We start from the raw sequence: 288,358 nt of genomic DNA on the forward strand, positions 1-288,358 counted from the left end.
ACCTTGTGTGCATGTTTCGGTGTGTGTATGTGTGTTCACATACCTACAGTACATGGTTTGGGGGGGGGGGTTGTGTGTGTGTGTGCACGTGTGTGTGTGTGCGTGCGTGCTCGTCTGTGTCCGTGTGTATGCGTGCACTTAATCATTAATGATAGAATATGTGTTTACACCCACTAAAGCCTTCCCGTGCCCTTAAAGATCTGAAGGTAATAACACCATTCATCACCCATGTGTCTATGTGTTTGTAAGAAAGCGACAAAGAGGGTGAGCACATTGGCGAGTCAGCATACACTTCCCATTCTGTATCTTTTTTTCAAAGAATAAAAATAAATTTCACTATGCAACGCATGATGAAATACCTAATTCTGTTGAGAGCCCTAAAAATGAAGAATTGTATGTATTTTAATAAAGTAATAAAATTCGCAGATGTAGATTACTAAAGGTTGGCCAGGCTGTGCGAGGCTTAGCTTAGCAGGACTTGTAGTGAAATAATGATAAATAAAAGAAGAGGAAAAGATAAGGATAATGGCGCTACACCAAGATTATTTTTAGATGCTTTAAACTGCAAATCAATTCAAACATTGTAAGTTTTGACTTGTGATAATTTGACATAGCTTATAAAATAAGTTGAAATTGTTTAACTTAATTTGTTAAGTGAAAGTAACTTAAAAATACTTTGCAGTGTAGAAGCAAAATAAATAAAGGTTTTCATAAAAATAAGCCCTCGTCTAGCGATCTCAATGGTCTAAATAGTCATTAAACATCTAAAATGATCTTAATTCGTATGCCTTCTGAGAGGAGTCTTAATCCTTAACCTATACAAAGATGTTTGTCTGTCATTTTTGCATCGGTTTTAAAACATGCAAGATTTTGAAAAAAAAAGTGCAGGGCTTGCTTGATGTTAAAAGAGTTATTAAGAGAGAAAGTTCGGGACCTGATTGATGTTAAAAGAGTTGCTAAGAGTTATAACTAAGACATAAAAAACATCTTTCTCACGCTGACTGACAGATGTGAACCGTGCGCGCTAGCGTGCGACCCTGATATATACACAAATACACATAATTACAGTTTTAAAAATATCTGTTTTGACATGAATTCATGCAGATATAATCTGTTATGTCTTAAGTGAATGTTTGGTTAACTGTTGGCAAAAAAATATCTGATGTGAAACATTAAACTAGATCATTGCATTACTACATCTTAAAGCTGTCTTTCTCAATGTCAATCAAACAATAAATTAAATGAACATATATTTTTCTAATAGATATTGTTTTTGACTTTGTGTTTGCCAATAATTTTTTTTGTGATTTTAAGATATGGATGCAGTGATTTATTTTATTTATTTGACTTTGCTGACTCTATCAACTTAAAGTTTTGAAGGTTTTAATAGAGAATATAAATAATATAAAACATAAATAACTTTTTGAAAATGTACTTATTCCAACTCATTTTGCCAGCACTGGTCACATATTGTGCATTGCGATAGAAAACACTAACATGCATTCTTCTCAGTTTTAAGGTGAAAGCCATTTTAAAGCTCACGTAACACACTTTGTTTCTGCATTTGTGATGTAAATCTGGAGTACCTATAGAGTAGTATTACATCCTTTATATCTCCGAAAAGTCTTTAGTTTAATCAGATTTATAAAAGAAAGATTAGCTTTACCGAATCTTTCCGATAACGTACGAAAAAATGAAGAAGGAGGAGTTACTACGGCGGGAGGAGCGAGTACGAGTCATGCAACACTATACAACACTGTTTTAACTTATGATTCACTACATGTTCGTCTCATTTATATAATATGTACACGCCTATTTCCAACATAAGACAGAAGTCTTAACTACCGCATGCAACTCGTGACCAGGTTGGGAAAATCCAGCGCATTAAACACACACGCAAAACTCCACTGCTAACCCGAATAATAAACTATATCCATTGTTTTTATAAGGCAGGCTTTCTTCTCCTTACATCCAAAAGCACACTTCATCTTTCGTGCCATTGTTGAGTTTTGAAATTAAACAAAGCTGTGTCGCGTGATAAGATGTTTGCAAGTTCTAGCATCTCCCGCTGAATGACGGGTGGGCGGGGTTTTCGGGGGAAGTGCCCATATAAAGAAGTGATACGTATAGAAAACCCCTGAAACGTCAGTTGGACCTGTAATCGAAAAAAACTTGAAATGTAATGTTATTGACAAAATTATTAGCGTTAATGCAGCCTAGCCACCACCTATAGGGCGAGAGCGTAAAGCATACTTCCTGCTCGGCAGTCTCTGAATTAATACTAGTAATGTTGAAAAAAATGATATTCGAATCGTAAAATTTAAAATCGAATGCCAACCCACCGAATGAATATTCGCATAATCAATATTCTGGCCCAGCCCTAACAGTTTCCAATCAAAGCGGCGCATTTTAAAAGTAAACAGCTGCTGCCGATTTTTGTCTGCACTGAGTGTCTACACTTTGCATTTTTCTCAAGATAGGGGCAGGCTAAATACCACACCAACCAGCTGGCACATCATACAACGACTGATAAACAAAACAAGAGTATCACTGCAATCAAAGTGCTCAGCTGAAGAATTGCTGGCAAGCACCCACAGTCGGTGTGCGTCTGGCATTTTAAGCCGTGTTTAAACACTTTGGTGGACACGGGGCCTTAGATTAATAAAGGCTTTAAAAGCATTGTTTAACATTAGCTCATTTTAGATAATGCATTTAACAAATATAACCTTATTGTAAAATGCATAAAATTTGAGTATATATGTGTCAATGGTGCTTTTGACGTCAAAAGATTTATTGAGTGCCAAAAGCCACATAACTTGCCTTTGACTTGTCCATTTGGAAGCATTGTTCACACATTTTTTGTATTGCATGATCCAAAGTATAAAAAAAAATTATCCACCATGATGCTGTGGTGTGATGCCGTTATTACTTTCTGTTTCTGCATCTGCAATATCTGGATCTGTGAGAGGATTTTAACACCATATTTAATGAAGTTGAAGTACTGTAGCTACAGTCAGTCGCTGCATGACAAATTGCTATTTTTAAACATTCGGATGCTGAAATGTGACTTTCATGGGGGTTTCACATTAGCACTTTTGGTGCGCAGCGCACCCGGGTCGGATTGATGCCAGAGTTCGGCAATCTGGGCGCGGGAGTGACTTTATGTTCATTTTTTGCTTGCCTACGCCAACGCTGGTGGACAGCCTGCTTTCTTTTACAATTTAAGTACTTTTGCCACAAACAGATGGAAGGGGTTTCTATTTTTTGATAACAAAACCAGTGGCGGCCAGTGATTCTCTTCCGAGGGACGCAAATTCAAAATATGTGTTCGGAGTGTCATGTGTGTGGCTCTTCGTGTCAAAATATGTGCTGGATGCACCATGTGAACCTATGTGCACCACGTGTTATTTCAAAATGCATGCATGCTGCACATGCAACAAAAGGGTTTATGATAAAAGAGACGCTCACGTTCACAAATTGCAAGACACTAATTTAACCCTAAACTCTTATTAGGCATGAGATAAAGTGAGTATCTGACAAACGCAAGCGTCTCTTTTATCATAAACCACTTTGAAGCATCTGCAGCCGACACATATTTTGGCATGATGCACATAGGTTCACATGACGCCCCGAACACATATTTTGACAAGACGAAAAAGGATGTCGCCGGCCGGCACTAAACAAAACACAAAGAGGTCCAAATAAAACACAAAGAGGCTGCAAACAACTCCATCCGTTTTGGAGATTTCTCGCTACCTGGCAACATCAGTACAGGCGGCAGCTTAATGATGCAAGTGTAACACGGTTCAGAACCAAATAATATGATGTGGACAGAGATCCGCAGGGAAATCGGAGGAGGGAGCAATCGAACTCTGGTTCAGACCAGGCAAATAAACAAAAATAAAATTCGGAAGTTAGTTTGGGAAGAACGATAAAATCAAGGAACGAACAAAAAAGACAGAGAATATGATAATTGCTTTGTTTGAACTTGTGCTGTGAATATCCAATTTGCCACTTAAAGAATAACAACTTTGAGGATTGTTATGTTAAGGTTTTAGTGTGATAGTACCACTTTACTGATTTTAATTCACAGCACGACTGACATAGTTTTATTCCCGAATCGTCTTAAAGGGGTAAGCTGCATATGCAGCACGCCTTTACATTTTAACATGTTCCAGCTGCACCACGCAGTGCGAACATCAGGCTTCACACTGGTCTTTCATACAGTGCAACTGATCTGGGCACTTGTTCTCTGCACTAAGCAGGGAGAAATAATGTGTTGTCTTTGTTGTAGACATCCGCTGCTGTGCTGATGTGTTGTTTTAGCACCTCCAGTGAAATCGCTTTTGACACTTTGTTTAAAAGTGAGCACGAATACATTAGAGAATCTCTTGCAAAATGTAGAATTATTGTATGATTTAATGGGAGTCTTTTATTGCATGAATATAATCTTTTATAGCTGTCTTAGTTGTTAGGTTTATACAACAGGTTTAGATGTTAAAATTTCATAAAAAGTAGCCCTGTAAAAATGGATTAGGTTTTAAAAGTTTTATGCTTTTTCATAAGAAGTCAATTATGATGTGATGATGCGCTTAAATAATTTTATTCAAAATGAAATAGATATGTTGCAATTTTATGTCTCAACACTCAAGGGCTCTGTTTACACCTGGTGTTAAGATGCATTTTGGTCGAAGCGATCCATGAGAAGTGGACGAGAGAGACACATTACTGTTCCACGTGGTGTTTAAATTTGTCTCTTTTGCACCTTTGGACGATTCTGTCCTGAGGGGATGGTCTATGGGCGAATTGTTTAAACGCAAGCTGGAGAAATGATGGGTATAAGTTGATGCACAAAAATATTATGTCAGCGTATCGCTGTTTCACACATGTATATGTAAGGGCTTTCTCAGATATTTCAGAGCAATTGATGAAATAAGCTGGCACAACTTTCACACGCTCGCAAAAAACATTAACAATTAAAGAGGTGGAGAGCTGCTTTAGTTTGATCAATGATCAAAGCCTAAATATTGAATACACATTAGTGGCATTTTTATTCACTATAGCAATACTTAAAATGAAATTGTGAGATCAAAATTGCAATTTACAATCTGTAACTCAACAAAACCCAAAAATCTTACATTCCATCCATCCAAACAGTTGTTGCATATGGAGGACCACAAGAGTCATGCAAAATGTAATAAAGAACTTCAATATTTAATAACTACCTAGACAATAAAAATAGCAATTAATAGATTTGTATAAAAATTCATGAATTAATCTATAAATAAATAGACAAAGTTACAAAAAAATCATTATTTTTTTAGGCAATAAAAAGTGAGAAAAAATGTAGAAATAAAATATTAATCCATTAATAAATAGTTCAAATTAATATAACAATTTACAAAAACAACATAAAACACTCAATAAGTTCATTATTTTAAATTGCATTTACAAATTCTTAATTTAATAATGGAATTTCAAAATTTATTTCAAAAAGCGATTTTAAAAGAGAAATAAATAACTGGATTTATAAATCGAACTACAAATACAGGTTTAAATTAGGCATTTAAAATGGCATTTCCATTAAACATTTCTGTTTTCATTTTCCCGATGGTTCTCATATTCTTTTCGCTATTCGATTTGCTTTTCGTTTTAGCCTCTCTATTTAGCTTTTCCGTGACTCTTTGGGTCCTCATTCGAGATCTATAAATCTGCGCATGACGTACAATCAGAGCCAATCAGCGAGCTTGTTACATCCACCTGGCCATGGCTAATTTGCATTTCTCATTTGACCATTTGCAAGGACCCAAAGAGTCACGGAAAAGCTGAATAGAGAGGCTAAAACAAAAGCAAATCGAATTGTAGTATTTGTAGTTTTTTGAAATTTTTTTGAAATTTGAAATTCTATTATTTAATTAAGAATATATAAATGCAATTTAAAATGATAAACTTATTGAGTGTTATGTTGTTTCTGTAAATTGTTGTGAACTTTTTATTAATGGATTAATATTTCATTTCTACGTTATTTTTATAATCTCACTTTTTATTGCCTAATAAAATGTTACATAATGATTTTTTTGTAACTTTGTCTATTTATTTATAGATTAATTAATGAATTTTTAAACAAATCTATTAATTGCTATTTTTATTGTCCAGGTAGTCATTAAATATTGAAGTTCTTTATTACATTTTGCATGACTCTTGTTGTCCTCCATAGTTGCATTCGTTCATGCTTATCTGATAATACAGTTATTCAAACATGGCTTCGTTGTTAAATGTGGCTGTAGTACTTGACCTAATACTTATCATCACTATCATTGTCAGCATCCTTCCTAATGACCTTCCAATTAAATACAAATTGGTTGAAAAGTGGTTGAAAGGACACCATGTTAAAATGTATCTACGGGTGCATCCCAATTCAGAGGTGGACTTTGAAGGCGGCAGCCTCTAAAGGCGGCCACAAAGTGAACTGAAATGAGACAGTCTAGCCACCGGGTGGGGGGGGGTGTGGCTGGGGTTGTGTCACTTTAATGATATTAATTCACATCACTAAAACATCATTTAAAATAGTAAAACAGTGACAAGGACCTCTAATTTACAAAATATACACTTTTATTTAACTTCAGTTTTAAAGGGATAGTTCGGCCAAAAACGATATTAAACCCATGATTTACTCACCCCCAAGCTGTCCGAGTTGCATATGTCCATCGTTTTTCAGACAAACACATTTTCGGATATTTTAGAAAATATTTTAGATCTTTCTGTTCATTAAATGTAATGTCACGGGGTCCAGCAATAGTCCACGATCTTCAAGTCCAAAAAAGTGCGTCCATCCTTCACAAATTAAATCCAAACGGCTCCAGGATGATAAACAAAGGTCTTCTGTGGGTAATCCGTGCGGTGTTGTTGTAGAAATATCCATATTTAAAATGTTATTAACGTTATAAACTACCTTCCGGTAGCGCCGCCATCTTGGAGTGATCCGCATTCAGGATGAGAGCTTACGCAGCGTACAGAGTTTCTCTGCTGCTGCTCTGTGCCCCCGCCCTCCGAATTTGTCATACGTCACTAAGAAAAGTGCGTACACTACGCTAATACTCTCTCCTGAGTCTAAGATGGCGGCGCTACCGGAAGGTAGTTTATAACGTTAATAACATTTTAAATATGGATATTTCTACAATAACACCGCACGGATTACCCACAGAAGACCTTTGTTTATCATCCTGGAGCTGTTTGGATTTAATTTGTGAAGGATGGACGCACTTTTTTGGACTTGAAGGTCGTGGACTATTGCTGGACCCCGTGACATTACATTTAATGAACAGAAAGATCTAAAATATTTTCTAAAATATCCGAAAATGTGTTTGTCTGAAAAACGATGGACATATGCAACTCGGACAGCTTGGGGGTGAGTAAATCATGGGTTTAATATCGTTTTTGGCCGAACTATCCCTTTAAATGTTTAATTCAAAATACCCAGACGTCACGGGCACGCATTGCATCTTGGGATAGCCAAGGCTGTGCATCCCAATTCAGGAGCTGAAGGCAAATGACGTCACCGGGCCGTGACGAGGCTGTCCCAATTCGAAAGCTCCTTCACATTAAAGCCTCCAAATGTGTCTCTTTGCCCCTAAAACCGTAGCCTTTTTTTTTATGTCAAGGAAGGATCCTCGGAAGCCAGAATTTCGAGGATGCTACATCATCGACGTCCGTGGAAGGGCTGTTCCAATGTCGAGGATCCTTAGAATTTCAGCCAAGGACTGAGTCCTTCGTTCGAGAAATATCCCGTATACAGGAAAGGATGCATATGTGTATCCTTCACGCTCTTTCGCAAGCTGAAATCACCCACAATCCTATGTGTGCATCACCGAAAGCACACCTTTCATTGACGCAATGACGCAAGGACATGCACTTGCTAGCCTGTTCCATTTACGTGTTCTTCGAATGCTTAAGAGGATCCTTGCCTAGCCTCTGAAGAAAGTGATTTGTAAGGACTAGTCCTGCCAAGGGAGTATCCTTGACATTTAGAAACATCCCATGTATCCTACACAACCTTGGCTTTCCCAAGATTCAATGCGTGCCCATGACATCTTACTCATTTCATTTGCCTTCAAACATGGCCTTGGAAGGCTGCAGTCCCTGAATTGGGATGCACCCTCTGTCTGCGCTAACATTTTTGTAACGTGCTGCTGATGTAATCAGACGAGGACAACGATAATGACTAGAAACCATACAACTTTACTGAAACGGATACGAGCAATATACATACATACATACATAAATACATACATAACACCAACAAGATCCGACAAAAGACTAAACTAGGGCAGGGGTGTATATAACACAGGTGAAGATAATAATGATAACAATTATTACAGACAACAGGTGCAAACAATGAAACATGAAGGCAAACAAACACAACTAACGCCTTGTCCACACGGACACTTGTATGTTCATTTGAAAACCCCTGCCAGGGTGAGGATTTTTAGAAACGCCGTTTGCGGTGTTGTCGTGTAGACAGTAAAACCGTGTTTTTTGTTCTGATTAAGGCTTCTAATTGGCAAATGTGGCTTTATGATTAGGGTTATATCACCACCTGCTGGTGTGGCATGCTCTTGACAACGCGTGATAGCGTGTTTTTGCGTTTTCATGTAGGCAGAGATTTCTTTGAAACGAGCATGTGTAGATGGTACTTTTTTTAAATGCAGGAGGAAAAACTCTGGTTATAAAAATACCCCTGTGCGTGTGGACTAGGACTATGGCTATACCGTGACAATTTTATAATGTGGTTCGATTTGGAAAATACATTTGGCATAATGGGAAAGACATATTACGTATTGTTAAAACAAACATTATATTGGGTAAAATTAGTTAATGCACAATGAGCTAGCATTAATGAACAACTTCAACATTCACAGATTGTTAGTTCATGTTATCTAATGCAGTAACTATAATGAATAAGACCTTATTGTAAAGTGTTACCACACTTAATTGTAGGTTTAGTCTACAAATCTCCCTGCAGTGTTTGCAAAGGACCTGCTCTTTGCTTGTGTCATAAAGTAGATTTTTTTTCCACAAATTGTGGAAGTAACAAGGCATTTCTTTCTTACTTACTCAAACTAACATAAGCGGCAGGCACACACAAATTCCAGGATGTTTTATACTTAACTTTAAAAATGAAAATTCTCTTGTAAGTTACTTACCCTCCTAAAACCAGAAGATGGTCTCAGGACAGAAATTCAAGGCTGTTTTATAGTTCACTTGAAAAATGAAAATTCTCTTGTAAGTACTACCCTCACTTCATCCTAGAAGATGGTTTCAGGACAGAACTTAACTCTTTCACCGCCATTGATGAGATATCTCGTCAATTAAGAGAAAACGCTTCCCCGCCAATGACGAGATTTTCCGTCTTTCCGCAATACCGCTATTATCCACCAGGTGGATAACTTTTTAAACCCGGAAGTATTGCCCTATGGCAAGCGGCTGCAAGTCCGTGTCTGCACTCTAAAAAATTGTGCCGTTAAATAACAGTAATCAACTGGCAGCTTGGTTGCCAGCAAGATAATGTTAATTTACGGTTCTGCCTCTGTTAAAATACAGTTCTACTTCAGTTAATTTACAGCTCTCCTATTTTAACAGTATGTTAATGTTATAATGCCCTGAAAGCAACTCATTTCATTTAGGAAACCAATTGCCTGATCCATTCAAGTTTATAAATATATATATTTACATGGTGGTGTTAGTATTGTGAACTTAATTAATTTGAGTCCACTGAAAACAAATATTACTTCTAAAATTGAACTGCAAACATTTAAACTTTCACACAAATCTCATGTAGTTCACCATGAGCAAACTACACAGTTACTGCTTTAAAATAAAACAACAGGCAGCATAACATCAATGATCTACTGCCCATCCTTGACCTAAACAACCACACTACTCTTCAGCACAATGGTAACCCAAAAACTGAGCCAAATCCTAACAAAACAGAACATTAAACACTAAGAGATCTCTCACATTATCATCTTGTGTAAATCCCCTGAACAGTTTTTAAGTTCACATGATTTAAAAAACAAAATACAAGGACTTTTCTCTAATGTCTGTGTGAAATTAACATATTTCTGTATGCAAATTTGACTGTTAAGTTTTCTGTTTTTTAACAGCACATTCTGTTAAATAACAGTAATCAACTGGCAGCTTGGTTGCCAGCAAGATAATGTTTTTTTACGGTCTCCTTCGGACTGTTAAAAAACATTAGCATTCTGTGTTTTTATATCTTACATATTTAACCCTTTAAACCCCATCGCAAAATCCTTGGTGTCAAAAGAACACTGCTTAATGTGTCCACACTACAAAGAGTAAAAGAAACAGAGCCAATGTTGAAGTTAATGAGATAATGAAGTGATGATTGAGTTAATGATGAACAGCTGCTGTTAACAAACACAATCACTGAATAAAAGATGAACAAGAACCGAATTAAAGAGAAAACAAGCAGAACTCAACTTACAGACTTAGAAGAGACTCAGACTTACTCAGATTTTCTAAGATCTCACAAGAAGATCATCAAACAACTCCACAAACAGCATTACCATCTTCACTTATTACAAACCAGTTAGATTTTATTTTATATGTACATTAGCTCTTACTGAGAAATAAATCATACGGTGTGGTTTCCTAAACAGGTATAATCTTAAACCAGGAATAGTTTAATTAGGAAATTTAACAAGTTTTAACAAACATGCCTAACTAAAAACATTACTTGTGCATTTTCAGGCGAAACAAAGGGCACTGATGTATTTTAAAATATGTCAGTGCAAGTTGTTTTGAGTTTGGACTGCTCTAGTCTAATAGTCTAATCCCTAAATAATAGTTACCATTCTCGTGATCAGTGTTTACTTTAGTAGGACTCTTGATCCTTGGGTTTGCCCTTTGGTGTTATATTTATTCATGCTTATCAATGTGATTTGAAAGACATTGAATATGGCAAAAAAGTATAAATAAAGTATTATCACTAACTAATGACTGTTATGGTGTTAGTCTCATGAGTCAAAAGTAATGTACTGATTTATACAGAAGCTCATAACTGATTAGATGGGTGGCAACCCCTTATAGTAGTCTTATAATGAGACAGAGTGTTGAGGTAGCCAGAGGAATCTTAAAAACATTGGGATTAAATGAAATTAAAAAACATGGGCAAACTACACACACAGACATCAAGAATCAGGCTATGAATCTCAACAATGGTGACTATCAAATGAAAAGCTTCATGCTGCAATGCATGCTGGGTATCAGCATAGTACAAAACTCATTAGGCCGATGAAGTGTTTTTCCATTTTCTTTTGTCACCCTAGTTGAGAATCGTAGGCTGAATCTTGATCTCTGTGAGTGTCAGCTGAGGACTGTTTTCAAGTTTGCAAAAATTCATTTGTAGGCAACTCTGTCAAGCTATCAGATTACTGTTATACTAATAATTCATGTAATGATTCTGATTCAAATATGTAAATACTTATTCATAAACATTCCTAAGAACTACTAATTTTTATGATTAAGCTTCATAAGGCTGGTAAGACAAACTACTGATCAATAATCAGACATCCAACCTCACAAGTGTCTATCACAGTTTTCTTTGCCATAACAAACATGCATCATAAAGACAACGTTATAACAACCAGACTGTAAACCAAGTCAAGAGCCCAACTAATGAAAACAGTGATCACCATAATGGTGACTTTAAAGAAAATGCTTGTAAAGTCTAGTAAACACCTGTTTGTTCTCAGTAAGAACTGTTGTAAATGTATAACAGAAATAAAGTCAAAGTGGTTTATAAGTGAAGATGGTAATGGTGTTTGTGTAAATGTTTAATTCTCCTCTGGTGATATATGGAGAGATTTAATGTGTTGTGTTATTTTCAGTTGATGTTCATCAAAGTCTTTGTGTGTGTAAGTGTTTCTGCTCATCTCTTCTCTTTTTTTATTTCTCTTTTCTTTAGTGATTCTGTTTATTAGCAGCAGGTGTCCATCATTAATGCTTCAGTACTTGAACTCATTGACTTGATTTCAGGTGGATCATTAGGACACTAATGTAGGGAATAGTGAATAAGGGTGTATGGTGTGATTTGGGACGCAGTCTTTAACGGTGGACTCTCAGGGCTGTAAATTCACATTATTCTGAAAACTGTTTTTTTACAGAATGCAGAATTTAACAGTATACTTCTGTTTTTGTTAAAAAACAGAATCATACTGTTAAATTTGGCTGTTTTTTAACAGCAATTTTTTACAGTGTGTTTTAAAGATCGCTCTGAATGGGATCTCTTAGAAAAGTCAGTCACAAAAATGGAATTATCTCTGCTTTTTGCTCAAAATGTGGTGTTTTTGCAGAAACCTACCCATATTCAAAAGCTGATTACAAAAGAACCACTGAAGGTAGGATGAAACGGTTTTTTTTTTGTTTGAAAGCAGAGGGTCTGTTCTTTCATTTGGTATATTGTATGTTTATATATTTAAAGGAGAACATTTTCTGAAAGGCATTAAACTTTGGTGAAAATCATGAAAAACCCTGGCGCTGGCTGGCAACTTTTTTTTAAAACGCTGGCGGTGAAAGAGTTAACTTCCAGTCTTTTTTGTTTAGTGGCTAAACTGAACTCTGGAACAAATACCTCATCAAAAACAACAAATGTTTTGGTTTCCTAAAGACGAGGGGAGACGGCGTTCAGGGATCACCACTATTTGAAGAGAGGTTTGGCAGTCGATCTTTGGTTAACATTTTTTATACCATAGGTCTGTTGAATGCTGTATTCTGATTGGCTGAGAAATGTTTCATGGGTATGCATTAATTTCTGATAACCGCACACCTAACTTGTCAAATGTCTTAAAAATAGGCACCAGAGCAATGTTTGTGGTAACTGTGGTATAAGAGGAATAATTGACTCCGGTCCTTTGAATTATTTGAAAATAATGCACACCCGCTGTGTAATGTCGTTCCGCATTGCACCTTGGGTGTGCATTATTTTCTTATAATTCAATGGCCCGTCGTCAATTATTTAAAATAAAATAAAAACCTTCTGTTTATAAATATATTTTCTCCAATTTTATTTAAATCCACTTTTGCTATTGTATATCTTTTCAAAAGCCTCAGTACTTGTGTCTGTACTCTTGTGCACTTCTAGTCTGGGTTACGCCATTGGTCTTTAAATCTGTAAACATTGTTTATGTGAAAACACTGTTAAAAATTCATGCTTTTCAGTTTTGTCTTGTTACAGTTGTTGTTGTTTTCTTTTTCCTCACATAACCATGATAAATTAAGGTAACAGTAATAAATTAAACTTCCAATAAAATTTTATACACAAATATTTATCAAATGTAAAGGGTATATTTAAACATATAATAAATAGTAAATAATAAACATGCACGAGCTGTTTCATTTATATATGATCTAAGAATTAATACTTAAGAGCAACAACCCTAAAAAGGTATTCATAAATATTATTTTCATAAACATAACACATATGTGACCTTGTCTGTGAAATGAAGGCTTAAGTTTCATAATGTAATTATGAGGAGGATCAAAGTTTGATTTCAATCATTGATTTCACTTTAATTTCAATTTATGACATTGGCTGTGTCTCAGTTAGCTCCATAACTGCCAATGTCATGAATGTACACAGGTCTGAGCACTAGTAAGCTTACTTTACATTTACTTATTTTCCTGTGATGTGAATCCTTAAGCACGTTGTGATAATTCACAGCTGTTATTCATCAACAACCGTCAAAACCAACATCTCTCTGACTTAATTTTAAGCACTTGTTAAAGTTTATTATGAAAAACACTTTCATTATTCTCTCACATATCTGTGCATAAATTTGGAGGAATATTACATTTAAATATTAAGTAGATTGTGATCCCTTCCTGTCTAGCAATGTGTGATTATATTAAAATTAATGCAAACAATTGTCTTTTTAAAAGTTTGGTTACATTTCATGAAGTTTTTTGAGTTCGTTATTTGGATTTTGGTTGGATAGCTTTAGAAAAGGGTCAATGGTTTTTGCAAATTTTTAGGGAACAAACATTCAAGTGCACAGGAAGGATTTTGTGATTGAGACTCCCTGATCAGTGGCCTGACTATTGAAAAAGAGAGCTGCACAGCTACGGCCATACTCAGTCAATATCAAAATATACATTTTTTTACAGAATGTTCTTTACATGTAGGATGATTTTATTTCTTTTCCCGCCCGCAATTTTTTTTTAAGTTACTAGCCAGCGCCAGCATTTTTATGATTTTCACAAAAGTTGAATGCCTTGCAGAAGATTTTCTTTTATAAAAATGTAGACATACTGTACAATATATAAAATGAAAGAACAGAACCTCTGCTTTTAAAAAAAACCTTTTCATCCTAACTTCATTTGTTCTGTTTTATCACCTCTCGAATATGGTTAGGTTTCTACAAAAAGTACAACATTTTAAGATAATTGCATTTTTGTAGAGGATTTTTGTTAAAGATTAAATTCAGAACGATGATCAAAACATACACAGAAGCTGTGTCCGAAACCGCTCCCTATCTACTACATAGTGCACTATATTGGGTGTCGGCCATTTTGTAGTGGTGTCCGAAACCTGAGTGAACAACTTCATTCCCTACATTCGTTCACTTCTTTTTACCCATTATGCATTCTGATTTTGAGGGTACATTCAATGTACACTCGCTCATATTTCCCATGATTCCCATGATATAATGGGAGACGAATGCATAAGTGGAATCAGCTTAAGGATACTGACAGTAAACACCACAAATTTTCGTTTTTACACAATTTTTTAAATTCTTATTGTCAGTTATTTTCTACTTTTTTTAAATAAACGAATTAAAAATAACTGCAATATCTTTTATTTAAAATATAATACATATTATTTTTGTACATATACAAATACACATTTTTATTAAACAATAAATAAACAAAGGAAATAAATATGACATATGTTTTGTTCTCTTTATTATTAACTATACAATAAACATGACAAATGTGACAAACAGTAAGAAAGTAAACTTTACCGTGAATGAGGGAGCAGTTTCGGACGCAGCTGGAGTTTACTGTTTTTGAATCAGTAAGAATGCCACCTAGTGGATAATAGCGGAAATATAGATTGCCATAAAAACTCATCAGGGAAGCGTCATGTTTTCTCTTAATTGACAAGATAACTTGTCAATGGCAGGGAAAGAGTTAAGTAGAAAACAGCAAATCTAAAAAAAAATTACTTTACAAATTAGGTTTACACTTGTAGGCTCATGTATGCTCAAAGTACTGAGGTAGGCTATCTTAGGCATTGCATAATAACCGTGATTTTAAAGGAATATTCCATTTTCTTAAAAGAAAAATCCAGATAATTTACTCACCACCATGTCATCCAAAATGTTGATGTCTTTCTTTGTTCAGTCGAGAAGAAATTATGTTTTTTGAGGAAATCATTGCAGGATTTTTCTCATTTTAATGGACTTTAATAGAGCCCAACATTTAATACTTAACTCAACACTTAACAGTTTTTTTTCAACGGAGTTTCAAAGGACTCTAAATGATCCCAAACAAGGATTAAGGGTCTTATCTAGCAAAACGATTGTCATTTTTGACAATAAAAATAACAAATATACACTTTTAAATCCGGTCGTGATGCGCCAACGTGACCCCACGCAATACGTCATGACATCAAGAGGTCACAAAGGACGAACGCGAAACTCCGCCCCAGTGTTTTCAAGTGTTGAGAACGAGGACCGTTTCTATGATGTTGTATGTCAACTGATACTAATTCATGTCTTTGTGTCAGTTTATTGTTTACAATGGTCCGCAAATGTGCGTTTCATATATGTAACACGTGACCTCCCTACGTCACTACGCATTTACGTTAGGTCGCGCTGGACCGGATTTAGACGAGAAGTTGTGCTTTAAAAGTTTATATTTGTTATTTTTATTGTCAAAAATGACAATCGTTTTGCTAGATAAGACCCTTATGCCTCGTTTGGGATCGTTTAGAGTCCTTTGAAACTCCGTTGAAAAAAAACTGTTAAGTGTTGAGTTAAGTATTAAATGTTGGGCTCTATTAAAGTCCATTAAAATGAGAAAAATCCTACAATATTTTCCTCAAAAAACATAATTTCTTCTCGACTGAACAAAGAAAGACATCAACATTTTGGATGACATGGTGGTGAGTAAATTATTTGGATTTTTCTTTTAAGAAAATGGAATATTCCTTTAAGCAATCACATTCTGTAATTTTATCCATGCTGTTAGTCTACTTGTTGGAGGTTTCTGTATACAGTATGTTTTGTTTATTGTTTTAATAGTCCTTTTGTAAAGGATGCCAGCCGGTACAAGCTGTGTGTCGTGTAAAGCTCATTCCCCAATCTCAAGAGGTGCACTAGAGTAGAGATTGGCGCTTGAGCCTGTGGCCTTCAGCCTTCTTGTTAACCCAATTCCCATGCCTGCTTGATCACCAGTTTGAATCCAGCAGCTTGAGTGGAAATATATTGCAGTTTTCCCCAGTCATCTCCCTCCGGACTCCATTTCCCATCATCCTCCACATTCCCCACCTGTTTCGTGTTTGTCATCATCCTCATCTGCCAGCCATTATCATGATCATCTCCACACTATTTAACTCTCGTGTTTGCCCCGGTTCTTTGTCTGTTATCATCTATGTTAATGCTAAGGTTATCTGTGTATACTTGCCAATCATCCTGTTCATGTGTTTATTAAGGTTCTATGTAAATTGTTACCTGTCGTCCTCATCTCTCTCGCTACGTGACACTTTCATTGTATGTTGTTAAAAAGTAGCAATCAACAAGTTATTTTTCATCGTAGGTGTTTCAGTCATTTTTATTTTGTTCTGTCTGTCTTTTTATATACTTGCTTTTTCAATTCACTGCATTTACATTAAACATGTTTTGTTGCTTTACTTTAAAAATGTAACTATGGAAACAGATTTTGCTCTCTGGAAGTGAAAGAGCTAAAACTGTGCTCCTCGCTAGTTGTTTACTCTTTATATGTAAGATTAGAGTAGAATCCCTATTGGTTTTAATTGCAAATTCCTATTTGACTCCGATGCTGCATTTGTTTCTGTTCCATTTATTAATAATGTGACATTTCCCCATAGACAAGGGGCATCCACTGGGTACCACCTAAGTAAAATGCAGACAGAATGTATGTCGGCCCCACGCTGTATGAATATCCCAATTTACAGATTAGACATTTAATAAATTGTAAAACAAAAGGTTGAGAGCCAGTGGTGAATGCCTACACGTATTCTCAGATTAATTGGCTTTAAAAAACAAACCTGTGAGAAAAACAAAAATGCAACTCTTGAGAAAATATAATGAAATTCAATGCAAACTTGCTTTACAATGCTGAAAACAAACATATTATCATAAAAACAAAGCACAAAGATTGAACTAATTGGTGCTCCCAGACAGTACATAGCCAATTCCCCTGACTCCCTTTACATGTTTAAAATTCATGTCCTCACTCCACACATCAGTTAGAAGATGCAAGATTGCACAGCAATGAGAGTTTGAGTCGTGCACCTGAGAGGGCTCCTTTGTGATGGCCACAATCTAAGAGGGGCAATAACGGAAATTACATTTGCTTTTATATTTTTGAACTCTTTGAAGACTTTTTGGCCCTAAGTGTGCCTATAAAATTGATCGTCCATGATAAAATATAGTGCATGGGCTATTTTTTATATCACTGCTTGTTTTATCAATCAAACTAAAACTTAATTATGAATTAATGTTTAAAAGTATAGGTTTGGCTATGCTTGTGATGGTCAATCTTTTTGGTAATATCAAAGACCCAAATAAAGTGGCTTAAAATGCACAGCTTTGTTTGATGAGTTGACGTGATTTACAATTTGCTGACACATATGTTTAAAAAAAAAAGGTTTGTAAGAAACATGTTCAAATTAATCTAACAAACCATCATTGTGACCAGTAATCAGGGTGTCTACCTGAACAGCACAAGTGGAAGCATGCAGTCGACTCATCCACGTTCTTCAACAGTTTTCAGCATCCCTCACTACTCTGTCTCCTCACACTCGCCTGGTTACTTTCCTAACCAGATTTATGGAGGGAGTGCTTTGGATTCGGAGCAAATACCGAGCTCTGAGCCTTCTCCCCTGGGCGTGAGTGCTCCGGGTTCGGGGCAAATACAAAGCTAGGAGCCCTCTCCTCAGACGGCATCCCAAATACGCATACCATTCATTCTACCTGATTTATTTATAAGTGTGAACTCGTGAATTTTATACACAGTGACTTGCATTGCATTTTTATCAGTATATGCGTGTTCCATGGGAATTGAACCCATAAATATGCTCTGCCTATTGTAATCTGATGCTGAAGCGAACAATGATGTCATAAAACCAGTGTTCGAGTTATGTTAAAGATTATGGGGGTGGGGGCAAGGCCACCTCACCTCTCGTCATTAAAGGGTCGCTGTGATTTCACAAAGTAGCAAGCTTATTTATATAGCACATTTAAAATAAAATGAAAACATTATAAAGAAAACAACATTTAATGTTGCATAAATAAGATGTGATCCTGGATCAACATTTTTGTTAGTCCTGGATCAACGTTTTAATCATTCAAAGAAACCCCAAATTACTCAAACAATAACCAAGATTTTTTTAAAGCCCCTAACCCCAAAAAATCCTAAATCTAAATCTAACAACCTGTCAATTCCTTCAGAAAACAGCGTGAGTCTCACTTGAGAGTTTACATTTATTTCAAACAGGAATCTTTTGGCTTCCTTTATTGCGCAATTGGGACAAATTATTAACGGTATCGTTTTGTGGCAGCAGTGCAGCACAATCATTTTTAATGTATGTAGTATTTTAATAAAAACCAGGGAACTCATTTATATTTTTGTGCTTTATAGACATTTCAGCAGTAAAAACATAAGCAGCTTTCGTGGTAAACACATAACTTCAGGTAAACTCCGCAAAGAATAAATAACAACAAAATTCGTTTAAAGTTATTTATATACGTAGATTACCTAGGAAACCAAAACATTTGTTATTTTTGATGAGGTATTTGTTTAAGAGTTCAGTTTCAACAACTAGTCAGAGCATTAAACAAACAGAAACCGGAAGTAAAGTTCGGACCAGACATCAGATGAAACGATTTATGGGAGGTCCCTCAATGCTAGGAGGTCCGGGATCACCTCAGCCCCCCTCAATTTTAACACTGCGTAAAACTGGTGGTAGCGAGAGACGTTTTGAATTCTTATCTTCTGAATTTTGTAAGTGTTTTGGAACACGCTATATCCTTATAACATATTCATACTAAAAGCCAAAAAAGCTTACTTTTTTATTCAAACTTAAGTGACTTCAATGAATGACATGTAGTACAAGGCCATTTCCGATAGGCAGGATTGAAAACTTATTTCTTTATAAACACAAAGTCGTGCCTGGTAGGAACATTTTCAGATAGACACAGAAAAATACGAAGTGATTGAATTTACAAACATTAAACAGTAAAAAATGTTTATGCAGATTTAGTAATGCATTTATAAAACGTATTTCATAAATATGAATAAGGTTACGAATGTTTGAATTGCCATTTTCATTTATGAATTGCATTTGTGAGTCTTTTATTTAGAATGGCTTCAGTTGTTAAGACACCGAAAAGGATCTATTGTCACTGTAAATTTTAGATACAGGCTTTATACAGAAGAGATAGGCTTCTTCATATGCATGCTCATAATCTCTTTCACATGCAGGGGACGCTACATTCGGTTAAATTGCTTTTTGAGCCTGTTCTGCAGACGATAAAGTTTCACCCGTGGCATGTTTGCTAACTAGACTCAAACTTTAAACGTGATGGAGGGTGCTCACGGGACTCGCGCCCCGAAATCCACTCACCCGCCCACTTCGACTGGGCGATTGATTTCAGAAGAAAAATCAAAACGCGCGCGGTGGAACAACAGAGGGCGCGAGACGCAGAGCATCCAGCACGCGCGTGTGGTGACGCCGGTGGAATGTTAACCAGCCCCGGTGCGGCAGCAGCAGGAGAGCCGCGCGCTACCGCTCCTCTCCTCCGGTCTCTCTCGTCATCTGCTGTGACCAAACCAATTCAGTTTGACCGTGGAAATCCTACCCGTTAGTTTCAACCACATCTCAGCCATAAAACGCGCATTTGAGAGACAGGATGGAAAGTATAGACGGAGAAAGGCTGCTCCTTTGTGTGACTGTGGAATCGTACAGTCAGTGCTGCATTGCGCTCGCGCATCCTCGTGGCTACGGGGCAGCCCGTGCTGGGACCTGTGTGTGTGTGTGTGTGTGTGTGTGTGTGTGTGTGCGCGCGCGCGTGTGTGCGCGTGTGTGTGTGTGTGGTGTGTGATACATGCTCATTGTTCAGAGGATGAGCAAAACCGACCGCAGCCAATACTGCCGCATTCAGACAATGAGAGCCCTTCTGTATGGTTCATAATAATAAAACCAATACAAATAGTAATAAAACCAATTCAAAATAATAAAATAATTTATATAAGAGAATTGATAGTCTATATATTCATAAAACAAAAGGTCTGTTATCTATATATAAACCGCATTATACAGCGTAAATGCTTTTACAAATGCTACAAAATGAGTTGACCTCAACCTTCTGGCTCACTTTTACATATTATTTACATAGGTGGACTCTTTTAACCAAAGTAAATTTCAGTGCGTTCAATCTGTAGTTTGTAGGCTGTCGGTCCTCTTATGTGTTTTAAAATCATGATCTTTGCGTTGCTAACGCAGTGATCTACCAGTTTCAGCCGTTTTATTGGGTTCAACCTAAAAAATGACAGCGACAACTGAAAAAGTCACTAACGACTTGTGGACAAACTTTTCAATAAACGGGTTGAATTTTTTGTAGCTGAATCAATGTTGCAATATTGTTGGTTTACATTTAGGAGCGGTATTATATATTTTTATCTAAACTTCTTTGACAATAATCTGTTTTCTCCTGACACGTATAGGTAGTGGTGCTGATGTATATTCGCTCCTTAAGTAGCATATTTTGTTTTGTGGTCGTTTGCAAACACACCCCCTGTATTTGCGCTTTTGCGGCGATTTAAAGAAAAGCGCGAGCTCCTTCGAGACACGCGCGGTCCGCACGCGCTCCCGGTCTCCCGTTTCATTTGAACGGTCGAGTTACGTAGTGAGGGAAATGTTGCAGTGAACGAAGAGAGGGAGAGGTTGAGAGAGTAAGACACACACGGAGAGAGAGAGAGGGAGAGAGAGACTGCAGCATCATTTGAGGGACGTTCACATGCAGTGCAGTAGAACGTGCAGGTGAGGGGAGGAGGAGGAGAATGCGGGACTTTTTCCTCAAACACTTCACACACAACGGACTCTGGAGGAATTACTAAAGGCTTTTGTCGGTACTTCGCCATCGTGCTCCGCATCTTGCTTTAAGTGGCTAATTTTGGGAAGCCGGACTGAGGAGATTTCTCTTCGTCAAGTTAACCGTAAAGGAATCTATAAGAGCTTGGCACGCGCGTGCGAGACTGCGGGGAAAGCTTTCCCCTCGCTGTGTTTTAAGGTAAGAGAACATAAAAAAAACAGGAAAAGACTTTAAAAGCAGTTTTGGCGTGTTCCCAGCCGCTAGCGCGAGCTTTGGGATGCGAATGGGAGAGCTGAATTCACAGACAGATCTCTTTTGTGTTGTACTGCATTGCAGTTTAAAACAGTGAAAGCGCGAGAGGAGCCAGCGCTCCGCAGCATCTCAATGAGCCGGACAAAGTCATTGAAACTGCTTAAATTTAACTTCCGTTCGCTCCTAAAAGGCATAAAGGAATATTCTTGGCCGTAAAAGTGGCGTAAAGACTTGCTGAGCTCGTCAAAAAGTGGATGTTTTTATCGTGTTGGAAACGTGACTGGGGAATTAAAGACTGTAGGAGAAATTTTTGATTAGGAATCATCTACAGAAATTATTCGGTGTCGAGTTCGGCTTGAGCCCGTCTGCTTTGGACTGGAGGACGAGAGAGAAAGAAAGAGAGAGAGTCATGGGGAAAAGGAGCGTTGGCGCAGTGCACTCCGCGCGCTGCTACCTCGTGCTCATCCTGCAGCTGCTGACTCAGCTACCGCGCGTCAATTCGGCGCTGCGCTACCGCGTGGCGGAAGAGGGGCCGGCCGATGTGCACATAGGAAACGTGGCTTCGGACCTGGGGCTGTCCACCTCTGGGATCGGGACAGGTGATGTGACTTTTGCTTTGGAATCTGGCTCTGAGTACTTCAAGATTGACAATGTGACTGGAGAGCTTACCACAGGCAGCAAGAGGATCGACAGGGAGAAGCTGCCCCAGTGTCAAATGATATTTGATGAAAATGAGTGCTTTTTGAACTTTGAAGTGTCTGTCATAGGTCCTCTGCAGAGCTGGGTGGATTTGTTTGAGGGACGTATTGTGGTCACAGATATCAACGACAACACACCCTCTTTCCCGTCCCCCGTACTCACCCTGTCTGTTGAGGAGAACCGCCCAATTGGTACTCTTTATCTCCTTCCCACGGCCACTGATCGTGATTTTGGTCGAAATGGTATTGATCGTTATGAGCTCATCCAGGATAGCAGAGATGGAGGGTCTGCTTTGCGCCGTCCCGCCAATGGACAGACAAATGGGAATGGAGGGGACCGAAGGAGAGGGCCGGACGCGGGGGCGGGGCCTGCCAGCAGGAGTAGCGTATTTGAACTGCAGGTAGCAGACACACCTGATGGACAGAAGCAGCCACAGCTGATCGTCAAAGGGCCTTTGGACCGCGAAGCACGTGATTCCTATGAACTTGTGCTGCGTGTCCGCGATGGTGGCAGTCCGTCCCGCTCATCACAAGCTTTGTTACGTGTGTCAATCACAGATGTCAATGACAACAGTCCTCGTTTTGAGAGAGCAGTTTATGAAGCAGAAATGGCAGAAAACGCCCCTCCTGGCACACCTGTCCTGCAGGTGCGTGCCACAGACCGTGATGTCGGCGTGAATGGTCAGGTTGAGTATGTGTTTGGGGCTGCAACCGAATCAGTGAGACGCCTCCTCAGGCTGGACGAAGCATCAGGTTGGCTAAGCGTTCTGCATCGGATCGACCGCGAAGAAGTTTCTCAGCTGCGCTTCACCATCACAGCCCGTGACCGGGGCCAGCCACCCCGCACTGACCGCACAACAGTCGTTCTCAATGTAAGGGATGAAAACGACAACGTACCCGTAGTGGAAATTCGAAAAATTGGACGGATCCTTGTACGTGATGGTGCTGCCATGGTTCCAGAAAATGTTTTGGTGGACACGCCAGTAGCATTAGTGCAGGTGTCAGACCGTGACCAGGGGGAAAATGGTGCGGTCACCTGCACTGTTGTGGGAGATGTTCCTTTTACTCTAAAACCAGCGGGTGAGACAGCTCTGGCACCTCTGCCACCCACTGATGACGCTTTTGAGCGAAACAAAAAGAAATATTTTCTGCACACTTCAGCACTTTTGGATTACGAAGCTACACGTGAATATAGTGTCACTATTGTGGCCGTGGACTCTGGTAGCCCAAGCCTCTCTAGCAATAGTTCTCTCCTAGTCCGTGTGGTGGACATAAATGACCATGCTCCAACTTTTGCCCAAAACTTGGTGGAGGTTCATTTTGCTGAGAATAATTCCCCAGGAGAGCGAGTAGTCACTGTAGTGGCAGCCGATGCAGACAGTGGAAAAAATGCAGAGATTGCATATTCATTGGATCCATCTGTTAATGGAGCTTTTTATATTGATGCTGATAATGGTGATATTCGTGCCACTGGACCACTAGACAGAGAGCAGAGGGAACGGTATGAATTTCGTGTAATAGCTCGAGACAAAGGCACCCCCTCTCTGCAGGGCTCTGCTACTGTAGTGGTTCAGGTCACTGATAGAAATGACAATGCTCCCAAATTTGTCCAGGAAATCTTTACGTTCTATGTCAAAGAAAACCTGCTCGCCAACAGTCCTGTTGGCATGGTGACCGTTACCGATGCAGATGACGGGCAAAATGCAGAGTTGAGTCTTTTTGTTGAGAATGATGAAGAGGAGGGTGGTGAGGAAGCCAAAGAGGGAAAGCAAGAAGTTTTCTCCATAGAAAATAACACTGGCACTATCTTCTCCTCTGCCTCCTTTGACCGTGAGCGGCGCAGTGCATACTCATTCCGAGTGCGTGCGGTTGATGGTGGAGAATCGCCACGGTCTGCCACTGCGACTGTCTCTCTGTTTGTCACTGATGAAAATGACAATGCACCATCCGTCACATCACCAGCTAATGAAACGTATACCTTCCTGCCACCCGCTAGCGGGGCTCGGACTGTAGTGCAGACAGTCACGGCCTCTGACGGCGACGCGGGGTCTAATGCTGATCTCCGCTATGCTCTGGTAGGCGGAAACCCCTTTCATCTGTTTGAGATTGGCCTCAATAGTGGGGTCATAACCCTGGCGGAGCCCCTGGAGAGAAGACACAAAGGTCTGCACCGCCTGGTGGTCCGGGTCAACGACAGTGGTTTGCCTTCCCTTTGTGCCACAGCGTTGGTTCATGTCTTCATCAATGAGACCCTAGCCAATGCTACATTAGTGGATGCACAGGTGAGACACCGAAGGGTCCAGTGCAATTAGAACAGACACAAACAACAGGACATTTGTGACCCTACCTGTGAAAAGCCAGCTAAGGTCTTTTTGTTTTGTACTGAATCATCATACATTATATAAAGTAAATATAACTTTGATATCTTTTATATTGACCGAGTAAGGTCTCATCTAAGATTGGAATTAAAGGGAAATCAATAAGTTAAATGCTCGTAATCTCATCATTAGACTATGAGACTTTAGCCTGGGTTTCACAGACAGTGGTTGAAATTGAATAGTTGTATTTGTTTATGAGAGGATGAAACAGAGAAGCAAACTATATACTTAACTACTGTATTGTGGCACTCCTTAGAAATCATTGCACAAAGTAGCACATTTAAAAAAAATATTGCTGTTTATAAATATTTATGCATCAAATTGTTGTTGACCCACATAAATATTAGAGAGGAGAAAACTCATGCAAATGCAAAGATGAAAGATACACGAACACGCACATATGCATACACAGTCACAGTTGAATAACCATGATTGAATATCCAAGCCTTGACATGATAATTGAGAAGTCTGGGCCTTGCAATATGAATGTGTGTGTGCGTGTGTGTGTGTGCGGTTCAGCAGACAGAGCAGGAAAATGAGGATGCAGTTATCAAAGGGCACACACACAATTTCTGGCCTTTTCTTTCAATCACTTGCTCTCTTTTTTTTCTCTCTCTATATATGTCTCTCTCTTTTTCAGGTGGCTCGCAGCCTTGCAATCCCACTCTCTCTGGATATTGCAGGTGACCCAGACAGCGAGAGAGCACTGGGTAAACAGCGTTTGAGCGTTGCAATTGGTGTCCTAGCCGGCGCTGCTGCCGTTATTCTGGTCATCCTCTTGGTGGTGACAGCCCGGCAGTGTGGGGCCCAGGGTAAGAACGGCTATGAGGCTGGAAAGAAAGAACCCGAAGAGGACTTTTTCAGCCCGCAGCCTCCCCCTTTACAAGCTCAGGGCTCCCATAACGAACGCGGGCGCAAACCACGCAGAGACAAGCGCAGTAACGGCAGCGCCAAATCTGAACGTTCCCTGTACAGTGGAATTATGACAGTGAATGGCTGCAGGCGTGGGGGAGGCGATGAAGAGGAGGAGGATGAAGAGACGAGCAATGCCAGTGAGAGAATTGCCGCCCGTTACTGTGCAGCAGCAGCCGGGGACCCCAGCAGCCCAAGACTGGGCACCAGACGTCACCAATCGAGCCCTGATCTGGCCCGCCACTACAAGTCCAGCTCGCCTTTGCCCGCAGTGCATCTGCAGCCCAACTCACCACCCGTGGAAGGAAAGAAGCACCAGGCCGTTCAAGAACTGCCCCCCACCAACACCTTTACTGGTAACGGCACAGCTAATGCAGACGCCATGTCCCTCAGCTCAGACCAGTGCTCCGATTACAGCTGCCAGACTGCCAAGTACAGTAAACAGGTAGGAAGATAAACATCTATCATTCACCTTCTTTAAAGGATTAGTCCATTTCTTAAAAACATAACAGATCATTTACTCACCACCATGTCATCCAAAATGTTGATGTCTTTCTTTATGTTTACGTTTTTTGAGGAAAACATTCCAGGATTTTTCTCATTTTAATGGACTTTAATGGACCCCAACACTTAACAGTTTTAATGCAGTTTAAAAATGCATTTTCAAAGGACTCTAAACAATCCCAAACGAGGCATTAATCTTATCTAGCGAAACGATTGTCATTTTTGGCAAGAAAAATAAAAAACTTGCACTTTTAAACCACAACTTCTCTTCTTCCTCCGGCTGTGTGACGAGCCAGCGTGACCTCATGTAATAGCGTAATGACGTTAAAAGGTCACATGTTACATATATGAAACGCACATTTGCGGACCATTTTAAACAATAAACTGACGCAAAGACTTTAATTAGTATCATTCCACATACAACAACGTCAGAACGGTCCTCTTTCTCCACACTTGTAAACACTGGGGCGTAGTTTCGCATACGTCATCCGTGACCTCTTGACCTGATGACGTATTACGTGAGGTCACGCTGGTGAGTCACACGACTGGAGGAAGACAAGAAGTTGTGGTTTAAAAGTGCATATTTTTATTGCCAAAAATGACAATCGTTTCGCTAGATAAGACCCTTATGCCTCATTTGAGATCGTTTAGAGTCCTTTGAAACTGCAATTTGAAACTGTTAAGTGTTGGGGTCCATTAAAGTCCATTAAAATCAGAAAAATCCTGGAATGTTTTCCTCAAAAAACTGTACAAAGCAAGACATCAACACTTTGGATGACATGGTGGCGAGTAAATTATCTAGATTTTTTTTAAAGAAAATTCACTAATCCTTTAACAAGTACCTGCAAGCCATGTAGAGTGTCTCAGTAATGTATTACTAGATATGACTGGTATTTGTATATATTTTGGTTCAGAAGACGTACATCCCTAAATGGTATTTGGACCATTTAAGTGCAAATCTTGAAAACTGGAAATGTCTTTACCTTATATAATACAATTTGGAAAGTGTTTTAAAATATATGAGAAAAGAAGCATACATTTTCAGGAAAGCGTTTTTTTCAAAACATCAAGATAGAACAAGAACAAAGATGGATATATTGACTTTTTCAATGACTTTGACATCTGTTGTAAATTAACTGCAAAAACGAATTTAGAAGTATAAAAGTGTTATTGATATAACACTGACACAGTGTAAGTGTGCTCAACTCTAAAGACTGAAGCAGTTTTACAGATATAATTACTTCAGAAATAATTATAGTTCTGTGGCTATTCTCACTAAGTATTGGGCTGGGTGGTTAGCACCCAAAAATGTTACAAGGCTTGTCAAGACAGACGCCTCAAGTCTGAACTAGACCCAGATTCCAAAACCAAACTGAATTCACTGGATACCTGGGGATATTACCAAATTAATAAAGGCACTGCTGATAGCCAATGGAATACGCCAGTAATTTAATGAACAAGTAATTAAGTTTTCCAAGAAATCATTTAAGGCACCTACTCAAAACTCTGGCCCATTTTTAGTCAATAACCTTGAAAAAGTCAGGGTAGTTATTCATTCTGATTCATGATCTACACTTAGCTAAATCCAAATCTTATCAAATTCAGAAGGAATCCCAAAACTGCTTAACATTTAGACAAGAAAGAAACTGACAGCTTTTGCAGTCACCCTGCACCGTTGTTGTGTTACAGCATGTATAGTGGATAAGGTTATCTAGTGCTAACTGCCTGCTCTCCTTTCCAAGAGTAGCTACTGAAAATAGACTGTCGAAGAGAGGAGAAATGCTAACCCATTTTCTCTTACGCCACATAGATCTCTTTTTCTTCTCCTCTTTCTCTCTGTCTCTCCATCAAACTTCCTTTCTTTTCCTCTCCCCTCACTTCTTTACACGCACTTACATTTTTCTGACACATGTTTGCTAGCGTTAAATATAGAGCGGGTATATGTCTGTTTTGAGAGTGCCCAGTGCTTGAGGTTGAGAGGGGAAATCTCACAGGCTAGCAGAATTGACTTCTCGACACAATCTGTCATCTTTACACTTTTATCCAGGTCATAGGTTTAATGCAGCATATCCAAAGTGCTTGCATTGCATTTCACGAACGTGCTAATAAAAAAAAGATTAGCTGTACACGCTTTGACAGTTGCTTTAGACTTAGCACCATACCGAAGGGTAGTCTCATACTGTAATGGAGAGACATGGTTAAATTGAACACTGGGAACGAATACAATTTTTTTGACAGGTATTTGGAGCTTAAACCAAATCTGCAGAGGTCTATACTGGAGATATGGAGTGCTAAATGACATGTCATTTTTGGCCTCTTTAGCATGACTGACAGTTGGATTGTTACTGTCTTTACCCGGCGTCTTAAAAAACAGCTGATGCAGTAGTTAGGGCGCCGTGTGTTTTGCAAAACCTAATCAATCCATCCGTGCTGGTGCGATTCTGTCCACAGTGGGTGGGTTCCAATCCAATGCCGAGTCAATCCTCTTAATCTGCTGACATTTTTCTCTGTCAGACGAAAATGCTTAATGGAGATTTTGGTTGTGTATTTGCGCATTTGCGTTTTTGCTCAGTGTGTGCGAGCGTGCTTTAATGCTTACTGGAGAGTTTGTTGGACTCTTTCTGACGGTTTAATCAATTATTGATCACACTGTAATTAACTCCTCTACCACGGAGCTTTGTGACATAGCCTAACTTAAGCTTGTGTGTTGCATGATGGGATGGTATAGCGTGATGGGAAGCCTATACCTCTGTGCCGTCTGAATTGGCAAATAGGGCTTGTGCGAGTGCGCGCACGCATAAACAGTGCATTCAGGATTCAAAAGTGATGAAAATGGAAATCCTTTTGACCTATATCTGTCTTCCTATCTCTCCACTACGAATGCACAACTCAGCATGTTTCTAAGTAAAACTCTGAACTCCCTCTTTGCTGCAGTGCACTTTTCTTTTAGCCCTGCCCACTCACGCCAACACCTTCCCGTCCGCATCTCTATCATTTGAATAGATGGAGGGCAATCAATACACTAGGCTTGTTAATGTGGGCCCTAATGTGTTGTGAGAGCGGTGCATTTACACACAGACGCACCTGCAGACACACCGTCAGGTGTACAAGGTTAGCGGTCAGACAGGTGGCCGGTAGGTGAGTCTGTGTAACTCAACACACACAGTCGGGATCAGGCAACAGGTCAGATGGATAGCCGATATACTTGACACTCACACTTGCATGCGCATGGGGCCACGCGTACGCTCATGAGAACCAATTCCAGAGATAGATATTATAAATTAATGGAGGAGACTAGATGGAACGATCCGGAGACGGGGGAGACACATAAAGGAACGGAGAAAGAGAGAGAGAGAAAGAAATGAGAGGAGATTACTAATGCCCGCCTCACTTTCGTAGGGCTGTATTGATTTTCATTGGGAAAGCATTATGGAAGCTTTTATATGGACGTGCAGTGCAATGGTTATAAAGGATAGAGAATGATTGTTGCGGATTCTCTCTCTCTCTGTGTGTGTGCGTGTTTGACCTAGCCATGTTAGTGGGGACAAAATTGCTGAGAAATGTCCCTATAAGTTGGCTAAATTTGAAAGAAAGACACTTCATCACGAGGACGTCCTTGAAAGGAAAAATGGCTTATTAGGAGACTAAGTGAAGTCCTTATTCAGTTTTAATGCCAAATGTCACAAGACTAGACACAGACTGTAGTCATTCGAATTAACAATGTTAATTTAAGACCACGACTGTATAAGGAAAGGAAAGATCTCATTTTAGATTCAGTTTTAATTCTCTGTTTCTGCATCATTGTGTTTTCTCCTTGCCTTTCTGATCACATTTTATTTTCAAGAACTCAATTACAACTCATTTATTTCAAATTTAGCTTGCAGTGAATAACATCGGTGTTGTGTATCTCCCCAACAGTGGTGCCGGGCATCTGGTGCTACATAAATAACAGGGGATGCTTTTCAGTAGCCAAGTGTAATATTCTGAAAAATGAGAAGTTAATAATTTATAGATGACACATTAGGTTAGTGATGATGACTTTGACCAGATGGGAGCTATTCTCAAGTGACGCCCATATCTATGCACTGCAGCCATTAGGTTTACTCATTATTTATCCAGATATTCCTTTAGTGAAATAGTAAGGTGATTAAGAATTAAGGAGATATGGGCAAATTGGGTTTAATAGCCACGTACATACAATCTCTAATATTATCTTTGTTGTATTACAAATGTTCTAAGATAAGCTCAGGCGGTTAGGGGGGGATTTTTTGATTTATTGAAAACGATGTTCACGCAGAGGCCTTGAACGGTTTTTAATAATAAAGCCCATGGATTATTACCTTCAATTTACCTCCCACATTCATGCTATTTTTCTTTTTGGACTACATTGTGTTTTGCAGAGTGAATACTGTTGGAAAACGACTGGGGCTCATTTGAGAATAACTCTGATTGTTTGACGGGCCAAAAAATTGCTTTTAATTTAAAATGTTTTTTTTTTTTTGTAAAGAAATGTTGGAAAAACTGAATTTTATTCATATCTCGTCCTTTAGTGTACGTTTAGTCTTTGTTCGCCGTGCTGCATAAATCTGAAATAAGTCAGAGATTCAAGGTTGACAGTTTTGTGAAGCAGAGACCTGCTCGACTGTCTGTTTCAAACCTCAAAATGACACAGGAATTCTGGGTATTTCTTAACCATATACACACAAGCAAGCAGCAACAGAACCAAGAGCTCACACGCGCATTAAGCCGAAATTCATAAGCAGTCACGAAGCTAAAAAATCCCCGTCCTCTCGCATCAGTTTCCTGTCCAGATCTAGGCCACGACTCTCAGAGATTTGTTCTTGTGCATCCGGACTGGGAAATCTTTGTACGGAGACGCTAATGGAAATGCTGGAAGCTGAGTGATTCTCACTTTGCCTTTATGTCAACCATTGCACAGCAGCCAAAATATCATCTGGCCAAATGCTTGATGGATATTATTAGAGATATTTCAGTGCTGGCTGCACCCAAAAGGATAGGCATCAGGTCCACCCAAAATCTCAGACACACACACAAACCGCGACAAATAATTAAATGCGCATAAACACCCACAGCAGTCAATAAAATAAACAGTCACACACAACAACACACCCCTTTTGTTGGCACTATGTATTGTGTATTCAGGGAGAAAGCTCAGACGTTTTCTATTCAGCTCTTACTGAATTGTATTCATATTTGAGCCAGCAGTAAATCCGATTCCCAGGTTCCCTCTTTCCCCTGTTTACTGGAGTATGGGGTGATCCGTTTATTGTGGTCCGGCTGTACTGCTGTGGTTCTACTGTTACAGTTCAGGGTTACCCCAGTGTCATGAACCAGCCCGAGTATTCATCTTTTATTCAAACACCCCAGGCTGCTTCTGTCACCGCCTGTCAGATGTAGTGAAAGAGAGAGTCGCATAGTTAAACCCCTGAGTACAGGAAGAAAGAAAAGACTGAAGTAAATAAATATATAACAAGTGATAAATAAATATTAAATACAGAGACAGTGAAGCTATTTTTAAATTCAGAGGTCATGGATATATATATAGAATTTTGTATCATTAGATGATGTTAGAAAACTGTTTTGTCATACATATACAGTATATAGAGTATATGCAGTATCACAATATACTGTATATGTATCTCATGCCTCATACTTTTTAGACTATTGGAGTAAATGCACCGCATGTTTTTGTTGTTTCCAGTTGACATATTATAGGTATAAAACCAACAGGTCCCTAGGGTATCACATACAATGACTGTATGTTGTTCATATACAATTAACTTTATGTCAGGGGTTGCTCTCCCAATAATATCGGAAGAGAGAGAAAAATAAATAAACAAATAAAATAAACAAAAACATCCACCAGGAGAATATATGCCCAAAAAAGGTTCAAGGTCTCTCAAGACACGTTTAAAACAGTTTACAGTAGCTTGATCCTGCATCATGAAAATTTGCAGATCATAGCTATGATCGCTATTTAGTACTGAGTAAACAAGATTTTTTTTTAATACAGTACTGCCTAATGGATAGTTGTGTATTTTAAGCTCATGTTTCATTATATTAAAGCATAACAAATAATAGACTATGACTTATCTTTTTATGGGGAGTTTGCCCAGCAAATATTGACATATCTGATTACATGCGATTTGTTTAAGTGTTTTTTGGTTTTGGTATTTTCATTCCATGCACGACCCATATAGACAGCTATAAGCTTTAATCTCAGAACCAACCAAAACGTTTTCAAAGAAATATGCAGAAAAATAAATTTAAAAATACAAATATAAAAACTAATTTGTTCTATTTAAGAAGAGAGTAGTTTATATTTTCATTGTCATTGAATGAATTAATTGTAAGTTCTCAAAATACCTGATATTCAATACCTGATTGCCATTAATAGGACGAAACTGTTTTACTGCCATTCCCTACCCTCTTAGAAAGGATCTTTTTGTGTTAAGCTTTTAACACATTGTGTGTCATTTGAACACGTTGTGTGTCATTTTGTGTTGATTTTGTGTTAAAATAAAATACAAGTTGTGTTAAAAGTAACACAAAATGTGTTGTTTCAATAATAAACACAGAGATGGGTGAATTCTGGGACAATGCATTTAGTGTCTTGTCCCAGAATCAACACTAATGTGTTGTTTTTAATACATTCATTCTAAGAGTGTAACACAACCAAGTGACTTTGCGCGACCCAAAAGGCAGATGGTCTAATGAATAAAAAATTTGTATGGTAATCTAAAATTATTATAAATGGTCAGTATTGAATTGAATTGAATTGAATGCCTTTATTGTCATTGCATTTTTTTTGCATACAACAAAATTAGGAGCGCTGCTACTTATGCGTGTACTTAACAGTCCTCTTTGGTTAAATGAAGAAAAAATTCTAATTCCAGAAGCAATTTGTGATCCTGAATAGTGGTTTTGTGAAGATTTGTAAAATCAATGTACAAAATCAATCAATAGAAAGAACTTTATTGATCGTAAAAATCAATATAGCCTTACAAAACAGAGGTGGTTAATAATAAGTCCCTCTGTTTTCTCTGTTCTCTCTCTCTCTCTCTCTCTCTCTCTCTCTCTCTCTCTCTCTCTCTCTCTCTCTCTCTCTCTCTCTCTCTCTCTCTCTCTCTCTCTCTCACTCTCTCTCTCACAAATTCTGTGCTATTTTCAACCTAGCATTGGGTCAAAAAGGGACAAACCCAACCAGTTATGGTAGGTTGTTTCAACCCAAAATCCTGTGTTGTTTTATCCTTTTTTAGGGGGTCAAATATAAACCAAATGGGACAGTTTTCCAGACAGGGTTTATATTAAGCTAGGACTAAACCTTAGTTATAATAGGACATTTTATACATTTTTATGCAAATATACCTTACAAGAAACATTACAGGGCGTGCATCTTGAGACAAAACAATGGCACTGATATATAACATGTCAATCCAAATTGACCTTATTAATTACCTTAAACATGCATTTAAGTCTGGGGCTAGTATAAACCCTGTCCGGTTAACCTCCTCTGTGTGGGTTAATATACCCAACATCTGGTTTTGGCCCTTTTTGGCCCAACACCGGTTTGAGAATTTACATTTTAGAAGCTGTCAATACATACATTTATTCTAAACATTACAGTTTCATTCTATACATTTATATATAAAAATTCATATATGTGACCCTGGACCACAAAACTTTAGTCTTAAGTTGCACGGGTATATTTGTAGCAAGAGTCAACAATACATAGCTCAATTCAATTTAATTCAATTTATCTTATTTTGTAGTATGGGTCAAAATGATCAATTTTCCTTTGATGCCCAAAATTATTAGTATATTCAGTATTTTTGTGATTGTTGCGGGCAAAAATCCTTGAACTTGCAGCAAGTTTTCTTAAAAAATGCAATGAAATACACAGGATATTTATGTAATTTTGTGCTTAAAATTGTGGGAACTTGCAAAAACTGTTTGCAGCTTTTTAATGATGTTCACGTATCATAGTCACTTCATAACGTTCCCATGGCAACGGGGGGCATGGCTGCACTTGTGTGAAATAAATGCAAAAAATTTTTTTTTACTTTTTGCTAAGATATATGTGATTTTTGCAGGGATAATGAAATCATACAAGCCCTGCCCACTCATAAATATGCAAAATTTAGATTTTTTGCACCCTCAGTTTCAGAATTTCAAATAGTTGTATATCTCGGCCAAATATCGTAACAAACCATAGATCAATGGAAAGCTTATTTAACTTTCAGATGATGTATGTGCTAGAAGTACACTTCATTTATAAGCATCTATATGAAAGCTAATGAGATCATTTTGGAATTCCATATGCACTATATATTAGCATGCATGCATGAAGAGAGAAAGAGCCCTTTTTAATTAGCATTTTAGTCTGTTTGGACTTGCATACTTGATCATAAGACTGTAATTAGGGATTATACTTTGGCTCAATTTGATGTTGCTGAAAGAAGTCAAAGGAAGAAAAAAAGATAAAAGCAGGGGAACGGGGGTCTCTATGCTCCTTTCAATGCAAAGTTAGGCACGTAAACCAAAACCATTTTTGGCTCTATAATGTATCTTCCTGGCTAGGATGTACGTGGCCACCCTGGGGGATTTATTCATGTATGCACAATTGGCAAATTATCTCAATTAAAAGAAATAGCCTTGTGATTTGATTGCTCACATTTAGTAAGGCACGCAGTCCGTGTGCGAACATCGTGATGACGGGGTTAATTCAGGAATTGCTGGGGGTGGTGGATTTGAATGACAGTGATATGCAACATTTTTGTGCCTGCTTTACTCACTGTAAGCTAAAAATTGTGGGCTCCCTGCATGTCTGTATATTGCTTCGGGTCACTTCAATACATCAGTATGACGTTGAATGGTTGTAAGCCCCCAGACTTACTCCTATTACATTTCCTCTCACCCCTGTAGCATTGGGATGGTCACTGTGCATGCTTTTATTCATTTCTTATTGTATAAATCTCATATATATCTTATATGGCTGTTTATTTGTGACACGCTATAAGAGCAAGACAGATAAAATCGTTTCACCTACTATTGCAAAACCGCTTTTTATGTTAAAAAAGAAGCACTTGGATACACCACTATAGCGTCCTCCACCCCCTTGGTTTTATCGCACTGGTGGGAAAGGACTGTGTGGGCAAGCCAGGGCCTGTAAGTCCGTTCCTGTGTGTGTATGTGTTTAAGGCCTCGCACCTGCCCGTACATGTCGACAGAAAGCCCACAGAGATAAGACGTGATGCTCTCCACACACTGCCCAAGTGTAACAGTGTTCACAACAACACTTACCACACTTCAAAGAATGCTAAAAATGTTCGAAAGAAACCGAAGCAACACACTTTCTAACCCCGAATTTGGGCACACACTTTCCTGCCTGTTTTTTTACACAAACATGCACCCACAAACATCCATCCGCACACTCGCACGTGGCACCAGGCCCCGAGGGAAACAACAGCCGCCCGGGCGAAAATAAAACTCTTCACTTGGTTAGAATTAAATCAAAGCGATGCAAATCAAATGGCCAATTAAAGCCACAAACACGTTTCCTGGGAGATGAAATGCTGACGCCTAATTGGGGGGATAAAAGGGGCAATACATCTAAGTAGACAGACCTGAGAAGGACTTTTTGGAACGCAGCAATGCGAAGAGAGTGAGATTCGCCGAACATAAGTTAGACTGTCAACTATGTGGGCCGTAAGAGCTCGGTTTCCTTTGTAATCTACAACGAGCGCTTTGCTAGGCGAACAGCAAAGCATGAGATGGAGAGGCTGTTTTTGAAGTTCAAGTTTCACGCATCAGTTCTTCAGGCATCTCACAACAGAGCAAAAGACATTTGCGCTTGAAAACAGCAAGAAAGAAATACGCCTGATATCTGTTCCTCCCGCACAAACATAAGCACATTGACTCTGCGGCTGGGGCTTCAGTCACACCACACGGTCAGATGGCTCCCGCTGAGATGCCGCAGTACGCTGTGTGCTTGGTGACAAGTGAAACAAAACGTATGGATTTAAAGTGATCAATGAACTGAAACAGTCAAATAACGGATGCAGTCAAAACCACAAATTTGCTTTGAAAAAAATAATAATACATAATTTGGGGGGTTAATGGACGGGATTTATCTATACATATATACATGTCGTTTCTATGACCTTATATTTATGTTTTGCAGACACTTTTATTTAAAATGACTTGCAAATATTCTGGGTTATTTTTAACCCGTTTTTGGGTCAAATATGGACATTTTCTGGGTTAATTCAACCCAGCCGCTGGGTTCGTGCTTTTTTGACACAATGCTGCGTTGAAAATAAAGTGTACTGTATGTTTTCTGGAAATTGAAACTATAACTTTATTTGAGTGTCATGTATGTAGCCCGTCATGTGTGTGGTTTGTCATTCCATAATATGTGTTTGGAGCACCATGTGAACCATGTGCATCATTCATCAAGTTATAATAAGTGCCTGCTGCACATGCGTCTGGATGGTTTATGATAAAAGTGACGCTTGCGTTGCCAGATACTCACTTAATCCCTTGTGTAATCAGAATTTAGTGTTTAGTTAGTGTCTTGCTAGTATTTTGTGAACGTGAGCGTCCCTTTTATCATAAACCGTTTTGACGCATGTGCAGCAGGCATTTATTTTAACAAGACGCGTGATGCACATGGTTCACATGACACTCCAAACACATATTTTGAATTTGCACCCCTCGGTAGAAAAGTCACCGGCCACCACTGCCAGTCCCTTCGATGCCGCCAGGGTCACTATAATGTGCGTTTTCACTACTGGACGCATAGTAACATTAATGAATGACATCCTCAGATCATAGAGCCTTTTACAGCTCACGTGATCAAATAGCCTGCGCGCGCATTTTGGCAACAAAAGTGGTGTTGTTTTCCAGTGGTTCTAACGTGTTAGCAACTCAGAAAGTTTATCAAAAAGGTTTCCTGGCATCAAAATGTCTGGTTGTTGCGTTTGGTTGCACTTATATAATATACTAATATATGTATAATATACTAATATATGTTGGCCATCTGCTAACGTTTTCTGTCCACTCCACTATAGTACACGAATCTGGTAGGTGTGTTGAAAAAGTTGATAAGTCAACTTTTAAAAATAACTTTCTCTGTCTGTGTTGCTTCACTGCTGATTCTTGCCATACTTCCGTTGCTAATATGCGCGCGCATACGTTGGCACGTCATCATTGTGTACAAACAGTAAAAGGGTTTATTGGTGACAGTTTTTAAATTAGTTTTTACAAACATTTTGTAGGGAAAGGGCTAACTATAAATGGAATCAGAACATTGAAAAGTTAACTTTGAATAACAATGCAAATTTTTTTCTGTTGTGGCTATTTAATAGTCAATTCATAGGCTATTTGATTATTTAAACCTTTACTTGGAATCCCTGCAATCTTAGCAACACAGTTCCATGCATAATGTCCCTGTACGTTGGCAGAGTACGTGGGAAAATCACCAGCTCTTATTGAAATGAATGGGATGGTGTTTCTTTGTTCCTGCATGTCAATAGTAGTGTAGTTGGGCATTATGCTTTAGGGATCAACATTCCCTTATACATAAAAAATACTTTGAGATAAATTACCTTTTTATCAAATTAATACAATTTAGAAGAATAAAATAGAGCAGTGATAAAGTATTGTGAATAAGGCACATTTATAACGGATCTAGTAAATGGTTCTTCCAATTGAATAAATGACTATATCCGTACTTGCGGTGGAATTTAAATTCTTATGATGTATTAAATGTCTGCATAAACTGAATGGTGGGTGGTTAGTGAATAATGCGTAGGTTTTTGAATTGAAATACTGTGCACGTAAGTGGAGCAAATGTTTAGTGAATTCGCACAAAGTTTATCTCTTTTTCTCTCTGTCTCTCTCTCACTCACACATACACAAACACACTAGTAGACAGTTTTATTAGTGCTGAGTTGTGGGCTTAGATTGCACTTCAGCTACGTATTGTTTATTGTTGCTAAACGGATTGATTTTTTCTCCCCTTGTTGGCCATTTCCAGAGGCAAGGCTGTAAACTTTCTCTTTTCATCCACTATCTGTCCTGTGATGCACACTAAAGCCTTTTGTAGCATCCGAATTTGTCTTTATAAAACCAGAATTTCAAGAAAAGTTTCACAAACTTGTACAACTTATTCTGCACAGACATATAAACTTATGCCGTTACTTAAACCAAAAGTTGACATGCACGAGAGCAAAGTTCTGGTGATCAAACAGAGATTTACACCACTGGAAGCCAACCACCAACTGATTAAAAGGCTAGCCTGTGCATAGCTTTGCATAGCCTGACGTGCACCTCGAAAAAATGTTAACAGCCGTCAGTTCTACGCGGACTGCAAGCGCTATGATTGGTTCACCAGAACCCCTCCCGTCAGGTTTTTCCGTTTGCGAAGGTGAAAACAAAGGACCTACGCACAACTATAACGAGCCCTTAAGGGCCAGATTTAATAAACGGGGCATATTGGCTTGAGAGCGCAATTCCAAAAAAGCGCAGATGGGGGTGGTAACATCAACGGGTTATTTACGAAAAAAGCACAAATTAAATAATACAAGTACAACAAGTGATTTCCATAATGACCAACGCAATCTACTAAGAGCATCGCAAATTATTTCAGGGTTGCAAATAAGCAAAGCTGATGTTGAATTCAGCACCACTGACATCACATTGAAAAATTCGGGCTGTGTAAGCCCAGCTAACGAAGTTATAGTACACTGAAAAGAACTGAAGGACAAAAAATTAAGGTTTACCAGAAGTTTTGAAATGTCTGGTATTGTGTGATGACTTCTAGTGACTCCTATTTTATTTATTTCAGCAAATAAAAAATAACATGGCTTGGCAAACAATATTTTTGAATAATATGTTCCTCTGGCATTCCAAATAAACTGTTACATGTAAAATCTGTGTTATCCGTGTCATTGTCACAGATCTCCGCATCTTTCCGTGCCCGTACCACGGACTTTCTTTTCTGTGTCAGTTTCAGATATTGGTTACTCAATTGTTTTTCCTATTTTCTTACAATTTTCATGTGGGTTTGGGGTACGAACGACTTTCTGTTACATAAAATTACATCCTAACCCAACTCTAACCCTAAGGTCAGGCGACAATTGTTTAAAAATCCAGAAAAAATATAATATAATAGAAAATATAAACCAATACTAACCCAAACATCCTAACCCAAACTCCAAATCTAATCCCAAACCCACGTGAAAATTTTTAAAAAATAGGAAAAACAATTGACTAACCAATATGTAAAACTGACACGGAAAAGAAAGTCTGTGGTACGGTCACGAAAAAATGCGGAGATCCGTGACAATGACACAGATAAATTAGCCAAATTGTCCGTGACTATACCACGGAACTTTGTAAGAACACGTTTTTTAAGAATTTAAGACATTCCTTTTTCTGCGTTAAATAATGGCACAAATACCAGTCACAACACATGCGCAAACATGAATAAATTTCATTGCGTTTAAATAATCTTCTCCCAAATTTTGCATCTGAAAGGAAAACTCCTAGAAATGCATATGCAATAAGGTTAGTCGCAAAAATAACTAGACCACACCTTTATTAGCGCTAATTATCCACTGCGCGTCTTTAGTAAATACCAACAGTTGTTATTTAACAACAAAAAGATGTTTGTGCTGGCTCAAGATGTTAGTAAATCTGGCCCTAAAATAATAAAAGTAAAATAATATACATTTCACCACTGTATTATTTTTTTGTGTCTCGGCATTATGTTTTTAGTTAGTAGATGTACAGGACTAAGCAGAAGTCTTTGCTTCACAAAATGCTGTCATATTTGGTTGGTGCAGTAAATTTCCATACATTCTTTGCTAATAACTTTAATAATCAAGTGAGATTTTTGTAAGAACAAAGAGTCCTACAACAGATGGTATGGCCCACACAGAGATCTAATCTCACCATTGGTGAGTCAATCTGAGATTACTGAAGAAACTAAAATAGCCCCAAATATTATAATTATGATATATGGAGTAAGTTGCACAGAAGGAATATAAGACATAATAGATTTCCAAACGGATGTTCAGGAGGAGCATTTCACCTAATCCTGCTAATAACGCCACTAAGGATATACACACAGCTGCTTTCCTCAATCCTGTGGCAGTTCTTCTGGCATCTCCCCATCGCCCTAACTCCACCTTTATTTTTATCATTAAACAGGGACTCGAGGCGACAAATCAAACCTGTGTACGGTCATGGATAATACGAGCATTTGAACTCGTGAAATGGATGTTTACAACATCCTAGTCTTTAAAAACCGAGCCCAGCGTCAGGTGATGGTTTATGATAGTCATTATCCTTGTGAATTGGTATGTATTAAAGTGCAGAGTGATTTAACACTTGCATTTATTGGTCTGAATATTTTATGGGCCAAAACGACAGTAAGAAGGAGACAACAAACAATGGCAGAAGGAACGGATGGTAATTACGTATCAGCAAAGGATCTATTCTCACGCTGGACGTCAAGAGATGAACTTAGATGATGAAGGTTTCCCCAGAGATGAGCGATTATGTCCCAAAGGGACTGAAAGAGCGTAGTGTGCTCCGTTTAATAACGCCCCTTTGTGTCACACGCATAAACACACTGAGGTTATTGTCACGGTAACCGCAGTGTGCCGTGAGACATTAAGTTCGAATTTATGTCTGACACAGCCTGTGCTGTCTGGCCACTTAGCGGAGGTGTGGGGGTGAATTTGTTGTTTTGTGTATAGGGTAAATAGGGTGACTTTGACATGGATTCTTGTGTGTCACCACAATGAAAAGTTTTAGACAGCAAACCGAGTCACAATTATGAACGCACATGTTCGGTCACAAAACCGTGTAGCAGCACTGATTAAAAATGCTGTCTTGTGTAGCGCGAGCATATCTGCGTGTGAAAATTACTCACCCGGCACGGGACATACTTATTCAGCTTATTATGCGCACGCACATATCGCAAGACATCCTTGTCCACTTCATTGTGTGCGTCTGTAACAGGGCCGCTTTGTTCAGTCTCTGGTCACTATAACATGGACAATAGTGTGTGTGTATGTGTGTGGGTGTCGCTTTTCGTCACAAGCGGGTATTCATTCAATACACATATGTGCACAAATGTAAGATTCTTACGTGCATGCAAACACACATATAATGACAGGACTGAGCCATCCTGTTTACTTCGTCAAGCACAATGGAGACTTTTATGAGACAGTCGGAGATGATGATGTGGAAAGCCAGAAATATCACCTCCTCGCATATGCGTGAATGCATTTGCTGCGTTTAGGACACACTCATTAACCGAGCATTGTTCCAAGTGAAACGAAGGAGGAAGAAAAGACACATCTGTCAGTCAGGCATCGAATCTTTATCTTTTGTTTAGTCAATGCCTAATCATGTATAGATTAGTTTGCCCTCAACTCAAGAGCTTAATCCTTCCCAAACCCAAAGTGCGGTTGGTTAAACAGCTTTGCATCAGAATAGGCTCTTCGGTTCCTCTAGGAATTGAGTGCTCACACATGTTTGACTTTGTCACAGCTGTGCCACATAGACTGAAGTCAGATGTCTGGCTTCATTAAAGAAATTATCATGAGGAAGCTGGTTCCCGCTGCCCCAACAACCTCCTCAAGTAGGCGGTTGGATGTAGAATGTTGGGAAACATAAGCCTGATCTTCACGCCACCACAACAAACATTAAAACAGCAAGAGTGTTAAACAGCCTTTAAAAGCCTTGAATATTATATAAGTGAAAATGGCTTGATTGGTTGTTGTGTAGGCATATGGTTTGTGTCTCACGAGACTTGATTCTTCGAAGCATTATAGTAGGTACATGTAGACTGTGTAGTGTGTGCTTGTACTCTGTTTACATATGTATGAGGATTAGTTTAAATCACAATGACTTTATTCACTAATGCAGAGATGTGTTAACACATGGACAACACAGAGCATTAAATGGTAGTGCAGCAAACATCACTTTAAATTAATGCATATATAAAAATTAGATCATGATCGTTACACTTGAATTCTGAACACTCAAACATTTAATATAGGCGCCTTTCCACTGTACACGACAAACAACGGCTAATAAACTGTAAGACAGTTATTCCCTATGGAGAGTCGCAAAGGGGCTGCTTGAGGTGCCGACCATCTGCGGATGTGTAAATTTCGGATCTGATTTAAGCTCTGGATCCGTTAAAAAAACTTGTGTGACTACACTGCATGCGACACGCCGGCCAGATGTGATGTATTTTATTCTATCCAATCAAAACACTGTGTGCAGGGTAAGAATGATTAGTCTTTGGTTAACTTTTTCAGTCTTGAATCCTTTAAAAATCATTGATTGCTGATAAGAAATTAATTATTAATATAATATTCATAGTAGGGCTATCAAAAGATTAATCACGATTAATCGCATACAAAATAAAAGTTTATGTTTGCATAATATATCTGTGTGTTTATTGTGTGTAATTATTATGTATATATAAATACACACATACATGTATAAATTTAAAGAAAATTTTATTTATGTATATATACTTGGAATATATATATATATATATATATATATATATATATATATATATATATATATATATATATATTAGGGCTGACAAAATAACGCGTTTATTTGGATTAATTAATCTGAGAAAAAATAACGCGTTAAAAAAAATAACGCAGATTAATCCATTCAGTATTGACCTGTAAACGTTCTTGCCACCATTCGACTGTAAAATGAAGGAGGGAGACGAGAACGCGCTGTGACTGGATCATTTGGGCTGTTTACACTTGGGTGGACGAGGGAGACACATTATGTTTACACCTGGTATTTAAATCCATCTCTTTTGTCCACTTTTGACCGCTTCTGTCTTGAATACTGTGAGGGGGTGGTCTGTCGAGACGATATATATATATATATATAATGTATTACAAAAAAAATTCACACACATATTATGCAAAAACAAACTTTTATTTTGTAAGCGATTAATCGTGATTAATCTTTTGACAGCTCTATTTCATACATTATAAATTTTAATCTTGTCTTCATATGTTCTCTCAAAAAAATGGTGGTCTTTGTTATATAGCTGTTTATTCTTTAATTAATTTGCATTCATTTACTTATTCCACTATGGTGAATATACGTAGATTGAAGGCTCTTGCGCTGGAATGAGCTTCTCTGTTGTTACAGATTAGCAATTAAAGTGAAATTTCATTACGACTGTCACTAGGTGTCCAAAAATATTTGGTGGTCTTTGTCCTATATGCGTAGCTGTTTATTGTTTTATTTATTTGCATTAATTTATTTAGTCCACTATGGTGAATAATTGTAGATTGAAGGCTCTTGCGCTGGAATGAGCTTCTCTGCATGTTTACGATTAAAGTAAAATTTCATTATGACTGCCACTTGGTAGCGAACTCCGACAGTCATGTCTGAATGTCGTGTACAGTGGAAAGGCTGCTTATGACTAGGATGGCCATGGCACTTTTTTCATTATAAAGCCTTTATTCTCTCATGGCTACATGGAAAAATTGAAAAGAATTTGAGTTTTGCATGTAGTCCTAAGAGAGAATAAAGTTTTTTTAAATAATGTAAAAAAACGCCATGGCCACCACACTGGATCTTCAAAGTTATCATAATGCTCCATAAACCATAGAATAGAGCCATCATAAGGAGATTTAAGGTAATTTTCCTTACTGTCCCCCTTAAAGTCCAGACCTCAACCCCATCGAGCAAATTTTGGGCCAGTTGGAACATTATACCCTTCAAAGGAAAGCCTTTGGCTTGAGTTGCAGAAGGTATATCGGAAATAATTGCTGCAAAAGGTGAAAATACCAAATATTAAAGTTAATGAGATACTCCAGCCAAATATCAAAATTACCGCACGGTTTACTCAACCTTAATCAATCCAAGATACAAATGTTCATCATCTTTCAGACGAGCATATTTAGAGTTATGTAGTAAATGTCCTTGCTCTTCAAGCTTTATAATGGTAGAAAACAGGCATGAGGGAACAAAAAGTGTCTTACAAAAGTTAAATCAATATTGTTTTATGTAAATGATCTTTTTGGTGCAACTCTACACAATCCAGTACTTTTTTGATTGTGAACAAATGTTTAATATATGTTTTTTGGCCTTATTTCAGCAACGTTTCATTCAATTTTTTTTACTAACCACGCATAAACATATTTCCTTAAAAATACAAATATGTACACATGTTACTCACATATTAGTTTAGCAAAGTTTGTGCTGACTACAGTGTTATGTGATAGTCATTAATATGTTTAAAGCAAATGAAAAAATACCAAATGTAAGAGCATGTCAGAACCTCTGCCAGTGTCCCAAAATGGTCGGACCCCAGGAAGTCAAACCCACAAAAAGTGCATTAATCCTTCACACAGGTAATTCACAAGGCTCCAAAGGGTTAATAAAGGTATTCTGATGGTTATCAATGTGATTTTGTAAGAAAAATATCCAGATTTCAAACTTTATAGACTGTAAAAACTAGCTTCCGGTAGTGGCGGCATCTTGGACTTGTACGATTCACGCGAAAGTTTTTGCGTAGTGAGAATTTGTTGCCAAGGGTATGATGCACTGTGACTCCAAGTTATTATCGGAAGCTAGTTATTATAGTTTATAAAGTTTAAAATATGGATTTTTTTATACAATATTGCATCAACTACCTGCAAAAGATCTATATTAACCCTTTGGAGAGCCGTGTGGATTACTTTTGTGAAGGATGGATGCACTTATTTAGGCTTCAAAGTCAGTTGTTGTTCCCTAATCCGTTTTTTCACATTATAAGCCTGAAAAATCAAGGAAATTTACTAAAAAACCTTCAAATGTGTTCGTCTGAAAGATGATGGACAAATATATCTCAGATTGCTTGAGGGTGAGTACATCATGGGGTAAATTGATATTTGGCTGGTGTATCGCTTTTAAGTGGATAAAAACAGTACAATTTACTTCATCTGATTTTTGTTATGATCAGGGCAACTATGATTATGAAAATAAATGACTTTATTGATGTTTTGTAAAGTATAAAGAAAAGAAAAAACAGTCAATGGCAAAGGCAGTGTGTGGCTTTCAAATGAACTGATGTCATTGCAGCAAAAAGTTTTGACAGTGCTTGATTTTGTCCACTAAGGGGCACTGGTGCATGACTCCATCTGCGACTTTGTTGCAGTCAGATAATGACCCCACTGCTACAGTTAATGTGCTCTTATCCACGTCTGTATATCTGGATGTGTTTGTATGTGTGTTTTTGCGCAGCCACTTCGCACCGCTGTTTGCTCTCTGCTCTTCTCACGACACACACTCATCCCCTCTGTCTCTCGTCCTCTCTCTCTCTCTCTCTCTCTCTCTCTCCGCAGTGCCTCTTTCACTGCATGGTGATTATTATTCCTCACACAGACTCAGTGCTGATACTCCGATACTGCTGAGCAGCTCTGTAAATCACCTGAAGCAGAGAGACAGTGAGAGAGAGAGAGAGAGAGAGAGGGATGAGAGATGTATAGAGAGAGAGACGAAGGTTGGATGAATGAACGAAAAAGGTGGAAACGACAAAGGGAAAGGGTTGGACCGAGAGTTATGGATAAAAGGAAGAAGCAAGGGGAAAGGATGGAAGCAAAGAGAGAGAGAAAGAGAGAGAGTAAAATACTGCAGTCATAGTGAGCTGTATTGGAGGATGGTAATCTGTGAGTATCAGTCACGCTATTGCAGTACACATACACATCTCTCTTTCTCTCCGCTCTGTGACCTTTATCCTCTCTCAGAAACGCCAGGCGTTCACTTATCCTTCTAATGTCATTGGGCAGGAGATGTACAGGAAATTGTAAATGATTTATGTTTTGGTTTGAGCGCGTACACAAACGTGTTCAGGTTTGTCCATCTATCGCCATCTCCGCAAACTCACGCTTGTCAGTTTGGCATCTGCTTATATTAATAACTGTCAGTGTTTGCTGCAGTAACACACAGGTGAAATTGGTTTCCACAGGAGGAGCGTAAGCGGGAATGCTAAATTAAAGTAAATAAGCAACAGTAAATCGTGGGTGTGTGTTTGCATACATTTTACATTCATAACTTCTTTTAGCACAGCGTGTGTAAAGACTTGCGTTTAGTCACGTGTTGCTGCGTTGCAACCAAGCACGGCTGTCCCACCGGAAATTTTTAAGGTTTAGATGTTGCTCCGGATGGATAGTTTATTTCTTTCTGTACATGCCTGATGTTTCTTCTTATGTGAAACACCAAAGCAGATTTTCTCAACAGAGTGAGATCAGATGGGGGCGGATACTGACAAACTCCAAAAATGACAAATAATCATGAAAGGACCATTAAAGTAGTTCCTATGACTCATGCATTACAGTCCCAGGCTTCTGAAGGCTTATGGTGACTGTGTGTGGGGCGCAAGTTCGTGAATATTCAGATGTGGTGCACCAAGATGCATCATGCTAGGTTTAATATCAGTAATGTCAGCTGCCGCTTGTTTTTGTGTGTCATGTAAATAAATGGTATGATTATGTGGTGATTCATTTAACTGCAATGTAGGACTCTCTTGATAGAAATGCAATATAATATACATAACTATATTATCAGTGGTGTATAAACACCTAACACATTGAACTGTATTGTTTTTTTTATCTTAGAATGAGACATTTTTCTATAAGCACCATCAGTCTCCTTACATGGAAGTCGCCTTTATTTATCGGGTATTTATCTTTGTTCTGTGATGTGACATGTAAACAAAAATGTTTTTTGTTTGGGTCTGTAATGCCTTAGAAGCTTCCTAAAAACCTCTCTCAGATAGCTCTATTAGGGTGGGGGATTTTAAACAAGTGGTTTTGCACCTATTTGGCTCCCCCTACTGGCTTAACTTGCAATCTCATTACTGATTGGCTGACTTTGCTGCCACTCATAAAATGTAGCCAATTATTTTAAAGTGGAGGGGCAGTGAGATGCCTGTGATGTCATAAGCATCAGTTTTTCAGATTGGGCCGTTTTCTGGCAGACATTTCTAAAAGAGGAATTTCTATGAGACTGAGATGTTTAGCATGTCTAGCACTTTTTTGAATGCGGGTAGACTACCATTATTCAACAAAGACAAGGTAAAAATGTTTTTTTATTCTCTGTCCCCTTTAAGTGACATCATATTTGTATCAAATCATTAGCGATTAACATTGGCTGCTAACGTATATTTTGCATTATGAAGTAGATGCTATCTGACTAAGCTCACGCTATTAAATGTGCACTTCTGTTGTACGATACCTCCGAATTGCCCTAGACGCGACGCTGTGCCCAGTGTGCGACCCCCTTAAGACAATGACATTGAGGTTGGTTGCAATTTGCAATTTCACCACTAAATGCCACTACACATTACACATTTAAAGGCACAATATGTAATTTTCGCTGTTAAAGGTCGAGGTCCTGACATCGTTTTAGCCAGGGCTGGAAATGTCAGAAATTCACTGGGGGCTCGGTGACTTTAAAATGACATTAAAATTTTCCTCCTAAGTATGTTTTCTTGGGTATTTAAGTCACAGCAACTTTTAGCAATTTAATAATAAATTTAGGGGTGGTGATGGCACAGTGTATAAGACACATGCCTTTGGTGTGAGGGACCGGGGTTCGAATCCAACACGCCATTGTGTCCGTGTGCAAGACACTTAACCCCTAGTTGCTCCAGAGGCGTGCGACCTCTGACATATATAGCAATTGTAAGTCGCTTTGGATAAAAGTGACAGCTAAATGAATGAATGAATAAATAAATTTGTTAAAGAAAAATTTTGTAGAATGTGAAAATTTGGATATTTAATGGAGTAATAAAAAAATGTATTACTCCGTTCTCCCTCGATATTCACTGCCCGGACGCAACAGCGACTCGACAATGGTGCTTTCGTAATCACTCTTCCTGATCAATTAAATCAAGACTGTTTAATTCAGACTTGCGTATCATAGCAGAAGAAGCACATGTTGAGATGTTGTGACACATAGGTGTAGGGCAGGGAACAATCCCAATAATCAATGGGACATCTACAACCCCCCAACATCTATACATTGATTGATGAATACATATGTGCATTTTAACACCCCCCATGTGCAAACCCCAAAGAAAAAGGCTCAGTTTGCCCTCTACTTAAAGGTGCAGTGTGTAATTTTTTAAAGAATCTCTTTACAGAAATGCAAAATAATAATATTATCAGGGGTGTATAAAGACCTTTTTATAATGAACCTTTATGTTTTTATTACCTTAGAATGAGACATTTTTATCTGCATACACTGAGGTTCCCCTTACATGGAAGTCGCCATTTTGTGCCGCCATGTTTCTACAGAAGCCCTTAATGGACAAATTTTTTTGACTAAGTCGTCTCCGTCGATGACATGTTTTTCCGGTGGCGTTTCAAAAGCGAAGGGTGAGCAGTGGACTGAGCCGTTGGTTGCAATTCGCAACCTCACCACTAGATGCTGCTAAAATGTACACACTGCACCTTTAAGAAACAGTTCACCCCAAAATAAAAACAGTTTATAATTTACCCACCATCATGCCATCCCGGATCTACAGTATATGTCTTTGTCTAAAGCTGAACACAATTTGAGTTTCAAATAACAATTTTGAAGGTCCAATAAGCACATATAAGAGAAAAAGTTTAACAATTTGAGCTTATTTAGCGATTGATACATCATGTATTAAACGGCACCTGTTATGCAACATAATGTTTGGACATAAATGTGTGTTTTGGCAACAACCCTACAACAAAAAAATACCCACTTTTTAACCCCAATTAAACCAAAGCAGTCCCATTAAACATGCTGTTTTGATTCTATTGTTAATGTGATGTCACACTGATAAAGCCCCGCCAACAGTCACTGACTGACTTCTGGGCACACCTGAATCTTACAGTATATGACATCTTTTAAATATGGACATAATAGGTGCCATTTAGTGCAAACATGGCGACATGTCAGCTCAGATCAATAACTTAGATCCTGGTTATTGAGTGTCTCTTGACCAGTTGTCATGTTTAATCACAAACCATTACGTTAATCCAGACCCAGATTATTATTTAATATAGCTCTAATTGTGTTAAAGAAAGGATGTCATATTCACCTAGTATAGCATAAGGCTGAGAAATGATACATCGAATTCAATTTTAATGCTGCATAAAATGACCCGACTGATTTTATAGAACAAGTGTCCATATAGTTAACAGGACAATTTGTGCATGCTGATCGCGAATAAAGCTGATTCCTGGGTTAATGGCCAAGGCTTGAGGGCCCCTTCTATGCTGCTGTCACTAATTAAATGTACTTAGTTGGAACACAGTATAGATCCATATCCAAATCAGCCGGCTTGAATTATTCATTGTATGCGGCATGCCCTTTCAATATGCAGACTCATGGAACGCAGAGGAAAGGCTAAGCGCTAATTAATCAGGCCTCATTAATTTCCTTTGAGCCGTCAGGTAAGAGTGTTTCTCTCCAATTATGTTGATGACTGCGGAAAGCCGACACATACACACGTGCGCGCGTACGCGGGTAAGGCCTAACCTAACAAACAAGACTCTAGATACACATCTACATAGGCTTTGTGGACACACGTACACCCACACAGATAGGCAGGCGGTGATGTACACCTGGTTTAACAGACAGCCACATCAGTAAACATACAGAGACACAGTTGGATGTCACGCTGGAAAGGGAAGGTAAATGGCCTGTGTCAGATTAAAGGGTTGGTTTTTAATGTTTGCCGTCAAAGTCCATTAATATTCTATCAGCTCTGTTTCTGCTACTGGTGCACCGACTGGACGATAGCCAGGGACGAAGCACACACACAAACATCCAAAAGCCCAACCTTTGTGACTTTATCCAGTGTCTCTTTTTCACACACACATTCGCACAGCCAAAGCTCTGTGTTCATAGCCAAACTCGCCCTCACAAACACAAACAACCACAAAGCCAAAAGCTTAACCTCTGAGATTGGCACGATTACGGTTTCTCTCTCAGACACACAAACTTTACAGCGGCTGTCATATTGTGACGGTACGGACTAGATGCAGCATTTGTGATAATATATAAAAAAAAAATGTATCAATGGATGGACAAGCAACACTGATCTTAGATAGATGCACCTTCAATTGTGTTTTATAAGGTGAGCATTTTATAGTTCAAAGGTTAGGAGATATAATGGCATTTTCAATTATGCTTCATTATTTGAGAAATGTACTTGGTACTGAAATAAGTATGAAAATAGTTTGAGTCTTAGCACAAATCTGACATTGTTTAAGAGATTTCATCCCCCAAATTATTTTGTCATTATTTTCTAGGCCTCATGTCATTTTGAATCCCCAATATCTTTCTTTGTTCTTCAGAATCCAAATGCAGGGTTTTTTTGTGAGGTCACATTGATAAAGCCCTGCCCACTTACAGTCCTGCATTACCCGTTTCCACGCTCAGCCAGTTGTTCTGTCCACTAGATACTATTGTCTCAGACTGTATTAATCAGATCTATTTTTAACTGAAAGCACTCACTGTCTGTTTGTAAGATAGTGAGGAGCTGTAGGTCATTTGCATTTAAAGGTACAGACATTAAAGCTAAACTTCACAGACACATTTTGGGCACATCTGAGACTTATATTACATATGATATAATATAAATAGTCCATAAGGTGCTCTTTAAATAATGTATTACAGTGACATCCACAACATAAAAGTAAAGGACTAAATGTCTTCAGAACACCAAAAATATATGAAACAAATCTAGTGGAGTTATTTATTGAACACTTTTGGGTCATTTTGAAGCTTAAAGGGTTTTCGGGTTACTATAAGAGTGGATGGTGATCAAAGTGGCCACTATTCATATGCACCCAGAGCAACAAGAAAACTTTTTTATTATCTGCTTTGGGTTCTGAAGAACAACAAAAGACATCGGGGGTTCAAACGACATGAGGGTGAGTAAATAATGATCAAGCTTGCATTTGGGGTGAACTATGCCTTTAAGATCTCTTCTGAAACTCAACCGAAGAGATTATTGTAGTTTTAGGAGAAAAGAAACAGGAAAACTTTGCAATTTGGTCTCCATTGGGCGAATGAGCAGTGGCGAATGATGTAGTAAGGTCACATTTGTGTTTTTTCTTTACTGAAAGAGACCATCAGCAACTGGATCAAGGCCTTTACTGAAAGCATTTCTCAATAGATAGTAAATGAAGAGTTCAGATGTAAAACCCTCTAAGTGTTTTCTTGTAAATTAGCTTTTTTATCAGGCATGTTTAGTTATGTTAATTCCAATGAAAAAGTTATTAGTCAGTAAATGAAATGCCTTATATTTACAAATGTCACTTTTGTCATTGTTATAAAAAAAATGACTGTCTCTAGCTGCAAAACCCTCTAAGTGCTTTAAGCTTTTGTAGCAAAACTTCCACTTTTAAAAATTGCAAAATCACTGAAGATGTAACTAGAAACATTGAAAATGATGAAAGTAAAAAGTGGAAAATTAACCACACATTAGTGGCGCTGTGGTCCATGTGACTGCCACATACTGTATGGGTTGTGTTTAGGTCTAAGTACTCAGAATAGCCCCAAGTTTGAATGTAATCCATGGTCGTAATCACGGTCGTGGGTCGTCTAATTCATTTCTCGTGCACTTGGAGGACAAGTGCACACACACAGTCGACGTGGCATTTAACGTAGGGATTCAGCCAACAATGCGGTATTTCTGAATGGTGCAAGGTCGGGATTAAGCACATTTGAAGCAAAGTATTTGATTAAAGGATTGGTGCATTTTCTTAAAAAAAATCCAGATAATTTACTCACCACCATGTCATCCAAAATGTTTATGTCTTTTTTTGTTCAGTCGAGAAGAAATTATGTTTTTTTTTTTGGAAAACATTCCAGGATTTTTCTCATTTTAATGGACCCCAATACTTAACAGTTTTAATGCAGCAAAAAATTTCAGTTTCAAATGAGTCTAAACGATCTCAAACGAGGCATAAGGGTCTTATCTAGCAATACGATTGTCATTTTTGGCAAGAAAAAATATCCACTTTTAAATCACAACTTCTCGTCTTCCAGTCATGTAATGCACCAGCGCGACCTCACATAATTTCGTAATGACGTAGAAAGGTCACGTGTTACATATATGAAACGCACATTTGCGGATCATTTTAAACAATAAACTGACACAAAGACATTAATTAGTATCATTCCACATACAACAACATTGGAACGGCCCTCTTTCTCCACACTTGTAAACACTGGGGCGTAGTTTCGCATACGTCATCCGTGACCTCTTGACGTGACGAAGCATTACGCGAGGTTGCGCTGGCGCGTCACACAGCCGGAGGAAGCCGAGAAGTTGTGGTTTAAAGGTGCATATTTTTTATTTTTCTTGCCAAAAATGACAATCGTTTCACTAGATAAGACCCTTATGCCTCGTTTGGGATTGTTTAGAGTCCTTTGAAACTGCATTAAAACTGTACAGTCTTGGGGTCCATTAAAGTCTATTAAAATGAGAAAAATCCTGGAATGTTTTCTTCAAAAAACACAATTTCTTCTCGACTGAACAAAGAAAGACATCAACATTTTGGATGACATGGTGCTGAGTAAATTATCTGGGTTTTTTTTAAGAAAATTGACTAATCCTTTAAAATATATAATACAGGCGGAGAGCATTCAGTCAACATCATTATCTAATTTTTCACTGAGGTGTCGTTTAGCGGCTTTTGCATCAAAGTTTTTTAAATATGGACAATGAAAATCACACTGAGTTTAATGAGTAGAGCTTGGCACAACAAATTGTCAGGAAAGTGACTGTGTATTTATTAAGTGAACTTTTTAACAAACCTTTTTTTTTTACTCAAACTCAAAAATATCTTGGTCTTTGACACATGCTTCAGATTTCATTATAACACATACTTTAATAGGCTTAATCACACTGTTTCTCAGTCAAAAAAGTGTTTTCTCAACTACACCTGATTCATTTTAAGCAGCTCATTGCGGCAGTGATTTAGCATAAATCCTCAAAAAAGGAAAGAGTAGGTGAAACTCAATTTGGCGGGCAATTTGGCGGAGTCCTTCAGGCGCTTGTGTGTTCTGCAAAATTGTGTGGATAAAATTATACTCTGAACTGTTCTGAAATGTGCTGTGCTTTTCAGGATCAACCTAAGTTCTGATGATGCTACAGTAACATAATGCATACAAGGTTAATTATTATTTCCAAATACTTCATTAATCTTCATCGTTCAAATCAAATGAACAACTCAGTATAAATGTGGTTTCGGGTTATTGCTCTGCAGTGAAAAGCATAAGACAGCATTGCTTGGCAATTCAACACGAAATCCCCCGTAATCTGATTGGTTCCACTGTGTCGATAAGACAATGCTGCAAACAGGCTTATATTCCCACCCATGTTATTGAGCCTGTAGACCCACCCTCATAAGTTTCAATGAGTCAAACGTTTACAGAAACAATCATTCATTTTTATATGGTTTAATATCAGGATACAGATTTCACATCAGACGAGTCGCGACCCAACACAGTACACTCAAAAAAATGCTGGGTTTGGCCAAAAAGGGACCAATACATTGGCTGGGTTAAATTAGCCCATGAAACGATTGTATTTGACCTAGCATAGGTTAAATTAAAAATTGAAAATAATTCAGTGTACACACACATTTTTAACTCTTTCCCCCCAAGAAAACACTTCCCTGATGAGTTTTTACGGTAATCTATAATTCCGCTATTATCCACGAGGTGGCGCTTTTACCCAACTTATAAAAACTGAAGTATTAACTAAATTAAAAATGAAAAAAAAAACGAAACTCTGTGTATGTTTTGATCATTGCTCTGAATCTAATCTCTAACAAAAGTCCTAAACAAAAATTCAATTATTTAAAAAAATATATATTTTTGAAGAAACCTACCCATATTTAAGAAGTTATAAAAAGAAAACAAATGAAGATAGGATGAAAGATTTTACCTGGTTTTTTATTTGATTGTTTGAAAGCAGAGGGTCAGTTCTTTTATTTGATATATTTTATGTTTATATATTTATAGAAGAAAATGTTCTGAAAGTAATTTTGTGAACCTTTTGTGAAAATCACAAAAAAATGCTGACAGGCAACAACAAAATACTGGGTTTTGGGTTTTAGGATTAAGAATGCTTTGTATGTGCCTTATTTTACTGTAGGTTTTACAAAGTGAATTTTGTCCAAAAAAAATTGGAAGCACAGACTTTGATGTCAACAAAATGTAAAGAAATCAGTTTTGGCTCTCATAAATGGTTGATTATCTTTGGATGTTCATATTTTACTGGAGAATCAATGTAGGCACTGGCTGTACGAGTAAGACCGGAGATCTCCACTATTAATTTAAAGGTCGGAATTCCGAGAAAAGCAAGGACTGGAGTTAGTAAACGATGGTGGGGAATTATGGGTCAATAAAGCAGCGTACTATTGAGACTCACTGCAGGGTCAAGGGCACCGTATTGATTGGCTCAACATAAAGCTGACTGTGTGTGCGTTTGTGCGTGTGTGTGTGCATGCATGCCTGTGTGTGTGTGCTTTTTTATGAGTCTTCAGAGACAGAGAGTACAATGCATGAAGGTAAAAAGAGAATATTAAAGATTTAAGGATCTCCCGGGAATTACTGTGATTTGGCTTGTGTAAATAGTGCAATCAAATGTTTGTGCACTAAAGCTCCAGATACAAGGCAGAATAATTTAACTCTTTCTCTGCCAGCATTTTTAAATAAAGTTGACAGCCAGTGCCAGCATTTTTTATGATTTTCCTTCCAGAAAATGTTCTTCTATAAATACATAAACATATAATATATTAAAAAAGAACAAACCCTCTGCTTTCAAACAAACAAACAAATAAAAAACTGAGAAAAACATTTCATCCCATCTTCATTTATAACCTCTCAAATATGGCTAGGTTTCTTTAAAAATACTAACTTTCTATCCATCTATACTAATAATCTATCTGTCTGTCTGTCTGTCTGTCTGTCTGTCTGTCTGTCTGTCTGTCTATCTATCTATCTATCTATCTATCTACCTACCTACCTACCTACCTACCTACCTACCTATCTATCTATCCACTGTATAATTTATCCATCCATCCATCTCCTACACAACGCCTATTTGTCTCTATCTATCTATCTATTTATCTATCTATCTATCTATCTATCTATCTATCTATCTATCTATCTATCTATCTATCTATCTATCTATCTATCTATCTATCTATCTATCTATCTATCTATCTATCTACCTACCTACCTACCTACCTACCTATCCACTGTATAATGTATCTATCCATCCATCTCCTAAATGACACCTATTTGTCTATATGTGTCTGTCTATCTATCTATCTATCTATCTATCTATCTATCTATCTATCTATCTATCTATCTATCTATCTATCTATCTATCTATCTATCTATCTATCTATCTACCTACCTATCCACTGTATAATGTATCTATCCATCCATCTCCTAAATGACACCTATTTGTCTATATGTGTCTGTCTCTCTATCTATCTATCTATCTATCTATCTATCTATCTATCTATCTATCTATCTATCTATCTATCCACTGTATAATGTATCTATCCATCCATCTCCTAAATGACACCTATTTGTCTATATGTGTCTGTCTCTCTATCTATCTATCTATCTATCTATCTATCTATCTATCTATCTATCTATCTATCTATCTATCTATCTATCTATCTATCTATCTATCTATCTATACATACATACATACATACATACATACATACATACATACACTGTATATATCTACTGTATTCAACCATCATCCATCCATCCATCTTCTACATGAAGCCTATTTGTCTGTCTGTCTGTTTTTTTGGGCCAAAATGCACTTTGTAAAACCTATAGTAAAATTAGGCACATACAAAGCATCATTAACCTTTTCCACACCAGCATTTTTTAATTGCCTGTTAGCATTTATTTTATTTTTTACAAAAGGTTCACAAAATGCCTTCCAGAACATTTTCTTCTATAAATATATAAACATACATTATATCAAATGAAAGAACTGACCCTCTGCTTTTAAACAATCAAATACAAATTTAATCCTATCTTCAATTGTTTTCTTTTTATAACCTTTAAAATATGGGTAGGTTCTCTTCAAAAATATTTTGCAAAAAGCTGAAATAATAGAATTTTTGTAGAGGACTTTTGTTAGAGATTAGATTAAGAACAACGATCAAAACATACACAGAGTTTTCTATGTTTTTTCATTAAGTTGATGCTGTCTGTCTGTCTGTCTGTCTATCTATTTACTCTTGTATTTATTTAGACCTGAAACCTGTCAGCTAAACATCTCAAGTTTCAGAACTATGCCCGACATCAGCTCACAGACGAAACAGATGATTTGTTCAGTTAATGTTCATTTGTCACATGCTAGATTTGACACCTGACTCCCATAATGTCTGATTCATCACCCTCTCTTCTCTCTGTTACATTTTCACTTCCCCCCCAGTGAAAAATGAAACCACCAGTTAATTACTCTGTTCATTTAGCCCCCTGCCCCTCTCTCTCTCTTTCTCCCTCTGTGTGTGTCTCTCTCTCACATCACATTGTCTTGATTAGGGAAGATATTGGAGCGTATGAATGTGCTTCTCACAAGGCAGTTCTTCAAACAGCTGTCGGTCATTGCTTCAGCAGATACTGAAGGGATGATATGGGACTTCTGTGGTTGGATAGTCTTTATAAGAATTCAGAGAGTCTAAACGGGACTTTGAATTAAACTTTAATGTGCTGATTTGTTGGCGTGAGATTAGGTAAGGGAATTAAATTTAACACGCACACACATTTTCTTCTGTTATTTGGATCCACATATCAAACAACAAACACAGTATCCAAATACCAGGCAAAATCAGTTTGCAGAATGACAGGCACTCACATAGACACAACATCTTCGTTTCCATACATCCTCACTATAATGGCTGAAATTGAACAGTTTTTAGCTTTCTTTTTTTTGCAATCCATCCAAATGCAGTCCTTTAATCACATTCATGTGGACATGACCTAAACTTCCAAATGCTAAAGTTATTAACTTACAATTATAGTCACACACACACAGAGACACATATAACGAAACAGACACTATATACACACAATGTAATAAACAGTAGGTTCAGTATGGTGCCAAAGGTTTTCGGTCAGGGTAAATGGATAAATGGGCTTAATGGATAAAAAATGTGATTATCATTACACCTATGGAAAGTCCCTGTAAATCACATATGCCAACGTATGTGTGTATGTGAATGTATGCGTGTATGCATTGGTCTCTTTTTATTAATTTACCCACGCGGTATCAATAAGAGATCCATGTCAAATTATTGTGGAATCAGTTCAATCCATGGGCTTATCCGGGTAATCCTTATTGATCTGTCTTTTAATCCTGTGTTCATCTGTGTTTCTTTGCAGCCCCTTAGACGGGTGACATTCTCAGTGGTGAATCAAGCTCCCGATCAAGGTTGTTATGACAGTGGGGTGGAGGACTCTGAGACCCCCAGCAGCAAGAGCTCATCAGGTCCCAGGCTGGGATCTTTACCTCTCCCTGAGGATGGATATGAGAGGACGACACCAGAAGGAAGCGTGGGCGAAGAGGAGCATGTGGAGAATGGTAAAAGTTCATTTGTTGAGACAGATAGATAGATCGGAGCATTGGGGAGTGGTGATGCAATTTAACTACATTTTTTAATAACGCGATTGATGCTTTGATGTTCTGAAAGAACTTGACAGAAAGACTCGCTGATTATTTTGAGTTATTGCCAGCATTTTTCCTTCTATTTTGCTTAAATACTGCTGTGTAGATACTGTAGTTGTAGAAGTTGCAATATGTAATGTGAATAACTATATCAGAATAGTAGTCTGACTGTACTGTAAGCTGCAGATTCAGAGTAGATTCCCTATACATATACATCAATAGACAGAGCTAGATAGACAGACAGACAGACAGACAGACAGACAAAATGATAGACAGACAGACAGACAGACAGTCAAAACAATAGATAGATAGATAGATAGATAGATAGATAGATAGACAGACAGACAGACAGACAGACAGACAGACAGACAGACATAAACATAGACAGACAGACAGTCAAAATGATAGACAGACAGACAGACAGACAGAGGCATAGGTATACATATAAAGAGAAAGATAAAACAACAGACACATCGACAGACAGACATATACATAGACAGACAGATAGTCAAAATGATAGATAGATAGATAGATAGATAGATAGATAGATAGATAGATAGATAGATAGATAGATAGATAGATAGATAGATAGATAGACAGACAGACAGACAGGCAGATATAAACATAGACAGACAGACAGTCAAAATGATAGATAGATAGATAGACAGACAGACAGACAGACAGACAGACAGGCAGATATAAACATAGACAGACAGACAGTCAAAATGATAGATAGATAGATAGATAGATAGATAGATAGATAGATAGATAGATAGATAGATAGATAGATAGATAGATAGACAGACAGACAGACAGACAGACAGACAGACAGACAGACAGACAGACAGACAGAAACGTAGATATACAGACCGAGAGAAAGATAAAACAACACACACATCGACAGACAGACATACACATAGACAAATAGAAAGATAGACAGATTAGTTCCTAGACATGATATACTGTATAACAGTCTCTTTTTTTAATCTTAGATCCCAGGCAACTCCCCGATGTGGCCCTGACAGGAAAGTGCACACGAGAGTGTAATGAGTTTGGTCATTCTGACACCTGCTGGATGCCCGTGCAGGCGTCACCACGGAGACGCATTGAACCGCCCCAGCTCTCTACCTTCACCTCACCCGGCGACAACAACAACAACACAGAGGACGACAGCGACCGCGGTGAAGACGGCGACGAAGGCACAGACAAAAGCAGCGGAGGAAGCGAGGAGGTCCGGGATTCGCTGGCCAACGGAGATCCGCTCGGAACCCTCGGCCGCCGGGACCGCAACAAGAACATGGGCGACCACAACCGTAACCTCCTGAACCGAAAAATGACCTCGGCCTCCTACGACACATTCAGCAGCGCCGGCTTCGGTCGTCGTCAGGACGAAGAAGACTCGCACTCCCCCGAGGTCATACCGCTTACGAGGGCGGGGGGCGACTATAAGACCGCCTCGTGCCTCGCTCTGTCTCGCAGGGAAGTGTACCTGTGAGCCGCAGCCGAGGTACAGATCACCCAAGCAACTTTCAATTCGTTGGAGCAAGAGGATCAATGAGACTAGCGCATACCTGTTCAGAACAGGTCTCTTCTCCTTGCCAAAAATTCATCTTACGTTCATTTCCCTGGATGCAAAATATAGAAATCAAAGTGGAGGAGGAAAGCGAATCATCTTGTATTCTTTCATAAGCTTCGATGGACTTTGATGGCGTCGCACGCGGCGAACGCTTGCATGTTCGGCCTCATAAAAAAGTAGGCACTGTGGGGATCGACAGATTATCAGCCTTTTAAATTCATAATTCGGTCACAGACCACCAGACTATAGACTGCGGTCTGCAAGGGGTGAGGATGCATAAGGGGACGCTAATTACTGACATTTATTATTATGTAGCATCAGGATAAAGGAAATATGGTGATGCCTAAATATTTGAATCTAACTGGTTTCCTGTTGCTGTGCCAGTACAGTAATTCAATTACAGTTACAATAACAAACACACAAGTTGTCATTCACGAGTAAGAGACTTAACGATGCATTTTTTCATTCGTAGTTTGTTTTTCTTTTTATACAAATATGGGAATTTAATGCAGCTGTCATCAGCGCTTCGAAACGTTCAACTGGAAGTCATTTTCATTTCGCTTCTGTAATGGATGATTATCACAATGACTGTTATATTACCATCTCATCGGACCTCAGTGTTAAAGTCTCGGTGTCAGTAAATATTCTGTACACAGCACAAACACACTTAAAAATCCTACACGAGATACACGTTTTCGTCTAGATCCATTTTAGCGCAGGTGTGTGTGTACAGGTGTGTATGTAGAAAAAGACTGCCAATGTTGGCATACCTGAGGTTTTTTGGGTTTTACTTTTTCGAGAGTAGCTGTAGCGTTTTTGCCTGCTTAATCTTCAACTAGTATATAAGACATCGAAGTGTATTTGAATAACTAATCATCTGTGTACAGTTCATACACAGGGGCATTAAAAAAATCTTTAGGATACATCTATACTATAATATAATCAAGGATATACCGTATCTCATCCCTTTTAAGTAGATCTCATATGTAAACCAAATTTCTTTAAAGACAACACTGCATGACGATAAGCTATTGCTTATTTTGTTAACTAAGGATCAATTTTTTGTTGTATTTTAAGAGGTGTGTGAGTGAATGAATGTGTGTGCGAATGGTAAAGCGAGGTCAGCGTGCAAACATGTCTCATGAATCGACGGAGGAGAGCAGCCTTAAATTGTCCCTCGAGAAGTTACACACCAAGCAAATATCTGTATTTTTAAGACAAAGTCTTTATTAAACTCATTTGACACAGTCTTTACCACGAAGCTTTGAAGGTTCGAATTTATGAATGGCTTTTTTAGCTCTTGTTATGCATTGTAAGTACAATCCGATTGAAGGCAACGAATTGACATGTATTTCAACAACTCTCAGGAAATTTGAGATTAAGCGTGCGTCTCTGGACCATTATCAACAAGCTTTAGTCTGCGCTCCGATCGATTCGTCCTCCTCACAAGGCCATAGTTTGAGAGCCTGTTTTCATAGCCCTCCCCTTTTAGCAGACGCACCGTACGTCTCTGTCTGAAGTGTGAGTGCTTTCTGGTTTCTCAAAATGAGAGTCACGGACTCATCCCTTTGCTTCACTGAAACAGCCTTGGATCTGGAGCGTGATTGGTGGACTCCAATCCATCTATGCCAAAATCCGTCCAGGTTTTCCAGTGGTCCTGGAACGACCGGTGCACACGACTGAAAAAAACTGAACAAAAAAAAAAAGACTAGCCCAGAACCTGCAGTTCAGTGCCTGGATATGAGGAAATTTTGGAACTGGCCTACGCTCCGTCGAACAGGGTTGGAGACTCGAGAGGAAATTCTCATGGAGGAGGTGAAGATTGCGTGTTTCCTTTGCCAGGTTTATAGGCTAAATATGCTGTTATACAGCAGTTTGTAAGTAGTGTACAGTAGGGCTTTACGTGATACATAACGGACTGTGTATATGAAATGGTGTGTCTTCTTTTTTTACTGCACGTTTACCTAACTCGCTTACTGCAAAATAGAGGGGTCGAGGGGTTCGAAATCCCATTGTGTCTAAAGCATTCACTTGAACTTTTTTATGAGCTAAACACTGAACTCATGTACTCGCCCGACATCAGCCATCTTACTGCTACCCTGTAGAGAAATGACCACTGAACTTTAACCTGAAAGGCATGTTGACGGTCTTTAATCCTGCACCTGAGGATTTTTTTATTTTATTTCTCTGTTTTTATGCTATGTGATAGAGGAGTTTTTGAAGCTCCCTCTCATGGAGTTTATTGCATTTGCTACTATAAATAGCAAATCAAAAAGGGTTTGGAATGGTTTGACAGATTTGGTATGTGACATGTAAATGTTTGATTTTGACATTAAAACACCTTAAAATAGTGTCTGGTTTGCAAACATGTTTTATTTCCTATTTTACAGAAGAGGTCATATTATAAGATGTAAAATAAGTCTTTGATGTCCCCAGAGTGCTTATGTGAAGTTTTAGCTTAAAATACCCCACAGTTCATTTATTATAGCATGTTAAAATTCCCGTTTTGTAGGTCCGAGCAAAAACTTCCCGGTTTTGGGGTGTGTCCCTTAAAATTCAAATGAGCTGATGAAATGCCAACTCTGATTGCAATGATGGTGGTTTGTTGCAATTGAAACTCAATTTTGCTGTCAATAATTTTTTTCTCTCTTTTTCTTTCTGTACTAAATGGCAGTGCCATGGTTGGATAAGATTAAGGGGCGGTATTGTTGTAATCTAAACAACCTAATTTTTTACATGCTTGCAAATAATTGTTTACCAAATTAAAGTTACTGGGTTGATCTTTTTCATGTTTTCTAGGTTGATAGAAGCACTGGGGACCGAATTATAGCACTTAAACAGGGATAAAGTCAGATTTTCACGCTATGACCCCTTTAATACATTATTGTACGGTAAGGGGGTGTGCACATCAAAGCACGGCTGAAAATGCCAGGCGGACACCGACTGACAACTTTTTTCAGCTAAGCGTTTTGACTGCTATGATACTTCTATTTTGTTTATCAGTCGTTGAACAATGCGCCGGTTGGTTGTTGTGATATTTGTCCCACCCCTTCTCCACTGTTATTGGACGGCTGAGTGAAAGTGATATTGATGAGCTGAGCTTTTCACCCAAAGTTGAATATTTTTCAACTCTTGGCACTTAAAAACCCCAGAGCCAAGATTTGAAAACAAATCGCCAGCTGCTGGCTTTTTTGAAATCTTTGGAAACAATTGAAAACATACGCCGGCCATCGTAGTAATCGCTTTGGTGTGCACACCCGCTTACTTTGGTTTGGGTAAATATATGTGAGCCTGCTTGTAAAAACCCAGCTAAAGTCATTTTTAGTAATTTACTTAAAATTATACTAAATAATGTAAAACATATTATGTGAAAATATAACCTTGATAATATTGACTGAGTAGATCAATATGAAATTAAATGTTGATGATTAAGATAATTCAATTATGAGACTTTAACCTGGATTTCACAGACAGTGGCACATACACTGTGAAAAGTTAAGTTGGATCTACTTTAATTGGTAACACTTAAAAATTTAAGTTTTATCCCCTTACATTTTTTTACTATAAGTAAAATTTTAAGGAGAAAACGTTTTTAATAATTACTTCACTCACTGTAAAACATTTGCTGTAGTTATGTAGCTGTTTGCCAGTAACTTACTGCAGATTTAAATTTATGTTATTTACTGAAAACAGTTTTTTCAAAGTTAAATAAACATGAAGTCTTTGTCTTTACAGAATAAAACTAAAATAACAGCCTTGTGCAAAGCATTCTGGGAACCAAAAAATGAAGGAAAAGAACAGAAAAAGGTTCATAAGGATTTCTGGTTCCCAGAATGCTTTGCATGCTGTTGTTTTATAGTTTTATTCTGTAAAGACAAAGACTTGTTAATGTTTAATGTTTATTTAACTTTAAACAAACTGTTGCCAGTACATAACATAGATTTAAATATACAGTAAGTTACTGGCAAACACCTGCCAGAAATACTGTAATTTCTACATAATTTTTTACAGCACTGTAAAATGCAGCAAGAATTTAAAACAACTTGGTTTTGCAAGTCAATCCAACCTACTATTTTAAGTAAAAAAATTAAACAACTTTAACTTTAATTTTTAAGTTAAAGTTACATACAAATATGTGTTGATTCGACAAAAATGCTGCATATTTTTACAATGAGTGTTCATTTGGTGACACCTAAAAAAATCTAAGCTTCAAGTGAAATTTTCTGTTAAAAACAATACATTTTTTTAAGAGTTTCCAATTGAAGTAATTTTTTAAGTTAATCCAACTTTCACTTTTTTACTGTATACCGTATGTTGTCTCTTGTGGCAGTTCTGCTCCCTGCTGGTAAGGAAGAAAAATTGCACTCATTCACACATTTTGTCCCTGGTCCCAGAGCTAAAACTACCAATAACAAATAGACTTAAAATCTGATTGCTAGAGAGTGTTTAGAGTCTGCAGCCTAAAGGATATTGATTCAGGAAATATATTATACTTAAATCACATTAGACTTGGCTTTGCAAGTGATCTGGTTAATACCTTATTTGATCTCAGATTAGTAACTTTTGCACATATATATCCTAGAGAGGAATGTTGCCTGTTCCGTCTAGACTGAATTAAAATGTTTGTGAGTCAGCGTTTGAGAGCAGAGAATACTGTGTGTTTTTGAAAAAAAAAAATTATTTAGCATACTTGGCGGTTTTTGAATCATTAAAATTTGTCTGGGTGGTTAATGTCACATTTTTTTCTGTGGTGTGACAACCTGAGAAAACATTTAAAATTGTTTTTAATGTAGCACAGCATTAGTAGTGTGAACCTCTCTGTGATATTCTCATTAACACATTATGAGATATCCAGGTGTGAGTTTGTGAATTGGGATTTTATACATTATGTAAATTTGGGGGTTAACGGTCATGAGCACAAATGTATCTTATACTTACTGTCTTCCAGTCTTTAAATGAGCTTAATTTCTTACCTGCTGAAGTTTATTATTGTACAGTCATTTCAGATAATTGTTTATAAGCAAATTACAAATGTTAGAAATTAGCTGAAACGCGCTAAAAAAAAATGTAAATTATGTAGTATAAGATTATTTGGGCGGGGCTAAAAAGGTGGCTTTATGATGCACTGAGCATGATCCCGCCCCTAAAAAACTGGTAAGCACCCATTCAGGTTAACACAGCTTTCCCGCAAGTGGGCGTGGTTTCAGCGCAGACATTGGACACGCCCCCAACGTTGGAAGGCAGACAATACTGCGCGTTTTTTCAAGATTTTGATCATTTATTTTATTTACTTGGAGGTTTTTTTTTTAATCATTCAAATTTTTCTGGGTGGTTAACACATTTAAATAGAATTTAAATGTAACACAGCATCACATAGTATTGTGATCCTTTCTGTGATATTCTCATTAATACCAGATGATGTTATGACTAAACCTAAAGAAAAGCTGTTATCTATTTTACATCATAGTTGTACCGACTGTAGAAAAGCTACTTACCATGTCCAAATGTCTTTAACTGTGACAGGATGGTAAAATAAAATGTATCTTCTCTTTAATAGTCGAGTTGAGTTTAACAGACTTCTTAAACTGTGGGATACAGCTTGTTCCTGTTTGAACCAGTTCAGTTTGAAGACTAATGAAGATACTAAATGATGTAATAGAATATCTAAGAATTTAAAGAACTTGCCAGAATCAAAATCAAGGGACTCCCCGGTGTTCATTTCAATGGGTTCTTTGAAGAACGCCTCAGTTAGGCTGTTCATTTTTAAGGATTTCTCCTTCCCAATGGAATACAGACATGATTCTTTGGATGTGGAAACAACTCGCTTTCATTTTCAAATTTTATTGCCGGAAGATGTAGGCCGTCAAAGTTTAACAGATACATTGATTATGGTAAACAGACCATCCATACTCCTTGAGCGAGAGAGAGAGCGAGCGAGAGAGAGAGAGAGTGATCAGCAAACCATTCCTTATTTAAAGTGAACACAGTGCTTAAAGGGATAGTTCACCCAAAAATTCTGTCATCATTTATTCACCCTCATGTTGTTACAAAACCAGTATTAATTTCTTTGCTCTACTGAACACAAAGAAAGATATTTTGAGCAATGTTTGTAACCGAACATTGTTTAACACCATTGTACGATAGTTTTTTTTTTACTACTTTGGAAATAGTGCTTCTTGTTTGATTACAAATATCTTCCTTTGTGTTTAGTAGAACAAAGAAATTAACAACATGTAACAATTTTCATTTTTGGGTGAACTATCTCTTTAAGAATGTCATGTCGTATTTTTCTAATTCAATAGTTGCTCATTGACCTTCATTTACACTCTTCAAAACTGGACAGCTGTCAGTTTATATAAAAATCAAGCTGGAATTCCCAGTTGCTCTTTGACAGACTGAAATTTTGCTGGTACATGTTCAGGGGCATAGCAAGCAACCCTTAAACACTTGTACCTTACAGAGAGATTTTCCGAACTATGCGCCTCTCTGTGAATACCGTGCCTAAAGTCATTTTTTTTGTGATTTACTATTTTCCACAAGGGTTGCATACTGTTTATTTTAGACAACATGCTGAAAAATTCCACTAAGCGATTCCAGTGAGCCGTTTTGATGTCATTAATCTGAATCCACCTAATCTGGAAATGATCCAATATTTTATCACTTTACTCAGCTGTCCAATTTCATAACATTTAGGATGTTATGCCCTCAAGCCCAACTCTGATTGAATCATCAGTATAGTTTTTTTTCTATTTCCTCAGTCATCCAGAGGTTAATGCTGCATTGCATAGAAATCTATCTTCAGGTTTTATTACAATACACAATTACAGTACAACACTGGTATTGTTATTTGCAAAGTAAGATTTTTAAGTTTTGGTTTAACCTATACATGTTCCTTGATGTATGGCACACTAAACCATTACATTTATGTTTACATTACATTACATTTACATAGAAGACAATATTATCCAAATGGACTTAAAGGGATAGTTCACCCAAAAATGATTTTCTCATCCTTATGTTGTTCTAAACCAGTGACGGCTGGTGACTTCTTTTTTTGAAGCGCACAATGCGAAGTTCGTCACAACATGTATGTAGCTTGTCATGTTTGTGGTTCGTCATTTCAAAATATGTGTTCTGCGCTTAAGAGATCGTGTGTGCATCATGTATCATGACAAAATAAGTGCCTGCTGCCTTGAACTTGAAAAGAGACGCTCGCGTTTGCCACATACTCGCATAATCTCATGCATAATCAGAGTTTACTATTAAGGGAATGTCTTGCGTGTATTTAGGGAACGTGAGCGTCTCTTTTATCATAAACGCTTTTGACGCGTCTGCAGTACGCACTTATTTTGACAAAACACGTGATGCACACAGGATCTCTCCACACACAGGACACATATTTTGGAAAAGGGAACCACACACGTGACAATCCGAACACTTATTTTGAATTAGCGCATCCTCGAAAGAGCAGTCACGAGCCCCCACTGTTGTAAACCTGTATGAAGATATTTTGAAAAATGATGAATTTTCATTTTTGGGTGAACTATCCCTTTAAAGTGAAGGTGACATAATTATCACTTCTTGTCAGCATGAGAATTGAATTGGCAACCTTCTGGTTACAAAACTGAGCTCCCTAACCATTTAATTTACAGCCTTAAGACTTACAAATAAGGGAGAATTAAAATGTTTTCGTAAGAGTCAACAATAATGTAAAGGTAGAAATAAAAATGAAGCTATAGGAGAGAAGAGAACAACATAAGAGAGGAGAGGGAGAATTTTCTTATAGCCGAATAAATTGTTATCAGTTTTAAACATTCGTTGGCAATTTTAAAGTTAAACAGTGAAACTTTAAGGGCTCTATCATACACCCGGCCGGCGCAATGCAGTGCAATGTGCAATGCAAGTGTCTTTTGCTAGTTTCAACCCGGCGCAATGACCATTTTCACGTTTAGCGCCACGTTGTTTAAATAGCAAATGCATTTGAGCCCATTTTTGCGGCCATGGGCGTTCTGATCTAAAAACGAGGTGTGTTCAGGCAGATTGTTGGCATGTTGCTATTTTGAGGCAATAAAATAGACTACGCCATTGACCAACTAAAACCGGGTCTAAAGTCTATGGCGCAATAGTGTTTTTGTTATTTAATGAGCGTGTTACAAATATGCGCCTACAAAGGGAACGACAACGCAGGTTTGCTTATCACACACATGGATGCGAAGCAGCAAAAAAAGGTTTTACATTTGAAAAAGTAAAGCATTCAAATGTAAAAGATTATTATTAAGTCTCTTGGATATAAATGAGGACCGATTATGAAACGTTAGAAGGTGTAAAGAGCTGCTTCACCTGCAGCCTGGTAAGTAAAAAAAATGCTTTGCTTTTAACAAATGCATCTATTTTTAAATGTTTTTTTAAATGCTATCCCACGGATTTATTGTATATAATGACTTTGTACCTGTGGATATGATGAGATGAGAAACATTTTTAAGTAATGCTTAAAAAAAAAAAAAACCATGGCGCTGTCCGAGTGCTGAAACGGCACTGCGCACGTTTGTAAATTCTTTATCTCCTGTTTGATACAAATAAAGTATTTTTAGAGTACAAACCTTTTCTTACATACTTGTAAATTATTTTTTGATAATATTGAATAGCCATACATTTACAGCAATTAAAGCCTGCTTTTTTTCTTCCATGACTAAAAGAAAAGGGGTTTTAAAGGTTTTAATAAAAAAAATACAAATTTCAATACAAGTGAAAAACAACACAATTATTTAACATTATTCTTAAACTGGTGGTCTTCTTCCTCCGCTTAGTTTTTCAGTTTACAAAGTCCATCATCTAAATAGAGATTAGACATAGCGCCAGCGCAACTGGCTTTTAAAGGGGATGAGAGCTGAGACTCTCATTGGTTTATTGCACGTTACGCCCAAAACACTCCCATTACTCATTAAAAGAATTGGAACAACCCTTTTCAACTGTGCGCTCGGCGCACAAACCATTTTTCCCGTCCTTAAATTAGCAAAAGTGGATTTGGACACGCCCATTTAAACCGTGGGCTGTGCGCTTTAGACAATGCCCTTAGATCGTTAAAATAGGGCCCTAAGGGTTAAAGATTTGTGAGGTGGATAAAGAAAAAAAGTTTTTTTTAGACCAGACACACATTTTTTAATTCCTACCTGTAAGTGACCACCAATGCGATGATCAATGAGTAAATACAATATGCTAGACCTGTAAACAGCTGAAATTACAACCTGAAAAACACACTACTCCAATTATCCTGACTAGACAGCTCAATTTTCTCATTAAAACTCCATTGTTGACAAAATAACCTAAAGCAACATCTGAGAGAGAGCTTCCTCTGAGACCACTTCTTCAAACAGAAAGACAAAGTGGTATATAGTTTCTACTCAACGATTAACAATGCACAAAATGGAAACATCTTACTAAATCCTGTTAAAGTTACATTAAACCATAAATGTACAAAGTGCACGTATCAAATACAAACATTAGGCTGATTGTCAAAACCTTTGCTTTGAACTTGCTTATACACTTTCAGAAGAAACGGTACAAAAGCCATCACTGTGTGCTAGCGTTTCAAAGAGGGTGCATAGATATTTTCGCCCATATTGTATATATTTTTGCTTTTTAAAAGGTACCAGTGACAGCTTTTGTAGTTTTATTTCTGAGAGTGTACTTTCTTACACGGGATGAGCAGAACCAGCCACATCAACATCAAAGATGAGTTAAAGTCAACAGCATGGCTATTACAACCTCACCGCAGACCAAATCTGATGGAGGTGAATATTATTTAACAATTACAATGTAACCCATTTAATCCTTTAATGATACGGTTAGAAACCTAGGTAAACATTTCAGTAAATGGCAGGATGTCTTTGAGGATCACTGACTAAACAGATTGTGGATCAATCCATCAGTCATGAATACCGACTGGCTTTTCTTGTCCTTCATGAAAAATTAAACATTTTGCTCCAATAAAACAAACACGCGTGCACAAACACACACACAACAACAACAACAACAACTACAACGACAGTTACTGCAGCTAAAACAGTTTCCACTTTTACTATAATAAAACAATAATTATTTTTGTAAGGTTTTTGACATTGACACTTCTTGGCATGGCTCTGATTGAACAAAGGACTAAACATTTTTAATAAAATTACATTTTTGTTTTTACTTTTCTCAAGGTCTGGACTGGAGTGTATAAACTCAGAATAAAAGCAAAGCTGTCACTGGGATGGTCCCCTTTAAAAGCTCCTATGTATAACATTTAGTTATATGTATGTTCATTTGAGGTACTAATATGCACACATTACGTATGTGTACTCTTTGAAAGGGTACTGCCCCAAGTTTATGCATATTAAGGTAATTTTTATACAATTTTCTATTTTTCTCTTATAAATGAACACTAATGGCCATAAATGAAGAGAGATCTGGGACGGTAGTAAATATTTCTTAGGTTTAAATTTCTTAAAAAGCATGAAAAAATTTCCTTTAAATTTGTTTGCTTTTGTCTTTAATTACGTTTTTTTTTTTTGTAAACATCAGCAGTAATACTGTAGATATGTGTTTTCTTAAAAGCTTCCTTCCCATTCTCGTTAAGCTGTTTCTCACTACTAATAGACATTTCATAATTAGAAGCCAACAGCAGGATAAAAGCGCAAAGAAATGCTCAAAAGGTTTCTTAAATGGGCCTTCATGAGCCATGATTAAAACCTTCAGTCATCGAGCAATACTGTTTAGAGAACAAGAGCGAGGTGCTCCATATAAGCAACTTGTGCTCCCTACACAAGTGTGCACATAATACACAACAAAAACAGCTTTCAATATGCTCAGTGACAGGGATGCTCTCTGTAACAAATGGCTTTCAAAGCCACAGTCACATCGTAGAATAAAGCAGCTTAAAATGTAAAGGTTCTGCAGACCTAAGGCACAAGATTTGAATAAAATCATTTATAATAATGTCACAACCCTTACTCAGAAGAGGCAACATGAAATCCACTTATTATATATAAGTTTATATATACAGTCTTGTTCAAAATAATAGCAGTACAATGTGACTAACCAGAATAATCAAGGTTTTTAGTATATTTTTTTATTGCTACGTGGCAAACAAGTTACCAGTAGGTTCAGTAGATTCTCAGAAAACAAATGAGACCCAGCATTCATGATATGCACGCTCTTAAGGCTGTGCAATTGGGCAAGTAGTTGAATTAGTTGAAAGGGGTGTGTTAAAAAAAATAGCAGGGTGGCATTCAATCACTGAGGTCATCAATTTTGTGGAGAAACAGGTGTGAATCAGGTGGCCCCTATTTAAGGATGAAGCCAACACTTGTTGAACATGCATTTGAAAGCTGAGGAAAATGGGTCGTTCAAGACATTGTTCAGAAGAACAGCGTACTTTGATTAAAAAGTTGATTGGAGAGGGGAAAATCTATAAAGAGGTGAAAAAAATGATAGGCTGTTCAGCTAAAATGATCTCCAATGCCTTAAAATGGAAAGCAAAACCAGAGAGACGTGGAAGAAAATGGAAGACAACCATCAAAATGGATAGAAGAATAACCAGAATGGCAAAGGCTCAGCCAATGATCACCTCCAGGATGATCAAAGACAGTCTGGAGTTACCTGTAAGTACTGTGACAGTTAGAAGACGTCTGTGTGAAGCTAATCTATTTTCAAGAATCCCCCGCAAAGTCTCTCTGTTAAAAAAAGGCATGTGCAGAAGAGGTTACAATTTGCCAAAGAACACATCAACTGGCCTAAAGAGAAATGGAGGAACATTTTGTGGACTGATGAGAGTAAAATTGTTCTTTTTGGGTCCAAGGGCCACAGGCAGTTTGTGAGACGACCCCCAAACTCTGAATTCAAGCCACCGTACACAGTGAAGACAGTGAAGCATGGAGCATGATATGGGCATGTTTTTTTCCTACTATGGTGTTGGGCCTATTTATCGCATACCAGGGATCATGGATCAGTTTGCATATGTTAAAATACTTGAAGAGGTCATGTTGCCCTATGCTGAAGAGGACATGCCCTTGAAATGGTTGTTTCAACAAGACAATGACCCAAAACACACTAGTAAACGGGCAAAGTCTTGGTTCCAAACCAACAAAATGAATGTTATGGAGTGTCCAGACCTTAATCCAATTGAGAACTTGTGGGGTGATATCAAAAATGCTGTTTCTGAAGCAAAACCAAGAAATGTGAATGAATTGTGGAATGTTGTTAAAGAATCATGGAGTGGAATAACAGCTGAGAGGTGCCACAAGTTGGTTGACTCCATGCCACACAGATGTCAAGCAGTTTTAAAAAACTGTGGTCATACAACTAAATATTAGTTTAGTGATTCACAGGATTGCTAAATCCCAGAAAAAAAAAATGTTTGTACAAAATAGTTTTGAGTTTGTACAGTCAAAGGTAGACACTGCTATTTTTTTGAACACACCCCTTTCAACTAATTGCCCAATTGCACAGCCTTAAGAGCGTGCATATCATGAATGCTGGGTCTTGTTTGTTTTCTGAGAATCTACTGAACCTACTGGTAACTTGTTTGCCACGTAGCAATAAAAAATATACTAAAAACCTTAATTATTCTGGTTAGTCGCATTGTACTGCTATTATTTTGAACAAGACTGTAGGTGCATCAACATTTAGCTATTATGCCACTTGTAGCTGGAATCAGCTTCCAGAAGAGAGATGTGCTGTAACAGTAAACACTTTTAAATCTACATTAAAAACACATCTGTTTACCTCTGCATTTACTGAATGAGCACTGTGCTGCTTCACACTGACTGCATTTTTAATTCCAGTTATATTTCTTAGTGTTTATTCTTTTAAACTGTTTTAATTCTCTTTCAATTGTTATTTTAAATGCTCATGTATCTTTGTTTTGTATTATGTCTCTTATTTTTACATATTTTTTCTATTAGATTGTTTTCTCATTTCTATGTAAAACACTTTGAATTACCATTGTGTGTGAAATGTGCTATACAAATAAACTTGCCTTGCCTTGCCTAGATGGGGCACATTGTGTTTTTCATGTAGGTTTTATATTGTAATTTGAGTCAGTATGTTTGTGGCATGTTGCTGATAATGGAGAAGTTTAAAATAAAATAAAAAAGTTGCTTTCAATCACAATATACCATCCTTCTTTAGAAGCTGTACAGCAACTTTAAGGTAAAACAAAATGTACCCTTGCTTTTAATTTGTCTGAAATTTAAATATTTAAGTATTCATATTTCTAGAGTGTTGTGCTCATTAAATCAAACACTTCAAACTGAATAATTCTGAATGAATATCTTAGAGGAGTTTGACTTTGACCTTGAATAAGTAGCATTCACAGTTTTTTAGAGAAAACATTTGTGCTCTAGTGTCAGGCCAAAACGATGCAGTTTACAGTATGTTAGCAAATTTTGCTTCATTTTTGGTACCTTTCAATAATATTGTGTTTTCAAGTTATTTACCTTTGCACAATTTTGATATCTTACTAAGATATGTTTATTTGTTAGTATATTGGTATAGTTCTCAGTATGGCATTAGTGGGGTTTGTGTGTAGCAATTTTACCAAGCTCATGCATTTAGAAATGCAACATATGGATGGGAGTTCATGCTGCAAGCATAAAGAGTTCCTAGAAGCAGCTGTGCTTATCCTAGTATTTAAAAATAGAAAACATTAGTTATGCAGTATACAGAGACTAAATTTCTTTTTGCACATTTTTGCAAGTGATTTCACTTTATGAAAAATTAAGAGCACCAGTGCATATAAAGAAAATGGCATAATCTTGTTGTGTCCCTAACAGAAAGTGCATCTGCATCTCTGGATAAAGGGACATCAGCATTTCTACATAGGCTATGTCAGCCATTCAATTTCTTTTGAATTCCAACAAAAGCAAACCCCAGGAGCAAAATAAACTCATCCAACAACAATTAACTCATTCAACAATAATGTAAAAGGCTGAGGACAAGGCATATGTGTATTTTAAACTTCCATCAAATATTTTTGAACCCAAATACATGAAAAAACATTGATATTTTGTTGTTAAATGAATGTGAAAGTGTTTTCTTTGCAGTTCTCATTTCCAAAAAATATTGCAATTAAAAAACAATATTTTATTTGGAATTTGGACGTAATATGTAAATAGTTTTATGAACACATTTTTTATATAAATGTGTTCAAACTGTAATAAAAGCATGCATGGCTAAATTGTGGTTATTATGGTTTTATACCAGTGGTCCTACATGTTTTGTCTGCAGTTTTTCACCTGCTAATATTAATGCAACAAAATCCTAGTGAGATGACTTGTAAACATTAAATCTTGATCGACCTTGCTTGAAATGTTTCTTAATTTATTGATTTCATACATTCGCGTATAAGTGTGGTAAGTATATGTTGACTTACAGAATATATTTTTATGTATATTAATGTCCCCTATGAATGTTTGTTGTTTGATATAAGTGCTTTCATATGCGGAACAGGAAGGTAGCTTACTGGGATTTGAGAAAGAGACCGGGCGGGCATTGACCCTCTTCTCTTCCACTACTGCGGAAGTCATAATAGGCGTGTTTGATTTCACAGGGCGTTGCGCAGACAGATTTATATATGACATCACGATACCGCGAGAGCCATTCGAGAGCTTCGCTTTCGAATCCCTCTCGCGGCACTGTGGTATCATACGCAGGTCAAACAGTCATCGCAATGTCAGATGAAGTCGAATGCTCCAAATGAAAGCAAGCAAAATCTTCACATCTAAAGACGACAGAGACAAGAAGGAAGGAAAATCTGATGTTATGGCATCTGAAGGGGAATATAGATGGAATATTTGGGCTTTTGTTGTGCTTCTGTTAGCTGTAAGCGCAGCTCACGTGACAAATGGTAAGTCCTTGTCAACATTTAAATAACATGTCAGTGCTATTCTTATACTGATTATTATCACACATAAAATATATTTTTTGTTCATTTTTTTACTCTATTTTGGCTTTTTGGGCGGCTAAGTAGCTAGCTGCACTGTTAGCCGGTTTTAGCCTATGCTAGCTGTTCTTGTTATTTACATTAATATATAGGCTATGCAGTATATTTGTTTTGATATTATGCCACGTCAAATAAAGTTGGTTCACATTTTCTGTATGATCTGTGTATTATCTTAATTGTCTGGGTTATTGATGTAGCTTGTTATGATGCTAATGTTTACATTCATAGCATCAACAAAATCATTTTACAAACATTATTAGAGGTTCAAATTTCCCTCCTGAGGAAGATCTGGGCAGTTTCTTGTGAGGCAGATTAGTAAAGCATGTGACTGCAGGGGACAGAGTCACTATTGTAATACTGCATGAGTAGGGAGCACCAAAGCATCTGACCCTTTAGTTTAATTTAGCAATTTTATAGTGTGGTTGAATTGAATTACAGAAAGCAATTGAAGTTATCAGAGTGGTAAGTATATATGGGATTTGTTTATTTTTTTAAAGAAAATCTCAAAGACTGTTTTGCAAAACCTTGTAAATGGCCTACCAAGACAGCAAATTGGCCTTGGTATGCACCTATGATGATGTTTCTGATCGTGTACAGTGGGTGTATTATATGCTGCCATATGTTTAAGCTTAATGTATATATGTGTGTACTGCAAGTGCCTTATAATGGAGATAGTGGCTTGTTTGCTTTCAGCATCTCGCCTTCATCGCAAGATATCCGTATTGAAAATGGATGAGGCAACGCTGTCGGTCATGAATGAAATCAAGGATGAGATGATTCTCTTTGTGCTTTCTGATCACTGTTACCAGGTATCAAATATTAATGTTATCTAACAGTATATTAATTCAAAGCCATGCAACTACTAATGTCTCTGATCTGCCCCAGTACAGCATTAATGCATAATGAAACTGTAATGCTTAATGTACCGGTAACTAAACAGTAGCGCTACTTAATTCTGTAATATTGTTCTGTTGACAACCAGCTCTCTGCATTTCTGTGCATGCATGTGTGTGTTACCCCAGTGTTTACCCCAGCCACTGGGACTAATACCTGGACGGCTGGATGATGGGCCCCCTACTACTGTGGGATTCACTGTTGGTACCCAGCACGCTCTGACATTGCAGCTTAACAGCACACCTGTCAACCAAGAGCTATGCAAGTATGTTATACATAAATTTATTTTGTTTGTTTGTTTATTTGATGCCATTCCAGCATCTATGGCTATATTCATGGTTAATCCATACACAAGTTAATCCATACACACGTTGAGGGAGGGGAAATTTGGTATCTCCAATTCACCTAACCTGCATGCGTGTTTTTGGCTTTGAGAGGAAACCAAAGTACGTGGAGTAAATCCAAGCTGACACACGGAGAACATGCACTGAGCCGCCACATACATTGATTTAAAGAACAGTAACAGTTGCAGGCCAGTGTTTATACCAATAACATCAGATGATGTACCATATTGTACCATCATATTGTACCATTAGACCATTAGGTGTTCATGTACTGTATTTGGGGGAGAGATGAATAACAATGTTATTTGGGGGCTTATCTGACAATTTGTCTGATTTGTTTGCAGGGTTCACTTTCACTTTGGGGAGCAGGGGAACTATTCTCTTTGGGTGAAGAACCTTAATGAATCATCGCAGGTTAGCTGTAATATAGTGACTGATACTGGGCCTGTCAACAGCTTCCTGCGTAAGTCGACTTTATATACATGTTTCATGTTTTCTTTGTTTGTACCATAGGTTGTTTGTTTTTTCGTCATCACCTGCTTTCAGATGGAGCGGCATTTACTTAACAGAGCAGTATTTCACAGAGAACTTAGAGGAGCTAGGCAAAATCATGTTCATAATTGTGAAAATCGCCCCCATTAATGTATGCAATTTTGCCAAGCTTTTCAGTGAAATACGGCTCTGTGTAGTAAATGCCGCTCCATCTGAAAGCAGGTGATGGTGATTTACTACTAATGAGATATGCATAGGGGTGTAACGATTAATCGTGCAAATGCGCGTTTTCTCAATGAATGTATTTGAATGAATTACGGTGAAATCCCGGCACATCCGAATGCCAGGGGGCGCTCTTGTGCAGAAACTCCCTTTGTGCCCCAGAAGAAGTAGTATTACAAACCCTATTCCAAGAAATGTCTACAGGAATATTTATACGCTGTTCTTCAAATTGTTTCAGGTATTTTCATGATAATAAAGACTATTTTGAATGATTTTTATTTTACAAGTTTTTTTTATTTTTATTCCATGTTATAAACGACTCAGACTCATAATGATTTAAGATTGATAAGGACTTCCTACTGATCACAGAGCCGTAGTACATGCACAAGCTGTGCATGAAACAAAGAATCGCAGCCTTGCGATTCCGAATCGATTTCAGACAGGCATTTTTAATAAGACACGCAATCGTTACATCCCTTGATATTCATGAGAATCGCAGGCGATTTTTTTTTTTTTGGCCTGCTTTACATGGGGGTGAGTAAATTATCCAGATTTTTTATAAGAAAGTGGATTATTCCTTTAATATTACCAATAACTAGCCGACCAATGTATATTTTTTCAATAACATTATCCAGTATGCAGTGTCTGGAGAGCAGGATGGATTAAAGTCAATAAAATGCCAGTATTTGTCGAATAAAATTTAATGATGCAAATGAGGCTTTAAATGTCTGAAATTACCTTCTCTTTTACACTCCATTTACCCAAACATCACAATTGTAGATTTAAACGAGAAGAATTAAAATTGATTATCCGTAGTTTAGTTATATACTCATCATGGCTACCTGCTTAACTTTTACATGCTTAATAAATGATGGCCACAGAAAGTGTAAAATAAAATCGGCTATATAATTTAAAAGCACTAAACTCTGCTCTGCTTTTATTTTTTTCAGCCATTTTGTTTGCTTTTCTGATATTTGCTGGATTGGCTGCATCATTTGCTATATGGAGAATAGTTAAAAGGTAAAGACGTCTTACAATATGAAGAGCTTAGATGCAAAACCCTCTAAGTGCGTCTGAATGGACTTAATGGATTTGAAGTGAAAGTATTTGATGAGCAGTCGGTATATATTATTATATCTGAGGTGGCGTTTAGCGGCTTTTGCATATAAGCTCCTGATATATATATATTTTTTTTATCATAGACAAGCCAGAACATTTTGAGCTCTTTTGTTGTTGAAAGCTTTTCAAATTTCTACAATTTTTATCCTTTTAAGTCTGGATGCTGTGAGGAATTTACTTCTTCGCTTGGGGAGCGCAATGGAGGCGGAGAGACTGATAAATTCGGTAAGTGAATATTTAACAAATTTTACACCTCATTCTGCTTTCTTCAGATATTGTGAATCTCTGCAGGATTTTGCAAATGTAGCTTTTTTGTTGTTGCTCAAAATTTGGTGTAATCTCTTTATTTTAATAGCTTTTTTATTCCAGTTACGAGTCTTTAAAATCACAGACATGGTAAGGAATATTAATGATCTTTTTTCTTGACTCTCATTAATTTGTTCTCGTTTTCTCTTTGTATCTAGGAACTCGGCAGTCCTAACAGATTATCTGACAACTCGACGGAGTCGATAATTCCAGCAACCGCAGGGCGGAGGCTTCGCTCTTTGGACACTTTCCGTGGGTACGATGCTCTTCGCTAATTATTTTAATTCCCAGTATATTTGAGTTGGGGGATGAAAAATGGAGATGAATATTATCTTGCACAGAAATGAAACGACTGTTATGCATACTGTGAAGCTGGTTGCCCACAGGTCATTTGCATTTTAGTTCTTATATGGAACAATTAAACTGACTGGCATTGAGAAAAGTACCATAATTGCCTGTTAAAACAAGGTTACGTTTGTTGGTAACCTTGCCTAAAAATTGGCATGTAATTACAGTGATTTCTAAAAGACTTATAGTGAGGGAAATACTAAAATAATGAGAATATTTTGTGTTGTATTGGCATTTGTCTGACTAATTTGATCTTATAGACATGCTGAATGAAAAGACTATATTTGGATTGTGGTGGTTTAATATCAGAAATTACATGGTGTCTTCACAGCCTGTCTTTGGTCATTATGGTGTTTGTCAACTATGGAGGTGGACGCTATTGGTTCTTCAGACATGAGAGTTGGAATGGTAAACTCAAATCCTTTACTGTTAGGGCTGGGTAATAATATTGAACCTCAGATTTAAATCAATCTTCAATTTAACAAAACAATATCGATTCAGATTGCTTAATGTGCATGCTTTACTTCAGACATGGCCCGTAAGGATAGCCGAACGATGCTCGGGACTGTCACCTAACCCTAAGTCACACAAAAGTTGATCATTTGCACATGTTTCATTTAAAGATTAAAGGGGACATTTCACAAGACTTTTTTAAGACGTAAATAAATCTTTGGTGTCTTCAGAGTAGTATTAGCTCAAAATACCATATATATAATTTATAATAGCATGTTAAAATTGCCACTTTGTAGGTGTGAGCAAAAATGTGCCGTTTTGGGTGTGTGATTTTAAATGCAAATGAGCTAATCTCTGCACTAAATGGCAGTGCTGTGGTTGGATAATGGGCGATATTATCCCCTTCTAACATCACAAGGGGATCCAAATTTCAATTTCCTATTTTTTTACATGCTTGAAGAGAATGGTTTACCAAAAATAAGTTACTGGGTTGATCTTTTTCACATTGGTTTATAGAAGTACTGGGGACCCAATTATAGCACTTAAACATGGAAAAAGTCAGATTTTCATGATATGTCCCCTTTAAAGAAAAGATGCAAAACAGATTTCAGTGTGGTATGAGAAGTTTTGCGCGTGCATATTCAAAGCATGCACCCGCAAGCCGCATCTTGAGGCTTCGCCGTGTGCAATACCTGGGTTCATGTTTTCTTTTCGGACATATTTATAAGAAATATAAAAAAATCCTGCAATTATCCTCCTAACCCTAGTCTGTTTTGTGAATGTGAACATTTCAGAAAAAAGACGCATGTGTAGCAGTACTATATTGAATCCATGCATTACATGTAGGTCTTAAAGAGTTCCATGTCTGCAAAACAAAAATTTTCAATTAAATATTGATAACTAATCAAATTTTAGCAAGAAGAAAAATAATTTAATTGAATTGCCAAATTGTTTGCAATACCCAGCCCTATTTACTGTGCATGTACCGTTTTTACATTGCATTGTTAAAAACCTTATCCATGTTTTCTGTATCTTAACTCAGAGCGTGCAACACCAAGGTCCTGGGTTTAAGTACCAGGGAATGCATGTATTGATAAAGAGCTAAACATCTTTTCAGATTCATTTCTTCTCTTAGGGGTTGTGCACACAAGGCTAAAAACGCCTGGATGACGGCGAATGCCAGCTTTTTTTTCAGCTGAGTGCCTGCTTTCTTCAGCCGAGCGCTTTTGTAGCTGTGATACTTCAGCTGTGAGCCGGTTGGTTGTTATGATACTTGTCCCTCCCGTCCCTTCTCCACTGTGATTGGACCCAAAGTTGAATCTCTTTCAACTCTCGACGTTCAGTGCCGAGTGCGGAAAAAACGCTGAGCGCCGGCTTTCAGCGCGGAAAAAAAACGTTAGCTGCTGGCTTATTTAAAAAACGCAGAGCTTCCATTGAAAACAATTGAGAACGTGCGCCGGCCGCGGGCGTAAAAAGCTTTGGTGTGCACGCACCCTTAGTCTGTCACATGTTTAACAACTCCTAGTATGTCTTTAAACTCATGAAATCTAATACAGTATAATTGCTAGCATAGCTGAATACAAGTTAATGTTTGAAAATTACTTTTCATGAAGTTGAGGTGAATTTCAAGAGAAGAGGAAGTTATATCAGATTGTCTTCTTCCTCCTGCAGGTCTCACCATAGCTGATCTTGTGTTTCCTTGGTAAGTCTGAAGTCAAACCACTTCTTATTATTTCATATAAATCTCCTCCCCTATCCTCCACTAAAACCGTAGTGGATAATATAGTAATAAAACATTTATTACACTTTATAGTTCATAACTGTCCTTCAATTAATTTGCACTAAAATAAGTGATGGTATATGAGCCAGTTTCCCTCAAATGGATGCTTATCACATGAAATGGCATATCAGATGTTTCACAATGCCAGCAAACACTTTGTTTTTCTGCCGTGCAGCTAAAGCAAGCCAGAAGACTGTGAGGTTAAAGGAATCACTTATATAAGTGAATTGAATGTTTTTTCTCACCCTGTACATCAGGTTTGTGTTCATTATGGGAACATCTATCGGCCTGTCCTTGAGCGGATCATTGCGCAGAGGCGTTGGGCGCACTCATCTGCTGAGGAAGATTTTCTGGAGGAGCCTACAACTCTTTCTCATTGGAGTGATTATCATCAATCCAAACTACTGCCAAGGACCTTGTAAGCAGTAAAAAATGTTGGCTCTTTTACTCTATAGATTGTTACTTCAGTCTTGTTCCTATGGTGCCAGTTGCATTCTGCACTGTTTGTTTTGTGAAATTATTTGTTTTATAAAGCTGTTATCTGTATTCTAAAAGATATAAACCAGCAATGTTTTTTTTTTAGTTATCATGCATGTTTTTACTGACGTTTCCTATTTTTACACTAAATGTCTAAATGATGATTGAATCGAATCAAAACTGGAGTTTTGTGGCATTTAGATGACATTAGATACAATTTTTTTGTTAAAGAGTTTAAGTACAGAGGGAATGAAATGCAGTACGGTTAGTTTAGCCCAAGCCTTGAGCCAAAGACCTTTTTTAGGAAAGTTTCTCCCTACACTGCCGCCGGGCAGTTATTTCAGTAATGCAAGACTAAAGTCCTATCTACTTAAATGGGTTAAGACAGATATCTCTAAAATCATATGCTATTTAATACCATATTTCTAAACAACAATTAAACCTGACGTCAACTGTACCATACATGTAGTTCCTTAAGCTCAAATTTCGAGATGGTCCTCACTGCAGGACACGACATCCAGGGGGCGGGGTTCGATCTTCAACGTTTGCTCTTATCAGTTTAAATCTACGTTTGATTATTAATATAGTCGAGAAAGATTCATAATTCAGAAAGTGTCACAGTTAGGTGTAAGGGACACATTCCCGACAGTGTGATATCACTGAAGGGATTTATTTGTACATTATCCCACTTATTACACAGCTATTCTTATACGAGTGAAAACGCAAATTTATTTGATATCTTTTATTAGCAAAAAGTAAACCATCTACGAGGGAAACCTGTTTCCTAATGGCTTCGTTAAAACAAGTTCAAAGTCCACACAAGATAAACATTCAATTTATTTATTTCTAAAAAAATATGTCATATATATGTTTATAATTATGCATATTTATACTGTATCCATTCATCGGTCTTAAACTGCATGTGTTAATATTGCTCAAAGTAGGCTTACCCGAAATGTTTTACTCCAAAACATTATAGCAACAAACTACTTTTATTGTAGTCATAAGTAAAGTTTGTTTTTATGTAAAAAATAACTTAATTTAGTTACGACTTAAAGATGCAATTTGTATTATCTGCGCCGCTAGATGGCGCCAGATCAAATCAATAACAATGACGCAGATTAATGACGCTCTGAAGCAGCGTGGACTGATGGGATTTGTTGTCTTTAACTCAAACGCGGATGCCCATCAATCAGATGGGAACGAGCAATCATGTTACACATGAGGTAAAGTAATCAAGTTTTATAAATGTTGTGTTTGATGACATAATTTTTTTCCATTATGTAAGGTTTCAGGTAATGTTCAAAAGGCAATTGTTAGTCATAGATGTTACAGTATTAGTCTAATACGATGGTTTGTTAACACAGCACATAATTAAGTGTTCTGATGAACAAACTTACCATAAAAAAGCGAGTGGCCCGACAGACGCGATTACTTCCGCATTTGTCCACGACACTGTTGTCATGTGGTTTTTACGTCAATAAAGGCCGTAACAACGGGTAACGTAGATATTAATGTCATTTACAGGTGACTGCACTGCCCCGTGTCACTGTTTAGGGCAGCAATTTTCTCATAATTTACAAGTAGTTGAAAACATTATAGATATTGTTAGTAATCACCTGGACAAAATATATAACAACGGATTAGTGGTTTTTGGATATTTTACTGCAAATATCTTACAAATTGTACCTTTAATGCGGAAATGGTAACGCAGCAACACGTGTATGACGTGTCTTGTGGTAAAACTGCCGACCAATCAAAATGCAGTTGGAAAAGATCTCTGGATCCAGCTCTGCCCCTGCATCTGAATCCAACCCAGCCCCCTGGATCTGGATCCAACCCCTCCCCCTGGATGTCGTGTTCTGCAGTGAGGCGCTACTGCAAATTTCAGTAAAAACTAATTTTTCCGAGGTTGTTTCAGCTACACCACATGCACACAGGTTGGCAAGCACTTCACAAGACTGTGTATCAAGCCCCTACTCTAGAGATTCGTCAGGCTTATTTGATTGATGATTGGTTCTTTTAATTTGATTGGTCGCCGGAACAGCCATATTGAGTGTTACATTGTCCTTTATTCGTAATAATAGCAGTGCTTAAAGTCCCTGTGAACAGGAAGTCGCAATCAACTTAACTACTGTATTGTGGCGTATTTCCGAGTGAAATGGAAAATAGTGGGTATTACACTGTGAATTGATTGGATATAGAAAAGTAGGCGTTTCATTCAGAAATGGGACCCGCAGCAGACTAATGGTGCATTCACACCAGCCGCGGTAGAGGCGGCAAAAACGAGCTATTCGCGCGTAGTTGGACACTTGAACATTTGAGTTTACTCGCTTCATTCGGAAGTGAAAGCCACGCGGGAAATTTTTGTCATTCAAGACATTCATGCAGAAATTCGTGTTATGGGAGGGGCTTCTGCAACTTGGCTGAGACTATGCTCGCTTCCTGTAATCACATCACTACTACAGCAAGGTCCTGATTGGTTAACGGCGCGCGGAAATCCGCTGAAGTTCCGATTTTTCAACTCGCGCGTTTCCAGCGGCAACACTCGATTCGCGCTGAACGCGCCATCCGCTCCGCAGGATGCCTAATCGCGCCTTTGCATTGACTTAACATGTAAATCACTCGCGCTTTCCGCCTCTACCGCATCAAAAGGGTGGAAGTTAATTTTCAGATTTTTATTTTTGGGGCACATCATTAAAAAAAAATAATGACCCACAAGGATAAACTGCTTATAATGACCAATGCAATATTCCATTTAAAAAAATTATATTTTGATTTTCATGGGGACTTTTATATATCAAGATGTTATATCCAACATTTTTGCTTTAGCTGCAATACACATTTAAATTTCAGTTCAAGAAAATAGGGGAAATATATTGATTACTAATGTTATTTGCAGGGGCATATATCATTTTTCATGGAAAAGGTACTCTTAAATGTAATGATCTGCTCCCCTTATACTATCTTCGTCTGATTAGCTATAGCTAGTAGTGAATCATGACAAACTGAAGACTTTTGCTATTTGAGGAAAGCACAATCCCTCTGAAACGTCCCACCACTATTTTTCATTTTATTAGACAGTACATCAACGCAGGAAGTAAATTGCGTTATAAAAACCATTTTTTCTGAGTTCTTTAATGTTTTCATTTCATAATACTGTCACACTCAACATATTGATTTAATATCACCTGTTACAAACTGCTCATAAAACCTGTCTGTTTTTATGCCTCCTATGTTTAAACATAAAAACTGTGTCAGGATGAAAATAAATAGTTTTAAATACCTTTAAAAACAGTGTGCAATAATATTGCTTTTGAAATGTCATGAGTGATTTATGCCTATGTGCTTGTATCTGTACAGTGTCTTGGGACTCGCTGCGCATTCCCGGTGTATTACAGCGCCTCGGCTTTACATATCTTGTCGTTGCTGCTTTGGATCTTGCAGTTGCCCAGAACCGTCTCACAAATGTGTCAAATGTAAGTTGTATGTTGTTTTCCACACATATGCACAAACACTGAAATGTTTACTGTCCTTTTTTATATTCCCAGGAATCATGCTGGTACTCTCTGCATGATATCTTTCTCTACTGGCCCGCATGGCTATGTGTGATTGCCTTTGAGATAGTGTGGTTGTGTTTGACATTCCTTCTTCCAGTGCCGGGCTGCCCAACGTTAGTAAAATCTTATCCATCTTTTTATAAATATTGTGATAACCTTTAGTAAGTTAACCTTTTTTACGTATTGTAAACGTATAAGGCTTTAAAGTCTTTGGTCAATCTGTCCTGTACAATGTAATTGGCTAACTATGTTGGATGGATAAATGCTGTGGGTTTTTTTATACTGTATAAATACATGCACAGGTTGTTTGTACAGTGAGATTTTATTTGGTCTCCTTTTCTGCAGTGGTTATTTGGGTCCAGGTGGTATTGGCAACTTTGGCCAGTATCCAAACTGTACCGGGGGAGCCGCAGGTTACATCGATCGCTGGTTACTCGGAGACAACCATATTTACCAAACACCTTCAGTACGGGTAAGAAAAGAGACTGTACAACAACTGAAAACCATTGAGTAACCAATCAGGAACCAGTATGTGAGGGTTGGTCACTGTACTTACTGTACTAGCCCTTATTGATGCATTTTATTGTGTGCGTATGTGTCATAGGTTGTTTATCAGTCTCCCGTGCCATTTGACCCAGAAGGAGTTTTGGGAAGCATCAACTCCATATTGATGGCTTTTTTGGGTCTTCAGGTCTGGTTAAAAGTTTTCTCTTCTCTTACTGTGTTTTACTGAACTAGCATCAGGGGTGCAGTCACATGCTTTATCTATTTTTGTTCAGCCTGAACTCAAATCTAATAAAATTGTCCAGTCCTATTGCATTTGCTTTATCTCTCTCTGTGTGTGTGTGTTTCAGGCAGGAAAAATTCTTCTGCATTACAGAGACCAGCACAGACAAATAATGACACGATTTTTGATGTGGGCATTCCTGCTGGTATGATACCATTTTGTTTGCGTTACGCCTTATAATAACGTTCTTAAGTGTTGCACCTGGTAATCTACAGTCTGCCCTCCATTAATATTGGCACCCTTGGTAAATATGAGCAAAGAAGGCTATGAAAAAATGCTTTAACTCTTTCCCCGCCAGCGTTTTTTAAAAAAGTTTAAAAAAAATTCTTGATTTTCACAAAAGTTCAATTCCTTCCAGAAAATGTTCTTCTTAAAATATATAAATAGACAAAATATCAAATAAAAGAACAGACCCTCTGTTTTCAAACAAACAAACAAAAATGTTTCATCCTACCTTCATTAGTTTTAGTCTTTTATCACCTCCCAAATATGGGTAGATTTCTTAAAAAAAGTAAAATTTTGAACAAAAAAAGTCTTTTAATAGAGATCAGATGCAATAAGTTGTGGAAGAGCGCCACCTGGTGGATAGTAGCGGTATTGTGGAAAGCCAGAAATACTCTTCATTGGCGAGAAGCGTTTTTTCTTGATTGATGAGTTAATTCATCAATGGCGGGAAAGAGTTATTGTTTGACATTTTGCTCAAAATATTAACAAAAAAAACAACTATTGCGAACAAATTATACTCTTTTTTTTTTTTTCTTAAATTTTTTTTTTATATTTAAATAAAGTTTAATGTGCATTTATGTGTGCAGGGGATCCTGTCGGCTGTGTTGACTAAATGCTCCACCAACAAAGGGTTTATTCCTGTCAATAAAAACCTATGGTAATATTGATGCATTAATACTGTACATTTAAAGGGATATTCCACTTTTTTTGAAAATATGCTAATTTTTCAGCTCCCTAGAGTTAAACCGTTTTGGAATCCATTCAGCTGATCTCCAGGTCTGGTGCTAGCACTTTTAGCATAGCTTAGCACAAACCATTGAATCTGATTAGACAATTAGCATTGCGCTAAAAAAATAACCAAAGGGTTTCAATATTTTTCCTATTTAAAACTGCCGTAAGAGTCAAGGACTTTGCGGCTGTAACATGGATGCAGCAGGCTTAGTGATATTACGCAGTGCCCGAAAATAGTCCCCTTTGTTACTTTCAATAGCAGGGGACTACTTTCGGGCACTGCGCAATATCACTACGCCTGCTGCAGCCATGTTACAGCAGCAAAGTTCTTGATTATTACGCCAGAATGAGAGTATAGCTCCTAGCATATCTGCCTAGAAAATCGCAACTTTTAATTTTTTGTCGGTCTTAGTACATGATGTAACTACAGAAGAGTCAAGTTTTAAATAGGAAAAATATTGAAACTCTTTGGTTATTTTTTAGCGCAATGCTAATGGTCTAATCAGATTCAATAAATTGTGCTAAGCTATGCTAAAAGTGCTAGCGCCAGACGCGGAGATCAGCTGAATGGATTCCAAAACTGCAAAAAATCAAATGTTTAACTCTAGGGAGCTGGAAATTAACATTTTTTCAAAAAAGTGGAATGTCACAAATATGAAGCAGAAAGTTTTACACCAAGTGTGCTTTTCTTTAGATATGTGTGTGACAGGTTTACTAATAAGTCTTGGGTTCTGTTCTTTGTGACTGTCGTTACATTTCAGGTCTTTGTCCTATGTGACCACTCTTAGCTGTTTTGCCTTTGTGCTTCTCATGGTCTTTTACTACATGGTGGATGTCAAGAAGTGGTGGTCTGGAATGCCCTTCTTTTACCCTGGTAAGCGCCCGAGGCTTCACAAGCAGAATGAATGTTCCCAGACCTGTTTGAACTTTTAAAACTATTATTTTGTTGAATGTTTGCATTCAATATTAGATTTTTACAGCTAATTGATTGCATGGTGGTGTTAAAGGAATAGTCTACCCTTTTGCCATATTAAACTATGTTATTACCTCAACCTAGACGAATTAATACATACCTATCTTTTTTCATTGCGTGCACTGTACAGCGTGTTGTGAATGTGTTAGCATTTAGCCTAGCCCCATTCATTCCTATGGTACCAAAAAAAGTTTTATTTTGTGGCACCATACTTACTGGTATAACTCCTCATGTAACAGTCTTTAAATAGGGAAAACACGGAAGTGTTTGGTGGCTTCCCTGTTTGGTACCATAGGAATGAATGGGGCTAGGCTAAATGCTAACACATTCACAACACGCTGTACAGTGCACGCATTGAAAAAAGATGGGTATGTATTAATTTGTCTAGGTTGAGGTAATAACATAGTTTAATATGGCAAACGGGTAGACTATTCTACATTGTACCTATAGGGGTATCTGTAGCCAAAAATCATTGGCTTGATTCCTAAGGAACACATGTGTGCAATAACTGTAATGCAGGTAAATTACTATGTCAATATTTTACTTGTCAGGTATGAATTCAATCTTGGTGTACGTGGGTCATGAGGTGTTTGAAGAGTACTTCCCCTTTCGCTGGAAAATGGCCAACAGCCAATCACACGCTGAGCACCTGACGCAGAACCTCCTGGCCACCTCTATATGGGTACTCATTGCCTACCTGCTCTACAGAAAGAAGATCTTCTGGAAGATTTAAAAGCGTATTTCCGTCCTGCAGAAAGGACCTGCACTTTGTTTTCTTTGGTCATTTAGATAGTTCTATAGTTAGAGAATCAGCTAATTTCTGCACATCTGTGCCTCATTCGCAAGACAAAATCCCACACAGGATCCAGAAATAGAACTTGATAAATATAGGAGAACGGCAGAAGGAAAGAACAAAAGGGGTGAAATCACGTGGCATTACCAGGACGTCTCTGTGGACTTGGTCAGGCTCTCGAAATGAAGGCCAAAGGCAGATTCTTCTCATTTCTAATTCAAACTGCAAGTTTACAATGTTATACACAGAAAGCAGTGCAGATAGTTTCTAAATTGAGAGCTTTAGATAAGGCTGGAATTTAATTAGGTTTGATTAAAGTACTGATTTATGCCATTGTGTAACTAAAGAAAATGTGGAAAAAGAAACCTGCCAAAACAAAAGGTCTTCGAAACCTACAAAAATGATCAAAATATTAGTATACAGTGTTATTATTATTTTATTATTTTTTTAATGTAATGAATATTCTAAACTGTTTTAAGTTTTTTTAACTGATGTGTACTTGCTTTCTTTTTGCATTTTGTTACTGTTATTTCATTGTAGCCTGTGATGAAAGTACTGTATCTCAGTTAAAAGGTTGTGTGTTTCTGAAAGAGGAAGAAAGTCCTACGTTCTTAAAAACTCAGGAGATTTGCACAGCTCCAGGTGCCAAAAATAGTACACTTCTCAAATGCGTTGTTTCTCTAAAAAAAATCCATTCTTATTATAGATTACTAATAACTCTACTACATAAATCTAATCACAGTAAAACATTATCACTAATATACACTAGTCAACATTTAAAGTGAATCAAAACCTTTCATAAAAGTTTAATTAAAACCAGTACCCAATACCTGTTCTTATCTTAGGGCAACTTTAATGAGCTTTTATGATTCACTTCAAATGTTGACACTATTTCCCTTAACTGTTGCTGCTTGTAAAATGTTTGAGAAGGGTAAATATTAATGTAAACTATATATTGCACGTTTACATAATCATTGCAACTAATCCTTTTATGATATATAATGGATATTTTAGAGATGTATGTATTATTTTATAATTTCCTTATATATAGCTGTTAATTTTATATTTTTAATTATAAGTTTTGGGGAGAATAAAACATTTTTACCATAACGTACATTTACATTACATTTATGCATTTGGCTGATGATTTTATTTCTGTGTGTCTCTGTGTTTTCCCAAAGATTCGAACCCATGACAGTGTGGTGCAAATCCAATGCTGTACCAACTGGAACACAAGATTTTACGACATTATCATATTTTTGCTATCAGGACATAAAGGCTAAAAAAAATCACAAATGTGTAATGCATTGCTTGAATTCATGTTGCCCATTACAAAATTTGATAGTCAGCCCTTATCCTAAGTCTAATGAGTAGGCCCTGGATAGCGGGCTACTCTACAGTTTTAGTGGGAATGAAACCGAGATATTTAGGTGTCTGGGGTACAATTGAGTTGATATTAATGAGCATCATTCTAATAAATGTGGATATGGACGGTGGATGATTGTGCCTTTGGGTGATTTGTCAGGGGTTCAGTTGGGCTGAAACACATGATAACTGAAGTAATTGGCCATGTGATGGTTTATAAAAACATGAACATAACCTTGTGTGGGTTAATCTATAGCACCACTTGGGATAAAAACAATGGCTTAATATTTTTTTTTGTTTATACTGGCTGAGAAGTAGAACATCACAAATCATAGTAGCCTATGCTGAAATAAGCATCACTAAATTTGATGTTAAGATCAATGCACACACTTAACGGCTGATATTACCCACAAATCATTGCAAAAAGGAAGAATTGTAAGTTTACACTGAATTAATAAATATAACATAGTATAGTAAACATTACATAACAAATGATGAATGAAGAAAAACGGAAATTAATACTTGTATATTTTATATAATAATATATTAGATACTTATAAAATAGTATACTTATAATAGCATAGTATAAGTACAAGTAGGTGAATTGCATCTTGAAAATCTTGTAATATTCAGGGTTTGTGGGCGGGGTCATGATTACTGTACCTTTAAGAAACCTCGGACAGCGTAGGTAAACTAAGAGTGCGCATGCGTGAGCATAGAGGAAGTCGGTAATGGTGACGGATGATGTGGATGTGAAGCAATCGAGAGCATCCGCGCGTTTTCAGGAATATAACAAACTCCTTACGACGGACACACAGCTATGACGCGGGATTTATATGATTTGTAATAGAAGTGTCTGAGTGTGACAGAATTGATCCGTGTTTTACGATGATGGCAGAGTACGATCCCACCGAAGGCGAGCCGGGGAAAGGCGGTGGAGATTTAACACCGGAGACGAACTTTCTCCCGTCGGATGTGCCCGCGGTGTTATTTGAAAAGACCCGGCCCTTGCCGTCACTAGGACTGTCGCTTAACCCCGGTGCAGCTGTCCGCATCTCGGACTCGGCGGAAAGCGTGCTGACAGAGCTGGAGGCGGACGGTTCGGGAGAAGAGGCGCTTCTGTTACCGGGACCGGCAGGAAATCTCTCACCCCGGGCAGGCAGAGAGAAGAGGACGCGGAGGAACAGACGCAGCTCATCTTCTGATAACCTCGCGTCTCCAGGTGAGCCGGATATGACATTTTATAATCCCACATTAAACAGAGGAGTCTTAACCTTAGGCTTTTTCTGTTTTATTTACATACTTTAACACAACCCTTTGTGTTTGTTTACATAGCACAATACGTTACGGTGGTTTGATACAGCTGTAATTTTTGTGACCTCGCATGTTTGATTTAATTAATAATTCAGTTATAATATATACTATATGTATGAATACATTAAAACTTTTAGAACAATATATTTCATGTTTTCACATTATCCAAACAAACCAGTCCAAAAAGCAGATAAATCATGAAAATCACGCCTTTTATTTAAAAGTAGCCACGCCCTTCTGTTGACATACGCATTTGGTGCGTCCGAAATCTCCGTATCTGGTTGAAGAAGAACTCACTAGAGACCCGGCAGCGTTAGTTTCCATGGCAACCGTGCGTGTTCTGATACTGTGGTCCGTGGAGTTACAGAAACACGAGCAGATGCCTTGGGGAACTTTCACTAAAGAACTAAATTGGAAACACTTTTTTTGTTTCTTTCTGTCTCCTCCCCTACTAAATACTCAAAAAATCTTTGTAATTGCATTCAGTTTGGTTGTCCCATCTGATTTAACTCTTATCAGACAGAAAAAACACGGTACAGCTTACACAGTTCAGTTTACATGCTCTTTGAACCCAAGGCACACGTGTACAGGTGACACTCGCACAGCTGCTGATATATCTAGGCTACTGAACCTTTGATATGGATTATTCGCCGTTTCTTCTTGCATGTTCAATGAATCCTGGTTTATTGGCGTAAAAATAATTATAAATGTAGATTAAACTTTATTTACCTTTTTACAAGTACAGGGCTAATGAAATGCAGTAGACGTGCAACACTAAAGCTCCACACAAGTCAAAGTTCTTTATTGGTTAAAACTTCTCCACAGACTATAGACAGAATACAATAATAGACATCACTGCTGTGTACACAGAAATTAAACAAAGTGACCAGTTGCAAAAATGACATTGTTGGCATTATACAGTGTTTAGTATTTTTACTAAATGTTATTGTGCATTGTTGAACAGTCTTATTGAAGTAGCTACTACACAGTGAGGCCTTTGCTTGTTTTAACCGGGGTGTTTCCATCAAATCCACAGATTTACCAGTCTGCCCCAGGTATATTCCCAGGTAACTACGAGTACACTAGCTGCATGATATTATTATAAATGCATAATGCAATATACGCACATTAGCAGAACTTCACAAAAGACATTGAAGAAAGAAGACACTGTGTTTTAATGTAACTTAGAAGTGAATCAGATGAATATTTCCTTTTTAAAACATGAAAACAATGGTGGTTTCAATTTTCCAAACGTTTTATCAAATGTCTCCAGCAAGCTTAAAATAGCTGCAAGATCAGAATGAGAGTTGGCATGGAGATTAGTCACTTTGAACTCTGCAGTGTGGTGTGAAGACATTAACACTTATTGTGATTCATTTCTATGAGGCCCTATGCAGATATTCAGACTGAGTATCCCATTGTTAACACATTAAAGCAAGAGTTCTTTATATCTCATTCTCTGTCAGACAGATATCTTCCAGGACCAGCTACAAAAATTCTTATAATAAAGATGGATTATAGAGTGAAATGATGCCTATATCTAAGAAAAAGTGTGGGATTTCTAAAAAAAAAGGGCCCTGGTGCACATTTTAACAGGTTTGGTCCAGTTGAAAGAATGGTCACTTTGCCTTATCATTATCAGGCCATGATTTCAATTCTCCCCCCAAAAAGTTTGCATGCATTTCCATATTTCGTGGAAATACGTTTCAGTGACACAACTTCCATCTGCTATTTGCAAATTGCTAACGCAATGAATTTCTGTCAAATGGAAAAATATAAAGCCTTTTTTTAGTCCCATTGAAAATATTACAAGGACTTGAAGAAAAGGACAAATCACACAGACCCAAAAGGACCAGCAAAAAAAATTTATTCTGGTTGATGCCTGCTGTGTATTGGAGACAGGGGAAAGTGTACTTGCCCTCTGCTAAATGTTTAATGGCCATCAGAGAGGCGTCTTGCTGTGTCTAATGGACTTTCACATTCACCTTTAAAGAGCTACCCAGAGACCATCAGCTGAGTGTGCACGTGTTGTACCTTATGTGGGCCACTTTATGTTTGATGTACTGCTTCATGTGCATTCATTCAGTGTATATAACTTTTTATTTTAAAATATACATGTACATTTTTATCTAATCCAACTTTCCAGGTGTAATGTGACCAAACCAGAGTTAAAGATGGTGCAAGTTTGTTTGTGTGGAGGTTGTGTATAGTGCTTGGTTTTAATAAGAGACATGCAGACTATGTTTACTTGTGACTTGATCTTCTGATTTTATTATCTTATTATCTTGAGTGTCTGTTTAACCTCAGTGCAAAACGATAATACATATGTAAATTAATTTAATTTAGATATTAGCTATTATGTCATCAAATTGGCCATGTATGTCATTAATGGAATTAAAGGGGTAAAAATCTGTTCCATTTAAAACTAACACATCCAAAAACTTTAAATATACGATTCCTTAGGTCATGACCCTTTAATAAAGTATATAGTTCTAGAAGTGGACCTTATGGGTAAAAATGAACTAATAACAGATGGCTTAAAGAAACAAGTATGGATCATCTTAGTGATGTGTCTAAATTAAGGCGATTTTTGTTTTTAGCCTGTACAGAAACTATCCTCACTGCATGTTTGCACAATTTGTCAAAATAAGCAAAATGGTTATCAGAAGCTGTGTGAAACCTGTCAGCGCTATGTAAAGAAATTGAAAACCTTGCATTTGCTTGTCTTTAATTGATGTGCTTTGATATTGAACCTTTCATCTTAGGCGGTTTTCTTTTTTTTTGCACTCGATGATCACAAATGCCCAGCGCTCTTTCAATTTGTATCTTTTTAAAAAGCCAAGCACCGATTTTAAAGGCTGGTTTTCACATAGCAAATCGTGTTTGAATGAATCGTATGGACACTAGTGATTTAAGCTTTGAAGCTTTAATTTCTAAGAGTATGTTTAATTTTATCTAGGAAATTTGCCTTGAGCAGAAATTTCATCCGGCGATGGAAATTATTAAAAGAAAATCAATCCCCAGCACATTTTCTCTACTGCTGTACGACCTTTTGAGATCAAGGGACTTCTGACAAATTTTTAAATTTAAATGAGCGTATACACCAGTATAATAAACTTCCTCCACCTTGCCTTTTTTATATGTGCTTATTTGTGTATGTATAGGTTATAGCAGTGGAGAATTCAATCATTTCCCAGAGGACCCCGAGTTTGGAGAGATTATTCAAAGGGCGGAGCAGGCCATAGAAAATGGCGTCTTTCCCGAACGTATCTCGCAAGGATCCAGCGGAAGTTACTTTGTCAAGGATCCTAAAGGGGTGTGTAGTGTTTTTAAGAGCTGTGTATAGATTGATCATCAGTAGTTTTCTTCATCTTGATACCCGTTTCCTGTCCTTCAGAAAATCATCGGTGTATTTAAACCAAAATCAGAGGAGCCTTATGGTCACTTAAACCCTAAATGGACCAAATACTTCCATAAAGTCTGCTGCCCGTGCTGTTTCGGCCGCGGTTGCCTCATCCCCAACCAGGGCTACCTCTCTGAGGCAGCTGCCTCGCTTGTGGACCAAAAACTAGGTTTGGGAATTGTACCCAAAACGAAGGTAAGGATGGGTTTATAGTAACTTTTTAAGGTAAACATCTGCAGGCGAATTTTATGAATGCAATTTCTCATCCCTTTTCAGGTTGTATCTTTGGCCAGCGAGACATTTCACTATAGTGCCATTGACCGTGCCAAATCCCGTGGTAAGAAATACGCACTGGAGAAGGTCCCCCAAGTCGGTCGACGCTTTCACAGAGTTGGTCTTCCTCCAAAGGTGACAAATTGGCACTAATATAAAAAAATTCATTTTAAAAGTCAAGATTTGAGCATCCATCTGTTGACTTTAAGAGGTCTAACCGACTGTTACTTTCTCGTGCAGGTGGGCTCATTTCAGTTGTTTGTAGAGGGCTACCACGAAGCAGACTATTGGCTGAGGAAGTTTGAGGCGGAGCCTCTGCCGGAAAACATGAGGAAACAGCTTCAGTCTCAGTTTGAGAGGCTGGTGGTGTTGGATTATGTCATCAGAAACACTGGTACGAAATGATAGTGTTGCAATGGCAAAATTTCGCATAGTGGAAAACATTGTTTTCTTTATCTCGTAGTTAGTGGTGGTTGTCGAAATTACTGTTGACATTTTTTACACATCGGGACTTTTAGAAGCATCTCTTGACAGAAATGCAATATTATATAAATAACTATATTATCAGTGGGGTATAAAAAACTTGCATGATGAACTGCATTGTTTTTATTACCTTAGAATGAACTGTTTGATCTATATACGCCGCTGGTCTCCTTACATGGAAGTCACTGCCATGTTTCTAAAGTAGCCCTAAATGGACAAACTGTTGTACAGAACGCATTTGGTCCATATGTTGTCTCAGACGACGACATGTTTGTCGTGAGGCAGCTAACGTAGCTTCTCATTGCATTTCGAAATTGAGGTTGGCTGCAATTTGCAATCTAACAGCTAGTTGGCGCTAAAAAAACCCACATCTTTAAGGAATGTTAAGCTTTGTTTATACTCGCGCTTTTTGGTCTGCAACGCAAGCCTCCGGTGATCGGGCGTGCATCTTAACAAACGGACGAGGCATTTATAGTTAACGCGCTCGCTTTTGCACTATTCTTTGAAATGACAGGGGGCGACGCGAGCAATCGAGTCAAAAACAAACACATAAAATAGGATAGAAGTTGTCGTTCACTGGAACAACCCTGGTGCTTGTAACATCAGAGCTTGATATATAAATATGAGAACATGAATAAAACGTCAATTTCTTAAATATGTATTTATTAAACATTATAATTTCATCAAAGTTTTAAACAAACAGTAAAGAAATCTCAAGGTTTGTATTTAATTTCTCACTCATCCAGTGGTAAATTTATTACAAAATATAAGCCAATAATTCTTAATCATACCAATTTGTGTTTAAAATGGTAAGGTTTCCATACTTTACTTAAGAGCATCCGATAAATAGTATATACATTGTTGTGCATGGATTGATCAGATACATCACAGGCTTCCCTGTTCGACCAGAATTGCCTCAAGGTTGGTCATTTTTGTATGCGGAGCCTCGCACGCAGTTGCAAAAATTGCCGTGCACACCTCCACGCAAAATGGGGTCCCGCCACTGATCTATATAAATGACTGGATTGCACATAGAACGCTTGACGTAAATGCGTGAGGTGAAGCCAGCGCAGAGTTCGAGCCGCCATCTTGGTATACCCAACCGGCAGAGGGCGTCATTGACTTCCATTCAAAATCATGATCAAAATTTACCCCCTTTACAGCGTATCGGTTACACAAGATTATTTTTTTAGGATATGTGTACGTAAATTATTTGTTAATTCTGGTGTTATTTGCAATGTTTATGTTTTAATCGGGCAGGATAATGGATTTATAAAAAAACGTTAAGGTGAGTGTGTCTGCTGCATTCTGTTAATGACACGGGTATAAATAAAGTTTTGTTTGACATTCAGCTACACGGTGACGGTCAGCGTTATTTCTCTAAATAAGTTTAGATAACTTGTAAGTTTAGATAACATAATTACAAAACTAACAAATTATTGCATGCACATACGGTACAAAGCATGATTATTTATTTAGATTTCAGAATGAGCACGTTTATTGTCATTAATACTAAATATGCTGTGGTCTGTCTGCTTATCTGATACTGTAATAAAGATGAATGTATAATAACTGATTAAAACGCAAAATGTACAACTTTCAGTAAATAACTATTTACATGCTTAGGACGTTTGTGTTGTAATAATGTACATGGTAACTTCAGATATAAAAACGAAGACGAGTAAAGTGATGTTTTATCATTAAAATCTGATAACGTCCATTGATTTAATAGAACGTTTGGGTATACCAACATGGCGGCGCGGTGGCTTCACAAGTGTGACGTCATGCGCAATCCAGTCATTTATATAGATCAGTGGGTCCCGCACATGACCCCGCAGGACGTCATTTTTGCCGCGGACGCGTCGAGTATAAAAAAAGCTTTACCTCAAATCATGTGGCTTGTTGAAGATAGCCTGCTGTTACTTTTCTGTGTAGATTGGATTAGATTTTTTTCTGTTAAACAGATCAAGAAAAATCCCATAGGTTTACAGTAAAAGAAGGACTCGAGCCATATACTAATGGAACAGAATATTATAAAGACTTAAAGATGGGCTTTTTGTACTTGGGCCAGTAGGCAGCCAATTCGATACCCCAGGAATGCATGCAAACCACTTTAGTATCATAACAGCTTCATGGCAACCATCCCAGCAATTTTGTTTTCGCACATAATAATCACACTTTTTTTTTACTACAGCAATTTTTTGATATACAATAGGATTTTTTTCCAAACTACTGTTTCAATGGTTATTTTTTTTTTGCCTTTATATTCATTTTGATTCAAAACCAGGCTTTTCTTTCTTTATTGTCTCTATTGATTCACTGTCTTTTGTTTCACATCCCGCATTTCTCTGTGTCGCATGCACAAATGTGTCACATTATGAGAACTGCACATTGTTTTCTGTGTCTGTGAAAAAGAAATCTGATCTCTCATCTTTTGGCTTCTTCAGACAGAGGAAATGATAACTGGTTGATCAAGTACGAGAAGCCGGGGGATGGAGAATTGGCAGAGAAGGTGAGCTGCAGGATATTTATAGTTTGCTGGGAAGTTAAGAGTGAAATGCTGCACGTGTGTCTGCTGTTATGTAAACCGGTTTCTTCCACATACGCACTGCATTACTTTAAATATCACACCATGTCTTAGACAAGACTTTAGGATTGTGACTGTGCTGGTTCTAGTGACATAATTACTCCATCAAACCTCCTCTGGATCTTTGCTGTTGACGTAATGATGTTGTTTTCCAGTCACAAAGAAATGCTGAGTTTCAGTTTCGTTTTATTTGTCTGTTTTTAGGAATCTGACTGGACGGACTCAAAAGATTCAGCCATTAAAATAGCAGCTATAGATAATGGTTTGGCCTTCCCTTTTAAACACCCTGACGAGTGGAGAGCATGTAAGAAGAATACTTATTATTATTTTGCAGTAGGGGAGAGCGGGGCACAACCTTAATGCTAAAAGTATTTGAGTTTGATTCATTATATTTTTACACAAGCAACACACACATCTCTGCTACAAATGAACATTTAAAGTTTGTTTCTAGTACTTTCCATTCTTGGACAATTACACCAAAAATGACAGAAGTGCAAATGTTACAACTTACCCCATAGGTGGGGTTAATTGTAACAGACAGGGGGTTAGTTGTAACACTTGCTAAAAATTAAGTTTGCAGGAAAATATGTCAATACTATTTTGTCTATATACTTGAAGTGGATATTGTTTATATATCTGTCTATAATAGACAGGTATCAACACTGTATTCATTCATCCAGCCCTAGTCTAATAGTTCAATTACAAATGGATACAAATGACGAAATATGTGAGAAAAAGCAGCACAATTATGACAATTTTTTTATATATGTGACCCAGTCTGTAATAACCATACTACAGTTTCAAAATCAAATTCTGAGATAATGTGCATCAAAGTCTGATTTTAGCCATTCATTTCATTATGATTTCAATCTTTGATGTGACTTTATTCAATCAATATTAAAGATATGAACAAAAATAAATTTCACACATGATTTTTGATAAGACAGGCACATTTATTTTGTTGGCAGCCAGCATTCATTCATGGGTAGCCTATTTTAAACAACGGCAAGAATTACGCTAACGTTAGCGGTTTTCATATCGTAAGTGCTGAGGAGTTAGTTGTAACAAAGCATTACAATTAACCCCGCTGGGTCAAAATATTTTCAAGCCCACCAAAAAGTTGTTAAGAGCTGCAGACATATTTCAAAACGATGCTATGTTTTAGTCAACAAGACACTGATTAATATGACATACCATTGGATTTGGTATTGTACACACCCAACTTAAAAAAAAAAAAAATACATATGATGAAAAATGTAATGACATGCCACCAAAACACTCGTTCATCAATAACTCTCTAGAAAAAAAACATTATACATTTCCAATAATTTGCAGGAGATCGTCTCTTGGCAGCGTAAAAAAATACCCGAAAAACAAAATGCTCAACCTTGTGCAACAATGTAAACATTCCATGTTACAACTAACCCTGCGTTAGTTTTTGCCCCACGCACCCCTATATACAGTACCACTTGTTCCTGTAGCTCAGTTGGTAAAGTTTGTACACAAAGTGTGTATTGATGTATCGGCCGAAACAAAATGAAATCTGTGCCATATAGTTTGCCGAATGTGTCAGAATTAAAAAAATATATATATCTGTATTAAAATCACCCAATAGTTGTATTGGCAAAAAAAAAATGCATGCATCCCTGCTTATGAAAAAATGTATAAATTGAATGCACCACACATTGCTTTGGCTATAAAGATCTGTCAAATGTGTAAATATAAAAAAGCTACTTATTCTTTATTATTTTCTACAATAAGAGATATTCATCAAAACTATGAATTTACAAAAACAGAATTATGGGAGTTATGCAGCTGCCACATTCTTGTGCAAATCAGAGCTTTTTTATATGTGATCCTGGACCACAAAACCAGTAATAAGGATCATTTTCTTTTAATTAAGATTTTTATGTAATCTAAAATGGTAGGGAATTCATGGAACATGATCTTTACTTAATATGCTAATGATTTTTGGCATAAAAATGATACTTGACCCATACAATGTATCGTTGGCACTTGCTACAAACATATATTTGTGCTACTTATGGATGATATTGTGGTCCATGGTCACATATTATAGCTCTGTTAACTTATCTAAGTAGACAAGCTTTGCCTGTATCACATCTATAGACATTCTCTCGACCACCTTGGCGGGGAGGTGCATTTTGGAAGCATTTTAGTTCGAAGTTATGCTGGATACTTGGTTGCTGCTTTTCCTTCACCATCAGTCTGACCCTTAAAATCTACCGGTCAAAATGTTTTAAAAGTCATGAGAAACAAATTGCATCCAGACTTTTAATTGGTAGAGTCTAGGGTGTAAATTTTACCATTAATGCAATAAATAATTGTCCATATGGTCAGTCTTTCACCTTTGTAATGATGTCATTGATGCGACTGTGTATGTGTACAGATCCGTTCCTCTGGGCTTGGTTGCCACAGGCCAAAGTGTCATTCTCTGAAGAGACCAGAGACCTTGTGCTCTCACGCATCTCCGACATGAACTTTGTACAGGACCTCTGTGAGGACCTTTATGAGATGTTCAAGGTAGTAGAGCTTATTTTCTTATTAATTCTAAACTGGGCTTTATTGTTTCTCTATCTGCTTTAAACGGTCCCCAAAAAATAAAAATTCAGTCACCATTTACTCAACCTCATGAAAATGTCTTTGTTCTGCTGAACACAAAGGATATTTTGAAGAATTTTTGTGATCTGGGCTGGGGCACCATTCACTTCCTGTTCTCCTCTTCTGCTTTATCTTCCTTTGTGTTCAGCAGAACACAAAAATATATATACAGGTTTGAAACAACATTAGGGTGAGTAAATGATGACACAATTTAAATTTTTGGGTGAACTATCCCCTTAAGATGATATAAACTTAAACAATTGTGTTAAAGTGAAATGTGCTCCATACTTTTGAAATTGGATAAAAGATATAAACAATTTATTGCACAAAACTAAAATAATATGTAGATTCATGTTTGTTGGCTCGAGTTGAGGCACTTGACATTTGTCTTAAAATTGGTTTCAAAAGCTGTGCTTTGATAGCTTTAAAATGGAGAGAGGATATTACTGTTTTTGACAATCTAGTTACTGTTGGGCTGTTATAAAGCTAAATGCACACTTAAGTACCCTTGGAAAAGATCAGTCTCGCAATTCATCTCCTTTAGCACCACTGCGCAAAAATATTGAACCCTAAATGAACAAGACCTCACTTACCAACCTATATTGGTGGTTATATTAGGTTGCTCCTTACTTGTTTCTGGTCAACAGTAACATCTGTTTTTTAGTGCATTCAATAAGGATATGTGAAAGCCCAGCTAAAGTCTTTTTTTTGTGTGTGATTTACTGTTTTCTACATAAAATCATCTTCCATAATGTAAAGAACATTCTGTGAAAATATAACCTTGCTATCTTTAATATTGACTGGGCAAGGTCATGTGAAATCAATGATGCCCCAAATCTCAGTTACACATTTTCTTTTCAAATGTAAAATGGATTATTAACTATGTATTTGTTTCTTATTTTTAGCCAGATAAAGGATTCGACAAAACCATGTTTGAGAAACAGATGTCTGTTATGAGAGGACAGGTACTGTATGTCTTTATAATTTAAGATGATTTTGCCGTCTACGTTCTCGGTATGCTCCAGAAATAGCACTCTGGTCTTGCTGTGTTTTTTCTTTCGCACTTAATTTCGAAGCTTTATCACTATGAAACATTCTCAGTTAGCTTAGATTAATACACCCAGCCAGGCTATTTTCAGCCTGTCACAAACGCGTACCCGGATTTAGACCAGAAATTTTACAGTGCCAAGTAAGAGATCTCGTCGTATGGCATAATCGGGCATAGTCTGTCTTTCAAGGGAGGAAACCATTAATGTTGCAAGTGTATTTAATCCTGTGTTGTCACAGTGTATTTGCTCTTAGTAATGTGACCTTTAGGCATAGAGACTTGGCACAAACTTGTTGACATTGTGGGATCCTATCCGTTAATATGGATCCTATTACTTAATCGTTGTTACACAAACAGGGCTTTTTGCTTCTGATGATACTTGAGCCAAATAAAAAAAATGTTTTATTGTTATTATTTTAGATGAACACGACCGTTTGACAGGTTGGTAATAAATACAGCTTAGGTCACATGGGTTAAGGGAGGTTACGTTAAAAAAGCGGTGTAACAGTGAGTTCTTCACAAAACATCATTATATTTTTCTCGCCAACAAGCCATCCTAGGTGTGTACGACTTTCTACTTTTAGTCAAACACAATCTGAGTTATTTTAAATAATATACTGGTTCTTTTCAGTTTTATAATGGCATTGGATGGTGCCCCACTGTTAAAGCTCCAAAAAGCACATGGGTCTATCAAAAACTAGTCCATAAATGTAATAAATGTTTTGCGTTTAAGGTGAAGTGATGGGTTTTTGTGACTTTGGGTCAGAGGTCACCTCTCGTGAACCCACATCCGGCCATAGTTTATAAAGTTGAAAATATAAATGGCAGTTTGATGTTGTGAATTAAGTTTATTTAACTAAGTTCGGGAGGAGCATGCTCATGTGATCCAACCAGTCAGCGCAAAGAGGTGCCTATAAATAGCTGTCCCTTACCTCTATCCCATGACAGATTTTTTAAATTCTCATCTAGTTTCATTCATCCCAGTTAAAGAGGGGGGGGGGTACTCTGGGTTCGGGCTAAAATTCCGACCTCAGAGCCCTCTCCTCGGACAGCACGCCAAATATGCTTTATCTCATTCCCTATTGATTACATGTTTATGCAACCTCGTGAACAGTATGTAAATGAGGTTGTGGCTAGAAGGGATACAGCTACGGTTAAAATCTCGCCAGTTAAAACCTAACCCCAAAGTACCCGATATTTCACGGGATTTAGGCCGTAGCTGTATCCTATTTAGCCAGAACCTATGTTTTTATCCTAATCCTACTTGGGAAGACTTAAAAATATTGATTTATTCGTTTTTGATGAATGGTTGCACTTTTTGGAGGTTTAAAAATGGGACACTATCCAATGCATATGACAGCTTGAGTGTGAGGGGAAAATATGAGCTTATTTTCATTTTTGGGTGAACTGTTCCTTTAAATGTGAAAAAAACTTGCTGTTTTAATCAGTCAAAAAATGTTTTGCACACGTTTAAGACCCATATGTCTGTTTCTGCCTGTTAGATCCTGAATCTGACCCAAGCTTTGAAGGACGGAAAGAGTCCTATCCAGTTAGTGCAAATGCCCCGTGTGGTGGTGGAGAGGAGTCGTGGAGGAGGTCAGGGTCGTGTGGTTCAGCTTGGCAATGCTTTCACCCAGACTTTTCACTGCAAGAGACCTTTTTTCACCTCCTGGTAAAGGACTTCATATGTCACCACAAGAGGGGAAACCGGGAGTTTCTATAGACACACTGGGTGGAGGACTTTCTGATATAAAGACTTTTAAGGACCGTCGTGAAGAATCTGAGGCCTTTTTCCCCAAAAACTTTCTTCAGCTCACTGCATTGCACCAGGTCTGAAGAAAATAGTCTGTTGAAACGTTTTGTGGAGCGATGGCCTTTCTCAACTGCCAATTATTTTATAAGTATAAATAGAGATATTATAAATAAAGGACGATGCATTTACGTGATTTAAACTTGAATAATTGCTCGAATGTAACTTGCAAGTTTACATTTTACACTTCTGAGACATTTCAGCACCAAGGAATATTGGTGACCTTGTTATTTAATATGATGAATGTATTTGCCGATGAATGTTCTAACGGTATATAATATACATTGTTGAATTTGGGTGCTTTTGTAGCCCCTGTTAAAGTATCAATTCCATGTTTTTCTCTTACAATCCTGTGTATGCATTTTGGACTTTATTGCACCCAAGTGGATGTAAAAGCAGAGCTGTATATTTAAAATAAAGTGAATAAAAATAAAGCTTTAAACTTGGTAAAAATTCGATCCTCCTGGATGTTGGCACTCACAGAAATGTAACAAAATTCTTGGTATACATTTCAGCCTAGTATTAATCTACATTCCTCTGCACTTAAGTGCTATGGCCATTTATTACTGAATAGGATAAATGTGTTTAAATTTGTGGTTCACCTATCAACTTAATGCATTTAATATCTTCCCTAGTAGACATTTTGTACATTTGATTTAAATTGATTATATCCTTGCTGTTTTTTCCTATCTGTCTGGTTCAGTAATTGGTTCAGCTTAAGAAAATGACTCTATAACAAATCTTAAGACAAACGAGCTGTCAGTAGTTTTAGGTCATCTGTGTTGCGTTTGCCCCCAAAGTCATGCAGTGGTTTCAAAGTTGGCAAATTATTACCCTCTACGAAACTGCTCGAAGCTGCTGATGTCGTGGACTTTATTCATGGCCTTGTGAGTTTTTGCTGATGTTATCGGTGACTTCATACAGTACATGTACTGTTGATCTGTTATAATGCTGCCACCTTGTGGACAATGTTAATAATTGCGCCCCGTAGTCCTTACAAGGTTTTACGTCGATTTATCAAACCTTAGATATTAAATTTAAATGAATAAAGCATTTAATTAGTTATTGCATCTTTACGATGTTTTTATCATTTGTACTAGACTATTTTAAGCCAATGTTTTGATAACCATGCTTTTTGTAGCAAAACCTTTTAGTGGAAACCATATTTTCTTGGTTTTAACTGTAGTTAAGCCATGGTTTGCCTAGCAACGTTTGACTATCATATCGCCATAATACAAAATTGCTGGCATTACATGGCGCTAGCTAGAGGGGATACAGCTACGGGCAAGTCTCGCGAGATGTGGGGTTTGGGGTTTGGAGTAGGATTAGGATGAAAAACATAGGTTATTGATAGATAGGATACAGCTAAATCCTTTACAATTTTGGGTTTAGGCTTTGGGGTAGAAACCCAGTCCTTCCGGCGAAATTTCACGATATTTCAACGGTAACTGTATCCCTTCTAGCCACAACCGCTTTTACATACTGTCACATGACTGTCATTTCCCGCGCAATCGGATCCCTGAAAGCTTACCGTTGTAAATCAGGGGTAAAATACCAGGTTAAGGTAAGGTAACTAATTTTAATATAGTTGTCCAATTACTGTTTTTCATATTTTATTTAACTACTACTAATTTTAATAATATTTTGCAGCTTTAACAATGCACATGTGAACTAGACATGTAGGCTATGGGTGATTCTCATGAAATCCAGATTTAATCAGAATTTTTTAAAAGTCCTTGAAGACAATTTTTTTTGCACATATAAGATCTGAGCTTACATAACCATTATTTTTAGAGGATTTAAAAAATATATTTCCTATAGAATTATTTACATTTTTTAGTTTATCATTATCAAAAATCATCATTACCGCAACATAATATTACATTAAATATATGCATTTACAAACTCATGTTTTTAGTAATGAGAACTAAAAAGTTTTCTAGTTACTATGACAAACAAAATTTCAACTTTTATCTGGAAAGGAAAAATAAGAACTGCTTACCTGGTAGCCATCTTGAGTGTCACAGTCAATTATGTCCCTTCCAACAATTATTATTTTTTTTTTGTTGTTGAAAATGTTAGTTCCTTAAGGCTTAAACAATGATTGAAATTGTTGCGGAGGATGAGAAAATTGGTCTTGGACACATTTATATTCCTAATTATTGTCTCTACATTTACCAATGATCACCAAATACCACATGTTTCTTTACTGTAAATGTTTATAGTATAAGATGCACTGAAGCTTTTAAATTTTTTTTTATTATTATTATAAATATTTCATTGTCAAAGAACCCAAATCCAGTCAAATTGCGGTAATGAAAATTTTTCCCCTTAAATGTGGAAAAAACAGCAAAATTGGTTTGTATGATATCATTTGAAATCATGTGCAAATCAGTACATGAAGAGATGTAACTGTATGCTTCTTATTTTGATACTCTTACTTTGCTTTTTTTTATCAAAATGTTTCATGACACCTCATAAGTCTAATTTCGCGAGAATCACCCGTATGCTGTTAATTGTGTGCTAATGCTGTGTTCAAGACATTTCGTAAATCTCATATTTAAGTTAATTTTATTGCATATTTTCGTTAAGAGAAGGTTTCAACCAAATTGAAAAAAGAATGTAATAAAGTATAAAACCGTTAGGGGGCGGTGCTCGCTTACAAAAAAGACAGAAACCCGATGAGTAGGCATACGTGCTCCCCACTGACGTCAAAGCCAAAGTCTGAATTTGATTAATCACTTACTGCTGCAAAAAACACGTAATTGTTTATAACACTAAATGAATAAGGACCAAATGTTTATAAACATGTGTAGCATTGATATGCATACTTAAAATTGTTATACAACTAAAATAAATACTTGTCTGAAACAAACATCACAGAGGTTCTAACAGATTTAGTGGTTGTAATGAGAATCATATTGGTCTTGATTTAAACTGAAATTGTTTCTGTCGGTCTGTCTTGGAAATGTGTTGGGTACTGTTGGTGATATGTGGCAGATGGAAACCATTAGAGCGCCCACTGGAAAAATGGCCCAAAACACACTATATAAGGAATTTTGCGATGGTTTTAATGGCAAACATTATGGCCATGTAATGTCTGGTAGAACTTAGTCAAAGCATTACATAACTAATAAATTACATTATCATACTTGTTATGTTAACAAATAACATGTAGTAATAATTCTATTCGCGGTTGCACCTGCACGAAAATACACAATTATAATACAACAAAATAATACTTCATCATTTGTTCCGGAAAGTGTTTTATTATCATTCAACCAGAACTTTTATATTCTGAGTTATAGGTATACCTAATGATATATGACTTGTTTAAAAATTCATTAATGTTCCATTCGCCATTTTAGGGCTGTTTGATTGAATGTCATGAAAGCCGTTAGTTTCTTACACTGACGTCATTGCTATTTCCTTGTCAGAAACAACGTATCTACGACCACAAACCACATATAGTTGACATGTAGTCGAACGTGGTTCATCTGTTGTCCTGTTTTCCCGCTTACACATTGAAGGCATATCAGTTATCAATGTGGGAACTCTCCTCCAGTTCATTCTCAGAAGTGAGAAGGAAAACTGTGGAATTCTCTCCTTCTCCCATGCCTCCACCATGACTCTTGCTAACATGTATCTTATCTTTTCTGGCTTGTTTTTCAGTTCCCAGGGAAGATTTCTAACTGTATGTGTGTGTATGCCTGTGTGGGTCAGTATGTACCTGTTTAGCTGTAAGTGTCAACGGGTAGAACATTGCGTTAGCAGCACAAAGGTCAAGGGAAAACATATACACTGTTAAAAAATAAAGATGCCAAAAAGGGTTCTTCCCAGCAATGCCGTATAACCATTTTTGGTTCCCCTAAGAACATTTCACTCAAAGGCACAATTTATTACACGTTTATAATATAAAGAACCTCTTCCCACTGCAATAAACCTTTTGTGCTGTGGCTGTTAAACGTTGTTTATGGAACTATACAGCCTGACCCATTTAAAAACCTTTATTAGTAACAGTGTACCATGTAGCTCAGTTTGTGGCATTTTGTTTGCAGCGTGAAATGTTTTAGTTTGATTTCAGGGAAAACGCATACTTGTAAAATGTATTCCTCGTAATGCACTCTAAGTCAATTTGGATAAAAGCATGTGTACATGTATACTTTGAATGCACTGTATATAAAAAAATGTTGGATCAAAAATGGACAAGCCCAGCCGGTTAAATTAACCCAGAACATGTTTGGGTGATTCTCGTGAAATAGACTTATGAAGTGTCATGAAACAATTTGATAAAAAAAGTAAATTCTATCAAAATAAGAAGCATACAGTTACAAACATCTCTTCATGTACTATTTTGCACATGATTTCAAATGACATCATACAAACCAATTTTGCTGTTTTTTCCACATTTAATGGAAACATATTCATTACCGCAATGTGTTCATGTCTGGATTTGAGTTCTTTGACATGAAAAAATTTATAATAAAAAAATCTAAAAAATTAAAAGCTTCAGTGCATGTTATACTATAAACATTTACAGTAAAGAAACATGTGGTATTTGGTGATCATTGGTAAATGTAGAGACAATAATAAGAAATATAAATGTATCCAAGACCAATTTTCTCATCCTTCGCAACAATTTTCAATCATTGTTTAAGCCCTCAAGGAACTAACATTTTCAAAAAAAAAAAAAAAAAATTGTTGGAAGAGACATAATTGACTGTGACACTCAAGATGGCTACCAGGTAAGCAGTTCTTATTTTTTCTCTCCAGATAAAAGTTGAAATTTTGTTTGTCATAGTACCTAGACAACTTTTTAGTTCTCATTCCCGAAACATGACTTTGTAAATGCATATATTTAATGTAATATCCTGTTGCGGTAATGAAAATTTGGATAATGATAATCTAAAAAATTTAAATAATTCTATAGGAAATATTTTTTTAAATCCTCTAAAAATAATGGTTATAGTAAGTTCAGACCTTAATCTTAAATGCAAAAAATTGGCTTCAAGGGCTTTTCAAAAATTCTGATGCTGGACACCTAAATCTGGATTTCATGAGAATCACCCGTTTATATTTGAACCAAAAATGGGTTAAAACAACCCAGCATATGTTAAATTATAACCCAACTGGCTGGGCTCGTCCTTTTTGACCCAATTTTTCATGTATATTGATTGGATAAAATCATCTGGATAATGCATAAATATAAACAAAATATATGTTTTATTTGTATTGGAAAGGTTCATAAATAAAATTTTACTTGAAATCTATTATGTCAAAGCAAAACCATTGTGCCTTAAAGAGGTTCCCACTAATGTACAGAATGATTTGTAGATAACACATAAATTATTTATGGACTGATTGTGTGATAAACAGAGTGCTGGTGTGCGAGTACAATGAATGAGAGCTGAGGTCAAACATCGAATGACAATTCCTCCTTTGTTTAAGTGGTATATGTGCATAATGTAAACACACTGAGACCATCAGCAACACACAGCTGTTTCACTAGAGACAAACGCACACAGTTTGCCCCCCCCTGCCATAAAGTCTACAACATACTTATTGTTAAAAGTTACATACATTATTTAAACATTTCCAAAATCTATTGGAATTTTAGTAAACAGGAATTTATTTATCGATGTAGTACTGCTTTAAAAAAAAAAAATGCAGCCTGAAGTAAAACAACTCGGTTTTGCAAGTCAATTCAACCTGATATTTTTAGTTTTGACTTGTGATTAGTTGACTTAACTTAAAAAAAAACAAGCTAAAATTGTTTAACTTCATTTAAGTAACATAAAATATATTTTTTATAGTGTGTGGCTAATAAATGCATTTATGTTTACTGTTGATTATAATGGATACCAGTTTAGGCAGACAATGATTCACAAGTTATAAGTTTGTACTGTTTGTATGTTGCCGTCTTGTCCAGGTCTCACTGGAAGAAGAGATGGCAATATCTCAGTGATCTCTTGGTTAAATAAAGGAATAATAATAATTAATTAATTTATAAAATTATTGATGCTTAATCAATCTCCAATCAAACAACAAAAAACCCAGACAATCATGTTGTTTTAATACATTTAATAGTGCATTTTGACCACGATTAATCTGTACAGAAATAACATTAATAAAAAAGATAAACGATTTTCTCATTTCTGTAACTTAAAGTGTTACATTTACAATAAAATAAGATACATACAAAAACATGATATGAGTGATATAAATACAGAGAGGCTTAAATTAAACTCATTGTCATGCGTTATTCTTGGTTTGGCAGCATACGCAATTTACACATTTATAATACACTGCCATGTACAGGCACATAAGTAGTAAATCTAGTATGGATGTCAAACCCATTAAGCACATCATAAAGAAGTGTTGCGTATTTCTGAACACACTGGTCAGGATGCAGCCTCTCTAAAACTGATTCAAGATCAGACAAAGAGTGTTTCTTATTAATGCGTTCAGTGTAAAATGAAGCACTTCTGTTATGATCTGCTTTGTGAGCCCGGCTATAGTTATGAGTGTGAATGCAAGCTCTTTGTTGCTCTATTATAGACGTTTACTTCATTTCTGATTAACACTGACAAACAAACAAACATCATCATCATACATTCTCTACCATCTCTAGTTTGACTAAATTGCTGTGCCTGGTGGCCTCTCCTGTAGTCAAACCTGTAACCTCCAAACAAAAAAGCCATTTTCTCATTGCTCAACTTTATAACTCGCTCTTTTAAGGGATGAAGACGGAAACATGGTTAAGATTTAAAGTGGGCTACATTGAAGAATTGGTCCATTGTTGTATTGGTCTTCGCTTTGGTTTGGAACCCTCCAAGCTGTTAAACAGTATCTACGTGCACAAGTCTTTTCCTCTTTCACACACACGCTTCTTGCTCTTTTCAAAGGTGTCCCAGCCACCGCCATCTTTCCTTGCTATAGACAAACATCTATTCGTCCATCCATTCATCTGCGCATTCTCTCGAATGAAAACACAATACCACTTACATATACACACACAGAAACAGATATAAACACTAGATTGCAGCAGGGTGCCAGTGCATGGAATTTGTCTCATTTGTCAATTTTCACACTTGCGTCGTAAATCACACATACTTTAACATACGATGTCAAACACATACACACACACACATACTTGCTTCTCAGAAGCAATAGCACCTCCCATTTCGTGCAGTCACGCTATGACATAATTATTAACAAGGTTGAACTTGATGATGTCATAGCGCCACGCATGCCTGATCGCTTTCCTGAGTGCTATGGCAACCACAATAGCACGACCTTTGACCTTAGTAGCTTGTAGGTTTAGTCTGCCATTACATTATAGGGCTCAGACTGTTTGTTGAGGGAGTTCAACAAGGGGAATCTTCATGATGTTTCTCTTTAAAATAAGAGTTTGCTTATAGGAGAAATGACACGATGCACACTCCAGGTGTGTGTGTTCATTTGTCCAGGCACGTAAAAGAGTCTCGTATCCGCACCACCTCAGCGGCGCACATGTGACCATACAGCTTATTGTACCATTCAGGGCAGCGACCCCTAAAATAAAATCAGAAAAAATAAATAAGTTGTGATGTCATATTTAGTTATTAATAATTATTTTTATTTACATTTTTAAAAAATCAAAAATAAAGAATTTTAAGCACAAATTTTACCAAATTGTGTAGTATTATTTTTTTATTATTTTACAAATTTTTTTGTTATTATAAAAAGATGTAAAAAACTGATTGAAATGCACAGTTCTCACCTGCAGTCTGTTCTGGAGATGTGCGTAATCCGGCTTTTACTGGACCCGCAAGGTTCGATGTAATAGCGAGAGGTCATAACGTTTGCGCGAACACCCAACGTTGCTGCACTTTCGTGTTCCACCGACATGCAGACCAAAGCACACCCTCCCTTAGGCAGGTCCGTTTCCCAAGACCTAAAGCACAAAAAAAACGCTTTTAGGGTTTTGAAGTTTACACATCCTCCTGAATCAATTTTACAACAAACGTAAACAAAGTTCACGTGTTCGTAATCACCTGAGCACCACGTGATCCCTTGGTGGATGAGGCGCCATGGAGTTCCTGACGTACTGATAGACTTCCACGTTTTGCTCCAGTGTCTCTACGATCCTGCACTCAAGCAGGTCCTCATCCCAACGTTCCTGCTCCCGGAGGATTCGTTGTAGAACATCTTCCGCCGATGCGGGCACGTCAACGCATACCTTCCACTGCCGCAGAGAAGATCCGTCCTGGACCTACCACGAAAATGTAACAATCATTGACAGTTCCAGCACAATGTGACAAGTGAGATTTTAAGCAACAAGCTGAAGGCATCAGCCAAACTTGATGTGCAATAAATAAGATTTCTTACCTTCTTATACGAAAGTTCAGCATTTTCAGGAGTCGAGCATGTGTCGTAACCTTTGAACTTGTCCTTGGCTTCTTTCAGCAGGGCGTCCATAGCATCTTTGAGCAGACGCTTGTAGTCACATGGGTCGCAGTCTTCCACGAGTGACTCCATTCGCATGGGACTCAGGCCTTGTTCCATGTAAGAGTTCCTACAGCGTGACATCTCCTCTGGGATCTGAGAGACAAAGATAACGATAAATACAAAAGAAAAATAGAACATCCTTCTGAAAAATCTAACTTGGACCATTACAAATTTTCATTCTGCTCCAAAAATTTAAGATGAATGTCCAAAAGAACCAACAAGGTCTTCCTGGTTAGGCTAGTGAAGTCGACGGGGAATCTAGCACCCCAGCATCCATGATCTCCTTCAGCGGGGAAGTATTACAGAACAAATGAATTCCGAGACAAACTGCTCTTACATTGCCTACTTCATAACATGAACATATGTAAGTAAATTAACATCACTGAATTAACATAAATAAGTTCAACTTCCCCTACGGGAGCAGCCGGCAAGGAGCTCGGAATTACATCACCCATGACAAATCATGGTAATATGGATGCAGTATAAAAGCCTCATCAACCTTATACAATAAAATGCATTTGCATTGTGGGTAATTTATATTAACTGTACTAAATAGGACAAGTGGTTAAACCTCTCTTAGTGTAGGTACGAGTAAAATTAATGTCAACGGAAGGGACAGGAATGATTCATTCTGAACTGGAAGTTGCTCATCCTGTTTGTTCGCTCATCCTTGATTCACTCATTGTGTCTGAATAGTCTCTTTCTTTTTTGTTATCCGTGTTTAGCAAAAAGGATTACACAAATGGGTACAGCGGAACCAGACCTTCCCCATCACATGCAAGATGCTTATTCGCTCTATAAATAGCCCACTAATCGGAAATAATTAGATTGAGGTACATTTTTATGGTAATGGCTTTACATAATCAGATCTAATAAAGGAGTTTTATGTAATTCTCAGGGGAAAGTAGGGCAGGGGTGTATGATGAAGCAATGGGTGCCAGATTGGCACAATGCTGCTTCGTCGACCTCCTTTCAGGTCAGGTTAAACATTTTATTTTATCGGTTTTTTAAATGTCTTTTTATGATTTGATTTATTTAAGAGCATCCATCCTGACCTCGGAAAAGGTACTCAAAAGCAAGCGTGTTCCTGTGTGCATATACACCTGCTCAAAACTAATAGGTGACAATTTTGTTTGATACAAATGCTTGCCACAAATTTGTTTGTGGTAATGTTTGCCAAAGTAGCTTTTGCTCTATTTGTGTAAGGTCATGGATTTATATGCGCTAGCCAACACAAGGTCTTAACTGTACGCAAGGACAAGGTCACACTGTTTGTTACCAAAGTTAAAACCTTCTCTATGCCAAAAGTCACATGGTTTGCATTTAAAGGGACACTCCACTTTTTGTTGGAAATATGCTAATTTTCCAGCTCCCCTAGAGTTAAACATTTGATTTTTACCGTTTTGAAATCCATTCAGCTGATCTCTCGTTGTTTGGTGCTACCACTTTTAGCATAGCTTAGCACAATCCATTGAATCTTATTAGACCATTAGCATCGCGCAAAATAATATAACCAAAGATTTTTTTTTATTTTTCCTATTTAAAACTTGACTAGTACACGATGTAACTACAGAAGAGTCAAGTTTTAAATAGGAAAAATATTGAAACTCTTTGGTCATTTTTTAGCACGATGCTAATGGTCTAATCAGATTCAATGGATTGTGCTAAGCTATGCTAAAAGTGGTAGCGCCAGACCCGGAGATCAGCTAAATGGATTCCAAAACGGTAAAAATCAAATGTTTAACTCTAGAGGAGCTGGAAAACTAGCATATTTTCAAAAAAAGTGGAGTGTCCCTTTAAAATGTTACTGAAGCCAAATATCAAAATCAAAAACCCTCAAGGAATCCGAGAATCATCTTTCAGATGAGCACATTTGGAGTTATTTTAGTAAATGTCCTTGCTCTTCCAAGCTTTATAATGGTAGAAAACAGGAATCAGGGAACAACTTTGGACTTTTTGAAGCCCAAAAAAGTGCATTCATCATTCACAGAGGTAATCCAAACGGCTACAATGGGGTTAATAAAGGTCTTCTGCGGGTAATCGATGCAATTTTGTGAGAAAAATATCCATATTTCAAACTTTATATACTATAATTATTAGCTTCTGATAACGATGTCATCTTGGACTCACGCGATTCACGATGGCATTTTAGCGTAGTGAGCGTTGGTTGCCAAGGTGACCCTTGTTGAATGTCGTGAATCCAAGATGGCGTTGTTACTGGAAGCTAGTTATTACAATTTATAAAGTTTAAAATAGGGATATTTTTCTTACAAAAATCACATTGATTACCTGCAAAAGACCTTTATTAACCCCTTGGATTACTTCTGTGAAGCATGGATGCACTTTTTGGTTTCAAAGTCAGAAGTTGTTCCCTGATCCCTGTTTTCTATCGTTATAAGCTTGGAAAAGCAAGGACATTTACTAAAATAACTCTAAATGTGTTTGTCTAAAAGATGATGGACATATGTATCTCGTATTGCTTAAGGGTGAGTTAATCATGCGGTAATTTTGATAATTGGAGGGAGATTCACTTTAATAGAAAACTGCACAATGAGAGCAAAATTTGCTCCAGTGTGGGCACGTTCGCATGTGTTTTCAAGGACGATTTGTCCTTGGATGGTCATAGCGCAATTATAAACAGGATTAAATTTGACATATTAAAAAACTTAATTTATGTAGATAGTTTGGTAAGATCTAAGTGATCACAGGCGAATTAAAGAAAAGTGTTCCAAGAAGCTGTGTGAAACATTGGATTATTAGTTTTTTTTAGATGTGCAGAACGATACCTTTGTCTGAATGCTTTGTCTGCACATGATAAACGTACGATCGTGCGTGCGTTCGCCCTTCTACCTGATTGGAGAGCACATGCTCTCCTGGATATGACAAAGAAAGACATCTGGTGTGCTGCGATAAGACTACACCTTTGAACTACGGTTGCAGTTTTGACGTTCGTGACAGATAAAAGTTTTGTTTTTTTATCCAGAACCTAACTGTTTGAATGTTTACTATAGAATTATATAACTTTGCTTAAAGTAACGACATGCAGTGCTGATCTTACCAGGAAAAGCTTTCTGCACTCCTGTATCATGTGCGCTAATCCATGTGTGGCCGCCAGGTTCTCATTCAGGTCCTTTTGGTCGGGTTTCCCCAGGGTGTTTTTTCTGTTCATAACCCTGCGAAAAGGAAAAACACACAAGAAGGGATAAATGCAGGTGACATTGCAAACGCTAATCTTGATGTGACGCCTAATTTAAAGCTAGTTTTTTAGGCATTCAAAGCCTTACGTAAGTCAGTTCTCTCCCTTTCATTCACCCACCCATCCCTCCGCCTCTTCTGTTTTGATAGGTCTGTTATTCGAGCGTAACAGAGTATAATTGCAAGGTTTAGGGGTTTGAAGTAGTCACATTCCAAATATGATAGCACCTCGAGCAAAGTACAATTAAAGAGATGAGAGGAGCTACGTGCAGTGTGTTAACAGATGTTTCTCTCGACCGTACGTGCGCACACACACCTGGGTGAAGAGCTCTCCCTCCGCAGCGTGTTGAGATGGAAGAGAGAAGGAGCCAGGCACACGGCCAGGTTGGTGCAGGTCATCTGGTTTTCGTCCACGCAGGCAGTCACGTCACTCAGGAAACACAGCAAAGTCTGCAGGGCCTCGCGGTTCTCATCGGGTAACAGCAACACTGCGGCCCTCACCGCCTGCAGACGCTGTTCTTTGGGAACGTCTGAAAGAGACAGTGGATTTTTAAGGGTGTATCTCGGATATGCCACAATAACCAACACAAAGTACAAGCACATATTTTCTATATGATCAACACGTCCGCAAGTGATTTGCTTTCATGTCTCTAAATCTGCTGACAGACGCGCATTACTGAGAAAAGAGACGCTTTTAAACAGTCAACACTTTGATGTGAATTGAAATCACATATGCGGTTTTGTGTGTGAATGCTCATTGTGTCTCTTATCCTTACCCTTGGGAACGAAAGCCTGCACAAACAAAAAAACAGGCGCACACAGACCCTTTCTTGTCCGTGTGGAATGCTAAGACCTCCACTGTGGTCGGGGTCAGCTACAGTACTTGCTACAATTTTTTTGCCATTTTGGTTGTGGTAACAGATTGTTTTTATCAGGCAATATGTTTATGAGAGACGAGGTTATAAAACTTCTCTTAAAAAGTTTTATGTCATAGTATTAATATGATGAAATTCTTGAATTTCCTTGTGAATAAATATCCTATGTCACAAGGCCAACATACCTCAGATATGACTTTATGGAATACAGATGAGTATAAAACGAATTAAAATGAAATAACTTGTTCCTCCACAAGTCTAAAGGACACATCCGCTTAAACATTTTCAAATCTCTGATTCACAACCGTATTTGGTGCCCATACATGCGCACAGAAATGAGCACAACTAGACATTAATTGAAGTTTTTAGCGATTATTTCATTGTTTTACCCGTAATTGCAATCCCGATTAGTTTCCCGATTAGTTTCTCCATAACAATAAATTTACAAATGAAGAGTTTGGTTCCAAAACGCGATAAACACCATTTAAAAAAAAAAAAAGAGTTACCGCCAAAATCAGAATTGTATCAGGTCAGTATTAAAAAGTAAAATCTTAATTTTACGCAAAATCCAATATTTGCCGTGTTATTCTGTCATCTTTTCTCCATTTTTTTCCCAAAACACGAAAAACGTCAGTCCTCCTTTTCTTCAGAATGCAATAAATCTGCTCAACAAATCACAGCACACCATTCCACGCATTGTAAAGAATAATGGCGAAATTCTAGTTTTCCTCATTTACATTGTGATCAACAAATAAACAACAGCCACATGGTGGTTTTCTATGGTGGGGAAGAAACGTAAGCCATCAAAATCGAATCATTTATGCGAGAGGCACTGGGGCGAAGGAAAAATGAAAACACGTTTTTACCGAAATTAGTCAAAAGGGATTTATTGCGTTTTGGAAGCAAACTCTTCAAATGTTGTCTTTGGTTTGAAGATTCAGATACAGATTATTACAGTGAGCACACACACACACACACACACACACACACACACACACATTACAACATGTGTAAGGTATGTCTGTGTGGTGTGAAATAGCTGCGGTAACTACACACTTCCTTGTAAGTTACAACTTGGCGTTGACTCTGATAGAGATTTATTGATGCCAAAACGTCATTTGACTGCTATTTCCTGAATTGAATTTGTTTAGACTTCTTTATCTTTCAGAATGATTGAGCCATCCAAGAACAAGAATTTACAGCTATTTGCATGTTGCCCTTTGAGATACGTGTGTTTCTCTTGCATCAGAAGTCAATATTTTAAAGCACAGAATGTTTTTTTTGTACATTTTGCAATCTCCGATGCGCCATCTACATCTAGTAATGAATTGTGTGTGTGTTCTTACATTGATATATCTGCAGGAAAGTATCGGACAGTTTGCTGGTAAGCAGGGGCTCTGGAAGGTCTCGGAAGTACTGCTTTAGCATGTCGGCCACATCGTAAGCGGACTGACCCTCGTAGTTAACTCCGCCGCCACTGGCGCAGCATGATTCGTTCATTTGGCGAAGGGCTTGGATACGCGATTTCACCCCTGATTTTCTGAAGAGCCCAACCTGTGGAGAAAGATGGTAAGAGATGTATGATAAACCACCAATTACAGTTAAGTGTGTTTTGAAGTTAATCGCAGTAGGAACGTTTTCCAGTCACACAAAAAGAAATCTTAAAGGCACCTCTCGGAAAACGTCCGACCACTCCTTACATAACCCAGCCACGAAAGCAGTGGTGTCGAAAATTGTAACTATTACATAATTTGTCAGGCTGACTCTAGATGAAGAGGTTTGTCTATAGTCCATAGGTCACTTGCTCTCTCATAAGCACTTTTGGAATGGAATGTCAACCATGTGGGTAATTGTGGTAATATGTAACTAGTGGATACATCTAACCGGGAAAGACTTGCAAGGTAATTTCACCATATGTAGACTTGAATGTGCATGTGTTGAACTTAGGTATGTGTCCAGCGATAAAACAAACAGATGTCCCATGCTTGAATTTGGGTCCTGTTACGAATAATGACACTACAGGGAACGTGCAACTAAACAGCTGTTCAAATAGAGATCATTTACCTAGGTTATGACCTTGCAGTCATTTTTCCTCTACGGAACAGCTTTTAACTAATAAATAACCTGACTATTGATTTGACTATACAGCAAAACCAATTTAAGTTCAGGACGTTTTGGCATGTTTGGGCATTTTTTTTCGGACAAGCATGCACTTGTATGGTTTAATGTGCGTCACGTCTTACCTGGTCGAGGCATTGGCTCCGTAGGTAACGCATGGCTTGCTGGATACTCAGGGGCAGGGGCTGTCCGCTCCTCTGAACTATCACCTGCAGAGGAACTCCAAACACATTTCTGTCCTTGTAATCTCGAACCTTGATCCTCTTCATGAATTTAGGGACAGCCCTGTCAAGCATACAAGCATATATGTATTTATATAAATATATATATATATATATATATTTAAGTCTTGCACATGCCACATAAAGACTTAAACTGAAGTCATACACAACAAGCAATCCATGAATAATTTGCAAAGACAGCAATAATTATTTCTGAAATATCTACAGCTGAGATGGGTATTCATAGGCACAAATGGGTACATATGAGCACCACGTGTTGACAGGATGCTGGTCCACAAGTGTATGAGTCTGCAGGTCATTGTGTATTTAAGGGGAAACCTCTAGAAGCTGAGGGGCCACTTAAAGCTGTTTCCCCCTTTTAGAGTCAAAAGGATAAACACAAAGACAGCAGACAATGGTTCTGAGCAAAGGGAGAAAATGGAATTGAGCACATCCGCTTGACCGGGTGTTTGTTTTCCAACCGGCAGTGTGCATGTGTGTGTGTGGATGTCTAAAAAAAGCCAATAGCAGGATTGTCACTATCATGATTTGTGGTGGTTTCATGAGAACACATATAAAAATCTCTCAGCTGGATGTGGTGATGTGCAGATGTGTCTTGGGGGGTCTAACAGGAACAGGTCGTTCAAAAAACCAATGGCACACAACAGCTTTGTGTTTTGGAGGTCTGAGGTCAGGTAAAAAAACTGAGTAGGTGGAAAAATGCACCACAGGAAATGGAAGGAGTTTATAACCTGTGAGGTCTGTATTTGTATTGACTAGATCCTGAGGCCTAAGTAAAGAATAGAGATCAGACAGACAGAAAGTGTGTTCTCACCAGCTGAAGCCGTGTTTGTTGGTGGGTGTGTATCTCTCTAGTAGAGCAGTAAGTTTGAGCAGGCTGTATTTCTGAAGGAGGTTCATCTGCAGAACTGACTGACATCCAACTTGTAACACTGTTGACGACAGACTTGGCCTGTGGGAGGTTTGGAAACTTGGCCACCGCAGCTTCTGAGGTCTATAACATAAGCATTCATAAAAATATACCGGTTATATAAACACACTTAACTATTTACAATCCGTTTTACATAAAACACACATTGTTAACTAAGTGACTTGTTAAGATTATGCAAAAAGATATACACTCAAGCTATAGGATCAACTACAGAAATCAGGGGTTAATCTTTGAATTCCAATGGTACATTCCATTGGGATTCCGTATCCTATCCTTGTTATGTAAGGAGAGCCGTCGTGACATGCTTTTTCTCTCCCTCCCTTCCTGCATCTTAATGCATTGTTTCACAGGCATGACAGTATTCCATAGAGTACTGCCTAAGCTTCATATCACTACAGAAATATTTTAGTAAAATCAAAGACAAAGGATGTGTCTCTGTGTTTGAGTTTCACCTGTTGGTTCGTGTAAGTGATGCTCCCACGCCAGAGTCACATCTCTCGCGTCCACTGAGTGTCTCGTCCCTTTCTGTTAGTGGGTTTCCAGTGCTGTCTTGATCGCTGCAGTTCTCTTCTAAGTGGTTCTGCAGTGGGGATGATGGACAGGGAGATGCAGAATCAAGGGCTGAATCTGAATCCCCTTCTTCTTCCTCTTCGTCTTCCTCCTCTTCACCAGTTCCGGTTTCTGACCAGGCATTTACCAATTCTTGAAGGCCACTGACCCGCTCTAACACATCATCCAGTTTTGGCTCTTCTTCTCCTTCCTCATCCTCATCTCCAACTTCTGAGAAAGGAACATTGTCATAGATGCTCAATCGACTGTCTACTGAGGCAACAGAGCCCCTCTGTGGTGGTGGACGACGACATATGTTATCACCACTACAATAAGATGCCCCATCTGCAAGTGCTTTAGGAAAAGTGCCAGGTTTGTGGCCTTCAGGCAAATAGAAGAAGATCACACCTCCTTCATCTACCCTACTCTCCTCGTCTTTCATTTGTCTATTGTCCAACCTCTCACGGTTGTGCCGGTTATTCTCTGCAGTTGTGCTGGGCTCCAACCTTTTACTCTGGTGGTGCCGCTTCTCATCCTGGTCTTCCGAACGTTGCAACACAACAAAATTAAAAGGGTCAAAGCCTTCCAAGTACATTCCACCTCTTTTTGTAGACCCAGCAGCCGTGCTATGACTACGTGCTCTTGAGACCGGACTGGGTGTACTTACAGCACTCCCACTGCTGGCCTCTGACTGGCTACTCCCTGCACTCCCGCTACTTGTCTGTGTTGAATAGGAGATGCTTCTGGTTCGGTTACCATTGCGATCCAGAGTTGCGATGTCGACGCAGTTAAGGCGCCGCAGTTTGTCTTCGTCAAGACCCTCCTTTGGCACTGGCCCACTGATCTCCAGCCTACCTTGTCCAGCTTGACCTTTCTTCTTGCGTTTGGATGCCGCATTGCTGCTGCTGCGTAGCCGCAAGCTTTCCATGCGCTTCAAGAAGCTTTTTGCTCTTGAACGTGTGCTTTTTTCAGCGGCACTAGTTATCAAGCTGGGTTTTACCTCAAACGCAAAGGTACCACGATCCAATGGAGAAGGCAGCCCATCAGACAGGGAGTCTTCGTTGGCACCTGAAGTCCCAGAAGAACATACGCTAGCAACTGAGCTTGCCCTTGTTGTGGTGGCTGTGTTAGCGTTAGATATGGTCGTGGCAGGGCTGGATGGTACAGTGGTACTCAGGGATCCTTCCCGACTTCCACTACCAGCACTGTGCAGAGAACCCACCTCTGGCTGTTCACTAAGGTCTGTTAAGACGCTCTCAGAACTGACATTAACTCCCTCTTTAAGAAGGGGTCCTCTGGTAAAACGTTCATCTTGGGATAGGAAGGTAGTGAAGGAGCTTTTGTCTCCAGCCGGAGGAGAGAACACATCCAGGTCCAGCTGGTCTAGGCGAGACCAACGCTTGCTGTCCCGCTGGAAAGTCCAATGGCCACTTATGGCACATGGCTCATCCTCATCAGAATCCTCACTCTGAAATAAGAGGGAGAACTGTTATAGGACAATTAAAGAGACTTTAAGATCAGTGTAGCCAAGTTAGGTCGCACTGACATTATACTTAACCAGACCAACAGATCAATTGGCGTGTGACATTAAAGTAACACAAAATTGACTGGAGAGTAGACTCTCTCGCAGCTATTAAATGTCATAAACCAACAGGTCTGCGTAGCACACATGATGTCACACACACCTGTGTTTACTTGGGGTGGTTTGGGATGTGGTGACATGCGGCTATATGTAATTGTGTGGAGTGTTTTTTTTAGAAATTACCCCCCACATCTGAATTTCATTCATTCGCACAGGATAAGCTATTTTGTACTTTGTTCAACTAAATATGGTAGGTCTTTTGGGGTCATTTTTACTTAAAAAAAAAATACAAACATGGCCGATTCGCATGGGATTAATATCACAGACGACCTCAGCAATTATTACAAATAACTATAGGTCACCAGGCAATACTAATCCTGTGCGAATAGGGCTTAAATCAACAGATTATAACACATTATTATTTCCCCTTAATGTCATGTGTCATTTCACTATTGGACTTGGGCTTCATGTCATATGAAAGAGACCAGGTCCATTGAAAGAAAAAGCCTTTATTTGCTTATCCATGTCACAACATAGTCACATGTCCACCATTCCCCCAATCCACTTTCGTTGGATTAATCTATCTCCTCCCTCAGGGTGGTTCAGATGGAAAGATGGGGGTGGTGGACAAAAAATTCCAGGCCAGCTCTCAGGGTTTACACCCCAGCCTGAAAAGGCAGGTCTGGTCCCATCCCCCATCAATGCAATCATCCCAAGTAAACCTGAAGAACCATGTGACTGCTGGACAAAGTGGTTGAAAAGAAGGTGAAAATATTTGAGAGGAACATGCCTGTGCTGCAATGGAAGATCTTTATCACCAAATGCAGTTCTAAAGTTCTCAACCAGAATTATTTAAATAAATCATATCCTATAGAGAGTAGGGAGTTGTTAAAGCATTTAAGCAAAAAACTGGATGAAATTTGTACATTCCTAGTTAAACAGTTTACTGATCTTAGTTTAGCAGAACAGACTTCAGTCCCAAAGCCCTGACTAATCAGCAAACGCAAAACTAGTTAGCCGGTTAACAGGGGGTCGCGGGATCCAGAGGTGTTTCTTTCACGGTTCATAATAACGGAGGCGACGAAAGTCCATAAAACTGGGGTTACTTTATAGCCCCTGAGGGCAAGCCTTTGAACATAAAGAACACAGACCTGGGGAGTATCGCTCCCTTGCTGTCCCATAACATTTTTCTGATTTATTTTAGAACACTAACATGGGTGCAAATTTGAATTCATGAAGATCGTTTTGACTTTTAAAAAAACTGTAGAAATAAAGGCAATGAATACAGGAGAACCTCACAGAGGCCACCTGAACAGATCAATGCATTCCAGGCATGGTTAGTGCTTGTAGGTCTGAAAAGGCCAGATCACTTCCTCAAGTCATCCTGTGACCTCTACCTTTGACTCCATCAACACAAGATGACACCGAAGGGTCATCAGCTTTCATAAAAGGATGCCCACTTGACAACGCTGCCATTGTTTGGACTTTTACGTTTTAATGGCAGAAAAAGCCGCGGTTAGACATGATGGTTAGCTCTGTGTCGAGATTACTTAACTGGATTGTTTATTTTTACATCTCGACCCACATTTAGTTTTGAGTCATAGCTTAGGGGCAGACTGAGACTATCCAAACTCGCTCTGAAACCACAATGATAAAGTGACCAATAACTAAGCTGCGGATTGTGCATTCTCTTCCTTTTATGGTATAAAGGGGGATTTTAGGAAGTACACGGTGAGAAAATGATGACAAACAGGAGGGAAAGATAGCAGAAGGAGGACAGAAGTTACTGAAAGGCCCTCATTTGAAGCTTTGCCGCTCTGCCCTCAGGCTCTTGAAAATCATAAGAAACGAGACCTTCCTTCTAATTATCCGACACAAAAAGCAAACACGAGTTACACTCGCAGGATGAGAGAGTGAAGAGAACATGGGTGAGGTGGAAGAAGGAAAGGGTTAACAAGTAAAACAATTTAGCAAAAAAACACACTTACCCTCTTTCTCTGAGGAGTGATCTCTAATCTCATAAGAGCGCACTTGTTGAGGTTGTTGAGTCGCCTGCAATACACATAAATGTATGAGTGAAACACTGACAGTCATTTTAAAGCTGACACCTTGAAAAGAACCATGGGGACGCAAACAAAGGATAAGTCCACTCATTAGCCTACAAACAGACTTTGCCAAAGTCAAAACCCTGGACAGCAACAAAAAAGAGGGGGGTAGAGATAGATGTTAAAGAAGACGAGACCACTAATGAGCTGCTAAGGGATAAACTTCAGATTAAGGAGTAAGACAGACGGTCAGAAGAGAAAAAGGAAGAAAAGAAAAAAGAAGGTAGAAATTTGGAGTGGTGACAACAATACAACAAAAGAGACGGAAAGCTTATCCACGAAGCCACCTGGTCAGTGTCATGTGACCCTGAGTTGGGGGAATGTGTGTTTGTCTGCATCAGGGGGCTGGCACCAGAAAATGGCCTCCAGATGTCTATAAGCTCCAGCTGGGCTATGACGGAGTATCTTTATCTTAAAAAAAGATACTGAATCCTTTTCTAACGTTTACAATTAGGCATTTAGCAGACGCTTTTATCAGAAGTGATTTACATAAGTGACATTTCTTTCTCTTTTCTTTCTCTCTCTTTTCCTCTGAGAGTGTATGTGTATTCCAAATGTTTATATAGTATGGGGACAAAACTTGATTTGATAAGATCCCTCTGATGATCCTCAAAGGCAAAATGTATAACTCAATAATAATTTTTATCAATTGATACGACTTCTGCGTGTGCGTGTCTTGTGCGTTCACGTGCATCTCACCTGCACAAAGCTTCTATGGCATCTTGATCCAGAAAGTCATGATCTCGGGTCACAGAGGAAATGTCAATAGGGAACTGACCATCTAAAAAGCAACAAAAGACAAGCTTTTATTACAAATTAATTCAACTTCATGTTTGAGAACCAATAAAAATGCTGTGGGAGTGGGAGCAGGTGAAATAAATGCCTGCCGTCTATCATACATGCATGCAAACCTCATCTCCTCTAGTGTTGAAAAGTTAGAGGAAGTACATCTTAGCCAACCAAATAAACACAGCTGCAACATGGCAAACCTTACCAGTGGGAGGTGTGTGTGTGTAGGAAAGGGGGTGTTGCAATCACAATAGGCAGTTGGCAACCCTCAGAGAGCCCAGGCCGTCTTTATTAACTCAGTCTTTAATAACTAAACACACTTAAGCCTAATGTATACTTCTGCGTCGATTGTAAAGCATACCCTACGTATAAACGCGAACCCTACGCCGTAGCCTAACGCGCAGCTCTACAAAAATGTAAATAAGTTGCATGTCCTCATATGCATTTCCCGCATGCAATGGTAAAAAACAAAGTTGGGGTGTGATATTTAACAACTGAAGCTGCAACAAAGGCGCCCACAAGTACACAACCTATTTGTTTTTTTTTTAGCTTTTGCCTTGATACTGTGGGTTACACCACTAACATGCACGTCGACACTGCCTACTAGCAATCTGGATGTTCAACGCGAACAACAACGCAGAAGTATAAATAATTTGACGCAAAACCTAGTTGGTCCTACGCAAAAACATAAATCAACTTTTATTAATTTACAGTTTTTTGGGTGCCTCTACACCTTTTCAAGGCCAAATGACTTTGTAAGTTGTCTACGTGAGTCTGTGAGAGTAAGTAAGAGATAACAGAAGATTATGTTATTGCTTCCGTCGTACTGTACTCACTGTCTTTTATCTAAAGTGGGGCAATCATGACAGTTTGGTAATACAATTCACATTCCTGTAATGGACAACACACCTCAATGGGCAGGTGGTGTAACTAAAGCAGGTGGTATAATACAGTTGCGATATAGTGATATCTATAATTCGCCCTGGTGAAATGTACTGTTTATATGTCACAAGTCCAAGTGTTTTTTCTTTCTAATATAAACCGAACAATGATGCCCCTTTACCAACCTACACATCAACACACTTTAAGAATGTACTTCAAGTGCTGGTTAACAGAGGGTTTTTGGGTGGGGATGGGTGATTCTCACTAAACAATTGAAACACCACGGCACTAATGATTTTAGATATAAAATGTGTAATATAGTAATATTAAAAAGCATCAGAATTAACACAATACTGTGTTCTACCTTGCACAATGTGTGATTTCAACATAAGAATTTATAATTTGTCAATTTTATCTCATTTTCTGCTGAAATTCTCATTACCGCAATGTGTCCGGCTGTGTTTGAACATGCGTTATGTTTTAATTTAATCAAATTAACACAAAAATATTTAGAAAAAAAATAAATGGATGTTTTTCTAGACTACTTTAGATGACAGAAAAAAAATATTTACTAAATATTCATGTATAATAATAATGAAGAAAAATTAGGAAAATGATGTGTCCATGCCTGATGTTCTCATCCACCGCAACACTTTTTGAGAACAGTTTAAGCACACATACAGAATTTTAATAAAGTTTGATTTTGAGTGACCAAGCACATGGACCAGTTACTTCAAGATGGCTACCAGGTAAGATCATTTTTTACAGTTAATTTGAAATATTGTCTTGTCAGAATGCTTACACGACATTTTGATTATCATTACCGCAACAGATGCTTATAAATGTTAATTTAATTAATAGAAGATAATACTTTGATTTTAAATGCATGTGCAGAATCTCCAAATTATGTTCTTTCAGGTTTGTCATGTCATTTTGAAAATATGTCAGTGTTGATGTTTTCTGACTGTTGCGGTAATGAGATTTTTTAGGACTAATTTTTTAAATTATGTTACAAAAAGTGTTAAATGATAAGTAAAAGTGTTTAAATTAATGTTCCCATTTACTCCAGACTTTGTTTTTCAATGTCTGGTGGGAAAAAAGGTAAATTTAAGAAATTTTTACATTTTCATGCTTGACATTTTTAAAACCAAGTTTTCGTGAGAATCACCCGGGTAATGAACTGGGAGCAAGTGGGGGGTATAAATTGTGCTAGAAAGTCCAATGTTTTTTTGGTCAGGCACTGGTGACGGCAAAATTGTCCTACCTTCATACAGCTGGGCATACTGTGGAAAACCTGCAGCTCTCAGCCATGTACACGCCTCAGTTGCTTCAATTTCTGCAAGACATAAAAAGAGAGAGCTTGTTTACCTTTGGAAACATGTGTAACAGGAATGAAGCAGTACTCCATTTTTTCAGTCAGACTTTTTGATCTGTCACTAAAGTGCAAAGTTTGGGACAACAGTGCTAAGTGACCATCCACAGTGTCCTGAGATGTTGTTGGAGAAACCAGATCCCTCTCCATTAGCTGTAAACGACCCTTTAGACACCACATACCAAATGGCGAACACCAATCGAGGCATTTTGGCTCTTTCTGGAGACCGGTTTCACACAGTAAAGTGTCAGGATTAGAAGTTAAACTGTGATTTTTTTCACCAGAGAGACGCTTCTCAGACGTATAAGACAAGCTGTCCAAGTACTTTGCTTAAAAATGTTCATGTGAAACCAAACTGAGTCGGTTTTCTTAAACAGGCAGTTTTGAAAGAACAGTCCAAGAAAGTTAATACATCAACCCAGAGTTTACTGGACTATGGAATGGTGAATGAACAGATAAGGATCGTCTTGCAAACTCAAAGATTGTTGTACTAAACTCAAGCAGGCATGACACAGGAACTAGCGCGTTACTGTGATCTCAATCTCTCCTGATAACTGCTGTGCCCCTGAGCAAGGCACTCAATCTCAAGTTGCTCCAGGGGGACTAATGCCCAGTTACTTTCAGATAAAAAGTGTCTAAAATGTCCATTCCTGGGATTAGTGCTAAAGTGCCACACAAAGCCACTGCTAGCACCATCTACAGGTCAAACAGAGCCTAGACAATTAAATCTCACAATAGCAGGGCCCTCTCGCTTGTCTACATCTAATTGTCCGCATTCCCAGCTCCTAAAAACCTAATTATTGTAATTGCAATGATAGCGGTGATGTCGTGCACAATTGAAAGACCACCATAGATTGGTTCACTGTCTTTTTGAAAAAAATAGAGGCCCTCTAGTAAATTAGGACGTGAATAAGGAGGGGCCGCGGAAAGGAGAGGCGCGAAATACGTGCGTTATTAGACACTGCTGATTTTGCCCAGAGGAAAGGACGCAGAGTCTGCCTCAACTGGCGGGGATACGTGACTCCCCACTCGAATGAGCGTGAGAGTGACGGCACGCTTGGCAACAACAAAGGCACGCGATAAGGGAGGTCCTTTGTCAGTGGAGATGGAAGAGTAATTGAGGGAGAGGGAGTTTTTCAAAACATGCTTTGACAGCAAGAATGGCAATGCGAAAGCAGGAGAACAAATATGACTTGATCGTGTGCACGCAGTACTCTCTCGAACCGAGGTGGATTCCTGCAAAAAAGAGAACTATGCCCGAAAGCACTTTTTTGGAGTTCATGAACTTTAAAGAATGTGCTACACTTAAAATAATGACACACTTTTTCTGAATGGTCTGTAATGAGCGCCGTGGCTTCCTGCGTGACTGTGGGAGTTTATGTGTGTGCGTTTGCAGTGGCTAGTCACCAAGCTGCTAGAGGACAGACTGCATTTAAATGTAAATGATAAATACACACATAAACACACAGAGGCTCCACGGCAGTGTCTGGCAGACTGGCTTTTCATTCATCGGAAAGGTGTCCCCCCACCTGGTAACAAAGGGCTGCTATCATACAGGTGCCTATCAAGCTCAAGGCTGTCTGAGTAGACAATTCAATCTCAATATTATTCAGCAAAAAAATATGTAGGCACAAAGGCAGATACATTGTATCTCTAAGGAGTTGGTCTGTCATGTCTAAACATAAGTTTTGGCAATATATTGCCCAATAATTCGTATCGGATGATAAAAGCTATTTTTAACACAGAAAACAGCCGATAGGCATGACGGATATATCCTTTCATTTAAAGGGACACTCCACTTTTTTGGAAAATATGCTCATTTTTTAGCTCCCCCAGAGTTAAACATTTGATTTTTTACAGTTTTGGAATCCATTCAGCTGATCTCCAGGCCTGGCGGTACACCTTTTAGCATAGCTTAGCATAATCCATTGAATCTGATTAGACCATTAGCATCTAGCAGCTAAAAAATAACCAAAGAGTTTTGATATTTTTCCTATTTAAAACTTGACTCTTCTGTAGTTACATCGTGTACTGAGACCGACGGAAAATTAAAAGCCACATGAGCCTAGAAAATCGCAAATTTACATTTTCCGCCGGTCTTAGTACACGATGTAACTACAGAAGAGTCAACTTTTAAATAGGAAAAATATCCAAACTCTTTGGTTATTTTTTTAGCACAATGCTAATGGTCTAATCAGATTTAATGGATTATGCAAAGATATGCTAAAAGTGGTACCGCCATACCCGAAGATCAGCTGAATGGATTCCAAAACGGTAAAAATCAAATGTTTAACTATGGGAGCTGGAAAATGAACATATTTTCAAAATAAAGTGGAGTGTCCCTTTTAAAGAGAATAAAATGCAACTCTGTGTAAAGAAACAACATCATCACTAGTTTAATGTTCAATATAAATCATCATTAAATGAACGATTAACATTCAGAAAATGTAATCTTCAGAATATAGTTAATCCCAGTTAATATAACCACCAAACTATCAGTATCGGCCGATATCAGTCTGAATAATCGTCTATCGGTGGAAAAACCGGGTGCATCTGAAATTTTAATAGTTTGTGCTGGTCAAGAAGATAGACCACCTTGGCTATATTGTTCAGCAGTAAAATATGTCTTTCTGTTCAAGCTGGTTGACCAAGGAAGTCCTGATGGTGACACTAGATAACAGCCCTGGTTGGGACACCAGCATTCCATTCTGCTGACATCACAGCAATAAACCAACACACTTACAAATTTTGTCTTTATGAAGATAATTGTTTTGTACACTCTCTATCTCACAAACACACACCACTAAATATCACGCCGATGAGCACAAGCTGTTGACACACTCTTTGCCGCTGTCAACAGCAAGTCATCAAGCATCACAGCAGTACACACACATTCATGCTAAATGTTCGATTTTGGTCCGAGTTTGTGTCTGTGTTCGCACGTTGCATCCTGTGTTCTCCCCACAAGTCTGTGCTGATCCCCGAACCAGGTGGTGACCTCACTTCCCCTGCCTTTCCGAGGCCGGCGGGAAGTCAATAAGACCGGCTCATTCCACGGTTGCTATGGCCACTTAGGGGGACACACCTCCTTTTGTTCAAGGCCAGATAATGGAGGCCTTCAGTGCCAACACAAACACAGAGAATGCCTTACATCCTGTAACACGCATATAGAATGCTAAAGGTCCGACCTCACAGAAAATGAGAGGTTCACCGCCCCGACCCAAAGTAAACAGATTTTGATTTTTGTGATTGCACAGTACACGCACTTGCATTTAAAGGAAGTTACACAAACTGGAGTAACATTGTTTTTTAAGCCAGACTGAGTCAGTATTACTTCATGGAGCTTTTTCCTCTGACGTTAATTATACTCCCTAGGTCCAAAAATATCCCAAAAGGCCTACATATGACATCATTTCACATTCAGTGTTTCCAATGTGTGACTTATTACGCAAGGCAAGGGTCTGAAAAAAAGAAAGTGATTATGGAAAGACTGCTCCAACGACTTTCACTCTTTAAACAAGTGGTTAACCATTATAGGTTTTTTTTCGCATTCTTTGCCGATAGCAGTAAGCAGAAAGCAGAGTAATGGCTTTTATAAGGGGAATATAGCAACAACAAATGAGATGTAAATAAAAATGGTAATTTATTTTATTTAATATTCATTAAGTTTAAAAAAGTTTTGTTAATTGACAGATTTTGAAATGGGGGAATACGAATTAAGTTAATTGTCAAGGTGGACATGTTTATCAGATTATGCTTTGCCAAATACTTCCATGTCATCTTTCATGAAGGATACTTTGTGTAAGACAACACAAAAAGACTAAGATTAAATCCACTATGAACAGCATTGCCAATTTCCACATGTTTCCTCTTTAATTTATGTAAAAAACATGTTTTTTAATCAAAACGATTAGATATAGTGTTTAAAAAACAACCAACATCCATCACCATCTCACGTCCTATCTCTGTCTCCATCAGCCTTAATCTACAATCCATCTGCTTCATTTCTTGGTGCCAGTCACCCAGTGGATGCATGACCTATGACCCTGCCACACTGACCTGAGCCAAGCACACAGGATGTCTGGGGAGCATCCGTCAAAATGAAATTCATATGCATATGCCATAAGCATACAGTATCACCCAAATAAATGAAATATTTGGTAATTGAACGGGATATCCAAAAAATGAGGACACGGACATGACAGAGGTACAGACGACAGCCTCCAGAGCCATAGAAAGACAAACAATCATAATCTCTTGGGAGACCTTCCTATAAACTCAGCCAAAGTTGAATCCCATTTTTTAACACTTCTAAAATAACCCTCGCTCCTCCCTTTCTTCTTCCTCTTCTCCTCTCTCCCCTCCTCTTCCTCTTTTCCTGTAACAGGAAATTCTCACAATCACTGGCCGACGGCTCCTCAGCATGGAAGGGAGGAGGTGGAAGCCAGTGTATATGAATGCATGTGCTTGAAGGAGTTTGTGTCTCTCTGATCTGCCTACGCAGGATAACAAAATTTCAAAAGTCCGCAAATTAGGAAATAATTAAGAAAAGTGACTTGGAAGTGCATGTGTAGGCTTTCTAAACCTGCTGTGGTTATTTTAGCTAAAGAGAACTTGTTTCAACTGGACAGTACACAAACATCTGGGACATCAATATCAACTGACAAGAATTTTATCTGCAATTCATGTGACACGGTATCTTATTTTGCAAAACCACATCCAAGACACTGAAGTCTCTATGTTGTGTCTTTCACACATACGCTTTAAATCAACAGATCGGGCAATTTTCTAAGGATAAAGCATTGCATATTTTGGCATGGCTATCTACAGACATATGGAGGGGGGCTTGATAATCCACACACACAAACAACATAGAAGGATAATAGGGTCACTCCATAGCTCACAACAGTCACCAAACACCACAATGCCAACCCCTCACATATTTTGTCCAGATGGACCCATTAATGTTTGTCTCAGACTTTCTGACAGATTTAAACATTAGCTATCATTGACCTGGAGCCAGCTTGGCCAGGTCTGATGACTGGCCACTTTGTGTAACGCAAGACTGATCTCAGGTCAGATGATTAGATACGGTCCCTGATATGCATTCCCTCTATAGTCAAAAGATAATTTGAAGGGGTAAAGAGGTTGAAAAGTGAGACCCTCTGATTTTATCACAGTAAGACTCATATGCATCAAATGATCTTAAAGAAACAGCAACTTAATTAACATCACTTATAAATAGAAAATTTTAATAGAATGGTGTCCATACATTTATTTATACAAAAAAATCTCCATATGGTGCAATGTGTTTGAGTATGTGAATGTGAGCATTGCAAGGCTCCTTATGAGAGTCCATCACTCTCACTAAACCATGACCTTAGACTATCAGGTGATGCATGTATATCAACTTCAAAAGGATGTGTTTTAAGCATTACATTCTTTCCTTTGACTCCTAACTGACCTGCTTACTACCTTATCACCTGAAGCTAACATGACCCTAAGTTTATCGACCTCTGCTTAAATAGAAAAAGGGGAAAAGTCAGACAGGCAGCCTCTTGCAACAATACACAGATGCAAGAAAATTGGACGTCTGAACTACTTAGCATTGCCAAAAGTCTTTGGAGATAGCTAAGTTTACGACTGGTTTAATGACAAAGCACAGATAAAAACAACAACTGTTAAACTCTATTTAGCAACTGAGTGAAATTGTTTTTTAACTCCAAAAGGTGAAATATGCACAAATGCGCTCTCTGTCTAAAAATGAGGTTCAAATTGGGTTCTCCGCGCTTTCTTCAGCAATGCCAGAGATAACAGCAAAACCTCCCCCAATTTTCAGCATTTGGACATATATATGAGAGAACACAGACCTCGACTGACGAAAGACACAATTCTTATCTCGGAAATATGTGAAATCTGCGTAAAACCCGGTGGGTACGCGTTGAGATTCGTAAAACGAGATGAGAGATTACTTATCTGACAGCCTGAGGCGCCGGTGGCCGCGCGTGAACGTATCTCTCGCGCCACCCGAATAGTAAATTCTAAACTTTACAAGGAACGATGGACATGAAATCTAAGAATAATTAAAAATGAACATTTTATTAAAAAATTATAATAAGTTAATATAAACATCTCACTTCATATTAACGTGAAAACATAGGATGGATAATGCAATCATTTCTTACAAACAACCCTATTTACAACTCTTGAAAAAAAATCAATGCGGGACAATGCTGTTTACCGCACAATAAATAACTAAAAAATAATGAAAATTGAAAAATGCACTTACGAGTAATGATCATGTTTAGTATTTGTGGTAACGCAGAGTCGCGATAGTCCAGCTGCGCTATGCCTCACGAGCCGTCTTGGTTTATTCCAACATTACATCCCAACACGAATCAAATTCGCAAATATGTCAATAAAACAACGAGTACCTCCAAAATAAAGTTTAAGGCAGGTCCAAAGACCAAAGGGCAAAATATAAATCCATGACCGATTTCCTTTCCTGTCTGCTTTGGGCAAAAATCTCGCTCCTCAGTAGAGAACTGTGTTTGATGCGCGTACACTGGCTGCCTCTTGTGTGAATGTGAATGAACAGACTGATTCAATGTTCAGGATTGGGAGGCTGAAGGCTCCACCTCCCCCCCGCGGCAGACTCAGGTGGGCTTTCGCTGCTCTAGACTGGGAGGTGGAGCTCCTGCAATAAACACTACCTGGGGCTACAGAATGTCACGTAAAACATTCATTCACAATTCACAAGCAGCCTACTGTCATTCTGAATGAAATTAAACATAACCAAGTACAAAATTCTCCACTGTTTAACTATAGTAACAATAAAAGTTAAAGTCAATGACATTTGTGGAAAAACTACGGTGATAGGCCTACTAAACAAAGTAAATCCTACTTAAACAAATGTAAATCAATCCGCTATAAAAAACATGGTAACTACTTTTACTAGAATAAAACCACGGTTTAATATAAGGTAATACCAATATATTGTCTTTAAATTGTGTTTAAGTATGATTTTCCTCTTATTTCTTGTTTTTACCTTTTGTTTCTAATATTTGTGCAAATTGTAATGCAATGCGCGATGTATTAATGCAATGTAATTATGCAAAATTGTAGAAAATTAATAAACATTTAAATTGGAAATAGTTATATTGAAATATACACGCAACAGTGAGTTTTGATTTATGTAAGTAATTTTATCCGAAATAGACAACATTCTTGTTAATCTTAATGTAAAATACCTCGGTTTGCCAGTTGCCACAACGCGCAATACGCGCGCGCCCATAAGTTTTAAGTTTGATAAAAGTGTTTGATATGTCTGTCTGCTGTCTCCAAAAGCAACTCAAATTAGGCTACTACGTATTGTTTCTGGTCATGCAGTTCAGACGTTTTTCTAGCCATCGTAGTCCGAAAAGTAAGAGTGGTTTTCTCGAATATATTGCTCATTTGCCTGTGAGACACTGTGCGCGCCTTAACTACTTTAAACTGTAATTAAAACGGCGCGCCGTTAACATATCATTAGAGGTCTTCATTAAGTAGACGGGCCGTTTGAAAGCCGCTATTGTGGGACATGATGTTGTGAAAAGGGGAAGACAATGAGACCGTTCTGCTATGGTAATTTCAACAAGCCCAATCGACAGGCGTCCCTGATCCTCGACGTCTTCCACACGAACGCACTGGCGCGCAAATTCACAGGCGCGCGCACGAGCGCAACAGTGGCTTTTTACGCAGGGCCGGACTTTCTATTGTGTGAAGGGTTCTTATTGAGATCAAACAAGCTTATGGTCCCCTCTGAAGCTTCCTGCTTTAGAAGTCAAAAGAAAGTCACATTCACTTCCTTTCAACATTTCAATCAAAATTCTACCTAAATGAGGACCACAAGGAAATATTCATGTAAGCCAGAGGTCAAAGAGTTCTCTGTACTGTACTTTTTAAATAGCACGGAAACAATGCATTACGCAACGATAAATAAATTAAACAATTGTATGCTACACTTTTTTCAGATGACCTTACAATTTTGCATTGGTTTAGTTATCATCTTAATGTTTAAAGCAAAGAAAGAGATCAATATCTTGGTATTCTAAGCATGCAATTTGCATACTGCGTACTATAACATGCAGAAATAGTAGTACTAGTAGCAGCAAGATATTCAGTAGAGCTGGATTCACACTGTACGTTTGTAAAAGAACATAAAAAATCGTACAGTGCACAGCTGGCTTAAGTCTATAATTTGTCCTGTCTGTGAAATAGCAGTGTGACTCATAAAGAAAAAAGCACATGGTATGACTGGGAACTGCCTTTACATGTGGAATCTTCATCTCAACCTTTATTTCTCACTATCCAAAAATCCAGCAACTCAGCATGGCTCATATGTGGTAAAGTCTTGCTATGGTAACCTCAGGATGATGTCTGTTTAAGAAAGATGACTTTCTGCATGAAAGACAGATGAGTAATAATGGTGAAGTCCTGTTGAATGAGCGGTTGTTTCCATCTCAAGACAATGTGTCAAAGAATGAGTGAGAGAAATCTATGAGATGTTGAAAAAATATTAAAGTCAAGGTTTTTTCTTCAAATGGGTCTTTATTCGATGTCAGCAATACCTGCTTTTATCTTCTCCCTAACACATTCCATCCAATATGCGCATGCTATTGTTTACTTTCTGTAGCATTATTATATTATTTTTAGCTTAAGCATACTCATTATAGAGATTATAACAACTCTATACTTTTTTTAAACTATCTTTAATTAATAAAAAGTACATTTTGTCTGTTAAATCTGTAGTCTTACAAACATTAGTTAACCACACCAGACAGCATTGTCACAGCCCATCAACATTGTGAATATGTATATGTTCTAAGCATGTGCATACAGGACTAGTTTGCAAAAAACCTAGCATGCTATGATTGATGATCAGTCTTCATTTATGGAGAGCTGGAATAAACACTAAGCTTTCGAAAGTGTGAAAGAATTAACGCTATATGATTTAGCCTTGGTTACTAGAAATCACTAAATTATACAGAATGATTCCTGTAAAAAATAGTTTGCATTGAACATTTACAGATTTGACAGATGCTTTTAATCCAAAAACACTTATAGTGCAGTAAAACTATATATGGGTAACTGATTACATGTAATCTGGATTACGTAATCAAATTCCAAAAATCAAGTACATTTACATTACATTTTAAAATACTCAGAGGACATTAACTACTTCATTGTTACAGATTATTCTAAATAGATTAAGTTACATATTACTTTCTTATTTTGTCTACTTTTTAAAATGTTTTAATTTTTTATAATCTTATAAAAGCTTTTATAAGACAACTCATCCACAAGGGTGGACCTGACGTGTTTTGTGTGTGTATTCTATTAATCTTCACATACTGTATATACAGTATAGTAAAGGTCAAAGGATTTAGAGTAATAAATATACAAAGATTTTAATATTCTTCAGTGTTTACATCAGATTTTATATGGGAGAGTCATTGAGTCAATCCCATCACTGATGTTTTCTAACAAAATATGCATCCAACACGGTGTTACTGTGGTGAAATCTGACTTTAATCTTACATGAATAATAGTATTATAGTAGATATAATATTTATTTATGTTTTACATGCAATGTATCGTCATTTCTTTTATTATATTTGTCTTTGTACTGTCAAAATAGTACAATACTATCCTACTTAAATATATGTGAGATCATAGGTCAAATGTGATCTAAATGTAATCAAATAGTACTCAGATTACATTACACAAAATGTGTTATCCAAGAGATTAAGTTACTGACTACAAATTTTGTAATGTAGTTTGAAATCAGTTATTGATTACAGTTTCCAAGTAATCTATATCTATATATCTATATCTATATCTATCTATCTTTCTATGACCCATGACCCTTGAATTTCTATGCAATGTTCTACCAACTGAGCAGGAGCGGTAACACATAGTAAATTTTTGTTTTGGTTAAGAGATGTGTGTGTGTGCATTTGCCAAGACAATGCCTAACTTAAAATGTCATTCATGGCTTGAGCAAAAAATTCCGACTGGTAAAAGTGTGGTGCAGAGAAAAGGACAGGGCCTGAACTGAAATTATATTTGTGGACATTATATTTAGCAGGTTGCCATTGCAAATTAAAGGAGCATATGAGAGACGCCACCCTAAAGTTACTGGAACCTGTGCACTTCTACTCCCACAATGCTTTGCCTTTCATAGCAATAGAATGACCATTGAGAAAGAATAATTTGTATTTAAGTAAGAATAGTTTTTTATGTTCTTTGAGTTTGATGCATTTATTGCTATATTAGTTAGGTAAGAATTGTCTGTTTTACTGTCGTTCTCCTATTTTTGTGATAGATTGGAGTAAATCAGCTATTGAATGTGTTTTGTGTGTGAGTGTGTGCTTCACAACAGGCCTCTAAATCACAAAGTAAGACAAAGGGAGAGCTCCAGAAGAACAGAACTGCTATTATCTTCTATTTAAAAACCAGTGCAGGGTGAAAACGATCATAAATAGAACTGAGCAGGTGTGAGTGTGTGTATTTCTACACAACACACCGCATATTTAAGCTGTTTAGGTAAGCTGGTGTTTTTGTTTGCGATTGTGCATGCAGAACAAACGGGGACCTTCAGTGGATTGGGACTTATTTCATCAGCCCACATAAGCTGTACGTGTATGTGCCGGCGTTGATATCCAGAGGATAAAAACAGGAAAACTGCACAAATACTCACTGGGGCCTTTTGCCCTGTCCTTACTGACCCATCTCACTCGCTTCCACATACACATTTGACAACTACAAACACACACACATACATCCTGATTCAAAAACAAAGGTCTTTGTGCTATCATATTAAGGTATTCAGTGTACAATCACTTGTTGAAGGTTAATCCCACAAGACCTGACAAGAATATATCCGAACCCACAGAGACCCTAATGAAAAACATACATATTTAATGTGACAGCGATTTCATATGTGTATGATGGGAATCGTAAAAAAAACATACGACTTTTTAAAAAGCATAAATTAAAATCTTAAGGGGAGGTTTACCGGACAGGGATTAGACTAGTCCTAGACTAAAATAAATGTAAGAGCTGTCCATACTAAAAACAACTTGCACTGACATATCTTAAAATACATCAGAGCCGTTTGTTTTGCCTCAACATGCACACAAGTAATGTTTTTAGTAAGGCATGTTTGTTAAAACTAGTTATATTTTTTTAATTAAACTAAAGCCTAGTCTTGGTTTAAGATCATCCCTGTCCGGGAAACCACCCTATAGGCTTTGTTTTATTTAAATGAAAAAAATATATATATATATTATAATATAATATATATGTGACCCTGGACCACAAATGTTAGTTATGTCTACTAAAATCATTCATGCAGTTTTAACACAAATAATGTTTAAATTTTCTTATAAATTTAAGTGGATTAAACATGAAAAATAACGTTGAATTTACTCAAAAATGTGTTCATTTAGATTTACTACTCAAATTACTTAATATTTTTACTCAATGCTTGTTAAAAAAAACAAGTATTTGATTTTTTTAAATATAGTTTACTTATTTAATTTAATGAAATCTCATAAAATGCTCCTAATCTCAGAATTAGATTGTGAGACTATAGCCTGGATTTCACAGGCAGGGTCATATTTATTGACATATATGTTAGTGATGCACCGATGTATCGGCCGCCAATATTTATCGGCCGATTTTTGATGAATTTGAAACCATCGGCATATCGGCAATAGCACGAGAAAGGCCGATACCGATTGTTTATGAATTAACTGCATAAAGAAATCCATTATATGTAAAAATGAGTTAATGTTGTTAATAAATTAAATGCTGAATTGCAAAAACCACCTTTGAAGGTTGTCATGCTCTCTTATTATATTTGTTTTAGCTTAATTTGTGCCTCTCTCATAATGTTGGTCAGTTGAATGTTAATTAGATCCAATCCATGTTTAGTAAAAAATATTTGATGCAGAAATAAACTAGCTAATTTACCAACTGTATAGTATTGTATACAAGTGTTTAATATCGGCATCGACATTGGTATCGGACAGAAGTTGTCTGTTTAAATCGGTATCGGCCCAAAAAATCCTATCGGTGCATCCCTAATATATGTAGATTTGACAAAAATGCTGCAATTTTTTTTACAGTACAGAATTGCTGACTTGCAGAAACCCTGCAAATGTACAGAAGGTAATTCATAACTGGTCAGATTGAAGCACATTGGCAGTTCCCCAGCCCATTCCTGAATTTTCCATGAGCTAAAAGCTCTTACGTGTATAATAGGCATTAGTGTACACAGCTGTTATGGAGATATATACACAGCGCAGAGATGGAGAACTTCTGGCTCTCCTCAGAAGCTGTCTGGAATCTGAGAGGCCCGGGGGGAGATGGCTCAGATAGACTCTCTTCAACACGGACTCAATGGATTTTTGACAAGTCTGAGATTTGAAATATTTGCCCATAATAGAGGGTTAAAAGGTGAATGTACGTCCTGGCGTGCGTGTTTAAGATGATTAATGCGAAGCATTCAGTGTGATAACACCTGCGTATTTAGAAAACAGTCAACACATAGCTGCAAAATCTTGCGGTGCTCATGTGTGTGCAGTTACTGTAGGTCACTTACGGTTTTAATAAAGTAAGCAACTATGGGAGGAATGTGTGCAATGTGTATATGTAAAATGTTTGTGTGTGTTCTGTTTGGATGGTTTATAAGACTGCAAAAATCACTATGCGCTATAACCTTGTTTGACCAGTATGCCTTCAACATCAAACATATTTTACCTTCTAGGGTATTCAGGTGTGAATCTAATACCGCTGCCCTCCCACCAGGTTTCATTTAAACTTCACATGCAATTCTTTTAAGTATTCTTAAATGCTCAAAACTACTTTGCTTTTATCTGATCTGAGATTGTTCTCCCAGTTTTGAGGGTGCACGACAGACATTATGGGAGGCGAAGAGAGAAAAGGAGAGATTAACATTCAAGTTACACTGTAAAAAATAAAATTTGAATCTTCTTAAAAAAATTACTGTAAAGGCAGGGTCCATGATCTCTGAAAGCCAATGTTGACATTTGAAATCACCTAAACATACACGCCCCTACCCCAATAGAACCTGGACTTTCTTTTGATAGACCCGCCCCACACATACGCAACCCAGGCAACAATGTCGGTTAGTAGACACACACCTTACTGCTGATTGGCTACAAGTGTGCATTGGTAGTCGGCCAGACTCCCTTTTCCAACGAGTTTTTCAGGAATCGCGCACTCCGCCTTTAATTGATAACACTAAAGGGCGATCTATAGTCGTGCGTAGGTCCTACGGCGTAGCAGCGACGGCGTAGGTTCCGCGTCGGTTTTCATTTATACTTGTGCTTCGCCGTCCGCGTCGACGTGCAAACACACGCGAAACCGCTGGTTGGCAGTTATCACGCGTGTAACCACAGTAGCAGCAGAAGTCGTCACAGAAGAAGAAGCTAAGCCAGTTAACCCACAAACGAAGACGAAATAGCAACTTGTTGTGTATAATTTGAGAAGACCAGCAATGATGGAAGTAAATAAACAGCGACTTATGTTGCAGTTTGAGTTAAATCACTCCTCAACTTGGCTCATCTTTGTTTTCACCGTCTCAAACGGAAATACCTATGACGCAGTTTTTTTACCTGACGGGAGGGGTTCTGGTGGACCAATCACAGAGCTTGCGGTCCGCGTAGAGCCGACGCGCTGTTAGAAATTTTGTGAGGTGCGCGTCAGGCTACGCAGAGCTACGCACAGGCTACGGATAGCCTACGCCGTAGCTACGCCGTAGGATCTACGCACGACTATAAATCGCCCTTAAAGAATACAAGTTTTAGCAACTTAAATTTTCACAAGACCTTTTAAGATGTCAAATAAATCTTTGGTGTCCCCAGAGTACGTATATTAAGCCAAAATACCATAAAGATAATTTATTATAGCAAGTTAAAATTGCCATATCGTGAGTGTGAGCAAAAAATTTGCCATTTTTGGGTGTGTCCTTTTAAATGCAAATGAGCTGATCTCTGCACTAAATGACAGTGATGTGGTTGGATAGTGCAGATTAAGTGGCGGTATTATCACATTCTGACATCACAAGGGGAGCCAAATTTTAATGACCTATTTTACATTTTCTAGGTTTATAGAAGCACTTTGGACCCAATTATAGCACTTAAACATGGAAAAAGCATATTTTCATTATATGTCTCCTTTAAGTAAAAAAATTAGGGTCAAAAAACATTAAAAAAATTACTTCAACTAGTAACACCAAAATGTATACATTTAACCTTTATCAATTTTTTTTTTCACTCAAAGGTGATTTTTTTCTTAATTTTTAAGGCGTTAACAAATGCAATGTAAAAAGTGAAAAGTTGGATCAACTTAAAAAAAAATTACTTCAATTTGTAACACATAAAAACTTTCATTTTAGTTTCACGTTAGGTGAAAACTTAAGTTGAATAAACTTACATTTTTAAGTTGAAAAAACTTTTTTATATAATCCAACTTTCACTTTTTACAGTGTACTTATTCAGAACGCAGCACCATACAAAGTCATGTTTCACAGCAATACATGCGGTATAAAAACAGGCTTAATTTGCATTCATGCATTTGGCAAACCCCTTCATTCAAAGTGGCATATACAGTGGATTCAATCAATACCTATTTTATCGCTGTGCATGTTCTTTGGAAATATAAAACCCCATGACCTCTGCGCTTCTAGTGCAATGCTCTACCAATTGAGCTACAGGAACACAATTGAATAAATAGATTCACCTAAGTTAACTTCCTTGATGGTTATGGAAAAACATTCCCATCATCCAACCAGATTTAGTAATGCATTTACATTGCTGATAAGACCAGCATGTTGTTTTTTCTGATTCTGGTTTCACCATCAGTCTTGCTGGTAAAACATACCAATAGTAGTCCAACCAGCTAAACCAGCACTAACAAGCCTAACCCAGCCTAGATTTGAAAGAGCATTAATGCCAATAGGAGATTAAGAAGTCTTGGACAAGATACGATTAGGGTTTAAGTTTGATAGGAATGATGTCAAATGATGTTGATCCAGAAACATGTCCTACACGAGTTAAGTGTCAAAAACCTTTTTGTCGAATAATCCTTCTGCATTAAGATACACCTAAACAGATACAAACCCCCCGAAGCAATCCATAAGAATGCCATCAATAAGCAAAAACTCCCTGGAAAGGTCGGACGCATTCTTCCCTGATTGAAGTTCATCAATCCCCCACTGACAGATCTGTAGATCCCAAATTTTCTTGTTGGACTGGCAACCATGAACACACACTTTTACACATTCCATCTCTGACAGACTCCGACTTTCTTTTTCATCTCTTGTTCTCACATTCCTGGCTATATGAGGTAGGGATGCTTTTTTCACACAGGCTCTTTGAAACTACACTGCTTTATGCATGAAAGGGATGTGAGGTACTGAAGTTAACAAATGCCCTATAATCCATTGAAGATAACCATATGTGGGTCAACCACATGACCCTCGCTCTGAGAAAGGAGAACATGTGTGTATTTTGTTGTCTTCAAGAGATAGTTCGCCCAAAAATAAAAAATCATTTATTCACCCTCATGTTGTTCTAGTTTCTTTATTTTTTATACACAGAAGAAGATATTTTGATAGATGATGGTATCCACAGTTGACAGTACCGACTTCCATAGTAGAAAAAAATTATTAATTCAATTTACAATTTTTTTAAGGTAAGTGGTTGCAATCAATTTATTAAGCTATATTTAAACAACATCAATTTTTTTTTAAATAAATAAAATATAAAACATTTGTTTAAATGTAGGTTAAATAAATTGATTGCAACCACTTACCTTAAAAAAAATTGTAAATTGAATGAATCATTTTTTAAACATTTTCGAGAACATTTGAAGTGTGTGGTGAGTGTTGCAGTGCAACAATTAGGGCTGGGTATTGATTCAGATGTTCCAGATCGATTCATTTTCGATTCACAAGCTATCGAATCGATTCGATTTCGATTCTTGGTTCAATTTTCGATTCCGGTTCTCATGCCGGTTTTTATACTCGATTCTGGATTCAACTCAATGTATTTAGATTTAATACAAATACGATATTAATAAAAAATAACAGTGAACATAAGTTTACAAGTGGGTAATTAATAAAAAGAAATTAAAAGCCACAACACTATCGTTGTCTTCTTGCTTGCGAAATCTAAAATGCTTCCATACCTCTTACTTTTTATGTGAAGGTGGCATCAACGTCGATGATGCACCTAAAATCGCCATTTTAAGCACTGAATGAAAGAATGACAGGCTCGCCTCTTGCTCCTTGGTATCATCGCGCAAGGCAAAAAAGACTAGTAATTTGATTAACGTTAATCTTACGTTTAATGTTTGCAGAAAAAAAATGAAAAAAAAAAATACATTCTGCTCTTTGAGAATCAATTCAGAATCGTCCACGTTAAAAAAATCTTTTTTTTGCCCAACAATAGCAACAATATATTTTTACTGGAGTTAAATATTCTCATTATAAAGAAAAATCACAGATAAAATTCCTCAAATGTTTCTACAATAAAACGTAAGAAATGTCAATATGAACAAACATTATTTATCAAATTTATTCAAGACCGAATTATTTGGTTTATGCAACCAACATTCATTTTGTAGCTATGTACTGCATACCAACAATGTTTTCGCCTCTCCTAAAACAATCCAAAGACAAACTTAAACAAATCATATCTAAAAAAGCAACCTATAAGTAATAAATTGTCCCTGGCATACTTTGCAAGTACACTGAAAAAATAATTCATTTATTTTAATCAATTTTTTAAGGTAAGTGGTTGCAATCAATTTATTTAAGCTACAATTAAACAAAAAAAAAGTGTAATTATTTTACTTTTTTTGTTGTTTAAATGTAGCTTAAATAAATTGATTGCAATCACTTACCTTAAAAAATTGAGTAAATTGAATGAATATTTTTTTCAGTGTATCTACCCAACTTTAGTAGTCTCCTTAAGATTTTTTTAGGGATTTTAGGGGTCCATTTTCTTTTGAATAATAATAATAATAAAAAATTATATATCGGTAAAGATATCATAAATGCAAATTGATGAACAAATGTGTTGAAATCTGTTTGAAATTCAATACACTGAAAAAAATTATTCAATCAATTGAATCAATTTTTTAAGGTAAGTGGTTGCAATTAATTTATTTAAGCTACATTTAAACAAAAAATTTGTAAAATAAAATAAAAAACTTTTGTTAAAATGTAGCTTAAATAAATGTATTGCAACCACTTACCTTAAAAAAATTTAGTAAATTGAAAGAATATTTTTTTTTAGTGTACATGCACACCCTTACACTTCAATAAACTCACAAAAACGCGTGCACACAGCATGCAATGAAACTAACACCTTTAAATCATGCCTCATACTTTATCAATTAGTCATGCATGTACTGTATGGAAGATTACAGATGGTTTGCTTTGGATGGCAGACAGAGACAATCTTGCATGAGTTTGTGCGTGTGTGTGCGTGAACAAGGTTAAAAAAACTTAAAAGATCAAATACAGGGTTCAACACGGGAGCAGTAGCCACAGTAATGTTTACATTATCTCAGCTCAATTGACTCAGTCACCGTTTATTTAATTCATATTACTGTGGATCTCTCTCTCACTCTTTTTTGGTAATAATTTAAAAGTTTGTCATCTGTCTTACTCGCCGTAAATGTGTGATTTTGACCTCATCCAGATTCTCATCAACACTTTCAGCTGTTCAAGTTGCCTTCCAGTCTTCAGCACGCATGGCTCATTTCAGATAACTGATGTAATGAAGAGATCTGGCTATGGAGAGACAGCTGTATATTTTCAGACTGTGCTCGCCTCCCTCAGCCAATTATGATAAATATGATTTCTACATTTCCTAATGACTCTTAACCCGTAGATCGTAAGCTAAAGTCAATTTAGACTTGGTGTTAAAAAAACAAACTAAAACAGCTTTTAAAATAATACAGAAGCCAAGTTTCAAAACCATGGTTAAAAATACTAAAAGTCTAGTCAGGAAACCACTGGCATACTTCTGCATGGCTAATAAAACAAACACAAACAAATGGACCGTAGAGTTAACAAAAAAGGATATTTTGGGATCTGGTGTAAGCCTTGGAAAATTCTGCAGGCATTTGGGTGTTTTCTACTATATAATGAAAGACTGGCATTAAAAAAAGTTAAATAAATACATAAACACTTAAAGTTAAATCCTATTAATTGGTGAACCGTAAAATACTTTACCATATACAAAAAAATTATTGCATGAGATGCGAGTATCTGGCAAATGCGAGCGTCTCTTTTATCACAAACCCTTTAGACGCGTCTGCAGAAGGGACTTATTTTGACAAGACACGTGATGCACATAGGATCTCTCAACGCGCAAAACACATATTTTGAAATTACGAACCACACACATGACGGGCTACATACATGTTATGACGAACTTCGCATCGAGCGCCCTCGGAAAAAGTGATAATTAGATTATAAGACTTTAGCCTGGATTTCACAGACAGGGTCGCATGAATTTTGAAAAGAAAAAATATTATACTTTTTAAGTAAGAAGATTAAATCACAGTAAAATTAAAAGGACATACGAGGACAAATCATTTCAGGCCTAAGACGCTCCCGTCATTTTTATGGTGAATATCTGGCAACCACAAATCCAGTGTTTAATTTAACAAGATTTCATTTAGAGTGTATCATGAACCACAGGGATTAGGTGGGATCATAAGCAGTGATCTCATTGTAATGATGCGTCTAACAAGCAAAGATCTGGACATCCTGTTTACAAAATCAGTTATTCATGACTGCAACGATCTCCCAGATAACAGTCTCCATCACATTGCCTCGCTAAATTTAATATCAGTAACTCAACAGACCGTAGATTCACAATCATCACATGGACGATCTGCAGTTTGTTTGGTGTACATGACAACAATAAGATAAGCAAACCGAAATAGAGTCATTTGTAGGGTTTATAAAGGGAACACATCATCTGGTTTATCTTTGTTGTGATTTGTGTGACTAACGCTCTTTCATGAGCCAAAAATATTTCAAAGCAGATGTCACTCTGCTAACTGACTAACATATGGACAGACATGCTCAAGTATACAAAAATGCTATCTGGCTGCAATTTTAAATTCCTATCATTGGCAGAATATTGCGTTGCTCCAGTTACTTCATGTATAATTTTGGCTGAGGAGTTTAAAGGCTGCCAAGCTTGTGCCACTTGCCGAACTATGATTCTTCTACATGGCCTTGGATTTGGGAATTTCATAATAGTGCTTAAATAAATATACACACAGTAGTATTTATATACGAATTTAAATTTGTAGCCCTGGCATAAAATGGTAGCTATCAACACACAGTGTAAGGCATCCAGTGCAAATGCCAATATTTATTTAGTCTTATTTACACATATTGAATGCATCTAAAGTATGCGTAAACATAAATGTTTATCTCCATGGGCAAAAAATGATCCATAATAGCTAACAAACACCTGTTGAAAAGCTTCAACCAATATTAATTTCCATGCCGACACAGGTGGTTTATGCTGGTTAGTGTCCAAAACACAACATGTGCTGATGACACCGTTGTTCTTTTCAACACGGATCATTAGCCTATTAGGCAGAGAACTGTGAAACGCAAGCTGAATTGCATTTTCTAGGAATTCTGGGAACTTTTGGTACAGCAGATGGGTATAAGGCTAACGGTTAAGGCAGCATATGGTCTAAGTCCCTACGGTCAATGGATTACACAGCTCGAGCACCTAACCTAACCTTACCTTCTCTGACCTTCGACCCTACACTGAACTCTCACCTCTCATGAAGCATATTGCACCACCATAAGCCATGTCCAAACCAAACCAGGTGGACAATAGGAAACGTGGTGTGGTTGCAAGTGACATGGTTATTTATACTTAACATGTATGTGCAAGTGCCAACTGCAATGAGCATTTTAAAATAAAGTTTGTAGTTTATAAAGGTCATGTGATGTCCACGTATTGTTTCATGAGTGTGTCCAAACTTATCTCGATTGACTTTCTCTAATGCATTTCAACGCCTGATAATGCTTTAGGTGTTATACTGGTTTGTCAGACCTCACTGGTTTCCTGTTGGTCTTCTGTGGTGGTAAGTAGTGCTCCAGGCTGGAGTTGATGAATAGCATAAGGTCAGGTGATAAAACATGTCATGCATTGCCAGTAGAATTAACTCATTTATTTCACAACACCATTGACCTTTATCACTCTGAAATGCTGCAGGAAAGAGAGAGTGAGGATGTGTGAGAGATACAGGAGCTCCTTTAAGGTCCATCAATTAGACAGAGACAAAGCGAGTGATTGACCTCAAGTCTACGTGTGTGTTTATGTGTGGTGGGGGATTTGGTCCCCTTAAGGGCATTTATGTGAATGCTCCTCTTTAACTGGAAGCGAGAGTTGGGTGGGACCCCAAAGTTGGGTATTTCTTGGGTTTTCTTAAGGGGTGGGATCTGCCAGGGGCACAGAGGGATCCATTGAAGACGAATATTTAAGACTGTGGTCCACGTCTACTTAAATTTTTGGTGAGTCTTAACCAACACTGTCCCCCACGCCGTGGGAGGTGCATGTGGATCTTAATCTTGAGGCCCACGCCGTGCTAAGGTCTTTCGAGAAGGAATCCATGGAATCCAATAGACTAAGAAGAATAAACAAACACATTATGCGCAAGAGGATTTGATTAAAGACGAATGACGCAAATTGGCCCAGGTGCTTAGTCCCTTCTTTGCATTACTCTAAACGGTTCCTAAAACTTTTATATATACACCTTAATATGCCTTAAATGACACATATATTTATTGTAACTTGACACTTTTTGGGTTGGAGGTATTCATGCCTAATATTTGCTCTGCCACATTCTCTAGATGCTAGATAAAATAGAACTAAACTGAGATGCTTAGTTAGTTAAAGGAATAGTCCAACATAAAAAAAAACAATTTGCATCTAAATTTAGGCAATTTTTTTTTAAAAAACATGTACGGTTTCTTCTGCAGAAGACCATAGAGTTTTATATTCCAAAAAGAATCTAAAGTTAAAAAAACACCATAAAAGCAATCCATTTGACTTGTGGATTCAAGTCTTCTAAGGCCGTAGAATATGTTTATGTGAGGAACAGACAAAAATATGATTTTAATGGATAAAGATATCGTAACAACTTTGTCTGCAAACAGACAGCCGCATAGCACTTGCCCCTCCCACAAGAAGAAGATTTTGCCTCTTTACGCGCGAATGCATTCAAATTGTTCAAGTGGCAAATGAAGCGGCAATTGTAAGAAAATAGGAAAAACAGTTTAGTAACCAATAAGTGAAACTGACACGGAAAAGAAAGTCATGGCACGGGCACGTAAAATGGTGGAAAAATGCGGGGCTGCAACTTACGATTATTTTAATAATCGATTAATATGACGATAATTTTTCGATTAATCAATGAATCATATAATAAAAAGAATTCGTTATCAACCCTTTATTCAAAAACAGAACCGAAATCTTCAGAAAGTGCACAAACATGTAGTTCCTTGAACATCCCTGTTAAAGTAATAATAATAAAATAAAAATATGTCACGTGCCTTTATACGGGATCTTTACGGTATATGTGTGAATAAACGCACAGATTCCAGAAACTCATTGGCAGTGTTAATGAACCAAAAATCAACATTCCCAGACAAATCCCAGACTCATTTTTTTATGTATTTCCGTAATCTCTGTGTAAGTAAGTATTCTGATATGGTTTGTACAATCTAATCTTAAAAGAAAATCTACACTGTAAAAATATTTTTGTTAAATCAATTCAGATTTGCAAGTCATGTCAACTTACTATTATTTATCTTGACAAGAGATGAGTTGCTACAACTTGAAAAAAGTCAACTTAATTTTTATAAGTTCTAACAACTTATCTCTTGCCAAGTTAAATAACAGTAAGTTGAAATGACTTCAACAAAAATATTTAAGGCAGCAAATAATTTTTTACAATTCCTATTTCATGTGGCGGCTATATTGTATGAATTTCTAGGATGTAAAGCGTACAAAAAAATTTGATTATCCAAAATGAAACCAAAAATTAATGTCAAACCAACATACTGTATATTTTATGTTACTTTAACTTAACAAATTAAATTAACAATTTCAACCAACAAGTTATGTCAACTTATCACAAGTAAAAACTTAAAATAGTAAGTTGAATTGACTTGCAAATACAAGTCACTCCTAAATGCACCCCAACCTCAACGTCACTGTGGCAAAAAACATAGCACACTAAAAAGTACACGTCATACGAATTCATGAGAATGAGCCAGCTCCTAAAATAGGTACCTACTGACACAAGACTGTACTGGTTTGCACAACAAAAGATAATGAACAACAACACAGCAGACAATCCCAAACCTGTAGAAATGTAAGGCAATCTGTTAGAGCAAAACACCCGAACAGCTGCCAAGATGCCATTGGTGACTTAAATGAAAATATGAGCTCAATTCCCATGAGATAAACAGCTATCGGGATACCCTACTCAGAACCAAGAATGAATGATATCTTCTCATAGCAGTCCAAACAGCACTGGATTCTTCAAATGGCTGGATTATGACTAATATTATTAATTCCTAACCTTACACGCAAGTGTGTGGGAGGGTGACTGCTCCAGATATGCATACTGAGGTATTTTCCCGCTTCATCATAGCTTAAATTAATACATTGCCATTCCTTTTATCATGGTCTGGGAAAGGTCAAGACTGTTTTAAACAAATAGCTGTGTCTTGAACATAAAATCGCTCTGTTCAAATCATCCATCTCAGAGTTAGGAGAACAGGCTCAACGCCATATCAAAACTTAGGTCTGCATGGAAAAACAATTTATTTGATTTAGAGACATGCACTTAAACCAGTCCAGACTTCATCACAGCAGATAACCTTTCCAAGAGTGTTTGAAGCAGTCAAATCAATATCACCCCTATGGACCATCCCAAACACAGGGTCTGGATAAACATTTGAGGGTCTTGGACCCCTGACCTCTGATGTTATTGGGGGAGCTGTTGACCAGTAGTTTCAGTGATGTGAAGAGGAATCAGTAAAAGACTCAGCTAGTCAAACTTCGCTTGTATTAAGACATGCACTCTGAAGATGCTGGGTTATTTTCAAATCCAACGTTGGGTCAAAAGGGATTAAACCCAACCCGTTGGGTTATAATTTAACCTAAGCTGGGTTGTTTCAACCCAAAATGCTGGTTCTTTTAACTCATTATTGGGTCAAAAATTAAACTTTTTAATCCAACGGCTGGGTTTGTCCTCTTTTGACCTAATGCTGGGTTGAAAATAACCCAGTGTGTGGATGCTTGATTGAATAGCTATAGATTTGAGGTTAGAGCAGTTATCCTATTTAGTGTAATAATAGACTCCTTAGTTGGGCTTAGTGAATGGATATAGATTTAAAGTTTTGGAGAAGTTATCCATTTAAGTTGAATTATAGATCCCTTAGTCAGGATTAATGCTAATACCATCCAGCTGCAGTCTTGAAGCAATGACAACAGAGACTTCTAGACGTTCACTTAACTTCCCAACCCCCAACAGATTGAATTCCAGAAACATCTGGAGTAACTGACCCCAAGCTAACACGTTATATGTGCAGTATGTGCAGTAACCACTGCAAAACAGGCCAAGCCACTCCAATATATATGTGTGTGTGTTATAGGAATGGGAGAAACAGTTTTCCTTTATTATTTCAGTGGAGATTACATGAATGATGATGTAATCAATCTCCTGAAAATGGCACTGTTCATGTAAAATGACAGAAAAAAACTATCACAGAATATTTCTGTAATTTATTGTGCCCGTCATTTTACGGTATTTTTCCGGCACCCCAGCTGTGAGAATTTTACCGTTTTTTAATGGATTTTTTTACAGAGCAATTTTTCACTCTAGTGTTGCTTACGTGTTATGCTTAAATTACCTGCTGAGACACTGAGATCTCTTCTGAAACTAGGGTTGGGAACCGATAACCGGTTCTTATTCAGAACCGGTTCTGTTTTTTTAAAAGTTTCGGTACTAAAAGCGGTTCTGATGCGATTCACGTGCGAAGCGCTTCATGTCTTACCTCATGAATATTAATTACGTTGAGCCACTGTTTATAGTCACTCGCCTAACCAAATTAACGCAGCTTACCACAGAAAACACTTGCGCTGCTGAGGTAAGCTTTGTGTACTTCGTATTAAACATGCCTAAAAGTCAAAAGTGTGGATTCTAGGGCTGTTGATGGTACACTGTGACCCGCGAGGCTGTGCACTTCACAAACTATGATAAATATAAAGTACAGTCTCACCCAGCGAGATTTCTTCAAGTTTGCGTGAAAGCAAACGGACATAAGACTCAAGAGTTAGTGCGCTATAAACCGATATCAATGATGACCCGCTGGCTTGGGGGCGGAACAATGAGGTAAGATATTCTCTCTTGGTCAAGGTTGCGAAAAAGTATAAATTTGCACTTCCACGCGCCAATCTCGTGGTGGCTCCGGGGCTCAAGCAGCATCCACCAAAATGGCCATGCACATTATGCTCAATTGCTTCACATTTCGGATCTAAAACCACGCGGAGAACGTGATCGCGCCGCTTTCCTCCAAAGCGCGCGGACGCTCCAAAGCGTCTGTCGTTGCTAAGTAACCTTAACGTTGTAACGAGCAGCCTACGGCGGAAAAGAAGTTGGCGCATATGAACATGCATGTTTGTTAAGAAACGTATATCTGATCCTCATATACATTTTTATATTTCAAAATATATGTATGCATTATATATAAACCTATATGCATCAAAGCACGCATGCACATACAAAAATTATTACTTGAACAGCAGCCTTTTCACGATATATGACAAAACACTTGCTCCATCATATAAATTTCAAATTATATGTTTGAGAACTACTGCTGCTAACATGTTCACTTCAACAGGTAGGATCTTACGAGAACTACAACAGGAATAAATGATATAGGCCTAGTGACTGAAAAAGTGAAAATATTAATCACTTTACATTTAAAATATTTTATCAGTGATTAATAAACACAAATTGAAATGTTTAAGTATTGTGCATTATTTGATATTAAATGGAACGGGAATCTATATATTTATTTATTTATATTTTATATATTGTATATGATATATAAATAAAAATATATATAATTAAAAAAATCTGAAATTAATATATGTATGTGTGTGTGTGTGGTTATATATACATAATAATTACACACATTACACACACATATATTATGAAAAAAAATCACTTTTATTTTGTATGCGATTAATCACGATTAATCTTTGCCCAACACTAATAAAAACATATTCAAATACAACATTTGTTATTGTTCTTTTCTTTTATCTGACATTGATTTTTCTTTTTATAAATATATTTTTGTATGTTTCACTTGATGATATATTAGTAATCAATAGTCAGCAATAATAATAATAATAATAATAATAATAATAATAATAATCCAACCAGAAGTATACAATATAACATGGAGGTTACCAAGGTAGAGTTATCATAACTTTGGGGAATAACTGTGGGGGGTAAATACCTATTCACATATCTTTTCTCAAAGCATTTCTAAATGATCTTCTACTATTTTGAAAACACAACATTGAACACAAGACATTACATGCCCCCCATCCCGCATTAATTTGCCATTCGTAATGCTAATAAACAAGTTATATGTAATCTATTTATCTAATTTCCACAGCCTAACACTAGATGATCACATGATTGCAGTCAGGATTAACAGAACAGCCCTACTATTTATTATTTCATTCAAAACACAACAGAGGCCTTGTTGAGGTCAGGTCGTAACATGCGATGGAAGAGCCATCAACAAGCGTTATAAAACGATTCAGTTGTATTCCCAGCACAGAGGTTGTACGAGAGGTCAGACCAGGCTCTGCAACGTTTATGCCTCTGTAGAGAAACGTCTAGGCTAATGTGCTGGTGATTAGGCCTGGAACGCAGGGAACCATGGTGAATATAAACAAACAAACAACAACACAGAAAGCATTATTAATGCCTTTTTACTTTTTGCTCTGAGCATTTGAACCGAATCTGCCGGCTGTCACATCTTCTCACGCTAGCTTATGGATGACATTTCTGAGATACATTTCAAGCTTATACTGAATGGACCATGCAGAACAATTGAGAGAAATGCATATTAAAAAATACTTTGATGCTGAAACCGACGATTTTTTTATCTTAATCCTCACCAAGCAAATGAAGAAATGGTTGAGAGCATGGAGTAACTTTTCTTAGTGTGGAGACTTAAACAAGATCCTTACTGATAGGAAATAAACACACACTGTAAAAAAGTTGGTTCAACTTAAAAAATTAAGTTACCTGGTTGCCATAAAAGGTAAGTTAATTCAACTTAAAAAATAAAAGTTGACACAACATATTTTACACTAAGTTAACTAACATTATTAAGTTGAATTAACTCAAAATTTTAAGGCAACCGCGTAACTTACTTTTTTAAGTTAAAATGACTTTTTTACAGTGCAGCGATGACGCAACAAATACGTATTTTGAAAACGCAAGCAACACACATGACACTCCGTACACTTATTTTGAATTTGCGCCCCTCGGATGAGCAGTCACATGCCGCCACTGATTAGTAAAAAACACAGGTATTTTTTATTTTTCTCACTTTAATTGAAAATTTAAGGTGAAAAAAAAACAATACTTCAATGGGTAACATCTTAAAAATAATTTTCACTTAAAAGTATGATTTTTCAGGTTACCAAATTTACGCAATTTTCAAGTTAATTCAATACTGATTTAAACACTTGTATACAATACTATACAGTTGGCCTTTTAGCTAGTTTATTTCTGCATCAAATTATTTTTACTGAACATGGATTGGATCTAACATTCAATTGTAGGGGCATTTCTCATGCTATTGCCAATATGCCGATGGTTTCAAATTAATCAAAAATTGGCAAATACATATTGGCGGCCGATACATGGGTTCATCATCCATTTTGATTGAATTCTTGGCAAATTCAAATCTGAGGTCAGTATGTGCCATTATCAATATCTCTGAAACTAATGGAGACATTTCTGAGATTTCACAATTGTGAGTCTTTTTCTCAAGAGTAATGTCTGAAACACATGAGACTTAAGCAAAAGTTTCCATTTGCTCTATATTTAATCTGATAGGTGAAATAATTTGAGATATTAAAGAGATCTCATCTGTGATTTGTCTTATGGTAGCTGTCTTATTTGTGTATTTTGTTTGCATTTCAGTAGTCAATAAATTAAACATAGATCTCAATAAAGTCTCCTGAGTTGTGAAAGAGCCCCAACAGAGCAATAAATGTTAGGTCATATGAAAGAAAGAGCTGTTTGTGTATCTGCATGTGTGTGTTAAGAGTGACAGAGTGTGTGGTTTATGAGCCAGATGTACCCTAGCAAGGGATGAGATAAGATTATACCTCACTTGCTCTGAATGTTCTTCAGTAATGTTGTAGAAACCCCCATCTTTCCCCGCCTCACTCATTGCCATTGGCTAACAACATTCACACAAACATACCTACACGCACACAAACACGTGTTAAATAGTGTCAGCACTACATTCGGGCGCTCCATCGCCCCTATTATTACCCCATCATTACAGCACCGTCGAGGTCACGTGTCAAAGTTCAACCGACAGGGTTCACGTCTCGGGGGTGACACTGCGCTGCGGTGGCCCTCTGAGCCGCTTGTCGGGACGACACTTAGTCTGTGACCTCAAGGTCAGAGGTTAAAGGTGACGGTGACACCGCCCTTATCAGAAAGCTTCAGATGCTTAGAGTCTGCCCTGAGGAGAAAAACTGGGCTTGGACAGTAAGTGTGTGTCTTTAGAAAGAGAAAGAACAGGAAAATGGAGGCCCCGGGTCATTTTGGACTTTTTGGGTCTGTATCAATCTCTCAAAAGTTTAAATCGCTTGTTTTCTTCCATCCTTACTCTGTCACACTTCTCAATCGCAAGATTGAGCCTATTGGTCTCAAACCCTGGCTTCCTTTAACCTCTTGTTTGGGAGAGGGGTTAGCCCTGGTTTAAAGACCATCTTAGACCTGTATGCTGGTTTAGACTGGTTTGGTGCTGCTTCATTTGGTGGATTAGCCATGCAATTATATATGAGGAGCTCAGATGCAAAAGCCGCTAAACGCCACCTTTACCAAAAATGAGATAATGATATTAACCGAATGCTCATGTTCAGCAAATACCTTCGCTTCAAGTCCACTTAATCCTGACCAGAGGCCATTCAGAAATAAAGCTTTGGCAGAATCCGCTAAACGCCACAGCGATTTTCAGCTAATTCTTCTTGGTGCATATGGGACGACAGTGGATAACATTCAAATTCAGGTCTCTTGTGAGTACTTGGACAGGAATACAACCCAAATGTGGCAGTTACATGGATGCCAGTTACATTTTTTGAGTTTAATCATTAGTGAATTTGCATGCATTTAGAGGGTTTTGAAGTGAAATATAGTTAAATTTGTTAAAGGAGTGATTTCACAATACTTTTTAAAGATCTTTTTAAGATAAATCCTTGGTGTCCCCAGAGTGCGTATGTGAAGTTTAGCTCAAAATACCTCACAGATAATTTATTATAGCATGTTAAAATTGCCACTTTGTAGATGTGAGCAAAAATGTGCCATTTTGGGGTGTCCTTGTAAATGCAAATGAGCTGATGAAACACCAAAACATACAAACACTAATCACCATAATGGTGGTTTGTTAAAATTGAAACTTAAATGTGCTGTCATTTATTCTCTCTCTCTCTCTTTCTGCCTGCACTTCATGGTGGTGCGGTGGTATTATTGTAATAAGACCCACTTTCTAGGTCATCAAAGGATTGAAATCTGAATGACCCATTTTTTTTGCATGCTTGCAGAGAATGGTTTACCAAAACTAAGTTACTTTTTTTACGTTTTCTGGGTTGATAGTAGCACTGGGGACCCAATTAAAGCACTTAAACATGGAAAATGTGAGATTTTCCTAATATGTCCCCTTTAAATAAGTATGTGAAAAAAAGACATTTCAATTATACAACCGTTTTACTGCCATTAAAGTAAAATTACTGAACCTAAACATAAGAGCCTGACAAAAAATGCTTATTTACAAGAAAACTTGTTAGATGCACTTGGAGGGTTTTGCATCGGAATTTCGCAAAAATGCGGGGCTGTTTCAACCGACAGTTGTATAAAATTTGGACAAACCCATTTGTTGGGTTCATAAAACCTATGCTAGGTTGTTTCAATCCAGAACACTGTTTTATTTCAACCGATGGTTGGGTCAGATTACTAGGTTACCAGTGGTTATGTTTGACTATATTTGACCCAACCATCTCTTGACAGAAATGCAATATAATATAATAAAATACAACATCATTTTATTACCTTAGAATGAGCTGTTCTTTTTACAAAAACACAGCGGGTCCCCTTACAGCATGGAAGTCACCGTCATGTTTCTACAGTAGGCCAAAACGACAAAACTGTTCTACTGAGCACAAAAACCCATACTGTACCTTTAAATGTCAAATACAGTTAGCCAGTCTGGTAACCATTTCTCCCATTTCGATCTTTCATCCAACTCAAATGCATCCAAACATTTTCAACACTTTTAAAGAAAGTCTGACCCTGAAAGCATTCCTGCAGCATACCGAACATCAAGTTAATCTCAGCACTTTTTAACTGCCTAGTTTTGGCACAAACGTACATATTTTTGCCCAAATTAATGGTAGGGGGTTCAGAAGATGATTTGGGTGCGGCATTTGAGTTTGATTAACTGATCTTCACCTGACACACAATGATAATTTACACAAGGCATCTACATTAGATAAGAAGGCTTTTGGCAAAGAGCATCTAGGATGGATGGGTGCTTTTCGGCCAGAGAAAATATATCATTTAACTATTTTACAGGCCTATTTTATTTTACAAGCACCAACTGTTGACATATCTAGAGACTTTTTTATTTTCTTTTGTAATACCTTTCATGCAATATTTGAAAGGATTTGTGTATACAGTACTTAATGTGAAAAAAATGTCTAAACGTACGTTTTCATTTTATCTTGTTTACAGATGTAAAATAAGATACATACACATACGCAAAACTTGAAACTTCAGCTAATGCCTGTTAGAAATTGAGAGATGAATCAATAACAAGTCACTTTTGATTGAATCGTATGGCTGAGAAGGCGATTCAATTTAATCAATAGCACATTTCGCAGTATGGCATTGTATTAAAGCAGCTTTACAGTAAATACAGGGATGAGAGGAAACACAAGAACCAGAAAAGATAAAAAAGTATACAACATTCACAGTATTACAAAATGCATGTGCCAGCTGCTATGAGTATGATTTTTTTTATCAACATATACAGAAATATTAATTTCACTGTGCTATTAAGCAAATATGCATAGAATTACAAAGTTGAAATATAAACTAACAAACATATCAAAACCTCTGTCCAACTAGTATTACACATGCAATGCTATGGTGCTGGTATATTTTTGACAGGTGTAGCTTTAACCCGTGACAGCCATAACATTAGACAAAGATGCTAATAGCATGGTGTCTGGTGGAGAGGCCAATATAGATGGATTTCAGTCATGTGACCTTTTAGGTCATGCCACCATCTTGAGTACCTACCGATTACCAGTAGCATTGGCTACCTTGCTACGATTTACGGATTTCTTATCTTTTACTGTCTATGATTCTTACGGATACAGTAAAGGGCTATGAAAGACAAGATGTCGCACCTCGATTGTCATGAAAAGAAACGCTACTTAAAAAAAATATATCTTGGTTAGGGTGTGATGCCTACTCGATCCCTGATGCGTTCTTCCAAACGCTGTTCGCTGCTACCAAACTACCACTATTTTACAACATAAAAAGGCACGACACAACATGAAACTTTGCTCAAAGTATCACCTGGATCTCTAGACATGAACACGAGCATTGAGAACATTGTTTGTGTACACAGAGTTTACTAAAAAGAAAGGTTTTGAACAACTGACTTTGACTGTTATGGTGTCCGCTCGTCATCTCTGCCAGACATAAAGAATCGATTTCCGAATGCGAATGGATGAATCTCATATGAGGCTCCTTTTTCAACTAGAAGGTCAATATTGTTTGTCATTTGCGACAAAACAACAAATTATTCATGCATTTATATGGAACTATGCTTTAGGAGCTATCCATCTTTACTCCCTTCCCTCCTTACGTCACATTCGGAGATCTTGACTGGGAAGATGGCGGCGAGCGGAAGCCAAATCAACCAAAGTCAGTTGTTCAAAACCTTCTTTTTAGTAAACTCTGTGTTCACAAACAATGTTCTCAATGCTCGAGTTCACGTGTAGAGACACAGGTGATACTTCGAGCAAAGTATCATGTTGTGTCGAGCCTTCTTAGTGTTGTAAAAATAGCGACTTTGATGTTCACAACATATTGAAGGCATAGCTTCTAGTTCATTTTGCGACCACTTCAGGTACTCAAAATGGCGGAAGACAAGTGAGTGACGTCAGCTGATATTCATGTATAGACAGAAGGTTCATGTGACGTGAAAAATAGCATTTTCCTGGAAACCTGTTTGCAATTACCATCCACCGACTGTCACTTAGAGAGCAGAAACACTTAATGTAAAGTAGAAGAAAGCCGGTGATTGTGTGTGTAGGGTTCTTGACAAATAACAGATACAGGACCAGGCACAATAACCTAAAACTGTTTAAAACGAGGTACATCTTAAACAAAACCTCATAACCTCATTGCAGCTATAGAAATAAACAAATTGAATTACCTCTGTTGTCTTTCTACTCAATAAGCATGAACGGCTTATGTCAGGAGCCATCTGGAGATCCAGTGTGAGTCTGATATGTGACACAGCGGTGAGCATGTGTGCAATTCTGCCATGTTTAACTCATATGAGTGACACAGGTTTGCCATGCTCGCGTCTCTACATATTTTTGTTTCTCTCTCTGTACCATATAGCACTCCAAAAAGCGTCCAGTTATAAATAAACACAGCAATCCATTTCAACCTTTACAAAGAAACTGTGGTGGACCTCGTGATGGCAGCAAATAGTACCATGATACTTTAATATATACTGTACTATGGTTAATGTTTATCAATATTCCATTGTAGTTTAAATAAAAACCTGTTACAGGTTCAAAAAACATTATTATCATGGTAAATGCCCAAAAAACATGTGTTGGATATAGTACAATGATCCATTGTGAGTACTATTGCACTTTTTTGCTACAGAAGGGCAGTGATTGGAATAACGGCGTTGTAAGTAATTGGCGTTAGTAACTGCGTTATTTTTTTCAGTAACGAGTAATCAAATAAATTACTGTTTCCCCCGTTATAACGCCGTTATCGTTACTGACATTAAAATGCGGCGCGTTACTAAAATTGATCTTACTGTAGTGATTTTCAGCCGCGTATGCTCACTCTCTCAGCCAAACCCTGTTTTTCTCTTGTGTGTGTTGTGAGAAACATAACGAATGAGGATTGGCTTAATTTCCATCGGTAGCCAACCAGAGGCAGAGTTCACAAAAAGGCCCGCCCACACGCGCAGTCCAAGTCAGAGGAGCGAGCAGCAGTGTTAAAAAGTCTGAGCAACTTGGTCACTATGTCGCTAGATTTAGCAACTTTCTATCACTTTAGCGACTTTATAGGACAAATCTAGCTATCTTTTCTGGCGTGGTTGGAGACTTTTGTAGACTGACATGAAAATACGCGTCGTTTTGTCTTCTCAACGAGCAGCGGTGCTGCTGCTGACTGTGCCCCATCTCAAAGCACTGACATGCAGCCCGGTCATCGCGCATCAATCACTCCGAAAACACCGGCGACAGGGCGATGGCAAGTACAACAAGCTCAAAGGTAGCGGTCGCAGACACGAAGTATAAAGCACCACTTTTCCATTGTTGAGGTGAAAGGCAGGAATGTTTGTGTAATGTGCAACTTATGCCCATGAAGAAAAAGTCTCTCCACGTCTGTGGCAAGTAATTCTGATCTAATAAAGCACCTCACATCGTCACATGCTGCCACAAAATTTGTGATTTCTCTTTAGTATCCATTTTATTAATTTAACATATTTAATTTTGTAAGGGGCATTCAAGTTATTTGAAATATTTTTTTTTTTTAAGTAACGCAGTAATTACTTTTCCTGGTAATTAATTACTTTTATAATAATGTAACGGAGTTACTAACTCAGTTACTATTTGTGAGAAGTAATTAGTAACTATAACTAATTACTTTTTTAAAGTAACGTTCCCAACACTGCAGAAGGGCATCCAGTTCAAATGCCCCACAAGACTTCCCAACTGCAGACACAGCATATCTCCTCAAATAACTTTTACTTGTTATCATGTACACAGTTTACAGATATAGAAAGAACGAAAAAGAATGCTGATGATAAGGACAGACAACAGGTTTAAGGCCATGTCTTCTAAAAGCAGAGTCAATGAAGCCACAACAACCACCAAAAGGGGAAATGAAGCATAAGTCTGTATAACCAAAACAACAAGAGATCATGATGTCTTTACAATGGAACAACAGCACTGAGATTTACGCAACACTGTTCCTAAATCCTCTCATACTGTTTAAATCCTAAAAGAAACCTCAAAAGGCATGAAAGTGCTCTTTAATCCACATAAATCTGGTCTTAGTTGGTTTAAGATAGTCTATCTGGCTTTCCAGAAATGACCAATTGAAAGATCCTCTCTAAAACTAGTCTAGGAGACCAGCTTAGACCTGCAAGGTAGCTTAAGCCGGTTTACACTTTTTCAACAGTTTAAGTTTTTTAAATTCTGTGAGTGATTATAATAAAGAGAGTGATTGAGGTTCATTGACACCGCCTGGGACCCCACACCAGGCAGGGCAGGGGCTGCTGAGTCAGCAAAACCAGACTCCTGATAACAGGCAGTGAAGATCCTACAGTCTCAGCTATCACCACAGGTAAATAAACACACGCAGAACAGATGAAGGACTGAAGATAAGAGCGGGGTATGTAGCGTGGGCTCAAATCTACACAAACACACTCAGTGTTTCGGATATAAGGAAGTCCAGAGACCCTCTTTGTGCATTGTGCAATATATGTGCTATAACGTGACCACAAACTAGAAGGTACACTCTTCTGCTGAATTAAGAGTGTATAGACGGTTTCATCGAAGGCATGTGCGGTGACGCAATTACGCGTCTGGTTGGAACTTTACTTCCGGCCTCTGTTAACCCTGCTGAAAAACCAGCATCAAACCAGCATGGGAATTATGCTGATCTATGCTGGTTTAGCTGGTGGTCATAGCATACCAGCACCAAAACACAACATATGCTGGTATGACCAGCATGGGATGCTGGTGCTAATGCTGGTTTAGCTGGTGCTAATGCTGGTTTGGTGCTGGTTTAGCTGGTGGTAATGCTGGTGCTGATGCTTATTTGATGCTGGTCTAGCTGGTGTTCACTAGCAAACCAGCACCAAAACACAACATATGCTGGTCTTGCTGGTATGCTGTTTTTTTTCAGCAGGGAATGGTCTGACTTAGTCCTAAACTAAACTCTGAAACAAATACCTGATCAAAAATAACAAATGTAGGTCCACTGCCATGGACTTTAGACTTTAAACCAGGTTTTTGTTGGTCAAAGGCGCAGTCTAGTTTAGTTGGCTCAAAATAGCAACGCGCCAACAATGCGCCTGAACACACCTCGTTTTCAGACCAGAACGCCCATGGGCGCAAAAGGGGGCGCAAATGCATTTGCAATTTAAACAACGTGCCGCTAAACGTGAAAATGATAATTGTGCAGGGTGGAAACTAGCAAAAGACACTTGCGTCGCGCATTGCGCTGCATTGCGCCAGGTGTAAGATAGAGCCCTTGTGTCACTTTTAACACAACATGTGTTTAACACAAAATCAACACAAAATGACACATAATGTGTTAAAAATTAGTCTAAAAGTAGTGTGAACTGCTGAATTGGCCACTTCAGACAGGATGTAAAATCAGATGATCTTCACTGAAATTACTTGAGGTTTCTAAATATTTTTACATACCACTTTGTGGGATGTTTGTTCTGTGAGAAAACACTAACATTGGTTTGTTTCAGACTGGGCCGGTTTTGAGACGCTCTGACTGGACGGTGTGTGATGGCTGACTGCTGTCTAAATTGTCTGACTATGTCTGGATTTGACTGTTGACGGAGTTCATCGCTGACTAATGACATCACCTTGAAAGCTGTTTTATTGGGGCTATGAATAGACCCTAGTTTATTGGTATTTCAGTACCATCGCTCACAAACATTTAAGGTCAAATATATTATATTTATTTATATTATATTTGTGTGGCTGCAATATTTTCACGTATTTAACATTTAATTGCACAAAGTTACACATAAACCTGGTTTACTAATCTATCATAACAAATAATGGTAACACTTTAAGGTAAGGTTCATTAGTTAACATTAATTAATGTATTAACTTACATGAACAAACCATGAGCAGTACATTTGTTACAGTATTTAATGTTAGTTAATATAAATAAAGCTTTTAATTGTTTGTTCATGTTAGTTCACAGTGCATTAACAAGATTTTAATAAAGTATTAGTAATTGTTGAAATGAACATTAACAAAGATTAATAAATGTTGAATAAGTGCAGCTCATTATTAGTTCATGTTAACTAATGTAGTTAACTTATGTTAAGTAATGAACCTTATTGTAAAACTTTTTTGTGCACAAGTTTCCATGAAGCAAAGGTGATGTGGGTGGTTGCTATGGCAATATTTGGTAGTTTCTACATGCCCAGAAAAAGCTACAAAAGGATGGTACTCTTTCAAAAGCTATATTTTTATACCTAAATGGTGTATATTAATAAATATTAGGACATTTTAAAAGGGAACCTTCCCAGTGACAGCTTTCACACTTTTTTTGACAGTGTTGAGTATTATTGGTGGGTGCTATGGGGTTGCTTAATGGCCCAAGTCAACATACCAAGTGTCAAGTGATGATATTCTGAACCCTAGATAGTTACCATCCTTTAATTGTTTTCAGTTAAGTTAAAATTTGGTTTGAGGTTTGGTACACAGGTCCCCAAACTCAAAGAGAGCAAAAAAAAAGAAAAAGTGAGAGGGATGGAGAAAAATTAGGAATGAAAGTAAAGTAAATAGCCTTCGGTGTGAATTTCTCAGTGTCATTGGGTTTAGGAAAACATTCCTATACTGAGAGAGAGAGAGAGAGAGAGAGAGAGAGAGAGAGAAGAGAGAGAGAGAGAGAGAGAGAGAAGGAGAGAGAGAGAGAGAGAGAGAGAGAGAGAGAGAGAGAGAGAGAGAGAGAGAGACTAAGGCATATAGAATAAGAGCAATTCACTCACATACTTTACATTTGTTTGCTCACACATAAAACACTACAAGGTTGTTCAAAAGCGTGCTACCCAACTTTATTTGAACAAACTGGCAAACAGTCAGACTTTATAGATAAAAAAATCCCACCATTTAAGTAAATATGCTACATTATGGAGAAGTCACACTACCGGACAGTCTAATATGTCCTGAAGGTAAAAATGTTTATCTGCAAAAAAAGACCAGAAGCAAAATTCTCAAAAATTTGAAATTGGGGTGACTAGACAACTTTAAACCGCTAAAGACACTAACAAGATTATATTGCGAAGTATGCTAAGTGACAGCTGCAAGACTCACAACCGTTGACAGAAAACACAAAAAACAGGAAGGAATGTTTTAAACCGAGGAGAAGATAAGACAACTGTGAACATCGGCTCAGTTGAGGATGTATAAAGATAGACAAACACTTAAAACACGTGCAAACACACAGGCATGCATTGCATTCCTGGACAATTCACCCCACCAAATACACACAAACAGTAAAACTCCCTTGAGATTGTGGTCTAATTAAACTTTATCTATTCTCTCTCTCAGCCGCTTTATGAGATGGGCGTGCAGAATGTGTTTGAAGATGCTACATGGCTCAAGGCTCATTCTGAGCAAGATGTGACACCAATACACAAACACTTACTCATAGATACCCATATGGGAAAATATGAAATAATTACTCCATATCCTCTATTCTTAGCCACTAAATTGACATACTGTAAATGCATGTGTATAGGCATGCTTTTGAAGGTCATGCAATTTACAGGAATGCATTGTCATATGGATCTGATCTATGCTAGATGTTTGACGAACTTTTTGGCAGATGGTTTTATCCGAAGCGACTAAGAATTCAAGCCATACAATTTTTATTAGTGTAAAACTTCATTCACACAGCACTTTGGTCCCAGAAAATACTCGTAAAATTAACAGACTGACTTCTGTGTGAACGCACACACGTCCCGTAAATGTTCTAGGATTACTTCCGGAAAGAGGACCTAGTAACATTCCCATAAAAATCCAGAAAAACCTTTTGTGTGAACAAGACGCATAAACAATGGCGTAAGAGACATGCCGTAGTGAGGATGCACGTATCATCGCAACAATGAAGTTATGGTTCAGCTCCTTAAGATGAGGGATTAACATGCACATAAACATTTACGAAAAGAAATGTCAGCAAACTGGACTGAAGCAGAGATTAGGGAGCTCGCGCTGAAGCGGAGATCATTCAACAGCATAAAAGAATAGTGAGTTACATGCTCATAGAGCTTATAATAAACAAAAATGCCCATGCATTATCGAAAAAAGATATATCGTTCAGCTCTTTAAAATGGGGGATTTAAATGCACATTAACAATCACAAAGAGAAATGTCTGCACACTGAAGCAGAGATCAGGGAGCTCGTCAAATATCCACTCTGAAGCTGAGATCATTCACCAGCATACTAGAACGGCGTATCTCATGCTCCTTTATAGTCTTATCATATACAATAATGTACACGAGTGGTTCAGGAGAGAGAAATAATAGATAAAAAGCAAACCACAGATGCTGTGGAGAAAAAAAATACCAAGTGCAGGACTTTAAACACGTCACGTGTCTTTCCGGGATTTTTACGGTCTCACACAGAGTGCACACACAGATTCCGGCAAATCATTGGCAGTGTAAATTAACCAAAAATCTAACAGTCCGGGACAAATCCCGGATGCATTTTCCATCGGATACAGGTACCCATTTATAGTCAAAGCCCATCCATATTATCATCCAAGTCTCCTTTTATTCAAACTGTCAGGAAAAATTGTAAAAAAGCAGGACTGAGTAGTGCTCTTTCAAAAAGTAAACTTTTGCACCTAAAGTCTGCATATTAGTACCTGAAAGGTACATATACTGTAAGTAAAAAAGTAGGTGAAATTGACAATTTTTCTCTGTGCAGATTTTAAGTTTTGGCTTTATAGTTTCAAAAAAGCAAAACCTTTTGTCCCATTGTGACCTGATTATCTGTCATTGACTGACACCGTATTAAACAAATAATTTACTCAAGGGCTTTAGCATTTTTGGTTTGGTGGTTTGCAGTTTAGGCTGGTATGGAGTCTTCACATTCTGTTCTTTTGTTACGATAAAAACCATCATTAGGGCTAATGGGGCTGAAATGTCAAAAATACTTTTGAAGTTAATGTTTTCCAATTAAAGTGTTACAGACCTGGGTTCCTTAACCTTTAAATAATTATCTCCCCAGAGGTGATGTCCAACTGTGACTTCATGATTACTAATTGAAAAAAAATCTTCGATAAAAAAAAAATATATAATATATTAATATAATAATTATAATAATTATATATATGTTAATAATATATATTATAGTTATAATATTTTATGAGGTTTCAAGTTATATATTTATATCTATTTTATGTGACCCTGGACCTGGTCATAAATAGCACCAGTGGCGGCTTGTGACTGCTCATCCAAGGGGCGCAAATTCAAAATAAGTGTTCGGTGTGTCATGTGTTGCTTGCATTTTCAAAATATGTGTTTGTGGCGTCATGTGTACCATGTGCATCACGTGTTTCATCAAAATAAGTGCCTGCTGCATACGCGTCAAAACGGTTTATGATGAAAGAGACGCTCACGTTCACGAAATAAACGCAAAACGCTCCCTTAACAGTAAACTCTGATTACGCATGAGATTATGCAAGTATCTGGCAAACGTGAGCGTCTCTTTTATCATAAACCCTTTAGAAGCATCTGCAGCAGGCACTTATTTTGACAAGACACGTGATGCACACAGGACGCGCAGTACACATATTTTGAAATAAGGAACCACACACAAGATGTGCTACATACATGTTGTGACGAACTTCGCATCGAGCACCCTCAAATAAAAAAGTCAACCCCCGTCACTGCATAGCACGGTATATTTATAACAATAACAACAATAAATTGGATGGATCAAAATTATTGATTTTAATGCTAAAAATCATTAGGATAATAAGTAAAAATCATGTTACATGGAGATAATTTGTAATTTCCTACTGTAAATATATAAAAAAATGTATTTATCATATGTGTTGCTAAGGACATTTGAACAACTTTTAAGACAATTTTCTCAATATTTAGATTTTTTGCACCCTCAGATTTCAGATTTTCAAATAGTTGTATCTCTGCCCAATATTGTCATATCCATAATAAAATATACCATATACCAATAAAAAGCTTATTTATGTAGCTTTCAATTTCAGCTTTCCTTATGTGCGTACACGAAACACAATGTCGCTCGAGTTGAATATTTTCAGACGCGTAGATGCATTTGAGGCAAATAGCACATGTTTTCGTGGAAATCGCTCCACCCAATTAGCATCATTCACATCGCCTCGCATGAGTTTGCATCTATTCGCGTCTTTGAATTTGACTTTGAGTCTTCTGAAATCGTGTTTGGTGTGCACACTCCATTTTGACTGTTTTTTTTTTTTGTTCCAGGGTCACCTATTACAAAAAAGTATTGATTAACTTTATTTAGCAAAACAACCAAATAAAAGCCAACAAAAAATATCCTTTGCTTTGAGTGTGCATTTGTGAGTTCTGTTTTTATGTATAGACAATGTATAAAGTATAATGATGTATGGAGCATATCTTAAGGCCATATCTGTGGCCAAGTTTAATTACTGTTGATTATGGTACAAAATCTTTTCAGATGAAGAGCAGTCCATAAATGTGGCCAAAAACGTAAACCACAGTGATTTAAATGATCTTATCTGCTTTTATTATGCAGTTTTACGCAGTTTTTTCAGCCACTTTGACCCTAACATTTCCATGGTAGTTAGTTAAAGCTCCATCACACTCAGGTTCATGTCCTGGCCTGTGGGTTGGCTGCTATAAATCATTGGATACTCATGGTGCTACAAGCCAGATGGATGGCAGGTGGAAAGGAAAGAAGATGACCTTGAGAAAAAGCCTTCAAATTTCTAGAGCCATGAACAGCTGTGGGAATCCACAACATGCCTTGAATTTGGCAAAGAGTGAATATTGCACTGTTCCAAAAGCTAGCAAGCTGCCTAGGGAAGGATCATTTGAAGGCAGATGTACTCCCTAAAGTAGACAATGTAATTATGCTGCTTTTAGGAAACCTTGTTTGAGTCAATTAAATGCATCATTTATCCACAGAGAAGGCATTCCCAGAATGCATTGTGACATCCAAGATGATGATAGAGAAACACTTTCGATAACGATAATTTGGATATCATATTTCATTCATTAAAAAAGTATCAAAACAAATTATTTTAGTGTAATCGAAATTTGAATTCCTTTAATATTTCAACCAAATCTAAAGGGCGATTTCACCAAAGACCATACCATTGTTTCCCGTGGTAAAAGCATTTTGTACTAAAACATACAAAATAATTCATATAAATTAGGCACCTTGTAAAACAGGTACCTATTTCCATATGTTTTTTTGAATATGTATTTTTTAGCTTAGAGTATTGTACTGCAACCCAAGCGAGAGCAAAACAGAGCAGTAGGAAATGTAGAGATCAACCCAAAATGACTAATTTGACACTTCCGTTTGGTTTTGTTATTCTTAGCAAATAACAATTTGAGGGTACAATAGCACACCCCTAGTCTTCATCCTTCAGCGAGTAGCAGGCATGAACACATACAATCTGGGTCGTAGTGGTCATGTACCTAGCTAAGGAAGCTTTGGTCTGAGGGCAAAAGCATAGTGAGGACCCTTTAAACTGGACAAGCCAACAAGATACCCCACTGTTGATCTTTTCATTCAGGACACAAAAGACTGACACCCACAAGCAAAGGCAACAAAGTCACACAGCAAGACAGCGGATGTACAAATGAAGCCTTTGGACCTGATGGAGACCACTTGAGACTTGTGAGGCAAACAGTTCTTCAGTTTTGTTTTCTTAAAGAGACAGTTCAGGCCAAAAATGTTCTCACTTTTTCAAGAGATTACAATGAATGGGGACTGAAGTTCTGAAAGCCTCGAAAAGGAAAGAAAACCCAATATCAAAGTTGTTATTAAAGCTATCATTGTGACGTTATTGTTATCCCCTAAGAAGTTGTACAATAACTGTTTGTGATAAAAATATTGACTTTACAACTTGAAAATCTCAGTCCTTGACATTTATTTAGCGTAAATATAAAGATCATCAAGAACATTACACTATAATGCTGGTTTCACACCAAACGCGGCAGAGGCAACAAAAACGAGCTATAGTAGTTGGATGCTGAACATTTTTAGTTTACTCGCTTCATTCAAGCATGAAAGCCATGCGTCAAATTCTAGTCATTCGAGACATTCACGCGGAAATTCGCATCATGGGAGGGGCTTCTGGCACTCCGGTCGCTTCCTGTATTCACGCCACTACTAGAGAAAGCTCCTGATTGGTTAACGTGGTGAGATTTTCCGCGGCAACGCTTAATTTGCGTCAATTGTGCGAACTAGATGCGCAAATGAGGCGGATTTGCATCTACACGCCATGCTAAATCGTGCTGTGAGACCTCCAGACACACCTAAATGTGTCTTTACATTGAAACAATTCGCACCAGACGCTCTATTTACGTTGGTGTGAATGCAGCATAAAACAGATTTGTTGGTTCAACTTAAAAAAGTAAGTTGGCTGCCTGGCTGCTTTAATATTTTCGGGTTATTCAACTTAAAAATATTAGCTGACTAAAAAAGTTGTAAAAATTATATAATTTTTTTTAGGTTGAATTAACTCTACCAGGAAACTTACTTTTTAAGTTGAACCCACTTTTTTACAGTGTATCCATAAAGTCTTCTTTTGTGTTTCATAAAAAAAAAAAAAAAAACCTTTGTGTATGTTTTTCTCGTACACAAATCAATTGTAAAATTATGAACTATAAACTAATTTGCAAATGTTTTGTTCTTTTAAAAATCACCCATCATGTTTACATAACTTATTTGAACTTACATGATGTACTTATTTAGTGTTCAATTTCTCTATTAGATTTAATCTAATCGAATCTGAAAATAAGATCCGCTCCGAATGCATAAATAAAGACTCTCTTTTAGAAACTTTATTTCCTTTTATATATTTGTCCCGTAGGCTGTGTTCAGTCTTATAATGGAAAACATGTGTCCTAACTCCCATTCATAGGATTTCTCAACTAAACGATTAATGTCAGACAAAGCCGTTTATAAGTTATGTAATTCCATTAACGGTTAAGCGCTAAGACCTTTGATTGCAGAGTTTGTCCTCTGATCGCCTGGAAGCAAGAGAGCCAGACGTCATTCAAATGGAGCTCTGCAGCTGCGCAGGTGACCTTTGACCAGAAGGCAATCTGAGCTTTCATCAGCCAATGGCCTGCTGGGTTAGGATGCTAAATGCTTCAAGTTAAAATCTATTAAGTCACGTATTTATCTATCTATCTATCTATCTATCTATCTATCTATCTATCTATCTATCTATCTATCTATCTATCTATCTATCTATCTATCTATCTATCTATCTATCTATCTATCTATCTATCTATCTATCGCAAAGGCTTTTGCATTCCATTCACGCAGGGAACATGTAAGATAAAAGCATATGCCAAATGAATAAAATGTAATTCAAAAATCTATCTATCCAGCATAATGTTTCTAGTTGACCAACCTCCACCTTAAACTCACACCATTAGTTAATCCAACGTTGCATATATGGTGGACAAACACGTTACACATTTCCTCAAAGCTTTTCTGTTTTACGGCAACATGCCCAGTTTGTTTACACACAAATAATGAATGCACACATACAAACAGCTTGTCCACCCTGTATACACCCACTCTCTCTTACATAGTCATTTCCGATGCATTTGTATTTCATTACCAACATCCTGCTTGCTAAAGCCACAACACTCTTGTGAATGCTTGGAAAGAGGGAAGGGGGCAATGAGTTTAATGTAGAGAGAAAGAACAGGCAAAAACATCTGAGAGACCTTCTGTTGACTGCCTTAACCCACCTCTCTTTCATCTATGGGTGCTGAGGCCAGAGGAAGATATCTTCCCACTATTTATGGGTAAAGGGCTCGGGAAGGCCAACATCCATCAGCTGAGACCTGTTCACATCTCCTGGGGAAATGAGGGGAGAGGGCAGGCCTCTGACCTGAAATCCACACCCTCAGGTCCTCCAAAGCTGGAGAAAGAGGACTTCAAGAGAAGATGACTTTATGGCTGATGTGAGGAGGTTTGCTGAGAGATGAAGGTCATCTGAGATGATTTATGAGTGGACAGTGTGGTGATGGAAAAACTAATGGCTGGGGCATAGGTACAGTGTGTGGGGGAATGAATAACATATATGATCTTTGCTCATAAATTTAAATTAAATGAAATTATGTTTTATCCAGTGGTCTCAAACGATTAGCTGCAAAGCAAATGTTACACATTAACCAAAGATTTATTGCTTAGGATAATGCTTGGTTTTAAAGAAACCATTTTAGGTCACTGCAAGCAAGGAAAGTAAAATCAAAGAGCAAATTAAAAGAAAGAAAATAAAAAAATAAGTAGGAAATAGATTTTTGTAGAGAAAGATGATTATGAAAACACACAAGACAAACTGCACATGTGAACTTGAAGTTACTTGCAGAAAATGGACTAAATTTGCATCTCAGAACTTTTATATTTGCTGGGGTAACAGCATAACAGTTAAGGATGTAAGGTGACAACCAAAAATTTAAAGGTTTGATCCCCAAATTGAGTGATTGTAAAAAAATCAAGCAATAACTTTTTTCAATCCTTACATAAAGCTATAATGTACGAAGGACGATTAGGGCCAAACTAAAATTTATAAAATAAAAACACTTGCAGACTTAATTCATAACAAAGTCGTTTATTAACAAAGTCAACACTAGGAGAGAAAAGTTGTGAGGTTTTAAGAATAAAGTCAACACTATGAGAAAGAAGTTGTAAGGTTTCAAAAAATAACGTCAAAATAACGAGATTTAGCTCGTAGCAATACAGAATTAAAGTCGTAATATTTTGAGAATAATGTCATATTTTTACATTAACGTGTTTGGAGTGATGACTTTATTTCCGTAATTTTATTTATTGTGACTTTTTTCTCAAAAAAACTATGTCAAATCTCGCATTATAATGACTTAAATCTCAAGATGTTTTATTTTTTATTTTAGTTTGGTACTAATCCTCCTCCGTAATAATGTCGCATTTGAAAACTGTTGCTGATTTACTTTAAAGTGCCCCTTTTTCATTGCTAAAAACAATGTTATTTTGTGTATTTGGTATAAAACGATTTGTGTTCGCGTGGTTTATGGTTAAAAAACACATTATTTTCCACATACTGTACATTTTTGAAGCTCCAGATATCCATGTCTTAATAAAACACCCTGATTTTGTACAAAAACTCATCGATTTGAAAAGCGCTGTGTCCCTGATTGGCCAGCTAATCTGTACGTTGTGATTGGTCTGAATACTTCTGACGTCAGCCGGAAATGTGACGCTCCTTACCATGTTTGAAAGATTCGCTCACAATGCAATGCTAAAAGGAGTTAACTTTCAGGCTGTGAGTCCGAGCGGGGGGATAATGTCGGTCTTAATTACGTAACCAATCGCAGGAAGTAGGTTTGTACCTTTTGCATATCGTTAACATCTACTTATACACACTTGTAAAATCGTGAATTGGATGATAGGTGCTCTTTAAGACTGCTAAAATTTTTTCTATACTGTATATTTTCTCTTGTGATCCACAAAAGAAATGGCATGGGTTTCAAATGGTGAGTAGATGACAGAAATCCCTTTTGAGTTAACTATTCCTGTAATCCCAGATTATTGTAAATGACTTTGCATCTCTTGAATAATTGCTTGTGCACAGACAATGAGGCTTCCAGTCAGGGCCACTAAAAGCAGCAATAAAATACTTGCTGACCTAACATCAGCAATATGAGTGGTTTAACAACTAAACAGCTTTATAAAAGGAATCATAGAAGGTGATTAGCAATTCTGTGATGTCGGCAAGAATGTTTGGGTGTGTTTATGTTTTGCTCAACCCTGTAAAGATACAGCCTGTACCTCTGAGCTGAGCTGCACCTGCTCTGAACATTCTGTACACGGATCACAGTACATTAACATGAACACATTTTCCTACAGATCTTATCATTTTTTTTAGTGCAACAGAACACATGGCGAATCACTGATTTATAGATTTACAACAAAAGATACATATAATGATTATTGTGGTAGCACTTTAAAATAAGTTTGTAATCGTTAACATTAGTTAATGCACAACCTAACATGAACTTACAATCAAAAATACTTCTAAGGCATTTAAGTTCATGTTAATTTTAGCATGTTATAATACAATTTTAAACCGTTAGCATTAATTAATGCACAATGAAAAAACATGAACAATTGTATTGTCATTTAATGTCCATCCATATTTATTTTTCTATCTATTTTATTAAGATACAAACAGAAAATACAGGAAATATGTACAAAAAATATATAATAATAAATGGCATGGTGGTCATGGTGGTCTAAGACTTTTGCACAGTACTGTATATATCTTGCTGGCCTTTCTGTATGGTCTATTACTCCAATTAGTCCGAACGCAGCCGCTCATCTTCCGGGAGCCCAAAAGGGCTACTACTTATTTTCCGAATTTATACCGGGACCGCACCGGCATACTTTCACACATTTTTACATTCCTACACCTCATCCAGAACCTTACATTCAGCAAATGAGCGGTGCCTTGTGTTACCTTCACAAAGGGGCACTAAATCACATTCCCGCTCATTCTCCTTCACTTCTCCCTAATGACCTTCCTATTGCAATCCGGTCCGCTACATCTCTTGAAACATTAATAAAACCCCAAAAGGCTATTAATTCCCAAACACAAAGTAAAGAATAAAAGATATGTATTGCATAATGTTATCACTTGTTCGGCCCTCCTCCTGAGGTTTCTAAGGAGGAGGTCGTCGAGTAAGGGAGTAGTATGAAGCTCAAACAGGAATCATGGAGATGGCTGATGCAGTCTCATCCCCATCTCCCCTTACTCCCTTACTAAACCAGTTTTTGATGATGACGCTCGGTGGGAATTGATTTGTAGTGTTAATAGAGCTGGGGTAAATGACTATTTATTAAACGATTAATCTGTCGACTATTTTTCAGATTAGTTGACTAATCTAACGACTAATTGGACGATTAATCTAATGATTAGTTTCTGTTGCTTGATTAATAAAAACCATAATGTATCTCAAATAAATGCCAAAAACATTCTTAAGTATATACTTTAAAGGATGTATCAGTGATTTCAGGCCAGGGGGTGGCCAAAGCTACTTTAGGGGGTCCATAGTCCATGAAAGAAAACAATGTGTAACTATGTATCAAGAAAGCATGAATGAATGCATTATAAGATGTAACCCCACTGGTTCTTGTAAGGGATTCAATGCGCCGACCTCCAAAAATATGCGTCGGCCAGTGACTTATCCTAGTTCTCCTGTCTCTCACAGGGGGAGACGTTGTGTCTTCAATACCTCTTTCTTTTCTTTCAACAGGTATTGTTTAAAAATTTGTGAAAACTTGTATCTTCTTATAAGCACCTTTTGTATTATTGCCTCCCTATGACACATCGCTTTTATTGTTGCCTAATCTTTGTTGCCTAAACTTTTTTGATAACCACACTCTCAGAAGAGAAGGTACAAAAGCTGTAACTGGCACGGTACAATTTCAAAAAGTACACACTTAAAGGGTAAATAATTGTACCTCAAATTTGCATATTGGAACCAAATGTATACATATTCCAACCTAAATGGTAAATAATAGGACCTTTTTAAATGGTTCTGCACCAGTTACAGCTTTTGTACCTTTATTTATAGAGCAACTAAATAAAAAGATAAAACACTAAACATGCTTATAGACAGATATTATTACAGGTAAAATAGACAGTAGAGAGTTAGTAAATTTAATGGACCATGTTGTAGGTTTTGTCAGTAGGGAAACCCACTGTGTAAGACTCTACAGAAGGTGAGCTGAGGTTAAGTGACGACCGCAGCAAAAGCCCAATAAATAAAAGGGATTAGACAGACTAAGAAATTGAGCATCTATCATCAGACTTCTATTTTTGTAGAGTAGGTGTATGTGACACTGAAGTAGAGAGTAGATCTGTCAATGTATAAACAAACCCATATCCACGGACAGGTTGTAATCTCCTGTGTAACCCACGCTATTAAATAAACTATAAGGCCACACTGGTGGGTCATGAAAATTTTAGTGTTTGCTGCAACCAGGGCTTTATATTGGTTCTGTGGTATCTTTTTGAGATTGCCATAGAAAAAAAAATTCTTTTTTTATCTTAGCTGATGCTTCGCTGTCACATTATTAATTCATAATGTGCAGTGCAGTGGGTGCATCCTAGCAAACTAAGTCTTGGGTTTGCATTATAGATCAGACATGGTTTATCTCTCTCTCTCGCTCTCTCTCTCTCTCCATCAATCTATCTCTCACACACACTACATAAATCACTTATGACGGTGAATGGTTTCCTGGCACGGATTTTTAGACAACTTTAATACAGTTAGGAATGATACAGCACGTACTTGTTCCTCTGCAGCTAGAAGATCCACTTAAAATACACTGAAGTATAAGGGTTGAGATTCATAATGCATTTTGTGAACCTCAGTAAAATAATTAGGATCTCTGTTCTTCCCGGATACAGCAGGATGCATTTTGGGAAAAGTTCCCTCTTTTGGTCCAAAACACTATGACAGGAATCTAAATGTTGTCTGTCCGGTTGAGTCACTCATTTTGCAGATCATTTGCTTTCAAATGAAAGTTATGTTGTCATCATCTACCCCACCTTTTTCTAACTTTATACTTCAAAAAGTATAAATCCTACCTTGCACTAGATTTAACACTTTAAGAACTGCATAAGGTGTCCCTTTAAAAAAAACTGGTACATTTTCCGATGATATTCATCACAATATTTATGTTTTGGAAATGCATGTAGATTTTGGAAATTTATGGTATTACCATATTTACATTGAGGTACTGTGTAAATACACTGACAGAAATGTGGTAAAAATGGTCTGTCACTGGGGCAGCACCCTTTCAAAAAGTACACCTTTGCATCTAAAGTCTCCATACAGTATAAGTACCTCAGAGGTACATGGGTCAGACATTTTTGTTTTAAAAATATGCATCAGGTTTATTTTAATGCACAGTGTATTTATGTTAATTTTATGCAATAAAAATTACATTAGCACAATTTTTATGTAAGTTAAGACTGAATGGACTTGAAAATGTCAAATGGTATAACCGCCAAAGAATGAGAAATATTAAATATTTTATCCACCTTGATGGCATGTAAGCTTAATCATAAAAAAACATTTAAAAATATCATTTTATTAGTTATTTCTAAATGTACATTTTAATTTTAAACTGATTTTTTATTTTTATTTTATTGTAATATTTGTCCTGACATATGCTGAAAACAGCTCTGTTTTTTAAATAATCTTTGACAATTGATGTAAAAATGTATGTAAAAAAATCATATTACACTAAACTAGATGATTATATTTTATTCCACATTTTATATTTTAATTAAAAAAAAATCCTAGTTACACCAATTGACACAGACCGGTTACACCACACTGACATTTTTGCAATTATCCCCAAAATATTCTTTCAAAATGAAATAAAATAAAAATAAAAATGTTACACTTGGTCCTCAAAAAAGAGAATGTATGCAAGTAATCTGCAAATTTATTTTGAAATTGTTACCCTTTTTTCAATTAATTTATCCATACGGACACAAAATAATTAACGTCACGTCATTGACCCACATACTGGTACAAAATCTACACATATCATAATTGATTCATATTAGGACGTTTATAAAGCGTACTACCCCAGTGAAAGCCATGGACCATTTTTCAGACAGTGTACGAATATGACAAGCAGGTACTACCAACTTAAACAATGATGCTATCAGATGGTAATACCAGGGTAACTAGCAATCCATTGTGTTTTTCAACATAAATAACAACAACTGCACATTAAATTCTGTATGAACTTGGTATATCTCTCACAAGCATGACCTCTAGCATCAATTTGACATAAAGAGGCCATATAGATTATACATCCCAAAAATACTGCCATAAGAATCTTCCAAAATTGTTTCGTCCACATCAACTCACCTGTCTGGTCCGATGTGTTCCTATTAAGCAGATCCAGAGCCCTGCAGGTGGAGTATCTAATGTGTTCACTCAAAGATCTCTGCAAAAGCAGCAGACGCATGGATCGTGACATCTCCTCATCTAAATCGGTCCCTCTGCTCTACAGCCTCATCCTCTTTGCCATCCAACGCTCTCACCTCTTTTCCGGGTCTATCTCTATTCGGTCTGTTTTCTGTATCCAGGTCTGCATGCTGTGCTGCAGTGCATTAGGGAGTTCCCACTGCAATGCTCTCGCTTTCAGTCCTGCACTTGTGTGTGCGTGTATGTGTGTAAGTGAGGGCGCCTTCTGGCTCGGGCCTCTGCATCCCTGCCGTATGAACATTCGAAAAAGTCACAACGGTGTGATTTCAAGGAACGTTCTCGTTTCATTTTGTGTCTTTCAGGGTGCTGTTTGTCTTTATGTTGTCACTTAAAAAATTTAGGTGGCTTTGCTGATGGAGCTAAAATGTCTGATTTCGTCTCAGCATATGCATGCGTGAGCATGCATTTTTAGCATGAAACGAAATCTAGCACAAATATTAGTCCAGAGCTAAGATTACAAACGCCACCATGCATTAAAAAAGACACTTTATATTGACTGGTCTACTCTTGGTAAGATTAAAATGGTCTATCTCTGCTTGACTAAGGTAGCGTTCAGGCTGGTCTTCCATGATGTCTAGTTCAAAACACTGTTAGAAAAATGGTTAAAACATGTACCCAGCTGTCACAAGGGCAGAACCTTTCAAAAAGGTCCTAATATGTACCATTTAGGTATGTACCTTTGAGGTATCAATATAATACATTTGAGGTATAATAGGAACTATTTAGGTCCGAAGCTGTCCTTATTCATCGTATCCCCAGTTAGATAAGTCCATGCATATCTTTCTCATCTCCGTGCGTGCTGTAACTCTGTCTGACGCAGCCCTGCTAGCTTAGCTTAGCACAATTAATGGAAGTGAATGGCTCCAGCTAGCATACTGCTCCCAATAATTGACAAAATAATGCAAACATTTTCCTATTTATGTGTTGTGATTTGTATAGTCACACCGTGTGCAAATAACAAGGTCTTATGAGACACAGCCATCTTTTAACAGTATACATACTGGGAACTACATTCTCAGAAGGCGAAGCACTGCTACTTGGGCGGAGTGATTCAATGTATATATTCGAGGTTTTAAACTGTCAAGGTTTCAAAACCACTAAAATGTTTTGTGATACCGTCTCCAAGGTATGAGCTGTGTTTATACAAAATTCATTAAATCATTAAGTATGTGATTGATTTGATGTTTACATTTAATATACATTATGAAAAATTATTTTTTTAAAGCATATTATAATGTAAAAGCTTTATTTTTACCTGGCATTTGAAAATAACACATTTTAATTTTGCAATGGCAATACCGCAACACCATGAAACTGTGGAATATTTGCTAAAGGTTATCATGCCGCCAAAATCTTATACCGGCCCATGCCTACAGTGTATCTAAAACCAGCAAACCACAGCAGGCTGACCAGTCTGGGATGCCAGGTAGCAAAAAAACGTAAAACTATTCAGAGGGAATGAATTGCATCTTAATAATAATGTTTTAAACACGTACAAACACATGTGCATAGCTCTTAGCAACACCACAAGCCTCCAAACGGATTTAAGTATTATGCAACAAGTAATGAGGAAATATACAGGATTTGGCCGTCAAACAATAGATGTTGTTTCGCGTGGATAATCTCTTATACACACACCCTTTGAAAAAATCTGCTAAATGTTAGTGTAAACACAATAAAACAAACACAACGAATCTACAGCAAAGCCATTCGTTCTCATTCACTCTCTCTGTGTCTTCCTTTTTGTTCTCATTCCCAAAACCGTCACTGTGATTTATTTCCTATTGCAATACTTCTGATTTATGATAACTTTGTAGTGCTGTTGTCTTTCACTACTTTAAAGCAATAACACACAACACTGACTTTATATCGTTTTTCATTAATCATTACAATGAGTTGACTTTTGGGAAAAAACTAAGCAAAATGCTTTGAAAAACAGACACGGAGAGTTAAATGCATTAAATGCAAGATCCCACAACCCTGTGAAATAAAGAAATGCAATGACCTATATACATAGTGTGCGTAAAAGCATGTGTTGGGAGTTTAAGAGCATTCAAACTGTGCTTAAGACAATAACAGAAACTACATATTTAGAACACTTTGTCAAGGGGACGAAATTTGGGATTAGTACTTTTGCGTTCCCAGCAATGCATCAGTGAAGCGAACAATCAGGCCTAATTGGCAAGCGAAGAGATGCACTACAATGCATGCTTAGAAAACACACACAAAAACACACACAAACACACACTGCCAATTTACTTTATGACCCCTGAGGTAAAGCTAGAGGAGATATGCTTCATTTCTCAAAGTCTATTGCTTTCAAAGATCAACAAAACAACAACAAATGACTTCAGTCATTGGAAACCCCACACAGCCCCTGTGGTGAAAAATAAATTGAGGTGCTTTTAAAGTAGTTTAATTGCCAAAATTGAGGCTTAAATCGTTGGAAATGTCCAGTAAAGATTCAATTAAGTATACTTACAAAAACTCTGGTTTTAGAAGTTATGCTGTAATGTTAGTTTTTCACTTTGTTTCTACAAAACTGCTACATCTGACTTTGGCAATGACATCATAAGCACTGAATTATTATGAGCTGGGTCACTAAGCACCAAATCCAGCTGGCTGTTAACTTTTGATTCGCAAAATAACACAATTACAACGCAACAATGGTATCTAAACTCTTGCAGATTTTATAAGGGCTGTAGTGTATTAGAGAAAATGCAATGTGTGATAACATGCTAGATAATGCGATATAAGGTATGAAATAGTAATACTTCAAAGTTGTGAGATCTGTTTAAAGTTTGTGTAAATTATATCACATATTTGTGTCTGGGAAAATAAGTCATCACATGTTCGCCAGTCTCTTTGCTATCTGTACCTACCTACTGTAAAGCCTTGACTATGCATAACTTGTGTTAAAGTGTTAAAATCATTAAAAATCATTAAATTATTGCAAAGAATGTGATGTGCATATTGAGATATGCACATCAAACAGTAATCTTTATTGGCGCGGAGCGATTTTAATCGTACAAGTAGTACCGGCTATGCGTTATTACTTTGGAGCGGTTATTATTTGAAAAGAACGAACCTGCAAATGTCTCAACTGACCAATCAGAATCAAGCATTCCAGAAAGCCGTGTAATAATGGCAGATAGTAAAGATGTAAAGTTTCAACTTTTTTATTTCAATCTATATTAGTTTAAAAATTTTGCATTTAACCTTATTAAACTTTTTGATCATAAAACAAACACCCCTTTACTGTTTTAAGGTATAGGTACAACACAATCTCAAGGGATGCGTTTTTGTCACAAAATATTTGATTAATTTACTCGTGTTCATGCTTTTTTGTGCCATTGAGCACGAATGTCTTTTTTGTGTTAATCAACACAAATTTCTATAAATAGTTTTTCGAGTCCGTGGTATAACTTTCTTTTTTGTGTCAATTTATGTATTGTTTGCTCATTGTTTTTCCTATTTTTAAATCATTGTCTCTTGGGGTTGGGGTTAGATTTGGGGTTTGGGTTAGGATGTAATTTTATGGATTGGTTTCTACATGTTTTTCTTCCGATTTTTAAACTATTTTCGCTTGGGGTTCAGTTGTGATGTCTGAAATGTAACAGAAAGTCATTCTAACCCCATCCCCAAGTGAAAATAGGAAAAAAATAGGAAAAAACAACGAGAAAACAATACATCAAATGACACAAAAAAGAAAGTCGTGCCACGGACACGAAAAACTATTTATAGAAATTCATGTTGACTGACACGAAAAAGACATTCGTGCTCAATGTCACAAAAAAATCGGAAAATCGTGTCACAAACATGAATAAATAAATCAAATATTTAAAACACCACTTGCCTTGAGATTAGGCATGGGCCGGTTACCGGTTTTAAGGTATACCGAGGTTTAAAACAGTCAAGGTTTCAAAACCACTAAAATGTTCTGTGATACCGTCTCCAAGGTATGAGCTGTGCTTATACAAAATTCATTAAATCATGAAGTCATGTGATTGATTTGATGTTTACATTTAATATATATTACGAAAATATTATATATGTTTTCAAATCATATTATAATTTAAAGGCTTTATTGTACCTGGCATTTGAAAATAACACATTTTAGTGTTGCAATGGCAATACCACAACACCGTGAAACCGTGGTATTTTTGCTAAAGGTTATCATACCGCCAGAATCTTATACCGGCCCATGCCTACTTGAGATTGGGTTGATAGGTACAACTCCTCAAGCTTGTTCCAAAGTTCAAATATGTTTCCCTCATGAATGAAAAATGATATCTGCGCAACAATTCAACAAAAATGTCCCAGATTTTTAAAATGAATTAATTTGTAAAATTTCTTTGACATCATGAAAAGGCTTTCCCGGTTAAATGTCACAATATAATTTATAGCATCACAATAACACAAGCTTCTTGAAAACATGAATTTCTTCCCATGTGTTATCTTAGAAGTCTGGAAACATTTCCCTCTACATTCAGTGACTGACAGAGTTTCATAATCACTTACACAAATGAACATCCACATTTTTGAGACGCATCCAAACTCTCATTCATCTTTCCTGAAGATTTAATTCCTGACTGTATCAATAGCATAAAAAACTAATCTTGCTTTCTGTGAATGAGACGGCTTTACAGTCGTCTAAGAACAAGCGTCATGCTGTACCTGCCATTTTATAAGGACATCTTCTCTCCCTCTTTGTCTCTTACCTATGACTTTGTTAAAGACTAGGTATTAAAATGATGCTAAACTGTTAAAATAAAAGGTACAAAACTGTACCCTTTCTTTTGCTGGGGTGGTACCCTAAGGTTCGTTTTGTACCTTTACAGCTATACTAACATAATAAAATGTTGTACATTTACTGTAACTTAAGGACCAATTGTGTACCTTTAAAGCAGTGTTTCTCAAACTTTTTCAGCCCAAGGACCACTTTATCTTTCAATTTTTTTCTGAGGACCACCTAAAAGAATCCCACTCTAACACCCCTTATGCAACAAACATATATTTCTCAATATATTACATGACAATATATTTAATGTGTCTCCATATATTGTGAAATTTACAAAGTAATATATATCATGATATATTATATAAAAATATATTATATATATGTAAGTGATATATTGCAATATATTATACAATACTGCAATTATTGCCGTTTTCATATATTGATTAAATACATCTCATTATACTATTTAATATATCCCATAATATATTGGAAATATATGAAGTAATATATTGATGCATATATTCTAAATGTATGTATTAGATTGCAGTATATATTGGCAATATATGGAGTAATATGTTGATACATATATTTTAAATGTATGTAATATATTGATACATATATTCTTTATGTATGTAATATATTGCAGTATATATTGGCAATATATGGAGTAATATGTTGATAAATATACTCTTAATGTATGTAATATATTGCAGTATATATTGGCAATATATGGAGTAATATGTTGATACATATATTCTTTATGTATGTAATATATTGCAGTATATATTGGCAATATATGGAGTAATATGTTGATAAATATATTCTTTATCTATGTAATATATTGCAGTATATATTGGCAATGTATGGAGTAATATGTTGATAAATATAATCTTAATGTATGTAATATATTGCAGTATATATTGGCAATATATGGAGTAATATGTTGATAAATATATTCTTAATCTATGTAATATATTGCAGTATATATTGGCAATATATGGAGTAATATGTTGATAAATATAATCTTAATGTATGTAATATATTGCAGTATATATTGGCAATATATGGAGTAATATGTTGATAAATATATTCTTTATCTATGTAATATATTGCAGTATATATTGGCAATATATGGAGTAATATGTTGATAAATATATTCTTTATCTATGTAATATATTGCAGTATATATTGGCAATATATGGAGTAATATGTTGATAAATATATTCTTAATCTATGTAATATATTGCAGTATATATTGGCAATATATGGAGTAATATGTTGATAAATATAATCTTAATGTATGTAATATATTGCAGTATATATTGGCAATATATGGAGTAATATGTTGATAAATATAATCTTAATGTATGTAATATATTGCAGTATATATTGGCAATATATGGAGTAATATGTTGATAAATATATTCTTTATCTATGTAATATATTGCAGTATATATTGGCAATATATGGAGTAATATGTTGATAAATATATTCTTAATCTATGTAATATATTGCAGTATATATTGGCAATATATGGAGTAATATGTTGATAAATATATTCTTTATCTATGTAATATATTGCAGTATATATTGGCAATGTATGGAGTAATATGTTGATGCATATATTCTTTATGTATGCAATATATTGCAGTATATTATAAAATACATGAGTATAATATGTTGATACATATATTCTATATATATGTAATTTATTGCAGTATATTGATAAATATAAATAATTGTCGCTTTTAATATATTGCACGTGAATATAATATATGTGTTTATATATCTCAAAATATGCAATATTATATTTACAAATATCCACCATATTGTATTCCGATTGATATGCAAAAATGTATTAACAATATATGTACAGATATAGTGTCACATGTATGTTTACTATATTGTAGAATATATTTTAAATAATATGTAAAATTATATAGAAATATATACATAAAAATATGTACACACATTTATACCACATATTAACACAGACTAATGGATAATCTATCAAAAGCCACCTTTATTTTCTTTTAATCAGGCACACATACTAAAACTAATTTGAGGTAGAGAGCTAAACAGACCTATTACAACCACAAGAGATTTTGCACATGGTCAGACAATGTGGTTTGCTTTACATTACATAAATGTCTTGCATTACATTAACATAAATTACATTTTAAAAGAGTGACATAAAACAGAAAATATACAAAATATAAATGAAAGCAATTTAAATTACAAAGGTCTATTTATTTCAAACTTTCAGCAGTGCCGTTATACAGTTAAAAATACAATATAAAAAAAATGCACAGACAATAATAGATAAATAAATAATAAACAAACTTTCAAGGAGCTTTGGCAATGTGAAAAAGCAAAGACATAAATTACCAAAAGAACAGGCCTTTATCCTGGCTAGGAGTCCATCTTGGCTCTTCACTGGTTTAAATTACTTATATACCCATGCTTTTGCACTTCACCTGGTGTCTTAGCTCGCATATTCTACTGTTGATGGATTTTCTAACATCAGCTTCGGCCGTGGAAACTGGTTTAAAACAGCATCTGTGGAACAAAACAACAACGATTACTCTCTCCCTTCTCACTCCTTCCCCTCTGGTTCACAAAAATCTCTCCTGGAAGAGATGCAATCAAAACTGGAAAGCACCACCTCTGAAAACTATGTACCTTGTAAAGCTTGAAGTTTTTCCTGGGTTGAGAGCATGCCAACGATCAGTCTCCTTCTCAAGTTTTACTGGTGGTTAGCAAACAACTTTTAGGTGCATTACCGCCACCTACTGATTAGGAGTATGAGTTAGGACTATAGGTCAGGAGGACCTATCAGCCTCATTGTTGCTAGTCACAGGTATGTGTCCTTGTCCTCTCCTCGCGCCTGAATCTCAGCTTCCTACTCAAGCATTATGCTCCATCGCCTTTGGCACGCATTCTGGTTGAAGCAGTCGGTGCTGAGTAGAGTACTGACAAACGTAGAAAATGAAAGAAAGGTCTCTGCTGTTTCAATAAAACTGTTATTTGTGTAATGCAGATTTTTGTCTTTAATATTTTCTTTAGGCTATATGCCATGCATATTCATGAATATGCTGTAGTTGTTTATTTGGAAAGTAAAAATTGTTAAATCATATATACATACATACATACATACATACATACATACATTCATACATACATAGCACATCCATATATTCATGGGCATTGCTAGATATAAAGCTCTACTGGGGCACAGGCCCCCCATTTTTTGCTGACTTTTTTGAAAGCCTGCTGTGTGCAAGAAGTGTGCAACACTTCTATACAATGTCCTTTGCTCAACCCACTATTCTACAGTTCAACAGTTACTGCAAAAGATACATATATACAAGTATAATCTTCGTTATACCTAACATTATTACACATTTCTTGAAACTATGCCTCATATTCTCAAAACAGTAAAGACAATTCCATAAAGTCTCACACAATACTCCAAACATCATATTTTCAGGTCAAAATGAAGCTCTACACTCAAAACCATTCACTCTTACTGAAATACCAAACTTTTCCCTCAGACAACACACACAAGCTTTCAAAAACACACACACTACAATATAGTATTACACACTTGTGCAATCAATTCAAAACAATATATCCAAAACTGGTAAGTTGCTTGTGGTTCTCCCCCTCAAAAACCTTTTCACATGACCAAAAAGACACAATCAATGTATGCATTTTTATTCATTCATGTGCTATACACAGCACAACTGTAAATTGTAATATTTCGCCTCAACATCCCGTCTTAGTTCTGGGTCAGGCCAGAGAATCTCATCCACATCACAGGCTATATTGGTCCTAGCCAAACAGCGAGGGTAAAATCCTCTTGCCTGATCTACCCCTTGCATTCATCTGCTGATATGTCTATCTGTATGAAGGCAATTTGATGCATTTCTTTATTCCAGTAGCATAGTCCAACAGTGTATGCACACTAAAGTTACTGTATAGAGCAGTCTTACTGTAAGTACACCTATCTGTTTTCCTCCCTAAAGGCTCTGAAGATGAAGGCATAAGTAAAGCGACTCAAATTAGGCTTTACTCGTTGCTCAGCCTCCCTCATAGTCATACCATGGACCAGGACATGGTCAACTAGAGTGGCTTGTATTTCACCTTGAAATTGCTTGTCACCTTGCCCTTCATCTCCTTCCTCCTCTTTCACCACGTCCTCCTCCTCTTCCTCCTCCTCCACTATGTTCTCTTCCTCCTCCTTCACCACGTCCTCCTCCTTTCCCTCCTCCTCTCCCTCCTCCTATTCCTCTCCCTCCTCCTCCTCGACCTATTTCTTCATCATGTCCCCTCCCTCCTCCTTTACCATGTCCTCTTCCTCCTCCTTCACCACGTCCTCCTTCTTTCCCTACTCTTCTGCCTCTTCCTCTCCCTCCTCCTCTTCCTACTCCTCCTCGACCTATTTCTTCATCATGTCCTCTCCCTCCTCCTTTACCATGTCCTCTTTCTCCTCCTTCACCATGTCCTTCTTCTTTCCCTCCTCCTCTTCCTCCTCCTCTTCCTCGACCTATTCCTTCATTTCTCTGTGATCCATTGTTTCAAAGCTCAATGAACAGATTCAGGCCCTTTTATGTATCTATTGAAGGATCTGATTGCTGTGTGTTCAATTTTGAGTTTAGTGTTTCCAGCTTTGTAATTGTTTGCTAAGCTGTGCTGACTTGAGTGAACAGTATTGAATGCTAGTGCTTTCCATATGACCAGATGGTGTAAGCACTGAGAAATGTAAGGATTTGTGTGTAGAGTTTTGAAGTAACAGTTCACCAAAACTGACTCATGTGTTAACCAAGGTGAAAAAGTAGTACACTTCCATAGTGTATTTTAAGTGCTTTATTTTTGCACACTAATTTTGTACTTAAGAAGTACTAAAGACAAATTTTTAGTATATTAAGATGTTCTTAAGATCATCTTAGTGTACTTCACTGTGCTATTTTGAGACACCATAAATATGAACTAAAATGTGCTAAAAATGTATTTAAAAAATGTATTTATGTACCACTTGTAGTAAACTTGAACCCATCTTTGTATAAAAGTTGTGTTCAAGATTAATACAAGTGTTAACTAAATAAGTTTTTTTATACAGAGATAGTATGTTAAAAGTGCATGTTAGTTCATATTCATGGTGCCTCAAAATAGCACAGTGAAGTACACTTAGATAATCTTAAGAACATCTTACATCTGTCTCAGCAACAATTCAATTCTACAGACTTGACGAGGTTTTCCTGAGATTTTTCCTCTAATGTTTCAGACCTGATCGGGTGAGGATGTAGTTTGTCTTACCTCCTTAAAACTCATCATCTCTCTTGTCTGCTTCGCTTTCCCTGCTTTGCACAAAACATGTTCATCTAAAGAAGCCAATAATGATCGAGTCAAAATAAGATTATTATTATTATTTAGAAACTTACTTTAGTCTAGTCATGTTTTCATAAGCTAACTCGCTTGGCGTCACCTTTTGAATGCGGTTGTGTGCAGATGAACGCAAAGACGTGCATGGACATGGATAAGTGTGTGCACGAGTCAATGCGACTGCTTCGTCGCTTTTACAAGCGTAAATTGGGTAACTACATTGCATATAGATCCGTTTTTGCCGCGATTATCTTTGTATAGGAATACACTAGTTAACTGCTAAAATTTAAACTTGAGATTTACACCGGGACACAAAAGATTTACACTGGGGCATGTGCCCCAGTAAAAGGGATCTAGCGACGCCCCTGCATATATTGCAGTATATTAAATCATATAAAGACAAACTATTACATGGAAAAACATAGTGCCCTTTTTGGTCTTGGTTACAATATATTTTGTATCAATATATACATGTATGGTCTATTCATATACTGCAATATAATGGAAAATATACATATTAAATCCTATATATGGGAATATACTGCCTAATATATTACATGATATTTTCTATGCATATATTACAATATATTGGGAAATATAAATATTAAATCCGATATATGGTAATATATTGCCTAATATATTACATGATATTTTCCAATATACTGCAGTATATGTTTGTTGCATAAGGGACGCCCCCCAAAAAAAACAAAATGGGGGATAAGCTACATTTAAGTTTAACATGCAACCGTTTCAAGTCAAAAACTAATTTTTTAAACACAAATGCAATGCTATGTTCAGAAATTATTATATTAATTTATTTCATTTGAAAAAGTAAATGTTAAATGAGTTGCGACATAATATGAACAACAAACTGCACATGTGAAAAAAAAACTGCTATTAAACATACTATAACACCCTAGGTCCCACTTAATGTCATTCCAAAGAGCCATTAGATTAAAACTGAGGTGTTGGGTATATGAAGTCTATGGTTGTAACTATGGCAAATATTCCTCTTAATGTCCAAAATCACTGAAATTACAGGGATTTTACACATGAAACAAAAACTAGAACATTACAAAACTAATAGATCTGTGGATTAGCTGCTTTCAGTTGACGCTTGATCTTTTCTTTTGACCTTTGGTTTAGCCACAGATCCATTTTTACGTTATTAAAACAAAATAGCAAAAACTGATATCACAGTTTAACAAGTGCATTAAAAATCTACTTAAATAAGTGATAATTTTGTATAAACACTTGCCTAGTTTAGGTCATCTTTTGGCGGACCACTTGGGGGGTTTGGTCCGCGGACCACACTTTAAGAATTACTGCTTTAAAGGTACAGTTAACGGTTTTTTACCCCTAAAATTTTACTGGTACAAAATTGTTCCCTAAGGTACACAATAGGTCCTTAATCTTTCAATGTGTTGTATACCCATAAAAGTACAAAAATGAACCCTCGAGTTTACCACCCCCGTGGTAAAAACTGACAGTGTATAAATACAAAGAAAGACAGATACATTATTGGGGAAATAAAAAGCTGGCGGATTATGATGATAGCATCTACAGCCAAAATACTCCCTGATCCTATACTAATACTCTTTACAGAGGGATTGAGAAGGTTACAAGGGTACACATGCTGACAAACACAAAACAATGGAAAAAGTTCAAGAAGTAAAGTGAATGGAAGAGCGAGAGAAAAACACCCACACAAGAAAACAAGCTGTGGTTCTTGTTAGAAAATGTGGTCACATCATAAGACCGACGCCAATGATCATGGGACATGTACAGACTGCTCAAGGCCAGACATATGGGGCAAAGAGCTCTGTTGAACAACTGAAAAGATGACTTCCTGCTTTTAAAAAGCTTAACAAGGTTCTCATCAACCCAATACACAATTGACAGTTTCCTTCCCAGTGTACTGTATCTCACCACACTCTGAATTTAATGAGTTTAAGCATCTGGAGTGGGCATGGAAACAACATCAGCTGTTTAACAAACCGGTGGCATAAGATCATTCTTATTAGGCCAATGCAGCAGATAAAATCATAAATAAATTAGTCATAATGAAAATGATGATAACCAATGTATTTTTCCATGAGTCCGCAATGTAAGCAATTATAACGGTACTAACAGTCTATGTTTAAAGTTAAACTCAAATTTCATTTTGTTGGCATGATTGTAAACAACTTAATACCATTGCAATAAATAAATGGTTTTAAAGACAAATGCTTTTGTCAATTTAGCTTTTTCACTAAACCAGAGATAAACTTTGAAAAGGATAATGGTTTCCATGCTATACTTACAAAAAGTAGTACCCTGAACAGCAGGCTCATAACAATTATTTATAATTTAAGCTGTCAGGTACAATTTTGTGATTTCATTTGACTAAAGTCTTCATAAAGTTAAGTATGTAAAGTAACCTGCAATTGTATGTTTTAAACAGAGATGGCGATAAAGAGGCAAAATTTACGAATGCAGCTTAAAATCCGCATAAAGTCAGATATTAAATGTGTTCTGAGTTTGTCGCACCACATAAAAATTTGCTATTAACAACCCAACCAAATTTGAACGATGAAATAATGCAAGCAAATGAAATAAGTTATTAAAATCTTTAAAAAATAGGCAGAATTCTCTGCACTCAAGCGGTAGGGGCGTATCTGCTGTCGATGTACCACTACAACCTGGATGGATGCTAGTGAATGTGTTAGGGGCGGAGTTATGTGCGGTGGCTCAAGTGTGCGCCATCGAGCCACCGTTTTAGGCCCGCCTAAAATATCCTGAACTCAGAAATGGTGAAAAACTATTGAATGATCTAACTCTGCCATTCAATACTACAGTCAGTCTTAGTGCAGAGTTTCATCAATACATTTCTAACATTTATAATTTGTTTAAAAACTATTTTCAAGATTGACATTACAGGGACTTTGAACATTTGAATTTTTTATTGTAAACTAAATAATGTAATTTTGTATGAAAATTTTTATAAATAATTGAAAAATAATCCAAATTATTCCAAACAATAAAGTTTAACTGAAAGAAATTATCTATAGTATGTGTTACTAAAGTATGTAACACTTCTGAAAGTAGTATTTAGACCATCCTAAGGATCCCAAGGAGCACCGACTCTGCCATGAGACCTAGCACCATTTCAGTAGAAAATAAGTATTTAAAATATTGAAAATGCGCTGTCTGGAATTTAAGGGAGACAGCAGGAGACAGAAATGGAGAATAAAAACTGAGCAAGTCAATAATGGAAGGAGTGTTGGGACAGATTTAAAGTGATAAAGGGGCTAGGAATGTAAAGGCTCCTGCACAAACCCTGTCTCCTTACTATTAAATCAAGGCCAATAAAACTGTGGGAAATAAAAGGGTTGGATTGAGAGGGCATTAAGCTCTTAAAGTCAAATAACCGTGACAGACAATCTAAAGCACGCATTAACTCTGAAATTCAGGCTCTCATTAATGCTATGTTACTTTTGCCTCTGGGTATGAAGAAGACAATCATGAGATCTGGACAGGATCTGTGGAGAACTTTAGGTTGCCTTGGGTCGTTCCATATGAAGCCTAACCCATTTGAGCATGACCGTCTCAGAAAATTGGCATAGAAATGTAGCGTGTGAAGAAGTACTGTTTGCGAGGACACAGATGGGTCTTTTAAGGCGATCACAGGTTAGACAATCTTTGTAAGTGTATTGGGCTGTTTTACATTTCCGAGGAAAACTGGCTAAAGCGCAATTATGAAATATGAAAGTATTTAGATTTATTCATAAAATCTTTTAAATCACCAATATACGAAAAAATTCGTAATTTACTCACTACCATGTCAAACAAAATGTTGATGTCTTTCTTTGTTCAGTCGAGAAGAAATTATGTTTTTTTTTGAGGAAAACATTCCAGGATTTTAATGGACTTTAATGGACCCCAACAGTTAACAGTTTTAATGCAGTTTAAGATTGCCGTTTTAAAGGACTCTAAACAATCCCAAATGAGGCATAAGGGTCTTATCTAGCAAAACGATTGTCATTTTTGGGAAGAAAAATAAAAAATATGCACCTTTAAACCACAACTTCTCGTCTTCCTCCAGCTGTTTGGCGCACCAGTGCGACCTCACGTAATTGCGTAATAACGTAGAAAGGTCACGTAAATGAAATGCACATTTGCGGACCATTTTAAACAATAAACTGACTCAAACACATAAATTAGTATCATTCCACATACAACAACTTCGGAACGGTCCACTTTCTCCTCACTTGTAAACACTGGGGCGTAGTTTTCGCATATGTCATCCGTGACCTCTTGACGTGATGACGTATTACGTGAAGTCGCGCTGGTTCGTCACACGACCGGAGGAAGATGAGAAATTGTTTAAAAGTGCATTTTTTTATTTTTCTTGCCAAAAATGACAATCGTTTCGTTTAGAGTCCTTTGAAACTGCAATTTTAAACTGCTTTAAAACTGTTAAGTGTTGGGGTCCATAAAAGTCCATTAAAATGAGAAAAATCCTGGAATGTTTACCTTAAAAAAACATAATTTCTTCTTGACTGAACAAAGAAAGACATCCACATTTTGGATGACATGGTGGTGAGTAAACTATCTGGATTTTTTTTTTAAATGGACTAATACTTTAAGTTCACCCAAAAATGAAACTTTTGCATCATTTATTCACCCTCCTGCCTAACCAAATGTACAATTTACTTTCTCTGTAGATTATTTTATACATTTTACTCTGAAAACACAAAGGAAGATATTTGTATTAAAGCAGAAAACAGAAGCAACATTGACTTCCATAGTAGAAAAAAAGTTAAAGATGCTCAAAAACGGTTTGATTATAAACATTGCTCAAAATATCTTCCTTTGTATTCAGCAGAACAAAGAAATCTTTACCTGAATGTGAGTTAATGATAACACAATTAAAAATTTTCGGGTAACTATCCCTTTAAGAATACCAACTAGAACAAACAGCACAAAGTTATAAGCCAAACTTCCATGTATCTAAGAGGAAATGCAGATAACTAATCAAATCATCTACGCTAAGGAGGAAACAATATCCAAAGGACTGTTCCAAAAACAAGCATAAAGGAAACAGCTTTTCTCAGAAAGTGACTGATTCTTCTTTCCAGGCATTGCTAGCACATTTCGAAATTGATTTCCTTTAATCACACATGCAACACAACTTTTAAATTTGATTAAAGCCTTATGGCCAAATTGGAGTTTCCTAGGTCACATGCTGGGCTCAAACAACAGTAAAACCCCATGATAGCTCCAAGTGGACAACTGTCCGGGAATTTTTTTTTTGAGGAGGCTAACTAATAACGAAACACAGTGTGATTAAACATTTGTGGGAAAAATACGTTATTCATCAAAGTCTTTTAAACAAGTGAAACAGATTCCTGTACACAAATGCAATATTCTGCGTCTTTTGACCTCAATTGAGCTGTTCTCATGCAAGGTCAGGCAGTGGGATTCCCACTGGATGTATGCCGGGAATTGAGTGCCGCTGATGTTTTTCCATTTGAATATTAATAGACAAAGCAGAAATCCTGTTCTGATAAACCTCCACCCTCAAATAATATCAGAAAATTATGCCCGTCTTCCCGAAGGCTTAGTTATGAAATAAAAGGCTGTAAAGGTTATAAAGGGTCCACCAAGATTATATCAGCAGCCATTTGTTTAAACATACTGTATGAAAACATACATTATAAGGGACTGATTCACAGTCAAGAGTGAAATTTGCTCATTATCAAAGCTTTGTGTTAAAAATTTATTGTACATAATTCAGATCAGAAAAATATTTTGTGAAATTTGTGGCAATAGCTTATATATAGTGATGCACCGATGTATCGGCCGCCGATATTTATCGGCCCATTTTATATTTGAAACCATCGGCATATCGGCAATAGCACGAGAAAGGCCGAAACCAATTGTTTATTAATTAACTGCATAAAGAAATCCATTATATGTAAAAAAAAAAAAATGAGTTAATGTTGTTAATAAAATAAATGCTGAATAGCAAAAAACACCTTTAAAGGTTGTCATGCTCTCTTATTATATTTGTTTTAGCTTAATTTGTGCCTCTCTTATTATGTTGGTCTGTTGAATTTTAATCAGACCCAATCCATGTTCAGTAAAAATAATTTGATGCAAAAATAAACTAGGTAATAGACCAACTGTATAGTATTGTATACAAGTGTTTAATATCGGTATCGGCCAGAAGTTGTCTGTTTAAATCGGTATCGGCCCAAAAAATCCTATCGGTGCATTACTACTTATATACTATTAAAATCTGCATTTTTTACCATAAATTTATTGATAACCATAATTAAAATACAGACTGTATACAAAAGCACAGTATAAAATGCATTGTATTTTATAGTAAACAATCTAGAAATTAATATGTATTGCATCCAAAACATTGTTACTGACAAATTTAGATTTTTTTTTATTTAACTGGATTGTTTGGTATATCAATAATATTTGGTAACACTTTATTTCGATAGTCCACTTTAGACATTTTACTAATTATAAGTAACTTTGCAACTACATATCAACTACCAATCTTTAGAGAATTAGTAGACTGTCTGCTTAATATCTACTTACACTTTATTGTGATGATATCTCAACAGACATTCAACTAACTATAAGTATCTTTTCAGGTGCATGTCAACTTATTCCACTTACCCAAACCTCTTCCCTAACCCCAACCCTTACAGTCTACTAATACTCTAATGACAGTTAGTTGACGTATAGTTGCAAATTATTGAAAGGTAGTTGGCATGTAGTTGCAAAGTTATTTATAGTTAGTAAAATGTCTAAAGTGGACTATCAAAATAAAGTGTAACCTAATATTTTTTTACTACTTCAAAGTAAGAAAAACCAAGACATGAGAAACTAGGATTTAAAAAAGATCAAATGCCACGGTGGACAAAAGACAGCACTATCAGTAGGACCAGCCAGGCCTGTATGCGCATGTGTTCGGCGCTAGTGTGCGTGCAAGCGTGCATCTGAGGAAGCCGCCTGCAGGAAGCAGTGGACATGTGTGGTCAATCCCACCCCTGACAGTTCCTCAAGCACTCCATTAATGTTTCATTCCCTTCCTCTTCTCTCTTCCTAGAGACTTTCCAACCTGGCTGTACCCGGACTGACCCGGCCCAACCCAGCTGGGCCTCGACCCCAGATGCAGGTGAGTGAGAGATGAGAATTAAGCAATAGACCCACTGTTCTGCACACAGAGCCTGAGCCGTGACGGGGTGCGATAGGGGCAGGAATGCATTGGGATGAACGCACATCAAAGAGCCGTGGGCATGAAAGGGGGGACGAGTTCTGTCGCTGTGATTATAGGTGCCGAATTCGGCCGAGATAAGAAGACATGGGAGGTTATTGTTGCGATAGAAGCAGACCTGAGAACAGTATTGTTGTTTTTACTTCATGATGGCTGATGTTAGTCTGTAAGAGGATTTCAATCAAAACACTGTGAGGGAGGGTTGGCTATGAAAATCGCCCACTGTGTCTTTCATTTCCTCTACTGCCTTTCACTCAACTTACGGCTTGAGGAGACTGGGAATCAGTTTAACAGTCGAGACTTAGCAATAAGGTTCAAAAAGTCCCATTTTATGAGTCACTTTTGACATTAAGATGACTGTCAAAAAGTGTCTTACTCTACCTAAATTATTCAATTATGCTTCTATTAGGAATAATAATCATAAAAAATCAGTATGTATTACTTTTTAATCCATCATAATTGAAATAAACAATGAAACATTTATTGTATGATAATAAATTATTAGATACATTTTCGCTCTTGTAATACTTTGATGTCATACGTTGATCTGTGCAGCGCCATATGTGCGAGTAGTACTTGTAGTGTCTTGCTTCTATTAAGCCACACTGTGGCCTAAATTATAATATAATGATAAAAGTTTATTTCAGTACGTAATCTATTAACATGATGTGTGAGTCCTGTTTTACCTCAGAAATTACGTAACTGTAGTCATATACAGGGGCGGATCTAGAAAATTATTTATGGGGTGGCAAGGGGGTGGCATGAGAACTACAAGGGGTGGCAATGAAGTAAGCGTCCTTGCATGGTTGTCGTGGATTCAAGAAATTATATACTGTATATACTATATTCGGTGAACACTGGACCTCAAATTTTTATAACATTAATAAATGCAACAACAAATGTTCCTATAAGTAAGTACCCAAGCAGCTACCTTTAGCATCTCTACTGTAGCGCCCTTTGTCTTAATACTAAGTTAATACATACAGCTTATCAATATCTAAAAACACTGACTGGTTGAACATAATGGTATAAAGACAGTTATATAAATAAAATAGGTTTGCCTAGTTTATATTAATGTAAAACATTTGAAAGGCACACATCTCTTTCTCTCATAACCCTCTTCTTTAATCCTTTCACTCACTTCATGATGGATTTCTGTCTTTTCACTTCTTTTTAGCTCTTTGCCATCCATATGTTTCTTTCCTTCATTACTTCATCTATTCCTTTCCCTTCCACAACATATTTTTCTGTTTTATTTGTACCTTCCACTCCCATAGTATTTGATTTTTCTATTCTTTTTGGTAAAAAGAATAGATATCAGCCTTTCTTTTCATAATATCCTGGAAAATGCCGCATTAAGTTGTCTTTCAAGCTTTCTAAACATACACAACACTGAATAGTTTTGTCTCCTTAACGAAGACAAATAAAAACATCAGACTATATCATAACGAGTGATTTCATATGCACATATGGAATATTTTGATTGCTGCAGTAGCTAACAAGACATGACGGGCTAAAAAGAACTGCTTAAAAGATATTTACTGCTTACACAAACCTGCAGTTCAGTTGTTTTAACTACCAAGCAACTACCTCGTGCAATATTTAACATCAGTTTAATTTTTGTATTTTTATCCTGATGCAACATTTATCAATAAAATATGACCCTATTCAGTACTCTGATTTGCTGATGTGATGCTCAACTTAATCACTTTAAGACACTAAAGAGAAACCACTAATGTTTTGGCAGCATGTGATGATGTGAGGTGCTTTATCAGAATTACTCGCTACAGACGTGAAGAGACATAAGTTGCACGTTCATAAACATTCTTGCCTTTAACCTCAACGATGGAAAAGTAACGTTTGTGCTTTTTATACTTTGTGGTTTGTCCGCTACCTTTGTTTTGAGCTCGTTGTACTTCCCATCGCTCTGTTGTTGCGGGTTTGTGCGATTAGGAAGGGATGGACTGCAGCGCGAGAACCGGGCTGCATGTGAGTGCCTTGGATGGGGCGATGCATCCTTTCACCGCCGTTTCCAAAAGTCTCCAACCACGCCAGAAAAGATCGCTAGATTTGTCCTAGTCGCTTTTTTAATAAAGTCGCTAAAGGGGTCTAAAAAGTTTCTTAATCTAGCAGTGTTAATTTTAGCAGCAAATTCTGATTTAGTCTTAGTCTTAGTCTTTTGAATAACACATCATTTAGTTTTAGTCTTATTTTAGTCATCTGAAATCTTTTAGTTTTAGTCTAGTTTTAGTCGACGAAATATCATAAGAGTTTTAGTCTAGTCTTAAGTTTTTTAGTCTGTTATGGAATGGTATTAAGGTTTGAATATGCAATACAGACACAGATTTAATGGTTGTTATAGAAAACACGTATTTTATTTTATTCTTAATGTCAAAAAAACTGACCGTGGCTTTTTCACCAAAAAAAATATCAAATAAAATAAGCATAAGGCCCGCTCTACCTAAAAATATACATGGTCCCTGAAAAAGATATGCATTGTCCCTAAATGACATGCACACACAGACGCACGCAGACACACAGACAGAGACACACACACGCACTTACGCACGCACTTTGTCCAGTCATGTAAAACCACAACATCTACTATAATAGTAACGTTACACATTTCATTCAATTTGAGAACACTGAATATTTATACTCAGTATTAATTCAGACAATCCAATACAATCAATACAGTTCAGATGTGTATTCCTTTCGTTTCTATGTTATACCAACTTTAGCGAAAACACTGTGGTTTATCTGATAAAATAACCTTAGCGTGTATGCTTACCTTCGCATGTATTTCTGGATGAGTCGTCTTTACAGGCTGTCGTCTTGTCATATTTGTAGTGTGACCAGATTAGACGCTAGCTCTGACATTTTTGTTGTTAATGAGACATGTCTTCGGACCGGGTGCACCGCAAAACGTTAGCGTGTTGCTAACGAGGGAAGTCAACTGAAATCAGCCAAAGCTGGGAACTAAGACTGTACAACTAAATATAATGTAAACAACCTGTTGTGAAAACAAACTTTGCCGCGGGTTTTCAAAATGACTCTGCCGACTGCTGCCTGTGTAGATCAACCTACCCTCAAAGATTCGCTCTGATTGGATTTCTTCCCAACTGTCCCACAAAATGAGTAGCTCTGATTGGATCTCTTCTCCATTCGTCCCTCCCTAACATTTTCGTCTTATTTTTATTCGTTGACTAAAGTGTCAGTTATATTTCGTTACAGTCTTCGTCATCATATATGATTTTATTTAGTTTTTATTTAGTTTTCGTCCGTGAAAAAGGTTCGTTGACGAATATTTTTCGTCATCGTCTTCGTCAACAAAATTAACACTGTAATCTAGAGACCAAGTCACCAAGTTGGCAAGACTGCGCAGACTTTTTTTATACTGTAAAAGACTTTCTGCTCGGACTGACTGCATGCTTGTGTATGAACTCTGCTGCCTCTGGTTGGCTAACGATGGAAATTAAGCCAATCACCATCAGCTATGTGGTTGTCCCACCCTGTCTAAGACACACACACCAATCATCGTCAGATATGTGTCTCCCACCCCCAAACACACGCAGAGAAAAACTACATTGCCTTTCTGGTTAACAGAGCCTACTCGGGTATATATTATATATATTAAGATAGCCGCGCTGGGGTGGCATATGGGGTGGCAATGCTTTTATTTAGGGTGGCAACTGCCACCCCGTGCCACCCTGGTAGATCCGCCCCTGGTCATATACATTTTTGATTCTTTTTGAAAAACACAGAAATTCGTGACTGTATCACAAATTTCTGTTTCTGTGTCATTGTCACGTATTTGTTACTCAACTGCTTTTCGTTTTTTAAAACCATTGTCGCTTCGGTTTAGGGTTAGATTTGGTGTTTGCATTAGGATGTCACTTTAAGTATTGGTTTATACTATTTTTTCTGATTCATTTTTTATATTTTCTGAATTTTAAACGATTGTCGCCCTGGCGTTAGGTTTAGAGTTGTGCTTGGGTAAAGATGTAATTTTATGTAAATCTAACCCTTTACCGAAGCGACAAAAATAGGACAAAACAGTTGAGTAACCAATACGTGACAATGACACGTAAACAGAAATTTGTGATACGGTCACGAAAAAACACAGAGATTCGTGACAGTATCACGAAAAAGAATCAAAAAATTGCGTGACTATTCATAAATATCAGCTGACGTCACTCACATTTCAAACTTGTCTTCCGCCATTTTGAGTACCTGAAGTGGCCGCAAAATAACTAGAAGCTATGCCTTTAATATGTTGTGAGCATCAAAATCACTATTTTTACAACACTAAGAAGGCTCGACACAACATGACTTTGCTGGAAGGTTCACCTGTGTCTCTACACGTGAACTCGAGCATTAAGAACATTGTTTGTGAACACAGAGTTTACAAAAAAGAAGGTTTTGAACAACTAACTTTGGTTGTTTTGGCATCCGCTCGCCGGCATCTTGGCAGTCAAGATGTATCGATCTCCGAATGCGATGTAAGGAGGAAGGAGAGTAAAGATGGATAGCTCCTAAAGTATAGTTCCATATAAATGCACGGATAATTCGTTGTTTTGTCGCAAGTGAAAAACAATATTGACCTTCTAGTAGAAAAAGGACCTTCATATGAGATTCATTCATTCGCATTCGGAAATCGATTCTTTATGTCTGGCAAAGATGACGAGCAGACACCATAACAGCCAAAGTCAGTTGTTCAAAACATTTCTTTTTAGTAAACTCTGTGTACACAAACAATGTTCTCAATGCTCGTGTTCATGTGTAGAGATCCAGGTGATAGTTTGAGCAAAGTTTCATGTTGTGGCTCACCTTCTAAGGGGCTGTGTACACCAAAACTTTTAAACGCGGCTGAAAACGCCTTGAGGACGCCGAATGCCAGCTGTTTTTCAGCTGAGTGCCAGCTTTCTTCAGCTGAGCGCTTTGGTAGCTGTGATACTTCAGCTGCGAGCCAGTTGGTTGCTGTGGTAATGTCCCGCCCCTCCTCCACTGTGATTGGGCGGCCGTGTGAGAACTGACATTGACGAGCAGAGCTTTTCTCCCAAAGTTGAATCTCTTTCAACTCTCGACGCTCATCGCCGAGCGCGAAAAAAACGCCAAGCGCCGGTTTTCAGCGCGGAAAAAACCCGCTAGCTGCTGGCTTATTTGAAAAACGCCAAGCTTCCATTGGAAACAATTGAAAACATGCGCCGGCCATGGGCGTAAAAGTTTTGGTGTACACAACCCCTTAGTGTTGTAAAATAGTGGTAGTTCGGTAGCAGTGGACAGAGGCTGGAAGAACGCATCAGGGATCGATTAGGCATCACACCCTAACCAAGATATTTAAGTAGAGTTTCTTTTCATGACAGTCGAGGTGCGAAATGTTGGCTTTCGTACTGTAGCCATTTCCCGTATCCGTAAGAATCATAGACAGTACAGATAAGAAATCCGTCAATCGTAGCAAGCAAGCCAATGTACGCGGGTAGGTACTCAAGATGGCGGCAGGCAACTGGAATGACGTAAAAGGTCACATGACTGATATTTATGAATAGGTACAATATTTAATGAGACTGGACTGTCCTGTCAGCACGATTCTTATCGACAGTAAATGTTAAGGCTACTCCCATCGCTCCATTCTCTTTCACAATGTCATCAAGTTATGCCACCCCTAACCCCAACATTACATGGTCAAAAGCAAATCGAACAAAAACGTATAAATGTGGTTGTACGAAACAATACAAATTAGCCACGCCCTAAAATACGTGCAAATTACCATGAGATTGCATTGGAATGCTTTGTTCCGGTTCTATAACCCCCAAACTCACCTAAATTCACATTGCCAATCCTTACGTTTTCACGACAATAGTGCTTGAATTAGATAACAGAAAGTCCCTCACCCATATACACATAAGCGCATACGGATCCACAAACAAGGTGACAGTTTTTGTCAAGCCCCTGCTGTGTCCTGTGCCCAGTTTGCGAAGGGATGCTACAGTAGGAAATAACTCCAGCATTCATCTTAAACACCTTTGATACGGTCGGCTCCTTCCTGTTTCATATTGCCGGTGACAACATTTGCAAAAGCAAAACATGCGAGTATCCTCGGGGAAAGCGGATAAGCATCTGTTGTTGATACATAAGTCCATTGCCATAACAACCTGAAAATTAACCATGAATGCTTTGGGTCTCAGGGTAAAGCTTGCGTGATGCAACCGGGCTGTGCAGCCCACATTCCTGGCTTGATACAGAGAGCCTTTGATGTGTCTAGAAACAGGGGGCCATTGTGTTGCCATCAGGCCTGCGTTTTATCATCCATCACACACCAGAATGCCATGCAACAGAGCCACAGGGGGTCATTACATAACCCAAATGGTCTACAAACCCATCCTGATATAAAATGAACACAAAACTTTACAGAATTCATCGGGCTTGCACACTGTAGATGTCTATAAGATCAACTTGATCGCCATGATTTACACCTTATTCAGCAAAGGTAAAACTAGACAAAACGCACTCCAAGTTAGTGATGGACTGGAAATTAGGTTGCATGTCCCAGCAAGCAATTTAGCGTTAAAGAAATCTAAAACATAGACATAAATAAATAAATTAACTAAACACCTTGTAATCACTGTTCAAGGTCGAAAGTTTGATTTTGACAGTGTTGGGGATATTGTGGCATTGTCAAAAAGTGTATCGCTGTTTATTTAAATTATAAAATATTATTTAAAATATTTACAATAGTATTCTTTGTGTCAATCTAATTTATTAAGGTTACAACAGCTCAAAACAACAAATATTCAATAGGTCTATTCTATATATATATATATATATATGTATATATATATATTTTTTTTTTTTTTCTTAAATTTTGTAACTTTTTGTGAAGCCAGTAAAATATAGATTTATTGTTGGAAGGGACATTCAGTTTTCTTGGATATTGGTAGAGACATGTTCCTAGTGTTCCTATACAAATCGACGCCCTTGGCTAACTTGATGAAATATTATACATCTCTCAAGTAATTTTGGCCAGAACAACATGGAACCAAATTCAAGTTTATTTTGGCTAGAAGTGGGTTACTCATATCCGGACTATAGACGGTTTCAGCAATACCAACATAAACAAGCGGCTTTCGTGGAAAAAACGTAACTTCCGGTAAACTCCACTAAGAATCAATAACAACAAAGTCCTTTACGAGTAGTTTATTTCTGATAACAAGCAAATAAACAACAAGTAGATTACCTTAGTTCATATAGCATAGCTAAAGCGGATAAAAACAGGGTTCATTTTAGGCTAGTTCACTACTCAGACCATTAATAAACAAACAGAAAAGTAAAGTTCCGATCCAGACGCGTAACCGCGACAATGCATGTGCGTTTGATGAAACCATCTATATCGTAGTTACCTAGACGTTGAAATTATGGATATTGCTTGCTGTCATACCTTGTTCTTTCTACTGGAACCAATTGAAGATCAAATATTTATGTCATGCCAAATAATTTACTTCTTCCTTTTACATTGTACAGTATATCATATCAACCGTCCATCAACTTATGCAACGTACCTGTACAGTTGGTTTTGATAATAAAACAACTTACCTGCTCTGTCTTTTTCAAAAGAAACGGCAAAGCTCTGAAAAAAGAAATAATGAAAGAATGATTAATTACATGCAGTATATACAGTACCAAAGGTCTGTTGAATGCTGTATTTTGATTGGTTGAGAAATGTTCAATGGGTATGCATTATTTTTTTATTCTTTGCAAAATGGAAGAAAACACAAAGGGTTAAATAGTAATAAATCATATTTTAAAAACGTACATTTTATCACTTCTGAAAAAAGGAAATCCCTAAAATTGAATTCCGCTGATGCATTATCAATTCGTATTTCACTTATCATCCAAATCCAGGGAGGACTAGTGAATAGTCGGGTTTCACAATGTAACTCTACATACATAGTTTACATTTCAAACCAAGCCATTACAAACTATCCCACCACCTGTCCTTGGGAATAAAACACTGTGTGTGTTTGTGTATGTGCATGCATGCCCAAGCGCAGCTGGCCAAGAAATAAGGCCATTTGTGTAGTCTATGCAACCTTGAAACCCCCTCCCCATATGAACAAGATACCCCATAACACACAAATACACACATGCCTTCATATACTGTAGATTCACTGATAGTGTGTTTTTATCTTTATGTGTGTGATTATTCATTTGTTTCTAATAGTCAATAACGCTAATACAACATATTTTTAACATTATGACAACACATATTTCGGTGGGCATATAATTTAGGAAAATACACAATTGATAGCAAAAAGTGTGTGTTTTAATGGAAAATGATTCATCTACTTGCATCTGTAAGTCCAAATTTAGCACGATTGTGGATTTGGTAAACTCTCCTGTTTCCTGAACTGATACAAAACGTATTAATAACTTTTCCTTTATTTGTTATTGTTCATTGTTTGCACGCATTGACTTTCTTAGGCGGCCAAACAGGAATTTCTGCGGTTCTCTGTGTGGAGCGCTGAAGGAATGTCGGGGTCTCCATCTGAGGATGACCTTCATCCAAAGAACCTCTCTGTCCACTGATCTTTGACCTTGTGTAATCCGAAGGTCCCTGGAACAGATCATATTGACAGAAGCACCTCCATCATCTGCCTCTAATGAAGGATGCGTCCTGTTCTATGAAGAATGCGAGTCCCCTTTCGAAACATCACTTTATCTCGCTCATTCTTGGATTTTATGTTTTATCTCTCCCACCAATTCCTTTATTGCCCTCTGTTATCACATTCTTCGGTTTTATCTACCCTTGTTTTTTTGTTTGTTTTCAAATTCTTTTGCTTTGTTAACATACCCTTATCCTTGTGTCCGCCCATCCTTACCTCAAAAAGCCAAAAGCATGATGGGTAAATATCTTGTATGTGAGGGGTAAGTGTAGCTTATCAAAGGAGTCTGATGTGAAAAGGAATGCTTGCATGTGTCTGCGGACATGTGTGTGTAGATCAGAGAAAACAAGATGTGGACGCCAGTTGGGACATTTACCGCAAGATAGTTGCATGATCACAATCTAAAGAGACATTGTGTACCACAGAGATGAAAAACACTGTGTTGTTGATATCTTACATGTCCCTGCTATTCTCATGCCATATCGTGCGGACCAAATAGGACGTTGATTCTGGATTTACATGCTTGTTGGTTCTGCAACAACATTCATCCAATTAGATTTTAGAGCTTGGTTTGTGGTATTACATCATTCTTATGAAGATATCAACACTGTAAAAAGTGAAAGTTGGATCAACTTAAAAATTACTTCAATTGGTGACACCTAAAAGAAAATAAGATTTTCAACTTTTATGTGAACAATACTTTGAGAAAACATATATTTTTTTAGATGTTTCCAATTGAAGTAATTTTTTAGTAATGAACGTTTAATTAAAAGATACAATTCACAGTTTTCTGCCAATCTGTTTGTCCAATCCATTTTCCAGTCACAAAATATTTTTCCAAATCCTCAATTTGAGTTCGATAGCAGTTAACTTCTTCTGCCTCGCTGTGTTTTCCCAGCTTCAACCGCTTTGTTGCTGAATTGCATTCACTTGCTGAAACTAGCACACAAAAATAAACTAAAATGTACTTTGGCGGAAATGTGTACGGACGTTACGTAGTGTATAGTAGTCTGTAGGCCCCAACTGTTGATTATTAACTGGGGTGATATTAAATCATGAATATGAAAACTGACATGTTTTATGGTCTTGGTCTCAACTCTGTCTCGACTCCTAAAGGATTCGGTCTCCACTCAGACTCGACTGAATTTGAATACCAACGGACTCTGTCTCGACCTGGTCTCAACCCTTCAAAGACTCGGTCTTGACTCGGACTCGACTGTATTTGAAAACCAACAGACTCGGTCTCAACCATTCAAAGACTCGGTCTTGACTCGGTTTAGGCAGTCTCGTCCCCATCACTAACGTTACGTCAAGGAATGAGGACGTGGAGAATGTCAAAATAAAGGTACCTCATATCGATATTTTATGTGTGGCATAGAAGCATCATATTGTTACTAATTTAATCAATACATCTATATCTATCGATGTATTGTTGCACCCCTACTATTTAGGTGTAGGCTATGTTTAGGGTTATAGAGCTGATCCACGTCTTGAAAAAAAGTGTTTGCTGCATGCAGACATACACAGTCAGAAGAAAATTGTCAAGCTGTCACTAGGATGGTACCCTTTAAAAAGGTCCTACACTGAAAAAAATGATTCATTAAATTTAATAAAAATTTTGAAGGTAAGTGGTTGCAATCAATTTATTTAAGCTACATTTAAACAAAAAAAGATTAGTAAAGTAAAATAAAATATAAATTTTTGTTTAAATGTAGCTTAAATAAATTGATTGCAACCACTTACCTTAAAAAATTTATTAAATTCAATGAATCATTTTTTTCAGTGTAATATGTACCAATTTGGTAAAGATATGTAGACATTTAAAGGTCCAGTGTGGGTTTTTTAGCAGCATCTATTGTAGCAGTGAGATTACGAATTACAACCAACCTCAATTTGAAACGCAAAGAGAAGTTAGGGTAGCCGCTACAGGACAAAAATGTTGTTGTCTGAGACAACGTAGGGACGTTGTCAGTTTAGGGCTACTGTAGAAACATGACGCCGATTCCCAAGTAAGGGGACGCACGGTGTATGTAGATAAAAATGGCTCATTCTAAGGTTATAAAAACAAAACAGTTCATTATGTAAGGTCCTTCTAAAAGTCCCACATTGGACCTTTATTACCAATACTGTACTTCTGAGCAACTAATATGAACTCTTTAGGTGCAATGTGTACTTTTTGTAATCGTATCACCTTAGGGACCATTTTTTACTGGTGTCATTGGCCTGCAATTGTTTAAGATGTGAAATCTTTGGTTCTTATGGGGTACATGACGAAACACACATATGACAAGTAGTCATGAGACACGCAATAATTTATTAGAATCAAAATTATTTGAATTTACCAGAGCTGATTGTACATTTTCATAGATATGGTTGCTATGTAAACTCGACATATTAAGCGTTTTCTCTCACAAATGTATCTCACAAATGTAAATATTTTCAAGATTTACTATGTTGAGCCCAATTTAAGAAAATAACAAAATGACATTTTAGTATAAAAATTTTCATGACATTTTTTAAAGAAAGAACGTCATATACAACTAAGATTTATATTTATGTATTTATATTTATGCATTTGGCCGATGCTTTTTATCTAAAGTGCATTACAAGGATAACAGTATAGTGTGTTCCCTGGGTAAAAATCAACCTGATCTTACAAATTTCCATGGCATAGTCACAGAATTTTTTGCTCTCCGCATTTTTCCGTGGCCCTGCCACAGACTTTCTTTTCCGCGGCATTTTCACGGATTGGTTACTCAACTGTTTTATCCTATTTTCTTACCATTGTCACTTCGGTTTAGGGTTAGATTTACATAAAATGACATCCCTAGCATAGTAACCAATCCGTGAGAATGCCCCAGAAAAATGTGCAAAAAATTCCGTGACTATCCCATGGATCTTTGTGAGATCATGTTGCTTCAAACCCATGACCTTTTGTGCTGCAAAAAGATAATTTTATATTTAAGTGAACTATTATATCTGTCTGCACATATTAAGGCATTTTTACCAACAAAAATGTAGACACTTAACCTTTAAAATACCCAATTTCTAAACAATAACCCTAATTTCTCCAAAGCTAAGGAAAAGTTCAGCCATGAAATTCCTATGCTTGTTAATGGGGCTGCTACAGATGTCTGGATAAAGCGTTGTCTTGCACCTAATCTGACTATGCAAGGGAACACACACACACCAGACACGTGCACATACATGCACAGAAGGGGCACGCATTCACACAGTTTATCTAAATCATTCATCCATAAACACAGATACACAACACAATCTGTAAATAAATCAGCAAATATCCTCCTATATATTATTTACGGCTAAATAACAACCGTAGCCAAGTCAGCTAACGGCAAAATAAGCCACATGCTGGCACACTGCAAGCTATCGACAGTAAATCATCCATACACACGAACATACGCATGCCAACACAAACACGACTCAAAACTATTGCTTAAAATATACTTGAACATTCTTTTGCAAGTAAAAAACCAAGACTAAGACCCCTCAACTCAAAATTCAGAAATAAAGTGTGCCATAAAGAACTTCGATTCAGTAGAAAGTCAACCATGTTATCATAGCGTAACCGTGCCCACCATAATAACACACTCTACATTCTTCTGGGTGTAGGCCGGTTGTTTTCTCTAATTCAAAGAAACATCTCAAGGTCAGCGACAGTAAAATACTATTAATACTTACAGGAGTTTCTGGCATACTCAGAATAACTTCATCTGTCAGAGCACTGTTATCATGTGCTATTCAAAACACAACGCCCACCGCCTTTATACAGTGGGAAGAGGCCCAGTACAAAAGAAGAAGGAAAGAAAGAACGAAAATAAAGAAAGAAACAAGAGAATCATTTGTGGGCAACCATCATAATTACTATCGCTCATATTTCGGTTAGCTGTGGCTCTTCCCATATGCTGGCTGAGCTGATGACATGAATGATAGCTCAAATCATGCGGGTTGTTGAGAAGAGGCATGCTTTAAATTTTCTTAGTGATTTGACTCGAAATTATGAAAAATACTAATACTAAAGAAAGGACCTGAACCACATCTAAAGCATTTGGGCTCCTTGACAAGGGTGAGTAAGCAACCCCCCCCCCCCCCCCAAAATATCCTACAGAAGCACCTGCCAAGACCTACATCACTGTAAAAAAAGTAAAAAAAAAAAAATTAAAGTTACCCTGTTGCCTTAAGTTAATTCAACTTTAATATACTAGTTGACATAACTTTTTTTAAGCTAACTAATATTTTTAAGTTGAATGAATTCAAAATTTAAAGGCAACCAGGTATTTTTAAATTGAACCAACAAATATTTTACAATTAACCTACAGTATAGCTAGTTTTGCATAGAAAAGCACACTTATTATTTTCTATGACAGAAATGTACAGTACACTGCAGCAAAAAGTTAAAACAATTTGGTTTTGCAAGTCAATTCATCATACAGTACTATTTTAAGTTTTGACTTGTAATAAGTTGACATAACTTTTAAAAACAAGTTAAAATTTTTTAACTTAATATATTAAAGTTGCCATGAAAATAAAATGAAAAACTGTCAGTTGTTTTGTAATATTGTGTTTTTTTACACATTACTTATCTGTGAGCTTCATTAATTAAAAAAAATGAATGTGCCCTTATAATCTTAAACAAAGACGCAAATCTTCTCCACTTCTCAAAAAAATCTCTATTTAGTTGTGCTCATATGCATGGCAGGTGGGTGGGGTCCGGGAGAAGATCGCTGTGATTAGCAATTAGCAACACGGCCCAACTTAAAATGATCAGATCTCGATGGACAAATTCAAATCCAGCCCTGCCTTATTTCATTTCAGAAGCCAGTTTCACTCGTATATACGTTACCACTTGGAAAATAAAGCAATCCCTACTACATTTCATGGCGACTTTAAGTTAAAGTAATATAGAAATATGTTGATTTGACATTAATGCTGAATTTTTTACATTGTAGTGTAAAATGGCATCCTCTTAAAGTCGGAAAAAGATTATATTGTGGTAATACGGCCCATTGCACTTGCCATTTTAGCTCTGGACCACCCAAGTACACGTGTCATATGTTACATTTCAGTCATGAGAGTGAGAGGTTTTTTGTATGCGAGTGTGTGTGTGCTTGAGCATGTGAATGTGTGTGCAAGTGTGTGTCCCATGTCGTTATGGGGCAGGACTAGGTCACATTTTTGGTTCTGCAAGGTCCCTGGGCACAGGTTGTCAGGGCATTAGGGATCAGAGGTCGTATCAGGTGTCCAACAAAAACACAACAAGGCAAAGCACTCAATTACACATTTACTGCATGTGTGAGGGACTACATAAACAAAAAGCAGAAATTACACCAGTTAGTGTGGGGTAGAATTACACAGATGTACATTTCTATTACTAGCCCTAACATAAGGTTGGTGGTTTTTTTATATTAAAAGTATATCTTTTAGGGGTGTAACAATACATCGATATGGATCGATACATCGATTTTATTTCTAACGAACCGATGCATCGATGCCAAATGTAAAGAAAAAATATTTGAGGTACCTTTATTTTGTCACTCTCCATGTCCTCATTCCTTGACATAGCGTCCATCTACGCATTTCCGCCAAAGTGGCATTTTTGTTTATTTTCATCTGCTAGCATACGCAAGTGAATGCGATGCAGCAACAAAGCAGTTGTAGCAGTGAAAACAAAACAAAGGAGATTTAGCAATGCATGTGATATTGTCCATGCAAAACGCAGTGTAATGAACTAAACATGTTGATCAGTTAATTTTTTTTAAAGACATTTTTTCAAAAGAGACCACTGCAGCACCTGTTTGACTGTTAGATCTGAAGTTGTGTGACAAATCAAATTCTTTTGTTTAACAGCTTTGTTTTTAATATTAATTTATTTTTTTATTTAACAGCTTTGTTTTTAATATTAATTTATTTTTTTAATTTAATTGTCACTATTGCACATTTTGGCACAAAATACTGAAAGACTTGGACTGATGCCATCATAAGCTTGATTTTATGTGACATTTTGACCCTCATTATTTATTTTTCTTTATTTAAAAAAGTGTATTTTTGTTGGTTTGTTGTTGTTAATGTTCCAATTGGGACAGAGGTTGTTCCATTTTCCAAGAGTTTAATTAAATGTGCATGTTATATATTTTGGTTACATTTGTAAGTAAAAATTTAGCTGCTTAACCAGGATCGTAATATAAAAATATTGATAAATTAATTAGATCGAATCATAATCGCATCGAAAAAGCGTTTGATGTATCTGCAAAAACCTAATCGCTACAACATCAATTTTGTATAGAATCTAAATTTAGGGCCCATCCCATTTGTACCCCCTTAAAATGAATAAAATTTTGAATGCCCTCGACAGTAAAGTCCCCTCAATGATGGAAGTGGGGGTTAAAATCTTTCCATATGAAATGGTACAGCATAGTATAGAAAGTAGCATAGCGAACATGCTCACCTACGTCACGCACAGCGTTGACGCATCTACCGTTCTCGCAAGGTATTCCGCGTAATTTAATCTCAAACTTCGTTTTAAGCCTACATCGGTCCTGACTACATTTTGAGGGTTGATTCTAGCAATCAGGGAAAATAGCAATCAGTCTTGGTCCCTAAAGTAATGGGACACCCTACACATGCACACGCAAAAGCAAGGGTTAGGGCAAAAATGTAGGGTAAGGGAATGGGCTCTAACTGTCCAATTTACACCCTTATAAACTTTGGTCCCTAACTTTTTCCCAAATGAATATATAAGGATAACCTACATCATAAACCTTCATGAAGATAAGCATGCTACTAATTTTCTAAACAATCAAAATAAAAAATGATAAACTTAGACTGCATGATCGGACATATTTTGGATCTTGAATGTCATGCAGATTTGGGAGTAGGAACTTTTGCAGTATTGTGGGCGGAAGTTGAGCAGGTTTACCAGCCACCAAGTCTGGTTAAGAATGTGCAGCTGGTCAGACTGGCCCACCCAAATATTAAGTGGGTAAGGTGTATGTGTATGTGTGTGTGTGTGTGTATGTGTGTGTGTGTGTGTGTGTGTGTGTGTGTGTGTGTGTGTGTGTGTGTGTGTGTGTGTGTGTGTGTGTGTGTGTGTGTGTGTGTGTGTGTGTGTGTGTGTGTGTGTGTGTGTGTGTGTGTGTGTGTGTGTGTGTGTGTGTGTGCATGTCAATCACTTTCAATGCAAAAGCCATCTTACTGCATTTTTTGCTGCTACAAACATGTTTTCTACAAATAAATGTGACGATAAAATAACTATATACATTTTTACGTTCGTCTACGTTTCTGGTTTCGGAAAACATTTTATTTAACACGTTTATAATGGACATTAATACGCACAGTTTGTAATGTACAGACACAGATGCTATCCATCCCCCGGTACCTCAAACATTTTCCATAACTAATGAAGACATTCCTGCACGTGCTCTAAGAAACGTGGGAAAAGCCTTCCCTCTCTTTTTTCCCGCAAGAATGTTCCCTCTCCACGGTGAGAACGCCCCCTTCTTCATCTCATAATAACTTCCATATGCTTCATGCGAGCCATTTGGGCAGGAAGTGATGTCAGTCGTCCCCCAGGGTGTAAAATGATGTAAACAGTATTCCTGACTCAACTATCCGAGCAGCAGCTAGTTTACGACTCTGTTATTCGGACGTTTTAAGTGAAATCCCAAACTAGACAGTTGCATAAGCAAAACTTTAATAAAAATTTAAGCACTTACATTTAAAAAAAAAAAAATGCTCTGTTTTGTCAACCCATATATGGGTCAAATACTGTATGGACAAACCCAACAGGTGGGATATAAATAAATAAATAAGGGTTGTTGTTACCCAACTATGGATTGAAACAACAACCAGCTGTTGGGCTATAAGCCAACATTTTTTAGAGTGTATGCAACTAAAGTCCAATATTCAAACTGTGTTCATGTAGCTCAAACAGCAAAACATTGAATTGTCATCTTAAAGGTTGTGGTTTCGATTTCCATGGAAAACACTGATCATCATGTATTCACTGTAAATGTCTTTGGATGGATGCATTTACCCAATGCATGTATTCTCATTAGGGTTTCATAACTCCTCCCAATCTTCATTTGATTCAGAAAAATATTTTTTTTAATGCTAAACAAATGTACTGTAATGTAAGTTATATGGTCGAAATGTTGATATTTTATCTAAAACATTACAAATGGAGATTAGGAACTACCATTCATACACACTTTAATTTTAAGTGTAAGCACATTCTCTGTAAAGTCACCAAACTCACAAGGGCTGTCATTTTCCCTTTTCCAGCCCTAATTGACTCTGTGGATTAGAAAAAGAGTCTGCATGCTAATCTCCATAATCCAGTATAATCCAGGCTCTGATAACAATGGAAGACTCTGAATTAGGCTGACGGCACTTTGGGAAAACACCAAATCACCTATGGAGCAGGATAAGGGTGCCATGCAGAGGGGCAAGAGGCTTATTACCCTGCTGGACACATTGCCTTGTATGTGACTAAGAAGGCAGTATATATGAAGAGTTTGGTTCCAAAAATTTGGTTAAAAAAATCCATTTTGACAAATTTGGTTTAAAAAAAAACTCTATACCAAGAAAGTGACAAGATGAAAACCTTTATTTTCTGTTACAAATCTTCACATAGCATTTTTAGGTTATAATAACATTTTTGCTATAATGCTATAAATCTATTGAATCAATATATAAATGTGCATTCATCTTCACCATGTTATATTCATTTAGTTGACTAGTGGTATGCACTGATTAAAAAATAAACATTAATGGCATTAATCAAAACACTTACTTTGTCATATTAAGAACACTTTCATTGCTGATGTCATCCCTAGAACGTCATCGCTGGACTTTTTCGACAGCGATCAGCTGTAAAAATTTTTGGTCCTGCTCGATTCGTTGACTTCAAGTAAATAATGGAAAGTTTTTCATAAGATCCCCTGGGGTCAATGTGTTAGCATGACAGAAGCTTGATGCTGTCATGTGAGAACAAGCACCAGCCGGCATTTTTCCTTCGCCCGAGTGCCTCGCACGTAAATTGTTCAATTTTGATGGTTTAAGTTTCTTCCCCGCCACAGAAAACCACCACAGGTTCATCAATGCCATCAAAATTACGATTTTGTTTTTGTTTGTTGTTCATGGATTACAAAGTAGATAAGGAAAACTAGGATCTGCATGCATTCAAAGCCGCGCCATTGTTGTTTAAAATGTGTGGAATGGTGTGCTGTGATTGGTTGAGCGGATTTATTGCATTCGGCAGAGAGGACTGGCATTTGTGGCGGTTTGGAAAAAAACGGGAGAAAAGATGACCGATTGACACGGCGGATATCGGATTTTGCTTAAAATTAAAAATTTACTTTTTAATGCTGACCTGATACAATACAGATTTTGGCATTAACTCGTTTTTAAACAAAAAGCATTTATTGTGTTATTATATACGTTTTGGCACCGAACTCTTCATATGTTTTTCTTTAGCAGTATATATGTTCCTCTTAACAAGCAATGTTGAATTCAAAACACTTTTAATAGCCGTCCAAACGTCTAGGCTAAAACACTGCAAAATTTGGGCTGACAGTGAACATTTCAAAAATGTCTAACCACAGTTTAAATCTATATATTACACATTAATTCTTTGAATAATTAGATTTGCTCATAAAATTGTATGCCATTTTGCTTCTCAAGTAAGTGTATCTTGTAGCAACATGCTCACTGCTAACCATCATCAATCTAAATACCATCATAAAAGTTTTACTGCATGATAATTTCAAATAATTGGGAAATTACTTTATTACATTAACACTTGTGCGTGTGTGTGTCTGTTTTTGTCTGCATGTGTACATGTATTGTAAATAACATCTGTTTCTATCACTGTGCCTGTGCACGTTTGCGAATTTTATCACGTTTGTGATTTATAGTTATTGATGTGCTCATATGCTGGAGACCCTGTCACGCACATTTCTTGACTAACATCATATCATTTAAATTTATGGTCAACAAATGCCTGCACTATGCTTTGGCTGCTGTCCTGTGTTTGATATACAAATATGACACCCATTCCGACGGATGAAAACCCCTTTGGACAGATAAAGTTCTTACGGCGAGGCCTCGGGGTACTCAAAGAAATATATTGAGTTCTGCTCATGCTGGGCCAATGAGCTATCAACACCGCACTGCGAGCCAAATACACCGAACATCTTGCGCTCCTGACAGGCTTGAGTTACGGGATGAAAGTAGGCCGATGCATTTATGTTTCTGCCTCATGTAAGCAGAGAATAAGTGAAAAGACGGTATTATGGTTATTATGAGCAAAGATGGCGTACAGGATAACAGATTAAGTTAATGCGCTCTCTCATGTTTGGACTGGTGATATAAAGCTCCGTTGAGATAAATGAATCTTGTTAGTCACAGACTACTGGAAATACTTATAGAAGACTGTGTGGAAAAGATTGGGATTTTTACAGTATGTACAGAATGAAGGGATATTTATGAGATGGCATCTCCAAAACACAAAAATCTCTTTCATTTTTTATCCTCTTACATAAATCAGAAATGTCAGAGCGGGCCTTTCTGATGAGTTAAATCAAATGATATCATTCCATTCATGTATCACGTCTGCTTTCTCTCTTGTTTTCTCCAAAACACAGACAGAGACAGAGCTCTTGTTTTGGGCCTTTAGAATGCCTGATACAGCACCCACGACCTTGAACATTTCGGAAAACAGCGATTTCCTGCCGAAGGTCAGAAAGAGGTTACTTTTTCCACATCCTTCTCTGAAAACAATCTGTCCTTGCTGTTTTGACACTTTATATCTCTCTCGCTCTCTCTCTCTCTCCTTAAATGCATCTGTAATGTAAAACGCCATACATCATTTTGTTCCTGTATGCAACTGGTGCATTATTCATGCACTTAGGCAATGTTCTAACAATTGAAATGAGGGTGCGTTGAATTATTAAATATGGGGGGAATATTAAACTACAAGCAATGCTGTTTGGGAGGCTAAATGGTATTTTGTGTGCTAGTGTCTACTTACATACTGTACACTATAGTGTAAGCTGAAGTTATAAGTAAAGGCTGGGTTTCATGATAACGATAACTATAACGTTAACTCTAATGATAACCCTACCGAGGGCCAACCTCACGATGTCTCTGATGAAGCCAATACAGAAGTAATTTAAACTGCAATTAATCGACTGCCCGCTAGCGGCTGGCTCCAAAAGGGAGTCAATTCCCATAGACCCCCATGTGAAAATAGCCAACTTTAAAGCAGGAAAAATATGTTTACAGCATGGTACATAAAATTTTTTTGGTCTGTATTTTGCCCTTCATGACAACTGTGAGGGGGGTGATTTTTTTTATAACTCATCCGTTTAACTCTTTCCCCGCCATTGACGAGATATCTCGTCAATTAAGAGAAAACGCTTCCCCGCCAATGACGAGATTTTCCGTCTTTCCGCAATACCGCTATTATCCACCAGGTGGCGCCCTTCCACAACTTTTTAAACCCGGAAGTATTGCCCTATGGCAAGCGGCTGAATGTCCGTGTCTGTTTTAAAGATCGCTCTGAATGGGATCTCTATGAAAAGTCCGTCACAAAAATGGAATTATCTCTGCTTTTTGCTCAAAATGTGATGTTTTTGCAGAAACCTACCCATATTCAAAAGCTGATTACAAAAGAACCACTAAAGGTAGGAGGAAACGTTTTTTTTTTTTGAAAGCAGAGGGTCTGTTCTTTCATTTGGTATATTGTATGTTTATATTTTTAAAGAAGAACATTTTCTGGAAGGCATTAAACTTTGGTGAAAATCATGAAAACCGCTGGCGCTGGCTGGCAACTTTTTTTTTAAAACGCTGGCGGTGAAAGAGTTAAAAATATTAAGCCTTAAAGGGATAGTTCGGGCAAAAAGGATATTAAACCCATGATTTATTCACCCCAAAGCCGTCCGAGATGCATATGTCCATAATTTTTCAGACAAACACATTTTCAGTTATTTAAAAAAATGTTTTAGATCTTTCAGTTAAGCAAAGGTAAAGTTATTGTGTCCATGTCCTTTAAGTCCAAAAAATGCATCCTTCACAAAATAAATCAAACGGCTCCACGATGATAAGCAAAGGCCTTCTGAGGGTAATCCGTGCCGTTTTGTTGTAGAAAATCCACATTTAAAACTTTATAAACGAAAATAACTAGCTTCCAGTAATGCTGCCATCTTAGTCACATCCGCATTCAAGATGAGAGCGTATGCAGTTTATAGAGGGTTCTGTGCTGCTGCTGTGTGCATAAGTTTTTTGTCATACGTCACTAAGAAAAGTGCGTACACTACGCTGATACTCTCTCCTGAATACGGAGGAGTCTAAGATGGCGGTGCTACTGGAAGCTAGTTATTTTCGTTTATAAAGTTTTACTGCAATGGAATAACCCTCAAAAGCCGTTTGGATCTCTTTGGGGAAGGATATATGTACTTTTTTTAACTTGAAGGAGCTGGACCCCATAACTTTACTGTTTAGCAGCTGAAAGATACAAGACATTTTCTAAAATAACTAAAAATGTGTTTGCCTGAAAAATGATGGACATATACATCTCGGATGGTTTCGGGCTAAGTAAATCATGGGTTTAATATCATTTTGGCCGAACTATCCCTTAAAAGTTCTGCGTAATTAAGGGCGTGGCGACTTGAGTGATGGTTGAACAGCCACTGCTATCACTACAGTCGAGCTAGGCGGGCATTGTTTTAGCAACCAGCCACCTCAGCGTTACCCACGTCCTGCCTCTTTACCCATTTTCGGATATCTGGGAGTGATGCAAGGCCAGGATGGCGATGGCAGGCACTGCCTATATTGGCTTTAAAAAAGATCTTCAGAAACCTATGGGTGATGTCACGGACACTACGTCCATCTTTTTTACAGTCTATGGTTTTTACATGTCATCTTTATGGATAAGTAGGCAGTTCTCATCCAGACTAAACTGGATTATGGAAGAGAGTTCATTTAGTCACAGCACCTGTGTGTTTGCCAGAAGGTCAGAAGGTTCACCACAGAGTACACTTACACTACAAATACTTCAAACAGGCAACTAAGACTCAAAAGATCTCATTATTCTGTGACATAACTTCTCTATATTTACCTTTACGTCATCCTGGCCGTAAAGACTTTGAAAAGACGGCACGTACGCAGCGAATACCATCAGATAGATTCACCGAGCATAACTTTGCTTTAAATACTCTGTGTTGTTCTACTCTACTTCAAAAACTGAAATCCAGATTGAACGCACAGTGACCTCGTCAATAATCATTAATCTGGACATTCGCTGCCACTTTTACACAATGGCCACGGGTGACATACATTTCAGTGAAGGGTAGTCGCAGATATTTAGTTTGCCACGCTCCATCTCCATTTAAAGTACCTTAGCAACGGCAAAGGGGTTTGCGTGCAAACGATGCATACGTGCTATTTAACCTTAGCATGTGTGTGCAAGTACATGTGTTTGAATCGCCAGGCTTTTTATGTGTTTACCTGGGACATTTTTGTAACCCTGTGAGTAATGGCAAGAATGAACAAACAGAAAGGTGTGCAAGCGGACGCTCGCTCACGCCTAATAGTCACAGACACTGAAAAAGCGTCAACGTAAACAGTAGTTACTCCTGTAAACATGACTTTATCCATGCGTCTGTTTGATGTCACGTGTGTTCTGCACGACGATGTCTTCATGTGTGTCTGCGGGTACCTGCTCAAACATGTAAGCTTGCATTCCCTTTGCTATACATTAAGGCATTTGAATGGTCCTCTCCTTCTCTCTCTGTCTGTTTCCATCTCTCGTCTCCTTGACCTTTCTCTGAGCACTCTGCTACGTTGACCCATTAATCAAGATTAAAGGATAAATCTATTAGTTTGCTTCATTTTTTTCCATGACCTCAGTCAGGATGGCTACAGAATGAAAGATAAGACAAAGAGGATCAAATTAAGATAAGGAAGAAATCTGGGTAAGGACTGCACTTATCAACTTCAAAGGGTCTCGGATTAGTCTCACCTTTAAATTATCTACATTTTATACTTTTAAATACACTGTATGGACAAATGCATGAGAACATCCCCTACCAATGAACCAGTTTGGAGTAATTTTTGTTAATAGGAAAATATATACAGGGAAATTAGACAAAATTAGAATCAGGACATTCTCAAAAATACAAAAGCAGTCAGTGGGCTAAAGAAGGCATACTAGTACCTAACAAACATAAACATATACAGTATGTATTCACAGTAAATGGTGCTTATTAGGACCTTTAGTGACAGCTTTTGTACCATTATTTATGAGAGTGTAGAAACGAAGACTTTAGATATTAAAGTTAAAAATTCATAATTTTTGACTGTGTAATTTTATGGTGTAGCATTACAATTTGTATTATTAGAAATCCTGTATTATTTCAAAAGGTGGTTTCCTCATATGTTTGTGTTTGTTTGTGGCATAAGGGGTTAAAATGCTTGTCAATTATTTCTTTATCACACGTTTCATCTCATGCACTTTAAAGTGACTGAGTTGATTTTGAAGAGGGGATTGAAGTGTTCACCATTATGACAGCTTTCTATATGTTGAAAAACAATGTAAACACTAAATGAAAGGGGTGTTGTGGCAGTGCCGGCGCCAGTCTGAAATACCGAGGGGGGAGATCACATGAATGCATATAATTCTCCCAAAATACATATAGCTTTGGTACATTCCTTAGGTTTAACGCGTTATAAACAAACATCCCGGTAATACAACCACAAAAACTACAGCTATAGCGAGCAACATACATAGCTCTGAACAATCTAACTATACGAAGGAAAAAAAAACAATTTATATATACAGTATATAAAAATTTTACGTAATGTTAGTTTGGGGGAACACGCTTAGTCAAGTGACCAATCAAAATTTGACCTTGGCTCACAGACCGTCCTTAACTAAAATATTGCTATTTTAGCTTATTATTCACTCTAGAAAGTCAATATGCTAGGCAAATGTGATTTTTAAATACCACATTTTATCATTAAAATCCCATTCAACATGAATGGTGATCTGAGGGGGCGGGAAAGTGTTGGTGAGGGGGCAACGCCTCCCGTGGCACTGGCCCTGTGTTGTGGTGCCAACAGCCACTTTACTGCATAGCATCTCTCTCTCTCTCTCTCTCTCTCTCTCTCTCTCTCTCTCTCTCTCTCTCTCTCTCTCTCTCAGATTGTATATAGCTCCTGAAACATAATAATGACACCCTTTACCATCTGCCAACTTCCACCAGCTAAAACACACAGGAACATTTCTTATGATCTTTTCTCTGTGGTGTATGTGCATGTACAGAACAGTATGTGCGTACTATATGTTAGAAAGACAGAATGTGTATTTTTGTGGCATTTATGTGAAAGCCTTTGCCATAACATGCTCAACTTAACATTTCAGAGGCAAACAAGATGTTTTAAGTGTCAGTGAGAGGCAGGGAAATGCAGGAAAAAGCGAACAGAATATGTTTATGTCTGTATATGTTGGTAACAGTGAAAAATATGTTAGTAAAAGAAAACTAAAATGCAGTAAGGTAAGTATATGTGTCAGTAAGTGAATGTGGGGACGAAAATAAAAGATGGGGTTGTTTATCAATGTCAGAAATCATGATGGCTCCTAGATCCAGATGATTTAGACAAATAAGATGTGTTTCTTAAAAATTTTTTTTTACTGGAACAACATTAATAGAAAAAAAACATCTTTCCTTACACCCTATACCTACTATATATCTAAGCATAGCCTATATCAGTGTGGGAGAGTATGGTGATAAGAATGGCATACAAGCTGCTAACTCTGACCCTATACCTAATTCTAAATATTTCATATTTGGGTAAACTATTCCTTTAATACATACGCTTGTACCTATATGCGTGGCTAGTTCCCCAGACAGCAGACAACTCTGGGCCAGATCCGGACCAGATCTTGCTGAAGTCAGCAGATCCGGTACGGATCAGGCAAGGAGTCGTCTGTGTAGGCCTATGTCCCATCGAACCAGTCCACCACAACGCACACACTCAAAGAACCTTCACAAAACTAGCTTTTTTTCAAACTAATTAATATGTTCCATTAATAACTTTATGTGATACTTTATTCATTTAATTTTATTTATATAAAAAAAATCAAGAACAAAGATCCACTTGACACCTTAGGTCTGATGTAACTAACCTCATTCTTTGGTCTTGCTCCGGATATTCCTGAAGGTCCTGATGAAGACAGTGATGATGAAGAGCGATATATTGGAGTGCTTAAAGACTGGGAAGAGGCTGAAAGACTTCCTGATGAATCCAGTATTTCTATATCAACTTCCTGTTCAGGACAAGAGAAACAGTGCCTTAGTATAAAAATCAAATGTCTATCTGTAACTTAAGGTTAGATCATTTGATGCCACATACTAATGTTTAAAGTAGATGTTCAGCACTCATAACTCCAGGAAAATACTTAAAGGGATAGTTTATGCAAAAATGAAATTTCTGACATCATTTACTCACCCTCAAGTTGTTACAAACTGGTTAAAATGTATTTGAAATATTTGTAATCAAACAGGAAGCAAAAGCACCATTGACTTCCATAATAGAAATTAATAATACTTTGGAAGTCAATGGTGCTCAAAAACAGTTTGGATGCATTGCTCAAAATATCTTTTTGTTCTTACAGGTACACCACAGTTTTTAATAATTTACTATGATCTTACCTCAACTTAGATTAATTAATACATATCCATCTTTTTTCAATGTGTTCACTTAATCGTTGTACAGCACGTCATGAATGTGTTAGCACTTAGCCTAGCCCCATTCATTCCTTAGGATCCAAACAGGGATGAATTTACAAGCCACCAAAAACTTCCATGTTTTCCCTATTTAAAGACTTACACAAGTTACACAAGTAGTTACATGAGTAAGTATGGTGGTACAAAATAAAACGTGATGATTTTTTTAAGTGGATAAAAATGAGAACAATATTATGTAGCGGAAGAGCACTTAGTTTGCTTCACTTCTCATTTTTTGAATCCATTTTTTACAGGGAAAATATGGAAGTGTTTGGTGGCTTCTAAATTCATCCCTGTTTGGATCCTAAGGAATGAATGGGGCTAGGCTAAGTGCTAACACATTCACGACGTGCTGTACAACGATTAAGTGAACACATTGAAAAATATAGGTATGTATTAATTCGTCTAAGCTGAGGTAAGAACATAGTAAAATATTGAAAAACTGTGGTGTTTTCCATTAAGGGTGTGTAAATGGTGACAATTTTTCCATTTTTAGGTGAACTATCCATTTAATAACTAAGTGTCACATAAATAAAAGATGATGATGATTGGTGGCATGCTACTAACAGAGATGATGCGCCTTTTGAGGTTGGGCGTGCCATTGAGGGAGGAGCTAAGAGCATTCTCAATCTCCTGGTCCAGTTGATCCAACTTCATTAATAAAAGAACCATGGAGTCCAAATGTGACCTCTCCTTCTCTCTCTCTTCCCGTGAGGACTGAAATGAGAAAAGCAGTGCTTTAATCAGATTTGTAATGTAATCGAGAAACATAATCTCAACATTAGTCTGAATGCTCACAATTTTTAAAACATACGTCATGTCGGCAGACCATGCGCCAACTCGACGGGACTTTTCCATGTGAGTCACTTTAAAAACACTTGAGATCTAAACGAATCTCTTTTATTGTAGTCTTAGTAGCAGCTATTGCTACCAAAGTAAAAAAAAATTCAAAAAATTACAATTATATTAGCATTTTCTCATCTTTATATACGTTCAAACCAATTTAGTGTTATTTTTTCTTTTATGAGAAATGAAGATTAAAGAAAACAAATTATACTTTATTTTGTTATTTTTATACTAGTATATATAAATACATCTATTTCAATAATTGTTCATCACATTTCACCATGTAATGTCAGAGTTTTTGCATCTAAACAACCATGAATTAGTGAATAAAATACTAAAGTGGCTACACAGCCAGATGAGTGAGGGAGTGAAAGAGAGAGATAGACAGAAGCTGTAATGCTACTCAAGCATGGAGGAATGATGCTGGCACTTGCCCTGTGACTGAACTAGGCCTGTGCAAACAGCCCCACACAAAGCAAGGCAGTGTGTAGAAGGCTTGCGTAGCTTGTTCTGGTATTTACCCTTCATACATGCTTGTCTATCACATGCACACAACACGCAGGGCGAGAGAAAAAGAGACAGCGTTCTTACAACGAGCGAATCACAATAAAATCTATTCTTCAAAGACATGCTTGATCTTTACACACTGCTGAAGACCGGCCTGAATTTCCATGTAAACTGGATTATGCTGATTGGTACCAGTTTAGCTTGTGGACAAGCATAACGATGTTGCCTGGTCCAGCAGCATGGTCTTGGTCATGCTCATGAGCTCATAGCATTTGGCTATGGTGTGTTAGTTTCATAACTTGACCTTCACAATTTTAGCTAAACTTATATTGGCTTAAATTATGACTATAGGACACATGGATTGCGCACAAAATTACATGAAGTACAACTGCTTTATTGTTAAAACACTACGTTTTATTTAGTATGTGGGGGTGAATTATACATTTCGGATTCATTTTCATTGTATGTTCTTTGACCTATGACGTAATCATAGCAACCAATACCATAATTTATGTATGCATTGCTCAAAAAGTACAATGAAATCACAGGGAATACATTTCTTGGTATTCAAATCACTAAAAAGCCATAGATTTCTGGTATTTTTAATATATTTACTTTTTTGAATTTGGCAGCTCATCAGCTCGCTCCATTGAATGCACACTTGAAAATCTAGCTGGAAGTTTTTTTATACAAAAAAAAAAAAAAAAATGCTTTGTTGCTTCAACCCGTAGTTGGGTAAAATATAATATATAATATAAATAACCCTATGCTCGGTTGTTGTTACCCAACGATGGGTTGAAATAACCCAGCATTTGGGTTGAAATTAACCCAATGGGGTTTTCCATATTTACCAATTTATGGGTTAAAAAACCCAACAATTTTTATAATGTATAGTTTTTCGAGCACTATGAATTCAGACGTATAACTTGCCTTACATACTAATTTTCGCCGACTATGTAGTATGAAAGTAGGCAATTTTTTGCAGTATTTGCTTCTTGCACACATTGTACATTTTTATTAATTTAATAGCTATACGCGGGGCCGGATTATTCATAGACGGGATTGGGTGAGTGTCCTGGGGAACAAGGCAATATGGGGGCACAAAGGGCTCCAGACTGCGACCAAAATGTTTTTTTACAAGTGTCGCGCACATGCGATCACCAGTGACAGAAATACGGAATACGCAATCGGGTTTCAACTTCCTATTCTGAAAGTTTCATCAATTGTGCATAATGACATGTGCAGCAACTGCATAGAGTTAAGTCTATTTAGTATTTTTTAGTATTGCAGTTATTTTGGGAAAATTTAAGTAATTATATATATATATATATATATATATATATATATATATATATATATTAATCCGGGCCTGGCTATACTGTACACTCAAAGAAAGCAAATAACCCAAATAAAATTTGGATAAACCCAATTGCTGGATTTCAATTAACCTGGGTTGTTTAAACCAGTGTTCTTCAACCCCGGTCCTCGAGGACCCCCTTTCAGAATGTTTTAGATGTCTCCTTAATTAACACACCTTATTTAACTCAGTAGCTTGTTAGGGTGACATTCTGGAAGGAGGCTGATGAGTTGGTTCAGATATTTTAAATAGGGAGACATCTAAAACTTTCTGGAAGGGGGTCCTCGAGGACCGGGGTTGAAGAACACTGGTTTAAACCAATAGTTGGGTCAAATTTAATTTTTTAGCTTCACTTAACCCAGAGTTTGGTTTAATTATTTTATTCAACAACTCAGTTTTTATAGGAGTATGGCTAATGCAAATGAGCCCATCAATGATGAGACAAATGGATAGAAATACTCAAACACTTATTGCCGTGAGGATCAGCAGCAAAATTTTACTATATTATATATACCAAAAACTAAAAATAAACCTCACACATGTTCTCAAGATTCCTTATTTTCCTCTTTTATGAGCATGTGTTTGTGTGTGTTTATCTTGTGCTAATGTACAGCATCTGGACACAAAATATGGTGTTTGTTATAGATTACAGTTTAATCTTGGTCTGCAGAATCAGTCCCAACTGACTCGGTTCAAAATCAGCAAACAACACACCAAACACAGTCACAGGCTATTTGTCATCTCATATCTATTTTTGGAAACACACCTACTCAGTTAAATTCTTGATATAAATATGCAATCTAAAAATTTTGGGTTGTTTTTAAACCCATGGTTGAGTCAACCCATGGTTAAGCCAAATATAGACATTTTATACTGTAGGTTTCTTTAAAACCATGGGTGGGCATTCCTGGTCCTGGGAGGCACAGTCCTACAGAGATTAGTTCCAATCCTAATCAAACACACCTGAATTTCATTTCCACTACCTGAAGATTTCAATTAGATTTCCCAGTGTTTGATTAGGGTTAGAGCTTTGCAGGACTGTGGCCCTCCAGGACCAGGAATGCCCACCACTGATTTTAACAGTTGGGTTTTTTACAAACTATGTGCTGACACCCAGCGTTCTTTAGAGTGTGAAATATGTACAATTAGACAAATGTAAAGTTTTTTTGTATTTCACACAAATTTCTATAAATAGTTTTTATCCGTGGCACAACTTTCTTTTCCGTGTCATTTTATGTATTGTTTTGCTCATTGTTTTTTCCTGTTTTTAAATCATTGTCGCTTGGATTTGGGGTTAGATTTTGGGTTAAGGTTAGGATTAATTTTGTGTATTGGTTTCTACATGTTTTTCTTCCGATTTTAAAACTATTTTTGCTTGAGGTTTAGGTTAGGATGTCTGCAATGTAACAGAAAGTGATTCTAACCCCAACCCCAAGCAACAGTCAAAAAAAAAAAAAAGATAAAACTATGAGAAAACAATACATAAAATGACACAGAAAAGAAAGTCGCGAAAAACTTTTTATAGAAATTCGTGCTCAATGGCACGATAAAGACAGTCATGCTCAATGGCACGAACAAAGGGGAAAATTCTGTACTGAACACTAATAAATTAATCAAATATTTTGTGACTATAACATGACTTGCCATAAGTATATAAACGACACAAACATGTAGTGAATCATGAATTAAACAGTGTTGTAAAAAGTGTTGCATGACTCGCTCCTCCCGCAGCTCGTAACTCCTCCTTTTGAATTTTTTGTACGTTATCGGAAAGAATCGGTAAAGCTGATCTGTCTTTTATAAATCTGATAAAACTAAAGACTCTTTGGCGATATGAAGGATGTAATACTACTCTATAGGTACTCCAGATTAATATCAGATACGCAGAAACAGCTTGTTTTATGGTAGCTTTAAATAAAACAATGGAGTGACCTCCAGAGCCATTACTATTTAGGCTGTTCATGTTTGAATAACCTGTAGCTCATCTGGAATGACAGTATACAAACACCAGGGTCATGGGTTAGATTTCCAGGAAACACATAAAAGATTCTTTGCATTGAATGCTAAAAGCAATGGTATTTATAAAAGATGTCACTAAAAAAATTGTTTGCAAAATTTCCCAGTTATTCAAAGAATAAACACACATGCAAACACCTAATATAGCATTAATGCACTTTTAAATCGGGTACAGAGAGACTCTCCTATCTTTATCTCCTTTTTGTTTTTTGTTCCATTTCAGGAGTTACACTGACCTCAGGTGGTGTTCTGTTAGTAAGACAATACAGCTGTGCAGATGTGAAGGTGATGTGAGGTTTAAAATATAAGACAAATTAAAAAGAAATACTGTTATATGTGAGGGTGATGTGAGATTTAACATATAAAAGGGGAAAAATACAGTTTATTAAGCTCTTAAGATACAGTACAAATTTACTGTAGATACTATATGTCTATATGAACCATTTTCATTTCACATACATCATTTGCCATGCAATACGGTGATCTTTCCTTGACATTTCCATTTAGCATCTGAATGTGTTTAAATCAGTTAAAGTATAAAGTGTGAAAATAACTATAAAAAGTGCATATTTATCTTAATGTAAATTCGATGCAATTATCTACAGCACGTGGGTAAATAAATTGACAGAATTTTACAAAGAAGATATAGACAAACAAACAAACAAAGTTAATAATAATTTAAGATACTGCTTACTATAACACTAAAAGCATTTTTGGATGAGTTATTGGATGAGTTGCATAAGTTGGATACTTGCATGAGGGTGCGTGCACACCAAAGCTTTTTTACGCGGCTGAAACGCCTGGCGGACACCGACTGCCAGCTTTCTTCAGCTGAGCACTTTGGTTGCAGTGATACTTCTGCTTTGTTTTATGCGCCGGTTGATGGTTGAGATATTTGTCCCGCCTCTCTTCCACTATAATTGGATGGCCGTATAAGAGCTGACATTGACGAGCTGAGCTTTCATCCGAAGTTGAATATTTTTCAACTCTCGGCGGTCAACGCTGAGCCGACTGGCTTTTTGAAAAACGCCACACTTACATTGGAAACATACGCTGGCCGCCGGCATAAAAGCTTTGGTGTGCATGCCCACTAAGTCTGTTTATATAGTCTTTTCATTAAATTGTGATGTAATATTATGTGTGTCATTTAACAAATGAGCAAATACACTACGGTATGCATCTGTTTTTACAGAAGAGGTGTGGGTAGTAGTTTGGCAGGAAAAATGTTTATGTTTTCCTAACAAGGCCTCAGAGGATATTGATTGGAATAAAAATATCAAAAGAAGTACTAGCATAATGGCGTGTTTGTGTAAGCACGCGCACCTTGATCTCTAAATATTTTACTAATGTCTTGTGACTGCCTCCCCATTTAGTTTTCATTTAGCATTGAATGAACCTGTCAGTGTGAGGACTTTGCTGTTGAATTTGCCGAGGTGAGACAAATTCTGTTAGGCTATGTAGTGAAAGTCAGTTGTATACATGCCTAAGCTTTTCCATGACCAAACACATACTCGGAAGCAATTATAAACACACAACATAAAGCCCTCTTTATTCACTATCACTATTCTTTTTTGTATAAAGTGAATAAACCACATTTAAATTGATAACAGCATATCTATTGACAACAGCCAGAGCAAATATTCTGTATTCTTGTTTTTTAAATATTCCTGTCTTTGTGTCTTTTAGTGTTTTGGGGTCACATTCCTAAAGCCCTCTTCCTGTTTTGACATGACAGAATTCCCACACTGAATCCTCCTTCTCTCTTCCTCTTTCCCAGCCATCTCAGGGGAATGTGCTTATGACCAACTCAAATCCGTCCTCAGTGACCCTTCAGATCTTCCCTTAAGACCTCAATGTCTAAAATTAGTGTGTCCAGCAAAGTGACACATCACCGGTTAACCAGCCAGGCGCTAATATAAAGTGGATGCTGTCAGTGCCAGAACTTTACAGCATAATCCTTTAGCTAGACAGGCTTACAGCAGAGAGAGCAGAGAAATACAAGTGGACGCACGATAAGACTCCTGAAAGATGCTATGTCACAGTTTCAGCCCTTTCTTGAACTCTTACTGTAATGAAATTTTGTTCAGTATGGGGGAAGTGCACTCGGTTGGTTCAAGTCCAAATTCAAGTGGATTTCAGAAGACTTTGAATAGAATATAAGATTAAAGTTGAGATTAATGTAGACCATGAGATGAAAGTTTTAGCATTGTTATATTTAAGTGTAACGGTATGGGAATAAAGTCTTTAAATTGGGAGATTAACTTTGTAATATTGCATACAGTAAATAATGTAAAAATATTTCACAACTCCATGTTTCATTGGAAGAATTACATCAATGCCTTGAACAAAGCTGTGTATTACAAGACTCTTTAAACTGTTTAAACATACATATCTTGCATGATTCTTCTGCACATTTTTTAAACTTACTTATTTACTAAATTATAGAGGGAAAACTAAAATCTAAAACTAAATGTGAACTACTTGTGAAAAACTGCTTGCCCCCTAAACCTAACAACTGGTTGGGTCACCCTTAGCAGCAACAACTGCAATCAAGCATTTGCGAAAACTTGCAATGAGTCTGTTACAGCGCTGTGGATGAATTTTGACCCACTCATCTTTGCAAAATTGTTGTAATTCAGCCACATTGGAGGGTTTTCGAGCATTAACCACCTTTTTATATAGGATTGAGGTCATGTCTTTGACTAGGCCACTCTAAAGTCTTAATTTAGTTTTTCATCAGCCATTCAGGTGTGGACTTGCTAGTGTGTTTTGAATCATTGTCCTGCTGCAGATCCCAAGTTTGCTTCAGTTTGAGGTCACAAACAGATGGCCGGACATTGTCCTTCAGGATTTTTTGGTAGACCGCTAAATTCTTGGTTCCATTTATCACAGCCATGTCCTGAAGCAGAAAAACAGCCCCAGACCATCACACTACCACCACTATATTTTACTACTGGTATGATGTTTTTTTTCTGAAATGTGGTGTTACTTTTACGCCAGACGTAATGGGACACACACCTTTCAAAAAGTTCAACTTTTGTCTCGTCAGTCCCGTCGAGTATTTTCCCAAAAGTCCTGGGGATCATCAAGATGTTTTTTGGCAAAAGTGAGATGAGCCTTTATGTTCTTTTTGCTCAGCAGCGGTTTTCGTCTTGGAACTCTGCCATGCAGGCCATTTCTGCCCAGTCTCTTTCTTATGGTGGAGTCATATGCACTAACCTTAAGTGAGACAAGTGAGGCATGCAGTTCTTTGAATGTTGTTGTGGGGTCTTTAGTGACCTCTGGGATGAGTCATTGCTGCACTCTTGAGGTAATTTTGGTCGGCCGGCCACACCTGGGAAGGTTCACCACTGTTTTCGCCATTTGTGGATAATGGCTCCTAATTTGGTTCACTGAAGTCCCAAAGCTTTATAAATAGCTTTATAACCTTTTTCCAGACTTATAGATCTCAATTACCTTCTTTCTCATTTGTTTCTGAATTTCTTTGGATCTCAAAATAATGTGTAGTTTTAGAGGATCTTTTGGTCTACCTAACTTTTCAGGCAGGTCCTATTTATGTGATTTCTTGATTGCAAACAGGTGTGGCAGTAATCAGGCCTGGGTGTGGCTAGAGAAACTGAACACAGTTATGTTTAAATGGAGGGTTCACTTCATAATAAAAACCTTAATTTAAAAACTGCATGTTTTGTTTGTGTTATCTTTGATTGTAACTTATATTTGTTTGATGATCTGAAACATTAAAGTGTGACAAACATGCAACTTATATTTGTTTGATGATCTGAAACATTAAAATGTGACAAACATGCAAAAAATAAAAAATAATCATGAAGGGGCCAACACTTGTTTAGCTATCCTTAAGTTGTCCAGAGACAGAGTGCGTTATGGGAAAGCAGGTGAGGTGAGCTTAAAGGAATAGTCTACCCTTTTTGCCATATTAAAATATGTTATTACCTCAACCTAGACGAATTAATACATACCTATCTTTTTTCAATGCGTGCATTGTACAGCGCGTTGTGAATGTGTTAGCATTTAGCCTAGCCACATTAATTCCTATGGTACCAAAAAAGTTTTATTTTGTGGCACCAAACTTACTGGTATAACTCCTCATGTAACAGTCTTTAAATAGGGAAAACACGGAAGTGTTTGGTGGATTCCCTGTTTGGTACCATAGGAATGAATGGGGCTAGGCTAAATGCTAACACATTCACGACACGCTGTACAGTGCACGCATTGAAAAAAGATAGATACGTATTAATTCGTCTAAGTTGAGGTAATAACATTGTTTAATATTGCAAAAGGGTCGACTATTCCTTTAACATACCCTTGTATAGAATATTATTAAATAAAATCAGTCACAGAGCTTCATTGTTCAAAGACACACAAATGTATTGTTTCTGCATTACCTCATCAGCTCTATAAAAAGGATTCTACCAAGTAAAAAGCTGAACTTTAGAGATGCAGGAATCGATCCCATCTCACATGCTTTCACTAATAATGATAATAACAACAATGATGTTGAAGTACCTAACCCTAGCAGTAAGCTTAAACGTCACATTAACTGTAAATTTATTCCTCAAATCTGTCCATGGGCCAAAAATGATGTTGACCCAACACCGCTTACTTGGCAAGAAACAGGAAGGCCAATACAGAACCATTACATGTATATATAAATGGTACTATGAGATTTGTTTGGTATCAAGTGGAGAATTTAGATAAACTTCCTACTTCAGGATCACTCTTCCCCAAACATACACCCATACACTTTAAAATCCACTAAGGCTGCTCTGATCATGCTTTGACAGGAGTTCAGCTCCATACACAGTAAAAGCAGCAGATGAGGAGCTTCACAAGAAACTATCCCACACATTGTCTAAATTATGCTATATCATAGACTTGTTTTTGTCTATTGCTTTTACATATAGCCAATTATGATCAACCTCCATACTCTGGTTAGCAGAACCTTTTCATGAATACTTGAATTCAGAATTCAGCTGCTCGAATCATTAGCAGAACTCCCCTAGCTGAACATATCACACCTATACTACAAGACTTGCACTGGCTTCCGGTAAAATATCGTATTCAGTTTAAAATTCTTCTTTTTACGTATAAAGCACTTAATAACCTTGCTCCGACATACTTATCTGACCTTCTTCATATTTATACACCTTCACGGACTCTAAGATCATCATCGTCACTTACACTCGCTCTCCCTAGAACTCGCACTACTTCTATGGGGTCCCGGGCTTTTAGTCATGCAGCTCCTTACCTTTGGAACTTGCTGCCACAGGATGTGCAAAACAGTGGTAGTCTCCTTGTTTTTAAATCTCGCCTTAAGACCCATCTTTTCCGGGTGGCTTTTATGTGATTTTTTTTTTTTTAGGTTTTAATATTGTTTTTAGGGTTTTTTTGACATTGACATTGTGTATATCATTACTAATGCCTGTTTTACTGTGTTGTAAGGTGTCCTTGAGTGTCATGTAAGGCGCCTAAAAATAACATTTATTATTATTATTATTATTATTACTTCACAGGAAAATGTTGAATGCTCTGCCTTTGTATGTATAAAAAAAGACTGCCCTCCCAAAATAAAAAAAAACACCCCATAGGTTGTTTGTGAAGCATCTTATTACGAATTACGTTTATGTTTCTCATAAACATAATTAAGAAACATTTCATTCTCTGCATCTTTAAATGTTGAAATGGTTTCATAGAGATGTTTTCGAGCACCTAACCTCACCCCTACTCCCAACCACTTTTAATTGCATGTTGTTTAACTCTTTCCCCGCCATTGACGAGTTATCTCGTTATCTAGTCAATTAAGATTAAACATTTTAAAGGAAAAAAACATGTTCCTGATGAGTTTTATGCTTATCTGTAATACCGCGATTATCCACTAGATGACAATTTATAAAAAATTATTGAAGCAAAACATTATTTATTAATTTTACACTCTGTGCATGTTTTGAAAATCGTTCTGAATTCGATCTCAAAACAAAAAAGGAACAAAATTCCTTCACAAAAATACAATTATTTCAGCTTTTGCTAAAAAAAATGCTTAGTTTATAAGCAGAGCAAAAAGATAGATAATGAAACGTGTTTTTTCCTGTTTTGTTTGTTTATTGTCTGTTTGAAAGCAGATGGTCTGTTCTTTCCTTTGATATATTTGTATGTTTATATTTTTTTAGAAGAAAATTTTCCTGGAAGGCATTTTGTAAAACTTTGGTGAAAATCACAAAAAAGTTTGGCGGGCTACTTAAAAAAAAAAAAAAAAAATGGGTGAAAAGTACTATTTATTGCATAGATTGACCAAACAAACAACAGAATAAAAGTATTACAAACAACTCATGTTGCAAACCTTGTGAGCTAAAGCAATAAGAACACATTATATAAAGAACTCATTCATATCTCCGCAAAAGAGGATTTTGCCAGATTTAGCTCACCTTTGAGTACATCAGTGTGCCCAAAAAGTTGGTACATACATGCAAGGTCATGTATGAAAAGAAACCCATGGGCTATGTCAAGCCACATGTCCTGTATTTATGAAGTTGCCGGCACACATTTCTAATCTTGTTCTGGTGGTTGTTCCTTTAATAAAGCTTTTCGCAACATAATAGAATTCTGAACTCTCTGCCAAGTTTTAAGTTCCCACTTGAATCATTTATTGGGATTTATTACAATTTAAAATAAACTGGGGGGAGAGGGTGTACACAAGGGTCTCCAGCGGGCAATTTGACCTCTTTTACAGAGTTTAAAGTATAGATGAAGCCATTCTCCGTTTTAGCTGAATCAGCTCAAGGGAAACGGAATGTGTTGAAATGCACCTAACCTTGCACCTTGTTTTACATGCAGGACAAAAATACCACTACATCCAAACCCTGACGATTGGGAAACACCCACAATACAAAACTCCAGCTATCTAAGCTTTGTTGATAAGGAGAGAACTGGGATATTTCCACATCTTTGTAAGCAGAACACTGAACATCTGGCCTACAGTACATCTGTTGTTTTGACACAAGAGGTCAAGGTTTTGCTGGTTAGTGTGCCCTAGTTAGCCCCTGCTGCTATGCTGTAGCTACAGTATGAACAGTAACAGTAATGAACAGCCAAAATCAATAAATATTTTATGTTCTTGGATAAAAACGGTGTGTAAATAGTCCTCATAGTCATTTCTCTAAAGAGTTTCATTGAAAAGTTGCTTTAGGAAAGATCAACAGTATATATCATTTAGTTTATTATGAGACTTTTCATTATTAATATATGTATTATCATAATTATTGCACCTTTACTCAATATAATTATCCTTTCTATTACCTTAATTAACTTTAAAACCTAGTGTGAGAGCAACATATGGTCTACATCAGAAACATATTCACATAACAGATGTACAGTACATATGTGTGATGTTCAGTATGCGTGTAAAACAGATGTTGGTATCTATGAAAACTAACAACACAGAATTAAGGCCTTACTGTAAAGCACACACATGTAATGGAGATTAAATCTGTAGCACGCGTCATTGGCCTAGAATCACGGCGCCAACAAAGTCTTAAAAGTCTTTAAAGTTGGGTTTCGTCAAACATGGCTCCAGGGCGGTTTTGGAAAGAGATTAGATGTACAGTATGGTACAGATATGCTACGTTAGGCTGTGAACATTATCGCTATTATAACAGTGATAAAAAACCCTTTCTAAATGAATTATCTAAATGTAAAAGCTGAAGTAATTCAATTTTAAAATATCTCATCCTCAGCATTTACATTTATGCAGTTTTGGGAGTACTTCGACTCGCCTGAAAAATCCGCTCCCCTTCTCCCTCTCATAATGGGAGAGGGAGAGTGTTACTGCGCCGAGTCGAAGTACTCCCAAAAGTGCTATTCCGCCATACAATATAGTTACCCTTTTAAATCCGCTTAGAAAAGCGCTACGTTTTATTTTGTACCACCAAACTTGCTCGTATAACTACTCATCTTAAATAGGAAAAACATTGATGTGTTTGGTCACTTCTAACTTTATCTCTGTTTGATACCATTGAATGAATGGGGCTAAGCTAAATGCTATTGAAGTGTCGCAGCGCGCCCCAGCGCTTACGTGCACGCACTAAGATGATAAAGGTATGTTTCAACTCTTCTTAGTAAAGTTAATAACATAGTTTAATATTGAAAATGAGTAGACTATTCCTTTAACACTATGCTCTACACCAGGGGTCACCAATCCTGCTCATGTACAGAGCTCTAAGGCCAATCCCAATTCTACCCCTTCCCCTTTCCCCTTTGTTTTGCACGTTCACGTGAAGTGGTAGGGGTGTCTCAATTCTCTTTTGGCTGGAGGGGAAGGGGGAAGGGCCAGGTAGCTCTTCAAACGAAGATTTTTCGGCACCACACTTCAGACGAAGGGGTATGATTAATTTCCAATATGGCCCATAAATGTAAGTATTTTTTGACATTAAAAAGTATTTTAATAACAAATAATCACTTGTTTTATGTAGGGATGCACCAATACCGATACTGGTATCGGGTATCCGCCTCGATACCACAAGTACTCGTACTCGTTAAAAGTCCCCCGATACCTGGAATCGATACCACGGTCTGAGAAATGTCTATGTTTGAGAGGCGTGTTAGGGGTTAATGCCTCTTGAGTTGTCCAAAGAGGCAGAGTTTACAACAAACTGGAAAAGTAGTCCTTTGTTTTTTTTTTGTTCAATTATATGACTAAAGCTGTTACCTGTAAATTTAAATCATGTTTTTTTATTAAGTACTCCGTATCGGCAAGTACTGAAATGCAAGTACTCGTACTCGTATTCCAAAAAAGTGGTATCGGTGCATCCCTAGTTTTATGTTGCCTTTAATCTTGTTTTCATGTATATAGTGTTCTCCGAAAAAAAGATTTTTGAAAAATCGCTATGAAAAAAGTAAAGTTTGACTTTGTGTTAGTTCCACAACATATTTTTTTTTTATATTTTACTGTATTATTACATTTTATTGTATTATTACATTGACGCATTTATGATGTAGGATCTAGCAACGACTTATGATGACGTGTAACAGTCTAGTAGTGGTGTCCCATTGCTTAGGGGAATATTTTCAGGCAGGGGTATAAAATAGAATTGGGATTGGGCCTTAATATTCATCTATGCCTAGGTAAATACAGATTTACATTCTACGGCACCTTTAATAAATATTAGTTGACAACAATTTTTACACAACTTTTTTGAGTTAACTAATATTTTTAAGTTGAATTAATTTCAAAATTTTAAAGGGGACATATCATGAAAATATGTATATTTTCATGTTTAAGTGCTATAATTGGGTCCCCAGTGCTTCTATCAACCTAGAAAATGTAAAAAAAACATCCCAGTAACTTAGTTTTGGTAAACCATTCTCAGCACACATGTGAAAAAAATGGTAATTGAAATTTGGCTCCCCTTGTGATGTCAGAAGGGCATAATACCACCCCTTAATTTGCACTATCCAACCACAGCACTGCCATTTAGTGCAGAGATCAGCTCATTTGCATTTAAAAAAACACACCCAAAAACGGCACAATTTTGCTCACACCTACAAAGTGTCAATTTTAACATGCTATAATAAATTATCTATACGGTATTTTGAGCTAAAACTTCACATATGTACTCTTGGGACACGAGAGATTTATTGACATCTTAAAGAGATTTATTGACATTTTAAAAATGTTTTGTGAAATGTCCCCTTAAAAGCAACTAGGTAACATACTTTTTTAAGTTAAACCAACAAATCTTTTTTACAGTGTACCAACTAAGCTTCAGAAACTCAATGTTAATATGCAAAGGCAACTATGAGTAATTTATAGGCTTACTATTTTGAACATTTTCTCTATAAAATTGTATGTTATTTTTCAAAATAATGTGTCAATTTCTGTCGCATTTGTGCTTAAATATATGCTTTTAACCTTACACACACACACGCATGCACACACACACATAGAAAAAGTGATCTCAGACAGTTGCTCAATATAGGGAGTGATTTTTGAAACAGTCCCTGTGTTAGCGCCACTTAAACAGTTCCAAGAATCTCAAATCCACCATGAAGCCCAGATTCATACTTCACCTCCCTGATATATCCCCAGACTGACACAATCCAGCACATGCAGTGTGCGTGAGTGTACTGTACAGGTTTGGCTATGTTTGTGGGTCCTGAATTGAAAATGTCCTCAAATCAAATAAGTCAAATTCAAATAACGAATCATGTGGAAAACCAGCTTCACTATTTGAAATCAACCAAATCATCTTTTAAATCTAGCATCTTAGAAAAAGTACAAAATCTGTCAATGGGATGATACCCTTTAAAACATTTCCTAATTTGTACCATTTAGGTTCAGATAAGTATATATTTGGTACAAATTAGAACCTTTGAGGTACTAATGTACTTTTTAGATACACGCTTTTGTAGCTTTTTTCTGAGAGTGTATGGAAGTTAAGTTCATAAGATTTTCCTTCAGATTTTTTAAAACCATTCAGTCATCATTTTTTTATATACTCTCCCACACTATATGATTCCCATTTCTCACTAAACCCATCAACTCCTAATAGCTCATGTATCCATTAACAGTAGAATAGAGTCGGTCAGGCCCTTAAATGGCTTGCATTCACTCTACTGCTCCGCAACAAACACAAATCCCCTCAAGAACGCAAGTCACCAGCCCAGGACTTCAGCCTCACAAATAAATGACAATTACACAGCATGGCGTGTTGTGTTTGGGCCGAATCCTGCCTAATGGATCCCGCTATATAAATAATGACTGTGTTTTGGATGACGCCTCCAGGGTCTTGTGGAATAGGGCAGGATGAATAAACAGAAAAGGCTATGAGAGACTCTACTCAAGAGATTGAAGTTGGCTAGGCGGGTCGATGTCAATCACCCAGGCAAACATGTACACACATAAATGCAGAAATTTTAAAATACATATGCGCATAACACACATCTAACGTACTGCAGAGATGCCCACACACACACAAACTCTATTAGTGCCATTTTAGGTCTTTTATGACGTTAGTTTTTCTTGGACCGAAAAGCATTCCACAAATGCCCATGGCCAGAGATGTAAGCTGCTGTGATGTCATTGCTTTCAAAAGGGCGTGGCAGCGAGCTGGCATAATGATTTAGGATGTGGTGTTTAAAAAGCATGGCGCTCTATAAATGCCCTTAATCAAAACTGTGTATACAAGCAAGCACAAACATGGACCAGAAAGAAAGGTAAGTGTCTGCAGAAAGAACATGCTGGAATTTGTCTATTAGCAATTTCTTTTTATACAAGCAGAATAGGGCGTGTATGTGTTTGTGTGTGTATTAGTTTGTTTGAGATTGGATAAAATAAAGCCAGTGGCATACCAGCCACTCATGAGAAGTTCTTTTGGGTGAGCACTGAGAAGTATGCTTAAGATATTTCCTTCAAGACAACTTGATAAACGCATCAAGTTAAGACTTTTGAGCAGTTGCTAGGTGGTAACTTAAAGGGATACTTCAGTCAAATATGAAAATGATCCGATGATTTTAATTTCAAACTTTATAAACTATTATTACAAGCATGAATCGCATGAGTTCAATATGGCGTCAATAGCAAAAGCTAGTTATTATACTTTATACATTTTAAATATTTTTATTTCAAAATCGCATAGATTAAACACAGAAGACCTTTTTTTTAGGTTACTTTGGTAAGGGATGGATGCTCTTTTTGGGAATTATTGTCAGAAATTGTTCCCTGATCCTTGTTTTCTACCATTAAAATATGGATGCACCGAAATGAAAATTCTTGGCCGAAACTGAAAAAGAGGAAACCAAGGCCGAAAACTAAACCGAAACACTGAAAGAAACTATTATGACAATTATTAGTACAATTGCATTTATGGCTATCACTGTGTACTAACTTTACTAGGGTTGTGACGGATCAGAAACTCACAGTTCAGATCACATTAAAGTTTTTGAGGCACGGATTGGATTATTTTTCGGATCAGCAAAAAGGGGGTGGGAAAATCTAATAATAAATAAAGAAACGTGCAGGTCGCGGTTTCTGTTTGCGTCATCACAACATTTCGTCCGTATTGTTTCGGTGAGAAAAGTCTTTTTTTCTGTGGCTGAATATTCGGTGCATCCCTGCATTAAAAGTTTGGAAGAGCAAGGACATTTACTAAAATAACTCCAAATGTGCTTGATATTTGGCTGGATTATCCCTAAATTATCATGGTGGGGTTTTTTTTTGGATCTTAATGTGACCTGGAACCCTCCTTCAATTCATTTTTTAAAATCTATTTATCATCTGCCAGGCAAGTCATGAGGCTGATAATATACAAAAGTTAGAGTACTACTCTGCATTCATTCAGGTAACATTCATGTCAATGGCACATACCCTAAAATCAATACTTATTTTATGAACACCTGCTGGAGCTCTGGCTTAGTGGTGAAAGCACATTCACCTGACATATTTAGGTGTTTAGCTCATGTGGGGGATAAAGATTTAAAACCAACATGTGTAATCACCTCAACCCATCTCCATTCTTTCTGCCCTTATTAACTAAGTCTCATTTATAAAAAGTTGAAGAGACTATAATGTGTAATATAAAACTAATTGAAATCTTGTGATACAGGAAGCATGACCCTTTATTTCTATATTTCGACTTTCTAGTATGTAAAATTACTTTGTTATGGACAATTTATTTGGAAATCCCCACAGAATTCCCACTGCTGACTTAAGAGTTTAATAGGCATAACAAATTACACAGAAACATTCTTGTTTGGAAAATAATTTCTTCACAAACTACTGTATGGGGCGGTTTCCCGGAAAGGGATTAGTCCTACACTAAAATAAATGTAAGAGCTGCCCAAACTGAAACTTCTTGCACCGACATATCTTAAAGGTCCCACTCTTTCTGTGTTTTTGAAGCTTTGATCGTGTTTAAAGAGCGCAATATAATATGTTCATGTTTCACGTGTAAAAAAAGTATTTTTCACACAATTTACTTATCTCTATAGCACTATTTTCACCGTCCTAAAAATGGCTGATGTCTTCCTTGTTCTATGAAGTCTCTCCTTCAGAAATACGTAACAAGTTCTGATTGTGTAGTAGGGTTGTTGCGGTGACAGAATTTTCCCACCGGTTAATCAGCGCGTGACAAACACAGTGTTACCGGTTTCACCGGGTGGGAGGGGCTTATAAATGGACAGAAGTGCGCATTTTACTTTCACTTTTGAATTAGATGCAACTGTTGTTTAAATCCAGCGCTTGCGTACGCTGCGTTAAATCGCGTATGAATTTGCGTGTAAATGCGAGTGCAACTGCTGGTTTAAGTGCTTGAGTCAATGTGCGCAGGTACTTCTGACAGAAACCCGCCAGTCCCAAGCAGAGTAACCGGCTATTCCTCCATAAAGCGCAGCTTGAATTATGGGTTTATTATTATTCTTAATGAAAAACACAACAACAAAATGATCTCGCCTACATTAAACATCATATATGCATCTTATAACAAAAACGAGTAAGCACCCGGCTTCTGCCATCGTCTGCTTGCTGCAGTCTGAGGAATTAATGAAATCTGACACCCGCAGCCGCTGCTCTGTGATGACGCGCGTTCAGCTCCGCAAGATTCAGACAGCAGACACATACAGTTGTAAGTGTTTGCTCTCTCTAACGAAACTAAATGATTTAATTACAAGAAAATATCAAAACAACGGTGAAAGACGGTGTCGCGGTGGGCAAGTGATCTAACCGGTGAGAGGCTGAAGCACCGGTAATCACCGTTTCACCGACTATCGCAACAAGCCTATTGTGTAGTTTGTTTAGTGTGTTGTGATTTGACAGCAGCTTAGCTTAGCCGGAGCTATTTGACGAATTTAGTCCAAAACTCTTATATTGACGTCATTCAACCAGGAAGTAGAGGGCTGTAGTCCAAACCAGCCGTTCGCTGTAGGCGAATTCTGTTAAAGAAAATATATCCCTGACACTGAACTTTCAGCTTTATCATTTTGCAGGTATTATTTATGCTCTAAGAGCAACATTACACACTAACTACAGTTTGAGAAATGGGATCAGGAAGAACGTGATTTTTACGTAAACGTGATTTTTTTAAGCAGTAATGTTTTTAGTAAGGCATGTTTGTTAACTAGTTATATTTCCTAATTAAACTAAGGCTTAGTCCTGACTTAAGCTAATCCCTGTTCGGGAAACCACCCCTACGTAACCTATTCACTTAATCTTTTTAGTATCTTCATTTTAAATCAATCAGAACAATGTTCATTGAAACATATAACCTTACCTTTCTTGAACGAAGTTTGACATGGGAACATTCAGCTTTTGATGCAATCTCAGGATCTTTAGCTGAATTTGGTTTTGTTTGTTGTTCTCCATGTTGACATTCTCCTCTCTTTGTGTCAGACTCTGTCTTGATCCCATCACTACTAGCAAGAGTTTCATTTATCATTCGGTATTCTGCAGTTTTGGAGACAGGTTCCATTTGTCTTGAGCTTTGATCATCAACAGATAAAGTTTCATACTGGTTTGCCAAATGCTCACCATTACTATGACCTTCCAACTCGCCACATGTTAGACATCCTGGCATTTCCGCTGTAACAAGAGCAGTAACATCATCTCCAGAATCTGGTGTAGACCCCTCGTGAATGGTTTGAAGTTTTGAGGAGCAGTCATGCCACATTTCCATTTCCATGTAAATTTTTCCATCTGACTCATCGGGAGAAGTTAAACTACCATCCTTAAATCTCTTTTGACCTGAACCCTCAAACAGACCATCACCCTGGTCCTGATTATCTTGTATATGCTGCATTATAGCAAGATGTTTGCACACCAAGGTTTCTTCATTAGTATCTGAGCTTTTTTCTGGAATGTGTGAATCGGCCATTTGAAGGGTTAATGGTAAATTTACAGTAGCAAAGTTTGTGACCATGGTTTGGTCTGGGTTTGGGCATTTATCTTTGCCACTCGTTACTATTTCCAAATTATTTTCACAAAATTGTCCTTGCACAATATTCTGTAAATCAGACGTGGGACGTTGACTAATTATGTCTGTCATTGAGCTTGTAACAGTCATATGATCACATAATAACTTTTGTCTTTCCGCAGTGACGTTTACCATCAATTCTGCATTTTCAAGTAATTCCATACAAGTTTCACTTTTTGGAGAAGTTTGTTCCGAACAATCCACTTGGACTGAGTTGTTAAAGAAGCTATTGCTCTTAGTCTTTGACACATTTGATAAATCACTCGCTTCCCCTATTTGGACCAGTGCTGTGGTCGGAAGTGCAAAAAGTGTCTGTCCTTGGAAAGCAGATACTTTATCCTTGTTTAGCTCCTTAATACAATGATCTTCATCGTGAGATTGCAAATTTCTCAGAGAAAAATGTTTCGATTCATCTTGATCTGCCACACTGTCTGAAGGTAGCTCGCTATCCCGGTCACTCATATGCCTGGCCATCTCATCTGGTGTGTTGCCAGTACCTCCCTCACGCATCACCGTTTTGTCCTTCAAAAAATGATATGGAGTTCCATCTTCCAAATTACGCATTTTTGTTTTAATCCTTCTCTTACTATATTCCAAGTCATCTGGAAGGAAGGCTAAAGTCTGGTTCTGGTGATGACCACATTCAGGCATTGAGGCACATCTGACCCTACCGTGCCGTCTGAAAGGGTTCTTTCGGTCCCCAAAGACTCCATGGCAGCAGACCAAATCCAGGTCATCATAACTGTACTGTATTCCTGACCGCAGGGTCACGTGGTCCTCCCAGTCCCTCTTACGTATGGCAACAGGCATGGCCAAATTCCTCCGCTATCCCATAGAGCCTTATTACAATGACCAATGGAAAGCATAAAAACAGACAGTGGTCCTGGTATAGCGAGAGAGGGAATAAAAGAAAGTTTTTTATTGCCATACGCTTTTGAGCATTAATGTTATCTTTGCAAGTAAAAAGAAGCTTTAATGCTTAGGAATTCTGTGTTGACATTGAATCTCAAGTGCTCTTAAGTTTGAAGTGTCTGATTTGTGTTCAGTTGAAAAGCATCAATGCATCTCTGACGACTTAATATGATGCCACTAACCTTCTCAACAATTGACTTGCCGCATGAACAAACAATGGGTTGTACAAGATCAACAGGTTATCAACATTAATAGCATTGTAATTACTGTACATTAATGATCATTTACAACACCCACAACATAATTCAAAAAGCAGATTCAAGCTTTCAAACGCAAGCTTTCAAACGCAGCTGCAGAAATGAATCCCTGAAAATCAGACAAATCCCATTTACCCTTACGCCAAAGTTTAAGTCAGCCAAGCATTTCAACAGACCCTCCACCCACTCGAAAGTACAGTAAGACCTCTTTACGTTTCGCACTAAGTCATTCTTCAGTGATTAGCCACCATATGCTGACTTTTCTTTAAAATTACACCAGAAGGAAAGTTCCAAAATGGAAAGAAGAATGCAGTAATAAAAGGCTGCTTGGAAACCACAGAGCGTGGTGAAATAGCGGGAGCTCTTGTCGTCCCCTACGCCTGATAGATCTTCTTGACGTCTAAGTGAAGTAGCGGTTAGTGGCTGATACTGAGAAGAAGGTCCTCTAACATCTGGCCATAAGTTACTCCTTCTGTGGAACATCTGGTCTTGGAGTCCAGCCTGAGAGAGTTTGTTTGTTTTTTATAAAGATGCTAAACTTGTCTTAAATAGAATCCTTAATTCCTGTCATCACGAGAAGCTTCGTGTATATCTGGTAATTTCTGAGAGAGATTATGACCTGATGCGAATGCGTTGTAGCCAAGTAACTAAATGTCTTAATTTGAAACACTAACACTAAGCCTGCAGTGCACAAAACCACGCCACTAACCTGTGGTCAGTCTTAGCATTATTACCTTAAAGCTTTTCCTCTATTCTTCTTCTCTTATGAGTGTGTCAGTGTGTTTGCACCATCCGTCCACGGCGATGGAGCGACCAGTTACCCCCTCTCCCCAGTATGCGGTGAGCTCACCCTCTGACACAGTTGACTCTGTTCTCCAGCCCGCCAGGACATTGTGGTCATGTGTCTTCAGATGTCAAAGCTTTTCTATAGTCCCATGCAATCAGCATCTAATAAAAACAACTGCTGTGTCCAAGAGAATTTAAAGAAAAGTTTTAAAGTAAGAACTAACATAATACGAACATGAATCCATCTGGAAATTTGCACTTCAGCACTCTTCTATGGTACTGTCAAAATAAAACTCCCAAAAGCTGTGAATGAGGAAGCCTCCGTCTTCTCGAATGAAGATCACTGATTGTGGTCAGTTGCTGCTGGATATTTTTCATCTTAGAAGCAACAGGGAGGAGGTGGAGGAAACGCGTGGAGCTTGCAACTGGTCGCCTGTGGTCATCTTGATGGCATTAGAGGACTTTCAATCACGCCGAGCGTTCACGCCAAGAGGGATGACTGTTTCTGTTCATCTCTTTTATTCTGAGTCACAGTTTCTCTTCTCTTCCATCTCTCACTGTAATTCTGTTTATAAAACCATCTTTAACACAACGAATACCACCGATAAATGACAGTCGTGGACTTTTCTCGCTTTTTGCTGTTGTTAGTTGGATTCTTCCTTTAAATCTCCATGTCACATTCTTCCACATTTCCTCTCACTGACATTCACACACACGCATAGAGACACACACACTTTCCACGCCTCTCTGCGTGTATTGCAGTGTGTTAGCTGGGAAAAGCATTCTGGACTTGGTTTTGATTAGAAGCAGACAGGGTGCTGTGTAAAGGTTTGGATCTGAGAGCCAAGTTAGATTGCAGTAATCCTTTGGCACCTTTTTCTGCGGTTATAATGCAACAGCTAAAGAATCCTTACGCAAACATTTTAAATCTTAAAATACTTATGAAAACATATAGTAGATAATGTTTATTGTATAAAATTTTTTTGATTTTTATTTTTTTTCCACACATACCATTATAATAATAACAATAAATCCGAGCCTCAAAAATTTGATTGCTATTAGCCACTTTTTTACACCTTTAAGCAAAGGGCAGAATCAACGTTTTGACAGTAGCTTGCTTGTTCTTGAAAAGCTTCAAAAGAAAACAAGGTATAGTGCATTTCAGTGTGTGAGTAGCCCATTCATTGCCTAATATAGACATGTTGCTTGACAGTCACCCTCTCTTATTTTCTCCCTCACTCTTGCTTTCCGTTGTTTAAAGGGAAAGGATCTGAAACTCATACAAACTTAACAGAAAACCGCCAAGCAGATGTTAGGCAAATAAAATTACATAAAATTATTGTTATTATTGGCACGGTCTATTAAAGGGACAGTTCACCCAAAAATGAAAATAATGTCATTGATGACTTACCCTCATGTCAAACTCGTAAGACCTCAGTTCATTTTCGGAACACAGTTTAAGATGTTTTATAATTCTTGTTGACCCTTCACTGAAAATCTACGTACGGTATACTGTCAATGTCCAGAAAAGTAATAAAAACATAATCAAAGTTGTCCATGTGAAATCAGTGGGTCAGTTAGAATTTGTTAAAGCATCGAAAACACGTTTTGGTCCAAAAATAACAAAAATTACGAATTTGTTCAGCATTGTCTTCTCTTCTGTGTCTGGTGTGAAGCGCATGCGTGAGACTAAAGTCACGTGACTGCAGTGACATGTTTGCGCATGTTTTTTTCAAACTTTCAGCGTGCGTCTCCCTCAGACTGTAAACGAAGCCCGGGAGCACAAAAAACAAACAAAAATAACTGCTGGGGCGCACCAGATAACACGTCATCCGCGTCACTGCAGTCACGTGACTTTAGTCTCGCGCATGAGCTTCATATCAGACGTGGAAGAGTAGACAATGCTGAATAAAGTCGTAATTTATTTATTTTTTGTACCAAAATGTATGTTCGATGCTTTAACACATTCTTACTGACCCACTGATGTCACATGGACTACTTTGATGATGTTTTTATTACCTTTCTGGACATGAACAGTATACCGTACGTAGATTTTCAATGAAGGGACAACAAGCTCTTGGACTAAATATAAAATATCTTAAACTGTGTTCTAAAGATGAACGGAGGTCTTACGAGTTTGGAACGAAATGAGGCTGTCATTAATGACATTATTTTCAGGTTTGGCTGAACTATCCCTTTAAGTGCTTAAATAAGGCCTAAAAGTTTTCTAACAATTTTTTTATGTGATTCCTTTCAGCATTATTAATAAAACTACTACTACTTCTACTACTACTACTACTACTACTACTACTACTACTACTACTTCTACTACTACTAATAATAATAATAATGACATAATTCATTGAAAATATGGAAAGATATGACCATAACTACAGCAAAAAAATTTACAGTGTACATCTACGTCAAAATGCTTTACATATGTGATGGAGATGGACATAACAAATAAAAATGACACACAAATTATACACACATACATTTAAATAGACAAACAGCATAGAAAAACATACTCTTCCAGTTTGTGTATTGTATGTACAGTATGCGGTTTGTGTGTTCGAATGACCTTTTCATGGGAAAGTTGTGCTGTCTTATTTATATGTTTTCTTAACCTTGTATTCCGGCTTCACTGACCACAGTCCAAACAACACATTAACACATAAAACATACTGTTCATTGGTCAAGATTGGACCGTTTTAACTCCGAGCACTTGGTGCTCTAGCCAAATAAGACATACTGTAACCAAAGACAAAAGAAACACATCTTTTGTGTAATACACACATAAATGTGTGATAGGCTACATTTTGCATTACAGGTTTTGTTTTCTGTACTATATTTTTAACTATGTTTTAAATAACACTTTTTATCTAAAATAACTGTACAATAGTAAGTTCACCATTTTAATCTTCAACATTTTTAAAGGTCACATATGGTCAAAACTGAAATTTTGTGGCTTTTTTCATGATAACTAAGGGCTAGGGGGTATGTAAGCACCATATAAGTTTCAAAACTGACTGCCGGTTGCCGCTTCTGAAAGTAGCTGATGGTGAATTACTACTAATCAATGAACCGGCTTTACTGAAGAGGTGCGCGAGAAAATCGCATGCGAATTATCAGCAGTCCTAACTTGTAAGTTACATTATGGAGCCAGAGAAAATTGAAATTATATATTGTAAACAGTTATGCAACACTAAACTGGATGCTTATGTGTTTGCTAACTAGATGCTTACGTGTTGTTTTGTAACGTTAAAGTCTTTGGTTGCCACCGGTTTTGATAGAATATCTGTTGGAAATCAGACGTTGTTTGTATTCTTAAGTTACAGACACCAGTCCTATTGGTTTGTTTATTGAGTTAAATATGGTTAGGTTTTAATCTTTTAGTCTCTGTGTCTGTTGGTTTACTAACCTAACACTTAGTGTAATTCCATGGGTAACTTTTCAACTGCGTATTTCACTCATAAAACAACAGGCCTATCAGAAGATAGGCTCATGAATATACTTATTACAGGCCAAAATGACCTGTTTTTAGCAGAGCTCCTGGAAGAGGAGCTGTAAAAAATATAGAGATTGTTTTTGGTACTTAAACTGCAAATATATATGCTTAAGGACATCATACCCTAATATAAAACTCTAGAAAGCTTAAAAATATTTGACCTTTAAATGTACATTTTAAGGGAAAAGTAATCTGCTAAATTATAAAAAGATGTCTGTGACAAATCACCATGCATTTTTTTGGTCTGCCCAAAAAAATACCCTTCAAAAAGTACACCTATACTATGTCCCAATTCTAAAGACGCGACCTCAGAACGCGAGCACTCTGTCTTTGAAGTTGGCAGCCTCCGAAGTCCACCAAGAGAACTGATATTAGGTTCTAGCCTTTGGAGGATCCATCATTTGCGTCACCTGCTGCATGCACCCTAGGCGCTTGTCAGCAGGTCACAGCTGAGACGTTTCTGACTTATTAAAATAAATATGGAACCAGAAAAAATATACATTTTATTTGAGAAAATATGACACAGATGTAGATTTAAATAACCTAAACTAACTAATGCACTAAATGTACATATTGGAACCAAATGTATACATATCTGTATATCTTTTGACCATTTTTCTGACACTAAATATAGATATAATCTAGGGATTATTGCTCGAGTACTCGAACGTGGCATAGATGATCGATCACGAAAACGATGATCATGTGGGTTTATTTATTGTGGATATGGCGGCATTTGGATGTCTGGTTAGCATTACAACCGCATGTGGTAGTAAAGACTGGGTCTGGAGATGCGTGTTTGACGTTGTGTCAAGCTACGCAGACCGACGCATGACATCAGTAACACTACCATGCGTGATTCAAAAACAAACAGATAATTCCGCGCGACCACACCGCAGAAATCCGCCGATCCGCGCAATGCGCGGCAGCCCGCCAGCCCGCCGATCCCGTGAAGCCAGCCACAACTCACATCATTGAGGCACTATGGTTTAAAAGGATGTCGTGATTTTCGGAAACAGTCAGTCAGGTGCAAAATGTACAGCGCCGTCAAAAGTTCAATGGATTATCATCTCATATTTAAACATCAAATGTCAAGAGATACCAAAGAGCCATACGAGCATTACCATTACATCTTGACTGAGGTAAGAGGACGACACGACACAGCTAAACGCTAAAATGATAGCAAAACACTTAAAGCTGCTTAATGTTATGAAGCTTGAGCTTTGACTGGACGTGTTTAAAAGTGTGCTGTTTTGATGCACATCCACAAAGGGAGTTAAACTTTCTTTTTTTAGATAACTTAGTTGAAACCTTAGTTGAAGTCTTTCATTTTATGCAGATAGATGGACGTTGTACATTTATGTTGTATAAAGGCTTAATATTATGCAGAGTGCGTCAAATAGAAAGCGCTTCGGTTTGTGTTTAACCCTTTAGTTTCACTTCATCACGCAGCTTTTCCTGTTAGAGGTTTCTGTTAAAAACATTAAATTAATTAGGAATCTAGTATGTGTTCATTGTTCTGTCATAGTTTCTTCAAAATTTAGTTATATTTGAGTGTTTTAATCAAAATATTTTAAATTTCACCATGACGTCTACGCCCCGCCCCTTTGATTGCCCCACCCCCAGTTAATCGAGTACTCGTTCTTCAGACCTATGGATTAATCGAAATGAAAAAATGACATAAATGCACATCCCTAATATAATCTAAAACAAATTTTACAATACTGATGATATACACCGTCAAAACAACACTGTTTCTTTTCTGTCCCTGGGATGGTACCGTAAGGTCCCGTTTTGTACCTTTACAGGTATAAACAATGTTGTACTTTTTTGGATACATTGCTGTGCCGTAATGACCTATTGTGTAACTTTAAATTTATAGTTAAACGCTTTGAACCCCTACCATTTAACTGGTACATAACAGGGCCTTACAGTATAATATTGTACTCCAATGTGTAATGAATCTTTGAGGGTACCACCCCAGTGACAAAAATGGTACAGTATTGTAACTTTTTCTGACAGTATAGTATTAATGACTTGCTCTGCTGAACAACACACTATCACTATAATAAAAATAGCTTAAATTATCACCTTAGAAGCTGGGAACACTACATCATGCTGGGTTCAGCTTTTGATATACTGTACTGTTATTTAACTTTCCAGGTGGTAGACAAATTGTGTATGTGTGTGTTTGTAGCACAGGAGGGCCTGTCATCTTTATTACAATATGCTCAAACCCACATACGCCCAGCACGAGCGGAAGTATGACCATATAAGCCCATGAGAGATCCGCTCTCGCGTAACAGCATCATTAGTCACATGACTCTGAATAAAGAATGGCCCATTCATGAAGAGCACGCAAGTCCCATTTGGTCTGCCCTATGCTCCATAAGCATTGCTCAGAGATCCAGAGGAAATGCTCCCACATTCTTCTGCCGTAAAGTTTATTATTGGTGAAAGGCCAGTTTAAATTGACGAGGGGAAGGTGGAAAGTTTCGTTCAGGGAGTAAGAGAGAAAGAGAGAGAGTTGCGTTATAAAATGTACTTAGATCAGGTACAAATGCACCCTTAATCTTATGTACTAGTTTCAGAATTCAGTTTGCTAATTACTAAGACAGACCCTAGGAGTAGGAACCATACTAGATTGCATTTACATTCATGCATTTGGCAGACGCTTTAATCCAAAGCGATTTACAGTGCATTCAAGTTTTATTAGTATGTGTGTTTCCTGGGAATCAATTAGACTGTCCTCCAAAAGAAGTAAAATGCCGCCATACGTTGTTTGTCAAGCAGTACAATTAGTGTGTAATATAAACACAATTAATCCTGTTTAAATTGAAAATCACATCCCAATTCATGTCATAAGTGCAAATTTATACCCCAATATATAATTTCATGATGACCGTATTGGCAAAAGAGGTGGGTCATATTTGGGGGAATGGACAGATGACCTAAATGGGCGTATAGGTTAAAGGATATGTTGGAATCGAACCCATGACCTTTGCATTGCCAGTGCAATCCTCTACTAACTGAGCTACAGAAACAGAGTATTTAAATCAGTTGCATTAAATGCAATTATATATCATCAAACAAAATTCAGTAAAAATATCAATTCATTCGATTTCAGGACAAAAGTATGTTTAGGCTAATTATCCCTTTATGCAATACTTTGCTTTTCTATGCCTGTTACATCTACTGTTATCCCAGTGTAAATGGATGACAATTTCTAGTGTTCGTCCTTTAAGTGGCACACTTATATTTGAGTCACGCAAGGTTAACAATGACTGTGCTTGACTTTCAGATGCTTTAATTTATCCCATTTTAAATCTTTTTTTTAAACCATTACCAACTTTGATTAAATTGCTCTGTCCTTTTTGGGTAATTATGATTTTAATGGGAATTTAAATTGAGTTAAAATTGTTCATCCTCTCCAATGTTTCTTATTATTCAGCCTAAAATGTTTGACTCCACCAATCTGCATGATTATGCTTCCATTTGTTTTCAAAACGCTACGTAGCATTATGACTGCTTCGCGAAATATCACAAACTACATGCATGCTGAACTGGATTTTCGGCTTGATTTATTCATTTGCATTAGTTTATTAAACCATTTGTTTCAATTTGACATGCATATTGATTCATTTCTTGACTAAAGGCTCTGTATAATAAAACATATTAAATTAAATTAAGCATTAAGTGATTAAATGTTTGTTTTGTTTAGTTTAATGCAAGGTTACCAGAGTCTGATGTAAAGTTATTTGGAATTAGAGTTATTGAGCAACAGATTAAATAAGCCTCAGTAATCATTAATCATTGATCATTATGAAAGTCATTTACAATGACATTGTAATGTGGCTCTTTCTGTATAGCAAAAACACCCTCACACCCTTTAGTCTTCAGTTTTTTCCAAAGGCAACCATATCTGTTACTATTTATTTTAAAGGGATAAATGAATTATTTACTCAACCTCATGTTTTCTTTTTAACATGTGCGACTAAATATCTTCTTCTGTAACCCTATCATAACCCAATGGGTCACTCTCAAGCCCTTTTTGCATGTTTACTGTAAAAAGTGAAAAGATGTACCAAATGAAAAGAAATGCCTTCAATTGGTAACTCTTTCGAAGTTTTTCAACTCACATTTTTCATTTTTCACCTTAAGTGAAATTTACTTTTTTTTTTTTTGTTGATCCAACTTGTCACTTTTTACAGGGTACAGTACATACAGTTATCTACGCTGTATTATGATCTGAACTGTGTGGCTTCTTCAGGAAAGATTTGATATTCCTTTTTCTAAACTATCAAGCATGCCATTTTTGCCCCACAAAAATCAACCATGAGAAAAAAATACAGTTCCATATACTGTACAGTCATAGGCAAAAGTTTTTGCATCCTTGACAATTTCCATGAATTTCATTCATAAATATTTGGGTATTTGGATCAGCAATTTCATTTTGATCTATCAAATAACTGAAGGACAGTAATATTTCAGTAGTGGAATTAGATTTATTGGATTAACAAAAAATGTGCAATATGCATCAAAATTAAATTAGACAGGTTCATAAATTTGGGCACCCTTATCAAATTTGTTGATTTGAATTGTAACTACTTAACTACATGAAGTTACTAACATGGAGGCCTCAAAACAACTCTCAACAAAGATTTTTCAGCACTATGGTTTAGTGGAAGGCTACAAAAAGTTTTTGCAGAGATATACGCTGTCAGTGTCCACTGTGAGGAACATAGTGAGAACTGGAAGACCACAAGCACAGTTCTTGTTAATGCAAGAAGTGGCAGGCCACGTAAAATATTGGAAAGGCAAAGGGGAAGGATGGTGAGAACAGTCAAAAACAGCCCACCTCCAAAGACCTACAACATCAACTTGCTGCAGATGGTGTCACTGTGCATCGTTCAATAATTCAGTACACTTTGATACGAAAGAAGCCTTTTCTGCACACACACCCCAAACAGAGTCGCTTAAGGTATGCAAACGCACATTTGGACAACCCAGTTTCATTTTGGAATAAGGTGCTTTGAACTGATGAAACAAAGATTTAGTTATTTGGTCATAACATGGGGCGTTATGCATGGGGGAAAAGAACACAGCTTTCCAAGAAAAACACTTGCTATAAAAAAATTTGGTGGAGGCTTCATCATGCTGTGGGGCTCTGTGGCCAGTGCCGGTACTAGGAATCTGGTTAAAGTTGAGGGTTGCATGGATTCCAGTCAATATCAGCAGATTTTTGAGAATAATGTTGAGGAATCAGTCACAAAGTTGAAATTACTCTGGGACTGGATATTTCAACAAGACAATGACCCAAAACACTGCTCAAAATCTACTTGGACATTTATGCAAAAGAACAATACATTCTGATATGTTCTGGAATGGCCATCCCAGTTCCCAGACCTGAATATCATTGAACATCTGTGGGGTGATTTGAAGCGGGCTGTCCATGCTCGGCAACCATCAAACCTAACTAAACTGGAGATGTTTTGTAAGGAGAAATGGTCGAAAATACATTCATCCAGAATCCAGACACTCATTACAGCCTATATGAAGTGTCTAGAGCATGAGTAGGCAATGTCAGTCCTGAAGTGCCGATTTCCTGCAGGACATCGGCACTCCAGGAACGACGTTGCCTACACCTGGTCTAAAGGCTGTTATTTCTGCTAAAAGAGATTCTACTAAATATTGATGTGATTTTTCTGTTGGGGTGCCCAAATTTACGCACCTGTCTAATTTCGTTTTGATGCATATTGCACATTTTCTTTTAATCCAATTAACCTCATTTCACTACTGAAATATTGCTATGTCCTTCAGTTATTTGATAGATCAAAAAAAAATTGCTGATCCAACCACCCCAATATATGAAAATCATGGAAATTTTCTGGGGTTCCTTTAGCATACGACTGTACTTCATTGAAGCAGAGATCCGAGCCATATCTATGACCCGGAATATCATAGAGATCTATAGAAGTAAGACTCAATTGACTGGGCAAACACCCAGAACACCCTAGCAACCAGCAATGCACTGAAAATCACAAGAAAACTTTAGAGACTGTATAACAAAAATGCTGAAACAACCACTTATATCAACATAGCTTTGCTTTGGCCAGTTTTGCATATGCAAGCACCACTAGCATATTCTTCAATGTATAAATCTTGTATTTTTTTTGTAAGTTGCTGAGGTTCGAACCTTCAAGTAAATGATGTCTACCATTTATCATCATTACTGTGTGTATGTTTATGAGAGAGAGAGAGAGAGAGAGAGAGAGAGAGAGAGAGAGAGAGAGAGAGAGAGAAAGAGAGAGAAAGAGAGAGAGAGAGAGAGAAAGAGAGAGAGAGAGGGGGGAAAACATCAGTGTTTTCCTGCATCGTGAAAAGGGGCATCATTGGTCATTAGATGTGGGCAGCTTTCCTCCAGCTCATTAAACACTTTAACACGTCTGAAAGCTTTGGTTTTTAAACAAGTCGGTTTTAATTAGGACTGATCTCTCTCTTTCCTTTGCTCATATTTTCCAGTGCAGCTGGTCATTGGAGCGTTGGGTTGCCCATGGGACCTGAAGCTCCAAGGATGGATTGACCCAGGGCAAAAGCAATGCTGCAAATATTGGGTGTCTTTTCTAATGTCCACAGACAATGAAATTTTACCTCACCCCACAAACAGTAACTAATTTGTGTTGCTGAAATGTTGTGTATGTCTGGTGCTTCCATTGTGAGGACTTACTGAACATACCAAACAAAGCATTTTTTGGGTGATGGTTAAGACTCATCTTCCTCTAAGTGCTCATCTTTCTCCAAGAACCGCACACCTGTCTATTCAATAAGCGATTCATCTCTCTTTCTCTCTTGTGCGTTCATCTCATTCACTCTTTCCATCCATCTCATTACATGAACAATTACCACACCCTCAAGCCTTCCAATGTTCAACTTAAAAGAGCTAAGGAGACCTTACCTGCTCATATTTTTTTCCAGGTATAGACAGTAAACTCCCATCAGCATGTGATGACCTGAATGGTTCGATGAGATCACAGGAAACCATGACGACAGGAGGGGGCGTTGCTGAACTTGGGACTGTAGTCATGCTTTCCAGCTAATAAAACGACTAAACAATGGAAACAAGGAGAGATGAACACAGAATGAGCAATAAATGAATTGTAACACTAAGTCAATTTTTTATGTTTGGATAAATTAAGTGGTTTAGTAGGAGGTGGGCTTGCCCGCAGTGTACATCCTTAACACATGATGCATGATTGAGCTGCCTTAATTTAAAAACATCTTGGACTGACAAGCCTAACATATTTCATCAGTGCTATTGTTTTGTCTTAAGATGCATTTGAAAAAGCATTATCATTATAGATATTCTTTATTATCATGAAAATACCTGAAAAGGTTTGAAGAACAGCAATATAAATATATCCTTAAGCCATTTCCTGGAGCTGCGTGTCATAGCCATAGATATGTATATAAAGGCTAGATGGCTCAAGGTGGAGTCAGCTGTGTCGTCACTTGGCGGCCATCTTAGGTCAGTGCTGCCATAGTGCTGCTCCCTGCTGCTGTGGACGGAAGGTGAGTGACATACGCCAACTAAAATGCTCGTAACTTGCTGAATTCTTGACGGATTTACAAACGGTTTGGTTTTTTACAAACGTTATTAACGTGGCTATAATTCTGGATGCTTTAACATGTTTCATGAATTTTTTATTTATTTTTAGTATACGTATTCAGTGTCATAGGTACATCTTTGACGTTTATAACAAACCAATCCGTTTGAAAATCGGTAAAAAATTAAGCAAGTTATGGTCATTTAAAAGTACCTGCATCATTAAAACTCAATGCTACGAGTGAGCGAGCGCCCTGTCCTAAGATGGCCGCCAAAATGCGGACGTTCCACTCAATTGGCCATCAGCGCGGACGAGCCATCTAGCCTTTATATACATATCTATGGTCATAGCTGCGTGTATGGTCCTTCGTCTACAGCCCATTGAGTTTCTGCACGAGAGCGCCCTCTGGCTTTTGGATATAGCAATCACTGTAATTCATTGAGAAGCATAGCAAGCATTATCTGCTGATATATCGGCATAAAAAACACCCTGTCCTGCTTAATTTGAACTTACCGGTATATCTGTGAAATAGTTTGTCTATAGGTGCACACCTGTAATGTTTTTTTTTTTAACTATCCCTACTGAAAATCCAGATAAGATCACCATAAGCTGTTTTTAGCTGGTCTCCCAGTTTGGTTTTAGCTGGTTTTACTGGTGTAGCAAGCTGGTCTAGCTGTGTTTTGGTCACTTTTTAAGTTGGTCTAGCTGGATTTTGCTGGTCTGGCTGGGAGACCAGCTGACTCCCCAGATAGCATGCAACCATTGAAAAAATGTTACAAATTGTTGATTTGTCAATGTTAATACCATTGAATCAATATCACGTTTGCACCCTCCATTAATATAAAAAAATATTGAAATTTCAACAAATCACCATTTTCGTGATCAGTGTTTGCTTTAGTTAGGCCCTTTACTCTTGTGTTTTAATGGTAAGTTTTCTTTGGCTGCTGAAGCAGTGTTTTATAATACATCTGCTATTGCAAAGACAACAAAGATCTTATGTTATCAAGTAGTTTAATTCTGGTAGATATACCTAAATGATATTAATGAAATACTGTTAAAGTTATGCAAAAAAATGGATGATACAGTATTAGTTGGAAACAGCGTTAGGTCTGTTATTTTGAGGATTACAAAAAACACATTAAAAAAGTTAAACTACTGAATCTTTCTCTGACATCATGAATCGGTTTATGAATCTTATCAATGGTGACGATTAACAAAGAAAGCATCATGCTGCAATGCATGCTGGGTATCATCGTAGACCTAAACTAATTTATAACTCCCAGCATGCATCGCAGTTGATCGTTTTATATTAATTTGTTTGATGATTGTCACCATTGTTGAGATTTGTTGGATGAGTAATGATGTCTGAATGTGTCAGCAATTTTTCTGTTTGTCTTGTCACTGTGTATTTACAAACCAAAACAATTATAATTGTCAAAAAAGGATCAACATAATCATGTAAAGCAACTTAATTTTATATAATCTTGACATCTTCACAAAAAGCAATCAGTTTCAACGTAACTTTGAAACACATCTTTCTTCTCCAATGCACATGTGTTTCTACATAAACACAAACGAACACTAAAAAAAGATAAATATTTAACTTAGTGAATAAGAAGAGTCAAGGACCCAACTAAAGCAAACACTGATCACAATAATGATGATTTGTTGAAATTTCAATATTTTTTCAATATTAATGGAGGGTGCAAACCTGATATTAATTCAATGCAGTTAACATTGACAAATCAACTGTTTTTAATATTGTTTCAATGGTTTGCATGCTATCTGGGTCACCAGCTTGACCAGGTTTGCCAGGCCGGGAGGACCAGCTTAAACTAGCTACTGCCTCCTTAAACCAGCCAAAAACAGCTACCAGTTTATGCTGGTTTTAGCTGGATTTTTCAGTAGGGTTTAAATGACCTAATACAAATAAGGCCTAGTCCTGGATTAATCTAAACCCTGTCTGGGAAACCATCCCTAAAAGTAAACCATGACAAAACTAACCTCATTCTCCCCATTGCATGCATTAAGTTATAATGGTAACTTTTTACACCTGGTCGCTTCATGCGTTTTCTCTGATCGGATAGATATCCGATCGTAAAAAGACAGGTGTAAATTTCCTCCGAAACGTTTCAGAGACTGATTTAAATCTGATTGCTCAAACCACTTCAGGAGGTGGTCTGGGATGCATTTCTGACAAAACTAGACAAGTGCAAAATACATCTGGTTGATGGAGCCACATATGTCAGCGCATAACTCCTCGCAAACATAAGCATGTCACTCGCAAGTTAGAGAGCCAAACAATGAATAACGACGCACGTATTGCTTCATGGAGCGACGATAGTGGGTAAAAACACTTTTTAGACCCAATTAAAGAGTCCAGTGGCAAATTCGATTGTATCAAACAAAGAAATAAAACTTTAAGAGAGCGTTTAGTGAACCGCTTTTACGGGTCATGTCATCACTACTGCTCTGTACTGCGAGCTCCAGCGAATGCCAATCAAGGGGACATGTCCCCTGCCCGACATACAGTACAACAAATACAATAAGTGCTGCCTTTTGTTGCATAAGCTTCATCTTAAGTTTTTTAAGATGGAGTACTGAATAGTGTATTTGCATTTGGTGAGGGAGTAGAAGATTGGATTGATATCCGTTTTGCAAAGACGCATTTATGTGGCCTAATGTAAATGGCTATCTGATCAGAAAAAAACACATGACCAGGTGTAAAAAGGCCATTAGATGTCATTGTAGATGTTGAGTTACAGTATAACACTGCCTTTATCCAAGTAATCCAGCAGGTGGCAGTGTGGTTTCTTGCTTGTAGTGCTGACAGCTGAAGGTTAGCTCAGGTCAGTTTCAACAGTATTGTTACAGTGCTGTTGCCTCAGCGTATATCTGTCTGTCTGCTTGTGTCTGGGTATATGAGCGTATGGATATAGAAAACAAATAAGGAACAGGTTAGACCTTTCTAACATCTTATGAGATTACTCAGCACATAGAGTGAAAACACATCAAAAATGATATGGATATGCCTCCACAGCAGGTAATTTTGAATACTGAGTTTTGCATTACCTTGCATAACATAATTCAGTGCATTTACCTATAGAGTAATCACTCTAATTTCTCCTGGGTAATTTTTTTAACCCAATGCTGGGTAAATATTGGACACAACACATGTTGGGTTGTATAGGTAAGCTACATAATATTTTAGTATATTCACGTTCTGTAAAAAGCATGCGTATGACATCAAAGGTACAAGAACAAGAATCTCTCTACTACGCTTTAATATCTTAAAGTTTGGACCATATGCTGTATCTAAAAACAATCAAACAGGCTCGGCTTTAACAGCACATCTATGATGATGTATTGTGAATGTAAACCTAACAAACAAATCGAGCATACAATAATGGGAGGCCAAAACAGAGCTTGTCCTGCACAGTCCCCCTTACGGCATGAACAGCTTTCTATTGTTGCCACGTTATTGCATCAGTGTTTTGGCCAGCCGGGGTGCAGTCAGAGAAATTAAAGCCATCTGACCCACAGACTAAATGAAATGAGATGAATATGAAAGCATGAGACCAGAGACAAGGCTGTATTATACTACGTGCATGAGAGAGAGAGAAACTAGCATACGGATATAAAGCTTTGGTAAAGCGTGACCTTACTCACAGTAACTGCTGGTAAAGAATCTCTCAAGAGCCTTGAATCATGTTTATTTTTATAAAGGTCATACTCCCCACAAAAATGTGTCTATTTGACTATAAAGAATGAGCTTTGTGTGCATGTTGTTAGGAAGTTTATGGCTCATGGACTTCCCACCTCTATCGCAAAAAAAAAAAAAGGAAATATTGAATGATTCCTCATCAAAATGGGGATTTTCAAAGTCTATTTCATGGTTAAAAGTACTTGTCTTATCCCATTCTTAGCATGAGTCACAGATAGCGCTTTAGTCATCCTCATGTATCAGGCCAGATGGGCCCTTGGACACTCTGAGCATATGTAAGTGTGTGTGTATGTGCGTTTTCCTGGACACTGTCAGCTTTGGCACAGTTGCCTCAGAAGAGGTCCAGGCAACAGTGCTGTCCTTAGATACGGTTACCACAGCAGCATGACAAGGAAGTGCCTCACAGGAAGACTCACGGGCGTGCACGTGAGGAGCGTGCATGAGATTGGAGGTTAAAGGAGAACATGTGAGGAGCAAGCTGTGTACGCAAGTTCGCCGGCTACGTTTTATCTTATTAGTTTCCACAATGGAGGATATTAGGACAAAGCCGTGACAGGTTTATGAAAATCTGTCTCGAAGAGACCTTGTCGCACAGTTTGGTTAAAGAAAATGAGACATTCACACAAAAGCAAACGTGATCTGTATAGGGAAAAATTAAGTTTTGCATGGTGGTCCCATGCAAGATGTTTCACATAATTATTCATGATAGCATGTGAGGCCTTCATGGGTCACAGAGATGCAGTCAGGAATAGACTTGGTTTGGCTGCAGGTGGATTTTTGACCGTTAACCTCCACATCAAAACTTATTTTCGGAAAGTTTCGAGAATTGGACACAGGTGGATTTCGGCTTTGCTCTTGAGGGCAGTTTGCTTCTAGGCAAGGATGCAGTAACATGTCCCAAGGACTTTCCATCTCTTCAAATATGGTACTGTCAAATTTAATCTATAAGAGTTTTACTTGAAATTGATTTTAATTCAATTTTCTTTATATTAAATTTAGTTCTTTTTTGTACCATCTATTTGCAGAATTGCCCATGTCCTTCGCACGCTCTCTGTGAAGCATAATGTGCAAACAGTACTGCTGTTCAAGAGGCAGGTTGCAACTGCGCAACTGTCACTTTTGCCACAGAAGTGAAAACAACAAAATACGGACCATGGATATGAAGTCTTAACCCGCAATTGTTTACAAATACAATACTGACCTTGTCGCGCAGCATTCTTGCTAAGTTTAGCGGTATTTTGGTACTGATGTGTGATGGATATCTTACTAGTAAAAACATGAAACATCATTGTGTGTGTGAAAATCACATTTTTTGTATTTACTGGTAAAGTCATTCGGGAAATGCAGTAGACTGCATTTCAAACACACATAAGAACTATTCTGAAAAACAGACACACACTGTAAGCTTGTGACACAACTTTTGTAAGGTAACTCATGCGTCTTTCATTGGATAAGCAGATGAAATATGTACCCAAGTGTCAAGGTAAATGTTACATTTAAACAGATATTCCGCTCCGAAAAATATTAATTGAAAGAGTTTGAATTCACCAAACATTTGCGACCCTGGACCACAAAACCAGACATAAGTCGCACGGGTATACTGTATTTGTAGCAATAGTCAACAATATAATGTAAGGGTCAAAGCTATAGATATTTTATGCCAAAAAACATTAGCATATTAAAAATCATCTTCCATGAAGATATTTAGTACATTTCCTACCCTAAATATAGAAAAAAAATTAAGTAATGTGTTATGCAAAGGACTTAATTTGGACAACCTTAAAGGGATTTTCCCAATATTTTGATCCAGATTTTATATAGTTGTATCTCGGGCCAAATATCTTGGTCATATCCTAACAAACCATACATCAATGAAGATCTTATTTAAGCTTTAAGATGATTAAATATAATTCTTAATTTAAAAAAAATACCCTTATGACTTTTGGCAGAGTCGGCACCAGACCATAACTAACGGGGGGCACGCGGCTTCCAACGGGGGGGGGGATGCAATCAGAAACAATAATGTGCAAAACAAGGCATAAAACATCAAAGCACATCATACAACTGGTAGACTGTCAGCTCATTCCCGTATAAAGTGCAGAAGATAACAAACTAATCAGTATATTACCATAATCACGACGCAATTGCTGTTAACGGTCTATCGCCACACTTCACATTTAAGCTTACATAAATTAAAACAATGCTAACTTACCTTTAAAAAAGGCTGAAGGCGGCATGTGCGAACATTGAACTTCCTTAAAACAGTGTCCTGTAGATTTGAAAATCCCGCCTCAACCTTGTTGGCCCTAATCTCTGAGTTTGAGCCAACCGGTGTTTGCATGAAGTCAGATGGAGCAGGCAGTGCTGGTTCGTTCAAAATGTTCTATTTTTCATATTTTACACGATCCATAAAATGCCGCAAAAACAAGTTGCTAGTATCAAGTCTCAATAATTTGCTAAAGACGTAATGACGCACAAGACGCCGCAATGCAACCAATCAGAGAAACTAGTCTATTTTAATTTAAAAAAGCATATATCAACTATATTTTCCTCATTTGATTACATTAAAAGTCATGAAACCTTGTGTATGGGGGGCATAACAACCTCTTTGGGGGGCACGGCCTACGAATGACCCCCCCACACACCCCCCCCAACCGAAGCAGGCCCTGACTTTTGGTTTTGTGGTCCAAGGTGACACATTTGGCTGTGCAACATTTATTCCAGCTTAATAATGCTGTTTGTCTTTATCAATATCACATCACATGTTAGTCTCTTATTGGCTTAACATGTGAATGACTGTTAACAGAGCCAATAAAGAGCATTTTACTCCCGTAGTCCCTTATGAGGTTCCATTGAAACAGCAACCTTCTATGCCAGCAGTGTAATGAGTTTCAGAACAAATGCATTTTAAATGAAATGGTGATAGCTTCTTAGTCAGACTTCTTAAGGCCTATTCACACCAAGGATGATGATAACAACTATAACTATAAAGTTTTAAAAGTCATTCTAAATGTAAGAAAATAGTAGAGTCCACACAGCAACAATAAAAAAACATAGAAATGACATCACTGGGATCACCAGAATGTTATTTTTCGCTGATGAACATAAAATGTCAATCAAAATCCAGTCTAATTTAAAGGGCTTGTGCTGCTTAGAATAAACATTTTATAGTTATCATTCTCTGTGTAAACAGACACTGTCACGGTCAATACTCACACATAATTATAAAGTTTAGCTTGAAGCTCCAATGGAAGGCCAATGCCAACAGCAGTGTGATGACTGTGTGGTTCAGCGGGAAAAGCAGAGCGGTTCACCGCAACATAAATAAAACTAGTGAGACACAGAGACCTTCAAGAACACCCAGCATCCCAAGCACCGCATAAAACAGAGGACAAACTTCACCACTGATGTCATCACACTCCAGGCTAACGCCATTCAAGAAGCTGGAAAAGTAAAAATTTCACAGTATGGAAACTGATGAACCGTGGCATGCAATCCAGAAGGATTCCACACTTGAAACAGATGCTTTCGATACATAAATAAACACGTAATGAGATTTTAGATAATGGTCTAAATAATGTGGTACTTTTTGGTTTAATACAATGAAAGTAAGAGGCCTTTAAAGGTAGGGTATCACATTTTGAAAAATGCTAATGATAGCAACGGTAAATTAAATCACGACCCCACCCTCCAGTCAAATCGCTATCCAAAGTCACGCCTCTTTCAAAACACATGAACACGCACAGATCAGATGGTCACGTCTCATGTCTCATTCACCAGTAAGAAAACTTTGCAGTACAAAGTGAATAACATTTCCAAAATAACCAACATAAACAACTGGTTTACATCAGAATTAGTTATAGCACACTTTCGGTTGTGTAGACGTAGTAACTATATTGTTACGCTAATCTGTGAACGAACACAAATTTCAAAAGCAACACAATGTTTCATCAAAGTAGAATATCTGAATCCATCTGAAAACAAACATATTGCGTACCTACCTTACCAAAATAAACCCTTTCAGACCCTCCTGCAGCTGTTTGCATCTTGTGGTAAAGCAGTAAAGTTACCGATGTTAATTTGGGTTTTTGCTCTTTGCTAATCCAGGCAGTTTTTGCTGTTGTTGTTATAAAAGATGTCTTTCGTTTTGTTGCTCCTGTGTAGGTTTTCAATTCAGCAGAAAAGTTTGCCATTCTCACTGTTTACAGACAGGAGGTGAGCGCACGTGAACGCGCTGATGACGTTTGGTGTCTGCGTGGACTAGCTTGCATGGTGGGCATTCAAATTACGCTTCCGTATTAGCGACAAAAAAGGCAATGTCTGTTCGAAACCAAAATTTATGATTGGTTGAATATTTTTTGGTCCTATGCCTTTCACAGATTACATAAATTTCTACAAATGCATTTAAACAACTTAACACAGTGATTGCTATCAGGATGTGAGGAGACTTCTAACCAGCTTAACTAGAAATGTTTCAGGGTCAAATCTTTTACCCTATCTTTAATGCTTAAAACTCCTGTCTGACTTATTTACTATATTGCAGTCCACTGATGAAAGGCTATATACAATGCAGGTGCATAAATCGGACTTAGGAGTACGTTTTTGCCCGGTCAGACTGGGTCTAATCAGTTGCATAATAACTTAAGTCTGTCAGATTTAAGACCAAAAAGTAAGACTGCATACCCCTGGGCTAACTTTAGTGGCAAAAACGTTCATCTTAGAAGTCAGGCGGTGTTGGGGTAGCCTTGCGAGGAAACATACAGTAGCCTACTTTTCTTAAACCATTGATTTTCTCACTGCGGTCTAATTCTTGCAATATAGTATATTAATAATATTTGCATTGTAATCACATTGTAAAATCTATTTGGGATGCTTGACAATACAGAGATTTTCTTTAGATGGAAGCGTGCAATTATGCAATTTTGCTTGTTGTATTACAGTATGTCTTATATCTCCCAAAATGCAATGCAAATTAGAGAGTCTTACTAAAAACAGCAGTAGGTTTGTTTTATGTTAAAGGCTTTTTCTTTAGTTAGTTTTAAGGTAATGGCTTTGTTTACATAAGTGGTCCCAAGTTTGAAATAAAGCTCAGGGTCTCCTATTTACATAAATGTTCTTGAAAATGGAAGTTTAATATTACTGTTTATTGCACCGGATTGTCTATATTGTCTCCAGAACACATAGCAGACTGTTACACGGTTCACCGTAGTAAAAACAGAATATTCTTACCTTTGACTTTTATGGATTGCACTTGAAACATTTCCAGAAACTTTATGGATACACAATACACAATAAAAAAGTATCTTCCAAGCAGAGTTTCCTGAGTCTTCCCCAGAGGTCTGGCAGGTTCCTCTGAATCCCTCGGTGTATGAGATGCTGATGAGAACAGGCTCCAGCACACAAGGACACCTGCTTCAGAGATGAAGCCCAGAGAGGCCCGCTGAGCCTGGGATCAGTCTGAGTCAGTCCCTGGAGAGACCTGATGCAAATATGCATTTGAAGGGAGCCCGATTCACTCGGATGAGAATGGAAAAAGGATTTAAGGACACACACACACATGCAATAAATGTTGCTTGTGCACTCAGCTTAGGTGTACGTATACTGTTTGTACTCCCAATACAGTACACAAACAAATGCATTACTTTTTTCAGTGCATTTCTGTCAGCCTTGAATGCAACATTTAGGTTTTTTTCTAAAGTGACAAAATGCCAACAACTAATCTTTTTAAAGGTGCATATTTTTGTCCAACAGAATATTCTCTAGAATATAACACCACCTGCCACCTACAAGGAATAGCAAGTAGCAATTCATGGTTTTACTAAACTGAGACTAAAGACTACTGGCTTTTTAGAAATAATGGTCGAGTCTTTTGATATGTCCTCCCCCATCTCTTGTTTCAATAGGACATACGTCAACACAGAAAAAGAAAATTGCTCTTGTCAAGGGGTTTCAATCAATACTTCACTATTGGCAGTGTATCTCGACACTCCACTCCAAGTTGGAAAGACACCAGCGAAAAACTGAACTACACACATTAATCGCAAGCGCACATAATGACATACCACAGACCACAAAACACACACAAGACTTACAAAAGTGCAGAGGACAAACCCGCATCAGGTCACAGTGCTTTGCATGGGTCGAGCCGGTTTACCTCAGACACGGCTGCTGGGTTTGGAGCTGTCACACCTGTGTCCTGTCTGGTTAATTTTGGAGATGCATCAACGCGCACACCCACCGCTCTGCCCCACAGCACTTATCCAGATGAGAAGACCTGTCTCAGGGCCGCTACGCTTGGCTCAAAGCCATCTCAGAGGTAGCAGTATGATGGTGACTCACTGACAAACAAACAAACACTTTTTCTTCTACCTAGATTTTGAAATTCAAGTTTAACAGCCTTTCAATTATTAAATTATTCACACACACTGCATCACACACACACAAACATGTTTACCTTGTTATCTAAATAAGGCCAGACCACAGGCATTTATGAAGCTATTAAAAGCATTACATAAACACATTGTGCATTTTAAGGAATGATTTTATTGAAATGAAATATTATTTACCTTTTGGGAAGCTGTAAGTTCACCTCAAAGGATGGTCTTGTCACATTAAGCTTACTTACTGTATAAGAAACAACTTGTTCCTATATACAAAGTGAAAAGATAAAAGGTTTCTGTTGTTTCTACTTAATGCTGCAATCTGCAACTTTTGCCTCTCTGTCGCCATCTCTGTTTGAAATATAAAACTGCAGGTTATAGTATTTTTTATAGATAAAATTATAATTTCTGCTTTATTCTTCCAACTACCGATGACATTTCTGCCAAGTTTCAAATAAAAAAAAGTTTTATTTGCATTTATTTACAAAAAAAAAAACTGAAATGTAGAAAACATGGTCGAAATAACAAGAAAGATACAGTATTTTCCGATCTTGAATACTGCAGAGAAAACAAGTTCAAATTAATTTCTCAATAACAAAATCTATTTTCGAATGTAAAAATGTATTTTAATTCTAATAAATCTAATGTATTTTACTCTTTGTATCTTATTTTTACATTGAGCTGGTTTTAGCTGGTCTTCCAGTTTGGTTTAAGCTGGTATTGCTGGTGTGGCAAGCTGGTCTAGCTTTGTTATGGTCACTTTTTAAGCTGGTCTAGTTGTGTTATGGTCACTTTTCAAGCTGGTCTAGCTGGACTTGAAGGGAGCAGCGATTCACTCGGATGAGAATGGAAAAAGGATTTAAGGACACAAACACGTGCAATAAATGAGCTAGTTTTAGCTGGTGCTGCAAGCTGGTCTAGCTGTGTTTTGGTCACTTTTTAAGTTGGTCTAGTTGTGTTTTGGTCACTTTTTAAGTTGGTCTAGCTGGACTTAGCTGGCCAAGCTGACCCACCTGCTTGACCAGCTTTGCCAGGCTGGAAGGACCAGTTTAGACCAGCTACTGCCACCTTAAACCAGATTATGCTGGTATTTGCTGGATTTTTCAGTAGGGTTCCGGCAAAGCGAGCGACTGTGACCGCTGCAACAAGAAGTGGGTGTGTCCAACGACAAAGTGTTAAAAATTTCAACTTTATGCAAATGATGAGTGACTTTCAGGAGCGACTACCAATGAGAGTGATGCGGAGTTCACTTCATCCATCTCTTTTCAATGTTGCAGTAGACTGTACTCATTTGTTTTTGAAAACCAGAATTAAAAACACCTCCTAATGACTTAATTGGAAGAGATGGGCGACACGGGGCGTAAGAGGGAATGGAAGGTATCTGGAAGACTGCTTCTTCCTCCTTAACCGACAAAACATGGCACAGGAAAGGACGTCTTAGTAAAGGCTATAAAGAAAAACTTCTGATTCAAAAAATAGCTAAAAACAGAGTTCATGTGTTTTGACATGTCTTTAGACAGGGCTCTGAAAAGGGGGTGGGATGTTTTTAAAGCTAGCTTGCCATGGCAAGCTTCCACGAAATTGCCATTCCGCCTTTGACCGGGCCCTTAAAAAGTACTCATTGGTGTATCTGTATCTAAATGTAAACAGGTTTTTAGTCATACTAACCAACATTAATGTTATTTATTTAAATAAAACAAGTAAATTTATGTTTTCACTTGAAGGTTACACAACAAAACTTTATTTACAGTAAATACATTTAATACACAAACCTATTGATTTACATTACATTCATTCTTTTAGCAGATGCTCCTATTCAAAATGACTTACTGTACATATTAGAGAGTCATTCAACATTTTGTCATCAGAGCCAAAAATAAGCATTTACATTATAGACATATGGTTTGATCAAGCTCCATCACCGTATGCCACCGACTAGGGCGATAATATGCTTGTGTTTATCAATGTGTGACACATCCAAACATTTATAAACATCTGCTATATTGCAATAAGCTTAGTTATGCCCCCACCTCCCCCTTTTGATTTGTAAGGAAAATGTAATTAGTCAAAAAATCTCTTTATTAATCGCATCACAGTTACTCCTCACAAAGGATCCTGTTTTGTTTGCTTATTTTCCTAAAGTTAATGAAATGTATTGCATTGTGTTCATACATGCAGCGATACGAATTAGATCAGCAGTGGATTAGGAACACCCATCCACCATTCTCCCTTATCTTGTTCAGATAATATCTATATTAATTCTTTACATGTGTTGTATGAAGTCTTACTGCTCTGTTGATGATTTATGAGATGACATTTGTAAAGTCGGCATCACATTAATCACAGAACTGAGTACATGCGAAATAAACTAATAGTTTATATAGAAATATTGTGCATGTTTATTTTCATCAAACAAAAATTATCATCAATTAAAAATGAATATATATATATATATATATAAACAGTATAAATGACAGTATATACATTAGTACTTACTGTATGCTGTAAAAACTGAAAGTGTGTGTGATTGAGAGCGAGAGAGAGGGAGAGAGAGATCTTACCTGTCGTCTTTATTTATTTTAACATTGACAAGATGACACGCTTCAGCTTTAAATCAACATCGCTCATTAAAATGTCGCACATGTTACGTTTTTTAGGTAACACCTGACAAAATAATAACATGTGTTCTGGTGCTTCCAGCTGCTTGGTGCAGCTATTGGTTTGTAGTGATAGTTTCAGGCGTGTATTGTAGATAAACAGATTTGACCTTCAGATGTTATTTGCTCCCTCTCTTCATCCTTTTCTCTCTCACATGATGTTTAATGATTTGGCCATGGTGATGGAGATTAGCCCAGAGGGAGCAAAAGTCATTTGTTTCCATCTGAGCATTTCATAAAAGGATTACTACAATTCTGTCTGCAGGCTCGAGAGCACACATGCACACACACCAGCCAATCACACTTTACTATCTATTAAATCAAGAAGGGATGATGTGAAAAGATGAAAGAACCTTTTACACAATCACACTAACTATCTGACATCCTCTTACCAAGACTTATGAATTAAATACTGTATAGGAACTTACGGTATGTACCGATGTTGCATTTTTTAGTGTGTATGGTTCTGTCATGATGAGACATGCAAAACACAATTATTTACTTGAAGTGAACTATTCCTTAAACACTTAGGTGAGCATTTTTATGCTCCTCAGTGCAATGCTACCTATAACCTCAATGTCATGCGGCCAACAGGGACCATCGGATCATCACCAACCCAGTGCTGCTAATTGGGCTGTTGTGGGTACGATAGGCAGAACCGGGGCTGTTAGTGGTTCTCCTGGGGAGAACAATGGCCCTGATTTATTTAGCTGCCCATGGAAATGGCGAGGAAACTTATTATGGCGTGTTTGGTGTGTCGCAAGAGCTGCGTTTTGTTGCAGATGAGTTTTGTTAACAATACAGAGAATTTATAACTTGTAAGAGGCCACAAAACAAAAAGTAACAGAGGCCTCCGTTGAGTAATTTACAGTGAATATGAACATCAACCGCATCATGTTAAAAAGAGCCCCAAAGCACAAAAAACAATAGTTAGTAGCAGAGCATTGGTGACATTATACAACACAAGAAAAATCTTTGACTGAGCCTTCCAGGGGGGATCCGGGTAGCCTGGGTATTACCATAGGAGGCCATGGGTAATTAGACAGGATGTGGCAGGAGGATGAGTGATCCCCTCAGTACAATCGGTGGATTTTGAGGGAGGCAGGCACAGCGCGCTCTCATTCCACCATGTGGTAAACGTCTGGTGACTGCAGGGCCAGCGGGAGACATGCCAGCAGGTTTTAAATCATTGTCTTTTCATGCCTCCCCTGGCAGCTAATTGTGGAATTGAAGCTAATCTGCAGTTTGTGGAAGGTGGAGAACTGTAAGTGAGGTCTGCAGGGGGGACAGAGACTGCTGTGACTGGACCACCAGTGGCGTGCTGACCGAAAAAACTGTTTGGTGTTTCTCTGTCCCTGTTAGAAAGACCTTATTAGACCAGAAGGATCTTGATGGGGTTGTGATACCGTAATGCAAAGTTGAAAGAGAAGGATCATCAGACCTGAATAAAACCATAAAGAGCATTAGAGAGTGTTTATGTACATTGATTTGCTATGAATGCCACAACTAAAGCGCAACGAAAGACGATTCAATGAAAAGCATCCGCTATTCATCGCTATTACATAACATAAGTTCAAGGAAGCAAAAAGCAGTCTTGAATATTTAAATGTCGTCTTTAAGGATATAAACTGCATACTTCAAAGGAACATGTTTGTGTATGTATAACACAAAATCTTGCACATGGCCAGTGTGGTGTGTAGAAACGATGAAGTGATTTAGAAGCCTAAATAAAGCAATCCTTATCTTACACCACATCGACCTGAGAGTCTTGTCTATGTTGCAGCGGCGCTGCTGAGGAAACAAATTGACAATTTCCTGCTCCTTTGCTAATTTCCTTCATGGCAATTCTGCTATGCATCATAGACTCTAAGCAGCGATTGCCTATTGACCTTGAACTAACATCAGGCTTCACAGCCTTACCCATGTAAAAACTGCAACTTGGGCTCCATTTACGGTCAATTAGCTCATGCATCTTAAACCGATTGAAAGTCAAGCATAAATGCAACCAGGATTCATTGCAGCAATGAGAATGGCAGTCGGGTTATCCCAACTACATTGGTAGGTGGTTTGTCATGCATTATGGGAGAGGGAGAAGTGGATAATGGTAAATTGGGTGTTAGGTTGAGGAAAACACAATCTAAGACTTAAATGTAGTTCCGGTCATGACCATTAGAGGGCGACGAAGACGCAGCTGCGAAGAAAGAAAGAAAGAATAACTAAACCTAAAAGCTTAAACTCCTGCCAATATAAATTGTCTTCAACTTTACGCAAACATTCAAACATACAGAGGCGGTAAAATGCATGATTGAGTTGCCTTCATTTAAAAACATCTTATCTTAACATATATCAGTGCCATTGTTTTGTCTTAAGATGCCCTATTGTGTATTTAAATAGTTTAGGGATTTCTACCTATGCACCCTCCATCTCTCTCTCTCTCTCTCTCTCTCTCTCTCTCTCTCTCTCTCTCTCTCTCTCTCTCTCTCTCTCTCTTTCTCTCTCTCTCTCTCTCTCTCTCTCTGTGTGTGTGTGTGTGTGTAGACATGGGGTGGGTTGTTATGAGGGTGGGGTTGGTGATTTAAAGAGATGAGACAGACACTCTCGATCTTGACGGGATTGAAATATGTGTATGCTTGGGTGTGCTTGTATGCGCGCGCGTGTGTGCCATATATTGGCCACCGGAGGGAAAATCCAAAACACACTAAACTATAGAGAGCCATAAATCAGACCTGGCTTCAGAAAAAGCCGTCAGGACTGGTACATATCAAAAAACGATTTTACCGTTAGTAGGGCAGTTGACAATGAATGAGCTGTTCTCTTTGTGTTGCGAGTCTAGATAGACATCGGCCATGTGAGAGTCTTATGCTTGAGGCTGAGATGTAAGAGACATATGGTCGTGAGTAATCTGCGCAACGGGATCGTAGATACATTTTTTGGGTTTGTGTGTAAAATACAAACAAACCTACACATCCATGTCCTACAAGAAAACTGACAGTTGGCTTAAACCTGCTTTGGTAAGCCTAGCTCGGCCTAGCTGGTAATGTTTTGATGTTGTAAAGCCCCCCTAACTTAGAAAATGCACTTTTAAATGTGTTTCTATCAGATAAATGAGTCGCCAGTGTGTCCAGAAGCATCCATCAATTCTTCTTTGTGTAATCTCCTTTAAACCGCAACAGTCACACAAAACAGGCTGTTTGAGGATCCCTTGTCAATATGATGTCACATTGATTACGCCTCAACCACAACCCCTCATAGACTCCGCCTTATGAGTGCGTAGTTCAACCTTCTGCCAGAGACACATGTTTTGTTGTAGTCCAACTTTGTATACGGGAAGGGGAACAGAAGCTTTCTTTGAATTTAAAGAAACACACACAGCACATTTTTCATTGTAGCCACAAATGGCCATGTTCAACATCAGATACCAGTGACTATATTGTGTATTGCTGAAAACACCTAGGTTAGCGGCCCTTTAAGATGTTATGTGTTTTTAGCACCATCTAGCGTCGAGATTTGTTCATTGCAACTGACCTTAATTTCGAAACGCAAGGAGAAGCTACGGTAGCCACCACAGGATAAATGCCTTTGCCATTTTCCAGCTCCCCTAGAGTAAAACATTAGATTTTTATCGTTTTGGAATCCATTCAGCTGATCTCTGGGTTTGGCGCTACCACTTTTAGCATAGCTTAGCATAATCTATTGAATCTGATTAGACAATTAGCATTGCGCTAAAAATAACCAAAGAGTTTTGATATTTTTCCTATTTAAAACTTCTGTAGTTACATCGTGTACTAAGACCGACAGAAAATTTAAGTTGCGATTTTCTAGGCTGATATGGTTAGAAACTAAACTCTCATTCTGGGGTAATAATCAAGGACTGTGCTGCTGTAACATGGCTGCAAAAGGCGTATTGATATCACGCACTGCCCGATTAATAGTCCCCTGCTATTGAAAGTTACCAAGGCGACTATTTTCAGCTGCTGCTTAATATCATTGCGCCTCCTGCAGTCAAAGTCCTTGAAGATTACACCAGAATGAGTATAGTATAGTCCTAGCCATATCTGCATAGAAAACCACAACTTTACATTTTCTGTCAGTCTTAGTAATAGACTGTAAAAAAAGATGGACGACGCCTGTTCGCTCTCTTCCATTGGTGAAAAGTGAAGCCGCCAGTGTCCCGATACGGCGCTGACATCTTGGGTCTTGAGTCTGCGCAGTAGCGATTTCGGGACCAGTCCTGCGCAGTAGTGAGCAGGAAGTAAAACTGTGAAATCAAGACCCTGCCATCGCTCTCGCAGAATGCGCATATCACACGATATCACAGCTGTCAATCATGACGTGACACCACCGTTTTTATATCATTAAATAACTAACTAAAAACAAACTTATTTTAAAAACAAACATTTGAATTTACATCAGCGTGATAAAAACTATGGTAAATGACAGAAACCAGCTTCGGAAAAAAGATAATTGAAGTGTAATTACATTTTTTAGTTGGTCTCAAATCCCATTGAATAACATTAGGAGGCGGGGTTTATGACCTATACTGGGACCAGTCACTGGGGGGCGATCGAGACGTTTTGCCTTCACTTTTTAGGGCTTGTGCGCACGCTTGGTAGTACACGATTTAACTACAGAAGAGTCAAGTTTTAAATAGGAAATAAAACCAAACTCCTTGGTAATTTTTTTGCACTATGCTAAAGGTCTAATCAGATTCAATGGATTATGCTGTACTGCCAGACCCGGATATCAGCTGAATAGATTTCAAAGCGGTAAAAATCAAATGTTTAACTCTAGAGGAGTTGGAAAATGAGCATATTTTCAAAAAAAGTGGAGTGTCCCTTTAAGGGAGGTTTTGGCCACAGTTTAGGCTTCTTGTAGCCAGTATTTGTTGGCACCACAAAGGTTGTGTGATCGATCCCAGGGACCACACAAAAGAAATGCATACTGTAGATTGAATGCCTTTGGATAAAACTGTCTGATAAATGTAAACAACCAAAGACCTTCTGTTACCAAAACTGGTTATTAATACTATTAAGGTATAAATGTATTAATATTCCCAATATCTTACTGATGTAAGATATATATAAGATGTATATTCCTTAAAGTCTGCAAATTTGTCATACAGTATGCAAAAGCCTGATAAGTTGTTGCAGTTTTTACCACAGACTAAGCTGTTCTCCACCCAACAGTAATTAATTATAATAAAGTGTGTGCTGTTAATTTGTTTAGGTCTCTTCTGGCAACAACCTATCTTCATTGTGCAACACTCAGTGCTAGGCTGTCAATACAGTTAGTGGTTTCTGATTTAGCCTTGCTTGAGTTTAGGAGACTTTAGTTCGACTTTATTAAGTGCGTGCACTTTGTATACTGTGGAGAAAATGTACTAACCTGGATTGCATAAAGAGATGTTATAGCCCCCCCAAAAAATAATAGACTGCTGTAGTATGCTATATCATACAGTTTACCTCCAACCCACCTCACAAAAAAGGGTATTTTGCTGTGCGTGATGCATTCAGCCTAGACTTTTTGTCTGAATAACCTGCATTTTTTTACAGAACCAGGTGCTAAATATACACAGCCATTAGTGAGCACTACTTCTCAGAGAATTCCCCTCTTTGATTTTCTTTAAAATTCTCCCAAGCGCACACAAATCGAATAGACAGTACGGATCTGGTTAGCACAATGACTGTACTGCTAAGCATAAAATCGTTTTTTTTTTTTTTTAAACCCAAGAGTAATGGAGAACTCTGATACTAAGCACTTCCGAAGTGAAGAAAGCAGGGAGTCCAAAAGTTAAACTGACAATTAGCAGCACTCATATGGGTAACCTCTGCCTCTTGAGTGGTTACCCTGCAAATCCTTCACTATGAAAATATGTGCTTGATGAGGACAGGTGAAGGAGAAAAAGACAAGATATGCACTCCTACATGAACTAAGTGGTCTTAACTTAAGCTTTTCGCATAGCCCATTAGCCTCTGCCAACTCCACCCATAATCAAAGCCAGTCACGTGACCTTGTTGTTAGGCTTGTTCGACTTCCTGTGGCGCCAACTGACAGCCGGATGACGTCAAAGTGACGCGAGAACGATTATAGAAATCAGACGAAGTCTAATTTCGTCTCGCTCTCGCTGTACTTTGACGTCATTCGGCTGTCGGTTAGTCGAACAAGCCTAATGTCATGTGCATAGGTGGAGTTTGGGGGGGGGGCACTGTCACTTTTGTCTTAGCTTTAATGAAACATAAGAAATACATAAGTAGACTGAGGTACATAAGGCTAAAATAGTTAGAATTCATTTAAAGGTGCCAAAGAATCCATTGACACAATACTGTATGTTACATTGTTCTCTGACGCCTACATAGAAGGTATGTGACTTTATTAAAGGTGCAGTGTGTAAATTTTAGTGGCATCTAGTGGTGAGGTGGCAAATTGCAACCACTGGCTCAGACCACTGCTCACCCCTCACTTTTGAAACACATAGAGAGGCTACGGTAGCCACCACCGGACAAACATGTCATTGCGGAGACAACATAGCAAAAAAATGTGTTTTCTCTAGAAACATGGTGGCACAAAATGGCGACTTCCATGTAAGTCTCATTCTAAGGTAATAAACACATAACGGTTCATAATGAAAGGTCTTTTTACACCACTGATAACATAGTTTTGAATATTATTTTGCATTTCTGTCAAGAGGTCCTTTTAAAAATTACTCACTGCACCTTTAAGTGCAAAAATGATCCAGATATGGTTTTACAGGTCCATTTATAATGTCTACTATTACCTTATTTGAAAGGATCATGAATAATAATGTTGAGCTCTTCTCTTATTGGCTGTTTCTCAGAGCGGCTCATTTCAGCAGCTCTGTGTGTGTGCAAACAGACCTTATGTTTGAGCCTGAATTGAGCCAAGATATAGATTTTGAGAAATAATAAATTATTCGGAGATTGGCAATGGACGTGTTTTGAGTGGTAAGTTTACACCTATATATGACCCCCTATATATAATACCCCCATCTTTACACCAAAGCAGAGAGACACAGAAACATCAGTACTGTAGTTGTGCAGTATTTTCACACCATTTATGGCCAAGGGCCAAGGCCTCATTTCCCACTGCTGACTTACAATGAAATAAGCTTGCTGATTTATGAGAGTGCTCAAGGAAATCATAAATTAAAAACTACTTAGGATTAGAAGAGACATATTGTCAAAATGTGATTACCTATTGTTTTGCATACTGAGATATTGAGCCAACAGAAGTGAAAATGTCAATTCAGTGCTTAATCGCTGTTTGTCCAGAGTTCTAGCTGCATGGTAATAAATGTCCTTCTCTCTACAAGAGTATGCGACTCTCTGTTTAACAGTAACAAGGCTACATTTTACATCCAAACTTCTCAAGAAGTTTATATCCTTGTAGGTTCATTTGTACTGGAGTTATTCAAGCAATTCATTTGGCCAGGAACTGGAGAGGAACCAAGCAGGAGGGTTCAAAAGTGGTCAAGTGATTGTTTTTATTCAAACGTATAGCCGAAGCATATGTGCTGAGGAGAGATAACCTAAATTGAAAGCCTATTCAGTGCAGCATCCATACGGCTGAATTCAAAAGCACATTTATGTGTCTGACAACCGCAAAAGAAGCAGCCAACACAATTACCAAGAGTTTTTTTTAACTGAAGCAGTTTCCAAGTATATCTTCGGGGTGAACGGCAAATTTGTAGGAATACATTTTTTCGCACGCCTTACGGTGGCTGTGTTTTAAATGCTCCAGGGTGTGAATGCTCCCCAACTCCACGGAGATGCAAGAGAAGGCTTTAACAGCGAGTTGATTAGTACCCGCGTGTGAATGAAGTCTAATTAAACCCAAGAAACATCACGGACTGGCTCACTGAACCACAGACGCACATATTAAAATGCGACCACTCTTTTTATTTGATGGATATGTTTATCAAATTTTCAGATGAATTGGCCACAACACATCTTGGCGCCAAAATAAAGAACGTTAATTAAAGACCATGTTGCAATTTTAATTCATCACGGTGCTGTGTTTGTTTTTAATCTGCTCTTGTCTGATCTGAATTGTGTCGCTTGGCAATGCGCACCATCGCTAAATCAATTAATATGACAAAGAATGGGCTACATGGGAATAACTTCAGGGAAGGAATATTTATCTCTGAGTGGGACATAATTACAGAAAAGTCACTATAGGATTGCATTTATAATTTATAAACTTTTGGATATTCTGCTGTTGATAAATCATTTTCATGGCGGTGTGTACCATTGGAACGTTGCACCCTTGTGTGGGTATGTAATAAATATTTACATTTATATACTGTGACTTCAACAACAAAGTGCTTGGGTCTATTTGTAATTGGTGCATATTCTGCCCTACAAAGGCAAAAGACCTAAACTCGCTAGAGTTTTGGAGCTAAGAAAAATAACTTTTTAGTTTAGACTTTTTAATGACTTATTTTCCCGAAAAAACAAGAAATTGACTCAAGATATTTGTCCACACGATAAAGCAGGTCTTGAATGTCCCAAAAATATCTAACTAATTTGTGAACAAAAACGAAGTTACTCCCTTTTGACTTTGTAGGACAGTATTGATGTTAAAGGGGACATTTCACAAAACTTTTTTAAGATGTAAAATAAATCTTTAGTGTCCCCAGAGTACATATGTGAAGTTTTAGATTAAAATACCCAACAAATAATTAATTATATAGTAGCATGTTAAAATTGCCACTTTGTAAGCGTGATCAAAATGTGGGTGTGTCCTTTAAAATGCAAATGAGCTGATGAAATGCAAACACTGATCGCCATGATGGTGGTTTGTTGAAATTGAAACTCAATTGTGCTGTCCATAATTTTTTTCTCTGTCGCTCTCTCTGCACTAAATGGCAGTGCTGTGGTTGGATAGCTCAGATTAAGGGGCGGTATTATTATCATAAGATCCATTTTTGACATCACAAGGGGAGACAAATTTCAATGACCTATTTTTTAACATGCTTACAGAAAATGGTTTAATAAAAACTAAGTTACTGGGTTGTTGTTTTTCCCATGTACTAGGGTGATAGCAGCACTGGGGACCCAATTATAGCACTTAAACGTGGAAAAAGTCTATGACTGCTTTAATGGGCAGTGTTGGCAATGCTCATTTTAAAGCATTAGTGTTGTGTAATTAACACAAAGTGTAAAGTTAAAAGACTTTGAACGAGTGTAGCTCATCAATCACAGTGACAAATCAGAACAGTGGATGAGAAACCGGGGGTGGGGCAAGCAAAGTATAAACGTGAAAAAATGAGTACAGAAGCTTCTGAGAATTTGAACACATTTTACTAGTTGGCTAATTGTTATAAATGATAATTACATACAGAACATGCAGGGGTAACGTCGGCACACTCATAGGGCCCTATCTTGCACCCAGCGCAATTGACTTTGTCAGTGACGCATGTTTCATTCGTATTTTGCAACGGGGCACAGCGGGTTTTTCCCTACACAGATGACGTCGGCAAACCAGGGTATGAACTTGCGCTCCCTGGGGGGTTCAGCGCAAAAAAGGAGGCGTGTTCCGGCACAAACCATCCCTGATGCTATTTTGCAGTTTCAAAAAACAATTGCGCCACTGACCAGAAAAAACTAGTTTAAAGTCAGTGGCGCGTTGTTCATTATGCTATTTTAAGGGCGCATCTTGACCATAATGTATAGCGTGCACAACGCGCACACACTTTGCTTATCTAATCTACACAGATGCAACAGTTATTTTTGCAAATCATAAATTGTTACAATAAAAAATATTAACACATGAGATAAGGGAAACAACTGTGGTGAGCAATGTGGTGATCGGTCTCCTCGGCTGTGAACCGCTCCTGGCGTCGGCCTGGTAAATCCGTCATAATAATAGCAACCCGCCATGGAACTTGTGCACTTGCGTTTAAAGGGAATGTTGGATAGCGTTCTGATTGGTTTATTTGACGTTACGCCCAAACCACACCTATGAATAATGAACCTACTTCAGACCAACCCCTTATTGATTTGCGCCTGGCGCAAGAGTTATTTCTCCTGCCAGGAAAATAGCAACAGCGCCCAAGATCCGCCCACAAAGTCACTTGTGCTTTGCGCTTCACACTTGCGTTTCAGATCGTTAAAATAGGGCCCATAATGTCCATGATGGAGCGATGCATAACAGCAGAATCTGAAGATGTACAGTAGAGATTAATTGCCTATTTCTCCAAGTTCATGTCTCTTTAAGAAATAAACGGTAAAGCTTACGTATCGCATTCGTATCTGCAAAGCAAAGATTTGTCTGTCTGCGTCGAAAACTTCAAGCACAGTAATAGCCAGTATGAATTATCCTCCTGCTTTATTGCTTCTATATCAAATGACTATATATTAAGTGCAGTCATGAATCCCTGTTCCCCATTTTTCCAAAATCTAATCTGTCCTGCCACAGTTTTGTAACAAAGAACACTAACATTGTGTTTCCGCCACATCAAACAGAAAAAGAAATCCAGATATAACTTATACTTATTATTAGGGCCGGGACTTTAACGCGTTAATTAAGATTAATTAATTACACAAAAAATAACGCGTTAAAATTTTTAACGCATTTTAATCGCACTTATTTTTGCACTGCGGAACATTTCTCATTGGATGAGTTTCGGCGGACCGATTATACTGGGGCACCAACTAGCGTTTATGACTTCAGACCACAACAAACCACAGTGAACATGAATGAAGAAGCTGATGAGATCACTTTGGTTGGCCCCGTGCAGTGGCGGAGTCCCGGTGGGCCGGTAGTGTTTTAAGGCTGCGAGGGCTGGTCTGATAATAGCCGTGCTTTCAGTCTTTAGTCATGCACTCCGGCCACACTAAAACCTATTTATCATATATTTAATATGCTTCAGCGCTCAAAATGTATCTGGCCGCACCGCTCTCTCTATCAAGCCTGTCTGAGACGGGCCGTCTCCCCTGGAGTTCTATCAGCTACACAATAGCCAATCAGAAAATAGGACTGTTGTATCTGGGTAAGATTTAACGCAACAACCAATAAAAAAGCATAGCCTCGCACACCCATAGAGGAATGGAGCTCCGAGCATCACTTTGAGCAGCACAGACAGAGTAAGTCTGATCTCCTGTTTTAATGTTACAACAAATGCACAACTTTGACACAAACAATGACAACTTGACTGCTGTTAGAGAATGTTTCCCAGATAATCAGCATTAGTTTTTCACGAGTGTCTGTAACTTAACCAACAGTTTACAGCCTGTTCACTGACAACACCTGCTCAGAACACGTAAGTTAGTTTAAGCCTCGTTAAATTTTCGTTATCACACTATAAAAACACAAAACATATAGCAGCTTGGGTGGAAATTAGCCCGACTCCAAATAAAACGAACAAAAATAAACAATATTTTGTTGCTTAAGCTTATGTATTCAGTCATTATTCATGGTATACTAAAAATCCATGTAAAAAAAATAACTTCTCAATGTTCTCAGGTCAAATATTTATATGTGATTAAAATGCGATTAATTTCGATTAATTAATTACAAAGCCTCTAATTAATTAGATTAATTTTTTTAATCGAGTCCCGGCCCTACTTATTATATGTTTATCAAACCACATTTGATATATTTGGTATATGATTTAATGAAGTATAGACCATAGTTTGTTTATAATAATTATTAATAATGATTCATAATTATTATTATTATAAAGAGCTGAAATAAAAGTTTTTCTGCTGTCTTTTTTTCTTTTTTTTTATGACTATTTACTGGCAATTTTGCAGACTGTAAGTTTGAGATAAATATTTGTGAATTGTGTAGTTCACAAAGTAAAACAATACTGACATCATAATTGAATTGCATTACATTGTTTTAAACCCCAATTCCTTTTCTTTACATTTTTTTTATTAACAATGATATTCGGTTATATAATGTATTGTAAACATTAGTTTTAATGTAGCTAAATTGTAACTTGTAGTGTAGCTACTGTAACTACTTTTTCAGATGGGTAGCTTGGCTGTAGTTTAACTATTGTACTTTTACTTATACGTAGATTGTAGCTTATCTAACTACATTTCAAAGTAGCTTCCCCAACACTGTAGAAAAGTAAAACTTATTTGAAAAATCATTTTAAACTCCCTCGGTATTTCCAACAAGTGATCCTATCATGGCATCACTTGTAATGCGCTACTCCCAACAATGCTGATGAGTGCAATTTTATGGGGTCGAGATTGTAATCCATCCGGTCTCTACATGATCAATGAATGAGGTAACACCTAAAGTATACCTACCTGTACAGACACTAAGATAAGTAATAAGATTAGTGTTCTGGATGCTTTACTGCAAGCTCTCAAGTGATTTACAAGAGCTACATAAAAATATAACCAGCACCAAAGATATGAGGCTTGTTTTCTTTTAAGCTATCAAAGAAACGCAAACAGTTTCATGTATAAATATATTTCATGGTAAGGCTGTATGATTATGCATTTTCAATTGTATTTAAAGGTACAATGTGTAACTTTTAGAAGGATCTCTTGACAAAAATGCAGTATAATATACATAACTATATTACCAGTAGTGTATAAAGATCTTACATAATGAACTGTATTGTTTTTTATTACCTTAAATGAGCCATTTTTATTTACATACACCGCGGGTCTCCTTACATGGAAGTCACCATCATGTTTCTACAGTAGCCCTAAATGGACAAACTGCTCTACAAAGCGTTTTCATTCGTACTTTGTCTCAGAATACGACGTGTAGCTTCTCTTTGCGTTTCAAATTGAGATTGCTTGCTATTCGCAATCTCATCACTAGATGCTGCTAAAAACCCACATTACACCTTAAAAATTGTGTCTTTTGTGAATCTGTAGCACTCTCTTTAAAGCAATAATATTAAATAATATACATAAACAAATCAATGATATTTAGTAAAAATATATAAAATAACTTTTTAGGTTAAAACACCTAAACTTACAGTATTGTTACTTACACTGTTTTGTTACTGAGAAAACATGATTACATTACAATAACTTGCTGCTTCTTCAAACCGTGTGTTAGTGTGGATCCGTAAGGGCTTTTCACGCTCTCTGACTGAACTGGTGTAAAGGTGAGAGAGATAAAAGATGGAAGACTGCTGTTACCCAGCTGTCTATCTGTCAGCACTGATAACAGACATAAGACTGTGTCCTCCTGAGCAGACAGAGAGAGAAAACGAGAACGTTGAGACTGAAAAAAGCTACACAGTAGCACAGTGGAATATTCCAGAAAGCAGCTGCGTGATAGAGATCTGTGTAATGGCACAGAGAAACGCTCGGGGTGTGGAGGACACTATCTCACGCATGGCTTTGGTTACTAATAAACCCATCTGCTTGGCAATCTATAGCAGTTCCTCATTGCCTGTGGAGATTCGTATAGACTCTTAGTAGAAGTGAGAGGTCAGAGTGTTTTTATCTTCGCTTTATATTCAATACTTAAAACTTGTTTGTTTTACTTTTTTGTTTATTGCAGTGATAAAGTGGACGTTTAGATCATAGACTGTAAAAAAGATGGACGCAGTGTTCGTGACGTCACCCAAAGGTTTCTAAAGATTGTTTTTGAAGCTAAAAGTAGGCGGTGCCTGCCATCACCATCTTGGCCGTGCGTCACCGCGCATTACTCGCGGATATATGAAAATGGGTAAAGAGGCGGGATGTGGGTGAAGCTGAGGTGGCTGGTTGCTGAAACAACGCCAACCTAGCTCGACTCTAGTGACAGCAGTGGCAGTTCACCCGTCACTCAAGTGGCCACGCCCTTAATTATGCAGAACTTTAAGGCTTAATATCATTTAAACGGAAGAGTTACAAAAAAATTCACCCCTCTTACAGTTGTCATGAAGGGTAAAATTAGCTATACAGACCCAAAACAATTTTTGTACCAAGCTGTAAACATATTATTTTCTGCTGTAAAGTTGGGCATTTTAACATGGGGGGCCTATGGGAATTGATTCCTTTTTGGAGCCATCTCTGGCGGCTTGTTGATGAATTGCAGTTTAAGTCACTTGACTTTCAGAAATAAAGGTACAAAAGTTGTCACTGGGACAGTACCCTTTCAAAAAGGTACACCTTTGTACCCAAAGAGTGCATATTAGTACTTCAAATGTACATATTGGTAGTTCAAAGATACATATTTTTACCTAAATGGGATATAATAGGACCTTTTTTAACTTGTGTACCTTCTTCTTAGATGGCGTTACCAGAAGCTAGTTATTTTCCTTTATAAAGTTTTAAAGGGGCCATGACATGAAAATCTGACTTTTTCCATGTTTAAGTGCTATGATTGGGTCCCTAGTGATGCTATCAACCTAGAAAATTTGAAAAAGATCAACCCAGTAACTTAGTTTTGGTAAACCATTCTCTACAAGCACATGAAAAAATGGGTTGTTGAAATTTGGCTCTCCTTATGATGTCATAAGGAGCTCTTATTATTATAATCCAACCCCTTAATCCAACCACAGCACTGCCATTTAGTGCAGAGAGAAAATAATTCACAGAACAATTGAGTTTCAATTTCAACAAACCACCATCATTGTGATCAGTGTTGTGCATTTTAGAGGACACACCCAAAACGGCACATTTTTGCACACACCTACAAAGTGGCAATTTTAACATGCTATAATAAATTATTTATATGGTATTTTGAGCTAAAACTTCACACATGTGCTCTGGGGACACCAAAGATGTATTTGACATCTTAAAAAAGTCCTGTGACATGGGCCCTTTAAATATGCATATTTCTACGACAAAACCAAACAGATAACCCTCAGAATGCCTTTGTTTAGCCCCTTGGTGCCGGTTAGATTACTTTTGTGAAGGATGGGTGCACATCTTTTGGACTTGAAGGAGGTGGCCCCCATATCTTTGCACTTTATAAACTGAAAGATCTAGGACATTTTTTTAAATAACTGAAAATGTGTTTGTCTGAAAAAACATGGACATATGCATCTCGGACGGCTTGAGGGTGACTAAGGCCCAATCCCATTTCTCTGTCTTCCCCCTTCCCCTCCCCCTTAGTTTTGCACGTTCACGTGAGAGTAAGGCCCAATTGGGAGAGTCCTATCGCTCTTGTGAACATGCAAAACTAAGGAGTAGGGGTAAGACAGAGAAATGTGATTGGGCCGAAATCATAGGTTTAATATAATTTTTGGCCTAACTATCCCATTAAAAGACTAAGTAAGGTGGTTGGCTGGGTTTAGGTGGTCTCCCAGTCTGGTTTTAGTTGGTGTGGCAGGCTGGTTTTAGAGGGGTTTGAGCCAGTTTTTAAAGTCATACAAATTAGACACCTTGTAAAATAAGTAAAAGTTTCTGTAAGATCATGCTGATCCTGCTCGCTGAATCCAAAAATATTCTGATTACATTTGCTTAAAAGTGGCCCATCTATCAAATAACCAGGGCTGGATACGCAGTTGTGACTTCGTCTATGTTTTTAAATGCCATGTCTCTAAAACGTGAACAACAGTTCAACACGGGACGTGTGCTGATTCGCGTTGTAGCTCTTTGCGTAATCCATCTCACACTCAATAAAGCACTTCCACACACCCAGAGAAGCAGAGGCAGAGAGAAAGAATTCTGCTTATTCGAAAATGTTCAGCGGTTAATGAACGGACTATTGCTATGCTTGCAGAAAAGCCACCCCAAAAATAAGTCTTGGGCATTAGTGCAAGGTTGTAGTTGCTTAGCCATACATCTTGTTCTCAGGAGGCGCATTCGTGGAATCGTAAATAGAAAGATAAAATGACGATGCTCAGTCTGAGCTTTTCCCTCCAGGCCTTTTATACGTACTTCAAGGTGAGTTGGCAGATAGGGGCTTGTGCCAAAGGCCTCAGAAATCAACGTGATGCGACTAGCCAACAAACAGAAAAAAAGAAATCTGATCTGAGAAGCCGGACAAATCAGCAACTCCCAGAGAGGATCTGTTTAAACTAGCGATTTTTTCACACTTCTAGAAGAGCAAAAATTAGGACAGCTGGTGGAAGATAAGTGGCCAATTGACCACCGCTTTAAATCACGGAGTGAAAGTACCAAGCATCATCGCATTTCGATAAGCCGCGGGCCAAACCGCCTCTCACTGCGGCTGAACCTCATGGGACACACTAGACTCCAAACGGATGGTCTGTCGCTTTGATAATAACCTGTGGCAGATTGGTTAAAACAGCATTAGCGCCTGAACACTTCATATAAAATGCAATATTGGCTCTAAGTTCATTTCTGACAATTTTATCTCATTTATTAGTGAAAAATCAAGCTTAGAATCATGTTTATGTACTCGGGTATGCAAGCTGTGGGTAGGGGTCCTATCTTCAAAGTGATAGTTTACCCTAAAATGGAAATTACATAATTTTTAAATCATTATCACCTCATTTAAAATCCGTATGTAATTGTTTTGTTTTGTGAAACATGGGATGGGTACTAAAGAAAGGTGTTATTATTATATATTTTTTTAACTAAGGTTGTTTGTTTACATTAGTTATTAATGATTAGACTGGGACAAAAAAGTGATTTTGGTCTAAATAGCTAACTTGCCCTTCACGACAACTGTAAGGCGGTCAAATTTTTTTAACTCATCCGTTTAAATTATTTTAAAGGAATTCTTCACACAATTTAAATATGAATATATTATTAAATTGAGTCAATTCTAGGCCGAGAAAAGCCAGAAAATTTATCGGATTCGCGCACCAGATCTTCAAAATCCCCTGTCTGCCATATTGTCTTCAAAACTAAGATAGCTGACACTGTTTATTGCCTGTTGTTATAAATGTTTACTGCTGAAAAGAGAGTCTACTAAAAGTGTTTACTTTGCTACTTACAATCTACTCTTATTTTACAGTACACTACATTTTTGTTTACAGTTTAAATACAAGCTGTGCTGAATTCTTCTAACCCCCTGATGATAAATACATCATAATGAAAAACAACTTTAAAAAAAACATGGTTGCACTTCAGATTGGACATGTCCCAACATTTTGCCATATCATGAGCCAACTCCAAATATGACCCCTCAAACAGTGTGAGACTAATATTTTAACAAACTGTCAGAGAACAGCATCAAATATGTATGCGTTAGAATATAGCTCCGAACTTGATCTCATTTGCCTGGCTTCAGTCCAGTTGTCGGAACTCTCTTTAGTTAACTTCAGTCCTAGAAAAATTTGGATTGAGTAGATGCTAAAAGGTAAAAAAAATGTTGAGAAACGGATTTCAATGCCAGCACCCCATGAGGCCAAATAATGAGCTACGCTTGCCAGAGTGCCATCACAACAAGAGGTAAATAGCATAATTTGTACTGGAAGCAATGCGAGTCCAAGCCCATTCTGACCCAAATGGCTTCCCACAACAAAGACGGAGGTGGATATGAAGGGCAGAAAAATGTTCACAATGAATTTGACTGAAGAATCTACAGGAAAAGCACAAAGCGAAGACGGCCGATCTGTCTACAGCTCAGTGGGATATAAGCTGTAATTTCAGTCCTTTTTTGGTTTAATAGACCTGTAATCAGTCTAAATCCTGCTCTCCGGCTCCGCGGGCATTTGGCGGTCTATGTGTCCGTGAGCTTGCGTCTTTGTGTTGTAATGGACTGCAGGATGCCACGCTTATGTTTGAGCACAACAGGATGTAACTGCTCTCATTTTTATTCTCTATCTTGCTATTCAAACAAGGTCTGTTACTGTATGCCTTACATTGTATGCACATATTCCTGATCTCTCTCTCTCTCTCTCTCTCTCTCTCTCCTTCTCTCTCTCTCTCTCTCTCTCTCTCTTTGTTCCCCTCATCCACTTTTCTCTCTTATCATCCAGGAATTGATTGTTGAGATGCAAAAAAGAAAACTTTACCTGATATTAGCTTTCAAACTAGCAAGACTTCCAATGCTAAATGATTAAGAGATGATGGATTGTCTAAACACATTTTATTAATAATCATTTATTTCAAAATTAGGATATAATATTTACCTATAGACTAATAAATATTACACTAAAATATACATTAAAAAATTACTTTTAAAAATCAATTCTTATTCTGTTTTGAAATTTCTATTTTCATTTAGAAACTATATTAAAGAGCACCTATTACATTGATAAATATGTTATTTTGTGTATTTGGTATAATACAATGTGTTCACATTGTTTATGGTTCAAAAAACACATTATTTTACAGTATATAAATCCCTTCCTTCCCCAAACGTGCTGATTTTGTACAAATCTCATCGATCTGAAAACTGCAGTGTCATTCGGTTGGCCAGCTAATTTGTTTGATGTGATTGGCCTGAATACCTATGACATCAGCCGGAAATGTGATGGTACTCACCATGTTTTGAAGATTAGCTCACAATGCAATGCTGACAGGAGTTAATATCGTCTTTACTACCTTATCAATTTGAACCGAATCTGATCCAGAAAATACAAATGACCAAATTGATTGATCAACTTTGCCAGCGTGACTTGAGCAGGACTTAACAGATGTGCCAGGCTGTCAGAAGTGGGCAGGTTTATGATAATGACCGTCATGTCCAGGTCAACTTGCCCAGGAAGTAAACTGTTGTCTAAAATCTGTGTGTTTGTCGTAGTACAAGAAAAGAGATTTACACTGGAAAAGATAACTCGCGTCATTGTTTACTTTCAGATTTGTACCTTTTTCATATCATTAACATTTACTAATACATACTTACACACTAAAGGAAATGTAAAATCGTGAATCGGATAATTGATGCTCTTTAAGAATTTAGATGCAAAACCCTCTAAGTGCATCTGACATCTGACATTTTCTTGCAAGTGAGCATTTTTTTTAACAAGCTCTTATGTTTAGGTGTAGTAATTTCACTTTAATGGCAATGTAATGGCTTTGTCTGCTATTTAACAAATGTAAAAAAAAAATGCTGCAAAACCCTCTAAGTGCATGCAATCTTTTTTGGCAAAAACTTCCACTTTAAAAGAATCCACTTTTTGGAAAATACATATTAAACAGTTGCAAAATCTCTAAAGATGCAACTAGAAACATTACAAATGATGAAAGTCAGAAATCAAAGGGTAAAAATGAAGAAACTGAACCACACATTAGGAAGCGCTGTGATGCATGCCGCATTGGGATTGCATTCAGGTCCAAGTACTCACAAGGGACCCAAATTTAAATGTGATCCACAGTCGTTTCCCATAAGTCTTTCGTGTACTTTGAGCGCTTTGTGGCATTTAATGGATTATGCCTATAAAGCAGAATTTCTGAATGGCCTGTGGCCGGCATCAAGTGTATTTTTAGAGAAAGTATTTGATGAACTGTAATACATGTTGAGAGCATTTGGTAATATCATTATCTATGTTTTTACGAAGGTGGCACTTAGCAGTTTTTGCATAAGAAATCTTTTCTAACATGTCTCAGTACTGCCATTTATTGTACAAAAATCAACGCGTTTCAGGGAGGCAGGGCATGGAGGAGAAACAATAATGTATGTTATGAACCATAAACCACACAAACACATTGTATGACACCAAATACACAAAATAATGTTGTTTTTAGAAACGTAATAGATGCTCTTAAAAAAAATACCAAGACATTTTTGTATCTGTTTACCCATACTGAGTGATAGGCAGTAAAAACTCATATTACATTATGAAAGCATTATGCAACAGGAGATTTCATTCAAACATAGATGAATGCATCTGAATATTTGGATTTATTTCTTAATGGATCAACTAGTGGAAGTTTATGCACAAGTATTTATTTTTCTGTATGAATGATATTTAATGCAGTAACTAAATGGCTTGTTTATTGCATTCTGGTAATATAGCTTATATTGAAACAGAACTTTAAATGTTGCCTTATTGTGCGTTATGTGACCTTTTATGAACAGAGTCATTTTACTCTCAGGCTCTATAGGGAAGTGAATAATACCCGTGTCAGGATTTGCCATAGTGATTCATTTAGGTCGCAACTGCTGTTATAACTGATAGCATGTTTATGGCAGTGCAATGATGGAGGGTTCGAATAATAGCACTACATACAATACAAACAAGCTTTCATTTCTGCTACAGTGTGTTTTTAGTCTCTGCCAAATGCAGTAACATTTAGTCTAGTGTCGGTTTACAAAGCAATAAGCCCCAAGAAACAGCGAGTTACACTGTTCGTTACGTCAGAATTTTTTCATAAAATGCGTATGATTGATACTTCATGTTACAAACCCAACTCTATAATCATTAGGCCACACTGAAATGATGAAACAAACATTTTTAAAATCATGTGTTCTATAAGTGCAAAGTTTTACTTACAACCAAAAATGGTTTATGCCGTAAGAGAAATAAGAGAGATCAAACCATTGTTTTTCAACAGGGAAAGGTCACAGGAAAATTATTCCTGATAAGAACGGGATTCTTTATTTTAATAACAATGGAAACTCTGCAGTGATTCATAATAGATGCTCACAGATGGTCCATTAATATGGTAGAAACCAAAGTGCATCAAAACAGAAAGGCCCAAAGCGTTACAGATGAATAGAGCAAATAGCTTCTGCTTCTTCTCCTCTGCACACATAGGATGTTGTATATATGCTATGTGCTTTTTGAGGGCAGGGTAACCAGGTTTCGTAGTGTTCCACTGCTTTAGCGGATGCTGTATATTGATATAGATACTTGTACACACCTGTTCAATGACAAGCTAGTCGATACTTAAATAGCAAGGATTTGCTTTTACAAAGAAACCGTGTTGTTAACTTTATGGGACATGAAAAGGGATTCAGCTTGTTAAATCAACACTATAAAAAGATGAACTGTGGTGACCAGAAAAACTTGAAATGGTACTTAAAAAAAAAATGGTACACCCTTAGAACGGATGTGTTAAAAACAACACATTAGTGTTGATTCTGGAACAACACACTAAATGTGTTGTCCCAGAATCCACCCATCTCTGTGTAATTATTGAAACAACACATTTTGTTTTACTTTTAACACAACTTGTGTTTTATTGTTTTATTTTAACACAAAATCAACACAAAATGCCACATTATGTGTTAAAATTACACATTATGGGCCCTACCTTCACCCAGCGCAATTGACTTTGTCAGTGACGCATGTATCATTCGTATTTTGCACCGGCGCACAGCGGGTTTTTCCCTCCACAGACGCACGTCGGCAAACTAGGGAATGAACTTGCGCTCCCTGGGCTGTTCAGCGCAAAAAAGGAGGCGTGTTGCAGCACAAACCTTCCCTGATGCTATTTTGCAGTTTCAAAAAACAATTACGCCACTGACCAGAAAAAAACTAGTCTAAAGTCAGTGGCGCGTTGCGTGTTGTTCATTATGCTATTTTAAGGGTGCATGCTTGACCATAATGTATAGCGTGCACAGCGCGCACACACTTTGCATCTAATCTACACAGATGCAACAGTTATTTTTGCAAATCATAAATTGTTACAATAAAAAATATTAACACATGAGAAAAGGGAAATCATTGTGGTGAGCATTGTGGTGATAGTTTTTATTTATTTTGTGTGGCTGCGTTAAAAAAGTATCATGCAAATAACGGTTAAAATATGTTCATAAGTTTGTTGTGTGGCTGTATTATGTTTATTTTATGTAAACAATAATTAAAATATTTTCATAAGAAACATTAATGTATGTGAACTTGATTTGTAAGTGTACTTTGGGGTTGGACTGCTTGCGGACTGCTTGCGTTACGGCTTTCAGCGGTGACATCTGCTGGCGTCAGGTCCAGTGTAGAGGCAGATCCACCTCCCGTTACACGGCGTGCCCGATTTAAGCTGGCAAGCTTGGGATGAATGACATCATTGTAGCGCTTGCGGCGCAACATCCTGGGGATGCCAGCTGATGAGACAATTGTGGCTATTTCCTCCCACGCCTGTTAACCGACGCTGATTTGGGTGGGTTTCTCCCATCCCCATACAAAATAACTTCTCTGTCTTTGACTGCTCTTACAAGAACGTCGGTCTCCTCGGCTGTAAACCGGTCCTGGCGTGTGCCTGGTAAATCCGTCATAATAATAGCAACCCGCCATGGAACTTGCGCCCTTGCGTTTAAAGGGAATGTTGGATGACGTTCTGATTGGTTTATTTGACGGTACGCCCAAACCACACCTATGAATAATGAACCTACTTCAGACCAACCCCTTATTGATTTGCGCCTGGCGCAAGAGTTATTTCTCCCGCCGGGAAAATAGCAACAGCGCCCAAGATCCGCCCACAAAGTCACTTGCGCGTTGCGCTTCGCACTTGCGTTTCAGATCGTTAAAATAGGGCCCTAGATGTTATTACATTTTCTGGTTATATGACAAAACATATTAGTCAATCGTGAAAGACTACAGTGCGAATATCCTTGCTGTCATTTTGCAAAAGTTCACAATCTGCTTTAAAACCATAACAAATCCCATACATTCAGAATCTCAGGCGTTCACATTTATGAGGCTCAAAAGCTCTGTTGGAAGAAACTCTGTTGACATACGTTACATAATCAACAGAGAAATTCTGCAGTATCACTTCTGTTGACACCTGTTTGATCAGAGCCTGTGGAAATGCAGCACAATGCCTCCTACTGACTACTAAGCTCAAGATATCTTTTTTTCTCACTTTTATCTAAGAAAAATTCCGGATGGGATTCTCGTTTCCGCTCAAGAAATGCTGATATCAATTTTCACGGGTGCATATGGAGCGAGTGCTCTTGGTGGACTCATAAAAGAACGTTTTAGCATTGAGAAGAGGGGTGTGAGCCAGCCATCTATTTATTCTGTTTTTAGCGAGACGCTCACTGAATGTGTCAATCTCTCTGGCTTTGCATTTCACAGGGCAGAGAGAATGTATAAGTTAGCTGAGTTTGAGCCCACATAAAGGCTGTCAGACACACACGCATGCGCACATGTGTTAAAGCACAGATCAAAGGTGAAAATCTTTGACAAGATGGAGACTTTAATGCACCCTCACTGCCTGAAGCGCGCCTGTCCATAAATGACAGGTTTTTATGAAACTCAACACTTTGTGGAAAAATGTAAGGTGAGTTGAAAAGGTGGTCTGAAACTGTTAGCATCCCCATCATAGCATCTTATAATCCACATTTTCATATTTATTAACAATCCGTGTCATCCCTTCATTAGCATACATTATGTGGCATATAGGTATTTTGCATATGTTAATACATCCTACGTAATTTAAATAACCTTCTATAAAACATATAACCTTGATATCTTTAATATTGACTGAAGAAGAACATATAAAAAATTAAAATTGATGTGAAATCAATGGTTGAAATCAAACTTTGATTCTTTTAATCTCATAATTAGATTATGAGACTTCTACATAGATTTCACAGACAGGGTCACAAATGTGCCACCATTTCTTTTCCAGTGACTGGAATACCAAATGTGTTAGATGTTTCTGTCTGGTAAAATAGGTCTTCTGCAGAATACATACAAAATTAATCATTCATGAATCGTTACCCTAATCGTGAAAACATTTAAAGCACATTGTAGTCGACAGCCACCTTTAAATATTTAATAAAGAATATGAAAGGCAACATATGAATCAGGGTTTTGCAAACAGAGGGTGTGAATGGTGTGTTTATCTTCACTGGCTTGAGTAATATTTATCATAAATCTCACCATATGGTTGATTTTATCCAAACCCTTGAATCAACTGGACAACCAAAACACACAGAAGCTCACATCAGTATTTACAGTCTCATTAATCTACTGTATCTCTCACTTTCTCTGCTATTTCTCTCCTTAAACAGAGGTAACATTCAAAAAGAAGCATCATGTTCGTGTTCTATGTTATGCTTTTCTATTCTATTCTATTCTATTCTATTCTATTCTATTCTATTCTATTCCATGCCATTTATTTTATTCTGCATTACTTAACTGTGTTCTATTCTATTCTATTCTATTCTATTCTATTCTATTCTATTCTATTCTATTCTATTCTATTCTATTCAATTCTATTCTATTCTATTCTTGTCACGGTGATCCGTGTCATGTTTTGTTTGTCTCTCCGATTACGTCACCTGGACATTCACGGACTGATTCATCACACCTGTTCCCTGTTAAGTGTTGTGTATTTATACTGCTGTCTGTTTCTCACCTGTCGCCGGATCATTGTCATTGTCACCTTTCCACGTCTGTTCCTGTTGTTCTCTGTATTGGATGTTCCTGTGTTGCTGTTTTACTCCTCGTGTTTTGTTTCTGTTCATTTTATATTAAATG

General features: G+C 37.3%; 4 protein-coding genes across 7 annotated transcripts; 3 read left to right on the top strand and 1 right to left on the bottom strand.

The window, feature by feature from the left end:
- Positions 1 to 21,214: 21,214 nt before the first annotated feature.
- On the top strand, positions 21,215 to 61,810 carry pcdh7a (protocadherin 7a). Its single transcript, XM_065254485.2, has 4 exons — positions 21,215 to 24,594; positions 25,331 to 26,047; positions 57,601 to 57,799; positions 58,876 to 61,810. Exons 1-4 carry the CDS (start codon positions 22,024 to 22,026, stop codon positions 59,376 to 59,378), a joined length of 3,990 nt encoding a protein of 1,329 aa, XP_065110557.1. The 5' UTR covers positions 21,215 to 22,023; the 3' UTR covers positions 59,379 to 61,810.
- A 12,173-nt stretch (positions 61,811 to 73,983) lies between these two features.
- On the top strand, positions 73,984 to 89,072 carry hgsnat (heparan-alpha-glucosaminide N-acetyltransferase). Its single transcript, XM_065254486.2, has 18 exons — positions 73,984 to 74,346; positions 75,136 to 75,251; positions 75,465 to 75,601; positions 76,025 to 76,143; positions 77,345 to 77,414; positions 77,669 to 77,738; positions 77,978 to 78,075; positions 78,499 to 78,575; positions 80,292 to 80,322; positions 80,658 to 80,818; positions 84,241 to 84,356; positions 84,429 to 84,550; positions 84,783 to 84,909; positions 85,042 to 85,128; positions 85,292 to 85,369; positions 86,037 to 86,107; positions 86,943 to 87,055; positions 87,706 to 89,072. Exons 1-18 carry the CDS (start codon positions 74,187 to 74,189, stop codon positions 87,885 to 87,887), a joined length of 1,935 nt encoding a protein of 644 aa, XP_065110558.1. The 5' UTR covers positions 73,984 to 74,186; the 3' UTR covers positions 87,888 to 89,072.
- A 947-nt stretch (positions 89,073 to 90,019) lies between these two features.
- On the top strand, positions 90,020 to 103,307 carry pi4k2b (phosphatidylinositol 4-kinase type 2 beta). Its single transcript, XM_065254487.2, has 10 exons — positions 90,020 to 90,534; positions 93,791 to 93,942; positions 94,024 to 94,224; positions 94,306 to 94,437; positions 94,543 to 94,696; positions 97,233 to 97,297; positions 97,577 to 97,676; positions 99,783 to 99,916; positions 100,900 to 100,959; positions 102,545 to 103,307. The coding sequence occupies exons 1-10, from the start codon at positions 90,201 to 90,203 to the stop codon at positions 102,716 to 102,718; spliced, it is 1,506 nt and encodes a 501-aa protein (XP_065110559.1). The 5' UTR covers positions 90,020 to 90,200; the 3' UTR covers positions 102,719 to 103,307.
- Positions 103,308 to 108,918: 5,611 nt separating this feature from the next.
- On the bottom strand, positions 108,919 to 240,983 carry dlc1 (DLC1 Rho GTPase activating protein). 4 transcript variants are annotated; one of them, XM_065254489.2, is made up of 18 exons: positions 240,220 to 240,983; positions 237,618 to 239,199; positions 219,183 to 219,332; positions 218,015 to 218,155; positions 200,738 to 200,771; positions 125,875 to 125,946; positions 123,639 to 123,720; positions 122,823 to 122,886; positions 119,156 to 120,720; positions 118,587 to 118,766; positions 117,656 to 117,815; positions 116,759 to 116,966; positions 114,854 to 115,067; positions 114,401 to 114,515; positions 111,223 to 111,435; positions 110,889 to 111,106; positions 110,615 to 110,788; positions 108,919 to 110,406 (listed from the first exon to the last, which is right to left on the bottom strand). In XM_065254489.2, exons 2-18 carry the CDS (start codon positions 239,124 to 239,126, stop codon positions 110,310 to 110,312), a joined length of 5,196 nt encoding a protein of 1,731 aa, XP_065110561.1. In that variant the 5' UTR covers positions 239,127 to 239,199; positions 240,220 to 240,983; the 3' UTR covers positions 108,919 to 110,309. The 4 variants fall into 4 exon arrangements, with proteins under 4 accessions (XP_065110561.1, XP_065110562.1, XP_065110563.1 ...); XM_065254490.2 differs by lacking the exon at positions 240,220 to 240,983 and having other exon boundaries at positions 237,618 to 237,790; positions 237,875 to 240,191; XM_065254491.2 differs by lacking the exons at positions 200,738 to 200,771; positions 218,015 to 218,155; positions 219,183 to 219,332; positions 237,618 to 239,199; positions 240,220 to 240,983 and adding an exon at positions 175,620 to 175,888.
- Between the last annotated feature and the right edge of the window lie 47,375 nt (positions 240,984 to 288,358).

The sequence above is a fragment of the Paramisgurnus dabryanus genome, chromosome 4 (assembly GCF_030506205.2).
Source record: "Paramisgurnus dabryanus chromosome 4, PD_genome_1.1, whole genome shotgun sequence".
Classification (NCBI taxonomy): domain Eukaryota; kingdom Metazoa; phylum Chordata; class Actinopteri; order Cypriniformes; family Cobitidae; genus Paramisgurnus; species Paramisgurnus dabryanus.

Coding starts and splice junctions, on each gene's coding strand:
- dlc1 (XM_065254489.2), bottom strand. CDS start 239,126: ATGCCTGTTGCCATACGTAAGAGGGACTGGGAGGACCACGTGACCCTG. Junction 122,887..123,638: donor GCCATAGAAGCTTTGTGCAG/GTGAGATGCACG, acceptor TGTGTATTGCAG/GCGACTCAACAACCTCAACA. Junction 111,107..111,222: donor CTGAACTTTCGTATAAGAAG/GTAAGAAATCTT, acceptor TTTTCGTGGTAG/GTCCAGGACGGATCTTCTCT.
- pcdh7a (XM_065254485.2), top strand. CDS start 22,024: ATGGGGAAAAGGAGCGTTGGCGCAGTGCACTCCGCGCGCTGCTACCTC. Junction 26,048..57,600: donor CTGCCAAGTACAGTAAACAG/GTAGGAAGATAA, acceptor GTTTCTTTGCAG/CCCCTTAGACGGGTGACATT. Junction 57,800..58,875: donor AGAGGAGCATGTGGAGAATG/GTAAAAGTTCAT, acceptor TTTTAATCTTAG/ATCCCAGGCAACTCCCCGAT.
- hgsnat (XM_065254486.2), top strand. CDS start 74,187: ATGCTCCAAATGAAAGCAAGCAAAATCTTCACATCTAAAGACGACAGA. Junction 77,415..77,668: donor ATATGGAGAATAGTTAAAAG/GTAAAGACGTCT, acceptor TATCCTTTTAAG/TCTGGATGCTGTGAGGAATT. Junction 85,129..85,291: donor TGGCTTTTTTGGGTCTTCAG/GTCTGGTTAAAA, acceptor TGTGTGTTTCAG/GCAGGAAAAATTCTTCTGCA.
- pi4k2b (XM_065254487.2), top strand. CDS start 90,201: ATGATGGCAGAGTACGATCCCACCGAAGGCGAGCCGGGGAAAGGCGGT. Junction 93,943..94,023: donor TTGTCAAGGATCCTAAAGGG/GTGTGTAGTGTT, acceptor CCTGTCCTTCAG/AAAATCATCGGTGTATTTAA. Junction 100,960..102,544: donor TGTCTGTTATGAGAGGACAG/GTACTGTATGTC, acceptor TCTGCCTGTTAG/ATCCTGAATCTGACCCAAGC.